The sequence below is a fragment of the Schistocerca serialis genome, chromosome 2 (genome assembly GCF_023864345.2).
Source record: "Schistocerca serialis cubense isolate TAMUIC-IGC-003099 chromosome 2, iqSchSeri2.2, whole genome shotgun sequence".
In the NCBI taxonomy this organism is placed as follows: Eukaryota; Metazoa; Arthropoda; class Insecta; order Orthoptera; family Acrididae; genus Schistocerca; species Schistocerca serialis.
Window position 1 is genome coordinate 716,722,311 of NC_064639.1, and position 243,793 is coordinate 716,966,103.

The window sequence follows — 243,793 nt, forward strand, 5'->3', positions numbered from 1 at the left end:
AATAAAGGTGTCCTGTGGTGCCTCTCCTGCTCCCAGTCGGCTGGTTTGGCATCCTGCCCCTTAAAGAAAACTCACAATTAACAGTGGATGGGATTATTTGTAACAGGGAGAGTAACAGCTCTAAGAAATTCTCTGCTCTTTATTGCCTATTAGCGAATAACTTTCTCTTTTGTGTGACAAACTTAAATATAGGAAAAATAAAACCTGTAAAGACAAGGAACAAACAAGACATTACACATTTTTTCAATCCTTAGGTCCCAGAATTTATTTGTCTCTAATCTTGCTACAGCTTTACACGGAGTGCTTTCCTTTATGGAAAGAACCTATTTTATCAAAGTTCGTGTAACGTTTTGCTACATGAAAAATCGAAATGTCCTTGTCATATACGGAAAAAGCTGTTAATAGGAATAGTACCCATGACTGGTGTGGTTTCTCGATTTGATTACGTCTATTTTGTCACTGTCTGCTAGATAAAACGAAATAATCCTTTCCAAAATGCAGCAGTTGTAACACACGCCAAATGTCACAAATGGTCATTTTTATCTACCTCATTCACATAAGTAACACAACAGAATATAATTCACAAAGTACCAGTATCAAATGCCTATTAGGCCTACTTCAAATAAATAAAAAGTTTTATGTTAGGAAATAGTTTCACATTCTTTCATATGTTGCAGTTTCTCAAATATGAGATCAAAAAGTAATACTATGAAATTTTTATATAAATTTGGAATCGGCATATTCTTCTACACAAATTGTGTGATGTACCCGTTTCTTCTCCTTCCTCGTTCTAACGAACAATCTTGTCATCACTAGTTATTTAGCTACTCTCGTCCCTGACGAAATTTATTCTCCAGTTAACTTCACTAATACTGCCAGAATCGGCAGTTTAGTTACCCCGCCTTTATTCTGCGGTTAGGCGTTTTTACGTCTTCGTACAACACGTTTTCCGCACTATTCCGAGAATAGAACTTCAGTGGCTGCTAACCAGGGACAGCTGTTTGCTCCTCGTGACGATAGTGTTAACAACAGTCACGAACGAAACTCTAAAACCGAGAAGATTTTCTTTCGTGAATGTCACCGTAATAGATTCTGACGGACACACTGTCGTGATGTAAAATTAATATTTATTTCATTCACATCTACGAACTGGTGTAGTTCAGCGGTTTTTTCAGATCTCTAAAAAGGGAAAAATGAATAGAAAAACGAATGTCCTACTATATGATTAGATGAATAAGTTTAGAAATCAATTTCAAAACTTTTAACAGTTTGGATTTCATGTTATTTTGAAACAATATGTTTAAAGTGGACATTGTAATTTTGGCATAGTAAAAGTTGTTTACGTTTACATTCATTTATAAGCACATGTGCGTATCCTGTCTTCTGCCCCTCCTGTGTATATAGGGAAGAGACTTGGAGACACCCGAAGGTTTCTGATAGACCGTAGTGTGTAATGGCAAAACAGACATTTAGATATCAGATTTTAATCTGAAAATCATTACCAACAGCAGATTTGTACTATGATCGTAATTTATCACTTATGAAGCGCAGATTGAAGCTGAAGCTATCGGAGAAAGATAGATGACATAAATCGTCGACAAATCCAGCAGGAAATGATACAAGAAAAAAGCTGTGTTTTATATTCTGGCAGGTGTCATTGCAATTAAAATTTTAAAAAAAAATGTTACTTCCTCTAAATTATATCTCGATTACCGATCACGAGGCCAGAATTAAGGAACATCGTGCACGTATAACAGGGTGTAACGTTCTTCGATTTAATATGCAGGTAGATACGATAATTTTACACCAATGATCATCGTTGCAGGAAAAATAGGAACCTTAACGTGAGGCTTGAAGATATGCCGCGATCTGGGTCATACAGTGTCACAGTGACTAACATGGAATTCTTAACGGACAACGCTTCACAGTTTTTTCAAATTATTTTCGATATGCTTCAAGAAATACTTAAAAGTATTGCATAAATTAAATTTTCCACGTACAAACTGTAATAAATGTTCTGCTTGTAGCTGTACTTTGGTAGTAACCATTTTAAAGTATAAAATATGGGCTATAAGGAAACCAACACGCTTGTTTCTGGTCTTAAAACATCATCGCGAATGCTCGTAAGTCAACTTTTGTCTTAGACAGACTTGATGGCGTCCGTCTGACGTAAACGTAAATGGTCTCGTCTCTTCAGTGTGCTAATACTTCCAGAATAATAATGATCACACTCTCGATCAGTTGCCCATAGTGCTAATAGGTGCTGCATCAGTAGTTTATTGTGACTGGTATAGTCTATATAAGTACTGAAATGCGTGGTTTCGTCACGGTACACGTTTCGTTTTATGCAGTTTAGAGATCGCCATTGATACGGTTTTCTCGCCCTTTTGTTGCTTAAAACACGGCTGCAATGGCTGTATGCACGTTTCTCTATCATTTTCCTCTCTGGCACTGGTGTTCACCATAAAAAAGTGTACGGGAATGGGAGTCCATAACGGCCAACAAAGAAACGCAACGAGGATGACAACGTCGTCTGGCCTGCAAGGCAATATTTTTTGGGCAGCTAGTAACACAGAGCGTGGTTAATTGAGGTGAGGGGGAGGGAACGTCTGTGCCCCAACTCCTACATCCCCTCACAACGTTGTTCTGACAAATGGGCTGCGAACTGTACTGTTTTCTCCCTGCACGAAGTTTTCAATGGAACAGAAAGACTAAACGGGTGAATGGCGATAATTCAGTGTACCCTCCATCACACGCTACACAGTAAAAGGGGCCTATCAGTACAAACCAGAGTACCAGAAAAGGCTAACCTTACCAGCACTTCAAGGACAGGGCAGCAGGGAACAACGTAAGCTCCACACCTGTACGAACAACACACGCAAGCGCCGTCGCTATCTTGAGACAATAGGCACAGCAGCGATATTGTCTTAAAGGAAAACCACGTTGCGCGTAGCTGACCCACTTGTAAACACTCATTAGCCACGTAACTGTCACGCAAACCTCAAATGAAATATAAGTTCTGCTGAGATGGGATCTTTAAACACCTTGCTACAGTAAGTTACAAATTGTATCTGTGGTATTAACGTACAGTGCGATCAAGAGTGCATGGACATAGTATACTGTTGTTCGTTCAATGGAAGCTTGCAATGTAACTGACCTCTTTCCTAAAATGTTCCAACGTTTAATCTCCTCGGTAAAATTTACAGTGAGTTCCGGTGAACTGAAGGTATATGTTTCTATTCTTGGTGAAGCGTGCTAAGTATTTATTACAGGTTGACTTACGTGGGAAGCCCACCTCGCTAGGTGTATATAAATGAGCAGGTGGATACCGTCTGTATCCCTGTGCGTCAGTCCTCAGGCGATGCAAATGCGTCCACGCAACTGGCATCGTTAGAAACTTGTTTCGAAATGAATAGAGACTTACCGATGAACAGTGCCTGGTGATAAGTTAGGTACCTTACTCTGAAAATAAAACGAAAAATTCAGCGTGATGTGTAAATAGACGAAATGATCCGACGTCATTTCATTACGCGAACGGCGAACAGTGACTGGACTCAGTCCAGATACCAGGGAGTGGTTTAAGGTGTAACGAATGCGCAAATGTAGCCCTGATAGAACACCCAGGAAGTGCTGTTCACCTACGAAACAGATCCCTTACGAAGCAGTTGTTCCACTTCATCTGGTTCCTGTACACTTACCAAGTTAGATTAACAGAAGAAAGAGAAGATATTGGAAGAAGTGATGTCGTGGGTCAGTTTAAAAGGCGTCAAAGTGTCGCAGAAAAACCCAAAGGACTGTGGTGGAAGACGTTACAAAGAAGACCTTGTGAATCGTGGAAAGCTTTACTCGCAGAAATAAAAAAGTTCCCACTCCAGCGCGAGACAGGAGTGATGACCATGTCGCAAAAGCAGAAAAACTTTTGCTGGTACATAAAGCACTCCGTCTTCAAGCCACAAGTGGTCCATCGGGACCATCCGACCACCGTGTCATCCTCAGTTGAGGATGCAGATAGGAGGGGTGTGTAGTCAGCAAACCGCTCTCCCGGTCGTTATGATGGTTTTCTTTGACCGGAGCAGTTACTAGTCGGTCGAGTAGCTCCTCAATTGGCATCACGAGGCTGAGTGCATCCCGAAATATGGCAACAGCGCATGGCGGCTGGATGGTCACCCATCCAAGTGCCGGCCACACCCGACAGCGCTTAACTTCGGTGATCTCACGGGAAGCGGTGTATCCACTGAGGCAAGGCCGTTGCCTTGCTGGTACATAGGAGTACAGAAATTCACGTACGATCCTCGAATGGAATAGGAAAGGAATGTTGTTTGTAGAAAGACATAAAATGTTAACATAGTGTTAATTAATTGCACGAGCATCCAAAGAAAGGTACCATATCCAGGCTCTGGTGGTGGTGGTAAATTCCTAAGAGACCAAACTGCTGAGGTCATCGGTCCCTAGGCTTACATACTACTTGATGTAACTTATACTAACTTACGGTAAGGACAAAACGCGGTTCGAATCTTCCCTCGGGCCCAGAGGGAGGACTCGAACCGCCGACAGCGGGAGCCGCGCGAACCGGAGCAGGGCGCCCAGACCGCGCGGCTATCCAGCGCGGCTATCTAGTCTCGCTTACAAATTATACTAACATTTAAATAGTACTACGAACAGAACGTAGGCTGAAACCATTACTGGTCGCAATGAGACCTGAAGTTCCAATTGGAAAGTATATTAAAAAAGGCTGGTACTAGAAGTGCATCTGAAGCTGTGAATAGTACGATAGTATCTAATGAGATTACCACATTTCACATATTTGAAATATTGTGGGAATGGTAAGTGTTGCACTGGGATCACCGAGCGAGGTGGTCCGATGGTTAGCACACAGGCCTCGCTTTCGGGGGGACGACGGTTCAAAACCCTCATCCGACCATCCTGATTTACGTTTTCCTTGATTTCTCTAGATCGCTTCAGGCAAAGGCCGGGATGGTTCCTTTGAAAGGGCAAGGCCGACTTCCTTCCCCATCCTCCCCTAATGCGATGGGACCGCTGATCTACTTATTTGGTCCTTTTCCCCAAATCAACCAACCAACCAACCAACGGTTGCCTTTTTATACAACCCTGCAGTTTTGTTTTTATATAATTTCTTTTCATTGTGTGGGAAAATTTTTTCAAGGTTTCAATCAGTATAAAATTAATACATAAAATGCTGCACTTACTCGCTTCCCGCGCCCGGGTTCCCGGGTTCGATTCCCGGCGGGGTCAGGGATTTTCTCTGCCTCGTGATGACTGGGTGTTGTGTGATGTCCTTAGGTTAGTTAGGTTTAAGTAGTTCTAAGTTCTAGGGGACTGATGACCATAGCTGTTAAGTCCCTTAGTGCTCAGAGCCATTTGAACCATTTTTTTGCTGCACTTAAATGGACTGGAAATGAGAAACCTTCTACTGGTGCACACTGGCACAGGAAGAACAAAGTAGAATTGAAAAACTGTTTTATTTTCGTGTGCCGATAGTCGGTTCTTTTTCCTCGAACAAAAAGTATGAGTTCTGCATAGAGCTATAGACGGATGTAATCATTACGTTTCCATTTTATGAATGTGTGGAGTTTGTTATTTCGTACATGTCCGAAATAACAGGCACCACGTGGAATCCGTAGCTGAGATCCATTTTATGTGAACTGTAGGTGGAGTGGGAAGAATCGAAGGGAACTATTGATGTCAACTGCTTCGGGACTAGGTGTGGATGTGGGTCTGGCGATAAGCGTGCGCAGTCGACACAATTCCACTAAATACTGCCTTCAGGTGGCGCAATGGTTAACGCAACTGCTTAATAAGCATGAGTTCCCAGGTTCGATCCTAGTCCCGCACACTTTTTCGCTCATCGCCGCTTATTCCGCGTAAAGTCCCGATGCAGCTGACATCAATAGTTCCTTACTTTTCCTTTTTGCTTTTTCTTTCTTTCCTCCCCATCCACAATCAGCTTACATAAAATAACGTTTTATTTTTATAACGTAATATGCTGAGAAACCTATCTGTGATCAAGAGTTTGTTGGTTTGTTGTACCAAAAAATAAATACAAGTGTACACTGAGTGGAACAATGCGGCTCTTAGTATCAGTTTTTGTTCCTGGAAACAAAGAAAAGTAATTAAAAGACACGTGAAGCAATTGCTTGTAAGGAAGCAACAACTCCATACTTTTAAGAAAGGGTACCTGAAAAGTACATAGTTTCTACTTCACACTTGGAACATCCCCCCATGAACCATGGACCTTGCCGTTGGAGGGGAGGCTTGCGTGCCTCAGCGATACAGATAGCCGTACCGTAGGTGCAACCACAACGGAGGGGTATCTGTTGAGAGGCCAGACAAACGTGTGGTTCCTGAAGAGGGGCAGCAGCCTTTTCAGTAGTTGCAACGGCAACAGTCTGGATGATTGACTGATCTGGCCTTGTAACAATAACCAAAACGGCCTTGCTGTGCTGGTACTGCGAACGGCTGAAAGCAAGGGGAAACTACAGCCGTAATTTTTCCCGAGGGCATGCAGCTTTACTGTATGATTACATGATGATGGCGTCCTCTTGGGTAAAATATTCCGGAGGTAAAATAGTCCCCCATTCGGATCTCCGGGCGGGGACTACTCAAGAGGATGTCGTTATCAGGAGAAAGAAAACTGGCGTTCTACGGATCGGAGCGTGGAATGTCAGATCCCTTAATCGGGCAGGTAGGTTAGAAAATTTAAAAAGGGAAATGGATAGGTTGAAGTTAGATATAGTGGGAATTAGTGAAGTTCGGTGGCAGGAGGAACAAGACTTCTGGTCAGGTGACTACAGGGTTATAAACACAAAATCAAATAGGGGTAATGCAGGAGTAGGTTTAATAATGAATAGGAAAATAGGAATGCGGGTAAGCTACTACAAACAGCATAGTGAACGCATTATTGTGGCCAAGATAGATACGAAGCCCACACCTACTACAGTAGTACAAGTTTATATGCCAACTAGCTCTGCAGATGACGAAGAAATTGAAGAAATGTATGATGAAATAAAAGAAATTATTCAGATTGTGAAGGGAGAAGAAAATTTAATAGTCATGGGTGACTGGAATTCGAGTGTAGGAAAAGGGAGAGAAGGAAACATAGTAGGTGAATATGGATTGGGGGACAGAAATGAAAGAGGAAGCCGCCTGGTCGAATTTTGCACAGAGCACAACATAATCATAGCTAACACTTGGTTTAAGAATCATGAAAGAAGGTTGTATACATGGAAGAACCCTGGAGATACTAAAAGGTATCAGATAGATTATATAATGGTAAGACAGAGATTTAGGAACCAGGTTTTAAATTGTAAGACATTTCCAGGGGCAGATGTGGACTCTGACCACAATCTATTGGTTATGACCTGTAGATTAAAACTGAAGAAACTGCAAAAAGGTGGGAATTTAAGGAGATGGGACCTGGATAAACTGAAAGAACCAGAGGTTGTACAGAGATTCAGGGAGAGCATAAGGGAGCAATTGACAGGAATGGGGGAAATAAATACAGTAGAAGAAGAATGGGTAGCTTTGAGGGATGAAGTAGTGAAGGCAGCAGAGGATCAAGTAGGTAAAAAGACGAGGGCTAGTAGAAATCCTTGGGTAACAGAAGAAATATTGAATTTAATTGATGAAAGGAGAAAATATAAAAATGCAGTAAGTGAAACAGGCAAAAAGGAATACAAACGTCTCAAAAATGAGATCGACAGGAAGTGCAAAATGGCTAAGCAGGGATGGCTAGAGGACAAATGTAAGGATGTAGAGGCCTATCTCACTGGGGGTAAGATAGATACCGCCTACAGGAAAATTAAAGAGACCTTTGGAGATAAGAGAACGACTTGTATGAATATCAAGAGCTCAGATGGAAACCCAGTTCTAAGCAAAGAAGGGAAAGCAGAAAGGTGGAAGGAGTATATAGAGGGTCTATACAAGGACGATGTACTTGAGGACAATATTATGGAAATGGAAGAGGATGTAGATGAAGATGAAATGGGAGATATGATACTGCGTGAAGAGTTTGACAGAGCACTGAAAGACCTGAGTCGAAACAAGGCCCCCGGAGTAGACAATATTCCATTGGAACTACTGATGGTCGTGGGAGAGCCAGTCCTGACAAAACTCTACCATCTGGTGAGCAAGATGTATGAAACAGGCGAAATACCCTCAGACTTCAAGAAGAATATAATAATTCCAATCCCAAAGAAAGCAGGTGTTGACAGATGTGAAAATTACCGAACTATCAGCTTAATAAGTCACAGCTGCAAAATACTAACACGAATTCTTTACAGACGAATGGAAAAACTAGTAGAAGCCAACCTCGGGGAAGATCAGTTTGGATTCCGTAGAAACACTGGAACACGTGAGGCAATACTGACCTTACGACTTATCTTAGAAGAAAGATTAAGGAAAGGCAAACCTACGTTTCTAGCATTTGTAGACTTAGAGAAAGCTTTTGACAATGTTGACTGGAATACTCTCTTTCAAATTCTAAAGGTGGCAGGGGTAAAATACAGGGAGCGAAAGGCTATTTACAATTTGTACAGAAACCAGATGGCAGTTATAAGAGTCGAGGGACATGAAAGGGAAGCAGTGGTTGGGAAGGGAGTAAGACAGGGTTGTAGCCTCTCCCCGATGTTGTTCAATCTGTATATTGAGCAAGCAGTAAAGGAAACAAAAGAAAAATTCGGAGTAGGTATTAAAATTCATGGAGAAGAAATAAAAACTTTGAGGTTCGCCGATGACATTGTAATTCTGTCAGAGACAGCAAAGGACTTGGAAGAGCAGTTGAATGGAATGGACAGTGTCTTGAAAGGAGGATATAAGATGAACATCAACAAAAGCAAAACAAGGATAATGGAATGTAGTCTAATTAAGTCGGGTGATACTGAGGGAATTAGATTAGGAAATGAGGCACTTAAAGTAGTAAAGGAGTTTTGCTATTTGGGGAGCAAAATAACTGATGATGGTCGAAGTAGAGAGGATATAAAATGTAGGCTGGCAATGGCAAGGAAAGCATTTCTGAAGAAGAGAAATTTGTTAACATCCAGTATTGATTTAAGTGTCAGGAAGTCATTTCTGAAAGTATTCGTATGGAGCGTAGCCATGTATGGAAGTGAAACATGGACGATAAATAGTTTGGACAAGAAGAGAATAGAAGCTTTCGAAATGTGGTACTACAGAAGAATGCTGAAGATTAGATGGGTAGATCACATAACTAATGAGGAAGTATTGAATAGGATTGGGGAGAAGAGAAGTTTGTGGCACAACTTGACCAGAAGAAGGGATCGGTTGGTAGGACATGTTCTGAGGCATCAAGGGATCACCAATTTAGTATTGGAGGGCAGCGTGGAGGGTAAAAATCGTAGAGGGAGACCAAGAGATGAATACACTAAGCAGATTCAGAAGGATGTAGGTTGCAGTAGGTACTGGGAGATGAAAAAGCTTGCACAGGATAGAGTAGCATGGAGAGCTGCATCAAACCAGTCTCAGGACTGAAGACCACAACAACAACAACAACTTGGAACATACAACTGTTTTTCTGCTGTGTTTGCCACATGTTTATCTCTTACAATTGTTGCAGATTATTACTGTTTTGTTCACTTTGTTGTACTTTTCTGCCTTTGAACTGCTTTCACTAACACACAAATGATATCTATCTTTACTTTCATGAGCTTCCCTTGCACCGAATGTCTGCTTGATTTTCTGTCCGAGAATACCCTCTGTACTTGAAATTACAGGCTTTCGCAGTCCTGTAATATTTGTAGCCCTTTCTTCAATGTATGGTTTCGCGAGCTGCAGTCCCAGTTCTTGAAGAAAAAGCCGTTGCTTATTAGGTTTTTTCTTATTCTAGTCCGAGAAGTTCAACAAAAATTGTGTATAACTGTTTATCGCTGCTATGTTGACAAGGGATAGAAAATAGCTTAATAAACATATTTGCTTTCCGTACTGCTTCACATTAATTCCATTGTGTTTAATCTTGAGTATGGCAATGTCGATGCAACATCGCTCCTCCCGATGCCGCGTAAATTCCTCTTGTCTGCACCGAACCTCTTCATGCAGGATCTCGGCGACGAGTGAAATGTTGAACAGAGAGGAGTGAATAAATATTGCTTCTCCAATAACTTTTCATAACACTTTTAATAAACGGTTGAAATACACATTTTTAACAATGATGGTACGACGGATTCAAGCATACGTCCATACGCTACCACTTCTCGAAACAAAAGGTTGAAGATATAGGAATTAATAAATTGAAGAGCTTTTCTCTTACTTTGTTTCATACAGATATTTAACGATGTATCAAAACGTTATCCTTGCCACAAAACAATTCGTTAATTTACCTTCGGCGTCGTCGATAACTCATTCAGTTTACATATAGCGTATATATAAGAAAAGAAAAGAAAAAAAAATATGATTCAGTACAGAATCCAAAATCTAGCGAAAATGTTGATAGACTCATCTACCTTGAATGTCAAAATCAATACAGCGTAGTCAATACCCATCACGTATATCATCTGATTCTTCATCCTACTTTCTCTAGCACTGTGTCAAGAGAGGAAAGCTGCCTTGCACAATATTGTGCACTTTCACCTAAATGATACACTTACAAACTCAGTAATAATATAAACCATGGATAACTGAGGAACATCTGCAGGTTTACAAGTTTTGGGCTTGCAGCCTAGCCGAGATCACTTCATGCATTATCGCTTTAGTTGCAGAGGTTACTATAGGACACTAAAGTTAGTAGTCCATGGCACGGATGAACTCATGCTCCGCTTATCAGTTGGCGCCAGCGCTGGTGATGCATTCTGCCATGGCAGAGCGCACACAAAACTACAAAATAGCTGAGTGTAGCACCACAATAGGGCGATCGCATAAGAGAATCCCTGACAGCTTGAAGCACTGTTGCTTGCTTTCAGGCGTGAAGCGCCAATGGCTACAGGTGAAAACGATAGCCGTCTACAGTGCTGCCATAAAGAAGTTTACAAAATCGCATTACGTTATTGATTGTGGTAGGTCCACAAACCTGCCGCGCCCAGTTGACTGCAGGTGTTAGGGATCAGTTTACGCCGACTTATCTATACGAGTGGCTGTGTGTGACAGCAGAGAGCAGTCCGGCGCTGCAGAAGGAAGCAACAATAACTTGGAGCCAGCACCAGGAGTCGTGGGTAAGAGCAGCAGGCCGATCGTTTGCTTGTTACATCAAGCCATGGACCGAGCGCCGGCTGGTCTTCTTCACATTCTGGAGTGGATGGATCAGGGAGTTGGTTCAAATGGCTCTGAGCACTATGGGACTTAACTACTGAGGTCATAAGTCCCCTAGAACTTAGAACTACTTAAACCTAACTAACCTAAGGACATCACACATATCCATGCCCGAGACAGGATTCGAACTTGCGACCGTAGCGGTCGCACGGTTCCAGATTGTAGCGCCTAGAACCGCTCGGCCACCTCGGCCGGCTCAGGGAGTTGGACAGTCAGTAGCAGCACCTGCGAAAGTTGGCTGCTGGCAGTCAATGGTGGTGGCCCGGTGTGAATCGAGGATGGGGCAGCTGCTGCTACCGTGGAAACTGGAAGCTGACAGAGCGTCAGTGTCAGACGAATCGTGCAAAAAGCCAGTGAGGAAGCACAAGAACAAGCGAGTAACTGAGACTGGAGTCAGCTGGACAGTAAGGAGCAGACAGCAATGGAGAGAGCCTGGAGGAATCTAGGTCTGAGCTAGAAGTGATTTGTTGTCAACGTGAGGCATCGGTTCATGTTCCCAGCGAGTAGTTGGTGCCTGGCGTCTTGGCTCGAGGGAAGGGCATGATGATTAGAGTCAAGGAGATATTAAAAAATTTTCTGTTCTCTTGGACGGTGGTGTACAGGAGGGGTATCATATCAGTTGCGCTCGGCAGAAAACTTTGGCTCTGCAGATGCCTGTGACCAGATGTGTTTTAGCTTAAGCTGTGGTAGTTATTATGTTGCCACAATGGTGGAGCCACTGCGTATCTAGTGTTGTTATCTGAAATAAGTTTTAGTAAGAAAAGATTCTGTATTAACTTCTTTACCTTCCTGACTTCGAGTTTTCTTGGCTTGTTTGAATTACTGGTGTCACTTATTTTGTCCTGTGGTCAGCATTGCGTAGTCTGGTACAGTGAGTCTTAATAATCTATTTCCTCTTTCTCTTGGTCATTAGCTGTATTTCTATTAGTTTTGGGACTTGGCGTGTTACCTCAAGTGGGTTTAATTTTGAATAATGTGTGCTGGGCGAGAACCTTGCTTTATTGTCGTCCCTTCAAGTTTGTGGAGTTTCTGGTGGTACGCTAATCTGTTTTTAGTGCCCTCCTCGTCACTGTAAAGCTAAATTTATTTTGAAGTACAGGATTTTTCCCACTGTTGAAACTTCTTCATTTAAATGTGTGAATCTGTACTTAAATTGCTGAATGACTGAGAAGATGAAACTTCAACATTATTTGATTCTGAAACAGCTGAGTAAAGCTGAACGTACTGAGCCTACTTTCTCTTTACTTTTTCTTATCATGCCAACACTGACCCACAATATTCTATCGGAACGCAATCTGACTGCTAAAAAAAAAAAAAAAAAAAAAAAAAAATTACAACCTGACTTCAAATAATTAATACAAAAGAATGGCCCTGAATAAGAAGCAATCCTGACAATAACCTATACATTTCATTAAGCACTTACCTCACAAAAATCTTCATTACGCGAACTACTGCAATACAGCGAGCATCAATACTGCCACCTAAATAAAAGATTCTAACTACTAGAGCCACTAACTACTAATAGGCATGTGGTTAGCAAAGGAAAGAGTTTGTTAAAAACCAAATAATGTATTTTTTACCTTAATAATGTGACATCCAGTCCAAATACGAATATAAATCGTTATTGATATCCAGTACAAAGATACATAATCATGAATAATTTCCAGTCTCCAAATCGGATACTTCCAGATCGTTAGCCTACGCTACCACTTCAGACCTCTACCCTCCATCAATGCTCACTTCTCACATGTAACATCCATCACTGCTGGCCGTTCACCTCCAACTGCCCAACAGTACTTCCATCACTGCTGGCGACTAACTTCCAACTGCCCAACAGTACTGGCGATTAACTTCCAAGGAGTCCGACCAGCCACAGAGTCCCTTACAAAAGTGCAGTCAGAGATCCAATGCAAAGTGCTACACAGCGCTGCCAACACAGGAGCAGCCCACTTACGCTGTGTACGTGTACTAGAAATTAAATTAATATGTATTTGTAGATTGAGTGATGATCAGTTTCCTTGTGCTTTACCTTTACTCATGCATTCTGATTTATTCAATTCTGTTTTGTTAGTAAATATGTTTAAAATTTGTTAAGTGTTACACACACACACACACACACACACACACACACACACACACACACACAAACTTTAGCCACTCTCTATTCTTACCGTTCTCTATGCCACAATCAGTTGTGACTGAAGTGATAAAAATAATAACAAAGCTTTTATAGTGTTGAAAAATAAATAACTAAGAACACTGTAAATTTAAGCGGGTGTGTAGTATGTGTGTACACTCTTGGTAACATTTTTTGTGAAACAAGAAAGATAATGCAGTTAGTTACTAAACAGCGAAGAAAGAAATAATTCTCAGACGGAAGTTTGTGTGTTTAACACGTGAAATAGTTGAACCCATTGTCAGAACTTAGTTACAATTATATAACTTTTGGTCGCAGAGTCAACCTACACATAGCCGCATCACTTACAGAAAGCACATTTTACAAGTTGCATGAAAACAACATATGTCACAGCCAATTTTGAGAATTCTCTATTTATTACTTTCTTTCATGCAAACGTTGGTTCATGGCTAGGACGTTAACAGCATGTCTCACTGTCTGTAACAAGTAATAACTACTATTGTTTCTCATTCACTAATATCACAGTTGCTTACAAGAACATTTACACTGAGAAATGCTTTTGCTTCAGCTCCCCCAGCAAGGCACTGTACTTACGATGAGGCACGCTGACGGAGCTTCAAAGTTTTGTAATCTGCTCATCCTTTGTTTCTTCTGTTGTAGCAGTTAACTCAGCATAGCTCTGGAAACATAGCAGAAGTTTGTGTCAAGCTACTTACATGTACTGACATAAATATCAATCTACAACAGAAAATGCTCACCTCCTTAGCAACATTTTTTAACTGTTCCGCCATTGCAGTTCCCGTCTCTTCTACAAGCTTTGACAGAAAACCACTTGGATTTTGCAACAAAATGTGTGGGTGATCGTATTCCTGAAGAAAGAAATTAGGGTTTTATAGTGACAGTAGTCATATTTGAAAAGCGTTATCCTAGAAACATGATTCAACATCAAGGATACCTAAGAAATTTCTCTGGTTGCAAATGATTCAAGAACCCACATTCAAACATCTAACGGAAATGCAGCCACGTAACGTCTTTGACAATCGCCCAAAATTAGACCAGTGTACAAAGCACAAACGCAACAACGAAACGTTGTGGTGCTGCAGAGGAGGTTAGCTCTTCGTTTGTTGACTGGGACATGTTAATCCAAGACTAATGCACTAAAGAGCCAAAGAAACTGGTACACCTACTTAATAACGTGCAGGGCCCAGCAAACACACAGCAGGGCCGCAGTACGGCGTAGCATGGACTCGACTAATGTCTGAAGTAGTGCTGGAGGGAAATGACACCATGGATCCTGCAGGGCTGTCCATAAATCAGGTAAGAGTACGAGGGGGTGGAGATCTCTTCTGAACAGCATGTTGCAAGGCATGCCAGATATGCTCAATAATGTTCATGTCTGGGGATTTTGGCGGCCAGCGGAAGTGTTTAAACTCAGAGGAGCGTTCCTGGAGCCAATCTGTAGCAATTCTGGATGTGTGGGGTGTCGCATTTTCCTGTTGGAATTGCCCAAGTCCGTCGGAATGCACAATGGACAAGAATCAATGCAGGTGATCAGACAGGCTGCTTACGTATGTGTCACCTGTCAGAGTCGTATGTAGACGTATCGGGGGTCCCATATCACTCCAACTGCACTCGCCCCACACCATCACACAGCCTCCACCAACTTGAAAACTCCCCTGCTGACATGCAGGGTCCATGGATTCATGAGGTTGTCTCCATACTCGTAAAGCTTTGTGTCATGAAGTCATCAAGGGTACACGAGTCGGCCTTCGGCTCCGAAAGCTCATATCGATGATTTTTCGATGAGTGGTTCGTACGCTGATACTTGTTGATCGCCCGGCATTGAAATCTGCAGCAATTAGAAGAAGGGTTGCACTTCTGTCACGCTGAACGATTCTCTTCAGTTGTCGTTTGTCCCGTTCTTGCAGGATCTTTTTTCGGCCTCAGCGATGTCGGAGGTTTGATACTTTACCGGATGCCCGATATTCATGGTACATTCGTGAAATGGTCTTACGGGAAAATCCCCACTTCATCGCTACCTAGGAGATGCGGTGTCCCATCTCACGTGCGCCGACAATAACTCCATGTTCAAACTCACTTCCATTTCATAACCTGCAATTGCAGCAGCGGTTATCGATCTAACAACTGCGCCAGACACTTGTCGTCTTATAGAGGCGTTGCCGACCGCAGCGTCGTATTCTGCCTGCTTACATATCCATATATTTGAATAAGCATGCCTATACCAGTTTCTATGGCGCTTCAATGTATCAATAGGCGAGAAGGCTGCATTATATTCACTTAGAGCGGATCGAGTTTATTTTACGTGCGGGCTAGGGCAACACTATAGTGGTGTTGGACAAGCAGGATTGCGTTCGAAGAATGGAGTATCTACTGTCTGGTTTAGCGTATCGCAGAATCGGCGCTAATCGTACAAAAAGTGTAGGAAGACCAACAGTCTCCTGAAGGAAAGTTCCTCGTCGCAGGAGACCATCACAAGTCTTTTATTGTAGTGGCCTCTGAAGATCCACGAGAAAGGTGCTCCTCTTAGGCCAACTGCAACATTGGTGCTTCGACATATCGTTTAGTAAAACACCTTACTACTCTGTTCAGCCAGCTAGTTTCGTCGCTGTAAGCATCACATAAAACACACTGTGGATTTCTTACGTCGATTAGAGGGATTGCAATTGAATGACTCCTGGCTCTCGTTCCACTGTCTGATTTGTTATTATTAATTGAGCTTAGGTTCGGCGTTGAATTGACGATATGTGTTGGCTTCCACTTAATTTCTATTCACTGACGAGTACTTTGAACAGACGGATGCAGTTGTGATGGGAAGCTCGTTGTCACTTATTATTGCGAATTTGTTTATGGAAGACATCGAGGAATGTCCCTTGGAGTCTGCAGCATTGATACCTGCATTTTTTTTCAGTTATCTAGAAGTATACTTTTCTTGTTTGGCTTCATGGTATCGAGAACTTAAACAGCTTTTTAGATCTTCTGAATTCAAATCACGCAAATATTTGTTTCACGAGATAGGTGGAAAAGAAAACCTTCCCCTCCTTGACGTGTCGATCAGGAGGAAGGTGTATGGTACGTTGGGATAAGCCGTTTATAGGAAGCCAAATTACAACAATTTGTGTCTATAGGCCGATATTTGTCATCATCATGCTCAACGTGAAGGGGTACCTCGTATCTTGGTTCATAGGTCCCTTGTCATCTCTGTCGCTGACAGTTTGTCAGGTGAGTATCTACTGTCTGGTTTAGCGTATCGCAGAATCGGCGCTAATCGTACAAAAAGTGTAGAAAGACCAACAGTCTCCTGAAGGAAAGTTCCTTGTCGCAGAAGATCATCACAAGTCTTTTATTGTGTCTTTGCTTCTGTGGTGGCACTAGTATTTACGGTGTGTGTGCGTGCGTGCGTGTGTGTGTTTTATCTTTCGCTATTTCCCTGTATTCTCTCGTCAGAATGGTTACAGTAAAAGATCAGATGTGAATTGCGCTATTGACCAACTGGGCCTTGGGTGAGTAATGGTAATACCAAGGCTGCACCAAAGTCTACGGACTTTGTGTCTCACGCAGGAAATATTTCCAACTCGATTGATCGTGCTTTGTGGAAATCGCTTGTAAAAGGCGTCTTTTAGCACCATCTAAGATTAGATCTCTTATAGGATCTGTAAAGGACGATATTGGTTTGCGTAAGGCGACTGTGCATCGTTTTCCTTGTAGTTGAGGTACATCGTACGAGGTGCATTCAAGTTCTAAGGCCTCCGATTTTTTTTCTAATTAACAACTCACCCGAAATCGATGAAACTGGCGTTACTTCTCGACGCAATCGCCCTGCAGACGTACACATTTTTCACAACGCTGACGCCATGATTCCATGGCAGCGGCGAAGGCTTCTTTATGAGTCTGTTTTGACCACTGGAAAATCGCTGAGGCAATAGCAGCACGGCTGGTGAATGTGCGGCCACGGAGAGTGTCTTTCATTGTTGGAAAAAGCCAAAAGTCCCTAGGAGACAGGTCAGGTGTGTAGGGAGCATGAGGAATCACTTCAAAGTTGTTATCACGAAGAAACTGTTGCGTAACGTTAGCTCGATGTGCGGGTGCGTTGTCTTGGTGAAACAGCACACGCGCAGCCCTTCCCGGACGTTTTTGTTGCAGTGCAGGAAGGAATTTGTGCTTCAAAACATTTTCGTTGGATGCACTTGTTACCGTAGTGTCCTTTGGAACGCAGTGGGTAAGGATTACGTCCTCGCTGTCCCAGAACATGGACACCATAATTTTTTCAGCACTGGCGGTTACCCGAAATTTTTTTGGTGGCGGTGAATCTGTGTGCTTCCATTGAGCTGACTGGCGCTTTGTTTCTGGATTGAAAAATGGCATCCACGTCTCATCCATTGTCACAACCGACGAAAAGAAAGTCCCATTCATGCTGTCGTTGCGCGTCAACATTGCTTGGCAACATGCCACACGGGCAGCCATGTGGTCGTCCGTCAGCATTCGTGGCACCCACCTGGATGACACTTCTCGCATTTTCAGGTCGTCATGCAGGATTGTGTGCACAGAACGCACAGAAATGCCAACTCTGGAGGCGATCTGTTCAACAGTCATTCGGCGATCCCCCGAAACAATTCTCTCCACTTTCTCGATCATGTCGTCAGACCGGCTTGTGCGAGCCCGAGGTTGTTTCGGTTTGTTGTCACACGATGTTCTGCCTTCATTAAACTGTCGCATCCACGAACGCACTTTCGACACATCGATAACCCCATCACCACATGTCTTCTTCAACTGTCGATGAATTTCAATTGGTTTCACACCACGCAAATTCAGAAAACGAATGATTGCACGCTGTTCAAGTAAGGAAAACGTCGCCATTTTAAGTATTTAAAACAGTTCTCATTCTCGCCGCTGGCGGTAAAATTGCATCTGCCGTACGGTGCTGCCATTTCTGGGACGTATTTGCAATGAACGCGGCCTCATTTTAAAACAATGCGCATGTTTCTATCTCTTTCCAGTCTGGAGAAAAAAAGTCGGAGGCCTTAGAACTTGAATACACCTCGTATATTGGTCAGACCATCAGGACCGTGGAAGACCGTTGTACAGAGCGCAAGCGTCACACATTTTTACAACAGCCGAACAAATCTTCCTACTGTAGAACATTGTCTTGGCACGGTAGTCCTACGGAGTAAAGTAATATAGAGATCCAGGCATGAACCTTCAACTTTTTGGGATAGCGTCGGTATGGAAGCAGTTGAAATTAAATTAACTAGTGACCTTGTAAATATAGATGGACGTTTTTGCTTAAATTCTGCGTGGAATCGTGCTCATTCCCTTTTCAAAAAACAGAGAGACGAAGTCAATGCTACCTCACCTGCTGGTTATTAATATTCAATATCGGTAACTTCTGACATCAGTCATCTTTGCTTCTGTGGTGGCACTAGTATTTACAGTGTGTGCGCGTGTGTGCGTGCATGCGTGTGTGTGTGTGTGTTTTATCTTTCGCTATTTCCCTGTATGCTCTACAAACCGAGCTTGTAAACACTTTTGCATCGCGCTTCCTTGCTGCATTTGTACCTTGAAAATGACAGGTTGTGCACCTGTCGAAATATCGGAGGTTGTTGAAGACGTCACCAGCTGCATTCCCTTAAGTTATCTGAATATTTCATACACCGGGGGAAACTCATGTTCCATGACGACTATATGTTTCACAATGGTCATACGATCGTCAAAAACACAACTGACTGAAAAATACACTAGTGTCCACAATAAAAGCAAGAAATGGGTATTACGCGAGGTTGGGTTTATTTTACCACGAAACAGTATAAACAGATGATAGTAAAGTAGAAGCAAGGTAAAGAATACAGAACATAAATAACTGCTATACACAAAACGTTAAACAAAAATGTTCTTCGTTTTCCAACTTACTGGATTTGCTCACACATTCCGACAACTGGTTAATGTACTTAGTACGGACTGTAAGCACGGCCCGCAACAATACAAGCCCGACGATGACAGGGCATGGTGTGAATGATGTCATCACTCGCATGTTGAGGCTATAACGCCCATTCTTCCTCAAGAGCTGCTCACAAGTCTTGAAGAGTGGTTGATGTATGCTGATGAGTTGCAACCTGTCTCCCTAGTGCATCCCAAATGTTCTATGGGATTCAAATCGGGAGAGCGAGCAGTCTACGCCATGAGTGCAACACTTTCCGTTTCCAAGAAAACATCAACCCCCTGTTCTGTATGAGGTCGAGCGTTATCGTCCATCAATACGAATTCTGCATCCGCCTCTCCTCGCAACAACTGCAGATGATAGTCCCAAGATTTCGTCACGATACTTGATAGTAGTTAAACCTTGCCGATTCATGCGCACAATTTCACGAAGAGGAGTTCGAGTGGTCCACATAATCCCTGCCCACACCATTAGGGATCCTCCTTGATATCTGTGTCTTTCCACAATGCTTGAGTCCCGAAATCCAGTTCCTCGTTCCTAACAGATGGGAATGCTTGGAGAATCACTACCAGACCAAATCGGGCCTTTCTGTGAAAAGAACACTGGTCCGCAGACCATCGTCCAGGTGGTGCGTCGGCGACTACACTCTAGACGCTCCCTTCTGTGAATGGTACACATACAGCAAGTCTCCGACAACAAAGGCCACCCTGCCGAAGCCTTCTGTATACCGTTTGCCTCGGTACAACACGTCCAGTGGATGCTGCGAGGTCAAATGCCAGTTGTCGTGCAGTACTAAGGCGGTACCGTCGTCCCCTTGAAGCCAAACAACACTCCTCTCTTTCTGATATCACACGTCGGTCGGCTCTGCCCTGGTCTTCGGGATACTGTTTCGGCCTCTATTAAATGTCGCCACATCCGTGAAACAATAGAACGATTCACATTAAAGCATCGGGCCTCATCAGTTTGCAACTGTCCTACTTTCATTCTCTCCACCGCAGAGAGTCTGATAGGCGTCTTCTTTGTGCCATATCGTTCTGTCTGTGGCTGTACACACAGCACGCACTACACCGTTTGATAGGTGCCCTGGCGTCATCGTTGCCGTGGTTATCCGTTGACCGGAATGCCACCTTCCATGCAGAACACGATTGTACGAACATCTGTCGAAAGTTTGTATGATTACACCACGAATTACACACAAGACGGGGAAATAGCGGTTTGTTGCTTTAATTTTGGACATCATTGTACATTCATCAGGTCATTATGCCGCAGTTGACAGTTTTCTTTGATTTTTTATTGTCATGACGTTGACAGTAACATGGCATCCAAGAAAAACGGCGAAGTCTGTAACACTTATTTATGCTGGTCTATGGTTCAAATTTGCTGGTTGCAAAACCCAAATAAAAATTCAAACTCACAACATTATCTTTTGCCCTATAATCTAAGCCACCTATAGTTGTTTTATGTAATGGCTAAAGGGTTGAGTGAGCCAGAACTTCAACCGATTCATTGAGGATGTAAGTGACATTTATTTCTCACTGACGAGAATCGCAGTAAATAGTTGGTTGTTTGCGTTTGGTCCATACTAGTCAGATTTTCAACGGGATTGCTGTGCCGATGGATTCCGAGATTTTTAAATTCAACACATACGAAATCAGCATAAGTCTTCTAGTTTAGATAACTGCTGGATTTTGGTCTACTGATGCACTTTCAAAGAAAGCGCGCAAAGCTAGTACCTAGTCTGTTGTCACAACTTTCAATTCTGAGCCGCCGTCTACCCGAGCATGAGTCCATTTATGAGTCCATTTCGTAATCAGTACTTAAAGCCGTACTGGGGAACTTGTCATTTAGATGAGTTAAAGTATCAACAACTCTCGTAACTTGGAAATGCTGTGCTGTTGACGCTGGCAATTTTTTACATTAAAAAATCACGCCGAAGTTTGCCTCCGTATGCAATTATCCAGAATTTCATATTGCAAATAGAAAGGGAAATTTAATACATATCTTGAGAGTGTGTGGTCTATCGTCTTTCAAAAAGAAAATGAACTATCTGCTGTATTTTCGTTAATGTTAGGTTTATGAATAATTCTTGTACTACAGAGTAAGTTTACCCTAAATGAAGTAAAGTAACAGGAACTTTCGGGAATTGTGTTACGTGGAACATATGTTAGTTAAAAAGCTACTTTTTCTAAAAAGTAGAGCTTACCACCATAGTCCCTGCGTCCATCACGAGGACTCTGTCAGAATCCATAATGGTGTTAAGTCTGTGGGCTATCGTCAGCACTGTACAGTGTTTGAACTTCCTGCGGATTGTAGCCTGAATGAGAGCATCAGTCCTGCAACATAAGTTAGCATAATTTATGTGTTACAGATGTATTGAGTCGTTGACGTTCTGCCTACTGAAAGCTGTAGATACGTCTTCATATAGAGTTAATAATGTGTATTAGTTTTGATGATAACAGTGTGTATTATTCGCTTTTTTATGTTTGTGAGATACACATTGTAGGTAATGCGAGGCGTTAACAGGTGGTGTTCAGTTGATATTGACGCATCTGCGCTTATAGTTTTAGTAATTTTGAGTGAGTTTTCTATCGTATAAGGCAGCTAGGAAGAGCTGGTACTGAAATACTAGATAAACGTTTGATTTCCGATCGTCCAATTCTACACTGCAAACTTCCTTCAGTTTCAGGAAGTCTACAGTGTAGAATATATTAAAGATAAGTAAGGCTACTAGTGATTTCCGCTACCTATTTCATAACGTTTTAAAACTGAAGAAGCAGCTTACAAAACTTCGCCAAATTTGGATAAATAAATTAAAGACATTGTCAACAAGGTATTCCAGTGCAGTTATTGTAGCATGACCTCTTTCAAAAGCCACATAAATAATATTACTCGGCAGATCAAGATGACTCACGAACTGCGTTATTCGCAACAAAAGTTGAAACTAACGCCACCTCTCTTCTTCTCTTTTCCTCGGATTTGTGTGTGATATTACTAGTGATAAGAGGACGGAAACATCTATCGCTGAATCAGTTTCAAACAAGCCAGCTTGCTCGTCCCTATACGGTATCCGCCACAACTCCGCTCTCAGTGAGCAAACTGCTGTCGCTAATTTCAATTTCCGCCGCTACCGTTATTACAACTATCGGTGCAAAGCTATGCGCTACGGGTTTCAGGTTCTTAGAAATTCATTCCGTGCCTTATCTCCAAGCTGTCTTCTGTCATTGTCCGTATCTACTTGTCCCTGTTTTAAATGGCGTACAGTTCCTGCGCAGTGTTAAGCCAGGGTTTGGACTGCGTAGCCAATGTAGTCGACATCGTGTTATCGTGGGATTTCCTGCGCTTCTACCTGCCATAGAACGAGGCTGTCTTTCACGTGATGATTTTTACACGTAGCACGTTTCTGACCTGTGAAATTTTCTCGCCCTTTACCTTGAAAGGTCTCTGTTGGATTCCTTTCATGTTAATTTCTTAAATCTGTTGTCATTTACGGTATAAATTCCTCTTCTAAATTTACTGTGGTGTTTCTGACTATCTGGGAGGAGACTGAGCAGTGAAACGTGTTGCTTTTACACATAAACAAGAACGATCTGTCACACTACTACACTTTAAAACACAGTTTATATGTAATTCATGTCACACAGTCTCATACGGAACCTACATCCTCTTTCTTTTATATACTGTATATGATAAGATACTGTCATCCCCCTTCCCTTCTGTGTGAGAGTATGAATGAGCAAATGTATTTGTAGTTGCATGCTTGAGGGTAGCAGACAAGCCTGTCTGCTAGAGAACAGTAGGAACAACGTCGGAACAGTTAGCTACGCTTTCTGGAAGCAGAGAGGTTTCTATTCTTAGTATGGTCCTATCCGTCCCTTGTCATGTTGGTATAGGGAGCTGCCTCTCTGGTCACTTCCGTTTGTATTTGTGAAGCACGCTCGGTAGGAGCCCAGCAGGTCAGTCTGTCCATGGCGAGCGTCTGAGGTGGTAAGATCTCCAGCTAAGCGCGTCTCTGCTAAGTACATAGTACAATGGATTTCTTAAGTTCAGCCTAACTGAAAATTTAATCACCTTTATTTCAGGTTTAGCTCTAAAATATCTAATGTTTTCTTAAATTGCAACGCAGTGTATTTCGAGTGTGAAGTTCAGAATATCTTCCAGTAGTTGCTTTGTCACTACTTTGTGTGTTGATCAGTAACTCTAACTAACATCATCAATCTTAAATGCGAATGTGCGTGAGATTATAACGTCTCGTCTTGACAATATTTTTCAATATAGCAACTTTTCTTTATGTTCAACCCACGTGGGGTGTACTTTGTGAGACCAGTACCACGTGCTTATACAATTGTTTGACCCATCAGGTTAATAATAAGACGATAGTAACCAGTTCGAGGTTCTTCTATAGTAAATTGCTTTTCGATGTAATTTATTTTAATTATCAAAATTATTGTGGAGTTATACTCTTTGTGTAAACCAAGTTGACCACGTGAAGCATGTGGTGTAAGCATCAAAGTAGCCCTCGGATATTCTTCTCGGGAAGATTTCACAGAGAGTTAGTATGAATTTAGTATACCAGTGTGTGGTAATTTCATGACGGACAGGATTGCGCTACGAACGTAACTTCTTTGGGTGAAAATTGAATCGGTTGGTAGTGGTTAATTTCCTCTTGCATATGTTTCAACGTTCTTTGTGTGTTATTTTATGAATGCAGTGTTGTATGCAGTCTCCCAATCTTGGCTCCATATTTGATGTGTTACGCAAGATTACAATCTCACATTTTCACAATGCTAAATAAAGCACCAGTTTAGTTATGAATCAAGTTTAATATGCTGAAATTTCAATGTTAAAATAAATTTCCAAATATAAACTGATTTATTTCTTTTTATTTAAATTCTCTTTTATATATATATATATATATATATCACCGGTTGTCGTATGTCTATTAAAAGATTATGGTGAATGTTAGTCTTGTTGGGAATTTGGTAAGCTAGACTGGATACCTGGTGAAACAGTTGCGCAGTAATGCAAGGTTAACTTCCCCAGACAGCTCACAGCATTTAAACCGCTTTTATTGTCTATCAGCACCGCTTTCATAACAAATTAATGCAACAACATTACAACCTATCTACGTTACGACACAGCATGATTTTTACATTTGTTGCCGCAGTTTCCGGCATATTTTCTGTGTTTTTGTTGCCGTTTCTTCGTCACACAGCAAGTCACCTGCAACTGTATGAGTGGCTGTTTGCAAACAAATAATGCGCAATACATAGGACAAACAAGCAGAAAGTTCCGAACAAGGTACACAGAGTATATGAGATCTCTGTCGAGTGAAAGCATATTTTCCGCTTTCGCAGAACACATAAAGAATGAAAACCACAACCCCACTAGTATCTAAACTGATCTACACATTCTGAAACACAACAACAGTCTATACCGAAAAGTGATAATACAATAAAATTACTACGTGCAAAAGGCTATAATGGAAGCGAAAAACTTTAATAAACGGAAATCAACACTTTGCAGCAACACATTGTTTAGCACTCTAAGAGAACTCACACACACACACACACACACACACACACACACACACACACACACACACACACACACAATACACACATGCACGTGCGCACACACACGCACATGCCACACACACCACAAACAAATCCACTACCCCATGACACAGAAACATAAATAAGGGACATAAGTCGTCTGAACTCCCGCTACAATTTTCAAAACCTTTTCGCAATATGCGTTACATTCTTGCCACACACGCGAACAGCAACATGGCGTAATGTTTTGGACTACGAACAAGGTGCAGAAGTTATGTTTTTCTACGTTTGAAAGCAGCTGAAAGTCGTCCAACAAATGTGAGTACATGACAAACTACGTAACAACCTAGTACACACCAAAAATATATCCACAACTTTACCGCAAATCCAATAATATAACGCTGACAGACGTAAGTTCTCTTTTTCACATTTGTTCAGTAACAGCCACTCATACACTTGCAGATAACGTGCTGTACACCGAAGAAACGGCAACAAAACCACGGAAAACACGCCTGAAACTGCGGCAACAAACGTAAAATCGATGCTGTGACAGAACTTAAATAAGGCGTTATGAAACGATTCACAGAACACAATATTTTGGAATCAAACAGTACACAGGTAATACTGTTTTAAATGTTTATAAGTATGCTATTTTTTGCATGTTTTAGGATTGAAAAAATCCTGATGATGGCAATACTGTCGCTGAAACTAGTTTGGGAATAAATAAATAAAAATCAAGTGTTTTGCATCAAGGTGGACCACAATTCCGTATTTCTGACGGAGCCGCAACCTCACCTCTACTATCACCGCTTTGCCATAATCAAAGTGAAGTCATCAAAGAGATTATTTCAGTTTTGGAAACAGTTGAAAATAGGATGGAGCGAAGTTGGGACTGTGTGCAGGATGATCGATGACAGTGAACCCAAGGCGTCGGATTGTTGCAAATATCGCAGAGCTCGTGTGTGATCTGGCATTGTCTTGCTGAAGAAGAGGGCGCTACATATGCAGAAAAACTTTCCGAATTCGAAACTCGATTACAGCACGCTGTTCCTCTTGCACCGGTATAGTTCCGTAACACAGCGCCATGTTACACGCTACAATTTGGAAACCACAAGTGACAGAACGTCAGTGAAGCGGGAAAGTCGACCTCGTAATATGTGTGACATGTCATCGATAATGAGCACAGAATAAAAAAATCGGAAAGGTTATTTTAGACTACGCTCTTATACATTACTTAGCCATCAAGATTTCATCCACGTTGGTAATGAATGAAAAGGTGTTCAGGAGTCTCACATTATGTTACCTTGTTAGACAATTTACGGACATACTCACTCTGGGTCGACATTGGCGGTTGCTTCATCGAGCACCAGGATCCTATTGTTCCTGAGTATGGCCCTCGCCAGACACAGCAGCTGCCTCTGGCCCACGCTGAAGTTACTGCCGCCCTCCGTGACCTGGAAGTCCAGCGTCTGTATACTGGATTTGAGCTCCACCTGTGAAATTACGGTGTAGGAGCAAATAAACGCGTCAGCTATAAGGTGTGAGTTAGTGTTGGACTTGTATCGAATCTCACTCATTTATTAAAACAAAAAAGGTGTAGACAATGTCTTTCAATTAAACAAATTTTAATAGAATTTCTTCTAAAAAGGATGAAAATGTGGGGGCTTTCTCTATGCAGTTTCGTCTACAGTTAGAGATGAATTTGGATCGAAACTAGCAGCTTCCAGGTATTTTTCAACCATTACATTAGGTCACATGCTAAATAATATCAAACCATTTCGATTTTCACACGAACTTCAAGAGCTCTGATAGAAGGAAAGTGTCAATCAAACAAGAAAAGGCTGAAAGGTGAAAGAAATATACGGAATGGTTTTATAGTGAAAAGGAGCTTGACGACAGTACTGCGGAAAGATAAAAGGAAATGGTTGAAAATGAGATAGGGGACTGATATCGTGAGGAGAATACCTGAATGATGTAAATCAGAAGAAGGCACTTGGGCTGGAAGACATTTCTTCAGAATTAATAAGATCCTTGGGAGAACCCACAATGGCAAAACTGTTCCATGTGGTATATAGTCTACATGGAACATGTGAAATACCCTCGTACTTACAGAAGAATACATCAATCTCAATACTGAACAAGGCAGGAGCCGACAGCTTTGAGTATTACCGAATCATCAGTTACAAAACACACAAAAAAATTATCTACAGAAGTTTTAAACATGGCTACATAAGGCTCAAACGAAGGGGAGGGGTCGTCGTGGGGCAAGATGAGTGTTTGTTCCGCAAAAATGACTGAATACGCCAAGCGACAGACACTACGACCTACCGTGGAGGACAGGATTAAGAAATGCCAATCAACTGTTATGTAGATTGAGAAACAGCTTTTGACTATGTTCACTGGAATACACTCTTTGAAACTATAATCTTGTCAGGGGTAAAATACAGGGAGCGAAAGCCAATCTACAACTTGAACAGAATGCAGTTATGAGTCCAAAGATATGAAAAGGAGGCAGTAACTCAGAATTGAGTGAGACAGGATTGCTGTCAATCCTTCTTGTCACTAGTTTTTTACATGAATGAATCATAGAAGAAACTGGTAGTCTTTTTTGAAAAGGACTGGATGTTCAGGGAGAAGGAATAAAACCTTTAAGATTTACCGATCACATTGCAGTGGTGTCACACGACAAAGGACCTCGCAGATCAGTTGAATGAAATACATGCTGCCTTAAAAATAGGTTGTAAAATTAACGTCAACAAAGCTAAAAAAGGGGGCTAATGGACTACAGTGGTGATGCTGAAGGGATTAAATTAAGAAATAAGACTCTAAAAGTACTGTTATTTTGTTATCATATTGATTGATGATTGCCGAAGTAGAGAGCATATGATAAGCACAGTGGTAATAACAAGAAAAGCGTTTCTGAAAAAAAAGTTAAAAGTTTTGACATAAATATAAAATTTTGTGGAATTATTTAGGGTGCAGCCTTAACCAAAGTGAAACGTGGACTATAAATAGTACCGACAAGAACGAATAGCTTTTGAACTGTAGTATTACAGAACAATGCTGAAGATTGTATGGGAATATCGAGTAAATCTGAAAAGGTAGTGCGTCGAAATCGGGTAAAAGAGTTGGATTAAAACAAAGGATAGACTGATAGAACCCACCAAGAATAAATGAATAATTAATGTGGTAATGAAGGGAATTTAGGGTAAGCAGGTTCAGATGAATGTAGTGCAAGGTTTATGCAGAGATGAAGAGGGACGCTGCTTCAGTTTATACTTCGGACTCAAGACCACAACCATAGAAGCACGAGATATAAATAACACGTGACCCAGGTTTGCGAGTCAAGTCATATGAATATCTTAAATTTCTCAAGTGAACTTACAAGAACGCAGTTTACAGGCTACAAACCTACGCATATTCTTTAATACAATGGTTCAAATGGCTCTGAGCACTATGGGACTCAACTGCTGTGTTCATAAGTCCCCTAGAACTTAGAACTACTTAAACCTAACTAACCTAAGGACATCACACACATCCATGCCCGAGGTAGGATTCGAACCTGCGACCGTAGCGTTCGTGCGGTTCCAGACTGTAGCGCCTTTAACCGCGCGGCCACTCCGGCCGGCTTATTCTTTAGTAAACGCGGAACAGAATTATGGAAATATCGCTTTGATAATCCATTAAGTCAGTAAACGATGAATCATTGACATCAGATCAGCCACTTGCGATCAGCTGTTATGTAAAGTTCCCCACCCATGATGATCTTCGGATGTATGCATATTCTTAGTTACTACGTTCATCAGCACCATCAGTGAGTTATTTAGAACACATTACATCTACACCTACATCATACTCCACAAGCCACCTAATCATGTGTGGCGGAGCGTACTTTCGGTATCACTATCTGATCCCTCCAACTCTGTTCTACTCATGAATAGTGCGTGGGAAGAATGATTGTCGGTAAGCCTCTGTATTGTCCCTAATTTATCGAATTTTCTCCTCATGGTCAATATGGGAGATGTACGTGGGGGGGGGGGGGGGGGGGGAAGTAATATGTTGTCCAACTTCTCCTGTAAAGAGCTGTGACGAAATTTCAATAGTAAATCTCTCCGTGATGCACAACGCCTCTCTTGTAACGTCTGCCAGTGGAGTGTAGCATCTCCGTAACGCCCTCTCGACAGTTAAGCGATCCCGTGACGAAACGCGCCGGTCTTCGTTGGATCTTCTCTACCTCCTCTATGTCCTACCTGATGTGGATCCCAGATAGATGAACAATACTGAAGAATCCGGCGAAAAAGCGCCTTATAACCCACTTCCTTCGTGGATGAGCTACATTTTCGTAAGATTCTTCCGATGAATCTGACTCTGGTGTCTGCTTTTCCCACTATCTATTTTATGTAGTCATCCAGTTAAGGGCGCTCTGGATAGTTACGCCTAGATGTTTTACGCAGACGCTGCCTGCAGGTGTTTGTCATCAATAGTGTAGGTGTAGCTGTACAGTAGTGGATTTCCTTTCCTATATATGCGCAATACGTTACATTTATTTACGTTCAGGGTCAACAACCAATCATCAATTCTCTGCAGGTTGTTCTGCAAATTCTTACTATCTTCTGGCGTTGCTACTTTGGTATAAACAACTGCATACTTCTTTTTCAGTACTTCTGGATGGTGTTCGTCTAATATTGTTGTCAAAAACATCATTCTGTTTCAGTTTTCATTCGTATCGAGTTCTCCTGTGATCTAAAACTTACGTTCCATGAATATCCGCGTGATGTTTCCTTCTAGTTTCTATGCCCACGAAACATCTGGTAGTTAGCTACGCAACACCTTGGAAGATAATTTTTTCCTGATTTTTCCTTTTTTGTAGTGTTAGTGCGTGTTAGTGCTTTTTACAATAGATTACCATCATGTGGAATAAATGTGGATGTTGTTGTAGGTCATTACATGAGAAACATGTCAGGAATGTGGGTAGGTGATTAATTGGGGTGAAGAGGCCATTAAGTATCTGATGAGTATCCACTGTGGACTTATGGATTATGAAACCGAGACAAGACAATCGTGGAACAGGGATTTTTATTCCCCAGACAGAATTAAAGACGGTGTCTTTTTCAGTTAGATAGGTTGGAGGGGGAAGGAGAAAATGGGAACTGGACTAGATAATAAGAAATAAACAAAGTAGAAAACCTGTGAAGTCATATTTGAAATTCTGGTTAGAAAACATGTTTGACTTGTTACCTGAAACAGGAAAGAGCCTCAGCCAGTTTTTGAGGAAAGTGAAGAGCAACAGACTCGTAGGAACAACTTTAAGGCTAGGACAGTAGGAAAGGCAAGTAGAAAGAAAAGGCTTCTGCTCTTCGATAGTTTCACTGAAGGGCTGCAGACTGAAGTCTACAAGAAAAGCTAAGTGTAGAAGCTTAGGCAGGTGACAAAGAAGGTCAGGTATAAATAGTAGGAGGAGCAGGATATAGTCTGGCTAGCAAGATGAGTATGCTATTCAATGTGGCATGGAGGGCATAGGAGCAGCAGAAGCAGCAGCAGCACACATCGTATGGGGTTTGACCAGCCCTGGGCTAACAGAGCTGTCACCCATGTAAACAAAAATCTAAGTGGGTTGCTTTTGAATGAAACAAAATCTCATACATCTGCTGTTCCTGTTGCTGCAATTGGGAGACAGGATTACGTAAAGCATGGCCTGTACCTGAATATCAGGAGAAGGACAGGTTAGTTGGGCACTTGCACACAGTGTAAGGGGGACTGGAAGCACGCAGGGCACAATTCCTGTGACTGCTAGCGTCAGAGGAGCACATTTTTTTTTTAGGTTAGAATCAGGTTACAGATAGACAGCCTTGAAAGAGTTAAGAATAGAACAAGACCATAATGTATGTAACAGTTAACAAAAATAAGTTCAGTATCTTTCATCAGAAGATTAGACAGCTGAGAAACAAGGCGGATGAGATTCTTAAGTGTCTAGAAAATGTGGGAAATCCTGAGGTGATCAATTTTCGGTGCCTCTGTAGAGTCGTTTTCATGTAGAGTGAGTAGCGAATAAGGAGCATCGTAAGATACGTAAATGTTGGACACAAAGTCAAAAATATTGATACAAGCAGTCGTTACCTAGCCAACGGTCTTGCCGCAGTGGTAACACCTGTTCCCGTCAAATCACTGGAATTAAGCACTGTTGGGCTTGGCTAGCATTAGGATGGGTGACTGCCCGGGTGTGCCGAGCGCCGTTGGCAAGTGGGCTGCACTCAGCCCTTGCGAGGCCAATTGAGGAACTACTTGTCGTCTCTCATAATCAGGCATACTGCCAATGGTCCGCTTCTTCCCAACAAGTTATTTCAACGACGCGACTAGGTATCTTCATCAGGTGTTTCCAGTCTCAGGAAAAACCTGATGAAGACGCTGAGTGATGGCGTCGAAATATCGTGTTGGGAATAATCGGACCATTGGCAGTACGCCTGATTCTATGAGATGACAACGAATCGCAGGGAAAGTCCAAGAAATTTTAGAGGAGCAATTTGACTGAGAAGTACCGGCTCTGATTACGAAAACTGACAACGACCGGGAGAGCGGTGTGCTGCTCACATCCCCTCCGTATCCGCATCCTGTGACGCCTATCGGCCTTGGCTAACAAGTCGGTCGATCGGTAGAGTTGGACCATCCAAGACCAATTCAGATGCAGTTTTTGTGTTTATCGGAAGCTAGAGCATGTGCTTGTGAGCTGTTACTGCAGAATACTTTTCCTGTAATTGTAACAGTCTACAGATCCCCTCTAAGAACTTCAAGCTACTTGTGTGAGCCCTAGATACGTCATTGAGCTACTTGTCAGGCAAGAAGAAATTTTTATTTCTGAAGACTTAAATGTAGTTTTCTTAAATGCGTTGCACAGCAAATTCAATTTCCGGGTACGCATATAAATGTTGAAAGTTATTACGTGCGGCAGGCGGTAGGGAATCGAAGCCTGCTCAACCGTCGTCTTACAACCCGTATCTGGCACACGCATAGAGTGCAGTGTTGCAGGAGGTAGGCCGCCGCTCGTATTACATTTCCACAGCGAGGCGAGCTGAAATCAAGAAGCGCAAACGGCACAGTATGACCGCACCTCACGCGTCATTCTGCGAGCCTTGCACTACGGAGCCATGACAAGTAACTGCCGAACTTAGCCGCTGCATGGCGTCCTAGCACTGACGGGAAGTGCGAAGGCAAAGGGAAGTGACAATAATTTAGGCGCCGCTGACACGTACAGATATGAGGACTAATGGCCGCATCACTGGCCGCAGGGACATTAAGTCCAACTTAAAAAAATGGTTCAAATGGCTCTGAGCACTATGCGACTTAACTTCTGAGGTCATCAGTCGCCTAGAACTTAGAACTAATTAAACCTAACTAACCTAAGGACAGCACACACATCCATGCTCGAGGCAGGATTCGAACCTGCGACCGGAGCGGTCGCTCGGCTCCAGACTGTAGCGCCTAGAACCGCACGGCCACTCCGGCCGGCTAAGTCCACCTTAAATACGACCGTTTGCGAGGCCCCAGATTCAATGTCTGGTCATCCCATCTGCATCTCTAGTTCTGACAGAATGACAGTCTCGCTAGTTGCAGAGTAACTTGACTGACAACTCATTAAGTGCTGCCAGCTGCCGAGAGAAGTTTTCACCTCCAAGACCACAGCCAGATGGCTGAAGTGAGACTTAATCACTGCAGGCTGCCACTGCTGTTTGGCCACTGCCGTGTTTGGAGAAGATATGGGCGAGTCGGAACCTCACTCTGGTGAAGGGCCTTAGCAAGCGACTGCAGACTACCGTTTACAGCCTGTGGGGTGAGACATCTGAGTACCGCCTCCCTGGCAGTATCTAGTACTGCCCCACTGGCTGTACATTGTGTTGCTGATTTGAGTCTTGGGTCTCCACCTTCACAACAGCTGCGGCCCGTTTGGTATCTGCGTACAGAACCATTTTGTAAGGCACCGGGCGGGCCGCATTAGCTGCGCTGAACTACGGTAGCCTTGCGCCTACAGACCCTTCTCGCAGCCACCTGCACGACACCGCCGCTGGGTCCTGAATTGCCCAATAGCCGTAGCCGACGAAGCACTGTGTCCGCATTCCTTGCCGCACTCTAGTGTGCGAATCACCACGCCTTCTTTCAAGCCGTACCGTAAATTAGAAGTAATGAATGTAATTCTAGAGAACGGTGTTTCATTGTCGCCTTAGGGCATATGTCATCCACACCATCTCCCAATTCTGTCTCACGCACTAGCAGCATCAGTCACCTCCTGACCCGCTCAGCTCCCACATCCACTACAAATCCTGACCTGAGGTGTGACCGCTACAAAAGATTCTGATAAGTAAATTGAACCGGAAGCGTTACTTGGCTGATTCAGTCGGGTTTCAGTGGTAAAATCCCAACTCGTGTGCAGCAAGACAACAGGATAGCATTTTTATGGCCAATGCTCCGGCTGAAACAATTTTTACCCATTGTTAATGGACTCTCTGATCATAATGCGCAATTAAAGGTAGTAAACAATGTAGCACCTTACAGCTCTGAGGCTTGTTCACACAAAACACTGAGGTTGTTGAATGAGACCAGAGTACAGTGTTATAAGAACAAAAGAAAAGATGTAGTACCAGTATGGGTTGAGATGTACATAGAACGAAATGATAAAGTGGAATTCAATGCATTTCACAACAAATTTGTGTCAATATTTCTAAGTAGATTTTCTAAAAATTTTCCTTTAATTCCATCAAGAAAACAATTACCCCATGGCTACATAAAGAGATTGACATTTTATGAAAGAGGCAAAGGGTAATTTATGTAGAGCTTAGAATAAGTCAAGATCCTACGTTACTTGCAATCTACAAAAAATACTGTAATATTTTATGGAAAGAGATTAAAACGTCCAAAACTTAGCATATTCTGGTCGAAATTAATAATTCAGATATTAAAACTGCCTGGGGTATTGTGTAATGGGAGGCAAGACAACCAGTCAGTGTACAAGATACCACAACAATTAAATTAATTTACAATTTTATAACTAACAATTCACAATTTCAAGTACTTTTTACAAACACTTTATAGATATAACGGCAAAAATGAGATTAAATGGTTCAGTTGAAAATACGAGCGATTTTTTAAAAATGTCAGTACACGCTTTAGGCAACTAAATGCTATGGTCGCAGGTTCGAATCCTGCCTCCGGCATGGATGTGTGTGATGTCCTTAGGTTAGCTGGGTTTAAGTAGTTCTAAGTTCTAGGGGACTGGTGAGCTCATATATTAAGTCCCGTAGTGCTTAGAGCGATTTTTAGGCAACTAAAAGTAGCACCAACATCATTCACTTAAATTAATAGAATTATAAAAATTCTACACAACAAATGCTCATACGGCATTTTATTCGCGAAAAAACTGCTCCAGTTGCTGTTAAGAACTGCTTTCAGTCCATTACTAGTTTCAGCAGTTGTTTTAGGCCATATTCACGTAGTTTTGAAATGTCATATGTAAAAACAGAGGACTGCTGCAGTTCCATGTGATTACACTTTTGTACATCAGAGGAGGTAATTGACTGGGATGGCCCATCCACAGCGACTATTTTACGCTTATGTTAAATCAGAAAGCTATTTTAGTCTTTTATTTGTAAAACTTGCACTTTGGAATTTCCTAAGATGTCAAGACATAAACGTCTTAAGCCAAAAGAATATTTATAATGTAGTAAATAATAAAGTCATTAGGGGCTTAATGATCACACACCCCCGTCTCTCGCGGTATCATTGGGTACATAACGCTTTAAATCCATCTGGCTTGTATTTTTATCATTTGGAAGTTGTTTGTCTACACCACAGTGTAAGTTTTATACTCTGTGTGTACTTGTATCATGCACAAATAAACCATGTTTTCTCATTTTCTGTTAAATACAATGTTTATACGTATATCATACTATGAAACTTTCCAGAACCACTTGGAAATGGCCTAGCGTAAAGGCCAAAAGTGGTAGTGGACTCAATAAAGTTCTCGACAGCAACTAGAGCGGTTTTTCTTTAAATCAACAAACATTTGAGGAATCAGCACACGGAGAAACCGATAACTCGTATCATGTTCACGGAATTTCAAACAATTCTTAATATGTTCTGATATGTGTAATGCATCACCGGCACAGGGAATTTTTCCAGGTAGATTAAAATATGCAATTGTCAAGCTTCTCTATAGGAAAGGTGACATGAGAGACTTTAATAATTACCCTCCATATCCTTCCTGTTGTATTTTTCCTCTATATTCAAAAAAGTAATGTACTCGATCGTAGTCTCACATATAAGTAGAAACAACATACTAAGCGCTTCACAGTTTGATCACCAGAAGTGTTGCTCGACAAAGAATGCTATTTACATATTTACTCATCAAATATTACACGACTTAAATAACAAAGTTTCGCCTGTTGTTTTTTTGTGATCTCGTACTATGTCTTTTATTGTGTAGACCACGTTACTTTCTTAGAAAAACTCCCGTTTTACAGAACTGATGGCTTTACACACAACTGATTTGAATCATATTTAACAAAGAAAATGCAATACGTTGTGCTGAATAACACAAAAAATGTAGAAAGGAGAGAACATTTCAGTGACTAGGGAGGAATCACGAAGGGACTCCCAGAACGTTCTACTTTGGGTCCACTCCTATTCCTTACGTATGTGAAAGACGTTCCACTTAATATTCTTCAAGCAGAATTGGTACTTTTTGCAGATGATAGTAGCGCTGTAATAATTCCTACCATGAGAGAGAAGGAAACAGAGGAGATACTTCATTGGGTTTCTCAAAGAACCATAGTGATTCTCTGAGAAAGAACTCTCTCTTAATTTTGAGAAAACGCACAACAAATAGATTCGTACCAATAAATAACGTGGAAATGAACAGGACGCAGCAAACAGGATAGAACGCTCCAAGTTTTTGGATGTACATACCTTGGAACGTTAAATGGAAGAAGCATTTTACTGAGCTGCTCAAACAATTAAGTTCAGCTACCTCTGCTCTTTTATTAACTGCTAGTCATGGAAACAAACGAATCAATCTCCTAACATTGTGTGCATGATTCCACTCGGTAATGTCTTACGGAATAATTCTGTGGATTAAATCATCATTTAGAAAGGCAGTATTGGCTGCAAATAAGCGAGCAATAAGAATAATACGTGGTGTTCACCCACGGCCAGAGGTTAGATACCTTAAGTGCACCGTCAGAGCACATACACTATATGATCAAAAGTAACCGGACACCTGGCTGAAAATGACTTACAAGTTAGTGGGCCCTCCATTGGTAGTGCCGGAATTCGATATGTTGTCGGCCCACCCTTAGACTTGATGTTAGCGTCCACTCTCGCAGGCATACAGTCAGGTACTGGAAGGTTTCTTGGGGAATGGCAACCCATTCTTCACGGAGTGCTGCGCTGAGGAGACGTATCGATGTCGGTCTGTGAGGCCTGGCGCGAAGTCGGCGTCCCGAAACAGCACAAAGGTGTTCTATAGGATTCAGGTCAGGACTCTGTGTAGGCCAGTCCATTACTGTCGTGCAACCACTCCACCACAGGCCGTACATTAGGAACAGGTGCTCGATCGGTTTGAAAGATGCAATCGCCAGCCCCGAATTGCTCTTCAACAGTGGGAAATAGAAGGTGCTTAAAACATTTATGTAGGGCTGTGTTTTGATAGAGCCACGCAAAACAACAAGGGGTGCAAGCTCCCTCCATGAAAAACACGACCATACCAGGGGCTCCGAATTTTACTGTTTGAACTACACACGCTGGTATATGACGTTCACCATGCATTCGCCATACCCACACCCTGACATCCAATGGACACACTGTGTACCGTGACTCGTCACTCCACACATCGTTTTCTAACTGTTCAATCGTCCAATGTTTACACCCCTTACACCAAGCGAGGCGGCGTCTGGCATTTACCGGCGTGATGTGTGACTTATGACCAGCCGCTTGATAATGAAATCGAAGTTTTCTCACCTCCCGCCTAACTGTCAGAGTACTTGTAGTGGATCCTGATGCAGTTTGGAATTCCTGTGTGATGGTTTGGAACGATGTCTGCCTATTACACATTACGACCCTCTGCAACTGTCGGCGTTCTCTGTCAGTCAACAGACGAGGTCGGCCTGTACGCTTTTGTGCTGTACGTCTCCCTTCAAGTTTCCACTTCACTATCACATCGGAAACAGTGGAACTGGGGATGTTTAGGAGTGTGGAAATCTTGCGTACAGACGTATGACACAAATGACACCGACTCACCTGACCAAGTTCGAAGTCCTTGAGTTCCACGGAGTGCCCATCCTGCTCTCTCTCGATGTCTAATGCCTACTGAGGTCGCTGATATGGAGTACCTGGCAGTAGGTGGCAGCACTGTGCACCTAATACAAAAAACGTTTGTTTTTGGCTGTGTTCGGATACTTTTGATCACCATCATAAATAATCCATCAAAACTTGAGAAGAATAGTGCTATCTATACCTACAACATATGATGTAACAATGACCTTTATTACACGTTATTACAGGTGGTAACTGTTCAAAAAAATGGCTCTAAGCACTAGGGGAGTTAACATCTGACGTTATCATTTCCCTAGACTTAGAACTACTTAAGCCTAACCTAACCTAAGGACGTCACACACATCCATGCCCGAGGTAGTATTCGAACCTGTGACCGTAACAGCATCGTGGTTCCGGACTGAAGCGCCTAGAACCGCTCGGCCACGTGTTAATTGCTCAGATGTTTTCATTGCTCAGAAGTTTTAAGTGTAACTTAAAATAAATTTTTCCTGGGCAACGCCTTCTGTTACATTGACGATAAATCGCGTATACATATCCGGTAAATTGACTCGTTTCGCATCATTTAGGTAAAAGAATTGTTCAGATGATCTATCGAACATGTAAATGATGTGAGGGTACGAGATTCTCCAGGATTTTATAACTAATAATTCTGATGGCTATTGTGCACTGGTGGGAAAATCACATACTGTAGCAGTATATAAATGAACAAGAGTGACAAATTTCTCATTAGTGGGAAAAGGGAAAATATTATTTTCTCAAGAATTAATGTTACCCCTAGTTGGGATCATAGTTCCTTTAGATTACGTTTTATTGTTGTGGTTTGTTTATCTGAGGTATTCCCTTGGGGGTCCATGCGGCCACGAACTGGGTTGAGCTGCGACATAACGTCACCCACAAGTGCGCCGAAGAGGTGTCTGCGCCGCACGGTGCTCCAAGGAATACCGACGACCCGGACGTGCGACGGACAAGAATGTCAACAGCATTAGGGCTTGTTTGTTTGTGCATGTTAAGAGCTTGTATTTGAAACGCTGAGAGTGAGTCGCATAAAGAGTGAAGATTGTGTAGTGTTTTGTCCACAAATTTTTGCATTGCTACTTCAGTAGAGTTACTAACAATTATTTAATATGTGTAACGTAGGTGAATCTGTATGGAGACCGTCAACTTTTATTGCATTAGAAAAGTTCGACAGAAGTGGATTCTAGCGCTGGCTAACTTTTCTAATGTTATCCGCCCATCTTCCAAAAGATAGTCACCACATACTTTTCTTATCTTTTAGAATCCTACAAAGTATTTCATCACTCCATTTTCCACTCATCCCGCCAATAACATCTCCCCCACTCCACCCCCACCATCGTTCCATTTGTATTACATCATGATTACGTATTCCATTCTATGATCCATCTGTTCTGAAATTGTTCTCTCTGTAATTTCATTACTACTTTCGAACTAAGCTCATTTTCAATCAGTACCTGTGCAAATTCAAGATGTCAAAAATGTAATTCCTGCCAAGATTATCTTGTTTCGCACAATATTTCAATAACAGACCTAGCTGTCTTTATTGATGGAAGTGGTTTGCTCATTGCTTGAATTCGAATTGGATCAACGTTTGTCTCTTGCTTGAAATAAGTTACTACACAGTGCGATTACCTTGTGACATGTCATCGGTTTGCAAATGGACTGCTCGGCGCTATGTAAGGTGTCACTCACCTATTGACACTACAATTCGTGCAAAGAGGCTTATAAGTAGTTTAAAGAAATAACGGAAGTTTGCACGTACCTTCTACTCTCAGCCACCGAGTACATGCAAGATTCCACCATTTCTCAAACAAAACTTCGTGTTTCTCACTCCGTAGCTTATAGTCTGTCTTCAACGTAATTTGCAGCCCCATTTTTGTACGACATATCCGCATGCATCTAGATTGGCACCTTGTAACTTCCCAATACCCAGAGTCGTTCTCAAGCTTCAAAATCGCATCTATTTACTATCTTTCAGATGAACAAAATTGTACTTGTGAGATGTTGTTGTAAGAAAGTTCGAAATCTTTTGATACAGACATATCAATTAACAAAGCTATGCGCTTTCATTAAATGCTACAGACTAGTAGTTTCTTCCGTGTGATATCGCCTCTGTTAAAGTTAAACACATTCAGTTATCTTTCATTTTCATCATAGAAACGATTTTCCCAAACCAAAAGTAAGAAATAAATTATTTTTGTCTTGATAAAACTTGCTCTATGTCGATTATGTGTGAAGAACAGGATTATCCAGGACGCCTGTCTTTTTCAGGCAGCGCTCTTCCGCTACCGAAGCGCCACAGGGCTCTGGGCGGATTAAAAGGTTCAGTTTCCCATGGATTGGTTCTATTTGGTCAAAATTACACAGAGAAAAGTGGGGGAATGGCAAAAGAAATCCACAAAGGTTCAGTTCTCCTTTGGCCCATTCTATTTATTCAAATCTACGAAAATATTCAAGAAACAGCAGCAGAAAATCAGCCGTACTTGTAAGTCTTAGATTTTAGCTAAATCAAACTTTGTCTACTATATCAGTGGTGATAATCCTTCATCATTGTAGGCTCCGTGCAGTTTCACGTGACTGAGGAGGGCCGGCCGGAGTGGCCGAGCGGTTCTAGGCGCTGCAGTCTGGAACCGCGCGACCGCTACGGTCGCAGATTCGAATCCTGCTTCGGGCATGGATGTGTGTGCTGCCCTTAGGTTGGTTAGGTTTATGTAGTTCTAAGTTCTAGGGGACTGATGACCTAAGATGTTAAGTCCCATAGTGCTCAGAGCCATTTGGACCATTTTTGACTGAGGAGGGGCAAAATACTGGAGCAGTCTGTTTGACGTCCTCAGATGTACGAATCGGTAGCACACTGTCCGCTAAAGACAGACGTACCATCTGGAGTCCCGCGCCTGTCACTTGAACAACTTTACCATACGTGAAACCCATCCGGACTAAAAAACAGTCAACACTATCCTATTTATCCATTCTAGCCTCACAATTTCCATGTAATTAGTCGTCCGCTACACTAACATGTGGAAATGGAAATGAAGTCCCATGCTTTGTGACAGAGCGTAGGGGAACGATGCGGGAGATCGCACCGCTGTACTAGGCAAGATCCTAATGGAGGTGGTTTGCCGTTGCCTTCCTCCGACCGTAATATGGATGAAGACGACACAACACCTAGTCATCTCCGGGAAGGTGAAAATCCATGACCCCTCCGAGAATCGTACCCGGAACCCCGTACTCAGGAAGCGAGAACGCTAGCGCGAGACCACGAGCTACAGACTTACTAATATGTAATACAGTGAAATATCTTGGGTCTTGGCGCAGGGCAAAGTTGTCCTCGGAATGACACTTGCCAAATATTCAATAGAAAGCTCATTGTGCTGAGCACAATGGCAGCATGCTACAGTGCTGTCAACGACAAAGACAAGAACCTGTTCGGCGTACCTTTGTGATTGTGTTATTTAAGATGAGTAAGGGAGAGAAAGAAGACTGAAGGATGCCAGCATACAGTCTACACCTATCGAATGACATCCAGCAGGATGACAAGGGCAAATCACGATCAACAATGTCATTGTCGTTCACTCCATTAAATACTTAGAAAAGGTCAACCATTTACCCCAGCACATAGCTGGCCAACCACTGGCAGTCTAACATAGCTGGCATCAGAGCTATTTACTTACAAATAAATCGCGGTCAAACACTACCACCTTCAGATATTGGAGCTGCAGCTATGGAGTTGGATGTAGAAACAGGCTAATACCAATATCCGGCCAAAGTTCCATCAAATTCAACAGCCTCAAAAGTACTGCGAGACTTTCCCACTCCTTCCGTGTTGTTACGATGCAATTCATGGATTCTATCCGCCCACCTCCTCTCTCCCTCCCCCCCCCCCCCCCCACTTTCGCCACTCCCCTCCCCTCCAATTTCCATTTCCGCAAGAGGTCCGCCAACGTAATGCATTCTGACTCGACTTTCGTATCTAATGCTTGAATAATAGACTTCTGAGACCACGGCTATGTACCAGTATTTTAGACAGTTCTTAGTAATACATGTGCTAGAAAGTAATAACGTTGTGCGGTTAACTAGCTTGGAAGTATGACGAAGTGAAACACACAGTAGGCTCAGTAATCTACGACAGTAATTGTGAAATCTCATAATTCTTATACTTGGCAAAAGATCAGGTGATATGTCTCCCACGTGTCTCTAGATTCGATGAGATGTACAATAATAGGAAAGATATTATACAAGGCCGTTCAAAGTAAACATGGTGGTGACAAACGGCTAAAACTATTCTGTGCGTAGCGATACATCAAGAAGAATTACAGGGAACATGAAAGAAAGTTAAAAATTTAGAACGTTGCGAAGACTCAGAGAATCAGAAGTTCGGACATTTTTAAATCGACTTCTTCCAAACTGTCCGATCGATCATACTGGATATGACGAAACTTAGATTAGATTAGATTCAGTTTTCGTTCCATAGACCCAAAAAATGAGATGATTCACTTGCGTGTGGAACATATCTGAAAGAAAGACATAAAAATATAAAACATTTGAATATAATACTTACTACCATGACAATTTGTCAGGAGATAGTCGAAAATAGTTAATACAATGCAGTAAACAGGGACAGCTAATATTTACAGAATTAACACATTCTTCAGAATGACACATTATTATGCACTATTAATAAATTTATCTTACGCAAAATACCTAATCTTGACTGTTGTGATCAAGTCTTGTCAAAACTGAAATCTAACAGATATTTTTACTTAAACTGAGTTAACAGTCTCTGTTAAGATATTCATCTATGGAGTAGAAGGGGTTGCCTATCAAAAAGTCTTGCAAACTGTTTAAACCGTGCTTTATCTGAAACCAAGTTTTTAATGGTTGCTGGCAATTTATTAAAAATCTGTGTTCCTGAATATTGGACCCCTTTTTGGACCAAGGTAAGTGATTTTACGCCTTTATGTAGATTGTTCTTATTCCTACTATTGATACTGCGTACTGAGCTATTGTTTGGGAATAAAGATGTATTAATTGAAATATATTTCATTAAGGAATAAATATACTCAGAAGCAGTGGCTAGAATACAAAGTTCCTTGAAGAGGTTTCTACAAGATGTTCTCGAATTTACACCACAAATGATTCTTATCACACGCTTTTGCACCCTAAAAACTTTTGCTCGGTTTGATGAGTTGCCCCAGAATATGATCCCATACGAGATAATAGAATGAAACTAAGCAAAGTATGCAAGATTTTTTATTTTTACATCTCCTACATCTGACATCTTACAGACTTGTTTAGCCGCTTTAGCAATTTTGTGGTATGCCCTTCCCAACTGAATTTATTATCAAGTTGTCTGTCTTTGACCATCTAGTTCTCCGACCCGACGCTCGTGGATTTCTTTTTATAGGGTTATGTGAAATACCTTGTGTATTTGTCTACTTTGCTGAACATAATTCTAGAACTCAAAATGCACACACCTAAGTGACTCCACATATGTTTCAGAATGTACAGTGCGAAACGGGTTATCGCTTAGACGTAGTCCTTCTGACAACGGGGAGTCATATGGAATATCTATAAAGTACATAAAAATGTTCTTTTATATTCTCTGTAATTCTTATCGATGTTGGCTACGTATTAAATAGTTATAGCTGTTTGTAATCGCTATATTAATTTTGAATTGTCCTGTATGAGACTAATAAACGTTGGATGATTCGCGAATATTAGTTCAGCTGCATGAAACGTAGACAGTCTATGTGTACGCACAGCTGGCCTATTCGACAGGGCAAAACTGCTGTCACGTTTTGCAAGTGCTGCTCTGGTAGGCATTACTACAAGTTACTTCAGATGGCTTGGACGGCCTGTGGTCCTTTATTCTTTCCATGATTTTTCCCTTTACAACTCCTTCTTCTAGCAAATTAACTATATCTTGGCGCCACAGCAGATGTCACATGACCCTTTCCTTCTTTCTGTAAGCAGCCTCTTCTTTCTAGTAAGTCCTGATTTCGTACCTCCTTTGTCCACTTAACTGTTAAAATTGACATCTCAAAAGCTTCCATTTCCTTCCTCTTGAGGTTTAGGATGGTAAATACACTACTGGCCATTAAAATTGCTACATCACGAAGATGACGTGCTACAGACGCGAAATTTAACCGACAGGAAGGAGATGCTGTGATATGCAAATGATTAGCTTTTCAGAGCATTCACAGAAGGTTGGTGCCGGTGGCGACACCTACAACAAGCTGATACAAGGAAAGTTTCCAACCGATTTCTCATACACAAACAGCAGTTGACTGGCGTTGCCTGGTGAAACGTTGTTGTGATGCCTCGTGTAAGGAGGAGAAATGCGTACCATCACGTTTCCGACTTTGATAACGGTCGGACTGTAGACTATCGCGATTGCGGTTTGTCGTATCGCGACATTGCTGCTCGCGTTGGTCGAGATCCAATGACTGTTAGCAGAATATGGAATCGGTGGGTTCATGAGGGTAATACAGAACGCCATGCTGGATCCCAACGACCTCGTATCACTAGCAGTCGAGGTGACAGGCATCTTATCCGCATGGCTGTAACGGATCGTGCAGCCACGTCCCGATCCCTGAGTCAACACATGGGGACGTTTGCAAGACAACAACCATCTGCACGAACAGTTCGACGACGTTTGCAGCAGCATGGACTATCAGCTCGGAGACCATGGCTGCGGTTACCCTTGACGCTGCATCACAGACAGGAGCGCCTGCGATGGTGTACTTAACGACGAACTTGGGTACACGAACGGCAAAACGTCATTTTTTCGGATGAATCCAGGTTCTGTTTACAGCATCATGATGGTCGCATCCGTGTTTGGGGACATAGCGGTGAACGCACATTGGAAGCGTGTATTCGTCATCGCCATACTGGCGTATCACCCTCCGTGATGGTATGGGGTGCCACTGGTTACACGTCTCAGTCGCCTCTTGTTCACATTGACGGCACTTTGAACAGTGGGCGTTACATTTCAGATGTGTTACGACCCGTGCCTCTACCGTTCATTTGATCCCTGCGAAACCCTACATTTCAGTAGGATATTGCACGACCGCATGTTGCAGGTCCTGTACGGGCCTTTCTGGATACATAAAATGTTCGACTCTGCCCTGGCCAGCAAATTCTCCAGATCTCTCACCAATTGAATACGTCTGGTCAATGGCGGCCGAGCAACTGGCTCGTCACAATACGCCAGTCACTAGTCTTGATGAACTGTGGTATCGTGTTGAAGCTGCATGGGCAGCTGTACCCGTACACGCCATCCAAGCTCTGTTTGACTCAATGCCCCGGCGTATTAAGGCCGTTATTACGGCCAGAAGTGGTTGTTCTGGGTACTGATTTCTCAGGATCTATGCACCCAAATTGCGTGAAAATGTAATCACATGTCAGTTCTAGTATAATATATTTGCGCAATGAATACCCATTTATCATCTGCATTTCTTCTTGGTGTAGCAATTTTAATGGGCAGTAGTGTACTTTCCTATACTCCAGATGTACACCTTCAGAAAGTTCTTCTTCGTTTCCATCTCATGGAAATAACTTTTTGATAGTTTTGTTTGTGAAACTTGCGTAGTTTGATAACTATAATAACAAATAGCGGCAGTGAGTACAAGACGATGTAAATACAATCATCTCGGTTTCCAGGCCTCGTCATTTCGAATAATATTCTCGAGCTTTCGATGGCTGTCCCCGCCATCTAGTGACTACCGACGCTGTTTTTCTTTTTTTTTTTTTTTCGCCTCCCTCTCTCTCTCTCTCTCTCTCTCTCTCTCTCTCTCTCTCTCTCTCTCTCTTGTGATAGGACGTGATACAGAGTCACCGGTGGAGAACGGCCTTACTGTCCTGGTGTATAGGTAATTTCTATCTTACAGTGACATCATTGGATTGCACGTTGAATGTGTGGCGGTGGGACTTGAGGTCCCGTACCACCCTCCGACGGTGGAAGTTAAAAGCCGGGTCTGGCACGATTTTCCACTCATGTAACCACGGATTCAGCCGCTGGCACCAATCAGAGAGGCACACTGGGCACAAGAAGAGCTGTGTCGCCTTTAACAGGGTGCAGTATACCTCGTATCTTAGGGGTGGGCGGGAACATTGGCGTCGGCCCATAACTCTGCAGCACACGTCCTAACTTGCTGCTCGCTGCACCACGCTGTGGCACGAAGGCAACCGGCTTCGTTTCTTCTGCCGATTCACAAGGCGTCCTTCTTCAGTTAAATCTGAAAGCGTTTGCAATGTCTCTCTTCCTATAATCATTCTCTTTGAACACCTGCGTCAAGTGCTGCAATTCAAACTGTAGGTGGTCGTCGTCAGAAACTACTTTTTCTCTGTGTATTAAAGAGTTCAGGACCGTTGTCTTGCGAAAACTATCGGCGTTCAAATATCGATCAATGTGCGTCGGCCTCCTGCCTTCCGCTCAGGTAAAACATCCAAGAATGGTAGTTTGGCACCCTTATTTCTGACGACGGCGATTCCGTTATAAAAGAGGCGGCTTAGATAAGAATGAACAGCAGCAATTTTAACAGAGACCGGGAGTACACCCTGAGTCGGGCGTGGGGCGGGCTTTGGATGTCGAAAGGACATGTTTGAAGGAACAGACATGTAACTGATATGCCTAGCTGAGCAGTGGATCCACCTTCTTCAGGACCGATGCACAAACACGCTCGACCTCTTGTAGGAATTTCAGAGTAGCGAACGGGAGCGCAATGGACAGGGACTGCGGATAGGTGGCGCTCGGTGGGAGTGTGGATCGGCCTTGAGGCGTGCCGAGATAGTCCGCGCAGTTGCGCTAACTCTGTGTCTCGGATAGCGAGTGGTTAACGTACCTGCCTGGTAAGCAGGAGATCCCGGTTTGGAATCCCGGTCCGGCACACGTTTTCGCTCTTCGCCGCTGATTCCGTATAATGTCCTTCTGCACCTGACACCAGTGATCCCCTTCAGTTTTAAACTGATATTTAATCACAACGTAATTTATTTCTTCGCAGGCGAGATAACGATACAAGAACTTGTATACAAAATAAGTGGTTTTGGTATTCCTAGGGATTAACTGCTTTAAATAACTTTCGGTAGCCACTCTTACTCCTGTGCTTGAAAAACATTTCATATACAAATACGAAACGCTACCTTCGGCAGGAAGACGTCTAACCTCACCTCCTCAAGTGCGTTCCACAACATCGCATCGTCAAACTCTGAGAAAGGGTCCAGGTTGAAGCGGAGAGTCTCTGAGAAGAGCACGGGCTCCTGCGGGATGATGGAGATGCGCTTCCGCAGGTCGTGAAGGCCCAGCGTGCTGGTGTCCACGCCGTCAACCAGGATCGCCCCCTCTAGTGGGGCCAGCCGGAACAGGGCGGAGATAAGCGACGACTTCCCTGCGCCCGTTCGGCCAACAATGCCAACCTACATACATAACGCTTATTTTAATGTTACGAAAGTGGTAACAACATAATTATGATGCTTCATAGACAGATATAAATCATTGTGCACAGTAGCACCTTATGTGTAGCTTCAATGGTGAAATTAAGGTTCTTGAGAACTGGAGGGTCCGTTTGGCTGTACTTGAGATAAATGTTTTGGAAGATGACATGCCCTCGCTGTGGCCATGTTGCAGGTGGTTTCTTGTCTGAAATAGAAATTGCAGAGGAGCTCTTCACGAAATGAATCGTTTATTCTATAGCTAAATGTGCGCTGCAGTGATACGGCCAAACAATACTGTTGTACCTCTGTGGAAAATCCTCTACTTCTGTTCTGGATACAACCGATAGACTACATAAAATAAACTGAGGGAATTTCATTCTTAGAATCATACTAGTTCAGCTAGTTGGGGAAACAGATCCGGCGTTTCGTTTGATTGACGCATAAAACGTCTTAATACGCCTAGTACACTAAAATTATTACAAGAAACTATATGCTGTCATATTTAGGCCTGATGATAGAATAGACAAAAGAAAAGAATCGGTTAAACTCATTGTATTACATTTCATAAAACTTCATTTCATAAAACTTCTTATATGATCATGCTTACCATACTGAAAGCTGTAAAAACCTCTAACACGTTAACATACAAAAGATGCCATGGTGGCGCACAAGTTAAAATGGCTCAAAAATCCAATGATAAATACATACGAAGATTTAGAAAATAAAAAACAACAGTGAAAGTACAATATAAGGTCCCTAAAATCAATAAAAAGGCTATACAAAGTAATACACATCAGTTCGTACATGAAATTTATTTTTTTTCGCCAAGGCTACGGATCACAAAATAAAATTTTTGACGAGTTTTGATTGACGGCTAAAGAAAGATATCATTTGTGGAGGACAGCGTTAGTGCAGTCCCTAGAGACTTTTCGTCTAGTTTTTAATAAACTTTCAATGTTTTCAAATACTTGTGTGGTAAGAATTCCATGAAATATAGTTAAATTCCGGAGCACGCAATGACAATGTAATCCATTAATTGAAGTTGTAAGAATGTATTGTAACGTGAAGTGCCGTGAGTTTATTGAAATATATATGTTACATTACATACAGAGAAACATCAAGATTCAAGTTTTGAATCCCTTTCGAAAAGTCAAATTGAAAGCAACAAAAATAAAAGTAATAGTTCACCTGGTGGAGACTCCAGAGCAGCTTCAGGCGGAATTCTGGTGTACTCTAGCACCCTCTCCACTGACGTGATCTGGCTGACAACCTCAGTCATCTGGAGTATGCCGTGCTGGAGCATGCTGGTCAGAACGAGAGACTGCGAAATAGCCAGCCCCACGCCGGAGCCGCCAAAGGACCCTGCAAGACATGCCGCAGCGCGACGTCAGCTCTCACCGCTCAAACTTGCTCTCCTGGCCGTTAAAATTACAACACCAGGGAAGATAGCAAATAGCAGAATTGTACTTTGTGTATACCGTATAGTGGGAAGGTCACATAATTAAATTTGTAGGTGATTTTGGAGTTATACAAAGTAGAAAATTTTGCAAAGAGGGCTGACACCTCTGGCAGCAGCAGTGGCTTCAACTGGAGTTCCATGCTGCTTCGGCTCTCTGCCGCAGTTCGTTACTCACGTTGTCTGGTGAATGGTGGAGGGTCAGTCTCTCAACAACCCATGACCAGACGTCTTCAGTGGGTCAGAGGTGGTACCCTCTATATAAGATAGGTCAGGACAGCACGGACAGTACGCGGCCTTCTGTTATCGTGTTGAAAGATAAGGTAGGGGAGCCTCAAGACAGGACAAATCCGCAGCCCTTAACACGTCAGAAATGTAATGGCTGCTGTTCAAATTACCGGATACGCGAACCAAAAGTTACTGTGTCGTTGAGCCAGTGGTGTCCCATTATATGAGTCACGTGCTGGGCCTGTACGACGAGTTCTCGTCCACGGACACTTCCATCGCGATGCTACACGCGAAGAAGTGTGACTTGTATGGAATGACGCCCTGGTGCCACTCCTGTGACCAGTGTTGCCACTGGTCACACAGCTGTCACTCCGTTACACTGTGTATACTTGTCTTGTTGCAGACAAGCCAGTTTCGTCAATCAAGGTACCTCACGTGGATGCACAGTCATGAGCGGCAAAACAATGTCTGCTGTCTGAGACACTAGTTCCTGGAGCCTTGGACTATAAAATTAACCCTTTCACTGCGCATTTGATCTGAGAGGCCGCCTGCCATGTGCGAATAATTTTCAAGTGGTGTGTCCACATACGACTGTAGCAGTCTACCGTTATTACTGAGAAACAATTAAGAAGAAAAATGCAGTATTATCATATTAAATTGTTCCTTCCTAATCTTTAAAGAGAAACACTTATTTTTTTCGCATAGGCAGTCTATTACGAAAAAAATGCGTAAGTTGTTACATTAGTAAAACAACAATGTGTTGTCTGTTTCGAACCAAAACTCAGCCATAAAGGTGCATTACATTTTACACAAGTGTATGTAGCGCCACATAGTTCGTCATGTTTTATGTGGTGTCACCGCAAGGCACCACACTGGCTAGGTTGTAGGCCTCAAATCGGCTGCGGTCCGTCAGTACACATCGGAACCGGGATTCGCCACTTCGACGCTAGCAGACTGAGCGCCGCCACTCGGCTGGTCTTACGAGACATGCTAGCGCACTGCCCAATTCTACAGCCGACTTGAATAGGAATGGTTCATTTGTTATAACTTCAGAGATCTCATCTGCAGAGACGCTAGTTAGCATAGCCTTCAGCTAAGTCAGCAGCTACGACCTAGCCAGGCGCCACATACAGTTTATGCATTGACAATTGATCTATATGTGTGAAGCAATCAGAATTGTAAAGACGTATTCGCAGTTCAGTCTATAACTGCACTTGTAAATATTATTCAAATGGTTCAAATGGCTCTGAGTACTATGGGACTTAACATCTGAGGTCATCAGTTCCCTAGAACTTAGAACTACTTAAACCTAACTAACCTAAGGACATCACACACATCCATGCCCGAGGCAGTATTCGAACCTGCGACCGTAGCGGTCGTGCGTGTCCAGACTGTAGCGCCTAGAACCGCTCGGCCACTCCGGCCGGCCTTAAATGTTATCGTACAAACTCAAGATCGACGTTCACCGCTGATGCTGAATTAAAGATAAGTATTTAATTTTATTCCTGTCTATTAACTTTCTAATCACCTAAGATGTTCCATATACATCCCGTCAAGTATAGTTCATTGATCCTCACGTCAGCCTAAGTGATCAACGCGTGGTAATAATAGCCACTCGTTGTTATCAGACTAAGAGTCAAATTGAGTGACTCAGCCGGCTCCCCATTTTTCCATGAGGCCCATAGTTCCGCCTCATATACAACATTTTGCACGTATAATACAACTTCTCTACACGCTATTCTTCTTTGATGTTTCTGGTATCAGTGAGATAAGGTGGCACTCGGTTAGGCGTAAGGGATTGTCACAATCAGCCGGTCTCCTTCCACGACGGCCCTCAGTTCGTGGTCAGTGGTGAATCTCAAGGATCTCCTTCATTAGTTTCTACTAAAACTCAAGATACTGAAATACTTCTATATAAACTACGCGCGTTCGGCAGAGACGGGTCCACCAAATGTAAAAACACTTTTTTAATATCACTTTACGGTTATTGGTACACATTTTACTGAAACTGCCATCGTGTCACTTTCGTCGACAGCGCCCATATTTTCAGTGTAGCTTGCCATGCAAGCTTGTTCTCTTCTTGCTTCATTTGTGCTTCTGTCAGTTCTGTCATTCGCTATAATTCCGTTTTTAAGAAGAGCTGAAAGCATCCTCGTTTCCCGCTTGTCCTACCACTTGAGAGCAAGAAGCTCATCTGTTGACTTGAAATCGATCTCACTTGTTTTAAGCTTGTTTGTTAAGTGAGCAGGCAGGCCTTTACGGTTTTTCGTTACAGTTCCACAAGCAGTAGTCACTACGTCGTGCAGATAAGAAAGTAACGCTTGGCTAGTGTACCAACCGTCAACACACACTGTATGGCCTTTACTAAGGTAGCGTTCTAGTAAAGTAAGGTCAATCCTTCCAGGTAAGCCATCATTTACACGAAAATTAGATTCTTATGTCCGTTGCTGCACCCACATAAATAATAAAGTCAAGATTATATCAAATTTCACGACCACACAAGACACAAATCTTTAAGCCAAATCTACTGCGTTTGGTTGGTATGTACTGTTTGACGAAGACACGACTTTTGTAGAGCAATACACTTCGTCAGTGCAAAAATTTTGAAATGGATGGATAACATCTCGAAACGATTTTCTGAGATGATCCGCAATCGCCCAATTTTCCAGATTTTGTCGTCCCATGGGCCCTCAGAGTCACCAACAAAGTTAGATAAAAAGGTACCTATCTCTTGGTGTGATTTGCTCAGACATTGGGGTATACAGTAAGAGGCAGTTGGTGCAGTAACTTTTTATTTCATTTCTTCTTACGTGCGCCAGCAGAAAATTTATGGCAAGGAAACAATAAATTTCATCACCATGTTTTTCAAAACTTGCCGTCTCGAGTTTTCACTGACGTCGTTGCAAAGGTGCTCGTAGTGTAAGTTACATTGCTCAGCTAAGTAGTTTACAATTTCTTCGCTGGAAAAAAAACTTGGAAAGAGTCGTATGCAGTAGATAATCATCTAAACTGATCATTTTTCAACCTGAATGACTGTTACCGAACTTACACTTCGAGGTCCAAATCAGAGTCTTTGTCCATTTAGAGTTATTTGTTTTTTGTTTTCGGCTTATTTGTCGGGCATATGCCCAGGCTCGTCTTCGGAGTCGGATAAAGAAACAGTGGGAACATCGAACTGTGGATTTGATATACTGGTTCTGCGTTTGCTGGTTCACTAATATTAAGAATATTTGTGGTGACGGATTTACCTTCAGGCTCATCAACGTCATTATCTGTTCAACCATAATCTTCTGGCTTGTCCATGATGAAGTGTCCATCATCACTTTGATTTAGAAGACTGAGCAGCTCATCTTCTGTAAACGGACATTAACGTCGTGTCATTTTATTCGATACCATGGAAGCCGCAGGGCACATACTATATCTACACCTACATCTACATGGATACTCTGCAAATCACATTTAAGTGCCTGGTAGAGGGTTCATCTGACCACCTTCACAATACTCTGTTATTCCAATCTCATATAGCGCGCGGAAAGAATGAACACCTATATCTTCCCGTACGAGCTCTAATATCCCTTATTTTATCTTGGTGATCGTTCCTCCCTATGTAGGTCGGTGTCAACAAAATATTTCCTCATTCGGAGGAGAAAGTTGGTGATAGGAATTTCGTGAGAAGATTCCATCGCAACGAAAAACGCCTTTCTTTTAATGATTTCCAGCCCAAATACTAAGTGATATTATAACGCCAGTGATCTATAAAGAGGATTTAGCATTCAGCAAGTCGTTTCGGTAATTCCCGGCATTCCAACAATTAGATAGCATACTTTTGCAACGATTTTCTCCGACTTACTGGCCGGGTAGTAGACGTTATACGTACCTATACGACTGTAGTAGAGAACAACTGTAAATGTTTCTCAAAGCAAGTCGTATATATACGTCTGGGGCCGTGAAAGAGTTAAAAAAAATTTAAAAATTAAAACCCTTATTATCAGGACGATACACCTGGCCAGAAAACTCACAACGGGAAATCTGGCAGAGTTGAAGTACAAATAATTGAACATGGATTCTGTTCATGAGATATGGCATGTTACAGTTGTTTTGTACGCAATGTGGCCAAGAAATGCAGACTACTTTTTATTCTTAAACTGTAATGCCACGACGTGAGCAACATCCTTGTAAAAGTGACTCGTGTATGAATAAAACTACCAATGCTACTCCATCTGCCTGTTGACAAGTAAGTGAAGTTATAAACAATCATTCTTTTTTACAATTTTTAAAAAGGGAAATTGCTTTCTACACATCGACAACTATGACAATAAAGCATTTTACGTTATTTGTACATATTTACACTACAGACCAGAGGACAAGAAAAAATGCGATAATTTTGAGATATGTTGGAGAAAAGAAATAAATAATACTTTAGATAAATTATGTCGAAAAAGATTTACAAAGAAATAATATTGTACAGACTGAAATAACGAAAAATAAACACTTTCAGGCCACAAAATGTTAATCTTACCTTCCTAGTCTCCCGAGCAAATAATATCATAATTAGGAAGATGTAGACTGAAGAAAGAGTTGCGAAGAGCGTAAGGAATACTGAAAGTATAGAAAGCTGTGAAATGAAAGAAAGAACAGAAAACATCACGAGGATATGAACTTAGTACTTAAAAGTTATTGGGTACGTGTGGGGAAAACGTTTGCCACAGCATCCAGTTTTATTTCGTATTTGATCAGTTTTTCGTTTGCTAGTGTGTATATAGCGAAAACAGATAAAACATAGAAAACTGAAAAAACGAACGATATTATAAAACTAGCACTTCCTGTTACAGTAGTCTTACCTTCTGACAAGAGGAAGAAGCTGAAGGTGACGATAGTAGCGAAAATGCTGCTAAGTAAGTCCAACCATATGCCGAGGGCAGAAGCGTTTGTTACGTACAGAAACCACGCTGACGTGTGGCGGTCCTGTAAGAGCTCATAGTTATAATGCGTAACGTATAGTAACTTAAAATACACATATTACAGGTGGCGACAGTAGTGTAACCAACACTGACAAAGTTCAGCCATACGCCATGAACAAACACATACAGCAACGCTTGCGGAAATCATGTTGTTATATAGCAGCAGTAGTGATCTTCATGCGCAATAAAATGGAACAAAGAAGCCGGACAACAGCCTATGTTTCCTCGATGTGCCGTAAACGCTTAGCTAATTGCCAGCTAATATATTAATTTGATACTTTTAAAGCGATCTATGCTCGTCAAGCATAACAATTTTTTTTTTTTTTATTAGCAGGAGTTACGCTGGCGCTAGGTTGCTGAAAAGATGTTTAGAGACATGATTTCCTTTTGCGACATATTTCCACGAAGACAGTTAATATTTCCCTTTATGAAAAAAGAGACGTCTGCATAGTGTGTAAGCCTCGAATGTTGATAACTCTGTAAATAACTTCTTCTTTTGTTCTGCAACACTCTCTTGTCACTTCCTTATCTGTTTTGCTCGTAGCCTCTATCTGTACAGATGTGTCTAATTATGTAAGCTGTCATTTCGGAGAATAATAAATACGATCAAATAGACACATTGCATTGTGTTTATTCACGTCCTCGACCCTAATGATAATTTTTATTTTAACAGCTCATTTTTTGGAAGCGTACGTGACTTTTTTTCATGATCAGAATTGGGCTGATTGGACGTTATCTCTTTAGCCGGCAATACGCCTGTCTATCTGAGACAACTATTAACTGTAGTAATTATATAGAACCTGCAGGTCCTATAAAAGAGTGTGAACAAGATTGGTGTACCTGAAATATTCGAAATTCAAGGTCGTAGAATAATTAACACAGCCAGCTACTTCTAAAACACAATATTCCGTGTCTTTCATTTAACATTTGATCTGGGCCGTCAGTGTAACAATTAAATTACAATGTCAGCTGTGACCAGGACTGTAATTGTAGAAGTATTATGCTATATGTAATGTTATTCAAAAATATGTATATACCAAGACTGTATACCTTCTTCACGTAACGATACGATATGTATGAGAATACTAAGTCGAGATAAGTGTGAACGAAAAAGGAAAATTTGTAACAATAATCAAGAAACAATTAAATAAAACCATTAAATGCAAGAAACTAGTAAAATAAAGAAAAAATAAAATTGTTAAAATTACGGTACTATGGACTACAACGAAACAAGGTAAAACATTGATTTATTCATAAGCAGTAGTCTCGCTTTCAGTACCTTAAGAATCCATTTATTCGGATCTTTTTTTAGTAGAGATTTTGTACCTTACGGAATTGGCAATCGCTATGTAATTATTTTACATTTCGTAAAACAGCCACAAGATGTCTGATGTTCATGGTTAGGCGCGCAGTTTTCACTAGCGATCTGCAGTTGTTTTCGAAGAAGTACTTCTTATCAGTAAAGGTGTGCTGTTCGCGGATATCAAGTGACTTGTTTACCAGTTCGTGACATCACAGTCACTAACAGCTTCGACTAATTGTAATTGTACACTAATACGATTAGAACGAGAAGTTAGCATACTATGGTGGATTCGTTAAATGTAGAATGGGTAAATTCCTCAGCGAAAATATGGGTGACTTTTTCGCTTCAGCAAATGAGGTAATGATACCTACTCCAAGGGGAAACTTAGTCAGCTACCGTCCTCTCGATCTAGGTCACTGCACTGAACATGACATTCGCAGTACATGACACATTACGCGTACTCGGACCACCAGAATAGGATGGAGACAGTTTAATACCAAATAGTACGAATTCCCCACTATGGGAATCTAGTAAGAAAATGAAGGGATTATATTCCTACAAGAACATAAAGAAATACTTTCACTAGTGCTTGCAAATAATTTATGGAAAAGAAGGTTCATCCAAGGTTCAGGAACCACAACTCTTTATGTAATCTCGTATTATTACATATACAATCAGGTACCTCTGAGGACCTTCAGACCACAATTGAACTACAACGAAATAAAAGCAAACAGCTATCAAGGCAAACAGCTATCAATTTGTCTTCGTGGAATAAGAAACATGCCGTTTCTATACTTAAACTGCTTCAGTTCCGTTATCCAAAGACATTATTATTATTATTTCTTTCTTTTCTCAGACGTTATGTCTGGTCAAAAATCGAAAGTGACGCGGACCTTGATCAAGCGTGACTTCCATTTAACTGTATGGTATACGTTAAATTGCATTTAGGAACTTTCGGGTAATTTAACATGATCAATAATTACGGATTTCTGTAGTTGTATATATAAGTTTGGATGTAGCTGTATTGCATTGATGTACTGGTGGATATTGTGTGGTATGACTCCTGTAGTTAATAGTATAATTGATATAATGTCAACTTTATCCTTATGCCACATGTCCTTCACTTCCTCAGCCAGTTGGATGTATTTTTAAATTTTTTCTCCTGTTTTCTTTTGTATATTTGTTGTATTGGGTATGGATATTTCGATTAGTTGTGTTAATTTCTTCTTTTTATTGGTGAGTATGATGTCAGGTTTGTTATGTGGTGTTGTTTTATCTGTTATAATGGTTCTGTTCCAGTATAATTTGTATTCAGCATTCGCCATTACATTTTGTGGTGCATACTTGTATGTGGGAATGTGTTGTTTTATAAGTTTATGTTGTAAGGCAAGCTGTTGATGTGTTATTTTTGCTACATTGTCATGTCTTCTGGGGTATTCTGTATTTGCTAGTATTGTTCATCCGCTTGTGATGTGATCTACTGTTTCTATTTGTCGTTTGCAAAGTCTGCATTTATCTGTTGTGATATTGGGATCTTTAATAATATGCTTGCTGTAGTACCTGGTGTTTATTGTTTGATCCTGTATTGCAATCATGAATCCTTCTGTCTCACTGTATATATTGCCTTTTCTTAGCCATGTGTTGGATGCATCTTGATCGATGTGTGGCTGTGTTAGATGATACGGGTGCTTGCCATGTTGTGTTTTCTTTTTCCAATTTACTTTCTTTGTATCTGTTGATGTTATGTGATCTAAAGGGTTGTAGAAGTGGTTATGAAATTGCAGTGGTGTAGCCGATGTATTTATATGAGTGATTACTTTGTGTATTTTGCTAGTTTCTGCTCGTTTTAGAAAGAATTTTCTTAAATTGTCTACATGTCCATAATGTAGGTTTTTTATATCGATAAATCCCCTTCCTCCTTCCTGTCTGCTTAATGTGAATCTTTCTGTTGCTGAATGTATGTGATGTATTCTATATTTGTGGCATTGTGATCGTGTAAGTGTATTGAGTGCTTCTAGGTCTGTGTTACTCCATTTCACTACTCCAAATGAGTAGGTCAATATTGGTATAGCATAAGTATTTATAGCTTTTGTCTTGTTTCTTGCTGTCAATTCTGTTTTCAGTATTTTTGTTAGTCTTTGTCTATATTTTTCTTTTAGTTCTTCTTTAATATTTGTATTATCTATTCCTATTTTTTGTCTGTATCCTAGATATTTATAGGTATCTATTTTTTCCATCGCTTCTATGCAGTCGCTGTGGTTATCCAATATGTAATCTTCTTGTTTAGTGTGTTTTCCCTTGACAATGCAATTTTTCTTACATTTGTCTGTTCCAAAAGCCATATTTATATCATTGCTGAATACTTCTGTTATCTTTAGTAATTGGTTGAGTTGTTGATTTGTTGCTGCCAGTAGTTTTAGATCACCCAAATGTGTGATTTTGGTGGGTATGTTCCAGTAATATTGTATCCATAATTTGTATTATTTAGCATGAGTCTCCTTGATATATTCCATGCTTAATCTATATTGGCTGTGATGTGATATTACTTGAATTTGTTTGGATATTAAGTGTGGTTTTCCAATTTTTCATTAGCATGTTTAGGAACTGTATCAATTTAGGATCTACTTTGTATATTTCCAATATTTGTAGTAACCATGAGTGGGGTACACTATCAAAAGCTTTTTGGTAATCAATGTATGCATAGTGTAGTGACCTTTGTTTAGTTTTAGCTTGATATGTCACCTCTGCATCTATTATCAGTTGCTCTTTACATCCTCATGCTCCTTTGCAACAGCCATTTTGTTCTTCATTTATAATTTTGTTCTGTGTTGTATGTGTCATTAATTTCTGTGTAATGACTGAAGTTAATATTTTGTATATTGTTGGTAGGCATGTTATGGGGCGATATTTAGCTGAGTTTGCTGTGTCTGCTTGATCTTTAGGTTTCAGATAAGTTATTCCACGTGTAAGTGTATCAGGGAATGTGTATGGGTCTGCAATTTAACTGTTAAATAATTTAGTTAGATGTGAATGTGTTGAGGTGAACTTCTTTGGCCAAAAATTTGCTATTTTATCTTTTACAGGGGCTTTCCCATTGTGAGTAGAATTAATTGCTTGGGTGACTTCATGTTGTAAAATTATCACATTTGTGGTATCATCTTGTATGTATCTGTTTCTGCTTGTATCCACCGTGCATGCCTGTTATGTTGTACCGGGTTTGACCATATGTTGCTCCAAAAGTGTTCCATGTCTGTTATGTTTAGTGGATTGTCTGTTTTAATGTGTGTGTTATCTATTGTCTGGTAAAATTTCTTTTGGTTTGTGTTGAATGTTTGGTTTTGTTTCCTTCTATTTTCACTTTTTTTGTATGTTCTAAGTCGTTTGGCCAATGCTTGTAATTTCTGCTTCTTTTCATCTAATTGCTCTATCGCTTCTTGTTGTGAGATTTTACCTAACCTTTTTGTTTTTTTCTGACATTTCATTTCTTATAAATTGTGTTAGCTGTCCAATGTCTTTTCTCAGTTTTTCTATTCTGATCTGTAGCCTATGTTGCCATGCTGGTTTTGTGGGTTTCTTCTGTGTGTTGGTTGGTTCTGATCTCTGCCTAGTGTGTATATTTAGTGTAGTGAGTGCTCCTATATAAACCAGTAGTTGTAACTATTCCGTAGTTGTGTTTTCATTTATTTTGTTGTGTATGATTATGCTGATAGTTTTTATTGTTGATGTGACTTGTGGGTTATTTGGCGATCTATGCAAGAATGGTCGAATGTCTGTATTTGTGTCTTTGTATTCTATATATGTCAGCTGAAATTTTTCTTCTATATCTAACATGTGTGTCACTTTGTGTTCTATTTGTGCTTGTTCTGGTGGCTGTCTTAAGATTTCGTTTTCCTCTGATTGTTTAATTGATGCGTGTTGTTCTTTGTTTGTTTGCTCTGGGATGTTTGATTCCATTACTGTATTTTCTTCTTCTTCTCATTGCACATTATTTTGTTCCAGTATTTGTTGTACTTGTTGTTTGATGTTTTCTAATTCTGACTGGGGTATCCTGTTATTTTTGATTATTACATGGATCTGATCAGCTAGTCGTTGTTCTGTTAAAAATTTTAATTCTGGGTATCTGGTAATAAATGTTGTGTATACTTGCGATCTGTATCCAGTTGTGTTGGTTCCTAGGTTTGTTACTTGGTGATAACAGAACATGAGGTGTCGATTAACTTCATGTGACCATCTCATCCTCTGTCTTTGTTTTCCCTCTAGGGTGGTTGCAGGAAGCATATCCTGCAAAACACCTCTATTTGGATTTAAATCATTTTCCAGTTGGCTAGTAGTGTCGTTACCATTGTGGGCGAGCATAGGGTTCAGGCGTCGTCCACGACCATGGCGGCGCTTGTCCGAGGCTTCATTAGTTCTGTCCTGAACCAACTAATCACACTAAAAGGGGGGTTAGCCCTATTAGTGGTTTGTTCTTTTCGTCGCCTTTTACGACTGGCAGAACATACCGGAGGCCTATTCTTTTCCCGGGCCTCCACGGGATTTATTATTATTATTATTATTATTTTATTATCATTATTATTACTATTATTATCATTATTAAGTAGCTTGGATGTATTAGTGACTTGTACTGCACCAGAAATGCACTTGTTACAGTGAGCGATGAAAAGTGTTATTACCATTGTAATATTAGGTTAGATTAATTAAAGAGGATCGGAGTTGATTTGTACAGCCTCAATTACTTAAATGCAGTTTAGTCGGGGAAATTAAATCTAGGAAGAGACAAATGAATCGATCTTCCATCAGATACGGAATTTAAATAATGGGTAAGTAACAGGTTTACAAGAAGTTTCATGAAATACATGAGTGATAAAACAAGTACTGTCTCTTGCAAAAGTAGGGAATTTGTTCTCATGAACTAAAGGCCTAATATTAGCATTCCCAGATAACTAAATAGATAAGTAATGTTACGACAAACACTCACGAAAGTGGAAGCTTAACTGCCCTGAATGCTAGGATAAATATGTGTTCCTTGGCCTGAAGTATTTTGTGTAGAACTTAATTTACTGTTCATTCTAAGCTGTAATGTGAAAGCATTCTTCTTAAAGGATACAAGAGAAAGTATTTTTTCTAGTCTTTAGTTGAAAAGTTAATAAACTGTCTAGTGGAAGTAATATAACTGATGAACTACGATCTGGTAAATCATATGGGGATTTCTTTTTTTTAGTTTAGAGGTGACTAACAAATGTAAGCTACAGAGACTTGTAATAAGCAATGATTAATGTTATATCTTATTATCTCCCTTGTGCTATCATAAATTAGATTTGTTGGCAGTATATATATGTTGCGCCGTTTCCGAGTTATTTAGCACTGCAGTCGGCCAATCGGGGAGTCGGGCACTCACATACAAGTGGCGTGCCAGGGGCGTTGTTGCCAAAAGAATGCTTTGTTTGATTAGCTGAAACTTGAATTTGTACGCACGATGACCTGATTGGCTAACTTCAGTGCTAAGTAACTCGAAAACGGTGCAACGTATCGAAATTTGCTTAACATTTATGTCTCAGTACAACCCTGCACTGCAACTTCCGTGCAAGCGTTTATCAAATTGTGAGTATCATATTAGTCACTATGATAACTGAAAGGCGGATAACTGTAAGGAGATAGTAGAAAATTGGAATGACAATACAGTAATGGAAAATTATAGCGGTGTAATGGTCTGAGGAGCAATAGTTTTCGCTGACTGATCTAGCATATAATCCTGTATATAATTGCTAATAAGAATTTGATTCATTACTATCAGTTAGCAAATGACAATATTATTCTTGATTCGCTGAAGATATTTCCATAGTTGAAATTTTGGAGCTTATGTGATGTACTAAATGCTAATAATACTGATCCATAAATTTAGAAAGAAGTGTAAAGTTAGAGGAGCGTGTGACACTTATCTGGAAATTTGTCAATATGTACATGGATATTTTTGTAGGTTAGAAATGAATAGTAACACATCTGAACAATAACGGATTAACCATCTGGTATTTTTTTGAGTGAAAGAAAAGAGTTGGGGCTTTAAAGCACTTGGTGGTAATTTTGGTGGTAATTGCCTATTACAGTAATTTTATTTAAAGTTTATACTTATTTTTATAAGTAGATATTCAAATAAGAGATGTACAGGTTTCAAGTCAATGGAATCTACTAGGTAATATTTCGAGATGAGCATTTATTTATTTTCTTTTTTGGTGTCGTTTCCACATTCTGGTGTTTGTGACATGCTGTTTCACATATTGAAAGTTGCTGAGTTACTCCTTAGTAAATGAATCAGTGACATTAGTTGATCATATGCTCTCAGAGGCCGAGAAAAGAAAATTATAAATGAATGAATAAATATAAATCAAAATTTCTAATTGATTGGCGGTTATATTACTCATGGGTGAGGCCTGACCATGTATAATTTACTATGAGTGAAGTGAGGAAGAGAAAAAATTTATTTGACCCAGTCTAAATAATGAACTGCGCTATGCGCACTCAGCCTGTTACTGAAAGCGAGCAAAAGGTGACACAGGGGTAGGTAATGATGCGAAATAGCTGCATCGCCTGCTGGAAAAGCTAGTTGGCAATGAAAGTGTGTTTCACTTACCACTGCTGGTATGTTGCGGGAGAGAGTCAGTGATTAAATTCGCAAAAAGTGACAGCGAACGATGCGAAGTCGGTGATGACACAAACAAGTTCGAAATACTTAGCAGATCAACACTGAATATATAGGGGCCGGTCGGTTTTATAGCGTGGCGCAGCCTGGACTCTGAGCCACCTTGTGAGGAGGTTTGAATTTAATTGTTGTCGGTGTCCTCGTGTAAACGTGTAGTTCCTTAACGTTCAACGAACAAATAAAAGAAATTTAAAAACTGGGACACTGTGTGCTGTGTTCGTGATAGACTGGTCAATAATAATAAAGACGTACTGAAACTGTCTACGGGTTTCCCAAAATAAGTATTGCTAAAGTTATAACTGTCAGGGTCGTAAAATGATACTTCAGCCACTTGTTAAATTCACGAGATTTACCAACAAATTTTGATATAAAATCATCATGCTTGGAAACAATTAGAGGAAACAGATTAACTGTAACCTGAAGTGAACTTTTCCTTCTGCATACTCCTGTATCTCTTGTGTACAACTATTCTAACTCCTGTCTGTCTATCCTTTCATTAATCCGCAAAATGCGGCCATCATCATGACGTCCTGGATCCCTATACTGAGTGACCTCGAGATACCCTGTCCCCTGGCTCCGAAAACCTTTCCTGGAAGGTACTGGATTCCGACAACGGATCCTGGACCGTTGTGCAACCGAGTCTGCAGTTCTCCGTGTCCTGTCCACCGTTGACAACGCAACGACCGCCAGTCCCTTTCAGCTGAAACTTCCATTAAAACTAACATAAATAGAAGAACGTTTTATCTAAAACGACTTTAAAGGGAGAATCTATAATGAACATCACATAATTTGTTCCCTAGTGTCATTTAGTTTTAGTTCGTAGAAACTAAATGGATAACAAAACTTTTTACCTACGACAGTTTTGTGGCTGTCATCGGTTTTGAAAATTTAAAAGCTTTTGCTGAAGTTGAAAAACTAAATGTGGCGAAACTTTAATTTTCATATTATGTATAATCGGGGGGTGTTCAGTAAGTAATGCAACACATTTGTTCCTGAAAGGAGGGTAGTTTCATTCACGATTACAATGCACCATATTATTCCCTACTGTTTTAGTTACTAAATCCTATTTTTCAGCATAATCTCCATTCAATACCACGACGTTACGCCACCTTACTACGAAGGCCTACAAGCCCGGATGTTATCACTCTACTGGTCGACGTCTGAACCAACGTCTGGCTGCAACAATAACCTCCCCATCATCCACGTACCGCTTCCTGCGGAGCATTCTTCATCGGACCAAACAGATGCTCCTCCGTTGCTCTTTATGATCTCCTGTTAGGCGACATAGAACCCAGCGGACACAATTCTATGAGTACCCAACTGGTGGACGAGTGTGTCAGCATTACCAAAGTAGATCTCTAGTTGCGCAGCGAGGTATTTGACACAACTAGGTCTTCGTAGACGTTCTGCAAGTGCCTATGAATATCTACGATGCTCTGATTTTCTGCCGAAAGAAACTCAATGACAGCTCTCTGCTTGGAACACACCTCCATTACATACCCTATTTTGAAGGCCACTTATAACGCAGACACCTTGATGAAACTATATTAGCTGAAGCGAGAATATTCATCGATCTTCCACAATAAATTCTGCATTTTTCAACCGAAATTAATCGAGATAAAAGTGTTGCATAACTTAGGAAACGCTTCTCGTATACATGTACAGTATGTGCGTTGACGAAGCACATTGTAAAAGACTTGGCTTTAGCCCACAATCACACATTTGCTTGAACTGATTTGGCCCACAGTTTAACATTTCCATGAACCGGTTTAGCCCACAGGTGAACATTTGTACGAGCTGCGTGAGGTCTGAAGGTCTCGCCACAGTTTTTATTCTCGTGGTTTTTCTGCTGGCCCCTTCCATGTTGGTGGGGCAGTAGTTAGTTAAGGATACAGGGTACTTATAAATGGTGCGAAATTCGAAATTTTTTATGATTTTATTAAATTCTGTAGTCTTTTCTGATTATATTGGTATATACATTATAGGGTTATTTCTGTTACACAAACCAGTATTATTTCAAAAAGATGTTTATGGTGACACCTTGGTAACAAAACTGGAGTGTTGTACGCATGTTCAGAAGAGGATTGGTGGTAGATTGAGGAAGCTACGAAGTGGAATGAAAGAAAAGTTGCTATCTGATGGAAAATCTCTGTCTGGCCGAGGCAGATTGACAGAAACTGAAATAGACCTTCTTCAGAGCTATTATGGACTGGAAATTAAAAGAACTGCACCTCTGAATGGTGTTACAGCAATGAGGAAAGCTGTATTGGCCATATACTTTCTGCTTTCATAAGTTTCCACAGATGACCACCCTGTTCACGGACTTTGCCCTAAAAGAGCAGATTCTTGGTGTGATTACCAAAAAGCAAAAGAAAGTGGTCAAATATACCATAATAAGCATTCGTTTCCTGAACCTGTTATGAATGAAATAAAACCACTTTTTAGAGACCTGAGTGACCCTTGCTAAGTAAATGTCTTCATGGGGGTACTCAGAATACGAACGTAAAGTTCAACCATTTCATATGGGAAAGATTACCCAAGAATATTTTTGTGGGTCTAAAGACATTAAAGTTGGTATACTAGATGCAGTGATATGTTTCAGTCAAGGAGTGATAGAAAGTTTGGAAGTCCTGAGAAATTTAGGCATAAAATGTGGCTCTAATATGGAAGATCAATTGCTTGCGTGTGACAGACAACAAGGTTTGCTCTTCAAGTTACCAAAGTAGCAATAAGTGCTAAAAGGAATGCGAAGAGGAAGCTTGAACATGAAGAAGTGCTGCAGGATGAAGACTATGCTTCAGGAATGTTCTGAGGCACAGTTTAATTGGACTCATATCTTCATTCGCAATTTCCTGCAAGTTTTATTTTTCAGATATCAGGTACAAATATTTCCTACAGTTCATAAAACATTGCCATAATTTTTTTTCTGTAACTTGCAATAATACATACTTACGTAGTAGAAGTAGACCAATGATGCAGAATCAACTAAATTATAGGAAAAATAACATTTTATTAGGAAAAAATTATAAAAATTAAAATGTGAGATGTGATATTTTTTAATTCTTGTAATGTACATAATAGGTGGAATTAAATAGGTCTAGTACCTCAGCATCAAGTCATGCATATCTGGCAAAAATTGGTCTCCTTCAAATGTATAACATTGGATTAAATTGTACTTCAATTTGAGGAAGCATTGTGGAAAAAAATTGCATCAGTTTCTTTGTATTTTTTTAATAACCCTAAGCAGGTTCAAAAATATTCAAAATACTTCTAATTTGTTTGGAAAGTGTGCTGCAGTACCTGATATCAACAAAAAATCTGTAAAACATATACATTATAAACAGTGCCTGAAAGAAATAGGTGTTGATTTTTACATAATACTGAGCCGGGAAAGTACCCTGTACCCTTAAGCTGCTGAGAGTAATAAATTGATACAGATTTGTAAGTACGTGAATGTGACATTTGCAATTAGCAAGTGTTTGTAAATCATCCCTCTTGCTAAATATTTGTGACCCATGACACTTTAATAGTGAAACCCGTCTAAAGTTGATTTCGGCACGAAAATGTGACCATTTTCATGCTTCGTTTGTGGGGACGGTGCAGAGACAAAATTCCCTTTTGTGACGTATATTTTCTTTTATGATAGAAAGGGATTTGCATAGTGTGTAAGCTTTGAATATTGATAACTTTAGAAATATCTCTTTTCCTGTTTTGGTAAATTCTCTTGTTCCTTCCTTCGTTACCCGTTCTCCTACAAGCCTCTGTATGTATTTGTGTAATTATGTTAGTTTTCATTTTGAGAAATAGTTACTACGATCAAAGACACATTGCATTGTGATTCTTCACCTCCCTGACACCTGTTCTATATCTGTGTTTAACAGCTCATACTTTGGAAGTGTCGGTGAGTTCCTTTTATGATCAGAATTAGCCGGCTTGGACGTGATCTGTATGTCATCGAGATAACTATAAATTGTAGTAATTATATAGTACCTGCTTTTATTCTTAATCACGATGTCCGATGCAACAGTGGGAACAAGATTGGGGCGCTTGAAATATTTGAAATTCACGGTCGCAGAATAATGAACGACGCCAACTACTCTCAAAACACAGTGCTTCGTATTTTTCATTTAGCACCTATAGACGGTACTGCTTGTTAGTAACATCGAAAGATTATCAATTTGCATATGAATGAGGGATAAGAGAGATATAAAATTAATCGAGAATATAAAATTAATCAAGGATTCTAGCATCCAGAGCGAAGCATACAAAATGCGGTTCTTCAGTCATTGTGAAAGTTACGTTCAATCAATTGGAGGTCATTATTGAGGATACTGTTGAAGTCGTTTACTGGAGTTGTCCTTGCCACAGCCAGAGAAGCGGAGGGGTTGGATAGGGGGTTTCATGCATTGCTGATTCCGTTACCTATGATAGAGCTTCACGACGATGTGTCTTAGATGGTAGCAGGTAAGTGCCCACAAAACAAAGTCACATAGGGTTGTATCAGGTCATAGCAGCCTGTAGCCCCGAGTATAATCAACTATGCATTTTTTTTTTTGAAAGAGCATTACTCATAGCTATGACGTTGTCAGAGTTGATGGTAATGTAGTGTCATTAGACAATTTTGATTGGTCATTCAATGTGCTGCTTCCGTTTAAACTTCGAATTGGTTCGTCGTACATACGTTGAAGATGATGAGAGCGTAAATAATGGTGTGAAAACATGGCCACGAGCACAGGGTAACAGCTTATCCAACAGATGCTCTCACATAACGATAGCGTAAGGCTGTAGAACGTGATGGAGGCTATGTAGAAAAATAGCACATGTAAAAGAAATGTTGATCGATATTTTCACCAAAATCTGTCTCTTAAGAGTAAATACGTACTGAAAAGAAATTGTGGGGTCTTATTTACTGAAAGACGCTATACCTAACACCAAATAAATAAACTGATAAGACTTCATCTACCACAACAGCTACCCACCTGGTGCCCATCGAATTCCTTCCTAACTACATCTTGGATACTTGATGCCCTTATTGTTGCCAATCCGTTGAGCGTGTCGGAAAGATGAGAAAATACGGGACTTCTACCTGAAACAACGCGAAAGAGAAAAAGGGCAGGGACAAAACATACCACACAGTCTTTAGCTTAGGTAATACATGTCGCAAATTTTATTTCCTGTAATTATCCTTCAGTCCTAATATAATTAACAAGACATGAATATAAATAAATAAACTCGTAAGACAATTTCTTGTGGTTGCTTCGAACAATATAAATTTCAAGATCGTTGATTGTGTATAAACACCCATGTATACTTACGGATGCCTTCAAGTCTCTTCACACTTCTCCCAGTAGACATGAAAAGTCTAGCCACAAAAATGAATACTCCACCGACTATGACCATCGGTATGATGAGAACGTAGTTCACCACTAGGACCATGGCCAAAATTCCGCAGAGCACAAGGTAGATCTGCAGTATTGAGAATAGTCATAATACTAAACTAGTTATAATGCTAATACCAGTTACAGTAAAGTCAGCCACAATAAAATATTAAACTATAAGTCTATAGCTAACAAAACGTGTATGTTAAGTAAAAAAATCATTGTACCACTGTAGTCATAACAGCGGAAGGCAATAGTTTAATTGATGGCAAAGTCAGCGAAAGATCAGATGTGAAAATAAAAGTCACCTTAAGACAAAATTAAGAATTAAGAATGCTGTGACGCTACAACGCAATCTTGCTATGAATTTTTTTCGCTTACTGAACACATGAATCTGTTTGTATACGATATATTGACCAGTGTAAATATGTATAGTAAATACTATGTTTAAATTATGTAATATTTAACACTGGCTAGTCAGGGCATATTTAGTTAACGTTGAAGTCAGAGAGACTGTTTCGTCGTGCCGCTGGGCGCGGGAGCGCGCCAGCGGGCAGTAGTAGCAGTGACGCAGTGCTCGGAGTAAGACGTACAGTCGAGTGCTGCTAGTCCTAGCTGTGTTACATCTAACGGCTAGTGTGTGGATCTAAGCACGACGGGAAAGTAATGGTCGGCATATCTGGAAGCATGGCCAGGCAAGTTATTATGGATTAATGGGCACGGTGCTAAAGAAACGAGAGCTTAAATGTGAAGCGCACTGTGGGCCCAAGTCGCAACAGTAAAAGCGCACCGCCACATTGTGTGGCTGCCGTGGACTTCCGTCGATCCACCGACAACGAGGGAAGTAAGATCTACGAAATTTTCGTAGGGTAAAATTGTAGAAGGCTTGCCAGTGACTGTGCTTTTCTCTGAAGTTGAACAATTAATAGCAAGCACTTTATAATCGAAGTGTTGCAATTACATTCCACCCGACAACAACACCAAGTAGGTTCTTTCCGATCCTTACCTTATTGAACCGAGTGTGTCACGCCATTATCAAGAGAAAATATGTTAATTATCAAATTATTTGCATAGACGGTGAAGAGTAAATTTCAGACTGGTTATCGTAGTTAATTGTTGCACTTAATAAGCTTACGCCAACCGTAGTAACTTAATAATAGACTGAAGTAATAAATTTGATTATTAAGATTTATTTCAATGCGTATTCAGCTGAAGTTAGTTCAAGGACATTTCATGAAACTATAAAGCTTATTCCACCTGACAATCCCCCAATTAATGAATTATTATCATTCAGAACATAGTTAATTATTGGCAATATAATTTATTATCAGTAGATTAAACTGTGCAAAGTACCTAATTTTAAAAACAGAATGTCAGTCCATTGTTCAAAATCTCGATAGGTAATTATCTGTGTTGTTAGCTGACAAATTATGAACAAAGTAACTATCAAAAGACTTATTGAAAGTTAACCATTAATGTTTAAGTGTAATTAGATTGTTATGACATTGTTTTATACGACTACTGAGCCTGACACAGCACTTACGTAAAAGTTCCCGTTCCACCTGCTGCGCTACAAACAGGTAAACTTTACTTTTGACACAATTATTCACGTACTTAACAGTACTGTCGCTCATCAGTTGAGCTGGCGACCGTTTTCTTGATTGCTTTTACAACTCAATCATTTCTTTCGGCAAAATTTCCACTGGCAAAATTTATTTCCAAATTATTTCCATTATTTCATTTACCGATCGTTATTGGATGAAATTACTCATTCAAGAACGATCAAGTTATAACGTCACCTGTTTCCCGCGGAATAATCATTATTTACTTCGGATTCGGATGCCTTATCCCGACACGGGTCAAAATTCATACTTCACGGTCATTGTCAACTAGTAATTTCACGAATCCCGGGAAGCAAGGGGGTGTTACAACGCCACCACATGATTATATAGAAGTTCAGGAAGAAATTCTGGGAAAATAGGGAACGATGATGAGAGGAGAAAAGATGTATTAATGCTCAGATATACGATATGAAACGTACCAGTTACGACAAATGTCTCTCTTACATCGATAAATCAAAATATTATGACCACTGCCCATTGCGACGTTGGATGACACCTGGTGGCGTTGCGGGCACGTGAAGGGATAACAAAAGTATGTAAACGAAACAGACACGGACGGAGGATCACCCTAGCTAAGACATGGGCGGAAAAAGGGGAAATCCACTGACACAAGTGACTTTTACAAAGACCAACTTACTATTACACAGAGACTGTGCACGAGTTTCTCTGAATCGGCGAAGCTTGTCGAATGTTGACGTGCTACTGTCATGAGCATCTACGGAAAGAGGTAGAATGACAGTGAAACTATCACTAGGCGCTTGATGGTAAGATGTCCACGGCTCTTCACAGAACGTGGGGTTCAGAGACTTGTATGCTCTATAAAGGAGGATAGATGGTAATCTGTGGCATCTCTGCCGAAAGAGCACAATGCTGGCGCCCGCACAAGTGTTTCAGCGCACACCGTACATTGTTGAACATGGAGCTCCGCAGCAGATCACCCCTACGTGTTCACAAGTTGACCCAACGACATCGTCAATTACGGTTGCAGTGGGCACGGGACCATCGACATTCGACCGTTGGTCAATGTGGACGTGTCGGCTCTTCGGGTGAATCACATTTTTGCTACACTAGGTCGACGGTCGTCTCCACAAACGCTGTCATCGAGGTGAACTGCGGCTCGAAACGTTCACCGCGACACGGACGCAGGCTGATGGGATCAGCATTATGCTATGGTAGACGTTCCCATGCCCTTGCATTGGACCTATGGTAGTAATCGAAGACATGCTGACAGCTGCGAACCACCTGCATCCCTTCATGCCTGACATTTTCCCCGACGGCATGTCATCTGTCAGCAGTGTAACTGTCCGTGTCTCGGAACCAGAACCGTGCTACAGTAATTTGAGTAGCATTGTAGTGAGCTCATGCTGATGTCTCGGGGACCAACTTCGCCTGGTGTAAATTCTACGGAACCCATCTAGGTCGGTATCGGGCGCCATCACAGATTTCGCAAATCAGCGGCCTGTTATTTACACGAGTTACTGTGCGTAGACATCTCATGCTGCATACCTCCACAAACCCGCCAACAAGTGTCGAATCCCTGATTCGCAAAATCAGTTATGTATTTCATTCCAAAGACGGACAAACAAACTGTTAAGCAGGTGCTCGTAATGTTTTGGCTCATCAGTGTAGATGAGATTCGCTTTTACGTGCTTCCTAGATTCCTGAGTAAATTGTTCCTTACATGGTGGGAAATGGACAGATTTGACAAAACTGTTATTGTTATACACGGAAAAGGTCTTAAATTACGTCTATTCAAGGGCGGTAAGTGCTTGACTATCTGTCTATCTATCGCTTGCGCCTTTGTCCCTCATTTTGCACGGGGTTGGCGTGGTTAAACCGGATGTGGCATGTTAATGTGAAGGGATGGCCGGATGCCCTTCCTGCCGCCACCCCGTACCCCCCGGGACGGAATCACAGTACTCCGTCTGTCTGCATCCAGTGTAAATCATGGAAAAGTGCGGATGTGTTTCAAATGTTTGTGAGTCGTGTAACTGAGGCGGGACGTGGGGACCATCCCGGTATTCATCTAGAGGGATGTGGAAAACCGCCTAAAAACCACATCCAGGCTGGTCGGCACACCGGCCTTCGTCGTTAATCCGGCGACCGGGTTCGATCCGGGGCCGGCGCGCCTACCCCAGTCCAGGAAGCAGCCCATTAGCGCTCTCGGCTAACCTGGCGGGTGACGGTAAGTGCTTCACTAGTGAGCAGATATTATGATTTCTAAATCAGCTACATAAATACAAAATTAGAATCTCATATCGCTTTTTTGACTGCATCAGTTGTACACGCAGAGCCATCAGTATGATGACAGAATTCAGTATTACAGGTGTATTACACATGAGTCTTTATAGATTCCTCTATCCGTTCGTACATTTAACTGTCAGTGTCAGGTTGAACAGCATCACAATGACGACGAGTCCATATGGAGTGGTGGTGAAATGTTTCCATGGTTCTTTTAGAAGCGGGTGTGTAAGATGCATATTTCTGATATACTCGTAATTTGCTATAAACATATTAGACATTCGTGAAGAATTCGTCAGCATCATCATCAATCAGTTAGCGTCCAGTGCTGGGTAAAGTTCGCTTCTTAGAATTTTTCTTGAGTTACGATATTCAGCTTGCACGTGGGTGTTATATGATGTTATCTATCCACCTTCGTTTCAGATGTCATTCCAATCTTTCCTTAGGTCTTGGAATGAGGCAAAGACCACGCTTCTCGTCTGGACACATGTTCCGCACGTTATACTTACATAACGATCATAATTAGTTTTTCCTCTCCAGTCTGTTCCATTATAATTTTATTTCTGTAGCAGTCCATCCTATTAATTCTCAAAATCCATTCCTTTAACTCTTGAAGGTTTTCTGAATCGATCTGCCGTTAAAAGGCCATATCTCATACAGTCAAAACACAGTGCTTCTAAACTTATCATTTCAGACACATTGAAATCTTTGTTTCGCTTCAGCGTAACTAAATAACTTCAGAAATTTTGCTTTTCTTTCATTTCTTTTGCTGTTCTTCGATTACTTTTTATTAACTGACGTAAACAGAAGAGAAATTATTAACTGGTTCTATGAGTTTAATGTTAATTTGTACAATTCTTTTTTATGTGTTAATTACACATTAATTTAATTTAATTTTAACTAATTATTAAGGCGTAGTTCCCACATTTCAGCAAGTTTCTACATTAATTATTGTAGTTAACATCTAGACTAGAGGCATACAGTACAATGTCATCAGCAAAACTAAGGTGGTCCAGTTCTGTGTCATTAGCACGTACTCCTTGTTCGTTTTCATAGGATAAGGATTGAGAACCTTGAATCTCTGGCGTATACCGTATTCTTCAGTATACCAACAAATATTGGATTAATTCCTTCTTTCTTAAGAATTGTTCATACAAATTTTGCTGAACAGGAGTCAATAGTTATCTCGAATTCTATGAATTCCATGTGCAGTGATAGTTCATTTTCATTATTCCGTCCCGTAATGTCATTCACGATCTGCCAATGGCCTATTGCGCTATGTTTACATTGAAAATCTGCTTGGTGTACCAAGGTAGCCATTAACATTGGAACTTTTTTGAGTCTAATAAACAAAATACAAAACATCTTATTGAAATGCGAGTCTGAACTGCTCAGTTCAGTCTGTTTGTTATTCATTGACACACTGGAATGTTCTAGCAGGTGATCAGTGACATCGCACATGGATAATCGTGTATGGACGAAGTCCAAGATGATAGTGTCCTGTGAGGCAATGAGCGCAGAGGCAAGTCGGAGACAAAGTCCTGTGAAGTGGTTTTTTTCAAATGCACGGACTACTAGGTGCGCCTGGCATACAGCCCAGATTACTTTTCGTTGCATTTGGTCGTTATCAAGTACATTTTTTATTAGTTTCCAGTTGGAACAATATGGAAGGATGTACATACTGTACCCTCAGCATATTCTATCTCTGTCATTTCTGTCATCGTGCACATAGTTTCCACTTGACACGCGCCATCGTACTGGACGCCTTCAATCGAAATCTGCCCCCCATCGAAACAGTTTGCCTCACGCATCCGGCTGAGAGGCCGGCACACTCAGTGTCATCTGTCCTTCCCTTGACGACTCTGCCGCCGCACCTGTCGTCACCCTTTGGCACCACTCTTTAAAGGTGCACATCGCTTGCGTCCCTGCTATTGGGAATCATTGATTTACTCATAGGAAATGCTGGTGGAGCAGATGAATAGTATCACCTCATCCTTGAAAAGAAACTGAAGAACCATTGTTTGGTTTTTGTTCTGCTTTAGTAAGAACTCCCCCAATATTTTGTAATGTTGTTTGCTATCATTTTCATTTTTTTAAGTTATTGTAAATATTTTCTTGATCATAAACCGAATGTGAACTCCGGAAACGTCATAATGCCAGAGCATCAGACATATTCCATAATCCTACAAGAAGTTGATGTCAGTGATACATGTCTGCAATTATGTGTATCTGTCCGACGGCGGTTCTTGAAAACAGTTGTTACATGCGCTTTTCTCCAGTCGATTGGTACTTTCCGACGGCCTGCTACTAGAAGAGTATCAGTTGATTACATATAATTCGGATAACATCTAACAGATACAGAACTGGACAATTGTAGTTTACTTCCAATTTCATCATGTCAGTATAAACTCTGATATACTACCAGTGGAACAGCCTAGTACGGTGTACCAGGTAATTAAAAGTCTACAATCATAATTTTCAGTTTTATTCACTGGTAAGCTGTTTTCGTTTTTAAACTTAAGAGTGCTGCTTGTATGGAATGAAGGTACCTAGGTAGTTATACGTCGCTTACCTTGTGGGACACCATACACTCATATCTAATTGGGAAAGCGCCTTCCACGAGGTGAAGCACAACGTTAAACCTTATGAGATAGCTCTTGGCAAGCGACATGTAACTACCTATGTATTAATTTACGTTCAGTCCATACTGGCAGCACACGTTGGTGCTTAAATAACCAAAATAGGTTGCCGGTGAATAAAATTGTATATTCTGATTCTAGACTTTTAATTACCTAGGAACTACATTAGTATCTGTCTTTTTGGCACTATGCGTTATTTGAAAGGTGGAGGCGTGTTACAGTCTTCCACGTTGAACCAATTTTGACAAACTGAATTCAATATTGCTGTATTTCCCTTATCATGTTCTGTTTTTTGCCAGTATGATGACTCAGTTACTGAATAGATAATTTCCATCGGATTATTCACTTCATGTACGACCAAAACTTCTTAAAGGTTTTTGTCAAATTGGACGATAAAATTTGCTTTTCTAAATTATCGAATACTTCTTCCATTACTCTCCTTATGCTCAATTTCATTTGATCTGCTTCCGTTTTTCAATTAGACTTTGACTTCGCTTAAATCTCTGATGAAGTTTTCTTTTCTTTTGTAGCAACTTTCTGACACAACTATTGAACCACAGTGGGTTTTTCCCACCCCTGACAACCATCCTCGGCACATACAGCCCGAAGGCGAGTTGTACAATGATTCTGACTTTCAACTATTTTGCTCCATATCTCCGTCCTCAGAACAAAGGTCTTGCCTGTTAATTTGCAATTTCATATTTGCTCACAATGTTTTTGCTTTTCTTCAACGACGAATTTATATTTGGATTCTTTGCTTGTTTACATTAAGATAAGTTTTGAGTAGTCCAAAAAAACAGTTTGAGGAATCTCTCTGTCTCCACTGTTGCATTTTGTATGTCTGGAAGCTAATTGAGATCATCAGCCAATAAAACGGGTTCATGATTTTGGTGTCATGAGGTGATATTGTTCGGACGAGATTTCTCCAATATGTTCCTGGTTTTCTGTTTGAGAAGCGATCTGGTTGGTTCTGATTTTTGTCTGATGTTGATGCAGCTGTATCTGAGGTTCTAAAATGAGGAAGAATATGGCTGACATCTTTTCAGTTATTTGTGGTGACTACTGGGCCAATGTATGGGTTACTCCTGAGTACATTCCAAATATTAGTACAGTTATCGTGAGGCTCGTGATGGTATCCTTCCGCGTTGTCAAACGTAAGTTCACATTCTGCTCACTTTTCATTAAATGGAACCTGATTATAGGACCGAATACTACTTTTTTCTATACTTTGTTTTATGGGTTCAGGTTTATCTTTCTCTCTTGCATTATAAACAACTTATTTTCTTGCTAGAAGTCGTTTATTGAGAGCACGTAATTGCGTTGCCCATTGCGAGAATTTACTTTGTATTTAGTGCTTTAAGAACCCATGTGGGCTCTTTGAGTCAGCAGGACTACCTGCATAACTACATATACACGTACATTCGTGGTCTTTTCTTTATATTATTTAGCTTTATTCAAATAATTTCATTTATTATCTTACATAACTTAGTTACAGTCTGCAGTGCCGCGAGTTTGTGCACTGTTGTTGACACTGACCTGGTACGTAAAACTACTGAATCAATAACATTCCATTACTACAAACCATTAGCAATAAATACTCCGTTTCTTGCACGGATGTAGGTTTCAGATGGATAAAGGTGAGTCGCGGTTACTGTCGTGAATGGCTGACGTTTACTGAATGCAGTGCACAGTGACCTGGTACCTTAGTGAGATATTATGTGGACTACATGATAGCGAGGAGAGCCCCGTTGGTAACAGCAGGCACAGATTTTGTTTTGACGTTGTATTCTGCTCTTAGTGGTTGAAGAAAGTATTTGTTTAATTATTACTTCAGGTATAAATTCAGTGGTTACAGATAAGAGGGAATATCCTCTTTTGCATTGCTTTGAGCTATAAATTGAAAGCAAACACACTACATTGTTTTTCGATCAGTCCTTGTGGATAATTAGTTTTCGTTTGAATAGTGGGCTTTCCGAAATTCATTCACGTTGCATTACGCGAGTGTGTGTCTATCGGTATTTCGTTAAAATTTGTGGTCAGTTTGCGTAATAATTTGTTTTTTGGGGAATAAATACTGATACATTACAGCACAGTTTAATAGTTCACAGCTTTACCTTCCTACTCATGTTAGTAGTTCATCTTTATTAGACAAGACAACATTTACAAGCTGAATAGTTGATGTTGACGACTCAGATGCGAAGAGAGTTCAGTAAGTAATGCAACACATTTTTTTCTCGGCCAGTTTCGGTTGAGAAACTGCGTAAATGGCTGTGAGACATAGTGTATTACTCCCGTTTCAACCCCTATACTTTCGTGACGTTCCACAGGTGGCAACGCTATACATAGCCTTCAAAATGGAATCTGTAACGGAGGTGCCTTTCAAGCAGAGGTCTGTCATTGAATTTCTTTTGTCGGACAACAAGTGAGTCAAAAATATTCATAGGCGATTGCAGAATGTCTACGGAGACCTGGTGGTAAACAAAACCACGGTGAGTTGTTGGGCAACGCGTCTATAATCATCGCAATAAGGTCGCGCAAACGTGTCTGATATTCCACGTGCCGGCAGGCCACGCACAGCTGTGACTCCTGCAATTTTGGACCGTGTGGACACTTACATTAGCGGTGATCGAAGGATCGCAGTCAAACACCTCGCTGCTTAACTGGATGTCTCTGTTGGTAGTGGTGACACACTCGTCCACCAATTTGGGTACTGAATTATGTGTACCCGCTTAGTTTGTCGCCACCTAACAGAAGATCATGAAGAGCAACTAAGGACCATCTGTGTTGAGTTGCTTACGCGTTACGAAGTTCAAAGCTATACCCTCAGCCGGTAAAGTTATGGCGATTTTAGGGGCTCTGAAGGGGTTATCCTGTTTGATGTCCCTCCCCATGGAGCAACGATAGATTCTGAAGTGTATTGCGCTACCCTTAGAAAGTTGAAGAAACGGTTTCAGTGTTCGTCGCCTCGAAAATGTAAACGAACTCCTCCTTCTCTCACACAAGTCTGAGCTCCTGACAACAGCTCCTACAGCCAATATATCGCTCCTTCTGACTTCCATCTGTTTGGCCCACTGATAGAGGCACTTCACGGGAAGCAATACATGAATGACGGGGAGGTTATTGCTACAGCGACACTTTGGCTCCGACGTCGACCAGTAGAGTAGTATTGTGCGACCATATAGGTTCTCCCAGTGAGGTGGCGTAAGGGCGTCGTATTGAATGGAGATTATGTTGAAAATAAGGTCTGTAGCCAAAAGAGTGGGGAGTAATATGTACAATAGAATCCTGAATAAAAACGACATTCTTTTGGAAAAAAAATGCGTTGCATTACTTATTTAATGCCATTCGTACTATGCATTTCATTCCTGTCATTCTTGCTAGGCAAAATTATTGGCCTTTCTTAATATAACTTATAACACCAATACCCATTGATGCTGTAACAGCCGGCCGGAGTGGCCGAGCGGTTCTAGGCGCTACAGCCTGGAACTGCGCGACCGCTACGGTCGCAGGTTCGAATCCTGCCTCGGGCATGGATGTGTGTGAAGTCCTTAGGTTAGTTAGGTTTAAGTAGTTCTAAGTTATAGAGGACTGGTGACCTCAGAAGTTAAGTCCCATAGTGCTCAGAGCCATTTGACCATGCTGTAACAGCTTTATGTCCTCTGAGGCCTACCTCTACGTTAACTGATTCGTAACGCTCATGTCTGTTACTTAGTAGGTGGTGTAAGGCGTTTCCTCCACGATGGCATCGTCTGACAATGTGCTCGAATTATTTTTAGACACGGCATTCAGAACAATCTTACACGAAGCCGGTTTTAACGTAAAAACGAAGATCAGTTAGAGTTAAAAGACGTTGTGGAAATAAACGGTTCTATGATAGTGGAATGGCAACGGTTTTGCCGCAGTGGATACACCGGTTCCCGTGAGATCACCGAAGTTAAGCGCTGTCGGGCGTGGTCAGCACTTGGATGGGTGACTATCCAGGCCGCCATGCGCTGTTGCCATTTTTCGGGGTGCACCCAGCCTCGTGATGCCAATTGAGGAGCTACTCGACCTAATAGTAGCGGCTTCGGTCAAGAATACCACCTTACGACCGGGAGAGCGGTGTGCTGACTCCACGCCCCTCCTATCCGCATCCTCCACCGAGGATGACACGGCGGTCGGTTGGTCCCGGTAGGCCACTCGCGGCCTGAAGACGGGGTGCTATGGTAATGAAAGCAGCTCCAAAATTGTAGATTGCTTCAGTTCGTAAAATTCTTTAATTTTTATCTATACAGTTGTAGACAGATTAAGAGCATCTATATAAATTTATTACTACAACAAAGCACAGAAACAGAACAGCTGAATGTTTACTCTTACCGACCTGAAAACAAGAAAAATGAGATTTCATCTCGCAAGGAAAGCACAGACGCAATGGCTCTGGGATTTTACTCATGTTTTGCATGATTGTAATACGTATTTCGATTGAGAGAACGCATTTCATTACGATGCTCTTAACAGGTGTTTTCGAGAAATCTTGGTTCAAAGTTTAACAAGACTGTTGACCATTAGCCTACGAACAGCGGCGAAGCGCTACAAGTCCGCCTGTCCTGCATTCGAACCTAGTAATGTTCTTTTCTCAATCTTTCAAAAAGTATTCACATTAGTACAATGAATTATTTTTATTCTAAAAGAAACAATAATAATGATGATGACGGCTGTTATAGTGGAACATTCTTGTAGCAAAGAACTGTGATGAAATGAACATTTTCATGTCGACACTTTCATATAGGTATTAAAAAGTTCTTGCAGAGAAATCTTCACACTTTTGATTGTTCACCATTATTGATAAACCGACAACGTTTGCAATGGGATCCATGGCCAAAACGTGAGAAACATAAAGACATGTGCCTAGCACATCTTATGAATACCACTTCGTGACAAGGAAAGTTAATCTTTTTAATACTGATAGGAGAAAATACGCCTCATTAACATTTAAAAAGAATGGCCGTTTAGACTCAATTTTTGACGCAGACGAAGCATATTGGCACATAGGTACCAGTACCGGTGTTGTCAAATTATGAGTACCAGTGAGGGAAGAGTAATGCAGTCTTCACGAGATGATTTTTCTCTCTTGCTCCACAATACCGCATTCCGCAATGCTTTTACAAAAGTTCTGAATTGGGTGCGAAAGTATAGATAGGAAGGCGAACAGTATAGCGGCACGAGTCCTTACTATACGTCGATTAAACCTCACCACGATTGTGCCACTCTGATTATTATTATTATTATTCATTTTCGAAAAAATATGTTTCTTTTGAGCGATACAAGCGTTTTGCGGAATATAACAAAAGAGTGACGAGACTCGCTATACGGGCATTGATCCAGACGTCTGCCGCTACTAAAAGGGTAACGCTGTCGTACGGTATTTAACAGGCTCGTTAAACTTTGAAACTTGATTTTTCGAAAACGTTTAGTGGTGCAGCGGACTAGAGCAGTATTGCTAGACCTGAGAACGTGCTACAACCGAGCGAAAGATAAGCAGAATCAGTGACCCGTTGGTACATGCTTCGCTTGTCATACCAGACCATTGATAGTGACCGTGCCAAATATCTCACAAAATAGGCGTCAAACGAAAAAACTACAAAGAACGAAACTCGTCTAGCTTGAAGGGGGAAACCAGATGGCGCTATGGTTGGCCCGGTAGATGGCGCTGCCATAGGTCAAACGGATATCAACTGTGTTTTTTTAGAATAGAAACCCCCATTTTTATTACGTATTCGTGTAGTACGTAAAGAAATATGGACCACTTCTTTCGCTTTGTGACAGATGGCGCTGTAATAGTCACAAATATATGGCTCACAATTTTATACCAACAGCTGGTAACAGGTAGGTTTTTTAAATCAAAATACAAAACGTAGGTACGTTTGAACATTTTATTTCGGTTGTTCCAATGTGATACACGTACCTTTGCGAACTTAACATTTCTGAGAATGCATGCTATTACAGCGTGATTATCTGGAAATACCACATTAATGCAATAAATGCTCAAAATGATGTCCGTCAACCGCAATGCATTTGGCAATACGTGTAACGACATTCCCTTCAACAGCGACTAGTTCGCCTTCCGTAATGTTCCCACATGCATTGACAATGCGCTGACGCATGTTGTCAGGCGTTGTCGGTGGATCACGATGGCAAATATCCTTCAACTCTCCTTACAGAAAGCAATCCAAGGGAACGTCAGATCCGGTGAACGTGCGGGCCATGGTATGTTGCTTCGATGATCAATCCACCTGTCATGAAATATGCTATTCAATACCGCTTCAACCGAACGCGAGCTATGTGCCGGACGCCGGCCGGTGTGGCCGTGCGGTTCTAGGCGCTTCAGTCTGGAACCGCGTGACCGCTACGGTCGCAGGTTCGAATCCTGCCTCTGGCATGGATGTGTGTGACGTCCTTAGGTTAGTTAGGTTTAAGTAGTTCTACGTTCTAGGGGGCTAATGACCACAGATGTTAAGTCCCATAGTGCTCAGAGCCATTTGAACCATATGTGCCGGACATCCATCATGTTGGAAGTACATCGCCATTCTGTCAAGCAGTGAAAAATCTTGTTGTAACACCGGTAGAACATTACGTAGGAAATCAGCATACACTGCACCATTTAGATTGCCATCGATAAAATGGGGACCAATTATCCTTCCTCCCATAATGCCGCACCATACATTAACCCGCCAAGGTCGCTGATGTTCCACTTGTCGCAGCCATCGTGGATTTTCCGTTGCGTTTACGTTACCGCTGTTGGTGAATGACGTTCCGTCGCTAAATAGAACGCGTGCAAAAAATCTGTCATCGTCCCGTAATTTCTCTTGTATCCAGTGGCAGAACTGTACGCAACGTTCAAAGTAGTCGCCATGCAATTCCTGGTGCATAGAAATATGGTATGGGTGCAATCGATGTTGATGTAGAATTCTCAACACCGACGTTTCTGAGATTCCCAGATGTTAAGTCCCATAGTGCTCAGAGCCATTTGAACCATATGTGCCGGACATCCATCATGTTGGAAGTACATCGCCATTCTGTCAAGCAGTGAAAAATCTTGTTGTAACAACGGTAGAACATTACGTAGGAAATCAGCATACACTGCACCATTTAGATTGCCATCGATAAAATGGGGACCAATTATCCTTCCTCCCATAATGCCGCACCATACATTAACCCGCCAAGGTCGCTGATGTTCCACTTGTCGCAGCCATCGTGGATTTTCCGTTGCGTTTACGTTACCGCTGTTGGTGAATGACGCTCCGTCGCTAAATAGAACGCTCAGTTTGTCCGTTACTGATGTACGGATTAGCCGCGACAGCAGCTAAAAGACCTACTTGGGCCTCATCATTTATTGCAGGTCGCGGTTGACGTTTCACATGTGGCTGAACGCTTCCTGTTCTCTTCAATAACGTAACTATCCGGCGAACGGTCCAGAGAGTTGGATGATGTCGTCCAGGATAACGAGCAACATACATAGCACACGCCCTTGGGCATTTTGATCACAATAGCCATACGTCAACACGATATCGACCTTTTCCGCAATTAGTAAACGGTATATTTTAACACGGGTAATGTAGCACGAAGCAAATACCGTCCCCACTGGTGGAATGTTACGTGATACCACGTACTTATACGTTTGTGACTATTACAGCGCCATCTACCACAAAGCGAAAAAAGTGGTCCAACTAAAACATTCATATTTCTTTACGTACTACACGAATATGTAATAAGAAATGGGGGTTCCTATTTAAAAAAAAAATGCAGCGCCATCTAGCGGGATAACCATAGCGCCATCTAGTTTCCCTCTTCAAGCTAGATGAGTTTCGTTCTTTGTAGTTTTTCCGTTTCATGCTTATTTCGTGAGATATTTGGCCCGGTCACTATCAATGGACCACCCTATATGACGTCTGTATTGGTGACACTATTTCATTAACAGTGGAAACTTATGTTGAGAGAGTTGAATACAAACCTGTATCATCACGATAACGAACTGTGGTAACAGTTCATCGATGGATCCGATGTCCTTAGAAAACCTATTGAGTATTCTGCCAGAGGGATTCGTGTCGAAGAAGCGCATAGCTGCTCTCAGTACGGAGTTGAACATGGTGTTGTGCAAGCTGCGAGATGCTCGCATGGACAGGATGAAAAACGCCACGGACCGGATCTGGTTGAGCAGGATGCAGCCCAGAACGAGGCCGCCATACAGCTCCAGGAAGAACTCGCTCGGCGGCAGCGACGCCAGTTCTTCAGACAGCGTCTGGTTGCGGCCGCCGCCGGCTTCCACCCGCTTCTCCAGGGACGTCCTCACTACCTCCGTACTAGACCTGCGAACATCAGTGTAGGTATGAGTCACCAGTACCTGATAAGAAATAGACATTCTTACAACTATTTGGAACATCAAATAGATAAACTAACAGACCTGACCTATTCTAAACTCACTGCATAAAATGCTAGTCTTTCCATTAAAAGAGAACACTGGTTCCTTTGGAGCAATGTAGATGGAGCAGAACTGGTGACAAGTGGCACTGTGACTCCCCACCGCTGACGCAGGTCATAGCGGTGCACCGATGTGTGTGTCCCAGACGGTTGTATGGAATCGCTGCAGAAATGTGGGACAGTGTAATAGATGGTGGGAAAGGGCTATTACGTTTGGACGCGTTCATGACCACGCTGTGAATGAAGTTGGCTGATTTGTTGGAGTATCACCGTGAACTTCGAAGTACCTACCCGAGGACTGCCGTATCACTGACAACATCGTAGCACGGAGAGGAGCAGCAGTTGCAAAATGGTCGGAAGTGACAGGTATATGCCCCGTCATGGTCAGTCGGTTTCAGACACGACAGGAACTGCTGCTGCTAGTAAATTCAGGTCAATATCAACCAGTTTAGGGCAAATGTTTCATTCTGTGGACATTTCGAGTCGAGTACCTCACAAACGGTCATTGCTCACAGCGGCACATGAAGCCTGTGACTGTGAGGTTAGCTACTCTTACGGTCAATGAAAAAATCAGAGCCCCCTTTAGTCATCCAACCAGTGGCTTTAATCAATGTGATGTCATGAATTTTAATGGGTTCAGTCAGTTCTACCTTTAAGGCCCCAGAGCTCACTTTTTCTATTAGATTTTTTGAACATATGCCATGTAATTACTGATAAGTCAAAACGTTTCGTACAGTGTTTATTTCGTAACCAATGTACAAAAGATAGCCACAGAAAAATTCACTTTAGACACGTGTATTAATTTTTGCCAACCAACATCTGGATGGCATTCACAAAAATTAAAAGTATTGCAGGTCTACACAACCCGCCACATTCAGTTCACTCTGAAGTGACACTTATCATCTCTCTAAAATCTACTTTTGGAAAATGTAAAATGTCACATAGCTCTCAGTGTGCGTACGTGGTTCGAAGAGCACTACGATGAGTTTACCGTACTTTCCCGCCCTCAAAACTCCCTCTCCGCAGATTTAAATCCAGTCGAGAATCTGCGGAGCCTCGTGATCGGGCTGTTCACGCCATCGATCCTCAGCTGTGAAACCTGGCGCAGCTGGCCAAAGCATTGGAGTCGGTGCGGCTCCACATCCCTGCCGGTACCTCCCAGACCATCACTCACTCTTTTCCTTCACGTCCGCGCTGCAAAAGGTGGGTTATTCACGCTTTTGACAGGTGATGAAGAAAATCACCAAAAGATGTCCTCTCGTCTGGAAACTAACGACAGTATCCTTTTCGGAAATGTTAGATGGATCGTATGCGGCTGATGAAATAGTTGCCTACGCAGGGGACTTCTTCATCGTGGCGTCTGGTGACTCCGGAGCTAAGCTAACGGAGAGAGCTAATAATGCACTATCATGAATAGAGCAGTGTATGGGGGCAACAAATTAAAAACTGCTACATAAAAAGTACCATCTTCTGTTTAAGGGTAGTCTCCCTGTAGAAGGTAATCTTATTCTTAGGTTGCACAGCATTTCAACTACAAGAAATACCGTATGCAGCCACGACAAAGAAAGTTTCGACGCATATAGCCACAGTTTCGCAGAAAGCAGTCAAAATTATGCACATGGTTTATCGTTAGCAAAATAATGCTCGACGTTGTTCTTGTGTATCATTACCCTATCTTCACTGCAGTAATCAGCGCTGGAGAGTCCGTATGGCCACATAAGCTACGACTGAAAGGCTGCATCGCCATACTTACTCGAGCGCAACGAAGTGTACTCTTTAGACTCTGAGATGATTCAGCATTACATCGGCTGGAATCGTTTTTGTGTTCTTGGTATTTGTTTGCCACAGCGAGAAGACATAAACAGGTTTTATAAAATTACACGTCCCAGAATAATGGGCAAAGAGGTTCTAAAACTCTGCAAGGCGAACGAGCAGCAGTTTGAGGGGACGACCATACAAAATGTAGAAGAGTGCATGGTATATTTGCTGATATCGGTGAAACATTAAAACTGAAACAAATTGAAGAGACAATAAACGCTTTCACAACCGGCCTGTTAAATGTGGGAAGATACACCAGCAACCAAGAAGGAACAAAATGTTTCGTAGGCCACCGCTATACACCCGGACGATTCACCAGGAACTGAAACATCTTAATCCAAGTCAGGGTATGATATATCTCATCAGTGACCCTCGTCGCTAGTCACAACACTTCTTTACAATAGGGAAACGAAACTCAGAAGTATGTGACAGTTGACAGTTTTGACCTTCCGAAGACGTAGGATTAGTTTGTTCTCTTACGGCAGATATTTGGGAGAAAGTTCCTTCCAAGATTTCTATAACATTATAACAAACCCCCTCCCCCCACGAACCATGGACCTTGCCGTTGGTGGGGAGGCTTGCGCGCCTCAGCGATACAGATAGCCGTACCGTAGGTTCAAATGGCTCTGAGCACTATGGGACTCAACTGCTGAGGTCATTAGTCCCCTAGAACTTAGAACTAGTTAAACCTAACTAACCTAAGGACATCACAAACATCCATGCGCGAGGCAGGATTCGAACCTGCGACCGTAGCGCTCTTGCGGTTCCAGACTGCAGCGCCTTTAACGGCACGGCCACTTCGGCCGTACCGTAGGTGCAACCACAACGGAGGGGTATCTGTTGAGAGGCCAGACAAACGTGTGGTTACTCAAGAGGGGCTGCAGCCTTTTCAGTAGTTGCAAGGGCAACAGTCTGCATGATTGACTGATCTGGCCTTGTAACAATAATCAAAACGGCCTTGCTGTGCTGGTACTGTGAACGGCTGAAAGCAAGGGGAAACTACGGCCGTAATTTTTTCCGAGGGCATGCAGCTTTACTGTATGGATAAATGATGATGGCGTCCTCTTGGATAAAATATTCCGGAGGTAAAATAGTCCCCCATTCCGATCTCCGGGAGGGGACTACTCAAGAGGATGTCGTTATCAGGAGAAAGAAAACTGACGTTCTACGGATCGGAGAGTGGAATGTCAGATCACTTAATCGGGCAGGTAGGTTAGAAAATTTAATAAGGGAAATGGATAGGTTAAAGTTCGATATAGTGGGAATTAGTGAAGATCGGTGGCAGGAGGAACAAGACTTCTGGTCAGGTGACTACAGGGTTATAAACACAAAATCAAATAGGGGTAATGCAGGAGTAGGTTTAATAATGAATAGGAAAATAGGAATACGGGTAAGCTACTACAAAAAGCATAGTCAACGCATTATTGTGGCCAAGATAGATACGAATCCCACACCTACTACAGCAGTACAAGTTTATATGCCAACTAGCTCTGCAGATGACGAAGAAATTGAAGAAATGTATGATGAAATAAAAGAAATTATTCAGATAGTGAAGGGTGACGAAAATTTAATAGTCATGGGTGACTGGAATTCGGTAGTAGGAAAAGGGAGAGAAGGAAACGTAGTAGGTGAATATGGATTGGGGCTAAGAAATGAAAGAAGAAGCCGCCTGGTAGAAATTTGCACAGAGCACGACTTAATCATAGCTAACACTTGGTTTAAGAATCATGAAAGAAGGTTGTATACGTGGAAGAACACTGGAGGTACTAAAAGGTATCAGATAGATTATATAATGGTAAGACAGAGATTTAGGAACCAGGTTTTAAATTGTAAGACATTTCCAGGGGCAGATGTGGACTCTGACCACAATCTATTGGTTATGGCCTGTAGATTAAAACTGAAGATAAGAAGATGGGACCTGGATAAACTGAAAGAACCAGAAGTTGTACAGAGTTTCAGGGAGAGCATAAGGGAACAATTGACAGGAATGGGGGAAAGAATTACAGTAGAAGAAGAATGGGTAGCTTTGAGGGATGAAGTAGTGAAGGCAGCAGAGGAACAAGTAGGTAAAAAGACGAGGGCTAGTAGAAATCCTTGGGTAACAGAAGAAATATTGAATTTAATTGATGAAAGGAGAAAATATAAAAATTCAGTAAATGAAGCAGGCAAAAAGGAATACAAACGTCTCAAAAATGAGATCGACAGGAAGTGCAAATGGCTAAGCAGGGATGGCTAGAGGACAAGTGTAAAGATGTAGAGGCTTATCTCACTAGGGGTAAGATAGATACTGCCTACAGGAAAATTAAAGAGACCTTTGGAAATAAGAGAACATCAAGAGCTCAGATGGAAACCCAATTCTAAGCAAAGAAGGAAAAGCAGAAAGATGGAAGGAGTATATAGAGGGTCTATACAACGGCGATGTACTTGAGGACAATATTATGGAAATGGAAGAGGATGTAGATGAAGATGAAATGGGAGATACGATGCTGCGTGAAGAGTTTGACAGAGCACTGAAAGACCTGAGTCGAAACAAGGGCCCCGGAGTAGACAACATTCCATTGGAACTACTGACGGCCTTGGGAGAGCCACTACTGACAAAAATCTACCATCTGGTGAGCAAGATGTATGAGATAGCCGAAATACCCTCAGACTTCAAGAAGAATATAATAATCCCAATCCCAAAGAAAGCAGGTGTTGACAGATGTGAAAATTACCGAACAATCAGTTTAATAAGCCACAGCTGCAAGATACTAACACGAATTCTTTGCAGAAGAATGGAAAAACTGGTAGAAGCTGACCTCGGGGAAGATCAGTTTGGATTCCGTAGAAATACTGGAACACGTGAGGCAATACTGACCTTACGACTTATCTTAGAACAAAGATTAAGGAAAGGCAAACCTACGTTTCCAGCATTTGTAGACTTAGAGAAAGCTTTTGACAATGTTGACTGGAATACTCTCTTTTAAATTCTAAAGGTGCAGGGGTAAAATACAGGGAGCGAAAGGCTATTTACAATTTGTACAGAAACCAGATGGCAGTTATAAGAGTCGAGGGACATGAAAGGGAAGCAGTTGTTGGGAAGGGAGTAAGACAGGGTTGCAGCCTCTCCCCGATGTTATTGAATCTGTATATTGAGCAAACAGTAAAGGAAAGAAAAGAAAAATTCGGAGTAGGTATTAAAATCCATGGAGAAGAAATAAAAAGTTTAAGGTTCGCCGATGACATTGTAATTCTGTCAGAGACAGCAAAGGAGTTGGAAGAGCAGTTGAACGGAATGGACAGTGTCTTGAAAGGAGGGTATAAGATGAACATCAACAAAAACAAAACGAGGATAATGGAATGTAGTCGAATTAAGTCGGGTGATGTTGAGGGAATTAGATTAGGAAATGAGACACTTAAAGTAGAAAAGGAGTTTTGATATTTGGGGAGCAAAATAACTGATGATGGTCGAAATAGAGAGGATATAAAATGTAGACTGGCAATGGCAAGGAAAGCATTTCTGAGGAAGAAAAATTTGTTGTCATCGAGTACAGATTTAAATGTCAGGAAGTCGTTTCTGAAAGTATTTGTATGGAGTGTAGCCATGTATGGAAGTGAAACATGGACGATAAATAGTTTGGACAAGAAGAGAATAGAAGCTTTCGAAATGTGGTGCTACAGAAGAATGCTGAAGATTAGATGGGTAGATCACATAACTAATGAGGAAGTATTGAATAGGATTGGTGAGAAGAGAACTTTGTGGCACAGCTTGACCAGAAGAAGGGATCGGTTGGTAGGACATGTTCTGAGGCATCAAGGGATCACCAATTTAGTATTGGAGGGCAGCGTGGAGGGTAAAAATCGCAGAGGGAGACCAAGAGATGAATCACTAAGCAGATTCAGAAGGATGTAGGTTGCAGTAGGTACTGGGAGATGAAGCAGCTTGCACAGGATAGAGTAGCATGGAGAGCTGCATCAAACCAGTCTCAGGACTGAAGACCACAACAACAACAACAACAACAACAACAACATAACAAACCCAGAATTATGTTCATCATTGAACACAGCTACACAGGGCTTCGAAAACAGAAATCCTTGCTCGACTCTTTCCAGCAATATATATTACTTTATATTAAATATTACCAGCACGTAATTTTATAGTGTTATATAAGTAGTGTGTAATATTTAGTAAGTGCGGTGTAAGGCGCTGCACTCATGGACTGTACGGCTCGTCCTGGCGGAGGTTCGAGTCCTCCCTCGGGCATGGGTGTGTGTGTTTGTCCTTAGTATACTTTAGGTTAAGTTGTGTGTAAGCTTAGGGACTGATGACCTTAGTAGTTAAGTCCCATAAGATTTCACACACATTTGAACATTTTCTACTATTTAGTATAAAAATAATAACTTACGGACTTGCGAAGACTCTAGCAGCGCTGAGACATTTTACAGGAGGAGGATAACGTATAGAACAGATATAGTGTAGTTTAGGATGCGCGACTGGGGATTGGCAAGCCTCCAAGTCTTTTCAAGATAACCATGGAATCCTGAAAGTCTGTACAAGGGAAGGAAACAGTGGTGTTATATCGCTTTATTGCCATCATATACTTCTGTGCTGTTTTGTCCATTGTGTGGATTCGTTAATATACAATAATAAATGAGCAAAGGGTAATAGACTACACGATAAGAGACTGTTTTGCTGCAGGTAATGATCATTTGTCACTGAAAAACATTGAAATTTACTACCATCCAAAATGAATACTAGGGACATGGCAATCTAATGGGTTAACTACAGTGTGATTTGCGGGAACAGCTGCATGCTTGAACACGTTTCTAGCCTGTGTGCTTCATGTCGGCAATGTATGACTGCCATACATGGCTAACAGAACGAGGGGCCTTCAGTAAGTAACGCAACAAACTTTTTCCTCGGACAGTTTAGGTTGTTGTGGGTTTTGGGAAACGTGAAATATTCCCTTTTCAGATCCTATGGTCTCATGAAGTTTTGAAAGGGTGACGTCGGTATACATAACCTTCAAAATTGCCTCTATAACGGAGGTGCGTCTGAAGTGGAGAGCTGTCACTGAGTTTCTCTTGGCGGGAGATCAGAGCATTGCAAATATTCATCGGCGCTTGCAGTATGTCTGCAGAGAGCTGATACTGAACAAAAGTACTGCAAATCCGGCCGGCCGGTGTGGCCGAGCGGTCCTAGGCGCTTCAGTCTGGAACCGCGCGACCGCTACGGTCGCAGATTCGAATCCTGCCTCCGGCATGGACGTGTGTGATGTCCTTAGGTTAGTTAGGTTTAAGTAGTTCTAAGTTCTAGGGGACTGATGACCTCAGATGTTAAGTCCCATAGTGCTCAGAGCCGTTTACTGCGAGTACTTGGGCGAGGGGTCAATCAACATCGAAACAAGATCACGCAAACCTGTTCGATCGCCCCAGGGCTGGCCGACCGCACACAGTTGTGACTCCTGCAGTTTTGAAACTTGCGGACACTCGCATTCGATGTGATCGACGGATCAGAATGAAATACCTCGCAGCACAACTGGATGTCTCTGTAGGTAGTGGTGACCACTCGTCCACTAGTTGGTGTACTCAAAAAGTGTGTGCCCAATGGGTCTGTCGCCGCTTTCTTGTCAAACATCGTCACACGCCATGAAACATTGCTTCATCGCTTCCAACCGGAAGCAAAACGACAATTCTTGGAGTGGCGCTATACCACCTCCCCCCCCCCCCCCCAAAGAAAAATTTCAAAGCAGCACCCTCGGCCAGTTATCTCAAAGCGGTGGCATTCTGGGACTCTGAAGGGGTTATTGTGTTTGATGTCATTTGTTACGGGCTACGATCAACTCTGAAGTGTATTCCACTACCCTCAGGAATGTGAAGAAACGACTTCAGCGTGTTCGTCTCCTCAAAAAAGCAAACAGCCTTCTCCCTCTCCATGACAACGCATGGCGTCTCACTAGTCTGCGCACCCGAGAGCAGCTCACAAAACTTCACTGGGCAGTTCTTCCTCGTCTACCCTACAGGCCGGATACCGCACCTTGTAGCTTCCATGTGTTTGGTCTAATGAAAGATGTACTCTGCGGGAAGCAGTACATGGATGATGGAGATGTTACTGATGCAGCAAGGCGCTGGGTCCAACGCCGACCAGTAGAGTGGTGCCATGAGGCATGCAGGCCCTCCCAGTAAGGCGGCGTAAGGCCGTCGCATTGAACGTAGATTATACTGAAAAATAGGATTTTGTAACCAAAAGAATGGGCAATGATATATGTACAAATTCGTACACAACAGAGAGGGAAGGTGAGCCACCGAGTGGTACAGCAACTTTTGTCGTAAGAAACCTGCAGAGGAGCAGAAATGATTAGTGAACAAGTAAACACAGTAAAGAGAAGATTTACTTAACTTGTATATATCCAAGTGTACGAAGACTTATTATAAATAATGCAACAAGAAGTCCATCTATCGATTTCAATGAGGATCTGTGTACTAAGCACGAACGATGGACTTGGAGCCGCAACTAGGTGGCGTCTGCGGCCCATAGCAAAGAGTGCAAGTGGGGGCATGTGGCACTTGCTGACCGTCCTGCCTCGTCATGGAGGAGGGCGCACATAGACCGGAGATGACGGAGATGTGGCTCGGAAGGCGTGCACCATCGTCTCCGCCAGATCCTGTGAGACCACTATGGGCGTCTACTGGAAACTGGCAATTCCGTTACCAAGTTAAAGACACCCCTGGGGTAAAAATACCGATTACGCTTTTTCGACTCCATAATGACGTAACCGAAAATGATGATGCAAGAAATTGTGCGTTAAAAACAAACATACAAAACAGCGTTTCAACCTTTTCACTCGTTCACATGAGTAGTATAGACATTCTGTTAACAGTCAGAGACTATTCTAGACATGTGCTCGAACGAACTTCGTTCCCAGTTGTGAGTGACTGACAAATGTACGAAAGCTGTTCCGTGGGAAAGTCATACGAATACTAAAAGACACCGTAGCTTTTACATGAAATTATCAAGACATATTAGTGGAAATGTTGTACTAGAACATTACCAGGTTGGTTTAAAATAGGTATGGATCAAACAGCGAGCGAGTGAAATGCGAGTGTATGGCGGGAATGGAATCTGTAATTTACAGACTCAGCTTTTGGAGCTATAGCGCACGGACTGACTTCCCATGTAATAGCTGTGAATAATGCCAATAACATTTTGTAATCTCAGTGTAATACACCAGCAACATTTATCAAATGTGAGAAAGAGCTATTTGCAGAATACCCATTTCAGGAGGCTCATATGTGCCATTAGAAATGTTGGTAAACATTTTTGGAAAAACAAAGAGACATACTGTGCAGTGATACTAGACTGAATCGCCAAAGAAATTGGTATAGGCATGCGTATTCAAATACAGACATATGTGCAGAGGCAGAATATGGCGCAGCGGGCGGCAATGCCTATATAAGACAATAAGTGTCTGCCTCAGTTGTTCGGTTGCTGTTGCTGCAATGGCAGATTATCAAGATTTAAGTGAGTGTGAATGTGGTGTTATAGTCGGCGCACGAGCGATGGCACACAGCATATCCGAGGTAGCGATGGAGGGGATTTTGCCGTACGACCATTTCACGAGTGTACCGTTAATATCAGGAATCCGGTAAAACATCAGACCTCCGACGTCACTGCGGCAGGAAAAAGATCCTGCAAGAACGGGAGCAACAAGGACTGAAGAGAATAGTTCAACGTGACAGAAGTGCAACCCTTCCGAAAACTGCTGAAGATTTCAATGCTGGGCCATCAATAAGTGTCAGCGTGCGACCCATTCAATGAAACGTAATCGATATGGGCTTTCGGAACCGAAGGCCCAATCGCTTACCTTTGATGACTGCGTAACATAGCTTTACGCCTCGCCCGGGGCCGTTAACACCTACATTGGACTGTTGATGACTGGAAACATGCTGCCGGTCGGGCTGGTCGGACGAGTCTCGTTTCAAATTGTATCGAGCGGATGGACGTGTATGGATACGGAGATAACCTCGTGAATCCATGGACCCTGTATGTAAGCAGGGGACTGTTCAAGCTAGGGGAGGCTCTGTGGTGGTGTGGGAGTGTGCAGTGGGAGTGATATGAGACACCTGATACGTCTAGATACGACCCTGACAGGTGACACGTACGTAAGCACCCTGTCTGATCACCTGCATCCATGCATGTACCTTGTGCTTTCCGACGAACTTGGGCAATTCCAGAATTGCTACAGAGTGGCTCCAGGAACATTTTTCCGAGTTTAAACACTTCCACTGGCCACCAAACTCTCCAGACATGAACACTGGTTCTTCAGTTAAGACAGATTCTGTAAGATAAAAATGATCTTCAGCTCACATTTGAGGTAGACCCACCAATTTAAGGAGGTTAACATACATTAAGGCTATATAGTATATGGCAAAGACTTTTTAATTGCTGACTTGTTCCACGAATCACGCTTTACCAGTTAAGTAACAATACCTATGTTCACTGATGAATTATTCATAGTGTAGAGCAGAGTATAGAAAATTTCATTTGCTGTTACAATATTTTGGTTGTCGCTTGTCGCCCCTAGTAGCTGAGTGGTCAGCGCGACAGACTGTCAATCCTAAGGGTCCGGGTTCGATTCCTGGCTGGGTCGGAGATTTCATCCGCTCAGAGACCGGGTGGTGTGTTATTCTGGTCACCATCATTTCATCCCCCTCGACGTGCAAGTCGCCAAAGTGGCGTCAAATCGAAAGACTTGCACCCGGCGAAAGGTCTACCCGACGGGAGGCCCCAGTCGAACGATATTTACATTTTATTACTTGATGCCTGAGTTGTAATATTCTGCTTAAAACTTCAGTCACAACTACTGCTTTGCTTGACGCCGCAGGTGCTCCCTTACCAGTAGGTTACGACGTAATCGGAGCCGCTGGTGATGACCTGCGCTATGAGCAGCAAGGCGACCACGGAGAGCAGCGGGCCCACGCCCCCGGCAGCCCCGTAGTACTGCCAGATGGTCGACCACCTGAACTCCGCGTCCAGCACCTTCTCGCTGTTGTCCTGCTCTGCCGGATCTCTGTGTAGCTTTCCTGTCTCTTCAGCAATCACATTCTGCACGAAAGAGGAAACAGTCATATTGTTCAGAAGCAGACATTCAACGTCTCACCTTACATGCGTGAAATTTTAAATGGTAAACATATTGACTACTAAGCCATAAAATGGGTGACGATTCTAAATTTTTTACAAAGAATACGCTGCGTTGAGTGTGAGAAGTGAAAATTTTTTGGCTGTTCAGAACTTCGATCCACTCCAATAAATTCACTGAATAGGATGTATAGCCAAAACTCTCTAAAGTATCGTTTCTTCTGTTAGTTATAGTCCTACAGTTCAGTACATCTACATCACACAACACAAATCACCTAACAGTGTGTCGCGGAGGGTACTTCTGGTACCACTAACAGTTCCCCCCTCCCTAACCCACTCGCGTAGAAAGAATGATTGCATATAAGCCACTCAATTAGCTCTTATTTCTCGAGATTTGTCTTCGCGGTAGTTTCGCGAGATATATGTGGGTGGAAGCAATATAGTATCTCTCTCTTCCCGGAAAGCGTTCTGTCGAAATTTCAACAGCATTCATATTGCTTGTAATTATGGTATAATCATGCTATCATTTCATGCCCACAAGACTCCTCGTCTGTAGGCACTATACAGAACTTTCTTTAAAACACTGAAAACGGGTAGGAAGAAGTGCCATCTTCATTTCCACATTCATATCCTGACAGTCTCATAAAACAAGGTAACATTGCAGAACTTCTGGGAAATGCATATCCTAGATCTGTTTGTATGGCCATAGACTAAACGGTTTTAAGGCAACAAGCTTGTAACCATACGACAGAAATGTCTTCAAAGTGAGGAGCTTGTAACTTCTACCATACATGCCGTTGATCAAACAGACCAAGAATTGTCTCGTGGAACTGAAGCAACAACGCGAAAAGCTGGACGTTTGCCTAACGTTGCAACACCACTCAACGATCAGTCTGGTCCTTCTGCAGTGTCTCAACAACGTGGACCAGAAAAACAACATTGCAACAGTTGACGAAATTAAAGGTCAACAGATTAAGTCTTACTTGGACACCTTATATCCTGTGTCGTGTACAACAAAAGCTATCAAAAAAATTACGAAACGACCTAAATCAACAATGGGGTCAACATCAAGTACTTACAGTAAGGAAATAGAAGCCAAAGAAAAGTCCAGTAAAACGACGAAATCTGTGCACAAACCCATAACAAGGAGACAGACGAATGAAAATTTTAACAAAAATAAAACATAGACGACTGTGTGAACTGGTTATGTCAACCTTGTGAGGGAGATCGAGAAGATATGTTTCACTGTATGAAATATAAAGTTTGGATACATAACCTATGCTCTGGCGTGGAAAGTAAAATTAAGAATTATATGTGAGATATCTCTGTTCAAACTAACTGATTTTTTATATACCAATTTAAGAAATTTGATTTGTTAAGAATTTATACTTTGTTTCCTACACATAATTTCGTTACGTGTAACTACGGAAGTAACGTTAATCTGCACTTTGCACTTGCCTGTTCTTACCTATGACGTAGGCTATAGCAGGTATGCGTTAGGAAACCAAGCGCCTTAATCGTAACGAAGCGTAAGATGGAAAGTTGGTAAAATTTATTTTGAGAAGATAATTTTGTATTTTTGTGGAAGTTGCCTGATAGATTAAAAAATAAAGATAAAGTGTACAGGAAACACATTTATTATTTAAATTACTCTCGCAAATACAGTAATTCTCCTTTAAGGGGTACAACTTGAGCAACCTTCCCCTACAACAGTTAGTAAATATTACAGCATGTGTTTACAAAGTATCAGCTGAGAAATATCGTATTTTGTAACATATTCAGCCTTAAGCGTTTGATACACACTACATTGCAGATGTGCAGTGCATAATGAATGTGCGTATATCCCAACCCCCCCCCCCCCCCCCCACCATGAGCCATGGACCTTACCGTTGGAGGGGAGGCTTCCGTGCCTCAACGATACAGATAGCCGTACCGTAGGTGCAACCACAACGGAGGGGTATCTGTTGAGAGGCGAGACAAACATGTGGTTCCTGAAGAGGGCCAGCAGTCTTTTCACTAGTTGCAGGGGCAGCACTCTAGATGACTGACTGATCTGGCCTTGTAACACTAACCAAAACGGCCTTGCTGTGCTGGTACTGCGAACGGCTGAAAACAATGAGAAACTAACTACAGCCCTACTTTTTCCCGAGGGCATGCAGCTTTACTGTATGGTTAACTGATGATGGCGTCCTTTTGGGTAAAATATTCCGGAGGTAAAATAGTCCCCCATTCCGATCTCCGGGCGGGGACTATTCAGGAGGAAGTCCTTATAAGGAGAAACAAAACTGGCGTTCTACGGATCGGAATATTTCTCAGCTGATACTTAATCGGGCAGGTAGGTTAGAAAATTTAAAAAGGGAAATGGACAGGTTAAAGTTAGATATAGTGGGAATTAGTGAAGTTCGGTGGCAGTAGGAACAAGACTTTTGGTCAGGTGAATACAGGGCTATAAATACAAAATCAACTAGGGGTAATGCAGGAGTAGGTTTAATAATGAATAAAAAAATATGAGTGCGGGTAAGCTACTACAAACAGCATTGTGAAAGCATTATTGTGGCCAAGATAGACACGAAGCCCACACCTACTACAGTATTACAAGTTTACATGCCAACTAGCTCTGCAGATGAAGAAGAAATTTGATGAAATGTATGATGAGATAAAAGAAATTATTCAGATAGTGAAGGGAGATGAAAATTTAATAGTCATGGGTGACTGATTGTAGGAGAAGGGAGAGAAGGAATACTAGGTGAATATGGATTGGGGCTAAGAATTTTGCACAGAGCATAACTTAATCATAGGTAACACTTGGTTCAAGAATCATGAAAGAAGGTTGTATACATGGAAGAACCCTGGAGATACTAGAAGGTTTCAGACAGATTATGTAATTGTAAGACAGAGATTTAGGAACCAGGTTTTAAATTGTAAGACGTTTCCAGGGGCAGATGTTGGCTATGACCACAATCTATTGGTTATGAACTGTAGAGTAAATCCGAAGAAACTACAAAAGGGTGGGAATTTAAGGAGATGGGACCTGGATAAACTGCAAGAAACAGAGGTTGTAGAAAGCTTCAGGGAGAGCATAAGGGAGCAATTGGCAGGAAGGGGGGGGGGAAGAAATACAATAGAAGAAGAATGGGTATCTTTGAGAGATGAAATAATGAAGGCAGCTGAGGTCAAGTAGGTAAAGAGACGAGGGCTAGTAGAAATCCTAAGGTAACAGAAGAGGTAATGAATTTAGTTGATGAAAAGATAAAATACAAGAATGCAGTAAATGAAGCAGGCAAAAAGGAATATAAATGTCTTAAAAATGAGATCGACAGGAAGTGCAAAATGGCTAAGCAGGAATGGCCAGAGGACAAATGTAAGGATGTAGAGGCTTATCTCGGTCGGGGTAAGACAGATACTGCCTACAGGAAAATTAAAGAGACCTTTGGAGAAAAGAGAACCACTTGTATGAATATCAAGAGCTCAGATGGAAACCCAGTTCTAAGCAAAGAAGGGAAAGCAGAAAGGTGGAAGGAATACATGGAGGGTCTGTACAAGGGCGATGTACTTGAGGGCAAAATTATGGGAATGGAAGAGGATGTAAATGAAGATGAAATGGGAGATAGGATACTGCGTGAAGATTTTGACACAGTACTGAAAGACCTGAGTCGAAACAAGGTCTCGGGAATAGACAACATTCAATTAGAACTACTGACAGCCTTGGGAGAGCCAGTCTTGACAAAACTCTACCATGTGGTGAGGAAGATGTATGAGACAGGCGAAATTCCCTGAGACTTCAAGAACAATATAATAATTCCAATCCCAAAGAAAGCAGGTGTCGACAGATGTGAAAATTACCGAACTATCAGTTTAATAAGTCACAGCTGCAAAATATTAACGCGAATTGTTTACAGAGGAATGGAAAAACTGGTAGAAGCCGACCTCGAGGAACATCAGTTTGGCCGGCCGGAGTGTCCGAGCGGTTTCTAGGCGCTACAGTCTGGAACCACGCGACCGCTATGGTCGCAAGTTCGAATCGTGCCTCGGGCGTGGATATGTATGATGTCCTTAGGTTAGTTAGGTTTAAGTAGTTCTAAGTTCTAGGGGACTGATTACCTCAGAAGTTAAGTCCCATAGTGCTCAGAGCCATTTGAACCATCTGAACATCAGTTTGGATTCTGTAGGAATGTTGGAACACGTGCGGCAATACTGACCCTACGACTTATCTTAGAAGAAAGATTAAGAAAGGCAAACTTATGTTTCTAGCATTTGTAGACTTAGAGATAGCTTTTGACAATGTTGATTGGAATACTCTTCCAAACTCTGAAGGTGGCAGGGGTAAAAAACAGGGGGCGAAAGGCTATTTACAATTTGTACAGAAACCAGATGGCAGTTATAAGAGTCGAGGGACATGAAAGGGAAGCAGTGGTTGGGAAGAGAGTGTGACAGGGTTGTAGCCTCTCCCCGATGCTATTCTATCTGTATATTGAGCAAGCAGTAAAGGAAACAAAATGAATGTTCGGAGTAGGTATTAAAATCCATGGAGAAGAAATAAAAACTTTGAGGTTCGCCGATGACATTGTAATTTTGTCAGAGACAGCAAAGGAGTTGGAAGAGCAGTTGAACGGAATGGACAGTGTCTTGAAAGGAGGGTATAAGATGAACATCAACAAAAACAAAACGAGGATAATGGAATGTAGTCGAATTAAGTCGGGTGATGTTGAGGGAATTAGATTAGGAAATGAGACACTTAAAGTAGAAAAGGAGTTTTGATATTTGGGGAGCAAAATAACTGATGATGGTCGAAATAGAGAGGATATAAAATGTAGACTGGCAATGGCAAGGAAAGCATTTCTGAGGAAGAAAAATTTGTTGTCATCGAGTACAGATTTAAATGTCAGGAAGTCGTTTCTGAAAGTATTTGTATGGAGTGTAGCCATGTATGGAAGTGAAACATGGACGATAAATAGTTTGGACAAGAAGAGAATAGAAGCTTTCGAAATGTGGTGCTATAGAAGAATGCTGAAGATTAGATGGGTAGATAACATAACTAATGAGGAAGTTTTGAATAGAAATGGGGGGTAGAGGAGTTTGTGGCACAACTTGACCAGAAGTAGGGATCGGTTGGTAGGACATGTTCTGAGGCATCAAGGGATCACCAATTTAGTATTGGAGGGCAGAGTGGATGGTAAAAATCGTAGAGGGAGACAAGGATGTAGGGAAGCAGCCTACTCACGCCTTATAAAATTCTCATCAGTCTTTGCATTGTGTGCCAGCCTAGTCCGCTGTAACTAGCTCTGATATCATAAATGTTGCGCAATACTTTAAAAATCAAGTAAATAACCTGAAACATTTCTAGCACATCAGGAGTAATACTAAATTAATATATGTGTTGAATGTCAGTGCAATAACTTTAACCATTTTTGAAATTTGGACGTTTTTCTGTAAAATCATTAGCGCAACAGAAAAGAGCTAGAGATTTAAAAATTTATATCTAGATTCCTTTTTCATAATAATTTAGTATAAACAGTATTCTGGATCACACAAATTAAGATTTTAGTTGAAATTCATGTTTTTCTGGTTTTTGTCTTAAAAATTAAGGAAGCAAGATAGATTAACTAGGCTAATAAATAAGGCTAGGATGTTTATATTTAAGTAGGATGGAGATCCGCTATAATCATAAAGATGTGAGAAGTTTCAATTGAATAACTATAAAACTATAGCGATAGCGTATCTCCAAAGGGCAAGTTCAGAGCTCGTCTACTGCGTGTAGTGTAATTAAATTAATTCTCTCGCCCAAAATATTTTACTTAGCCACGTCAGACTTTTATTATGATTACTTACCTGTGTGCTGATTGCACATTTAAATTGAGAGCTTCATCGGCCATCAGCAAAGGAAGCGATGGTTTATTCAATAACTTAAATTGGTGCATTACTAGCCCAGCGGCTAGTCGGGAGAGCCGATTTGATCAGGCGTTCCCTTAGCCGTCCGCACCGCGGCTTTATATATAAGAACGCTGCGCGAGGAAGCAAGGTCCCAGTTCTCTCCAGACGCTGAATAGCACACCATCTGAGTCGGGAGTTGCGTTGCGTTGGTATCATTGCTATAAACAGCCTCGGATGCCGTAATAAGTTACTCGGGATACGCGTAACCATGAAATCATTTTCGAGTGAAGTGTTAATTCTGGGATGACTTTAATGATCTATCTTCAGTTTTCGTATGTCGTATTTTCACGTGCTGTCACGGGACAGACATTCTACCATTATTTAGCGTGGCGTTTGATGAACATTATCATCAAATTATGACGAGCATTTACTTAAACATTTAATTTGGACAGTTATAGTTGCATCAGCGCATTAGACTCTGAACTGCTCTGTTAGTCAGATTGTGTGGATTCTTTTTTTTTTTTTTTCATCTGTGACGTTCAGAATATAGCGAACATTATTACAGGATCGTTTTTGATTATGAATCCTAGACAATCTCCTAATTCCTCAGAGCTATAAGCTGTAGCTATAAGTGTATTTCTCAGATGAAGTGGGCACCAGGAATTCTAATTACAGGCTTCACGTTTTGCTAATCACTTTCTGGTTGCCAATATCGTAGTTAGAGAGCCAGTGTTGAGAACGGCAAAAGACAGCATAAATAATAGGAACATTTATATAACAATTAATTCCACCCGCCGCCCCACATATGGTTAATCGGCCAGGAAATGCATCTACATTACATTACAAACCAAACATTATATAGCTACATTAATTCCACCCGCCGCCCCACAAATGGTGCATTGGCCTGGAAATGCATTCTTTACTACATTACATTCTACCCACATATATTAACAATTAAATTCCACCTGCTGCCCCACAAAGAGATGAATACACTAAGCAGATTCAGAAGGATGTAGGCTGCAGTAGGTACTGGGAGATGCACAGGATAGAGTAGTATGGAGAGCTGCATCAAATCAAGACCACAACAATAACAACAACATATCCCAACATGAATTTCAAAGATTTGTCCATTCTTGGGAGAACATGTTATGTCGCTTGTGTGAGTGCCACTGTGTGTTTCCTAATGAGGGCTACAGTGCCCAGGACAAGACCAAGCAGGTCATCTCCTGTATTCAGCTTTCAGTCGTACACCTCATACCTCATCCAACCCCATGAATATAAGTTGGCGTAAGTACAATGGAGAGATCCCAAGGGTTCAATTTTGCATCCACTCCTATTCCTTATAAAGGTTTTCTACCTTAGAAACTATTCGAATTAGGGCATTTGTTCATGTATAGTTTATTATTATTGTTATTATTATTATTATTATTTTTCAAACTAGAGTTCGTGTCATATATATGAATAATGACCATTCCTCATGGAACACCCTGTATACACGAGTGGAGGTCCATTTAATGTATTTTCCCCATCGCTGTGAAGTACGTCAGGTTTATCAAGGGCTTATAAGAACATGCTAACGGCCGTTCCTGGTCATTCTGCGTTGAGTGGTCATGCTGTGTGGTCATTGTATGCCAGAGTGGCACTCAGATATCTTGAGTGCTGGAGAGCAGTTGGCATGGCTTAGAACTTGTAGGGTAATAGGTTTTGGGTGGCAAATGACCACACGAATGGTTAAACTTTTATTTATATTTAGAATGAAACTTGGAATATGAGAAACAGTGGGAACTCCAACATTTTGCAAATGTTAGGCTATAAGCAGCGATAAACTCTGAATTATTTGGGTTACAGTTTTGGAATTGCTACTGGTTAGCCTTTTTATACTTATTGATAATTACGTACGTTTAGGGATGTTAACTGCTACATTGAACTTTATATATTTGTGAACCGGCGCTTATTTTGTGTACCATTTAGCGGGATGGGACTGAAGTTTAGTTAGTATTTGGTGAACTTGATGCCACTTAAATATGTAAATACACAATTTACTGAAACTGATTATTTTCGTTATTTTATTTCATGCTTAATATGCGTATTTGTAGCACCACCATTTTAAATACTTATGTGTTTTTTACTCACGAAATTAATCATCACTCTGTTCATTCTCAATCCTTTGGTGGCACCTACACTCAATTACTTGAAAAAAATTTCAGCCTTTATAAATAATAATATATTTATTTCAACTTGCCAAATCTTAGACTGCAGGATCACAAGTTAAAAAAAATACTCCAGCTAATTCCACTGTTGAACATAAAAGAAGATGGTATGTGTTTGGATCATAAGACAATATAGAGCTAATTTTTGAAATTGAGTGGTGCATTTGCCTATCTGAGTATGTGTAAAGTATATTATTAACATCACAAATGGTTGATCATTCGATATTTAACCCTAACACTACCAACGCATTTCCCATAATGCGTGTTACCAAACGGGGGGGGGGGGGGGGGGGGGTGGATACTTTATGCTGAACACAAAAGAAATTTGCTAGTAGTAGAAGAATGATGTAACTGTTGTTGACTTACATTGAAAACATAATTTTTAAATACATACAACATAAGCAGGATCCAGAAGCTGAAAATATCTTTTAGCACACTCTTAGCATATGAACAAACTTTCAGTAATGTGCGATACCAGTGGGGGAGCGGTGTTTCACGGGTAATTTAAAAAATCAAATGCAAAATTCGTTAACTGTTTTTGAGTTTACTCACAACATTTTGTTTAAGGAGATAGTGATGTGTAAGTGTAACCTGACATGTAAGTGTAATCTGAAAATATTGAACACAACCTTCATTGGGCAAAGTGACATATACCACTAAGACTTAAATTTTTGGATTAAGTTTAACTGAAAAATTTAAAACATACGCAATCTGGTAGAAGAATTCATTAAAAACAATAAATTTTTTTCAAAATATTAAATTGTAACATAACTATCTAGATTACAATATTTTCGAATTTTCGAATGGTGGGCACAAAGTACCCCACCCCATTGGTATTATGAGGGATAATCATCAGTAGTAAGCTAGTAAGTATAGTCGGAATTGCTTTTGCTTTTCTGCATATTCAGTGATAGAGAGGATCACAGGGCGTTCTGGCTCAGAAGTTCAGAATTCCATCCTGCCCCTTCCCCTGTGACCAATGACGTTATGTATGTTCACTGACGTCATCATTCTCTCAGCCAAATGTGTTGGGAGCAAGAGTGATGATATTTCAGCCAATGAATTGCAAATTCAGCCCCCCATCCTTTGCACAATTTTACTTTTTATAATTTGATTGCACGAGTGCTGTCATTTTAGGTCTACTGTGTTAAACCGACGAGATGGTTGCATAGAGCCAACAAGAATTTTAACGAGTCTATTTGTTGTGAACATCTATCAGAGAAATGTGCTCACCGCTTTCTGCATCAAGAGATGAAACGCATGATAATGGAGGCGTATATTATTGTAGACAAGAGGAAAACTGTTCAACAAATAATGGCAAAACAACAGAAGGGTTAGAATTATGCCGTATCTGATTGGGTCTGCCAACACGACGTATTACATTTTTCTGGAATTTTTTAAATGCCTTCTAGTCCCCTACCACATAAGAAGTCAGTATTTCCCTCTTCTCTAAATATCGTTTCTGTTATTATTATTATTATTATTATTATTACATCATTATTCTTAGGGGTCTGTTGTCATTACTACAGCGCTAGCAGAACTATCTTTGCCTGAACTGCAAATGCAGCCTTCTACAATCAAGTTTATTAAGACCATCATGCAATACATATTAGTACCCGACACCCAGGTCGATAGCAGACAGGAATCGATTGTCGAGTGCTGCACGTGGCACTGAGACTAGTGTCGACTGGAAGGGGTTCTGGGAAGACGGGCAAGAAGCGTGGTCGAGCTGAGTACGGTGTCAATGGCGGACGTGCCGAGTGAGGAATAAATTGTAAATTCGCTGGAGTGTGACAAATGAGCGCGTCCCCCTGATCGTCGTGGGGCTGACCCTCATCAATACGGATTCGCGAGTGATATAAAACCAAAAGTGACAAGTGTCGAATTACGTGTTTCGCGTCAACTGAGTCGGTGAGCAACAAGCGTGACGAAGTACTTAAAATCAGCAACCAATAACAGATATAACCGTAACTAAACGTGTAAGGCGAAGGTAGCAACTGCCTTAGAATTTGTGTGTCAATAGAAAATACATATCAGTTTGTAATCGCAACCTTTATCGTCTTTACTAATAGAGAAACTTTCAATCATTAACTATTCCGTCTCAAAACAACCGCACTCTGTTCAAATACCCCAGAAACCACAGCAGAAAAATCGATGGCCTTTCATCCATTAAGCACACGGTCATATATTCATTATAATTAACAGTTTGGAGGCTTCAGTAAATCGCACAAAACCCAATAAAGGCAATAACTGGGGTGTTTCAAAAGCCGTGGTTAAGTTATGCTCTGTGCAAAATTCTATCAGGCGGCTTCCTCTTTCATTCCTTACTCCCATTCCCAATTCACCTACTACGTTTCCTTCTCTTCCTTTTCCAACTCTCGAGTTCCAGTCACCCATGACTATTAAATTTTCGTCTCCCTTCACTATATGAATAATTTCTTTTATCTCATCATACATTTCATCAATCTCTTCGTCATCTGCGGAGCTAGTTGGCATATAAACTTGTAGTGCTGTGGTAGGCGTGGGCTTTGTATCTATCTTGGCCATAATAATTCGTTCACTATGCTGTTTGTAGTAGCTTACCCACACTCCTATTTTCGTATTCATTATTAAACCTACTCCTGCATTACCCCTATTCGATTTTGTATTTATAATCCTGTATTCACCTAACCAGAAGTCTTGTTCCGCCTGCCACCGAACTTCACTAATTCCCACTATATCTAACTTTAACCTATCCATTTCCTTTTTTAAATTTTCTAACCTACCTGCCCGATTAAGGGATCTGACATTCCACGCTCCGATCCGTAGAACGCCAGTTTTCTTTCTCCTGATAACAATGTCCTCCTGAGTAGTCCCCCCTCGGAAATCCGAATGGAGGACTATTTTGTCTCCGGAATATTTTACCCAAGAGGATGCCATCATCATTTAACCATACAGTAAAGCTGCATGCCCTGGGGAAAAATTAGGACTGTAGTTTCCCCTTGCTTTCAGCTGTTCGCAGTACTAGCACAGCAAGGCCGTTTTGGTTAGTGTTACAAGGCCATATCAGTCAATCATCCAGACTGTTGCCCCTGCAACTACTGAAAAGGCTGCTGCCCCTCTTCAGGAACATGTTTGTGCATGGTTCATGTTTGTGTGTGTGTGTGTGGGGGGGGGGGGGGGGTGATGTAATGTACTGAAATGAAATGTGAACCAAATAAAAAGTAAACATTACTGTACATGTGATAACAGAAGTAACATTATGTGTTTTAAATAATAATGCACCCAAACCACTAGTGCTGTGTCCCAAACCACAGGTGTGATAGAAGATTGAAAAAATTACGCGAATTGTCTAAAAGATCCAGAACAAATTTTTTACTCAAAATGATGATCATTGAATGTATATATAAATATTTTCCCAAATAAGTATATAACATAAAGTCTTATTATTGTGACTGAGCTACGAGTGTGAAAGCAGGGATAGAAAAGTACTGAGGGGAACAGGAAAAGTTGACTGTGTAGCGTGCACGCCGAGGCAGGACTGGCTCGCGTCCACAGCTATCACTACACTGGCGGGAAAGGGTTAACTGGCTTCTTCGACGATGATAAATGCGTCATTATGAACGCTAAACAGGAGCTGATTCTAGTTAGAAGTGGTACTCATACATTGAAGAAGTGTCAGACAAAGAGAATACATTAGTGTCGATCAATTGGTACGGAAAATACTGCATTTATCAGTATTAGCGGAACGCCCGAAGATTTTGTGTACTGCATGCAGGTGCCCAGCTACCTTCCTTCATGCTTGCAGAGCAGTTTTGGAATGGAAGTTCTCTAAATCATCAAAGACAAGCTGTAACCCACCATCACGTGTGAAACAGTTCTGTGCGGTCAGCTGACGCACCCTCCGGAAGAAGGCAGAAGTTCTGCAGAGAAAAAAAGCATTGTCGAAATTTTGGGGAAATATGGTGTGGTATCACAGGGTGTGGGGCGGCGGATGGATTTTAATTTTAAAAAAAATATACGAGTATATTGTATTTGTTCGCTCGTCGCCGTCTTTTACAAAAGCCTGAAAAATATTTTTGCGGTCACCCAGAAAGCGATGGAGAACATACTGACCATAGTTTCCAGTCTACAAGTCCACATTCTTCTTGTGCTCATTGAAAGAAATGCTTCTATACTCTATTTACTCAGCGGTATCAGGAACTATGATAACAAATAAGAGTTATAAGTGCTAACGGGTTCGTATATTTAATACAATTTCACACGCACAACGTACTAATATTCCTGATAATAATAATAATCCTGGGTCACAGTCGAAGGATATCGGCTACATTCAAACACGACAACAGAAAAATACTCCAACACTGAAACAGACTTCCGCTAACGACAACTGAAGTTCTATGGACACATCATGAGACGGGATGAAAACAAAGAAAATTCTAATGTACTCACAGAAACTAGAAACGACAACAGTCTGGATCAAACAAGTTCAAACTGATCTAAAAAATGCCAACATCACATCCGCAGTCATCACAGAAAAATTTTCAGACAGCAGATCCACTGCAGGGAGGTTGCACCAGAAGAAAAACCTAAAAGATCTACGGGAAAATGGACGGAAGAATGTCGAGCTAAACATAGCGAGAGGATGAAACACTTTTGAAAGGACGAGAAAATGGCAACCACAGATAGTAGTTTGCATTGTGTGATCCTCTATGGGTCTAACCAATTTAAATAAAATATTATAATAATAATAATGTCTCTATCTTAAACAGCACTATAAGCAGTTCAGAAGCGACCTCTACAGTAAGTCCCATCAAAGGATCTTTCGCCCGGGCTTCTAATAACCAAAATTAATTACTCGCCAGAAACGTGGAAAATAATCTCACCACTTAACACGCGGTTTGGATAGCACTACGGGCGGCGCACAAGCAGTTACTTCGGTGAAATCTAAGCGATCCCGGACAGTGTACAGTCCTCGAGAGTTCACTTCCTAATTGTACCGAAAACATGCGTTTAGCAGCAGCCTGGCTATGACGTCATCCGAGGCAGCGCATAAGCCAGCGTTTGACAGACACGGATCGATGGATAGGTGGGTTCGAAGTCGGTGTCATTACCTTTCAGGCCATATTTATACATGGGCGCAGCGGACGACTGACGAGAACATCTGCTATCATCTACTGTATGATCAGGTAGCGGCATCTAAATGGCCTCCTTCTCGGACACATATTATTTAATAAATCCGTTGTGTATCCGTTTACAATCTTCGTAGTTCTTATATGAATAGAGTTAAACTGAGTTCAATTACAGAAAAAGTTTTTTAGCTGGACTGTATTTAAACTGTGTCATCTATAATTTTTTGAGCAGAACGGACAATAGAACAACCTCTGAGCTACAACTTTAAGAGACCTCGTATTGATTGTTATTTACATTAACATCTTGAAACTTGTTGGAACTTTACCATTTAATGGATGTAATCAAGTGTTATAATTAGAACTTTCTATCATTAATATAACTCATAGTCAGTCTACTACAAACAAGAAAAGTTTTGTCCCAAATTTGGTTTTTAGTAAATCAGTTGAAAACTATTAGAGGTAGCTTAATGGGGTCACATTGTTAAGGTTTTTATATCAAACTGAAGTTTCATACCACTTTTCATATATCTAAGTCAAATATTTATCGCCTTCAATTTTTCGTAAAAACACAGATTTTGACCGAAGTATTGCTCCAATGAAGCTGAGACTCGTAAAAGTTAATTGTGACATACATTAGCACATCTTGAACAATTTTTGGCTCTCTAGCTTATTATTTAGTTCCCCTTGCTTCTTTTTTAAAACACTGTATTTTATGTAACATGTTCATCTGATCACTCTGAGATGTAACAATTTAAACATTAATATACTGAAGCATATGTTGACAAAGTTTGGAAAAGCTACTTTAATTTTTAATTTCATCCTTAGATTACGGCTCAATATTTTTTATGCTACCCACAGGCGCGGTACGATGGCGTGCTGCTAGTAGCAGTGAACTGGAGTAAGGCCCAGCACACACACTCGCCTCTGTATCTCTCAAATGATACAACATTTGTTTCACCACAAGCATGAATCAATTGCAGAGTGGTATGGAACTTTTGCTGAGAGCATCATACTTAGCCGCTTTTTAGGTATGCAGGCAAGAGAATCTGGAAGACATTCAGCCAGCAACCCACCTTCATATGTACTCACATGTTTTTGATCCCTTTAATGGGTAGTCCAGCTTCATCCCTCTTCCAGAAAATGCTAAAGAAGCACTCTGTCTTCAGGCCACAAGTGGCCCATCGGAACCATCCGACCGCCATGTCATCCTCAGGTGAGGATGTAGATAGGAGGGGCGTGTGGTCAGCACACTGCTCTCCCGGTCGTTTTAATAGTTTTCTGTGAGCGGAGCTGCTACTATTCGGTCGACTAGCTCCTCAGTTAGCATTACGAGGCTGAGTGCACCCCGAAAAATAGGAACAGCGCATGGCAGCCCGGATGGTCACCCATCCAAGAGCCGGCCTCTCCCAACAGCGCTTAACTTCAGTGATCTGACTGGAACCGGTGTATCTACTGCGGCAAAGCCGCTGCCCAATGCTAAAGAAAGCACGTATTAATTTCCAGTGTATCGAAAAAGGGCATAAATATTGATTCGCATTGTCGATTATGGCTTGAGATATAAATTATTCGAAAAATGCAGTGTGTACTAATACATACAAGACATCTAATGTCTGCATGCATTATAACATTGAAGGCATGTGATTTCCTGTAACAATCCCAGATCTACCAAAATTCGAGACGCAGAACTCTACTTATTCGGTTCATGTTTACAGGCTGAATGCAGATAAGAAAAAGCGCAAGACACAAGTTGTGAAGCATAAAGTAATAGGACCCCTCTGCTTTTCCAAAGTAGTCAGTCAGCATCCCAAACGCGTAGATTTACTGCTATTCTCCAATCATAAGGAAAGGCATTTCTGCCATGGAAGCCTAAACTATTTTACCATGCGAGTGTGTAGAAGGACATCCGATTGATGGCGTAAGTCAGGAACCAGTATGTGTGGAAATGTCCACTGAGAATAAAAAGTTTTTATAGTTTAAAAATTCTCACCACCAGGAAACCTGTCCCTTCACTGTGTATGCTGACTTTGAGTACTTACTAGTTCCTGTGGTGTATTGTGAAGGTGATCACAGTCTCTCACAACACTTTCACAGAAAGACATGCATCTTATGGGGGCAGTGTATCAAGTTGTATGCTCATATGACTCTAGTCTCAACAATTGCAGTCACGCATTAGGCATGAGCTAATCACTAGGGTGATTTTTGGTGAAAGAATGATAAAGTCAGTGTGATATTTGATGATGTAGAAAAGAGCATTTCATTCTACAAAAGAATTATAGTATGATTAGCGCTCCTTTTTCTAGATGCGTTACGATTCGTATATGGGCCTCTTCAGAAACTTGCTGAAACAATGCATTGGTAGGACGTGCATGTGACTAGAACCACATATCGTGATGATGGATACGTCGATGGTGAGTCACTGTGAAATCACATTGCCCAGAACGATCAAGTTACCACCAAACTAACAGGCACTGTCATAATGGATGTGGGGTACAGGCACATGGTGAATGTTCAGCAGGAGTTCAACATCTCTGATTGAGAGATATGTGATAAACTGTACACGGAGACACATGAGCGTTTGCTCATAGACGTTTATGAGAAATTTCCAACTTTGGAAAAAACGACATTTTTGTCAATGGAGTGAGTAATTGATTATTTTGAATTTTTTGTTTATTTATAGACGCAATCACATTCTTATGACACAGACATAAGAATGTGATTGCGTCTATAAATAAACAAAACAAATTAAAAATTTCCGACTGTTTGCCTGGTCACATACACTGTGGATCCTACCTTTTATTACACTACGCCAGGACTTCCGTGTCATCCAGTGTTGAATCAGACAGATAAATGTGAAACTGTTGACCAATGTTACTAGGTTGCTTTTTTTCGAACGCGGGATTCGCAAGGAACTTCCCAAGTGCATGCACAGGTATGCAAGGATGAACAACCCGTAAATGAGTGGGGAGGAGTACAAGCCATCTGACTATTTAAGTGACATCCTTTACTTGGATGTAAAAATTCTCTATGGGTAATCCATGCAACGATCTATGCTACTTGGAGAGTTCTGATGGTTGTCTGTAGATCAAATCGTTAAACTGAAAGAAGAGATCCAAGATGTGGCTGCGAATGCTGGAGGCAGATCTGGAATACCCCATCCGTGTGTGACATGCACAGTGACTTGCTGCTATGTCCGAACTACCTAGGCCCGTGCAGTGGTTCTGTCCATAAGCTGATAATCATGTTGGCGAACAAGCAGAGATACATTCTAGATTATATGAAACTCCAGCAAAGCTGTCAGGTTTGGGATGCGACTTATTAGATTCTCCAACAATACCTATTTCAAGCAGCATCCCTAGCTGAAGGAGTACTTTTATGTTAATGTTGAAAAGAGGGCTCTTTTGAAAAGGGTCTTTATTGATTAATGAATAATGCAGTTTTCGGTAAAACTATACAGAATCTTCGAAAACCTTGTGAAATTCATTTAGTTTACCTTTGGAATAGGCGTTATAGGACAATAGATTACATCGCCAGGCCAAATTTCAAATGGGCAACAATCTTCAATTAAGGGCTAGTCGCTGAGGTGATTGCTAAGGTTCTGTTGGAGTTCATGAAGCCTATCGATTTCAGTATGAGTATTCTGTATCTCTTCAAACTCCACACGTACCAATTCCACCACGAGTTTGCAAACCAAACTTCGCTGATTCCTAGTTATCTTATATGGAAACAGACAGTTTCATCCATTGTAATTAGGTACAATCTCGAGGAATTCGACACGCCCAGATTTATGGCCAGTAATCGTTTCAGCATAACACCACAGAACAAGAAGGTTACCGAGCCGATGAAAGACGAGATAAATGGTTCGCAGCTTGAAGAGTTTGTGTGGCTCAAATCGAAAATGTATGAGAGCTGTGCGCGGCTCGTGTCGTTTATTGCTTGACATCTTGTCTTTGCAGTACTGCAGTCCCATTTCGTATTCGATTTACTGGCGTCACTAAGTTACTGGCTTGGTTCAAATGGCTCTGAGCACTATGGGACTTAACTGCTGAGGTCATCAGTCCCCTAGAACTTAGAACTACTTAAACCTAACTAACCTAAGAACATCACACACAGCCATGCCAGAGGCAGGATTCGAACCTGCGACCGTAGCAGTCGCGCGGTTCCAGACTGAAGCGCCTAGAACAGCGTGGCCACTGCGGCTGGCGTTGCTGGCTTGCCTGCCCGTGAGTGGCAGCAGCAGCGCTTGTCGATAAGAGCATTGTCGTACTATCTTTGGAGTATTTCCGGGTCGTCGTGTGTCGGCATTTCAGTGGAGATGGAGCAGCAGTGAGGTCCAGACAGCCATGACTCACCCGACCGTTGCTGGCACACATGACTTCAGTAGGGATGACCCTGGTTGGTCGTTCGGTCGGTCGTCTCATCGGATGATGTGTATTTGGTCGCCGACCACTTCCGGGCTTTTGTGTGTGTCGACTTGTGATTCCTCCTAGTTGTTCCACAGTGACTGGTTTTAGTATTGTTCGAGTTGTTTGTGGAAGTGTTTCGCGGAACCGTGGTAGCTTGTGTGGTTTGACTGAGTAGTTATTTTAATACTGTGTGCATGCTGGATTGAGTCAGTCGGTTGGGATGGAGCAGCGAGGAAGTCTCCGTGGCGCAAGGCCAGGCCGGGACCACTGGCGGCGTGCACGCGCTATTGGATCGTGAGGCGTTAGCTACGAGAGCGACAAAGTTTGTTTCCCACCGAAACTGAACACTGAAGTTGAATGATCAGTTAACCTGTTATGAAACCTCAACTATTGTGACATCTCTTCATTCATTTGCAGGTTGTTGCTCCCTGGGTCGTTTGGGCTAGCAGCAACGTATGATGTGTTGGAGTCAGCTAAATCTTGCAGCCGTCTTCCTATGTTGTGATTAATTATTAAATTGACTGTTACTTGCCAGTGAAGTTCACCAGCAGTATTTTCTGCCCTGTGGCCGTTAACGCCCCAGTTACCTGCCCTGGTCGTTAATGTAGTTTTCCGGTAGTGTGCCTTTCCTCGTAGTCTTGATGCTGTCCGGCACGGCGTGTAGTTCGACAGCCTTTTAAGTTGTTTGGTTCATATTTTGCTTAGAGTGGTTATTGTTCCCTTGACTGTTTTAGACGCCAATTTCTGAAGAGGTAGTGCTGTTCGTATCCTCGTCCTCGGCCGATATTTTCCATCGTTGTGCCGTTGGTCGGACGGAAGAGAATTGGTGAAATTGTTGGTCGGTCTTTGGGCCGTCCCTAGTTTGAGCTGCCATCCGATTACTTCAACTCTTGGCTGCCTGTCTCACCTCACCTTACGTTTGAGCTACGTTCTCAGGGCGACACTTGAGCATCACTTGTTCTGTTTGTTTTAGATCGTGATTTTCATTTTTGTTTGAAGTATTGTGTGAGGCCTTTGGCTGTGTATTAATTCATTTCTTTTTAAATTTTACTTAAAGACCTTCAGTTGTGTTAAATTAAAATCTTGAAGATTGATTTTATTTAAATTTTTTTTCTTAAAATTTATTCTATCTGAAATTGTTGTAATCCAGGCCCTAAGCCGTTAGTGGTTCGCTGTGTTGTATGTGGCATTCAGCAGAGTATTTACGTGAACCCCTTTCGAGGCCATCAGTCGTGTCTATTCTTTAAAGGAAAATTTTTTATAAGAAGGAAGGGGTTTATTTAAATTGTTTGTCTGACTTGTTGTTCACGCCTTCAGTCATTGTTTCAAATTTGTTGTGGCCTTCAGCCATGTAATAAGTTAATATTTCTTTAATTAGATTTTCGACCGTTCTGTTGTAATTTTAAAAATAAATTTCTTGGTTGTAAAAATTGTTTATTAATATGTTTTGATTGTAGTTGTCCTTCAGACGTGTAGTGTAGGTCTTCAGCCGCTAATTGTTTTCAATTGCATGTTTTTTAAAAAGGAAAAACATTTTTATCTTCTATTTTTAATTGCTTTTGATTTCTAACCCAGACCTTCAGCCATTCTTGTTTTTAGTGTGGCTTTGGGCCTTCAGCCCAGAAAGCACCTCAAGTTTTCTTTAACTGGCCCTTCAACTGTATTGTTTAATTGAAATATTTTAAAGAAATGTGTAAATAAGTGGTTCTTAGAAAAGTAAAGTTCTGTGTTTGATTGTGCAACTTACAGTAACTGTTTATGGCCCCATCCACAATCATAACCTTATCCTGCGCGCTCTCTGAGTACCTACCAACCAGGTTTCAGTATGCATGCAGTATGAATGCAAGTGCCACCCAAAGACAGGATAAGGGAGTGCATCCTGTGGCTTTACACACTCTTACTTTCGAAGACTACAAGGAGTGCCTGCGTAGCGGTGATGGATACTGCTCTACATATGGTGTACAAAGTAGTCTTTTGATCATGAAGCCGTGTGGTACATACTACACTGCAACAGAAAGGCGGTTCGTCGCGCTATAACGACAAATGCTTCATCCGTGCAGATGCTCGAGTGACTGAGTTGTTTGTTTTTCCGGTTACATTTGTGTGTGTGTGTGTGTGTGTGTGTACATGGAATAAACAGTGAGTCAAAAATCGCAGTACACCCTGTTATGTCAAAAACCTTACAGGAATGGGGAAACCAGAATATTCTAGTATGGTACGGGCAAAGTGGTCTATCTTTAACATTAAGTACTGAACATGAGCGCCATCTTAAAATCGACCATCTTGAATCTAAGTAAATTTTTTAAGTGGGAAGGCGGCATTTTCTGACAGTTTCGTTCCTGTAAACATATTCGAAGTAGCAGTTATGAATCAACAGTTACTACGCTTTTTTTGCAGTTAATTGATGATTTCATTGACCACAGTGGAAAGAAATGAGGTCATTTTGATGCCTGGAGAACGGAGTTTCCTTGTCATTGCAGCTGATTTTAAAAATCGGCACCAAGAACAATCTCCAGTTTCACACAACGCTGCAGGTGCTTAATTTCGAAATTCCGAAAAACTGGGACCATAGTGGCTGACAAGGCCCGGAGTGGCCATCCAAACAGTGCTACTGATGAGACAACCTCAGCAATGGTTTTGGCGTCGCTTGTGAAGAGCCCACACTGCAGAACATGATATTTGTCAGCGGACTGTAGAATCAGCCAGTTACCGATCGTATGGATCCTTCATACTTGTCAATGGCACCCAATCAAGATTCAGCTGCTCCAGCATCAGGCATAGGATGGCCCAGACAGGCATATGCAGTTTTCCACTTGGGACCCAGAGCGAGTAACGAGACCTGCCTTTTGCACAAGGTATGTTGTTCAGTGATGAGACAAACTTTATTGTCAGTGGTGAAGTCTACCATCACAAGCACAGATTCTGGAGTGACCAAAATCCCCACTGGATAGAACCTTCGAAGGTAGTTGGTTATGTAAAGGTATTGGTATGGTGTGGAATATGGGATACCCATATTCATTGACCAGAACCTAAATGCTCAAGGCTACTTGTAAATGCTGTAAGAAGTGGTGTTTCCCTTAGTTGTGAAAGAAGATGGGAGTTTCCCCTCTTACTTGCAACAGGATGAGGCTCCACACAATATGGAGCAGTTGTTTTTCAGTGGCTAAGTGGCCAGTTTCCTGGTCATTGGATTGGCCAATGTGGTTCTGTGGAATTGTCACCCAGATCACTTGATCTCACACCACCTACTTTCATCTCTGGGGTCATTTAAAGGAACATATATGCAGAGGAAATAAGATCTAGACCGGTCTGGAGCAAAGCACTGGAGAAGCGTGTGCCAGCATTTCTGTGGATATACTTGTGCAAGAGCATGGCAATCGCATTCAGCACCTTCAAATGTGCGTTGACTGAGAGGGACATCTCGTACATATTAAGTGACTGCCTTCATGGAGAACAGTCAAATCTGTAATTCCAAGCAAAATGTGTTGCAACTTTTGAACCATAATCATAACTGCTGTTTGCAGCAATGAACTTGTCAGTATAGGCTGATGTAATCTGATACATCACACGAGCCAATTTCTATTTTAAAAATTACTTAGGTTCCAGATACTTTATTTTAAGATGGCGCCCATGTTAGGTATATACCATGTGCACTGCACATTTTACTATATGCATGGTTTATATCACACACTTTGTGTGCTTGCGTATATATATATATATATATATATATATATATATATGTATATGTGTGTGTGTGTGTGTGTGTGTGTGTGTGTGTGTGTGTGTGTGTGTGTACACGTGAATGCATTTGTGTGTGGTTCTTTTTCTTCACCTGCAGCTGCTAGTCTCCATACGGCGTAAAAAATGATTACAAAAATCCATAGCAATTATGGAAATAGTGTGATATATGTTAATAATCAGCTGCTTTCATTCATGTAACTATTGCATAAAAGAATGAATAGTGGTGGTGTGATGTATCTCTGCAGGCAAGGAATCAGATTCTGCTAGTCATGAATAAAACAATGAATTGTATGTTAAATCGCTCTCCTCATCTCTTAGTGTTAGTATGATGTACATCGGCCTGCCCAGTTAGCTGTGCAGTCTAATGCACTGGTTTCCGAGCAGGAAGGTGTGCCGGTCCCTGCCACGAATCTGCCTGCCGGATTAGTGTCTAGGTCCGGTGTGCCAGCCAGTCTGTGGATCGTTTTTAAGACGGTTCTTCATCTGCCTCGGCGAATGCGGGCTGGTTCTCCTTATTCCACCTCAATTACATTATGTCGGCGACTGCTGCACAAACACTTTCTCCACGTATGCGTACACCGTAATTACTCTACCACGTAAACATTGGGGTTACACTCGTTTGTTGTGAGACGTTCCCGGGGCCATCCACTGGGGACCGAACCACACAATAGCCCTGGGTTCGGTGTGGGGCGGCGGTGGGGTGAGTGGACTGCTGTAGCCTGTTGTGGGGTTGTGTACCACTGCAGGCTAAGATGGGGACGAAGCCTCTCCATCGTTTCTAGGTGCCCAGTTCCACAGTTCCATACAATACAATTCAATGATGTACATCTGCATGTAAGCATCAAATGCTGATAGTCACGTATAAAACAATGAATTTTGTTAGTGTAACGTAGCTCTACACGTAAACAATCTCTTTTTGAGAGAAAAAGAGTAATTATTAAAAAACTATTGCAAATAACTATGGAAATATTACTGTTAATGATAATAAATCGCAAGTTAATTTTTCATATCAGTGTTGTTCTTCATAAAAGACGCTAATCCTTTCGCCAAGAAAATTATTGTAGAGTGAAAACAAATGAGAACAATTTCTTCTGTACAACATTTATTTATTTACACATATACCTGATCGCCTTCATAAGAGTCGCCAGGCGCATTCGCTCTAATGTGTCGGCAGGTATTGGATGGAAACTGAGTTGATGCAGTGCATAGCTGGAAGTCAGCCCAAACAAATACTGCTCATAACTCTTCTGTGCGACGCCCTGTGTCGACAGAAAGGGTCGGTTTGTTTCCTGTTACGAAGTAAAAGATTTTGAAACCGAAATCTTATGAGCCCGTTTGGTGCAACGGTCCCACATTAGTCTACTTGTCTTAGCGCCACGTATTAAATGGCGCAGTAAGACGAAGAACAGCAAGTACTCCAGCAGCGACTGTGCAGCGCTCCTGTGTGGCGGTAGCAGTCAGCGCGGGCCAGGGCGGTGCTGTCACTGTGCGAGTACAGGTGTACTACTCCTGTTTTACTCTATCTGTTAATACATTTCGATAAAACGAATATCTCACTAATTTGGGAACGCTCTACCTAATAGGCAGGTAGAATTCCGCTTTAAAACTGAAAAAAAAACGCTTTCCATCGACAGTGGGTGTAGCATGAAGGACGTGATGAGTCATAATTGTCTTGGCTGACGGCAGCTACACATTGTAAAGAGGAAAGTGCTAATATCTGCCTAAACATAAGAGAAAATATTCCTAAGAACGACAAAATCACTAAGTTTTACAGCATTGACAAAATATTTATTTTCTATGTGCCCTGAATTCGGCCTGAATCATCTTCAGGCCAAAAGCTGCCCATAAGAGGGACGTTCCGTAGGTAATGGAATTTTTTTTCCTTTTAGCTACAAAACCATCTGTCCAGTGCGACAACCTTACGCCACCTTACTGTGAGGGCCTATATACTTGCAGGTACCATTCTATTGGTCGGCATCGAAGCCAAAATCTTGCTACATCAATGATCTCCCCGTCATCACGTGTAACGTCGCGAATCAATACGCAATAGCTTTTATTGCACTACTCTGCAGTACGGCTCGTAGCTTTGGAGCCGTTGGCAGTGATAAAAACAGCCGCTTGTATCTTAGCGTGACTCATTCGCACCTGTCACTAGCCTAGCCGTGGGAAGCGTACCTGTGTCAATTCGAGCGACAGAATATTCAAGCCCCTAAGAATCTAAGTAAACTATATTAAATATTATTCAATTTGGTTAAAAGTCAATATATTGTCCTTTGTGTGATAGTGTAAGAATCTCAGCTTTCTATCTGTCATAGTTTCAGAGTTAGAGGAAATCACCTAAAACACTCCAAACCGACAGTTGTAAGATTAAAGTCAGTTAGGACTCATAACAGTTTGTCTTTTAGTATCATTTGGAATCATTACTGAAGTTCACATAATGTCAGGTCAATTTATTTGAATAAACAAAAATGTTAACTATTTTTAATTTTCGTAATATAAAATTCAGAAAAGATCAGTATTTATTTAATGTGTTGTTGTGTGAGTAAATGAGAGCGAGTGAGGGTGTGTATGTGGGACATACGTAAAGATTCAACATTATATGATGTACAGCATTACGTAACTGTGTCATGGGAAAGCTGTGTTTTTTCCCCACCCCGCTGATGACGTTTGTCTAAGGGAACTTGCTTTTGTAAGAAGGCAGCCAGAATAGCCATTTGCAGAATAATAATTTTCTAAAGTTATTTCAAGATTAGTTTTCTTTTCGTTTGGTTTTGTTAAACGTTTTATTAATATTTGCATGATGGAGTGACGTAAATGCATCTGTGAATGCTGATTGGCGTAGGACAGTTTTAACGCGAAAAAGAACCCGAAGGATTGTTTTTACATCTACATCTACATCTACATTTATACTCCGCAAGCCACCCAACGGTGTGTAGCGGAGGGCACTTTACGTGCCACTGTCATTACCTCCCTTTCCTGTTCCAGTCGCGTATGGTTCGCGGGAAGAACGACTGTCTGAAAGCCTCCGTGCGCGCTCTAATCTCTCTAATTTTACATTCGTGATCTCCTCGGGAGGTATAAGTAGGGGGAAGCAATATATTCGATACCTCATCCAGAATCGCACCCTCTCGAAACCTGGCGAGCAATCTACACCGCGATGCAGAGCGCCTCTCTTGCAGAGTCTGCCACTTGAGTTTATTAAACATCTCCGTAACGCTATCACGGTTACCAAATAACCCTGTGACGAAACGCGCCGCTCTTCTTTGGATCTTCTCTATTTCCTCCGTCAAACCGATCTGGTACGGATCCCACACTGATGAGCAATACTCAAGTATAGGTCGAACGAGTGTTTTGTAAGCCACCTCCTTTGTTGATGGACTACATTTTCTAAGCACTCTCCCAATGAATCTCAACCTGGTACCCGCCTTACCAACAATTAATTTTATATGATCATTCCACTTCAAACATTCCACTCTTGCAGAGTCTGCCACTTGAGTTTATTAAACATCTCCGTAACGCTATCACGGTTACCAAATAACCCTGTGACGAAACGCGCCGCTCTTCTTTGGATCTTCTCTATTTCCTCCGTCAAACCGATCTGGTACGGATCCCACACTGATGAGCAATACTCAAGTATAGGTCGAACGAGTGTTTTGTAAGCCACCTCCTTTGTTGATGGACTACATTTTCTAAGCACTCTCCCAATGAATCTCAACCTGGTACCCGCCTTACCAACAATTAATTTTATATGATCATTCCACTTCAAATCGTTCCGCACGCATTCTCCCAGATATTTTACAGAAGTAACTGCTACCAGTGTTTGTTCCGCTATCATATAATCATACAATAAAGGATCCTTCTTTCTATGTATTCGCAATACATTACATTTGTCTATGTTAAGGGACAGTTGCCACTCCCTGCACCAAGTGCCTATCCGCTGCAGATCTTCCTGCATTTCGCTACAATTTTCTAATGCTGCAACTTCTCTGTATACTACAGCATCATCCGCGAAAAGCCGCATGGAACTTCCGACACTATCTACTAGGTCATATATATATATTGTGAAAAGCAATGGTCCCATAATACTCCCCTGTGGCACTCCAGAGGTTACTTTAACGTCTGTAGACGTCTCTCCATTGATAACAACATGCTGTGTTCTGTTTGCTAAAACATCTACCTCGGAGCCTGTATCTAATATTTTCTGGGTCTCATGAACAAATAAAGCGAGTTGGGTCTCACACGATCGCTGTTTCCGGAATCCATGTTGATTCCTACATAGTAGATTCTGGGTTTCCAAACACGACATGATACTCGAGCAAAAAACATGTTCTAAAATTCTACAACAGATCGACGTCAGAGATATAGGTCTATAGTTTTGCGCATCAGCTCGACGACCCTACTTGAAGACTGGGACTACCTGTGCTCTTTTCCAATCATTTGGAACCCTCCGTTCCTCTAGAGACTTGCGGTACATGGCTGTTAGAAGGGGGGCAAGTTCTTTCGCGTACTCTGTGTAGAATCGAATTGGTATCCCGTCAGGTCCAGTGGACTTTCCTCTATTGAGTGATTCCAGTTGCTTTTCTATTCCTTGGACACTTATTTCGATGTCAACCATTTTTTCGTTTGTGCGAGGATTTAGAGAAGGAACTGCAGTGCGGTCTTCCTCTGTGAAATAGCTTTGGAAAAAGGTGTTTAGTATTTCAGCTTTACGCGTGTCATCCTCTGTTTCAATGCCATCATCATCCCGGAGTGTCTGGATATGCTGTTTCGAGCCACTTACTGATTTAACGTAAGACCAGAACTTCCTAGGATTTTCTGTCAAGTCGGTACATAGAATTTTACTTTCGAATTCACCGAACGCTTCACGCATAGCCCTCCTTACGCTAACTTTGACATCGTTTAGCTTCTGTTTGTCTGAGAGGTTTTGGCTGCGATTAAACTTGGAGTGAAGCTCTCTTTGCTTTCGCAGTAGTTTCCTAACTTTGTTGTTGTACCACGGTGGGCTTTTCCCGTCCCTCACAGTTTTACTCGGCACGTACCTGTCTAAAACGCATTTTACGATTGCCTTGAACTTTTTCCATAAACACTCAACATTGCCAGTGTCGGAACAGAAATTTTCGTTTTGATCTGTTAGGTAGTCTGAAATCTGCCTTCTATTACTCTTGCTAAACAGATAAACCTTCCTCCCTTTTTTATATTCCTATTAACTTCCATATTCAGGGATGCTGCAACGGCCTTATGATCACTGATTCCCTGTTCTGCACTTAAAGAGTCGAAAAGTTCGGGTCTGTTTGTTATCAGTAGGTCCAAGATGTTATCTCCACGAGTCGGTTCTCTGTTTAATTGCTCGAGGTAATTTTCGGATAGTGCACTCAGTATAATGTCACTCGATGCTCTGTCCGTACCACCCGTCCTAAACATCTGAGTGTCCCAGTCTATATCTGGTAAATTGAAATCTCCACCTAAGACTATAACATGCTGAGAAAATTTTTGTGAAATGTATTCCAAATTTTCTCTCAGTTGTTCTGCCACTAATGCTGCTGAGTCGGGAGGTCGGTAAAAGGAGCCAATTATTAACCTAGCTCGGTTGTTGAGTGTAACCTCCACCCATAATAATTCACAGGAACTATCCACTTCTACTTCACTACAGGATAAACTACTACTAACAGCGACGAACACTCCACCACCGGTTGCATGCAATCTATCCTTTCTAAACACCGTCTGTACCTTTGTAAAAATTTCGGCAGAATTTATCTCTGGCTTAAGCCAGCTTTCTGTACCTATAACGATTTCAGCTTCGGTGCTTTCTATCAGCGCTTGAAGTTCTGGTACTTTACCAACGCAGCTTCGACAGTTGACAATTACAATACCGATATCTGCTTGGTCCCCGAATGTCCTGACTTTGCCCCGCAGCCGTTGAGGCTGTTGCCCTTTCTGTACTTGCCCAAGGCCATCTAACCTAAAAAACCGCCCAGCCCACGCCACACAACCCCTGCTACCCGTGTAGCCGCTTGTTGCGTGTAGTGGACTCCTGACCTATCCAGCGCAACCCGAAACCCCACCACCCTATGGCGCAAGTCGAGGAATCTGCAGCCCACACGGTCGCAGAACCGTCTCAGCCTCTGATTCAGACCCTCAACTCGGCTCTGTACCAAAGGTCCGCAGTCAGTCCTGTCGACGATGCTGCAGATGGTGAGCTCTGCTTTCATCCCACTAGCGAGACTGTCAGTCTTCACCAAATCAGATAGCTGCCGGAAGCCAGAGAGGATTTCCTCCAATCCATAGCGACACACATCATTGGTGCCGACATGAGCGACCACCTGCAGATGGGTGCACCCTGTACCCTTCATGGCATCCGGAAGGACCCTTTCCACATCTGGAATGACACATGCACACGCAGTGCACATTGGTTTTCTTCCCCTCTCTTGCTGCCATTTCCCGAAGGGGTCCCATTACGCGCCTGACGTTGGAGCTCCCAACTACCAGTAAGCCCACCCTCTGCGACCGCCCGGATCTTGCAGACTGAGGGGGCAACCTCTGGAACAGGACAAGCAGCCATGTCAGGCCGAAGATCAGTATCAGCCTGAGACAGAGCCTGAAACCGGTTCGTCAGACAAACTGGAGAGGCCTTCCGTTCAGCCCTCCGGAATGTCTTTCGCCCCCTGCCACACCTTGAGACGACCTCCCACTCTACCACAGGGGAGGGATCAGCCTCAATGCGGGCAGTATCCCGGGCAACCACAGTCGTAGTCCGATTGGGGGATACGTGGGACGAGCTGGCTGTCCCCGACAAACCCCCATCAGGACCCCCACAGTGATGCCCATTGGCAACAGCCTCAAGCTGTGTGACCGAAGCCAACACTGCCTGAAGCTGGGAGCGAAGGGATGCCAACTCAGCCTGCATCCGAACACAGCAGTTTCAGTCCCTATCCATGCTAAAAACTGTTTTGCAAAGAACGTCTGAACTAATCTCCAGAGAGCGCAAACAAATCGACAAAATTTAAACGGTTATTAAAATACAAGATTGCCTAGTAAATGCAGTAATGCTGCTACTTGCGCACTGCTGACACTGCTCGGCGGCGGAAGGAGACTACGCGAATTTACACTATTACTATAATACGCCCGAAATTTATGAATTAAACAATGCAAGTACCAAAAACACGCAAAGAAATTAAGAATTAATCCATGTAACAAATGAGTGAGCTAGGAGTATACGACTTGCTGCTGCAGCTGCTTATCCAACGGCGGTAGGGAGCACACTAACTGTGACCAACCGACATTGGCCGTTCAAAACAAAAACAGAAGACAAACGACTACGCGAATTTACACTATTCAGGTACTAAAACGCGATGCTACAACTCTCAAATACTACAATACGCCCGAAATTTATGAATTAAACAATGCAAGTACCAAAAACACGCAAAGAAATTAAGAATTAAACTATGTAACAAATGAGTGAGCTAGGAGTATACGACTTGCTGCTGCAGCTGCTTATCCAACGGCGGCAGGTCGTTTTCAACAACCAATCATAGTTAAGCATTTCCCATGCATTGCAAGTAGTTATATGCCCTGGAAGGAACGGCAGTCAGTCAGGCGCTGGCTAGCTATCGGACGTGCAGGTCATGTTGGACGTGTCCGTCTACATTAGGAGTAAAATGAAGAAGTTAGTGGTTTCTCGTGTCCAGATTATATTGCCATGAAAGAAGTTGCATTTACGGACAGATTATGAAAATTTGAGCTTGGTGAAGTGATTTGTTAGAGAGATAAACGCCTGTGAACTTTCGGCCTTTGTAAAATTCCGTGTGGCATGTTTCATACCCGTTTATGGAATAGTTGTCGAGCAATTTCTTTATTAGAAATCAGCTGAGAAGTAGCGCAACTGATATACTGCAGCAAACTATTGACTGTAGATCGCGTAACAATTCGGGTTGGACTTAAGTACATTTCTGGCTGCTTTGCATGTGAGCTGAGGACAGTGATGTTATCCATTAATTAAATTCTGGCTGATGACAAGTGTTTAATTTTGAACCTAAGGAAATAAAAGAACTCGTGGCAGAATATTGCCATTTTTCTAAAGAGATGAAGGAATTACTCTCCACCCGAAAATTGTGTTATATTACAGGATAACTTGCCGCCAGAGTTTACGCGGACTTTTCAAACGTAAGTTTTGACGGTGTTTTTCTTCAACGCTGCTTTTAACATTGTCTGAACAGTATCTACGTATGCAGAGAAACGGGCTGGTGATCTGACGCCGTACTGAGGTAGGTGGAACTTTTGTAGTGCACAGTACGCCGAAGATAAGTGAACAAAGAAACATATACGCTACAATTTTAACCCGCCCCGCCGCACACGTACTACTTCCCACAGAGAGCCTCACTCACTTGGCCAAACAGATTGAAGTCGGAAGATATAAGGTCCAGGCTGAAGGGTAGATGAGAAGGAACAACCCAATGAAATTTTGTAAACTCTTCTCGGGTGTATAGAGTTGCGTGAAGCTATATGATATCATGGAGAAGAACAAGTTCGTTTGCATTTTTTGGCAACGAACACACGAACCTGTTAAATGTCCTGAGGGAAGCATAACACACTTCAGAGGTAGTCGCTGCACCATGAGACAGAACACCAAACAGAATGTAAAGTGTAGGCTTTCATGGCCGGTATTGTCTTCACTTAAAACTTCCAAGCTGACAGGCCGGAAATTTTAAGTGAAGACCAAAGAGAATAATTCCTTCAGAGCCCCAGACGAACTCCGCCATGAGTTTACTTGCTGAGGGAGCAGCTTTGAATTTTTTCTTCAGAGGAGAGGTGATGTGGCATCACTCCATGTACTGCCGTTTTACTTCTGATTCAAAGTGACGAACCTGTGCTTCATCGCCTGTGACAATGTTCGACAAAAAGTTGTCACAATCAGCCTCACAATGCGCAAACAAGCAATTCTGCACAGGTGGTCCCCTGTTGGTCTTTGTGGTATTCTGTTACGTGGAGAGAAACCCAGAGGGCACATACTCAAACTGATGGACGAGTTTGTCAGCACTACCAACAGAGATATGAAGTTGTGCGGCGATCATCCCGAATGAGGGTATCCACACATTCCTGCTGTGTGTGACTGGCCTGCACATGGGAGATCGGACAGGTTTGTACAACCTGGTTGAAATAATGACAGGCGCCTTTCCCAATGACTCACCTTGCTTTTGTTCACTGTCAGGTCTCCGTAGAAAGCCTGCAAGTGCCAATGAATACGTGTGACGGTCAGGTTTACGCCAGAGGAAATTCAATGACAGTTTATAGCTTGGAATGCACCTCTGTTACGACGTCATTTTTAAGAATACTTGTAACACCACCGCTGAAAGTGTAGGGTCTGAAGTGGGACGTCCCACAATAAATTCCGCATTTTTTTCAATAGAAACTGCCTGAGACAAGAAAGATCTGTTGCATTACTTATTGAATACCCCTCATACATACACATGCATTATTTCAGTACATTTGGCCTCCATAAGATTTGTGCTTATAGGGTTTTCAGATACATGTTTAGGTGTTGGATGAACTCAGGCATTTATACACCATTTTAATTGATTTATATTCACCCTGTGCACACACAAATAGTCAATAAAGTCGTCGTATGCATCTCCAATAAAAGGACGCCAGTGGCTGAGCCTGCTGCAGTCAGTAAAATATTGTGCAAGTTATTAAAATGCACCACAATTGAATATTTAGTGTATATGAATGCAACTACAGATTTCAACTCAAACCACTGCCTCCCTACACATGTTGACAATCGAAACTTCACCCTTTAACATACTAATATTAATAAGGGTATACCATGGGTGGTAATCGGTCGTCACCTTCGTCTCTATGAACATTGCCATAGTACACAGATAGTCCCATTCACACCATGCGTACTGCACTCTGTTACTGAGACACTGAACGCTCTAATTGTACATATTGGTGAGTAGCAGTATTCTGATAGTAATTAGCAGAAGCTCAGGTTGGAGCTTAGGCTCTGCTATGTCATGGTCAAATGACACCACGTCTTTAAGATCATGAAGATATCCTATGGAGAACGACTGATGCTACTGCTTCAGTTGAGATGTGATCATTTGGGTGTCCTCATCTGTAACAACGCTAACAAAACGCTAAGTATAGAAAAACATAAATAGTAATAGTAATAATAATAATAATTTGAAATTGATGGACAAAATACTTACCGATAGTCTTCTTCTTCCCAACTGATCACTATTCGTAGCACTTTGTACTGGGGCAAAATACAGACAGCATCCAAACAATCAAATTATAAAAATAATAATTGCTCGAAGCGTGGGGGCGGGGGGACTGAACTCCATTGACTGAAATGTCAGCACTTTGAGGCCCCAAAACAAATGGCTGAGAGCCTGATGATGGTACCCCACATACGTAGCACCACCGGCCAGATGGGAAAGCATGGCGCTGGGAGCAACTCTGCTTATGGCCGGTACAAGCGTTGTTTATTAAAACACAACTGATTTCATGGCTTAACCCTACATCATTAGGTGCAACCTATGTGATAAAAAGCAAAGTACAGTGTCACAAAATTCTGTGGATATTAAAATTAAAAAAGAAGTGTCTAAAATATACTGACACCATTAAAAGATCATATGCACACCCATCGCTCCTAGTCAAATTTTACTATTCAGAGAATATCATGAGTACTACGTCGAGTGAAAGGTAAAGACGTGCTCCATTCCTTTATTAATTTTAATGTCCACTGCAGTTTGCTTTTTTTGTGTAGGTTGCACCTGACGATGTGGCTTTAATCCACGAAACCAATTGTGTTATAATAAACAAAAATGGTACCAGCAAAATTTTAAACATGGCTGAAGCAGGAACTGTTGAAAATCTTCACGGTAAATAATAACAGCCAAACAGTACAGGATAAAGATTTATTGAAATCCTTGACCACGGTTTCGGTATATCTAAATAGTAAAATCCATAGCTACTAACAATGGACACAACCCTATGTTAATTGACCAAATTGTTAGAAAACAAAACAGTAGTAAAATGTTCAACCTTAGGAGATAACAGGGCGATAAAGAGTGAGGACAATAACTTTATTTCTACTCCTTTTTTGGGGAACGTATCACGCAAGATAAAGAGACTCCTACAGAAGCAATACGGTTACAGAGTTGCCTTTTCCGTAAATAATAACTTAAAACAAAGAGTGATTCATATTATTGGGTCACGGGAAGAACTTGGCACTAAATCCGGAGTTTAAAAGTTTACTTGTAACGACTGCCCCAAATATTACGTTGGACAGACAGATAGACCCATTAAAGTAAGACATAAAGAACACATGCTAGGTAAAAACGGGGAAAACGTGTACAATTCAACGTTTGCTGAACATCTATTGCTCTTACAGCATATGCCACGTAAACTTGATGACGTAGAATTGCTACACGAATTGAGTAAGGTTTACAAACTGGACCTGTTCGAAGAATTAGAAATTTTCAAACATTTATCTCAGAAAGATGGATTTATTCTTAACGAGCAGGTTCAGGTTAGAAACAAAAAATTTTTCGATAGTTTCAAACCCCTTCTTGCTCTAACGTAATATAGTTTGGCTGACTAAAAGCAAGTTTTCGTATCTGTTGATGCTGGTGAGATGCTTCTTTCCTGTCTTGTTGGGATTTCACGTATTTTGATTATTGCTGTTCGCGGTTCTCGATGTGTATGTGTGGTTTAAATGATTCTGCTATGTTTTTTATTCATGATGACGGATGGTTTCAATTTACTATAACATTTTGTTCGTTTATCGCTAGTATGTATCATAGTCTTTAATTTGCGCGAGATTCTTCCCTGTCTTGTTAGATGTGTTCCTTAGCGCAAGCTTCACCTACTTGACACTAGGACACAAGCAAGTTGGTGTTCATACTTTCTATTGTGTGTAGGTGTTTTAAATGGTTCTAATGTGTTTTATTTATTAAGACACAGGGTTTGAATTAACACAACCTTTAAAACTTTGATGCGCATGGGTATGTATGCCTGAGTTTGAATGTGCGCGAGTGTCTCGCGCATACCACAAGTGCCCTCTGTCGGTGGAACTGTCTGCCCTAGTGCTTCCACACCCTCTTCAAGCTAGTTCACAGGCTAAGTACTGATAATACGGCCGGCCAGTGTGGCCGCGCGGTTCTAGGCGCTTCAGTCTGGAACCGCGTGACCGCTACAGTCGCAGGCTCGAGTCCCGCCTCGGGCATGGATGTGTGTGATGTCCTTAGGTTAGTTAGGTTTAAGTAGTTCTAAGTTCTAGGGGACTGATGACCACAGATGTTACGTCCCATAGTGGTCAGAGCCATTTTTTTGAACTGATAATATGCCGTGTTCGCATCGACCATATCTTCATAATTATGCTGTTCAGACGGAGGTGATATTTTAACTACTGACGAAACCTTTGGCTCGATTGTTTTATGCACCTCCACTGCAGGATGTGATTTTAGCGACTAATAGTTTTTGTGCTTGTAATACTTTGGTAATTTTCATGGATACTTAAAGCTATAAGTGGTTTTTTTTTCTCGTATTTCAGTTACGTTGCTAAATGTTTTGCTAATGAAGGTGTCTTCCTGTTCATGTGTATTTTTGCTTCTGATGGAGGTATATTTAGATACACCGAAACCGTCTGAAGGATTTTAATAAATCTTTATCCTGCAACTGTTTGGCTGTTATCATTTACCGTGAATTATACCAGGTGTAAGTGGAGCTCTTCCTAGTAGCATGCCTCTCAACAGCTGTACTTGCTCAGAATATTTAAAAAAATTGTTTGTTGCAGGGGAGGGGTGGAGGGGAAGGGGATTTCGTGTTTGCTGATGCTGATATCAGATAAATATAACAAGTACAGCTGTCTGAGCACCAAATGCTGGCGTCGATGATTCCAGAAATGCTGATAGTGATATCATGAATTCTACAAATGCTGATGTCAGCAACGTTTGGGCTTTAACTCCTAGTGATCCTCTACTTTCATTTCGTTACGTAAGGTTATATCACACATTAGTAGAGTTGTATGACCCAGGTTTTAATGCCGGCTTTTAATGCAGGTTTTATTGTATGCGACCAGTCACATACACTTGACACAACAATTTGGATTAGGCCTAAGGCTCCTTTAAAATATATTTTATTTCCTTACATAATGTTGCACTTCACACGTACTATGCATGTGTGTGTGTTGAAACATTTCAAACTGACGTTTCTGGATTTAGGTATCTTCGGGTGCTGATAGCTTTGTAGGCAATAAATTGCTACATAGCTGGTATAGAATCGAAGACAAAAAGTTCACCCTAGATAGATTTTTTTTTCTTTTAGTCTACTCCACCATCACAAAAACTGCTCTTAGATTATTGACTTCTCTCAGTGGTAACCATCCTCAAAACTGTCTATAACATATCCTAACATAATAAATACTTGACTACGAAAGATGGAAAACATTTTGCATAACCACGGAAGTGCTGATCTGTTATTACGAATATTAATCAATTTAAAACTTAGGAGTAGGAAATAGCCATTAATATATCAGCTGGGCTCACCACTTTAGACGAATTTGAAGTTTTTCTCTCGTAGGTGATCATGTTACTCTTCTCAGATCCAACAGTCATCGAACGATTAAAATTGTTTTCGCTTACCTGTAAACAAAATTAGTATGAGAGCAAGCAGACAAACTCAGCTTTATAAGATGAAAGTGCCCTTGATTACCAGCAATGATTTTCGAGTGCTCTGCGTGCGCCTCATACTCGCTGGATCCGTGTCTCCGTCCTCCTCCGAACTGCTCATCAGCTTTGAGAAGCTGACACCGCTCTGGAGGATCTCGTCGAAGCTGCCCTGCTGTTCTATCCTACCCTGCAGTAAATAATTCTTTTTTCCCCATACGTGTCACTCTAGGAAGATAATACAGCTCAGTTATGGAGTACTTTGGCCTACCTTGTTGAGCACCACGATGTTGTCAGCTCCCTGCACGTACTGAAGCTGGTGAGTTACCAGGATTCTGGTCTTGCCTCCCAGATAGGAGGTGATGCATTCATCAAAGAGGTGCTTCCCAACATGAGTATCGACCGCAGATAAAGGATCATCAAGCAAGTAAATATCCGCTTCACGGTAAACTGCTCTGTGAAAAGAAGAAAGGAAGTATTACAGCATTAAGTGACTCGACGTTAATAATATGCAATTTTGTTGTATATCATTTGATGTAACAGTCGTGAGGCACCTTCTCTCCGGTGTTGTTGCAGATATTTTCAGTCGAGTTTTCGTATTGTGTACGTAAAATGAGTCCAGCCATAGGATGCATATGCAGTATTCACGCCGACGGTAAGCATCTGTTTTTTCCCATTGGGAAGAAAATTATATGTAAAATGTAAGTTGTACGTTCAATACGCAATATGCTGCAGATTAATCTGATGTGACATCCACTCTGAAGATATTTGTTGATCTACATCTACATCTACATCTATACTCCGCGAGCCACCTTACGGTGTGTGGCGGAGGGTACTTATTGTACCACTATCTGATCCCCCCTTCCCTGTTCCATTCACGAATTGTGCGTGGAAAGAACGACTGCTTGTAAGTCTCCGTATTTGCTCTAATTTCTCGGATCTTTTCGTTGTGATCATTACGCGAGATATATGTGGGCGGTAGTAATATGTTGCCCATCTCTTCCCGGAATGTGCTCTCTCGTAATTTCGATAATAAACCTCTCCGTATTGCGTAACGCCTTTCTTGAAGTGTCTGCCACTGGAGCTTGTTCAGCATCTCCGTAACGCTCTCGCGCTGACTAAATGTCCCCATGACGAATCGCGCTGCTTTTCGCTGGATCATGTCTATCTCTTCTATTAATCCAACCTGGTAAGGGTCCCATACTGATGAGCAATACTCAAGAATCGGACGAACAAGCGTTTTGTAAGCTACTTCTTTCGTCGATGAGTCACATTTTCTTAGAATTCTTCCTATGAATCTCAACCTGGCGCCTGCTTTTCCCACTATTTGTTTTATGTGATCATTCCACTTCAGATCGCTCCGGATAGTAACTCCTAAGTATTTTACGGTCGTTACCGCTTCCAATGATTTACCACCTATGGCATAATCGTACTGGAATGGATTTCTGCCCCTATGTATGCGCATTATATTACATTTATCTACGTTTAGAGAAAGCTGCCAGCTGTCGCACCATGCATTAATCCTCTGCAGGTCCTCCTGGAGTACGTACGAGTCTTCTGATGTTGCTACTTTCTTGTAGACAACCGTGTCATCTGCAAATAGCCTCACGGAGCTACCGATGTTGTCAACTAAGTCATTTATGTATATTGTAAACAATAAAGGTCCTATCACGCTTCCCTGCGGTACTCCCGAAATTACCTCTACATCTGCAGATTTTGAACCGTTAAGAATGACATGTTGTGTTCTTTCTTCTAGGAAATCCTGAATCCAATCACAAACCTGGTCCGATATTCCGTAAGCTCGTATTTTTTTTCACTAAACGTAAGTGCGGAACCGTATCAAATGCCTTCCTGAAGTCCAGGAATACGGCATCAATCTGCTCGCCAGTGTCTACGGCACTGTGAATTTCTTGGGCAAATAGGGCGAGCTGAGTTTCACATGATCTCTGTTTGCGGAATCCATGTTGGTTATGATGAAGGAGATTTGTATTATCTAAGAACGTCATAATACGAGAACACAAAACATGTTCCATTATTCTACAACAGATTGACGTAAGCGAAATAGGCCTATAATTATTCGCATCTGATTTATGACCCTTCTTGAAAATGGGAACGACCTGCGCTTTCTTCCAGTCGCTAGGTACTTTACGTTCTTCCAGCGATCTACGATAAATTGCTGATAGAAAGGGGGCAAGTTCTTTAGCATAATCACTGTAGAATCTTAAGGGTATCTCGTCTGGTCCGGATGCTTTTCCGCTACTAAGTGATAGCAGTTGTTTTTCAATTCCGATATCGTTTATTTCAATATTTTCCATTTTGGCGTCCGTGCGACGGCTGAAGTCAGGGACCGTGTTACGATTTACCGCAGTGAAACAGTTTCGGAACACTGAATTCAGTATTTCTGCCTTTCTTCGGTCGTCCTCTGTTTCGGTTCCATCGTGGTCAACGAGTGACTGAATAGGGGATTTAGATCCGCTTACCGATTTTACATATGACCAAAACTTTTTAGGGTTCTTGTTTAGATTGTTTGCCAATGTTTTATGTTCGAATTCGTTGAATGCTTCTCTCATTGCTCTCTTTACGCTCTTTTTCGCTTCGTTCAGCTTTTCCTTATCAGCTATGATTCGACTACTCTTAAACCTATGATGAAGCTTTCTTTGTTTCCGTAGTACCTTTCGTACATGATTGTTATACCACGGTGGATCTTTCCCCTCGCTTTGGACCTTAGTCGGTACGAACTTATCTAAGGCGTACTGGACGATGTTTCTGAATTTTTTCCATTTTTGTTCCACATCCTCTTCCTCAGAAATGAACGTTTGATGGTGGTCACTCAGATATTCTGCGATTTGTGCCCTATCACTCTTGTTAAGCAAATATATTTTCCTTCCTTTCTTGGCATTTCTTATTACACTTGTAGTCATTGATGCAACCACTGACTTATGATCACTGATACCCTCTTCTACATTCACGGAGTCGAAAAGTTCCGGTCTATTTGTTGCTATGAGGTCTAAAACGTTAGCTTCACGAGTTGGTTCTCTAACTATCTGCTCGAAGTAATTCTCGGACAAGGCAGTCAGGATAATGTCACAAGAGTCTCTGTCCCTGGCTCCAGTTCTGATTGTGTGACTATCCCATTCTATACCTGGTAGATTGAAGTCTCCCCCTATTACAATAGTATGATCAGGAAACTTCTTCACGACGTTCTGCAGGTTCTCTCTGAGGCGCTCAACTACTACGGTTGCTGATGCAGGTGGTCTATAGAAGCATCCGACTATCATATCTGACCCACCTTTGATACTTAACTTAACCCAGATTATTTCACATTCGCATTCGCTAATAACTTCACTGGATATTATTGAATTCTTTACTGCTATAAATACTCCTCCACCATTGGCGTTTATCCTATCCTTGCGGTATATATTCCATTCTGTGTCTAGGATTTCGTTACTGTTCACTTCCAGTTTTAACCAACTTTCCGTTCCTAATACTATATGCGCACTATTTCCTTCAATAAGAGATACTAATTCAGGAACCTTGCCCTGGATACTCCTGTAGTTTACCAATATTACGTTAACTTTTCCTGTTTTTGGTCTCTGAGGACGGACATTCTTTATCAACGATGATAATGTCCTCTCTGGTAAGCCGTCAGGTATTTTATCGTTTCGGCCAAGGGGGGGTCCCTCTAACCTAAAAAACCCCCGTGTGCACGCCACACGTACTCTGCTACCCTAGTAGCTGCTTCCGGTGTGTAGTGCACGCCTGACCTGTCTAGGGGGGCCCTACAGTTCTCCACCCAATAACGGAGGTCGATGAATTTGCAACCATTATAGTCGCAGAGTCGTCTGAGCCTCTGGTTTAGACCCTCCACACGGCTCCAAACCAGAGGACCGCGATCGACTCTGGGCACTATGCTGCAGATATTAAGCTCAGCTTGCACTCCGCGTGCGATGCTGGTTGTCTTCACCAAATCAGCCAGCCGCCGGAAGGAACCAAGGATGGCCTCAGAACCCAAGCGGCAGGCGTCATTCGTTCCGACATGTGCTACTATCTGCAGCCGGTCACACCCAGTGCGTTCAATAGCTGCCGGAAGGGCCTCCTCCACATTACGGACGAGACCCCCCGGCAAGCACACCGAGTGCACACTGGCATTCTTCCCCGACCTACCCGCTATTTTCCTGAGGGGCTCCATAACCCGCCTAACGTTGGAGCCCCCTATAACTAATAGGCCCGCCCTCTGTGACTGTCGGGACCTTGCCGGAGAATCGGCCACTGGCCCAACAGGCGAGGCACCCTGTGGTGGCTCGGAAACGATGTCATCACCACTAGGAAGCACCCCGTACCTGTTGGAAAGGGGTATGGCAGCTGCCACGCGGCCAGATCCCACCTTCGCCTTTCGGCCAGGCACGCGCGAGCCCACCACTGTCCGCCATTCACCCTGGAGTGATGGCTGACCGGTAAGATGCTCACTGCCGGAAGACGCAGCGACATCAGGGGTTCCATGTGATTCCAAGGCCACCGAAGTAGGCATAGGTCTCACCACAGTTGCCCCAACGCCACTACGAGCCGACGCCTGCGCCTCAAGCTCGATGAGCCTAACAGACAAAGCCTCCACCTGCCCCCGAAGAGTGGCCAATTCTCCTTGCGTCCGCTCACAACAACCACAGCCCCTACACATGACTATGTTTACCCTACTATATACGGTGACAAATTCCCAAGATAATCTTCTGATGAGCTACTCTGATAATCAAGAAACACTCACTGAAATACGAGACGCGAAAACTACGCTAGGTTTTCCCAGAAAAACTATTTAAAAGCTAAGCGCAGCAAATAAGTACAAAAACGCTTTATACAAACAGTACTCGCTGCTGCTGGTGCTGTCGCTCTGGCTGTCACAAGACAACTGCTGATTCAAGTGACTAGTGGCTAACGGCCGCGAAACAAACAAAAGACGGTTTTAGGGCGCTTTCTGTTCTAAACGATCAAGAAAACACTAAGAAATCTAACACGAAAACTACGTAAAGTTTTATCAAGAACTGTTAGTTACTATGCAGAGCAGATAAACACAAATAGAACCCCTTCCTTAGTGGAAGGTCGTAAACAAAATGCAAAATAAACGCTTTATACAAACAGTACTCGCTGCTGCTGGTGCTGTCGCTCTGGCTGTCACAAGACAACTGCCGATTCAAGTGACTAGTGGCTAACGGCCGCGAAACAAACAAAATACGGTTTTAGGGCGCTTTCTGTTCTAAACGATCAAGAAAACACTAAGGAATCTAACACGAAAACTACGTAAAGTTTTATCAAGAACTGTTAGTTACTATGCAGAGCAGATAAACACAAATAGAACCCCTTCCTTAGTGGAAGGTCGTAAACAAAATGCAAAATAAACGCTTTATACAAACAGTACTCGCTGCTGCTGGTGCTGTCGCTCTAGCTGTCACAAGACAACTGCCGATTCAAGTGACTAGTGGCTAACGGCCGCGAAACAAACAAAAGACGGTTTTAGGGCGCTTTCTGTTCTAAACGATCAAGAAAACACTAAGGAATCTAACACGAAAACTACGTAAAGTTTTATCAAGAACTGTTAGTTACTATGCAGAGCAGATAAACACAAATAGAACCCCTTCCTTAGTGGAAGGTCGTAAACAAAATGCAAAATAAACGCTTTATACAAACAGTACTCGCTGCTGCTGGTGCTGTCGCTCTGGCTGTCACAAGACAACTGCCGATTCAAGTGACTAGTGGCTAACGGCCGCGAAACAAACAAAAGACGGTTTTAGGGCGCTTTCTGTTCTAAACGATCAAGAAAACACTAAGGAATCTAACACGAAAACTACGTAAAGTTTTATCAAGAACTGTTAGTTACTATGCAGAGCAGATAAACACAAATAGAACCCCTTCCTTAGTGGAAGGTCGTAAACAAAATGCAAAATAAACGCTTTATACAAACAGTACTCGCTGCTGCTGGTGCTGTCGCTCTGGCTGTCACAAGACAACACATGGCCAAAACGAAACACAAGAACTAAAAAAATTTCCATTGGTGATTAAGTACGGTAGCTGTGTTGTAGGTTCATGAAGATAGAGCATTATAGTACCAGAATTACAGCATCGATACACTTGAGCCGGCCGAAGTGGCCGTGCGGTTAAAGGCGCTGCAGTCTGGAACCGCAAGACCGCTACGGTCGCAGGTTCGAATCCTGCCTCGGGCATGGATGTATGTGATGTCCTTAGGTTAGTTAGGTTTAACTAGTTCTAAGTTCTAGGGGAGTAATGACCTCAGAAGTTGAGTCCCATAGTGCTCAGAGCCATTTGAACCATTTGATACACTTGAAGAGCCGAGCGGTCTAGGGAGCTGCAGTTATGGACTGTGCGGCTGGTCCCGACGGAGATTCGAGTCCTCCCTCGGACATGGGTGTGTGTGTGTTTGTCCTTAGGATAATTTAGGTTAAGTAGTGTGTAAGCTTAGCGACCGATGACCTTAGCAGTTAAGTCCCATAAGATTTCACACACATTTGAACATTTGAACACTTGAAGAAATAATAGTTAACAGATCCTATTAGGTGTTCTATGTGTAACATCTTAGTGCCGAGAAGATTTTATTCAGGTAAGCCTCCGCAAAATATTCCGAGGGCATGTTAATAACATTATTTTTATATGATACCTACTAAAGCTTAAGTATTAGGGATGAAATCATTTTGCAACATTATAAATTTCTTGGTCTCGTCATGGGTACCTGAATTCCACATACAATTTTGATTTAAACTGGAAGAGAATATTATGAGAAGTTACAATCATTCACTGACGCCAGTAATTACTGCCTAAAGTAACAGTGTGTGACGTAACGAGGTGAAATCCTATACACGAGCAGTATGACAGCGGTATAACAGCAGAATTACAGCTAGCGCCCACGTGGTGGTTTGTTCATTTACGAAAGGTGAGTCGCTGTACAAAACTGAAGAACTGGTAGCTTCAGATAGACTGTAAAAGTGACCCAGTGGCATTTTATATTGCTCTTATTAGTCCTTATATTTCACGCAAGAATAAATATATTCAATAGGCAAAAACGGCAGATAAAAAATAGAGTTGAGACGGAAATACTCGTTTCCACCAGCGCTTGCAGAGCTGCAGTTGATCAAAGCGCAGATTTCATTACTGCATTTTTGAAATTAATTCTTTCTTTTAATAAAACAAATACGACACTCAGCGAAGTGTCAACAGATGTGTCTTGGTGAGAGGTATCTACAAATATATTCAATAAAGAAATTCATTAGATTATTCACACTTTTCACTTAGCTGGTGGCAGCACGAAACTAATTACCATGTTTTATTGCTTTTCAGACGCTACATAAGTAACAGAATGTTACACGCAGCAGCATGCATTCGTATCAAGAGATAGCTATCGATATAAACGTAAATCTATGTGCTTTTATATAAATTAAGATGAAAATTAGATGAGCTAAATGCGTATTATTAATATCCTTAAGTACACGAGATCCAGAAGTGCTACGTCATTTCTTAGTCCAGAACTGGAAAGTCTCCCACAGATGAGACGCCCTGTAATGCGGAAAAATCGCGGTACAGTGTTTATGTTAGATGTCTAGTGACTCGTCCCAGTTTGATCAGAAATTAAGCGTGTACGTCATGGTGCAGTTAATTTGTAATTATCATGTATTGTTCAAAACATATGAACTTTACGAGTCTGGTTAATAAGGCTTGCGTCAATTAGAGACCTATAGTGGGAATAAAGAATACGAATCATGAGGTGCGAATATTGGGAGGATGATGTTCGAAACGCTTTTGTGCCAGTATCTTTGTCAGTTTGGCTGCAGTTTAGCCGCGTTAGTGAAGTACTTCTAATGAAAAGCAACAAATTCATTACATACTCCTTCAGAGGGACTCGATGTTTCGCACATGATAAACAATTTAGGATACTTTTGACTTTCGAAGGGACTCAGCACTGAGAGCAGTGCTGGGATCCATACCGTATGCTGAAAGTTATTGAAACTTGTTAGAACAGTTAGATAGTGCTTCAATATATACGATGGGGACCTGGTAGAATTTAACATTAGTATATCAGTTAAGCCCGACTGGTCTTCTGCGCACATTTATGAGGATTATAAACAATTTATTGAACTTTAACTGTCACGTGTGTTAGCCATCGCAAATTGAACTAAGCTCTACATCATAATTTTTAGGAACACCTACACTTGTTTTTTTTATAGCAGTAGTGTGAGGGATAGAATGCGACGCTGCTCCGAAATTCCTTTGACACTGTGAGACATGAAAATAAAATTGTTATCCCTGCATCACGTTCCTCTCCAGGGTAAGACGGTCTGCACTAATAAAGTAAATTTCATTTCATTTAAAACCGTAGATAGAAGCAGAAGGATCTCATGTTTTGCTTCATGTCACCGTTTTATGAACAGGAAACCAATACATGCTGCACTACAGGACAATCAATTGCTAACGCAACAGATGCGAGAGAGAAAGTTACGCTGCCGCTGATGAAGTCCGTAATATGTCACGAGGATATATAACTCCCAGGAAGCTATGTATTACCAAATCACATAAAAATTGTGATGTTGCCCAAACCTTTACGAAAAAGCTTTTTTCTTACTGGCTTACTGAACTCAAAAGGCTCACAATTGTTTACTACAACTGCCCATCAAGCAATAAGGTTGACAACTTAAAACATTTTAAAGCTACTTCCTTTTATGTTAATTTAACTTCCAATGTTTATTGTCAAATGAAAAAAAAACACTTCAGTTTTTCTAGAAGGGCTCAATACGATTAATACAAAGGCTGGCACACTCGAGCGAATTATTTGAGCATTTATAAACACATCGAACACTCTAAAGAAGTCTTGCAAGTTTTAGCAATTAATTTGTTGCCAGGAAGCTAAGTTACTATATTTTGCTGCTGGTTTTGATATTATTACGCTCAGCTGTAGTCATCCATTTAGTTGTTTTATCCTTAACGCATAAACTTCTCTGCTGTCGTTGAAAAGGAGGATGCTTAATTTTCTCTGTCACCGTCATCGCAATGACCCCTGTTCTGATTTTGACATGAAAAATTGAACTAGAAATAACAGGACAAGTAAAACGTTGAATGCCGTCTCTTCGTTCGTCAGTTACGAATGCATTTCCATACTTTACGTCTATGGTCACAAACTTTTTGTCAACAGATTACCGGTTTCGGTTTATAATGACCATCTTCAGATCTGTTTTATAAAAACGATGTCCTAATGCATTGCGTCGTTTTTTAAAACAGATCTGAAGATGGTCATTATAGAGCGAAACCGGTAATCTGTTGACAAAAAGTTTGTGACCGTAGATGTAAAGTAAAGGAAACTTATTCTATATTCGAGTCACTGTCTTATTCGCGACAATGTCGCAGCTTGTGGAGCTAGGAATGCCGCGCGCACTATGAGGCACACGTTGGTGTCCATTAACAGACCTCCGTTACTGCAGTGATATTATTTTATTTCAGTCTAGATGTATACGATTAGCCTATAACGAAATATTCATTAAAAAGATTGCTCAAGAATTCATAAATTATTTAGTCACGTTAGTAGCAGCCTTTATACCAGAGTACGAGTTGAGTAGTTCCAAAATCGACCGTGTTAGGATAGGGCGCTATATAGATAGAAAACAAGTTGGGCGGTAGGATGGAAGAAGACAGTCTGAACATGTAATACCTCAGAATGTCAGGTTATGTGTTGTTAGGGTTACCATTATTGGTAAAAAATTACACAACTAAAATGAGCGTCAAAAACATCCGTCTTAGGAGATTAGCAAGCATTAATTATAACTGATTTTTTATCGCTTTCAAACTCTCATTCAAATTCTAAAGGTGGCAGGGGTAAAATACAGAGAGCGAAAGGCTATTTACAATTCGTACAGAAACCAGATGGCAGTTATAAGAGTCAAGGGGCATGAAAGGGAAGCAGTGGCTGGGAAGGGAGTGAGACAGGGTTGTAGCCTCTCCCCGACGTTATTCAATCTGTATATTGAGCAAGCAGTAAAGGAAACAAAAGAAAAATTCGGAGTAGGTATTAAAATCCATGGAGAAGAAATAAAAACTTTCAGGTTCGCCGATGACATTGAAATTCTATCAGAGACAGCAAAGGACTTGGAAGAGCAGTTGAACGGAATGGACAGTGTCTTGAAAGGAGGATATAAGATGAACACCAACAAAAGCAAAACGAGAATAATGGAATGTAGTCGAATTACGTCAGATGATGCTGAGGGAATTAGATTAGGAAATGAGACACTTAAAGTAGTAAAGGAGTTTTCCTATTTGGGGAGCAAAATAACTGACGATGGTCAAAGTAGAGAGGGTATAGAATGTAGACTGGCAATGGCAAGGAAAGCGTTTCTGAAGAAGAGAAATTTTTTAACATCGAGTATAGATTTAAGTGTCAGGAAGTCCTTTCTGAAAGTATTTGTATGAAGTGTAGCCATGTATGGAAGTGAAACATGGACGGTAAAATGTTTGGACAAGAAGAGAATAGAAGCTTCCGAAATGTGGTGCTACAGAAGAATGCTGAAGATTAGATGGGTAGATCAAATAACTAATGAGGAGGTATTGAATAGAATTGGGGAGAAGAGGAGTTTGTGGCACAACTTAACAAGAAGAAGGGAACGGCTGGTAGGACATGTTCTGAGGCATCAAGGGATCACAAAATTAGCATTGGAGGGCAGCGAGAAGGGTAAAAATCGTAGAGGGAGACCAAGAGATGAATACAGTAAAAAGATTCAGAAGGATGTAGGTTGCAGTAAGTACTGGGAGATGAAGAAGCTTGCAGTGGATAGGATAGCATGGAGAGCTGCATCAAATCAGTCTCAGGACTGAAGACCACAACAATAACAACAACAACAACAGTTAAAAAAAGCTGTTGTTGTTGTTGTGGTCTTCAGTCCTGAGACTGGTTTGATGCAGCTCTCCATGCTACTCTATCCTGTGCAAGCTTCTTCATCTCCCAGTACCTACTGCAACCTACATCCTTCTGAATCTGCTTAGTGTATTGATCTCTTGGTCTCCCTCTACGATTTTTACCCTCCACGTTGCCCTCCAATGCTAAATTTGTGATCCCTTGATGCCTCAAAACATGTCCTACCAACCGATCCCTTCTTCTCGTCAAGTTGTGCCACAAACTTCTCTTCTCCCCAATCCTATTCAATACCTCCTCATTAGTTACGTGATCTACCCACCTTATCTTCAGCATTCTTCTGTAGCACCACATTTCGAAAGCTTCTATTCTCTTCTTGTCCAAACTGGTTATCGTCCATGTTTCACTTCCATACATGGCTACACCCCATACAAATACTTTCAGAAACGACTTCCTGACACTTAAATCTATACTCGATGTTAACAAATTTCTCTTCTTCAGAAACGATTTCCTTGCCATTGCCAGTCTACATTTTATATCCTCTCTACTTCGACCATCATCAGTTATTTTACTCCCTAAATAGCAAAACTCCTATACTACTTTAAGTGTCTCATTTCCTAATCTAATCCCCTCAGCATCACCCGATTTAATTTGACTACATTCGATTATCCTCGTTTTGCTTTTGTTGATGTTCATCTTATATCCTCCATTGAAGACACTGTCCATTCCGTTCAACTGCTCTTCCAAGTCCTTTGCTGTCTCTGACAGAATTACAATGTCATCGGCGAACCTCAAAGTTTTTACTTCTTCTCCATGAATTTTAATACCTACTCCGAATTTTTCTTTTGTTTCCTTTACTGCTTGCTCAATATACAGATTGAATAACCACTGCTTCCCTTTCATGCCCCTCGACTCTTATAACTGCCATCTGGTTTCTGTACAAATTGTAAATAGCCTTTCGCTCCCTGTATTTTACCCCTGCCACCTTCAGAATTTGAAAGAGAGTATTCCAGTTAACGTTGTCAAAAGCTTTCTCTAAGTCTACAAATGCTAGAAACGTAGGTTTGCCTTTCCTTAATCTTTGTTCTAAGATAAGTCGTAAGGTTAGTATTGCCTCACGTGTTCCAACATTTCTACGGAATCCAAACTGATCTTCCCCGGGGTCCGCTTCTACCAGTTTTTCCATTCGTCTGTAAAGAATTCGCGTTAGTACTTTGCAGCTGTGACTTATTAAACTGATAGTTCGGTAACTTTCGCATCTGTCAACAACTGCTTTCATTGGGATTGGAATTATTATATTCTTCTTGAAGTCTGTGGGTATTTCGCCTGTCTCATACATCTTGCTCACCAGATGGTAGAGTTTTGTCATGACTGGCTCTCCCAAGGCCATCAGTAGTTCTAATGGAATGTTGTCTACTCCCGGGGCCTTGTTTCGACTCAGGTCTTTCAGTGCTCTGTCAAACTCTTCACGCAGTATCTTATCTCCCATTTCGTCTTCATCTACATCCTCTTCCATTTCCATAATATTGTCCTCAAGTACATCGCCCTTGCATAAACCCTCTATATACTCCTTCCACCTTTCTGCCTTCCCTTCTTTGCTTAGAACTGGTTTGCCATCTGAGCTCTTGATATTCATACAAGTGGTTCTCTTCTCTCCAAAGGTCTCTTTAATTTTCCTGTAGGCAGTATCTATCTTATCCCTAGTGAGATAAGCCTCTACATCCTTACATTTGTCCTCTAGCCATCCCTGCTTAGCCATTTTGCACTTCCTGTCGATCTCATTTTTGAGACGTTTGTATTAATACGTCACTATCCCATATACTCTCTCTGGTTTACCGCTCAAATCGTTTCATCCTTACATATCTGTATCTATATGTACTCCCGTTCCAGTCGCATATTATTCGCGGGAAGAAGCCTCCTGGGGGCTCGACTCTCTAATATTATCTTCGTGGTCTTTCGCAAGTTATATGAGTTCGTAGAATGAAAGCAATGTATTGGTTGAGTCTCCTAGCAACGTGCGTTCGCGGAACTTCGACAATTTACGAGTAATATGAGTACCACACCGTGATGCAGAACGCCTCTCTTGCTACGTCTACAAACAGAGTCTCCGTGACACCTTCGCACTTACTTAATGAACCTATAACGAAACGTGTTGCTCTTATTCCGATTTTGCGTCTTCCTCTATCAGCCCTATCTGGTACGGATCCCTGTCTGACGAGCAGTATTCGAGTGTTAGTCAAACGAGTGTTTTATAAGTTACTTCTTTTGTTTGTGAACTACATTTATGAATATTCTTCCAATGAATCTCAATCTGTCATCTTTCTTACGCGTGATTGCTTAATGTGGTCGTTCGGCTTCAGGTCGTTGCCTACACATAGCCATAGATATTTTATAGTAGTAATAGCTTTCAGTGATTGTTCTGCAGTTGTGAAATTATTCTGTGTATACTACAGCGTCCTCCGCAAAACGTCACATGGAATTTCCCACGTTATCTACTAGGTGATTTATACGTATTTTGTAAATTAACGGTCCCACCCCACGCCCGGGTTCCCGGGTTCGATTCCCGGCGGGGTCAGGGATTTTCTCTGCCTCGTGATGACTGGGTGTTGTGTGATGTCCTTAGGTTAGTTAGGTTTAAGTAGTTCTAAGTTCTAGGGACTGATGACCATAGATGTTAAGTCCCATAGTGCTCAGAGCCATTTGAACCATTTGAACGGTCCCACTTCCGGAGCGACTTATACTTTTGAAGACTTTCCACTGTTCAGAATGATATTCTATTTTCTGTTTGCTAGAAGCTCTTCAGTCCAGTTACACAGATGGCCTGATTTTCCGTACGCTTGCATTTTGTTCATTAGATGGTAGTGCGGAATTGTATCGAACTCCTTCCGGAACACCGAGCTGCAGCTTACTGGGTGTCGTGGACGAATAGAGCGAATTTGGTTTCACACAAGCTATATTTTCGGGACACATGTTGATTCCTATGGAAGTTTCACAATAAACACCGTCCGAACAGGTCTGGAAGGCCCAACCGTACCGACCGGCCGCCACCTCGTCCTCAGCCCTTAAGTGTCACCCGATGCGGATATGGAGGGCCCTGTGGTAGGCACACCGCTCTCCCAGCCGTTGTTACTTACCGTGCCGCTACTTCTGAATCAAGTAGCGCCTCACTTGGCCTCTCAAGGGCTGAGTGCACCTCGCTTGCCAACAGTACTCATCAGACCCGGACGGTGACCCATCTAAGTGCTATCCAGGCTCGACAGCGCTTGAGTTCGGTGATATGACGGGAACCGGTTTCACCAATGCGGCGTAATACGCGACTATAAAACGTGTTCCAAAATTCTACAACAGACCGACATCAGGAATATAGGCATACAGTTCTGTATGTATGTTCCATGACCTTCTTGAAAACTGGAATGCCCTGTGCTTTTTTTCAGTCACTAGGTACGCTTCGCTAGAGGCGTGCGGTACACTACTGTTAGAAGAGGACCAAGTTCTTTCGCATTGTCTGTGTAGACTCTAATTGGTATCCTAAGGTCCAGTAGCCTTTATCTCTGTTCAGCGATCCCAGTTCCTTTTTTGTCCCTTTGTCACTCATTTAGATATGTGTCATTCTATCATTCATGCATCGATTTAAAGGAGGAACTGCACTGCTATCTTCCTGAGCGAAATAGTGTTGGAAAAAAAGGCTAGAGTTCTGGTCTGAAGCCAGCTGGCACGCGTCATCCGCGCGAACTTGAGCCACGATTTGCAACCGGACGCATCCACTGAGCTCAATCGCTGCCGGCAGAACCTGCTCCACATCTCGGACGACGCATCCCCCCCCCCCCCAAGAAAGCAAGCTAATTCGCTGATGGACTCCATTACCCACCTAACGTGAAGCTCCTAACAACAAGCAATCACACCCAGTGCGCTTGTCCGGACCTCTCAGGAAGGTCGGCCACGGTCCCAACAGGCGAGCCATCCAATGCTGATTTTAGATGTACTTTCAGCAGTGGGTAATACCTCAGACATTTGTTAGGCGTAAAAGGACAGCGGTGCGGCCGGTACCGACTTTCACATCCCGGCCTGAGCCTCGCGACACTGCCACTGTTCGGCAGTCACCGTCGAGCAAGTGTCTGCCACTAGGGATGTGCGAATCGGAAGGAGCAAGGATTCCAGAAAGCGCAATGACCTCTAGAGGTGCTCAAGCACTCGTCTTAGGTGTCCGAGCGCCATTGAAGTCCAGCCTGAAGCATGCTGACCGTGACCAACGCAGCTTTCAGCTGTTTACAGACAATAGCCAATTCCCCCTGGATCAGAACACAACAGGAGCAGTCCGTACCCATTTCAATCACTTTTCCTTTTTTATGTAGGAAGTCAAGTGGCAATAACCCGAGAAGTCGCTGAGTGCAATCCAGATTTGCTGCTACACTACTGCTTGTGTGCACTACCCTGAAAAGTCGCCTAACGCAAGGATAGCGCAATAAATTTACGGAAGCAACTAAGAGTAAGTTAGTGAATAGCAGTCCACGCTGTAAAATGGACAGGCACAATTCACTTCTTCGCAGAAAAACGTTTGAAACTCAGGAACAGAATTAAATTACTTGTTATTACTCAAACAGCTATAGCTATGGGCAAGTTTTGTCGCCTCTATGACAGCTGCTGCACAGGCATTTATAGATTATTTATCACCAAATTTACTATGCATTTTCAACATTTTCATAGTAAAATGGCTGCTGGAAGGATTAAATAACAAAATGAGTCGAGCATACAGAACGTCCATGTTGATACACGGTAACAGAAGCAACTGAATAATTCTGGGCTTACAAAGGACATCAACTGATTGTGAATACCACAAAATAATCACAATGAGCGAAAGGCAAGTTTTCGGGATTGTGTCTTGGTCCGGCAAACGATTGTAATCTGCTACGAGATTTCAAAAGAACTGAGGCAACTTAGCAGACTGGATGACTCATCCAGGAAATTTAATTCTATGTGCATAGTGAAGCGATTGTTCTAAAAACAGTTTAGTTTGACAATAACCTCAAAACGGCTACAATTGAAATTATACGACTCTCTATGTGTATATAACTGGTTGACAAAAACAATGTTTTTTTTGGTAACTGGCTGAAGTACCTGGCGAGGCTGACCCTGGCCCTCTGTCCGCCGCTGAGGGTGATGCCCTTCTCGCCCACCAGCGTCTGGTCGCCGTACGGCAGCAGCTCAAAGTCCTTGGACAGGGCGCACGCCTCCACCACGCGCTGGTACTTCTTCCGGTCGTACGGCTGTCCGAACAGGATGTTCTGCCGCACGCTGCCCACGAACACCCACGGCTCCTGGCTCGCGTACGACACTTTTCCACCAATCCTTAGGTTTCCAGACGACGGAGCGAGCTCATTTATCAGCAGGTACAACAGGGAACTCTACGACATAAAAGAACAAATAAATTAAAAAATTACTAGTTTCATTCGTGATAATTATACGTTGTTGAAAACTGGTTTCTTGGAGCTCTCACTGCTAGTCTATCTTACAAAAGAATCCTCATCTCTGAATAACTACCACACTTGCATCCATTTGAACTTGCTTTCTCTATTCATCACTTGGCGTCCCTCTACAGTTTTTACATCTCACACTTACTTCCGTTACCAAATTGTCAGTTTCGTGATGTCTCATGTTATGTCCTATCAACCGATCCCTTCTTCTAGTTAGGTTGTGCAACAATTTTTTTTTTCTCCCCAATTCGATTCAGTACCTCCTCATTAGTTACGTGATCTACCAATCTAATCTTCAGAATTCTTCTTAGAACCACATTTCAAAAGCATCAGTTCCCGTTTTGTTTGAAGTGCTTACTCTCCACGTTTCACATTCATAAAAGGGTATACTCCAGATAGACGCCTCTAGAAAACACTTCCTAACACTTAAATTGATATTAGATGTTAAAAAATCGGCTGTCATCACTTATTTTGCTGCCTAGAAATGCCTACTACTTCAAATGTCTCATTTCCTCATCTTCTTTCCTCAGTATCGCCCTAGCAGGCATACTTTATGTCAGGTGCTGCAAGGTTTCTTGGGGAACAGCAGCCCATTCTTCACGGAGTGCTGCTGAGGAGAGGTATCGATGTCGGTCGGTGAGGTCTGGCACGAAGTTGGCGTTCCGAAACATCCCAAACGTTTCTTACGATTCAGGTCAGGACTCTATGCAGGCCAGTCCATGGCAGGGGTGCTATGGTCGTGTAGCCACTCCGCCACAGGCCGTGCATTATGAACAGGTGCTCGATTGCGTTGAAAGATGCAATCGCCATCCCCGAAATGCTTTTCAACAGTGGGAAGCAAGAAGGTACTTAAAACATGGGTATAGGCCTGTGCTGTGATACTGCCACGCAAAACAACGAAAGGTGTAAGCCCCCTCCATGAGAAACACGACCACACCATAACACCACCACCTCCAAATTTTGCTGTTGGCACTACGTGCGGTGACAGATGATGTTCACTGGGCATTCGCCATAGCCAGACCCTGCCATCGGATCGACACATTGTGTACCGTGATTTGTCACTCCACACAACCTTTCTTTACTGTTCAATCGTCCAATGTTTACGCTCCTTACACCAAGCAAGTCGTCGTTTAGTACTCGTATTAACTGGCGTGAAATGTGGTTTATGAACAGGCCCTCGACCGTGAAATACAAGTTTTCCAGCTCGCGCCTAACTGTCACAGTACTAGCAGTGGATCCTGATGCAGTTTGGAATCCCTGTGTGATGGTCGGGATAGATGTCTGCCTATTACACATTATTACCCTCTTGAACTGTCGGCGGTCTCTGTCAGTCAACAGACGAGATCGGCCTGTACACGTACGCTTTTGTGCTGTACGTGTCCCTTCACGTTACCACTACACTATCACATCGGACACAGTGGACCTAGGGATGTTTAGGAGTGCGGAAATCTCGCGTACAGACGTATGACACAAGTGACACCCAATCACCTCTCTACGTTCGAAGTCCGTGAGTTCCACGGAGCGCCCCATTCTGCTCTCTCACGATGTGTTGTGACTACTGAGGTCGCTGATATGGGTTACCTGGCAGTGGGTAGCAGCTCAGTGCACCTAATATGAAGAACGTATCCTTTTGGTGGTGTCCGGATACTTTTGATCACATAGTGTATCATATCTCACACGTCACCTTTCAGCTTTCTCTTCTATGATTAGTGTTCCGTTTCATATCTGATCTTTCGATATTCATACAACTGCTTCGCTATTTTCCAAGTGTCTCTTTAATTTTTCCATAGATGTCATCCACTTTTCCCTAGTTATGAATGCTTCTACAGCCTTGCATTTGTGCCCTAACCATTTCGGTTTGACCACTCTGCAGTTTTTGTCAATCTCATTTTTTAGACGTCTATATTCTCATTTACGTGCTTCTTTTTCTGCCTTTTTATACTTTCTTCTTGCCTCAGTTAAATTCAATACCTCCTGTGTTAGCCAGGGATTTGTACTAGACCTTATCTTTTTACGTATGTTATCCTCTGCTGCCTTCGCTACTTCATCTCTCAAAGATACTCACTCGTCTTCTATTGTATTCCTTTCTCCTATTTCAGACAATCACGTTAATTTCCTACCTGTCTGCAATTCCTTCAGTTTGAATCAACAGTTCAAAACCAATAAATTACAGTCAGAGTACACATCTGCTCTTAGACTCCACGTCTGCCGCTGGAACTATCGTACAACTTACAATCTGGTTTTGAAATCCATCTTTCCATTATACAGTCAATCAGTTCCCAAGTTTGTTTTTTGCGTAAACCTTCTTTTATTATACTTAAACCAAGCGATTAAATCATGCTCTGTGCAAAATTCTACGAGATGGCTTCTTCTTTCATTCCTTTCCGCCACACCATGCTTTCTTACTACTTTTTCTTCTCTACTTTTTCATGCTGTCGAATTCCAGTCCCACGTCAGAATGGAGTTTTCACCTTGCTTATCTGAATAATTTCTCTTGTCTCATCATGTATTCTTTCAATCTCTTTATCATCTACAGAGCTATGTGCTATAAAATGATGGGTGTTGGCCTCGGGCCTGTCTTGGCCACGATAATGCGTTCACTGCACTGTTCATAGTAACTCACCCGCTTTCCTATTTTCTATTTCATTACTAGCTGGGGTAGCTGGCTTCACTCAGGGAGTTGATAGTGTGGTAGTTGAAATAGAAGGATAAACTTTAAAGTATAAGAGGTAAAAAAAAGTATTGAAAACATTTTCCAACTATGTGTAATACTTGTTTACAAACTACATTTTTCATTTTGTTATCCGAGGTACATATGTACAATTTTTTCCAATTTCCTACTAGAGAGAAAGCTATGTAGAGCTGACCGTGAGAGAAGCAGGAGCCGGCCGGTGTGGCCGAGCGGCTCTAGGCGCTTCAGTCTGGAACCGAGCGACCGCTACGGTCGCAGGTTCGAATCCTGCCTCGGGCATGGATGTGTGTGATGTCCTTAGGTTAGTTAGGTTTAAGCAGTTTTAAGTTCTAGGGGACCTCAGACCTCAGACGTTAAGTCCCATAGTGCTCAGAGCCATTTGAACCATTTTTAGAAGCAGGAGTCTTGATGCCGCAATATTTTAAAGTTTGTCCTTGCTCTTTGTTAATTGTGAAACTGTAGTCTAAATTGATTGTAAACTGCGGACATTGGAATGGCAGTTCAGTAGATATCAGTGGTAGTCTTGGGATAAATAGTGTGTGTTCTATGTACTTTCCACTCGTGAGGTCGGCTTCGACGATGGTATTCGACTGCTGTTGGACTGTCATTCTGGTTCCATTACATAGTTTAGGTGAGATAATATTTATGAGTAGTGTGATTGGAGATACCAATAACGGCATTCCTGGTATTGCGAAGAGTTTAGAACTTCTGTAGGGAAGTTCACACTTTCTTCAATGTTCAGTATCGTGTCGATTGATTTGTATATTCCCTCTTCACAGGGAATTTTCTTTTGAATATTAAAGTTGACGTCGTCAACAGTATTACTTTTAGTTGCCAAATTTCTCTTTCAAATAAACAGTTCGGATTGGTACAGTTGAGAACAATATTAGGATAAATTTGGTCTATGAGTTCGTTTTCAGCAGTGGCTATGCTGCAGAAATCACTGTCGAGGTTACTGAGGCTCGTCGTCTGGTCAGTAGTATATCTACATCTACATGGATACTCTGCAAATCACATACACCTATATCTTTCCGTACGAGCTCTTATTTCCCTTATTTTATCTTGCCTTCCCCTGTTTGTAAAAGCTGCTGAGCAAAATGTGCTGTTGTTTCGTCTTTCGATAGTTCACCTCTCACATTCTTTGTCAGTCGTAGTTTTTGTATGTATGGCCTGAGATCTGATTTGTTTTAAGTAGGAATTGATCTCGTCTGCTAGTGTTGACTTGGGGTAACTGGAAGTGTTTGTTGAAAATCTTCCGAGTGTGAGTAGAGTTCCACCCACCACTTCTAAGTTTTCTTGTAATATTCTATCCATGGCTTCGAGTGCTTTTTTATGTGCCATTGCGCATTCGTCCCAGAAGATAATTTTAGCTTGCTTTAGAAGTTCACACTGTCCAGATGCTACTGAGATTTTACATACCAGGAATTGTTTTTTTGGCTATATTCAACGGTAGCTGTAGGGCGCAATGGGCAGTTCGTCCTCCTACCATAAGTGTGGCTGCAATGCCGGATGATGCCAGTGCAAGTGCGATGTGTTGCTTAGCACGTATTTCCGCCATCGACGGATTTATTATAAACGTTTTCCCGGTACTGCCTGGTGGGTCCAAGTGAATGATTCCCCCAGTGTTGTTGCCGATACGGTTCATGATAACGTTGTAATTTCCTTTTGATTGTTATTGAGGAGCGGTTTGTTGTGATAAATCTATTCAAGTATTTCGTCGATGTTGTGCTTTTTTCGAAGTTTAGAACACTGATAGCATCTTTTCATGGTTCTTGCATCCCAAGTTGTACTGAAGTCTGGTTGTTTATTGCTAAATATTTATCTTCTAGGCGAATGAGTGTTCCGTTGAAGATGTCGTCATTGAATACGATGGTCAGTTCAGGATGAGCTCGTCGGATTTGGTACAGTATGTCATCACTCATACTTCGACACGCAAGTCGCCGAAGTGGCGTCAACTCGAAAGACTTGCACCAAGCGAACGGTCTATCCGACGGAAGGCCCTAGCCACACGGCATTTACATTTTACATCACCTATACTTTCTTTGAACCAAATCTGTTTTGGATTCGATGGGTTACATGTTGTCAGAATTATGGCGAATAAGTCTCTCATTTATTCAGCTGAGGCTTTAAGTAAGGCTCCTTGCAGTGTTAATTGCCAGTGGTTCTCGTTTTTCAGTAGTCCTAACAGTTAGCATGCTTCTCTGTACGCCTGGCATAGGTAACTGTCAACAGTCTTGAGATCTGTGAAACATGTTAGTCCGCGTATTTCGTTTACTAACATCCGGAGATACAAACATTCGGCGTCGGCGTTGTTCGGATATACAGTGTACACTCGGCCTAGTGCGCAAGTATTCATGATTCCTAGATGATCTTCTACTGGAATTCCTTCTTCTCGTCGTTGAAAGGTTTTCCTTGTTGTGTTCCATGTATAATAGGTACGGACGTCGAAATATAATAATGTTTACGCGAATGGATTCGTTTGGTACAGTGGGTAAAAGCTGTTAATGTTGCGTTCTGAGGTGGTTCGCTTGTAGTTTTGCTGGTAGTGTCTTTTGTGAAGTAAACTCTTGTCCATTCTCCAAATGTACTGCTAGATGTTGCACAGTTGGTTCGCGTTCGTGTATGGGAGAGTCAAAAATCCGCTGCGCTGGTTCGTTACTGGTGATGTTTCTTCCCCTTTGGTACATGTGGATCTCATCGTTTCTGCTTTGTTCTTCGCTGTCTTTGGCTGCCATGTCACTGCCTTTGTTCACATAGTTACAGACATATTCGATGGATTTCACTGAATTGCAGTATTCTACGTTTATGTGTGCTTGGAACATTTTGGAAAGTAGTGAATTATGTAGTACTACTCTTTGGTTATCAATTTCCAGTTCGTCGCTGCCTTGTATTCGTATTTTTGCTATGGGGCCATCGTTTTTTGGTGATCGTCTTCTGCGTTTGGGATCGCCACAACTCCGTATTCTGTGTCGTCCAAGTATGGTTTTGGGCATTTTCTTACTTTCTGTACGTTTTCCATCACTCATACATGACGAATTGTAGTTTAATTGCCCGCAAGGTTCGTGAATCATATTTTTCACTACTATGTCGTACAGCTCCGGATCTTCTTGTGTTTTGGGAAATTCAGCTTGTATTATTTTGTCAATATCCGTGGGATGAGTTCTCTCGTGTGACCATATGAGATTGCGTGAGTGAGGCAGTCCTCATTTTTGCCATTCGATTGTGTACATCAAACATCTAAAGGTTCCAAAGATGTGGTATTTTGTGATAACTTCAATAACTGTCATTTGTTTTTGTAGGAAAACGCAGGCTATTACGTCGTGTCTACGCATGGCGGCTTGTACGTATCTTAGTTGTTCTTTGAGTTATGGCCACGAAGAGTTACATGTGAATGTTATGAAGAAGATAGGTCGTCCATATTTCCTTATGTAGGTAATGGCATCTTGTGTGTATTCGTGCATGTGTCTCGGACTTACAATGTATGATGAGGATAAGATTACCATTGTTCCAATGTCCTCAATGTTTCCGTCATTTATGATTGCTCCTCAAACATGGATGTAGTCTTCTGTGTGCACTTTCTTCTGATTCAGTCTTATGTAAAGCATCCGTTCCGCTTCTATTTTTGCATACATACCTACCAGGAATTGTTGGAGTAAACGGTGAATGTTGAGACTGTGATTGTATGTTTCATTGTCTCAGATCATAAAGCGGCATGCAAAGAACTCCTTGAAATGAATTTTTTGTTTGTTTCAACGCCTGTTTCAAGTTGGATTTGTTCCACATTAAAATCATATTCATCCCACCCGTGCAGAAATATTAATGGAATATTGGAGGGCATCATATGAAAGGTGTGTCTCGGCAGTGCGGCTTGTGTTTTCACGGTCTAAAATTACTATGGCGACTTTGTCTATCTGAGGGGCATAAAATCTCGTTTGTGTTCTCCAGATGGTCTCCTTTCCGCTCGAAGTACAATTTATAGTCATCAGAAATTATTCGGTCTGTGTTGCTGTGTGCCGTTTTGAATATGTGAATTAGTTGATTCTACTTCTGTAAGATCCTCTGTAGATCTAGGACTACTTCTCGTCTCAATCCAGTGATATTTGTGCATCGTTGATTATTTTCTGTTTCTTCATTTCCGGTATAATATAATTCCACAAATATATGATCTTCCGCGGGTAGTGGTACTAATGATCTCATGTTTTGATAGATATGTCCTTCGATGGAAAAAACATCGATTTCATCTCTGTTAGTGTTGATCGAAGTTACATCGAAAAAAGTCATATGGAAGCAGGTGTTGTACGCTTTTATATTTTGAAGAAAATGTTTTGATTCTGGAGTTTCCCGGTCATAAAAGTAAAAATTCCCGCGAAGGTGCTTCCAGCGGGGGTAATCATTCTAGTGGTGGCAGTCACTCCAGTGGTGGTAATCACTTCATTCATACAACAGAATCCTGGGGTTTCTCCACTGAATTTTTTCCATTGCGAAATTGTTATCCACTTCTCCGATTACCGCTGTTTTGCTACATCCTGTCGTCGGGACGCAGTGAAAAGCTTCACTTGTTAGGTCGTACTGTCTACTTGTCCTCGTCCGCACTTCTCGTAGGGTGATATTTTCATGGCTGGCTTGAGTTTACAGTCTTTCATTACAAGACTGTGTAGCAAGTCTTGATTCTTCAGTCCGTTCATTTCGTTGTTCTTCGATTTCTATGCTTCTCTCAGTGCTCATTGTAGTTCGTTGAGAACTTAAACGAGTTCGCGCCTTTCCTCTGTTTCATTTTTTCGCTGTTCCTTTTGTTTTCGCCGTTTTCCTTCAGAACTGTCAAGATCTCCTACTCTTTTATGCTCGGGTATTATCCAAAACATAAATCAAATCAACGTTTTATTAGAAAATACACTAAGTGCGATTTACACACATTTCACACTCTATCCGATTTATATCCAGTGACGGTATCGCTTTAACTACTCACACTTCACTCATTGCACTACCTTTCGGTTCCTTCCCTCGTCATCCTATCAATAGGTAACCCCATCAATGGTGAATTCCAGAACGAACCCAAAAGCTTTGAATGGTCCCAATGTTCCAGAACATTCCACAACATTCGAGAGTGTTCTGGAACGTTCCACAATGATCTGTTATGTTCCGGGATGTTCCCGAACATTCTGTAATCTTCCCGAAGGTTGGAGACCATTCCCAAACATTCCAGAAAATCCAGGATCATTGTGGAACATTCTGGAATGTAATGGAATGCTCTCGAATAGTGCGGAATGTTCTCGAATACTCTCGAATGTTCTCGAACGTTCTAAAAATTTGTAGAAGACGAAACTTCCCAGCTTCAAAAACACGCCCTTCTGGTAAAAACAGGAACCTTCTTCACGGATGGGGAATAGTGGGCTACTACACCATATTACTCTCTTGATCGTACCGGGCTCGTTTCTGAGTTTTAGCGGCACGCACATTGCAGAGTTACTATTCCTGTGTTTCGCAATCTGATTTAGTATTAATAACATTTTTATTCTTGCCAACGCACTTCACTAATTCCCACAAACTTAACTACAATCTATCCATTTCCCTTTTTAAATTAGCCAACGTACCTAACCGATTAAGAGATCAAACACTGCATGCTCCGACCTGAAGTATACCAATCTTATTTCCAAGCCTCTCGGGTGTTCAGCCGGATGCGATCCTTGAAGTCCCACGACATTTCGGCGAATAACCTTTCCGACATCATCAGGTGGTTCTCATGGAATAGCCTGTCTGCTCTCTCTCTCTCTCTCACACACACCTTTTACTTTCACTCATTGGGGCAGTGTATGGAGGAGTTTATAGCCTTTGGATTTCACTTCACAATCTGTGTTGTGTGTGTGTGATTTTCTTTGACTGTTTTGACTGTCTGTGTATTGTGGTGGTGTTCTGGTGGTGTCTAGTACTTACCTGAGGTTGGTGGGATGTTGGATGTTTTAAGGATTGGTATTAGGACTTGGAGTTTTTGGAATTTCTCTCTTCGACTTAGTCGCCGAAGATCGTCATAGGGCGTTTGTGTTTATCACGGGACACGTCATACCGACCTAAGGAGTGGATAAGGTTATTTCAAGATCTGGGCGAGCTCGTTGAAAGCCCTTGCCAGATCTTGGAATCTTTCTTTGAGGAGGGGGATTTCGGCAGCGGCGTGCAGATCGTCGCTGGGGATTCCCATGCGTAGTTGCAGTGCCCTCCTGGGGGCGTGGTTCTGCAGCCTCTGGAGTTTGTCCAGATACTGCTTCGCTGCGTATCCCCAGACAGGGCATGCGTACTCCATTACTGAACATATAAGGAACAGAAGGAACAGATAGGCATTTACTCCAATAGACCATGGAAGGGAGCTGGTTGTGTTAAGGACTGGGTATAGGATGGATATTCTGGCACAGACCTTCCCGTGGACCTTGTCTATGTGGGGTTTCCACGTTAGTCTCGAGTCCAAGGTTACGCCGAGATACTTGGTGAATCTGCGACAAGGGGGTCGGGATCTATGTAGGTGGAGGTGTAGAGTGTGCGTGTGTGTGTGGGGGGGGGGGGGGGCTTGAGGCGGTCCACCTCTCCCAAGTCTCTGGGTGATCAGCATAGCCTGTGTCATTTCAGGATTGATGGTGGTGCGCCAGCGACAGGCCCAGATTTCTGTGTTATCTAAATCCCTTTGTAGCCTACGAATGACAAGTTCCTTATACACATTATGAGTGTAAAAGGCTGTGTCGTCAGTGTACTGTGCAGTGTGGGGCCGTGGGAGTGTCCGCAGTGTACAGACTGTACAAAACGGGCCTTAGGACCGCTCCCAGTGGCACCCCTGCACGAATAGGCCTTTTAGTGGAGGTGGTTGTTTTTGCCTTGACAGAGAACTATTAGCGAGATAGCTTTGGATTAACCTGACTATGCTCCTGTGTAACCGCTGTGTGTATAACTTGTATAACAGCCCTTTATGTCATACTGAGTCGAAGGCTTTGGGTACATCAAGTAGCACTATCCCACAGTAGCCTCTGTGGTTGATGCCCTATGTGACTGCCTCCACCAGTATCATGATCCGTCGTGGAGTGGAGTACTTCTGTCGGAATCCGAATTGGAAATCCGGCAGAAGTCTCTCGTTGGTGATGTGGTCTTGTATGGGAATAAGCAGGAGAAGTTCATAGATCTTGCTGAGAGTTGGCAAGCGGCTAATCGGCCTGTAGGGTTACGGGAATAAAGGGTCTTTCCCTGGTTTGTGTTTCGCGACCACGTCTGCGTGTTTCCAGTATGCTGGAAACTCGCGGGTATGAGTAATCTCGTTGAAGGCATTCGCGAGGTGTTCGATAGCCGAGGGCGGGAGGTTTTTAACTAGCTGGTAGCTGGTAGGGTCCTGGCGCCTTTTTCGTAGGGACCTAACTACTTTTGTCACATGTTCGGGGGCCATGTGACGCCATCCACCCATTCCCAGGAATGATCTTGAAGCGTAGAGTTAAATCCTACATCGGTCAAACGATCCGAACCGTTGAAAACAGCTGCAAAGATCACCATCGCCACATGCGCCTGGGCCAGCCCAACAAATCGGCACTGGCAGAACACTGCTTGGAAACTGGGCACAAGGCGAAATACGAAGAGACCAAGATTCTGGCCCCTACCAGCTTCTACTGCGACAACATCTTCAAAGAGGCCATTGAAATTCTCATAAACCGAGACACAGGTTTTCAAGTGAGCAAGGCATGGAAACCCTTACTTAGCTCCATCGTGGAGTCACGCCTCAAGTGAACACAAGATCTTTCCATGACGGCCGCCATGGGCACTCCACCTGCACCTACATCGATCCCGGCTCCCCTGGCGCAGATTCACCAAGTATCTCGGCGTAACCTTGGACTCGAAACTAACGTGGAAACCCCACATAGACAAAGTCCACAGGAAGGTCTGTGCCAGAATGTCCATCCTATACCCAGCTCCCTTCCCTGCTCTATTGGAGTAAATGCCTATCTGTTCCTTATATGTTCAGTGGAGTACGCATGCCCTGTCTGGGGATACGCAGCGAAGCAGTATCTGGACAAACTCCAGAGGCTGCAGAACCACGCCCCCAGGAGGGCACTGCACCTACGCATGGGATTCCCCAGCGACGATCTGCACGCCGCTGCCGAAATCCCCCTCCTCAAAGAAAGATTCCAAGATCTGGCAAGGGCTTTCAACGAGCTCGCCCAGATCTTGAAATAACCTTATCCACTCCTTAGGTCGGTATGACGTGTCCCGTGATAAACACAAACGCCCTATGACGATCTTCGGCGACTAAGTCGAAGAGAGAAATCCCACTTCCGCTAGACGCAGGGTGTGGTAGATGACCGTCCAAATGAGATTTCCCCGACGGCTGCAGCATTTGACCCCCCACCACTGACGAAGACGACGAGCGAGAGTGATACGCGCGGCCGCCGGGTGGACGTGGAAATTGCCTCGAATGTTCGGCGCTGCGCCCGCACATATGACGGAGACGACACACAGAGCCGCCAGTCCCCCTGACAAAAGAGGAAATTGCCGCCGCCATCGCCAGGCTGGCCCCTCAGTAGAGTTGCAGCTACATGCACCGTTGGGTGTGGGTACAGAAGAGGACAGGGAGGAGGTACTTCCTAGACTCCGGTCCTTGGTACTCGTGGGTGGCGACAGCCAAGCCATGTCGCAGCCGCTACGACAGCTGCCGGACCAGGAGTCGCACCCAAACCAACCACGTCTGCAACAGAAGCTGCCACGCCCTCGCCAGTGTCCGATCTGGCAACACCACACAAGCCTGCAGAGGCCGAGCAAACCTCGCGGAAGAGGCCAGCCGTGGCTATAGAGGACACTCCGTCCACCAGGCAAATTCCGGTGGTTCCAGACAGAGGAAGAGGACGGTGCATGGCAGGACGACCGCATCACCGAGGAAACCCGATGAAGAAGGCTTCATCGCGCCCTCCTGCCGCCACACACCGAGAGCCAGGGCGTTCGAACTGGTGACGCCATAACAGGTCGAGGCCGCAAACAGGTATGCAGATCTGCCGGAAGTAGCCGAGACTGACGGGGACGTGACCACTCCGACCACGGCGCCGAAACCACCCCGCCGCCCGCCGCGGATCACCATCCATTGGCGCGAGGGCTATGGTGAGCTGCGAGAGAAGCTCTACTCGGTCGTAAAACAGCGAAAGGTGATCGCGGAAACCGACACCTACACGGTTAGAGCAGAGTGCATCAAGGATCGCACGAAACTCATGCAGCACTGCGAAACCGAGAAGTGGCACTGCTTCACGCAATGTACTGAACAGCTGAAGCAGCTAATGGTCATCTTTCGCCACCTGCCGATGAAGATGAAACCGGCGTTTCTACAGCGGTATCTGGAGGAGATCCCGCCTCGTCAGCCTGATGTGGTCGCCCAGGACCCATAGGGACACGCTCTTGTTCCTAGTGGTATTGGTTGACAACGTTGACAACCGGAAAATTTTTCAGGTTGACAACATTGCCAACTTCGGCGTAAAAGTCGAATAACTCCGTGCGAAAGGCAGGGGAGCCCAGTGCTTCAACTGCCACTGCATGGATCACGTGACAAAATTTTGCAGGATGGCTGAGCGCTGCTACAAGTGCGCCGAGGAACACCAGTTGCGGGACTGCTCGAAGAAAGAGGAAGACCAGCCGAAGTGCTGCAACTGCAACGGGGACCACGTCGCCTGCTACCGAGGATGCGCTGCATTCAAGCGCGGGAAGCGCACCATCCGCGTAACCCCGAGTCACAGCTTCGCGGACGCCGCTAAGGGGAACCCGACAGCCCCCTCGGAGAGGCTAGCGCCGCCCGCAGGGGAGGCCGCACTGTCACCGCAGCCGTCGCAGCTGCCTTTGCCGGCGGCTTTGCCTGTAGTCGAGGGAGCCGACTTGCCGGCGCCCGCGGCTGCGAGGAGGTTTGCTGAACGCGCAGGGCGTTCCCAGCACGCCGCTCCGCTGCCGACTACGGGAAACGTCGCGATGGGGTCAAACCTTCACGAAATAGAAAAGGAAGACATCACCGAGCTGCCCGCGCTTCTGCGGTCGCTCAACCATCTGATGGCATAGCTACCTTTGCTCGTGGGAGCAATGACGGCGGCCCTCCAGGCCACCACCGGGAGAAGCCAGCCTTAAAATGGATAACGACCATATTTGTGGGTTAACCATTTGCCCTTTCAACGCTAGGGGTCTCCTCCCCCAGCAGGGCGAATTTCGCCATTTCCTACGGAACGAGGTGGTCGGCATCTGCCTTGCGCAGGAGACCTTCCTCAAACCCGGGGTCGACGTGCGAGCAGTAAATTTTTGTTGCTACCGAGATGACAGAGCCACCCACGGGGTGGCACTGCCATCTACGTGAAGGAGTCACTGTGCCATCACCGGGTCCAACTGCCGGCGCTTAATGCGTTGGAGGCCACAGGAGTGGCTGTCAACACCACCGACGGAAAGATTCTTTTCGTGTCGGTGTACTGGCAGCCCGGAAGACCCCCTGATGAAGCGGACTTCGACGCCCTGCTGTCGTTGGAGGGCGACCTTTCATTGCCGGGGATTTCAATGCAAAACACACCGAGTGGAACTCGCAAACTGTCAACCGCAGCGGTCGACGCCTCTCCCGCGCTGTTCGCCGTAAGGGCGAGATCATCGTGTGGTCGTTTGACCCCGCGAACTTCCCTGTACGGGGACAACCGGACGTGCTCAATATTGTTCTTCTAAAGGAAAAAGCGCAATTTGCGACCGCCGAGACGCAATAACGTTCCGGTTATTTTTGGCCTCGACGTGGTCGGAGCTTCTCTTCCAGAGAGCCGTCCGAGCTATAGCAGGCTGGACACTGAGCGCTTTCAGACGAAAGGCCTGGAACTCCTCGAGGACACGCCAAACCCCACAGAGGTGGGGGCCGCCCTAGCATTCTTCACCTGAAGAATACGAGCAGCAGATGAAGCCATGCCGAGACACCGCCAAGGGCCACGAGACTTCTCGCGTCAGCTACGGCGCCCTATTCTGGTCGCGATCACGGAAAAGAACCGACTGTTTCGTGAATGGAGGCTGACTCGCCAACCAGACACGAAGTGCTGCTTAAACCGCAGGAGACGCAGATTAAGGCAACAGTCGAGCAACACCGGAACCTGGAATGGGCATACCTTGTGTATACGCTCAACCCTGAGGATGGCAGTGCAGGGAGGGTGGTAAAGTACTTCCTACGCCGGCGACAGCGAATACCGCCCTTACAAGTTGGGAACGACTTAGCCAGGGACCGGACGCGAAAGTCAGGGCTCTGGCTGACGCGTTCACAGCGAACTTCACACCGGTGGCCGACGTCATAGACGTGGAGCACGTATGGTCCAAGAGCAACTACCAACCTTCCGCGCCGCAAGGGAGTACGGAGACGTTATCGACCCGATAACGGAGGAAGAAGTTGCTGCACTGCTTCACTCGCTAAGCCCCAGGACGGCTGGAGGCAGCGATGGCGTCACAAACCTCCTGCTGAAGAACCTTCTGCTGGGAATACACCGGCAACTTGCCGATGTTTTCAACAGGATCCTCCGATTAGGTGTCTACCCCTCTGCGCGGAAACATGCGGAGGTTGTGACCATCTTGAAATCCGCCAAGGACACACGCCAGGCATCCAGCTACCGACCCATCAGCCTGCTCCTGAGAAGACTGATGCAACACGTCACCCGGGGGGCACCATCCCGGACGAGCAGTTCGGGTTTCGGGAAGAACATGCCACTTCCCAACAGCTCCTACGGGTGGTAGAACCGGTGATGAGAGCCCTGGAAACAAGGGAATACCTTGGGGCAGTGTTCCTCGACGTCTGCCTAGCACTTGACTCGGTGCGGCACGATGGTTCCGAGTTCAAACTCTTTGAACAAGGGATACCGACGTCCCACATGACGCTACTGTGGTCGTACCTGTCTGAACGAACCTTCACGTGAGGACTGACGGCGGTGCGTCCACAGACCGGCAGATACGTGCAGGGGTGCCACAGAGGTCGGTACTCGGCCCCTTGCTGTACTCCCTGTACATTGCCGACGCCCCTAAAGTGGCAGGAGTTGAACTGGCCCCGTACGAGGATGATACAGCCCTGTCCACTCCTCTTAGCATGATCTCCCAAGTGCTGAGAAACCGCCTTCTACGTGGGTGCGACGCCTTGGGATCATGGGCAACAAAATGGCGGCTGAAATTCAATGCCACGAAGAGCCAGGCAGTTGTCTTCACCCGAAGACTCCTGGCGCCAGGGCTTACGGCAGTCGAAATCCTGGGAGAACGTATCCCATGGAGTGGGACGGCGAAATACCTAGGGGTCACCTGGGAGCATTACATCCATGATGTCAAACGGAGAGCAATAGGACGCCTTCGCGTCCTGTATATGCTGCAGTCGTCATTGCCACCGCAACACGGCATCACGCTATACCTAACATTGGTCCGCCCGCTGTTAGAGTATGCGGCCGTGGTCTGGAGGAAGCCGCAAATGTTCACATTGTGACTCTGCAGTGGATACAGAACGGCGCCCTGAAGACTGCCATGCATCTTCCGAGGCGCTACTCGACGCGCCAACTCCACGAGGACACCGGGATCCTGCCGCTCCGAGATAGGATCCGCGCCATCGCAAAGAAGTTTTACGGGACAGCGGGTCACTCCCGCAACCGGCTCATACGAGGACTGCGCCAACAACCGCACGTCAGGGCAACCACGCGTTGGCCTGAGCTGTTGAGGGATTAAGTTTTACTAATCCCACAGCGGAATAGGTTTACTTCTGTTTTTACAGGTACCCACCAGCAAGGACCAATCAAGAAGAAAGGTAATATCTATTCTCCTTAGGAACCGCAGGAATGACAATTTCTGTCTAAACAGCACCACCTTGAGCCAAGGACAGGCTCGCCTTTTTCAGCGTCAGCAGACAGACCATTCCATCAGAACCACCTGATGATGGCGGAAAGGTTATTCGCCGAAATATCGTGGGACTTCAACGATCGCATCCAACTGGACACCCGAGAGCCCTGGAAACAACACATACGCCGGGAAAGCCTCCGATCACATATACCGGTCTTGTTTTCCCTATTAACGACATCCTTCTGATTATTTACCGCTGTAAGGTCCAAATAGGAGGCTTATTTACTTCCAGAATATTCTACCCAAGACGATGCCATCATTATTAAGCAATTTCTCTGGCGAAAACATAACGGTTGTAACTTACTATTGCTTACAGCTGTTCGCAGTACCAGATGAGCAAGGCCACATACAAACGACATGCCTCTGTAACGACTGAAACAGCTGATGCCCCTCTTCAGGATCCACGAGCGAGTCTGGCCTCTCCAAAGATACGCTTCCGTTGTGGTTGTACCTCCGGTACGGCTAGCTGTATCGTTTAGAAAAGTGAACCAGCTCCGCTCGGCATGGCCCATCGTTCATTTTTTGGTTACACTCTCACTGGTGTTCTTCGATTTGAAACGATTTTCCTCGTCTGTCTCCTCGGAGCTTATGCAGAGTCTGGTGAAGTCGCCTTGCGCCCGCTGCCGTGCGGTGCGCGAGACCAATCACGCGGCGTTACTGTTCCGTAGACTTCCTCCCAGCCGTTTGCTGTCTCACCTAAGTAATTTCTGTGTCCTGATATACATGTGGTAACTAGCAAAATAAGTGTCGACAGCATCGTTTAGACAAGCGAGTGAGAGTTAAAACTGTTACCACATCGTCACCAACCGGTGTCTTCCATCTATTATGTAAACAAAACAAGAGCATAGTAAAAGTCCATGACGGTACGTACATACACGAGAACTCGACACTTTAAATTTCTGTTGGAGTACAACTGAATTTATTCTTCTTCTAAAAACCGTCGGGAGGTCCATTCGTCCGCTACACACCGCATCCAGCTAGTTACTGTAGTTGTTCCACACTCTGCTAGGCAACCTCTTACTTAACAGCCCGTGTATGTTTGCTAACATCAAGACCCACCTCGATAAGCTATGCGCACGAAGGCGAACGCACTTCCGAGCACTTCTGAAGTTTCCATAGCTAGAAAAAAACCTTACGGTTCTCAAACTACTAAACTTCCGAAATGCACTTCTACATAACTTCTGCCCTATAGGCTTCAATTCGCCTCCTGCACCCTCCCACTGCCACTGACCGATTCCTCGATTTCGCGAGCTGTCCACAGGTCCACGACATTAGTTTCACCTGCCGACACTTTGGATAATCAGCCTCCACAGAAGAAAATAGTCACTGCGGTTGGCTATTCCTTCCTAACACTCAGAGTTCTTCTGTAAAGTGCTGCTGCCTACCGCCACTTTCAGAAGTTTGTTCCACAAAGACTACCACGAAACGCTAGCCATTCTGTCGGAAAACACTCGCCTTTGAGGACCAGCCAGTCGGGTCAGGACAGCGCCCTACAGTCGGATTAGTGGAACACAACCCATTACGTTCAGGCTGGAGAAACGGATACTGGAAAACCGGCGTTGTCACTCACAGTAACGGTCAGCACTCTGCGACTGTCGCGGCAGGTAAATGATTCCTTACACAATCGATACCACAGAATCGCATGCCACGATGCCGTGACGGCACGGAAGTTAGAGGACGCTACTTTCTGCAACTGTTGTGTATGTACCATCTTGAATAACATAGATTAAACCGTAAACCGTTATTAGAAATGCCTACTAGTATGGATGCCACTGGTAGCACTGAAATACCCTGTTGTGCCTTTCGTTTTAGTTGTTTCTAGACCACGCTTTTTTTTAAATTGTAGAAGGTACTTAAATAAATTTGCATTGTAGACTGAAGATTGGAATAAGTGCTAACGGAACTACTGTCATTCAACTCGAAATTATATTAGATGAAGAAGTGAGGGAGGACTGGTCCTAAATCATCATCTGCGTTTCGCCATGACCCACCTTCCATCTTATTGGCCTCAAACCGACTTCCAATAATACACACAAACCCGAATGGGTAAAGAGTGGCGCTCTAAAAACCTACCGTTTCTTCAAAAATTTGTGCCTACACCAGGCACGCAGGCTGGCAGGAACAGATAATTCCTGCATCTGATCTCTCTGATTTAGAAGGCAGTTCTCCGAATTCGATACGCTAATGCTCAGATAGGTTTAAATTCATTTAATTCATGATTTTCCTCTTCATCGTTACCAGACTGTTCTATACCTCGCCTTAAGCATAAGGTCACTGATTCAGAATTCTTCAGTATCTTTCAAATACTGCAAATGTTTTGCATGAGAGCTAAAATAGTTTCTACTACCTTTCCGCAACCAACGGGGCCCACAATCGCACACAGCTTGCCTGCGGAGACGTTGAGGTTTATGGCGGCCAGAGCAGGACTCGCGGCATCCCACGTGGCGGTCACGTGCTGCAAGGAGACGTCCCCACGTGCTGCTCCTACGCTGCTGGCCTCCGTTGTGGACTCGGGCTTCAACAGGAACTCCTGGGACACACGATGGTGATTACCACAAAGCTTGGCTGCCAGAATATCGGCATTGTTCGGTGAAGTAGGATTATAAAATATTACACTAATTCTTTCTCATTTCTTTTTTTGTTGTTGTTTAATGAAGGAAGTGCCACGCTAATACCTCCCAAATAGGACTCCAGGCTCTCAGATCTCTAAGAACATTAAAGGAAACAATCAAACCATAAACATCATTACGCCTGGTTGCATCTTAAAAAGTTATCATTACACAGAGCTGACTAATGTTGTCGATAACGTTGCATTTATCCCCAAGTTACAAGTTTGTAAGTGTACACAGATATAACGAATTACACACAATTATAGAGAAGCTATGGATACGATAGAATAACAGAGTTATAAGACAATTAGAATCTACTGAAGATAAAAACGAAATAAAATAAAACAGAAAATAAATACAAATTCAAATCGATGATTCACATGCGGCCCGCAATGTGAGAAGACTAGAGAAATCAAAATAATATGTAAAGTACCAGTGATGGGAACTGCTGAGCGAAATTTAATCGTATAAAAGTAAGTGTGACCAGTGTGCCAACTGATTGTTTATCTCATAAGTTTACAACAGCGTTAGTTTTCGTCCTTAGTTTGCCAGGTGGAGAACATGGAATTGTGTTGGGCAACTGTCGCACACATCCGCTGCATGATCGGCAAACGTAGAGTCAGAGTAGAGCAACTTACTTCAACTTTCAGCGAATCTAGTTACTATTTATAACACCGGAATAGCTGATGGAAAATTAATTTCACTCAAGAAAAGTTATTGGACTGCGGTACTTGTAATGTAATATCATGGTGCGAAGCTACAAGATTGTAATGTTTTTGGCACCTCCTTGAAACTACAATATGGGATGGCGTACCAGTTACTGAAAGGAACTGCAGATGGGGAAAAACATAGAGCAGGAAAATATTTTTTTTTTTTTAGTTCATGTTTCTTATGGAAGATGTAAATGCACATACATATACTCGTATATTTACTAATCTGTAACCTCGTCTACACACATGCTTTGCATGTCACTGCACGAAGCCTAGGGGAGGGTACTTTGCTAGATATTCCATTTCCTGTTCCACTCGCAAAAGGAGCGAGATGAAAAAAGATTCCCTTTATGTTGCTATACGAGCCCCACTCTCCCTGTTTTATTCTTAGGATCCTTACAGGAGACGTGCGTAAGAAGTAGGAGAATCGATCTGCAGTCCGTCGGAAATATTGATCCTCTAAATTTCCTCCATAGCTTTTCGTGAAAATATCGTCTTCTTTCCTTCAATATTCCTATCTAAGCACATGGATCATTTTTGCAAAACTGTCATACTGAACGAAAAACCGGTAACAAATTTAGCAGCACGCCTCCGAGATGCTAAGATGTCTTTGTTTAGTCTGACTGGTGGAGATCTCAAACATTCCAGTAGTGCTCAAGAATGGGTCGGACAATGCTGCTGCATGCATTCTCCTTTACAGGTCCATCATACTTTCCCAGTGCTCCCCATAAGCTGCAGTTGGCCATTCAGCATTCCTATACCTGACGTAACATACTCATTCCGAGTTCATCTCTTCTAGCAGTGTTATGTCTAGATACGAAATCGACCATTACAAGATCTCCCATACACAGGAGCAAGATGCTTTCGCAACATTCCTCCCCCCCCCCCCCCCCCCTTTCGAAGCCCACCCTCTAGCTCTCAGGCCTGCTGTAACTGATAAGAATATTGGTGATGAAATTGTTATTTTCTAGTGTCATGATTTTCGTAAATTCTATGGCACGACAAAAGGAAATAGTACTTTCAACTACAAGCCCCAGGTTAAATCAGCCTAATTTTTGGCTTAAATAACAGATGGAGGGACACCTTCTCGTCAAATGCTTCTACAGTATTTACTTCACACTAATGAACAGAAATGCATAAGTGTTCCATATTTGATGAATATTATTAAGCTTTCTTCAACAGTTTTTTTTCTTTGTTTGCCTTGTTTGTATTTCCTGCACAAGGTATGAAAGGGTTTAGCTCATTTTATATAACTAGCAAGTTGTTCACGTTTTTGTAAAAGGGAACTTAGGGACTTGATTGAAATTTTTTTCCTTTAATGTAGTCGTGTATATCAAAATTCGCATTACATATGTGAAGATGCACAGTCTATGTCTTAAAGTGTGTCTATTTAAAGTTTCGCGACTCATTGAGTTTGACTCTGGTAGCACTTTGTAAGGTTAACTTTGCTGATTCTCTATCGATACGTGAACTGCGGTATTGATGGTATCTATGTCGACCCACACAGCGCCCCAACAACATCTCTGCAAGAGACGAATCATTGAAATGGGCATTCAGCAGAGCCACCACGAACCACGCTTTTGATAATGCTCGCCGTATTCCGATGGGAAGCGCTATGGATGCCACAAGAGGATGCCGTCTCCGCACTTACATGCCGAATGCAAATGTATCCTTCCGTGCGACTTTTCAAGACACCGCACACGGAGTTCCGCCTCGAGATCAAGGAAGACTCGCAGTGAGATTGCTACGAACAGTGCACGACATTACTTACATTTCCAGCTCTATACACCGACGAATATTACAGCTACATTGGTGGAAAAGAGTATCAGAGTGGTTCAAAATTTACGTTAAATACATCATTTTGCACATACTGTAAATAAATATGGTGATGTTATATTGATACGCAGCCGAAAAAAATAGTACACCTGGAAATATGACGTCGATTTTGATCCGATGGCTGGCCAGGGTGGCCGAGCGGTTCTAGGCGCTACAGTCTGGAACCACGTGACCGTTACAGTCGCAGGTTCGAATTCTGCCTCGGGCATGGATGTGTGTGATGTGCTTGGGTTAGTTAGGTTTAAGTAGTTCTAAGTTCTAGGGAACTGATGCCCTCAGAAGTTAAGTCCCATAGTGCTCAGAGCCATTTGAACCATTTTTTTGATCCGATGACAGCACATGCGAAATGGTTAATAAATGTTTTGATAGGTATCATCGTCGTCCGCCAACAGATAGCGTAGTGGCATAGCTACTAGAGCGCCATCTGTGTCTACCATTTAATATGGAATGCTCACAGCCAGATGGCTTTGTGTAAACGTCTGAAGCAAGCAAGCAGCTATTCCACCTAGACGCACTTGCTTCCTACAGCCAACTTAGAGAGTCTGGAAGAGGTCATACTGTGGCTTCCGAATGGCAGGATGTACTTTCGGAGAAATGCCACACAAGTTGACGTGCTACATCACTTGTGAAACGATGTTTCTGTCTGTGGTCACGTGAACGTTCTCACAGATAGTGACGTGGTTCTGGACGCCCACGCAGCACAGACGCCCGTCAGGGCACCAGCAGCAAATAGTACAGGTACCACAGCATAGATAAAACCGCTTGTGAGCTCAGCCATATCAAAAAATGGTTCAAGTGGCTCTGAGCACTATGGGACTTAACTGCTGAGGTCATCAGTCCCCTATAACTTAGAATTAATTAAACCTACCTAACCTAAGTACATCACACACATCCATGCCAGAGGAAGGATTCGAACCGGCGGCCGCGCGGTTCCAGACTGTAGCGCATATAGGAAAAAAATTTTAATTCATTCTCACAAACAATAATTCATATTAAAAATTTACTGGCTCTCCAGTTCAGTGTATTTTATTATAGAAGGTGAATGTAAGTAAATAAATAAACACTGTTCAATTTTTATCCTTAATTTTTCTAACTATATCTTCTTGAGCACCCATAAGATTTTAATGAACTGCCAACTGTAAACAGTTTTGGAGAGGAGGCTGATTTACAGTTTTACCACATTCACAAATAACTTTTGTTTTCATGTATTTAGTTTTACACTCTGTACAAGTCCAGCAATATCCATATTTTCAATATTTAGCTGTATAAAGTTCATTAATAATCTTTTTTTCTAGGCAGTCACCACACTGCTTTTGCTGTTTGGTATTGTAAATTTAAAGATTATAAAATTTAATAGCAAAAAATAAAATTTTTAGAAAGTTTCTGAGAGTGCATTCCAGATCAAGAAATTCATTATTTCTATTTTTGAGTTTCGTCATTCCTTTGTATTTCAGTTTCAGCTGCTCTTTTTCAACTAACTGAAAATGCCAATCAGTAACTAATTTAAAATATCTATCTACTAAAAAAATCTTAAACTCATTACGAAGCACTATACAAATTTCTTCTCCATATCTACTATTTAAATATTCACATATAGTAATATGGAATAAAACATTTACATCCCATTTACTTAACATTTTAATCTCTTTTGAGACACTTGCATTGTTGAGTTTCTTGATTAAACTCTCCTTTTCTATAGAAAAATTTTTATTAGATTTTTTAATAATTTGTGATGCCTATATGGTAATATATCTGTTTTATTTTCCAAAACATCTTTTGTCATCATGAAGACTCAACATTTTTTTGTTTATTTCAGCTGTATAAACATCATGTTTTTCTTTTCAAATCATATAAAATTTTCTGAATTGGTTCCTATTGTTAAACAAACAACTTTTATGATATCCTACTGTTATTCAATTTTTAATAATACTTTCTTAATTCATTTAGACTTTTCCTCTACTTTATCATCCAATTTATAAGTATACATTTCTGCTCTTAAGCCCACTAAATTCTTCCATTATTTTTCCATTGCACTCACTTTTAATTTTTCCTAAAAGTCCTGTTTACTTCTGGAATTCCATAAATATTATTTTCAGGATAATCATATGTATCAAAGTAGCCTATGTCTGACCTCATATCTTTATAAAAATGGTCAGCTTTAATAATGTAATGTAATGTCCATATCTTGACAACACAATTTAATATTTTTTCCATATTTCGGTTTCATTGTTACTAGTGACAATTAAATATCAGTTTTTAGATAAATTAGGTGTACTCCTAACAACATAGATGAATTTATTAAATGGAATTTTTGTTTGATTCATATGAGTAGCTACAAGATTTTCATTAAATATATTTCTTCCCTTAAAGTTGGGTTTACCTATACATTTATCACATTTATAACACTCTCACATATATTTTATACCCACTCTGTTTCTTATGTCTTCTATCGTTTTTCCAAACACTGAATTATTCATCACTTTATAAAATCTTTTTCAAAATAATTTTTGGCTTTAGTTCTCATTGATATAATTAAATGTATATGCTTCTTCTAGCAATGCATTTGTTTGAATTTTAAAATTCTGTGTGTTTTTGTTATTTGCATTCCAAGAGACAGATTTCTATAATGAACTATATGAATATGTTTCTCAATTGGAGTTGTTAACAACTTCCTTACTTTAGTTCCTTGTACAGTTTCACATTGAGGAGCTAATGGTAAATCTCTACATAAACAATGCAATTCTTTTGGATATTCTAAATCTACTTTGAAGATGTATCCAATTTTAGCAGTATCTGAAATTTCTCTTATTTTTCCACAGTCAAAGTTATTTGGCTCATCCAATGCAAATGCACCATATAGTAACTATTGACTAATAATATAAACATATAAACTGTTCTTATGCAAATATGCTAAATAATTTGATATAGTTTAATCATCAGAACCGTTCATATATTTATTATTTGCCTTGGCATATCTTTTACAGCAGTGTTGTATTCCTCCTCTTATTCCCTTTGCAACAACTAAAATTATTTCATAATTACGTAACAAATCAAGAAGCTGTTTAGTCATATTCAACATTGAATCCCAAGATAATCCTGGGGCTGTAAAACATCAAGATGGATCAAGATCATAATTTTTATACTGGTTTTTCTAAAATTTTCAAACATATAAGCCAATAAAAATAGATAAGTTGTTAGATACAGATCATGATATTTACCAAGCTTTTTCATATCAAATTTTTCCCCAACTACTTTTGCATATTTATATTTTTCATCACTTATTTCCGCAAAATTCTTCTACTGCTGTAAGTCAGAATTTTTCCACATCTTTTCTTTTAAGTCTTCTCTAACATTTTCAACAGGTTCTTTCAATTCTGTAAAAGCTGAATAATGATAAATAATATATTTTTCATCAATTATTGAAAATCTTTATTATAAAATTCTTCACCATTTCTGTGCCTAACTATTTTTTCAAAGACATTAACTAAATTCTTACTTGATTTAGATTTAACAGGAATAGCCCACTCAAATTTTGAAAAACTATTTGTAACAGTTAATATATATTTATACATATTTAATCTTGAAATTCCTTTCAAATTACATAAATCCATTTGTACTATATCTGCTTGCCATAAATCATCAATACCAAGAGAAATTACATTCCTTCTGTTAAAATTTTTTATCATTGCAATCTTGTAATTGATAAATTATTTCTTCGTGGGTGAGCAATTTGTTCACCTTAGCAGCTGCTACAGTGTTTTTTTAAGGGCTCTTGGGGATCCTATTTAGAGTTTCATCATGTACATTTACAAAAATATTTCAACAAATTTACACAACTCACTTTTACATGCTGTATAAAGCCCTTCAATTCTTGTCTTCCATTTTTAGTTGTTACTCTGAGAGGTGTTTCAGTAAGTTACTTGACTTTAAACAGTAAATGTGATTCTGTATTTCTATAGATGAAAAATTTAATAAGATTTAAATTATTGTTCCAGTTAATATCAACATTTGATGCAGAGTTATAAATATCTTATCTTTCATTCTCATCGCAAGTAATGGATTTTTGAACTGAGTAGGATATAAAATTTCTAATTCACTGATATTACGTACTTTACCTCTATTTTAAAATTAGGTATTTGACAAATCACCATCTGCATTGGCCCCAAATAAAGTAATTCTGTTGATTTTTACATTGTATTGATATGTATATGCAATATTTCATCACCTCTAACAAATTCATTTTCAGTTTTTTGCTTGTCACACATCCTTTTTTGAAGATTACTTAACTGATTTGGGTATGGCGTCATATAATAGTTTGAGAATTACATATATAATATTTGATAAATAATCTGTGAAAACTTTTTCGATTTCCTTTTTGTAAAGGAATTAGATAGATCGTTTTATTAAATTGTAGTAGTTTTAAAGAAAATGCCTTTTTTGCATGCTGCATATCAAAATTTTTATTTTTATTTGTGCACCCAGATGCATTTAGCCTTTTTTACAAGGCATCTTCAGTGGTTGTCATGAAATATTACATGATTTGTCCGTTTTTAAACATAGGTTACAGTTTCAAATATAGGTTATAGATTTAAAACTGTTCCTTAACTTTTTTGATGAAATGGAAAGGTACTTACAGGTAACTTCTAATTCATTAAATCTAAGCAAACTGATTTTTCTCATCTGGCAACCAGGTATAGATCTTACAGTTCGCTCTCAGTTCACTATTTACATTAGACATCACTGTAACGGCCATCTTTTTAATACAGAGTTTCATTTGTTTTTCTAAGCATTACCAACATTCTCAGTTTTCTGCATTCAACTGTTTTGTGACTGTGCGTGTGTGTGTGTGTGTGTGTGTGTGTGTGTGTGTGTGTGTGTGTGTGTGTGTGTGTGTATGTATTAGAGAGGGAGACAAATTTCTCTTTATTAATGAAACAAAAATTATATATTTTATTTTTATTACTATTTTTTATTCATTTATTTATTCTTAACAATAATAATAATTGCTATTACATTTTCCTGTATATACTTATGAGAGGAAACAGAGGTGTAATCATTTGTTGGGATTTCTGTATATTATACGATCAGTCAGTGTAAACAGTGAGTTGTTGGTCATATTTACTTGGTCATTTTGTAGTTGTTTCTTTTCAGCCCTTGTTTTGTATATGTGATAATTTTCTTGTAGTGTTAGGAGATATCTTTCATTATTTCTTCTAATTATTTTGGTATCATTTTCTCTTGTGGTAGGTTTGCGGTTACTTTCTCTCAAATGTTCTGTGAAAGTTGAGTGGCTCGTCCCATATTTCCATGCTCTGATATGTTCTTTGTACCGGGTGTCAAATGTTCTGCTGGTTTTTCCTGTTTCCTTCTATCACCTGTGTTGCACTGTAGTTGGTATATTCCTGCTTTTTGCTAGTTATCTGTGTTTTTTGTAATTTTTTGAATGTTCCTCTGGATTGAATTTCCTTGTCTTTTGAAAATCTTTGTTATTTTATGTATGAGTTTGTGCTTGTATGTCAGTGTGTACTATCTTGAATCTTCTTTCTTGTTTTTCTGTATTCTTTGTGTCGTTATTGCTCTGTCACTGTTTGTGCCTGTTTGTGCAGTGTTTTGTTGTACTGTTTATATACTTTGTTCACTGACTGCTGTAGGTGACTAGATCTCTATTGTACCCATTGTTTGTTGCAATTTGTCTTACTGGGATATTTGCTTAATGTTTTTTTGTTGGCATTGGAGGGTGGCTGCTGTAGGATTGTTCTGTATTAATTTGCCTTTTTCTCTGTCATCTGGAGTGTAGTCTATATTTTTTAACATATTCTTTACCTTGGACTGAAATCTGTTTGTTCAGTTTGATTTCAGTTTTTTAATTTTTTTGTATAATTTGGTGACTAGATCTCTATTGCACCCATTGTTTGTTGCTATTTGTCTTACTGGGATATTTGCTTAATGTTTTTTTGTTGGCATTGGAGGGTGGCTGCTGTAGGATTGTTCTGTATTAATTTGCCTTTTTCTCTGTCATCTGGTGTGTAGTCTATATTTTTTAACATATTCTTTACCTTGGACTGAAATCTGTTTGTTCAGTTTGATTTCAGTTTTTTAATATCATTTTGTAAAATAAACTCTTGTGTTCTGTTGATGTATTGTTGTATGGGCATAAGAACAACTGTATTTCCTTTGTCTGCTTTAGTAATAATTATGTTTTAATTTGGAGTTTCTTTCTGAGTTTTCTGAGTGTTTCGGATTCTGTGTTTTTACTGTTTCTGATAAAAAAAGATATAGATAAAATTATTACTGATACAAAAAAAGCATACTGACAAAAACAGTAAAATCACAGAATCTGAAACACTCAGAAAACTCAGAAAGAAACTCCAAAATGAAAACATCATTCTTACTGAAGCAGACAAAAGAAGTACAGTAGTTCTTACGCTGAAACAACAACACCTTGACGTAACACTAGTGTTAATTTTACAAAATAGTATTAAAAATTGAAATCAGACCCAACAAACAGATTTCAGGTTAAGGTAAGGAATACATTAAAAAATATAGACTATACACTGGATGACATAGAAAAAGGTAAATTAATACAGAACAATCCTACAACAACCACCCTCTGATGCCAACAAAAAATCAATAAAAAAATCCCAGTAAACCCATTGTAAACTTCAAAAATGCTCCAGCTTACAAACTTGCAGGAAACATGTTGAAATTACTAACAGAAACTTATAAAATAGAAGATTACAGAACTGTAAGGAACACCTCACAGTTAATACAACTTGTAAAAGATACAAAAATCCCAGACACAGCTACTCTACTAACTTTTGACATAGAAAACATCTACTCTAACATTACAATAGCAAAAACAATAAATATCATAGTACAAAACCTGAAGGACAACAGCCAGCTACCAGATGAACACAACAAAGAAATACACAAGTTGCTAGAAGTGATAACTGAACAGAACTACTTTTATTTCAATGATGAATGCTATTTACTGGAAGATAGGTTACCAATGGGATCCCCAGTATCAGGTTGCCTAACAAACATTTTCGTAAACCATGTAGAAAACTTAATTTTCAAAAATGTTCAAATGGTTCAAATGGCTCTGAGCACTACAGGACTTAACATCTATGGTCATCAGGCCCCTTTCAAAAATGTTATCAAACAGAATACTTTATTAGGTCAGATAAATGGATGACATCCTTTGTTTAATAGATGAAACTCAGGCAAAAATTGACCAGTTGTATACAGATATAAACACAATACACAGAAAGATAAGATTCAGAATGGAAAAAAAAAACAGAACAACCAAATAATTTTTTAGATATGACCACTGAAAAAGAAAATAATCAGCATAGCTTTGAAATCTACCGTAAACCTACAACAACTGACACAATCCTACATCAGACTTCTAATCACCCACACTTACAAAAACAATCAGCACTCAGATACATGCTTCATAGACTCAACACAGTACCACTCAGCACAGAAAATTACCAGAAAGAACTGGACATCAACTCACAAATAGCAACAAACAATGGGTACAATAGGGATCTAGTCACCAAATTAAACAAAAAAACTAAAAAACAAATCCACCCATAAACAACAGTAACATGACACAAAGCATACAGAAAAACAAGAATGAGGATTGAAGATGGTACACAAAGACACACAAGCACAAACTCATACATAAAATAACAAACATTTTCAAAAGACAAGGGATAAATATAGAATTCAAAACAGACAATTCAATCCAAAGAGGCACTCCAAAAATAAAAAAAACACAGGTATCTACCAAAAAGCAGGAGTATTCCAGCTACAGTGCAACACATGTGATGGAAGGTATATCGGACAAACCCGCTGAACATTTGACACCCAGTACAAAGAACATATCAGAGAATGGAAATATGGATCGAGCCACTCAACTTTTGCAGAACATTTGAGAGGAAATAATCACAAACCTACAAGAGAAAGTGATATGAAAATAATTAGAATAAATATTGAAAGACATCTCTTAACATTACAGGAAAATTATCATATATACAAAACAAAGGTGGAAAAGAGACAGCTACTAAATGACCAAGTAAATATGACTAACATTTCAATGTTTACACTGGCTGATCATATAATTATACAGAAATCACAACAAATGTTTACACATCTGATTCCTCTCATAAGTATATACAGGAAAATATAATAATAATAATAATTATTATTATTTTTAAGAATAAATAAATGAATAAAAATAGTAATAAAATAAGATAAAAAAAATTATTTAAGAATCTACGAAATATCTGTCAGTTACAGTGACGTGTAATGTAAACAGTGAACTGTAAGATGTCCACCTTGTTGCTAGATGAGAAATAGTAGTTTGCTTGGATGCAATTAATTAGAAGGTACCTATAAGTACCTTTCTATTTCATAAAGACAACGTTAAGCATCTGTTTTTAAATCTACAACCTACAAACCATAACCTATGTTTAAAAATAGACAAATCATGTAATATTTCAGGACATCCACTGAAGATGCCTTGTAAAAAAAGTTAAAACACATCTGGGAACGTAAACAAAAATAAAAATTTTGATCTGCAGCATGCAAAAAAGAAATTTTCTTTGAAACAACCACAATTTATATACAGTTACTGCGAAAATGGCCACTACAAGAAATATGTCATTTTTATTAAGTTGATTAATTTTGTCAATATGTTGTTTAGTACTGACATAAATACAGAGTTGTGTTAGAATACTTGTGTATTCAGGTTTTGTAACAAGAATGTTTAATTCTTTTTCTAGACACTGTTTTGTAACAGAATCATAACGATCTACTGGATCTATTACATCTATTTTTTTCTACCTTTAAAATCAATATATCGTTTAGTTACTTTCAAAATGTTGCATAATTACTTATGAAGCTGTTTAATTAAACTTTCTATTTTTGGATCAATTTTTCCTTCTAATATCCAAGGAAATGAATCTGGGCTATATTAATACTATATTTAACAAAGTGGATCACAAAAGCTTCTCAAACTGCTGGGGAATTACTGTTATAAATACATTAATCAGAACATTTGGGAAAATAATTAAAATTAAGGTCGAAATAAATTTTAAAAACTAGGACAAACCATGTGTCTTCACAGCTGGTAGATCATTCATAGACCATATTTTCACATTACAATAGATCTTAGAGAAACATAGGGAAAAATAAAAAAATATAGGATGAATTTTCATAGATTTAGAAAAAGCATATGATACTGTCCCAAGAAAATTAGTTTGGAGAGCATTACATCTGGCAAATGTAAATAGTCCTTTGGTTAAAATAATGCATGGAATCTATTAAAATAAATCAAGTGGAAATTGATAGTACAGGCAAGGGACTGTTACATGGCTCTCCCATGTCACCAACGTTATTTAAAATCTATATGGATATCAGTCATCAATAATGGTCTCATAATTGCAGTGGGATTGGGTTAGAAATTGAAGATGGAGTTTATTTACATCAACTACACTTCCTGATGAGCAAGAAGTTGTAGCACAAGACAGTGAGGTTGCAAATACTCAAAATGAGTTATACATAGATGGAAAGAAAATTATGAAGGTCAAACTTTCTATTATTTGTAATTTATTTTAGAGTTGGAAGGAAAATCAGAGGTAGAAATCAATAAAGGAATAAGCTGTGGGGAGGTCACTGGGATGCTTAACTCAATCTGATACAGCAGAAATGTAATAATCCAAACCAAAAAAAATCATTTATACATTGATACTAGAGAGCATAGTTATGTATGGAGTGGAGACTTGGACTACAAATCTGAAACACATTAAAAATCTGCAAGCAGTAGAAAAGGCCTTCTGGAGATGATCAGCAAGAACTTCTAGAAAAGAGAAAGTAAGAAATCCGAAATAATAAAGAGAAAGGAAGTAAGAAGAAGAGTGCATGACGTTATGGATAAGAAGGATGTTACAATGGTTTGGGCATGTAAGAAGAATGGAGGAAGCCATAACTTCGAAAATGATCCTGGAATTGGAACCAGATGGGAAGAAGAGAAGAGAATGTCCTATGACCACATAACTCCAAAATATACAATTAACAATGACAAGACTTCGTGCAGAGGAACAAGATCTACAAGACCAGAACACCTGGTGGAATGTTGTGAGGAGATAAATTAAGATCTTGTGTAAAAGATGCAATAATACCTGGGTATTAATATCCAAGGAAATGAATCTGGGCTATATTAATACTATATTTAACAAAGTGGATCACAAAAGCTTCTCAAACTGCTGGGGAATTACTGTTATAAATACATTAATCAGAACATTTGGGAAAATAATTAAAATTAAGGTCGAAATAAATTTTAAAAACTAGGACAAACCATGTGTCTTCACAGCTGGTAGATCATTCATAGACCATATTTTCACATTACAATAGATCTTAGAGAAACACAGGGAAAAATAAAAAAATATAGGATGAATTTTCATAGATTTAGAAAAAGCATATGATACTGTCCCAAGAAAATTAGTTTGGAGAGCATTACATCTGGCAAATGTAAATAGTCCTTTGGTTAAAATAATGCATGGAATCTATTAAAATAAATCAAGTGGAAATTGATAGTACAGGCAAGGGACTGTTACATGGCTCTCCCATGTCACCAACGTTATTTAAAATCTATATGGATATCAGTCATCAATAATGGTCTCATAATTGCAGTGGGATTGGGTTAGAAATTGAAGATGGAGTTTCCTGAATTTATTTGATCATAAATTGTGTGACTTTTAGGCTGAAACCTATTTCGAAAAATTCCCAATTATCTCAAAACAGTTTTAAAACAGACACAAATGATCACAAATTGCTTCATCAAAGTTCTGTCCATACTGCAGTATAGATCATTTTCTCCAAAGTAGTTGATTAGTGGTTTTGGTATATTACCACCAAATGAATCAAAAACAACTTTTATATCTTTATTCTTATAATAAAAATCTAATGAGCTTCAGGAGGATCAGATGTATCTAAATTTAGTAGTCAAGATTAAGTTCTTTGGTTCATTAGGTAATTAATCAAACATGTATCCTCCATGAAAGGATTTAATTATTAATTGCTTAGCAAGTTTTTCTAGATCAAAATTACTTTATGGACCAGGATATATATGGATTATTTTTCTCAATTTTTTTTACTGCACTTCCCTTATTCTCCAGTGCTACTTTATATCTTTTTTTTCTAATACTTTATCAGCTTTTCTCTTGTTTATTACTGTTTTTGTGATTGCTGCAGAACAACCAGCGTGTGAACCAATACTCACTAGATATGGTGATAATGCTATTAGTAATGGTAAAAATCTACCTTCATGTTCTGTTAATCCATAACCTCTCTCTTCTCTGTTAGATATTCAATGATTTTTACACAACTGGAATAAATAATGTAATAAGCAAATTTCCACTAGTTTTTTATCTTTCTTTCTTTTTGTGCATCAGTTAATAACTGATCAATAGTACATAACTATTCATTATTTAATTTAATTTTTATAGCTTTTGGTTTAGTTTTGCCACTTGGTAGCAAAGTAAAATCGAACTAAAGTTTTTTATCAATAAAGATAAAAAATTTATAAGGATTAATAACTTAATAATTCCCAAACATTTTCATCAACATTCAAACCAATTCCTAACTTTCGTTTTCCATAGATTATTCCGCATTCTGCAGTTGCAGCTATTTTTTCTCTTAAGGAAACATCACTTGAATGCATTCCTTCCTTTGCAGCTGACTGAAATTCTTTGTCAGCTTGATGTCTAGATTCTCGATAACACCATTTGAATCTGGCCACATGGCAGTGACACGCTGCAACAGTTCGTCGAACATTTGAATGGTGTACATCCAAACATAAAATTTACAATGGAGGTAGAGAAGGAAGGGAAGTTACCTTTTTTAGATGTGTTGGTGGAGCGAAAACAGGATGGATGACTGGGCCATTCTGTGTACAGGAAGCCAACGCATACAGACTTATATCTGCATAGCCACAGCTTCCCTCATCCGTCTCAGAAGAGAGCTATACTGAATACTTTAGTACACAGAGCCAGGACTATTTCCGACAAGGACCACCTCAGTCCCAAGATTAACCATTTGACGACTGTTTTCAAGAGGAATGGTTATTCTGCCAGTGAAATTAAATCAATATTGTCCAAGAAAGTAAGACACGATTCCATCCGTAAACAAGAAGAGGACCAACACATAGCATGGCTTCCATTTTGCGGTGCTACAACAAGCAGGATAGACAGAGTCCTAAAGAGGCAAGAAATAAAACCAGTTTTCTGGCCACCTAGGAAAATTAAGGAAATGTTGAGACCAGTCAAAGTTAGTCTCGGCTTAAGGGTGCAGGGAATTTATAGTATTCCTTGCGAATGCGGCAAGAATTACATGGGCCAGTCGGTAAGAACGGTTGCCAAACGTTACATCGAGCACCAGCGCCACCTGAAATATAGGTATTTGGAGAAATCTGCGGTAGCTGAGCATAGCCTGCTTAGCAAGCATAAGATTCTATTTGAAGAAATGAGTTACAGGGACTCTGTGATCCGGGAAGCAATCGAAATTAGACTTAACGATAATAACTTCAACAGAGACAACGGTTATGCACTTAGCAACACCTGGAAGGGTGCACTTGATAAAGAAAAATCGCAGAGGATAGCTTCCCGCACTTTACCTTCTGATTCGAGGGATGGCGCTGCAAGCAACGCGGGATAGAAACTGCATCTATGGAAGTAGAGGGTACCACTCCACTAGCGCCATATCACTGTTGCTACGACGTATTCCAGCCAATCAGAAGCCGTCCTTTGCATATAAAAGTGGGAGCCTCGCCAGTTCACGACAGTCAGTTTTAGCCTTGACGACGACCATGGAGGTAGTGGTTGAAAGCTTGGAGTTTTATCGTAAATTGACACGGCATGTACACCGAGATACTTTTATTCAAGAAATACGTCACGAAAGACTTTGTAGCATACATTCTCAATGCTTATGATCACAATAGGCGGTTTTATGTTGTTTGCAGGCTCCATCTAATTTATATGTTGTTGGATCATCTCTAGCTAATCTTCCATTTAATTATAATAAGGAAGACGTATTTCAAATGGAAATTTGTTAATTAATTTATTTACTATAAACTTTACATGAATTTTTCACTTTTTCAAAATGAGTGAGGAAGATTATTCAAAAATCTAATTAAATATGGAATTCCTGTAGGATTATTGATAATAAAGTCATCGAATTTATTAATAAAATTCCATTTTATTCCAACTTTTTCACAGTGATAATTTTTATTTCCAGCTAATTTTTCTCCATGAATTACTGTTAATCTGTCGGTTATATCTTTAACGTCATTCATCCAACCATATTCGATGGGTTTTTCTGAATATTTCTTTCTTAAAACTTCACGTTTTATCTCAGGTGAACTTACTTTTGAATAATCAGAAAAATTTGTGTTTGATCTTCTTAAGTTTGGGAAATAATCAACAGTCTTTTTGTCAAGTATTTATACTTCTTACATCTATCCAATTTAATTTTATTTGGGTTACTCTCAGAATATAATGCTCGTGAATTATGGATAACATCTCTGCATAATAAGGTAAATCAGCACTGTTAAATTTTTCACTTATATCATCTATAGTAATCTTGTCTTTTCAACAATAATTAATCTCCATTGAATTCAACTGGTAATTTACCAGTTTAAATTTATTTAAATATTTCAACAGGTCTCAATCCAAAAACGTCATCTTTACTATGATTAATATACTATAACATTATTTCCCTCCCCCCATGGACCTTGCCATTGGTGGGGAGGCTTGCATGCCTCAGAGATACAGATAGCCGTACTGTAGGTGCAACCACAACGGAGGGGTATCCATTGAGAGGCCAGACAAACGTGTGGTTCCTGAAGAGGGGCAGCAGCCTTTTCAGTAGTTTCAGGGGCAACAGTCTGGATGATTGACTGATCTGGCCTTGTAACACTAACCAAAACGGCCTTGCTGTGCCGGTATTGTGAACGGCTGAAAGCAAGGGGAAACTATGGCCGTAATTTTTCCTGAGGGCATGCAGCTTTAATGTATGGTTAAATGAGGATGGCGTCCTCTTGGGTAAAATATTCCGGTAAAATAGTCCCCATTCAGATCTCTGGGCGGGGACTACTCAAGAGGACATCGTTATCTGGAGAAATAAAACTGACGTTCTATGGATCGGAGCATGGAATGTCAGATCCTTTAATCGGGCAGGTAGGTTAGAAAACATAAAAAGGGAAATGGATAGGTTAAAGTTAGATATAGTGAGAATTAGTGAAGTTCGGCGGCAGGAAGAACAAGACTTTTGGTCAGGCGAAAACAGGGTTATAAATACAAAATCAAATATGGGTAATGCAGGAGTAGGTTTAATAATGAATAAAAAAATAGGAGTGCCAGTAAGCTACTACAAACAGCATAGTGAACGTATTATTGTGACCAAGATAGACATGAAGCCCATGCCTACTACAGTAGTACAAGTTTATATGCCAACTAGCTCTGCAGATGACGAAGAAATCGAAGAAATGTATGATGGGATAAAAGAAATTATTCAGGTAGTGAAGGGAGACGAAAATTTAATAGTCGTAGGTGACTGGAAATCAAGAGTAGGAAAAGGGAGAGAAGGAAACATAGTAGGTGAAAATGGATTGGGGCTAAGAAATGAAAGAGGAAGCCGCCTGGTAGAATTTTGCGCAGAGCATAACTTAATCATAGCGAACACTTGGTTTAAGAATCATGAAAGAAGGTTGTATAAATGGAAGAAGCCTGGAGATACTGACAGGTTTCACATAGATTATATAATGGTAAGACAGAGATTTTGGAACCAGGTTTTAAATTGTGGGGCATTTCCAGGGGCAGATGTGGACTTTGACCACAATCTACTGCTTATGAACTATAGATTAAAACTGAAAAAACTGCAAAAAGGTGGGAATTTAAGGAGATGGGACCTGGATAAACTGACTAAACCAGAGGTTGTACAGAGTTTCAGGGAGAGCATAAGGGAACAATTGACAAGAATGGGGGAAAGAAATACAGTAGAAGAAGAATGGGTAGCTTTGAGCGATGAAGTAGTGAAGGCAGCAGAGGCTCAAGTAGGTAAAAAGACGAGGGCTAGTAGAAAACCTTGGGTGACAGAAGAAATATTGAATTTAATTGATGAAAGGAGAAAATATAAAAATGCAGTAAATGAAGCAGGCAAAAAGGAATACAAACGTCTCAAAAATGAGATCGACAGGAAGTGCAAAGTTGTTAAGCAGGGATGGCTAGAGGACAAATGTAAGGATGTAGAGGCTTATCTCACCAGGGGTAAAATAGATACTGCCTATAGGAAAATTAAAGAGACCTTTGGAGAAATGAGAACCACTTGTATGAATATCAAAAGCTCAGGTGGAAACCCAGTTCTAAGCAAAGAAGGGAAAGCAGAAAGGTGGAAGGAGTATATAGAGGGTCTATACAAGAGCAATGTACCTGAGGATAATATTATGGAAATGGAAGAGGATGTAGATGAAGACGAAATGGGAGATACGATACTGCGTAAAGAGTTTGACAGAGCACTGAAAGACCTGAGTCGAAACAAGGCCCTGGGAGTAGACAACATTCCATTAGAACTACTGATGGCCTTGGTAGAGCCAGTCCTGACAAAACTCTACCATCTGGTGAGCAAGATATATGAGATAGGTGAAATACCCTCACACTTCAAGAAGAATATAATAATTCCAATCCCAAAAAAAAGAAGGTGTTGACAGATGTGAAAATTACGGAACTATCAGTTTAATAAGTCACAGCTGCAAAATACTGACGCGAATTCTTTACAGACGAATGGAAAAACTAGTAGAAGCCAACCTCGGGAAAGATCAGTTTGGACTCCATAGAAATGTTGGAACACGTGAGGCCATACTGACCCTATGACTTATCTTAGAAGCTAGATTAAGGAAAGGCAAACCTACGTTTCTAGCATTTGTAGACTTAGAGAAACCTTATGACAATGTTGACTGGAATATCCTCTTTCAAATTCTGAAGGTGGCAGGGGTAAAACACAGGGAGCGAAAGGCTATTTACAATTTGCATAGGAAGCAGTTGGCAGTTATAAGAGTCGAGGGACACGAAAGGGAAGCAGTGGTTGGGAACGGAGTGAGACAGGGTTGTAACCTCTCCCCAATGTTATTCAATCTGTATATTGAGCAAGCAGTGAAGGAAACAAAAGAAAAATTCGGAGTAGGTATTAAAATGCATGGAGAAGAAATAAAAACTTTGAGTTTTCCCAATGACAATGTAATTCTGTCAGAGACAGCAAAGGACTTGGAAAGTAGTTGAACGGAATGGATAGTGTCTTGAAAGGAGGATATAAGATGAACGTCAACAAAAGCAAAACGAGAATAATGGAATGTAGTCGAATTAAGTAGGGTGATTCTGAGGGGATTAGATTAGGAAATGAGACACTTAAAGTAGTAATGGAGTTTGGCTATTTGGGGAGCAAAATAACTGATGATGGTCGAAGTAGAGAGGATATCAAATGTAGACTGGCAATGGCAAGGAAAGCGTTTCTGAAGAAGAGAAATTTGTTAACATCGAGTATAGATTTAAATGTCAGGAAGTCGTTTCTGAAAGAATTTGTATGTAGTGTAGCCATGTATGGAAGTGAAATATGGACTTTAAATAGTTTGGACAAGAAGAGAATAGAAGCTTTCGAAATGTGGTGCTACAGAAGAATGCTGAAGATTAGATGGGTAGATGACATAACTAATGAGGAGGTATTGAATAGGATTGGGGAGAAGAGAAATTTGTGGCACAGCTTGACTAGAAGAAGGGATCGGTTGGTAGGACATGTTCTGAGGCATCAAGGGATCACAAATTTAGTATTGGAGGGCAGCTTGGAGGGTAAAAATGGTAGATGGAGGCCCAGAGATGAATACACAAAGCAGATTCAGAAGGATGTAGGTTGCTGTAGTTACTGGGAGATGAAGAAGCTTGCACAGGATAGAGTAGCATGGAGAGCTGCATCAAACCAGTCTCAGGACTGAAGACCACAACAGCAACAAAATTATTTCACTAACATTTATTTTTTTAGCATTACTATCCATTATTTTTTTGTTGTGCCTGTTCTGTTTTTACTTTTAGTCCGTTCTTCATACTTCTCCAATACACCCTGTGTTTCTGACTCGCTGAATGTCTAATCACGTTGTGGACTTCAATCAGATTTAATTTCTGGTATTTCTCCAAAATCTTCTGTGATGATAGGGAATCATTTGTTTTTCATCCTCTGTGTTTTCTTCAATAGCTTTTAGAATATTATCATCTAAACCTTTGATTCCTTAATTTGGTGCTTCAGTACTATCGATTAGTGGTTGATCTTCTTTTTTATATTTCTCATATTCTGTTCTTGGTTATATTTTCAGAGCTTTAACTGTTATTTCTGTTCTTCTGCTTTCTTGCTGTTTTGTTTAGTTTTTTAGCAACTTCTGAGTCATATGTTGCAAACATTTATTCGAAATGAAAAAACATTGATCTGTTTAATGTTTGTTATGTTTAAAGCTTACATTTGGTGTTTATGTTGTCCTGAAAATCTGAATTTTATTTCCGAACTTACCTTGCGCAAATACTGCTATTGAATTATCTAGACATTGATATAATGGGAAAATTTCATCACTATTTCCAATAAAAGTAGGAGTTTTGTTCATTATGATTGTCCTCAAATTCTTAAAGCTTTTTGTAAATTCTGCGTGTTTTGGTTGATCTAAACTTTTGGAGTAAATGTACAATAATTTTATTCCAATTTAACCTTCCAGAAGCTAGAAAATAATTATCAATCATTAATGTAATATTTCCACAACCATTTGGTCCTATTATTGCACATCAAATAGAATAAGTTAAAGGTTTAGTTTTTTTATTTCTTTTCTGGAATCCTTATTTTTGGTTCCCAATTTTTCATCTATTTAAATAAATTTTTACTAATATACTTCGTTTATCTATTTGAGTTGAGGGATAAATCATCTGTTCTTAATAAAATTATTAACTGTTCCAATACGAGAAACTTAAAACCCAAACACTCACATTAAAACTGATTAAATTTTAAACAGGATTACTCTTGAGAGTGATGTTAAGTTGTATATGGATATCATAGAAGATAATATTGCAAGTGTGCTAGATTTTAATAATCAAATTATTGAAGCTAGTAAAAAGACTGTTGGAAACGATTTTCCCATAATTATTCCAGTTGGATGAATAAACATAAATTTTAATCAAGCTGATTAAATTTTTGTTAAACTGATCATTTTCATAGAGAAACTGGTATTATTTCTTCATGTAAACCAAATGCTGGATTCGGAAGACCAATAATTTATGAACCATGTTATCCTGTTGACATTCCTATTGTTGAACCTATTTCAAAATTGGTACAGCTGATGAAAATGAGAACGTGATTGACTTCAATGGTGCTTGTGTAGAATTGTTTTAAAAATGTCATAATAAGTTTTATCCTTAATAGATCATGAGCAAAATCGAGAGTTATCAGTTTTACTCATTTCCTGTGAAATAAAGAACAAAAAATACTTTAAATACACCCAAAAAGGATACAGAGATTGAAATAAATATTGATGATAGATGCATGCACAATTGTACATGAACTTTAGAATTGGTACAGCTAATTGTGAGGGATCAGAATCAGTTATTAAACATGTGACAGAAAATCCAATTAAAAATTAATAGGCAATTATGTGGAAAAACTTCGCTTTTGTGACCATAAAAACGGAAATAATATTTTATCCAAAACTGAACAGCCTCTTATTTCCATCAACAACTATGTTATATTTGAATTCATCTGTTACTGATAAAATAAGCTTCAACATATTCTTAATAATGGTAAAATATGGAGTAATAAAAACGAGGTACTTTATCCACTTGGACTACTTGGCAGATTTCTTAAAGATTGTAAAGAAATTATGTGGGAAGATCATCTGAATCCGATTTGGTCTAGGTCTTCTAGTGCTGGATATGCAATTCTTAGGTGGCCTGATTATAATGGTGCTGGTGTTGAAATTAAAGGTACACTTCCTCAAGAAGGAGGAATTCTAATGAAATCGATGGATATTCGTGTACCAATAGTTAAATATGAACCAAATTACCGGTTAGAACAATGAGAAATTATTCTGAAAAATCCAAAAATTTCGATACCTTTTTATGAACTACAAACTGTAGAAGTTGCAGGATTGAGTGGTAAGAGAAATTTTGAACTTGATATCACAAATTACTATAACTCTACAGAATTTGATATGGTGGTATGCCATATTTTTTATTTGTTATATTTCAGACTAAATGTAAGAATAATCAGTTATTGGACTGATCATTATTCGACCATGTTAAGTACAGAATATGTACTTGAAAAATGGAGGAATCAGAGTTCTCTCCCAGGACATGTGGAATATTAAATCACCAATAATTTTCTCAGTGCGTATGATGCATTTCTCGATTTTAAACGATTGACACTACTGAAATCTGACACTGAGATAACTCGATATGATTTGATTTCAAATTCTTCGATCTATGTGTTTAACATGACTTGCAGAAAGAATGTTGTAACTACACAGAAAGCGACTACGAAACTTTGCACAACTTTTAATAAAACAATTTCTTCAGACACTTTAGCATATGTAACAATGTACGGTAAGAAAAATTAACTTACAATGCACAGCACAGAATACTTACTAACAATTCTCAACTACACAAATGAATAAAAAATTTGAAACAATTACAGAAATGTTAACTTCATGTTTACATTTCCTTTGGAAGTATTTCCAGAAAGACAGAGGAAATAAAAACTGAAAAATTACCATATCAGTCTTAATATGATATTTCAGATGGCTTTGTTATTAAGATTACAATAGTATTTTGCTGACCGGTGTGGCTGTGCGGTTCTAGGCGCTACAGTCTGGAACCACGCGACCGCTACGGTCGCAGGTTCGAATCCTGCGTTGGGCATGGACGTGTGTGTTGTCCTTAGGTTAGTTAGGTCTAAGTAGTTCTAAATTCTAGGGGACTGATGACCTCAGAAGTTAAGTCCCATAGTCCTCAGAGCCATTTGAACCATTTCCTTTTCTTTTTTTTTTTTTTTTTTCTAGAATAGCATTTCGAATTTCAAAGTAGGTTAATATTTGCATGAGATCGATGTTTGTTCCCTACATATCCATAAGACAACATAGGTCTTGCCAATGAAACTCTTCTCAGACCACTGACAGCTCTGGGCATTTACAGCTTGTGTTTATCTGGCAATGTGTGGCCTCTAGATAAGATAATACTGACCTAGTGCAACAGTGTTGACAGGGCTGACGTCAGAGAAAATGACATGATACAATGTGCACTGGCTCTGTCTCCCTTACATGTTCTGTCTTCGACATTTGCTAAGCGGTTCATTCAGAGATGGTGCTGGAGCAATTATCATTTGCAAAAGTACAGTAATATACTTCGTTTTTAAAATGTAATATTCTTTTTAAATCTGATTTTGAGTGTTGTAAGAGAATGTTACACATTATGTATATTTCATCACTTCAAATTAAATACAAAAATGTGAAGAAAATAAATTACTTACACTCAAAATAAACTGATGAAAATAACATTTTTAGAATATACTCTGTGATTCAGGTTCCAACAATACATACAAACTGCGATCAAATACATTTTCTCCAGGAGTGTCCCAGGTCAAGAGTGGGCTGTCCACCCAGGGAGTCAGGATCATGCATCATCAAGTCACTGCTGTTCGAGCTCTGTCCCCTCAATTGAAGACGACGGGACCAGATGCAAAGAAGGACAGCTACCTAGACTTCGAGGATGGAAATGAAATAAAGACAGTAAACACAAGAAAAAGCAGTCCAGCTTTTCTTCAGATAGTGCCGAAGGTTTTTGGATTTTCTAAGAACGAATATTTTATTTAAATTAATGTAAATGTCGTGTTACTATGGCCTCCCATTGGGTAGGCCATTCGCCGGGTGCAAGTTTTTCTATTTGACGCCACTTCGGCGACTTGCTCGTCGATGGGGATGAAATGATGATGATTGAGCGTAGAAAATCCCCGACCCAATCGGGAATCGAACCCGGGCCCTTAGGATTGACTTTCTGTCGTGCAGACCACTCAGCTACAGGGGGCAGACATTTAAATTAATGCTAACTGCCTGGTTAAATAATAAAATATGCTGAACTAGAAAGCCAGTAAATTTTTAATATGAATCATTCTTTGTGAGAATGAATTAAATTTTTTTCTTACATGCATTTTTTATAAAAAAATATTAAATTCATTTTCTTACTTTCAACCTTCGATAAAAAATAATTGTTTTATAATAAGTGAATGAGATAAGTAAAAATATTCACTGTAATTAATTTTTTTAAGTAATTGATAGTAAAATAAACGTTTTTAAATGAAAATAAGTGAATTTTGAAATAAAATGGGAGTATAGTATGTAAAAAGTACCGGTCCTGGGTAACTTGAATCAGTCCTGACACTAGCCAGGAATTAGCCATGTGGGCTAGGACCAGTACTTTGTACCTAATCATCTGTCTGTATGCTAGATGCACTGCACCTGTACCTGGAGCTTTGGCTTGCGATGGGATTTCATGTGACAGCAGAAGCACTTGTCGTGATTATCCCAGACACACTGAATATAGATTTGTTCGTCAGTCTGGTGATTCGACCTGTTGTGCTGCCACTCATGATCAGCAATCCACGAGTGTTTTCCAACAGGATAACGCCCGCCCACATACCGCTGTTGTTGATGTGTTGCCTTGGCCTGCTAGATCGCCACGTCCCCAATGGTACACATATGGGACATCATCAGACGACTACTACAGCGTCATCGACAAACAGCATTAACTGTCCCTGTATTGACCGGCCAAGTGCAACAGGCATGGAACTCCATCCCACAAACTGAGGTCCGGCATCTGTACAACACAGTGGATACACGTTTGCATGCTTACATTCAACATTATGGCGGCTACAACAGTTATTAATGTACCAGCCTTTCACATTTTCAATAGTTTATCTCCCGCTTACATTAATCTGTGATCTTGCGATGTTAATCACTTAAACATACTATCTAGGCAAATTTATTCCTGAAATATCTGTATTCTTCATTAATTATGTTTTGGTGTTGCGATTTTTGTGATATTTTATCTAGAATTGTCAGCCTATGCAAAGAATAATGTGCTGATAGTCCTGCTATTATCTGGCAGACTAAGAGCCCAAGTCTCTAAAAACGACAGCCTTTTGGCAATTTCCGAATACGCTTCTTCCTATTCGGCGATAAATTGTCCAGGACGCATTCCTAGTACTATTAACTGACATGGCACCTACAGTCAGCACATGACCTTAACCCATTAACACCAACAGTGGGAAAGTGGATTGTATCTGGAAAGTGGGTACTTACCTCGATACGGCGGACAGAAATTCGAGCCTCTTGTACTGTTGCAATGCCCATGGGAAACATAATGGCTAAGGAAGCGTTGAGGACGTTGTAGAAACGAGCCATTGCGAATATCTGGAATACAAAAGAAACAAAGCAGCTGTGTTATTGGTGCGCTACTTGTAGAATAAATCTGTAACAAAGACACATGCGTATGTACCTGATCAGGGCCTGCAATTTTGCCTCCCAAGAAGTATGCCAGTAATGTGACGAGGAGAGAGGACCTCTCTATGAAGACGGCCGATGCCAAAAGAAAGCTTCTGAGGTAGGCTGCGTGTAACAGCTTGTGCACTTCAGACCTAAAAGCAGTCAACAGGCAAGTCCAATTTTCAAGTTGCTGTTTAGTAGTTTGGGTGCATGTCAGGCCAAGTTAATTGTCCATTCATGTGCTAATTCGTTCCTTCCCTCATTCACTCATTTATAATATTCTATGGATACCTTTATGGAGGATGTTCTTCTGGGAACTGAAATGAACCAAGATGTACATTAGTAATGGGAAACACCATGTATTTCTTTCTTTCTTTCTCGAGGCCTTTGTCCCGCTCCAATGCGGGGTCGGCTTTGTTATGATGGATATGGCAGTGTTAACTGCAGAGGGTGGCCGGATGCCCTTCCTGACGCCTGGGATGGGAGTAGTGTACCCCAGCTGTCCATGTCCAGTGTAAGTCATGAAATAGTGCGAACGTTTGCAAATGTCTGTAAGTCGTGTAACTGAGGCGGAACTTGGGGACCAGCCCCATATTCACCTAGCGGGATGTGGAAAACCGCCTAAAAACCACATCCAGGCTGGCTGGCATACCGGCTCTCGCGTTAATCCGCTGGGCGGATTCGATTCAGGGCCGGCGCATCTACCCGAGTCCACGAAGCAGCGCTTTAGCGCTCTCGGCTACCCTTGTGTGTTGAGAAACACCATGTATGAATTGTGTTAATGATTAGGTATATTTGAACAGCTAGCTGTTTGTGGCTACCCGAGACACAGTTAACGTACGAGGGCATGCTGGAAAGTAACGTCTCCCAATTTTTATGAAAACATTTTAAGAGTTTTAAAATACAACTGGCGATGAAAAAGTTTCCGCTTCCTGCTGCGGATATGCAACGTAGCGCGATTCTGATGCTGGCATATAAGCAGCGACATGTAAGCTAGGTATTAGTGTGGCATTCGTGTCTTCACGACGTGCGTGCGGTGAATGCGGTTATGTGAACTATGGCAACGTTATTACCAAAGGCTTTCAAATAAGACCAATTGGCTGCTGACCCCAACATTGGTAGACATCGGAGAGTATGGTGCAGCATATCTGTCGAAAATCACCGTTGGGGAATAGTGTGCGACGAGGAGTGCTGTTGTTTCATGAGAAGGCACGTCCCAGTATAGTAAATGTCGTAACGCAGAAGTTACCCCAGCTCAAGTGGGTGATATTCGAGCACTCGCCCTGTAGTCCTAATCTTTCCCCGTGTTATTATCATAGTGTCGGTTACTGAAAGGGAGTCTTGAATGATCAGCGATTCATGTCGGACGAGGATGTGTAGCAAGCAGTTTTACGGACTTCTTCACGCATCAGGCCACGCTGTTTTACAAAAAGAGTATCTTCAACCTGATGCGTCTGTGGGGTGATTGCCTTTACGCTTACGGCAATTTTGCCTGACTGGCATACTGTTTCTGATCTGTACGGCCTTCGAAGAGAAACTTTTTGATCGCTCCTTATAAAACGAACGTTATTAACATTCTACATCCTTATTCGTGATGTCTACAGATAGCCGCGTGGGATTAGGCGAGCGGTGTAAGGCGCTGCAGTCATGAACCGTGCGGCTGGTCCCGGCGGAGGTTCGAGTCCTCCTTCGGGCGTGGGTTGTGTGTTTGTCCTTAGGACAATTTAGGTTAAGTAGTGTGTAAGCTTAGGGACTGATGATCTTAGCAGTTAAGTCCCATAAGATTTCACACACATTTGAACATTTTATTAACTTTTTTTTTGTCTACAGATAAACAACTCCCTGCCGCTAGAGGGCTACAACGCTAGAGGGCGTGTAACATGGCGCTGCTAACATAACTATGTCATTGTGTGAGAAACAGCGTGCTGTAATCGAGGAAAGTTCGTTCATGCACGAAGCCCTCTTCTTTAGTATGAGAATGCCTGACCACACACGAACGCTGCGAATCTGCAACAATCCGACATTGGCACCGACCATCCTCCATACAGTCCCAACGTGGCCCCCTCCGATTTTCATTTGTTTCAACATCTTCGAAGACCGCGTTGTCAATAGATAAAATTGTCCGATGTTTTAGCTATTATTGCAAGTGGCCTTCCTCAGGGCTTCATACTGAGCTGACTCCTGAATGAGAGAGAGACTTAAGACGCATCAGGTCAGCAGTATCGGAACACCAGGATGAATGCGATAAAGAGATAATATTCTGTAAAGTCCATTGAGAAGGAAGATCAGAGAGGCCATAGAAATAGCCAAGCGACCCGCCAACATGAACAGAGAGGACGAGTATAGGCTTCTGGCACCAAGGCTGCCAACACTGACAACGCAATGGGAAGACGGCGCAGGAAGCATCTCACAAAGAGGCCGGGAGACCACGGTGGTCGCACCTACACAGATCACACCTGGCAACAAGTAAACAGTGCTACGTCACAGCCACTGCCCGTTTCTTACTCGCCTGTTTCCACCAATGGAAAGAAATAACGTAAACACAAATCAAGTACGTCTCTATCCATCATTGACAAGGATTAATACAAAGATCAATAAGGAAGGCCTAACATCTCTCCTCCTATCCTCAAGTACCCTATCAAATTACGTAAACAGCTTCCTTCGTTACTATACAAATCTAAAGACTCTTCATTCAGCAATCAGCTCAGCACAAAGCCCTGAGGAAGGTCACTTACAATAGTGGCCGAAATGTCGGACAATTTTGTAGATTGACAACGCGGTCAACAGCCCATAAGAATTTCATTGACAGTGACAACGACCGCGGAAGCCTACGCTTACATCTTCCTACACTTCACTTTGATAGTGATGAAGCGGAGGAAGCAGAACTGAGGTTGTGGCTTTGTCAGCAATGTCAAACATTTTACAGTCACCGAGTCAACAAACTCGTTTCTTGTTCGGAGAAACGTGTTCGTCTCCAGACTAACTATGTTGAGAAATAAATCTGTAGACTAGAAGAAAGATTGTTCACACAAAAACTACGAGGCGTTTCCTTTCAGAACAGCCTCGTAGTAACACCAACAAGAAAGCTGACACTTTGGAAAAATCTGCTGACTCTTCATTTTTGATATTCAGGTGTCTACCATCTCCTGTTGTTACATGTTTTTATCGATATAATTAAGAGGAAACGTCAGTCCTTGATTCTAAGTAATCAGATAATTTACAGAAGCAGTCACTAGAGAAACATGATTTCAGTTTTCGTCTGAAATAATAGATTCGCTCTATTTCTTGCTCTGTAGCAGAATCCACAGCTCTGTTTTGAAGGCCTTTTTCCACAAGGGAAACCTGCATTGGCATTATCTTCTATTCTAGAAGTTTTACACCACAAAACAACTGAAAGTAATTTTAGTTAATAGCAAAGAATGCATATAGTAGATGATAACTAAACAAGACTAAAGAGCGAGAAAGAGCGTGAAATTAGCCAGCACGTTAGCAACTGACAAATATGTCGAATTGAACTTCCTGATTACGTCTACTTACGCATACGTGCTCTCTCTGCCACCATACGGTCCGTGACATAGGGCATCTTATTCCACTGCTAGTCATTTCCTTTCCTGTTCCATCGCAAATGAAGGGAGGGAAGCACATCTGTATATATATGCCACCGTGAGTACCCTAATTTTTCATATCTCGCCTTTGCTGCCCGTACGGTAAATGTACATTGGTGAGACGGTACAATTTCTTCCGTCTGTTGCATATGCCTGTCCTCTAAACTTTCTCAATAGCGTGTCAAGAAAAGGAAGTCGTCTTCCCTCCGGAGATTCCTTCTTGAGTTTCTGTCTTACTTGGATTGATGCTAATGAATCTAGTACCAAACCAGTGAATTCCTCCAATTACTCAAGAATGGGTCACACAATTGTTCTATACGTGATCTTTGTAGACATGCTGTACTTTCCTAGAATTCTCCGAATAGTCGAAGTTGACGGTTCGCCTTACCTACAACCGACCTTATTTGCTCGTTCCAATAAATATCTGTTTGCTACGTTACACCCAGATTTTTAATCGACGTGTCTCTGTCACTGTATTTAGACATTACAGGATTGTTTCTCCTGCTCATCTGTGTTAGCTTGCATTTCTCTACATTTAGAGCAAGCCGCCGTTCATCATGTCAAATGGGAATTCCAAGTCATCCTGTATCCTCCTGCAGTCACACAACCACGACACTTTCCCGTATACTACAGCGTCATCAAAAAACAGTCACAGATTACTGCTCATCCTGTCCTTTAGATCGATTACGTATATAAAGAACAAGAGTGGTCCTGTTACACTGCCCTGGGCCATTCCTGGCGATGCCCTTCTTCTGCTGTACGGTCGCCATCCAGGAGACTGTACTGACTTCTATATCTTCAGAAGTCTTCGAGCCACTTAAGTATTTGAGAATTAGTTCTGTTTTCTGGGACTTCCTTAATACGTTGCAGTGAAGCAACACGTCAGATGCTTTAAGCAAATTTAGGAACTTGTGGCCTGTCTGATCTCCTCCATCCACCCATGGTCCTCAGGATATCATGAGAGAAAACAGCAAGCTGTTTCGCACGACCTTTCTACATCCGCGTTTTTTGTGGCCAAAAGTTTTTCTGTTTCAAGGAAAATTATTACATTCGAACTAAGAATATGCTCAAGAATTCTGCAGCAGAGGGATGTTAAAGATATTGGTCTGTAAAAGTAATGTATTAAGTTATTTAAGGAATAATGCACTAAAGTAGCAATGAACTACATGCTTTTTCTACTGACAAATTTACAAGCATAAGTGTATTTCTGATGTAAAGCTAAAATTCATGTATTCCATGTATCAAATGCTCAGTCAGTATTTTATTTGTATAATACCAGGTGTGTGTATCCAAGGTATCACATAGAATATACCGCAACCACCAACAATAGAACAAACAAACAGCTACTGAATATCATGTACTGTTCTGATTTGCAACACCCCCAGTAATATACCAATACACACAAACACACTAAACATACTTGAACACAAACCATTTCAGATGAGAATAGCTCGAGGTTCTACCTTCTCACCTGAAATAGGTAGAAATAGGCCATTACTAACCAACATGCTACATAGGCTCTATTACACATCCAGATACAGTATATCATTTCCCTCTACATATTGCAAATTATTTCCACCACGCTCATTGTATTACATTTTTCTTTTATTTTTCTTCGACATTTGCATGTATAAATTATATTCTCATCAGCTAGGCAGAAACAAATTATATAGAACCACTTTAACAGATGTTAAGCATTCAGTTCGCTGTAACCTTAGAGAAATTTTTATATTATGTTCTTTATATTATTTATAAAACATTAACAACTGTGTACCAATAACACTGTAATAATGAGAAGTGTTTGCTGTTGGATTCAGAAGCATCCGATCCACCTCACATTTCAAGGCGGTGGGTTACTCTGTACTGTTAATGAAATAAATAAATAAACATTGGTCTGCAATTCTGCGGTCCCATTCTTTTGCCCCTTCATGTACAGGAATCACTTTCTCTTCTGTCCAATCGCTTGCGCCTTTGATATGGGCGAGAGATTTGCGATAAATGCAAGCAGTTAGGGACCATAATCGAATTGGAATTGCTTATTTGTTTTCACCTTATTGACTTATTTGTGACATGTTTCCAAATTTTTCATTTGCTCCTCATCGCAGGGTGTATGTATTTCTATGGCCTACATACGGGATTTTGTGCGGTGGTTAAACGATGGTATGTTTGTAGGATCGTTCTAAGTGAATGATTTTTAAACGCGGAATTGAAGACTCCGGGTTCTCTTTTGCTATCTTCTGTTGCCACACCAGAATGTTCGACGAGATACTGAACAGAATCGTTTGACCCGCTTAACAATTTTACCTAGGACCAGAAATTCTCGGCAAGATTTTTCGCTAATACGTGTTGGTGAAGTAACTGTGCTCTTCACGTATTGGTCTTTTTATATGTGCAGCAATTTCTAGTGACTTTCGCCTGTCGACATTTATCTGGGTTCCTTTACGAACCGAGAGTAAACCTGTCTCTATACCTCACCGTTTGCTGGATTTTGTTATTAAAACGTCGACATTTCTGATTTCTTTTTTGAACTAAGAGTACAACAGTCTCTGCTTTCTCGATATTCTCAGAATTTTGTTATTGCTACATGGTTGGTCTTTTTCGTCCTTAATTAACTACTCGCTACATACTACTCCACAGATCGATACACAATTTAAACTTTGCCCATGATTCCCCTATATCAATCATATTGAAAATAAATGACACCCATTCACTGTTTAAGTACGATGCTGACAACTGCTTAGATGTTCTTTCCAGGACAAAAGCTCCCGTAGCCTTCTTGGTGGATTTATTAAGTTTAGCAAGCATCGCAGCTATGATGACATCATGACCAGTGACCACTAATTCCTGTCTCCATACTGGGTCGGTCCTTAACGTCAAGACTTTTTGTAGCTTCAAGGACTAAAATATTTCCATTGTGGATTGTCGAACTAGCTACTCAAATCAGCTACAGCGGTATAGCTGAGGTGGCAGAAGTCAAGAGACAGCGATATGCGCACATACAGTTAGCAGTAGTGCCACGTACACAATGCATAAAAGGACACTGCGTTGGCGGAGCTGTCATTTGTACACAGGTGATTCACGCGCAAAGCTTTCCGCCTGCATTATGGCTGCACGACGGGCAGTAACAGACTTTTATCGCGGAATGGCAGGTGGAGGTGGGATCATGAGACATTTCATTTCGGAAACAGTAAAAGAATTCCATATTCCGCGATCCAACGCCAACAGTGTGTCGAGAATACCAAATTTCAGGCATTATTTCTCACCAAGAACAAAGCAGTGGCCGACTGCCATTGCACAACGACCCATAGCAGCTGCGTTCACGTAGAGTTTTCAGTGCTGATAGATAAGCAACACTGCGTTAAATAACAGCAGAAATCAACGTGAGACGTACGACCAACGTATCGTTAGGACAGTGCAGCGAAATTTGTCCTTAAAGGGCTATGGCAGTAGACGACTGACATGAGTGCCTTTCTTAATGGCACGATGTCCTCTGCAGTGCCTTTCCTGGGCTCGGTTGGGCCTAGACGACTGAAAAACCATGCCTTTGTCAAATGAGTCCTTATCTTAGTTGGTAAGAGCTCATGGTACGGTCAGAGTGTGGCGCAGACCAGACGAAGACGTGGCCGTAAGGCACTGTGCAAGCTGGTGTCTGCTACATAATGGTGAGAGCTGTGTTTACATGGAATGGACTGGGTACTCTGGTCCAACTGAACGAATCATTGACAGGAAATAGCTACCTTCGGTTACGTGGAAACCACATGCAGTCAATCATGGACTTGGTGTTCCCAAACAACGTTGAAATTTTTATGGATGACAATGCGCCATGTCACCGAGTCACAATTGTTCGTGATTGGTTTGAAGAACATTCTGGGCAGTTAGAACGAATGATTTGGCACGCAGATCGGCCGACATGAGTCCCACCGAACATTTTTGAGACATAATCGAGAGGTCAGTTCATGCACAAAGTCCTGCACCGGCAACAGTTCCGCAGTTATGGAGGGCTATAGAGGGACCATGGCTCAATATTTCTGCAGGGACCTCTCAATGACTTGTTGAGTCAATGCCACGTCGAGGTGCTGCACTATGCCGAGAAAAGGGAGTCCCACACGATATTAGGAGGTCTCCCATGACTTTTGTCACCTCAGTGCATAAATACAGGTGAGGAGTATATTCTTGTCAGTAGAGAAGTAGAAGTAGTAACAGTAGAATGGCTCAGTCAGGAGAGCTCTGTGACTTCCAACTAGACTGGTTATTGGATGTCACTTGAGTAACCTTCTAAAATAGCCCAAGTCCACTGCTGACGACGCGATTGTGAAGTAGAAACGTTAAGGCACACACAGCTAAACAAGACTAGACAGACCTCCTGTACTGAGGGTGGCTGTAAAAACTCACATGAAATCAGCGGAAGGAATCACTTGTCAATTGAAAAATGCTACCAGCAGTCGGGTTCGTACAATACTTTCATGGAGTTAAAACGGAATGGTGTCGATGGTCGAGCAGCTCCCCATAAACCATGTATCTCTGTGTTAATGCCAAACGACACTTGAGGTGGAGTAAAGAGCGACGACACTGAACAGTGGATAAAGAGAAACGAGTGATTTGGACCGATCGGTTTTGCTATATCCAGCAGCAATCCGAAGAAAGGGTTTGAGTTTGGCAAATTTCTAGAGAACATTACCTACCATCATGTGTAGTACCAACAGAGAAGTATGGAGGAGGCTGATTGTCGTAAGGTGGTGTTTTTTGTGATTATCAGTCTTCATCATTTCCAGTAGCCACCTTTGTGAACTGAGGATGGCTTCAGAACCCAACTGAAAGGAGTCTTTGGTGTTGAGATGAGCGCCAACATGCTTACGACAGCACCATGAAACCTCAATAGCTGCACGCAGTGACTCTTCCACACCTGGGATGAGGCCCCCTGCAAACATATCGAGCTCACTTTGCGTTTCTTTCCAACCCTCAAGTTCCTGGTAACTATCAAACCCGTTCTCCTGTGTGTGTGTTCTGGAGCTACTGAAATAGCTACCACTTGTCGGCTTGTAGAAAGAATGGGACAATCCTCCACATTTATTGTATGCCCCAGGGATGCAAACAGCTTGAAAAATGCCACTCGCCCTGCTGTGAGTGTAGTTCCCCAACATCGTCTGTGGTGGAAGGTGCCTCGGCAGCAGAGCCCATGAGCGAAATAAGCGACACTTGAGGTGCGCCACGCAACGCACCAGCTTCGCCACCAAAATTATATCCCAAGGCAGCAGCCTGAACACGGCTGACTGTGGACAACAGCGCCTCAGCTGTTAGCTAACTGTGGCTGTAGTCGAGTCAGTATAAAAAGATCCTTGATAGTTTCATTAGGCTGGGTCTGGCAGTTTCTCATGCCCACTTCTGCCATCACGTAACACGATTTTGTAAGTATTAACGGATCTCTGTAGATGGCTATTGCTTTCGCCTGTAGCCATTTGCTGTTCACAGATGAAATCTGGCAACAGTGTTGCCAGCTCTCAGGTATCTTCTTACGCTGGCTCGATTACAGCATCTCGTGCTTCTGTACCAATACCCAGATGCCCTCTTCATAATACTTAACTAGAATAACTATAATAGGTAGCAAAAAGCGAACCCTGTGGTCCTTCAGACAAGAATTTGTAGTATGCACGTTATTAAAAACACCAACGCAAGCTAGTACAGTGAGACTGTCATTGAAACCAGTTCTTTGAACGCTGACAGACAAGTAATTTTTCTATGTGGTGACTTCAGTTCGTCGCGTTAAGAGAATTAACTCTCACTGAAGTTTACATAATTTTTCATGTAATATATCATTATTAATGTTTATTTCTGCTCCCAATGCTTTCGACTGTCAGCTGGAATGTGGGTGTATTTATAATGTTGATTAGTAAACTTCATCTGCAGCAAAAACTGTAGTTCAGTTGAAACTACACGTTCACTGTTAAAGTTCATAATTAATTTTGTTTCAACTACGCGTTTCAGAAGCCTAAACCTTGAGTAGGAGGTGGATTTATGTCTATTAATAAGACATGTATGGATTATGTGTACGACTTTTAGGTTACAGCTGGGACTTTCTCCAGTGGTCACAGGTTCCTCTTCCTCTCGTGTGGCCACTGGTGGCACAGGTTACTCTGAAGTCGCACACGCAGAACACACATGTCTTATTAATCGGCATAACTCTGTCTAATAATGAAGGTTTTGAATGGTTTTTTAAAGAAACAGTGTTGATCATTGTGATTATAAGCGAAAGTGAACTCAAAAGAGAAGTTTGTGGGGTTTAATATTTCACGTTACCACATCGTGAGATAATTTTTATTCCTCTGGTGTAGTTGGCTGATGTGACATTCTGGTCCCAGTTTTGATGATAAGACTCCATCCGTCCATGGGGGGAAACGTGAACGCCGCAACATTTTAATTTACAATTAGAATGTTATAGTCTCATTAAGAGCTTGACAAGCTTGTAGAATACCCAGCAGGATAGTTCTTTTTGACACGCAGAGACAGTTAAAATAATTCAGGTGTAATAGTCGTGGAAATAACTCCCCCTTGCCACTATTCAGAAAGGAGTATTTAGTATTTTTGTGCAGCACCGTGTCATCAACCGGGTGCAGAATAAGCTATAACTAGGAAGTAATTTGAATCGTATACTTAAAAACAGACGCCATCAGATGAGCTCAGTCTGGTACTGGTTATGTATAAATGAAATTTAACGAATCACTTGGTAACATCGAGTGTTACATACTGACGTCCATGGGCTCAGAATGTCTATGTGCATCGTAATTTCATAAATACTGTGGTTTGTTACTATACAGACACTTACTTCCTGGCCATTGCCACGAGCTTGGCGAAGGGCTTCTCCCAGGCGTACATCTTGACCACCTGTATGCCCTGCACCAGCTCGTTCATCATCCTCATCCTCTCGTCAGTGCGGACGGCCACTCGCTTACGGAATCGCGCAGACAGTCTCCCCATATAAGCTGCCAACATAAACCACGGAATGTGCTGCAGGTATTACCTGAAACATTACTTACAACAACAAAATCGTCAAGTGAAAGAGCTACGGATCACGCTAGTTAATGGGTGTCAAACATGGCATGTTAGTTACATAAGGCTTTGAGGCGAGTTACACAGTTACAAATCTTACTATAAATAACGAATGAAAATATTTGTGGTATTAGATACGAATCTGAAAAAAAACGTTAGAAATTATAGTAGTACAGTGTAACTGGAAACTGACTTCTAATCAATGGAACTTTCATTGACAAAAGCAGATTCTTTTGCTTAATAAAGCGAGAAATTGCTTGTAAGGAAATCATAGTGCATATGGCTGTAGGGGACACAACATTTTCAAAGCAATTAAAGATTTTGTGGAGGTATCAACCGTGCAACAAGAGAAAGTTTTGAATGAAATATGTAAAAGGATGCAAATGGGGACGCAAATCAGGTTTTCTTTAAGTACACGCTGTAACGATCGTGATCATCAGTTACTTTTGAGGCAGGACGTGCTGACTCGGTGCTAGTCAGGAAAGCCTTTAAAGTGACAAAGACGCTATTATCAACAACTTACTGAACTGGAACGAAGTTGTGTAACAGGACTGCGATAAGTTAGATGTTCCTTCTGCGATGCTGCAAACAGACTTGGCAAGAATATAGCCACTGTGCATGATTGCTGGCAGCGGTGGTCACGAGAATGTATGGTCACAAGAAGACCGGGTTCTGGACGGCCACGTAGCACTACCGAGAGGGATGAATATCACGTTCTGTTTATTACTCTGGCGCATCGTACTGCGTCTATAGCAGCAATTTGAGCAGCAGCTGACCCACAGTGACACAACGAACTGTTACGAATCAGTTACTTCAAGCACAGCTCCAAACCAGATGCGCTGAAGCGATGCCCTGTAGCGTGCATTCCACTAACTGCAAACAAGCGCCATTTGTGACCAGCGGCGTCAAACGAGAGCTCATTGGAGGGCATGGTGAAGATCTGTTGTGTTCTCTGATGAAAGCTGGTTCTACCTCGGGTCCACTGATGGTCATGTGTTGGTTAGAAGGAGGTCAGTTGAGGGCCTGCAACCAACCTATCTGGTTGCTAGACACACTGGACCTACACCTGGTGCAATGATTTGAAATGTGATTTCCTATGACAGCAGAAGCGCTCTCGTGGTTATCCCACTTACCCCGACTACAAATCTGTACGTCAATCTCGTGATTCGGCCTGTTGAGTAGGTATTCATGAATATCCACGGGGTGTTTTCCAACAGGATAATGCTCACTCACATATCGCTATTGTAACTCAACGGTCTCTACAGGGTTTCGACATGTTGCCTTGTCCTGTTCGATCAACAGATCAGTCTCCAGTCGAGCAGATATGGGATATACTTGGACGACAATACCAGTGTCATCGACAAACAGCATTAATCGCCCTCGTGTTGACCGACAAAGTGCAACGGGAACGGATCTTCATCCCACAAAGGGATATCTGGCTCCTGTACGACACAAGCAATGAACATTTGCATGCTTGCATTCAACATTGTGGTGGATACACTCCTTTTTAAGTACCAGTATTTCACATTTTCAATGAGTTATGTTGCACTCACATTAACCCGTGAAACCCATGATCTTGCGAAGTTAATCGCTTAAATGTGTTACCTAGACAAACGTATCCCCAAAATTACATTACTCTTCATTAATTATTTTTTGGAGGTGCAATTTTTTTCCATCAGTGTATATACTAAGAATCTCAACTGTAAAGTTGTTCAGTTGTTTTCTGAGTTTTTGTAAGTAATACAATTGTGACAAAATACGCTAAAGCTTCTCGATGTATACAACAAAGAGACACAGAGAGAAACAACGATGGGACAAGTAAATCTGCAGTAGGAAGCAAGCAAGTGGATCACAAGTGTAGCTCAGGAGTAGTGGGTACCCAGATAGTCTTGACTTAAGCATAAGTTATATGTCCAAGAAACAGCTGGAGAAGAATCTCTTTTACGATATTATGTCCATAATTAGTCTTTCTTGCTGATATTACATATTGCAAGTAAGACACAAGTAACCAGAAAGCAGTACTCCCACTTTCTAGAGTACATGAGTTTGAAGTTTTCGCTGTCACAGCAAGTGAATATTAGTCCATTGCATGACATCGTCTAAGTAGAATAATACACGTAACGTGATGTATACATAATTTATTCTACTCTTGAATTAACTGATCCTGCTATAAACATCATACTATAAACTTCAATGTTTTCATATCTTAATTCCAACGTAGGGCCCAAGTTATTTTTCTGTCCGAGTTATAGTTTAATCCTGTGCATCATATCAACTTAAGTGGCATTTAATACTGATTCGTTTACTAGTATTATGACAGGAAATAAAAAAAATTCCATTGTAAATGGCCCATTGCAAAATATTTATTGACAATTTGAGACATAGCACAGATACGTCTGTCAACTGCACGTGAGCATTGCTCTCCTTGTCAATAAATTAATAAATTAAAATAACGAAGGAGAAAAATATTCTGATGTAATCATATCTAGATGTATGGAAAATTTTATTAGAATAACTTTGGCGAAAATAGTATCCTGGTCCATTAGGAGAATCACGAGGTATTCGAATTTTAGTTGAGCTATTGAAATGAATTCATGCGAGGCAGAGGCGAGTGTTGTGTAGCAGGGCGGCGTTGGTCACAATAGCTTAAGTCACCAGTGATGGGGACTCAGACCACGCCGTTGGGAGTGCTGAACGTTGGGAGAGCAACACTGACGGTCCCCTAAGCAGAAATATTGCGTAATGTGCAGAAGCAGACACCTCCTCACTAAGAACTGGAGGAAGAGTCCAATGTAACTTAGAATGGCGGAGGAAAATTAGGCCATCATAAAATTACGCATTGTCATAAGTAGGAGAATAAATTGTGTCAAATATCATTTAGAATTTGTCTCCCATGGAACGAGCGATGTAAGTTTTTGCAATATAAAAACGATTAACAAATCTTCAAGTGTACTATGTGACGTCATAGACAGCTGAGACAGACAGCAGTTGGGAGTGACATGCCATTATTAGGAGCAAACGGCTGGCAGTTGCTGTGGTTGGATATGCGCATATTGAGCCAATAACGTCTGACCAAGTAGAGACACGTAGGAAGTAAATTAATTTGATGTTGCCACAGTATATTTTGATCTTGATAACTTACGTAGACAATGCACAAAAATTTGTTCCACACGCTGTTGTAAGCTGGATGATTTGACTCTTCCAGTGTTTACTGCCTCAGTAATGAGATTTAATCGTCACTTGGTTTCGACAGTGACGTTATTTTATACCTTTGTGTCTAGAGAATATCAGTAATTCCTGAACCATCCTGGCGTTGCATGGGGAGACACGCGTAGAAGGCAGCAACAGTCCTATCCTGCATAACACAGCAGAGTTGTGTCAGCTTAGCAGTGTAAATTCGTGCACGAGAAACCTCTTCTCGATTATATTTATAGAATGTAGCTGTTAAAGTGATACATATTGTTTCGTAGGCGTCTGAGGGAAAAGAGAAACGCCGGATGATAATAGAATATCTGAACTGAAACTTTCGAAATGTGTGCGCATCACCACTCGCATTTACGTTAAATATTTTGCTACGACTAAGTTCTCTAGAATTGTAGGCTTTAAACATAATATTTAACAATCGGTGCTGCAACAAGATATATTTTACTTCTGTGTATTCTTTGTTTTGTGCGTATTTATACATGAATGAATCTGAATTGCTATCGTGGAATTAACAACGTTGAGTGTTAATGTTTATTACATGCAGCAATGATAAAATTTCTTAGTTGTATTTTGTGTTTTTCTATACAATTAATGGTATCACGAAACTAATGGTTCCTATGTATTCTGTAATTCTGCCTGCTATTTGAAGTACTTCAGAGGTCATTACAGACTTGAGTTCACGTGTAGTTTCAAGACTGTATATAATTCAACAAAGTTACAGGCAAATTTGCCGTATAGAGGATTTAATTTTGAGCTATTTTTATTTCCATTTATCAACGCCTACTTTCCACTGCCGGCCCATTGGCTAATTGGCTAACAAGAACCACATGTTCCAAAGAACCCGATCTACTCCTTGGAACGATAAATGAAAAGAGAGAGAAAATAGCACATACTTGTTATTATGTACACTGAAATTGTTGGGAAAGTCATCCCTTTAACGCCCTTAGACAGATAAACAGTTACGCAAACAAACACTTGAACTAGGCCTTTACATTCCCTTGCCTGGGTTGTATTGTCCTACAAGTAAATGAAAAATAGCTCAAATCTCTTTACCCCTCCTCACTACAACTCAGTACAACGTTTTGGGAGATACCCTTCGGATGAAAAGAAAATGCACTAACTGGAAACCTCCCCCCACACTGGACTTCCTGCGCCCCACTCTCAACTCGAATCTTATGTGGCTGACAAGGTCCGTGTATACTGTGGGTCACATCTTCAGCAGTCTGTTCCACCTCTCAGGTTTCTTCGCGTTTCAGTCGGAAGTTTCTCATCGATGTGTCAGAAAGCATATCCTCTCCTTTACGTCTTCCAGCGTAGGTAGACTAAAGCGGTCGGATATCTGAGGAGATTTGATTGCAGGTCATCTACAATGTAACTTTCTTACACACACACACACACACACACACACACACACACACACACACACACACAAACAGCCACGAGGTTTTCACATTTCTGTGTAGGATTTATTGTCTCAGAAATAAATTACGAATACCTCCAAACCCTTAACTGTGCCGAAATTTTAGATAGATTTCCTTGGCTGTTATGAAAATGCGAGAAATGACAATCCCCTCCAAAGTATTATGAAATGGGATCACCTGTGCTCCGTTCCCAGTGCTTTCGGATTGGGCTGAAGAGCTGTAATGGGGGCAGATCCCAAATATCGTGCCATCATTAAGCTAAGTAACTAAAAGTGAAACAATGATACACATTATTAAAAGTATATTGTGATTCTGGTCAATGCAAATCATTAACGTTATTCTCTCATATACACATTCCATGCATTTATTTTTTCTGGACTATATGTTCAAAACCAAATTCAAGAAAGCTCCAATGCCCCACTAGCGAGCAAGATTTTGAGATGGTTTTTCTTTGTTACAAGAACTTGATTGCGGAACTGAAAATCCCTTCTCAAATATTCATTTTTGGCAAATCTCCCATCCTAGTTTCAGAACTGACTGTGCAAGAACCGACCGATGCAATGAGCTGAATCTCAAACATCATGTTCTAGATTATTACTTGTACCATAGATCATGAATACGACACTTCGTAATGATGTGGAACGTGTCAGGTTAATAAAAGGTGTCTATACAAGATATTACATTACAAAAAATATTACATGACACTTAATATTTTTTAATTTTTTTGGGACGGGGGTGTGGAAACTACCCACTTACTATATCCAAAAATTCATCTAATGAGTAGAAGGAGTTGCCATTCAGAAATTCTTTTAATTTCCTTTTAAATGCTATATGGCTATCTGTCAGACTTTTGATGCTATTAGGTAAGTGACCAAAGACTTTTGTGGCAGCATAATTTACCCCCTTCTGAGCCAAAGCTAGATTTAACCTTGAGTAATGAAATCATCCTTTCTCCTAGTGTTGTAGCCATGTACACTGCTATTACATTTGAATTCGTTGTTAATAACAAATTTCATAAGTGAATATATATATATATATATATTGTGAGGTTACAGTAAAGATCCCTAGCTCTTTAAATAAGTGTCTGTAGGATGATCTTGGATGAGCTCCAGCAATTATTCTGATTACACGCTTTTGTGCAATGAACACTCTTTTACTCAGTGATGAGTTATCCCAGAATATGATGTCATACAAAAGCAGAGGTTGAAAATAGGCGGGGTAAGCTAATTTACTGAGATGTATATCGCCAAAATTTGCAATGACTCTAATAGCATAAGTAGCTGAACTCAAACGCTTGAGCAGATATTCAGTGTGTTTTTTGCAGTTCAACCCCTCATCAATGTATACACCTAGAAATTTTGAATATTCTACCTTAGCTACCGATTTCTGACCGAAGTCTATATTTATTAATAGTGTCATTCCATTTACTGTGTGGAACTGTATATACTGACCATTTGGTCATGGACTGAAAGATAAAGTAAATAGCATTTGTTGACTTAATATAATTAGGCGTTCATTAACAGAAGTGTCATTCTGTTGCACCATTGTAGGCAGCAAATAAGCAGCCTGGAACAACCATCCCGACAGCGATCAGGACGCGATACTAGGTCAGCAGAATGTTTTATTCCCTTGGTTGGGCATTTTAAAAAGCACTACATTCTAGACTGAGTCAATGCGTCTTTTTCGAAGCATTACAAACATCCTTTTAAGGTCTGAAATTAAAATTACTCATTAGTGAGTGAATCAGACTTCACCCATGAGAAATGCTGTAAAACTTCCACTCTTAAACTGAGCTGTTTGAGCTTTACACACTCGTGTATGACGTTTACTGTTCCACTTTCTAACCTACATATTCATACAGGACTGATCCATATGTTTATTTCGTTTCTTTTCTTTTACTTTGTCTAAAAAAATGAGAGAAACGCATTAAAAAACGAAAGAAATCAGCTTTTGTACTGGTATGATGCCATTCTCAATTTCTTTCTGTTTTACGCTTATCTTTTCATTTATAGGTATCTGCTACTCTCAACATCCTCCATAATTCACTCTATATTTCCCAGTCTGTATCTGTGCTACATGTTCCACCTCTAGCACTTGGTCCAGGCCCAAGTAAACGAATATATTAAGATGTTAGCGACTAGCTACTGAAACGTTTACGAAATCGCGCTAGACACAGTTTTGTAGTGACATACTCTGTGGCGGCACTGTCATCAGAACGACGTAGACGACACCGGCGAAGGCAGCCCAGGACACGTAGCGGTACAAGCAGTAAGTGACGAGCGCCAGCTGCAGGAAGCTCAGCCAAAGGAAGTTGCCGTATACCGACGCCACGTCGAAGCGGGCCACGTCGTTAGACATCAGGTTGATCACCTGGCCGGTGGCAGTGGCGTCCATCGACTGCTTGTTGATGCGCAGCACCTGGAAAAAAATTTGGAAACGTCAGTACTTCTTCGCAATGGGCCTATTAGTCAGATTAACCACTTCATTTGCACTACTAGTTGTTTGAACCAAACTCACACCGTTACTCAATAAACACAGGGGACAATATATGGTTCAAATGGCTCTAAGCACTATGGGACTTAACTTCTGAGGTCATCAGTCCCCTAGAACTTAGAACTACTTAAACCTAACTAACCTAAGGACATCACACACATCCATTCCCGAGGCAGGATTCGAACTTGCGACCGTAGCGGTCGCCCGGTTCCAGACTGTAGCGCCTAGAGCCGCTCGGCCATCCCGGCCGGCGATAATATGTGGTTTCCTAGTTGAACTCTATGGCAAGATTGTAGTGCAAGTGGTTTTTCTTTAAGTTTCTCCAGATTATCACTGTCAAAACGTACAGACGGATATTGAATGAAAGGAAAGAAGATAAAGAAAATCGATGTAAGCACTGAATTATGTGGTACGGAAGTTTAGTCAGTCGACTCGTGTTTTAGTGGAATTAGATTCAACCCCCACCAGCAATCGATATTTGCAATTAGACTGAATCATATTGTGCAGCAAGAGTGAAGTGACAGCCTTTGTGATCGTCGATAGCTATGTAGAGTCCGTGCAGGATGCACAGTGACCAATTTCAGTCCAAAGTGCTGAGGGAGTACATTCGTTTGTCCGAAAGGGGAGGCAGTCAGTTTTGCAGCTTTCGGCTGGTCGGCGATGACACAATCGAGACGCACGCCCTGTAATCTTTCTCAAAGGATTTTGGTAGAGACTATTCCGTAAAAAAATTCACTTTTGTCTTACTTATACCCATATATGTCAGGTTCATGATGATGTGCCCATCATTTCGTTCCCGGTCGCTGTGGCCGAGCGGTTCTAGGCGCTTCAGTCTGCAACCGCGCGACCGCTACGTCGCAGGTTCGAATCCTGCCTTGGGCATGGATGTGTGTGATGTCCTTAGGTTAGTTAAGTTTAAGTAGTTCTAAGTTCTAGGGGACTGATGACCTCAGATGTTAAGTCCCATAGTGCTCAGAGCCATCTGAACCATCATTTCGTTAATGATCATGTTGTTGTTGTTGTTGCGGTCTTCAGTCCTGGTTTGATGCAGCTCTCCATGCTACTCTATCCTGTGCAAGCTTCTTCATCTCCTAGTACCTAGTGCAACCTACATCCTTCTGAATCTGCTTAGTGTATTCATCTCTTGGTCTCCCTCTACGATTTTTACCCTCCACGCCGCCCTCCAACGCTAAATTTGTGATCCCTTGATGCCTCAGAACATGTCCTACCAACCGATCCCTACCTCTAGTCAAGTTGTGCCACAAACTCCTCTTCTCCCCAACCCTATTCAGTACCTCCTCATTAGCCTCCCAGCTAATCTTCAGCATTCTTCTGTAGCACCACATTTCGAAAGCTTCTATTCTCTTCTTGTCCAAACTGTTTATCGTCCATGTTTCACTTCCATACAAGGCCACACTCCATACAAAAACTTTCAGAAACGACTTCCTGACACTTAAATCTATGCTCGATGTTAACAAATTTCTCTTCTTCAGAAACGCTTTCCTTGCCATTGCCAGTCTACATTTTATATCCTCTCTACTTCGACCATCATCAGTTATTTTGCTCCCCAAATAGGAAAACTCCTTTACTACTTTAAGTGTCTCATTTCCTAATCTAATTCCCTCAGCATCACCTGATTTAATTTGACTACATTCCATTGTCCTCTTTTTGCTTTTGTTGATGTTCATCTTATATCCTCCTTTCAAGACACTGTCCATTCCGTTCAACTGCTCTTCCAAGTCCTTTGCTGTCTCCTTCAGAATTATAATGTCGTCGGCGAACCTTAAAGTTTTCACTTTTTACTCCATGGATTTTGATACCTACTTCGAATTTTTCTTTTGTTTCCTTTACTGCTTGCTCAATGTACAGATTGAACTACATCGGGGATAGGCTACAACCCTGTCTCACGCCCTTCCCAACCACTGCTTCCTTTCATGCCCCTCGACTCTTATAACTGCCATCTGCTTTTTGTACAAATTGTAAATAGCCTTTCGCTCTCTGTATTTTATCCCTGCCACCTTCAGAATTTGAATGAGAGTATTCCAGTCAACAATGTCAAAAGCTTTCTCTAAGTCTACAAATGCTAGAAACGTGGGTTTACCTGAACTTAATCTAGCTTCTAAAATAAGTCGTAGAGACAGTTTTGCCTCACGTCTTCCCATATTTCCCATATTTCCCCGAGGTCAGCTTCTACCAGTTTTTCCATTCGTCTGTAAAGAATTCGCGTTAGTATTTTGCGTCTGTGACTTATTAAACTCATAGTTCGATAATTTTCACATCTGTCAACACCTGCTTTCTTTGGGATTGGAATTATTATATTCTTCTTGAAGTCTGAGGGTATTTCGCCTGTTTCATACATCTTGCTCACCAGATGGTAGAGTTTTGTCAGAACTGGCTCTCCCAATGCTGTCAGTAGTTCTAATGGAATGTTGTCTACTCCCGGGGACTTGTTTCGACTTAGGTCTTTCAGTGCTCTATCAAACTCTTCACGCAATATCATATCTCCCATTTCATCTTCATCATCTTCCATTTCTATAACATTGCCCTCAAGTAAATCGCCCTTGAATGGACTCTCTATACACTCCTTCCACCTTTCTGCTTTCCCTTCTTTGCTTAGAACTGGGTTTCCATCTGAGCTCTTGATATTCATACAAGTGGTTCTCTTTTCTCCAAAGGTCTCTTTAATTTTCCTATAGGCAGTATCTATTTTACCCCTGGTGAGATAAGCCTCTACACCCTTACATTTGTCCTCTAGCCATCCCTGCTTAGCCACTTTGCACTTCCTGTCGATCTCATTTTTGAGACGTTTGTATTCCTTTTTGCCTGCTTCATTTACTGCATTTTTATATTTTCTCCTTTCATCAATTAAATTCAATATTTCTTCTGTCACCCAAAGATTTCTACTAGCCCTCGTCTTTTTACCTACATGATCCTCTGCTGCCTTCACTAATTCATCCCTCAAAGCTACCCGTTCTTCTTCTACTGTATTTCTTTCCCCCATTCTTGTCAATTGTTCCCTTATGCTCTCCCTGAAACTCTGTACAACCTCTGGTTCTTTCAGTTTATCCAGGTCCAATCTCCTTAAATTCCCACCTTTTTGCAGTTTCTTCAGTTTTAATCTATAGTTCATAAGCAGTAGATTGTGGTCAGAGTCCACATCTGCCCCTGGAAATGTCTTACAATTTAAAACCTGGCTCCTAAATCTCTGTTTTACCATTATGTAATCTATGTGAAACCTGTCAGTATCTCCAGGCTTCTTCCATGTATACAACCTTCTTTCATGATTCTTAAACCAAGTGTTAGCTATGATTAAATTATGCTCTGCGCAAAATTCTACCAGGCGGCTTCCTCTTTCATTTCTTAGCCCCAATCCATTTTCACCTACTATGTTTCCTTCTCTCCCTTCTCCTACTCTTGATTTCCAGTCACCCATGACTATTAAATTTTCGTCTCCCTTCACTACCTGAATAATTTCTTTTATCTCATCATACATTTCATCAATTTCTTCGTCATCTGCAGAGCTAGTTGGCATATAAACTTGTACTATTGTAGTAGGCGTGGGCTTCGTGTCTATCTTGGCCACAATAATGCGTTCACTATGCTGTTTGTAGTAGCTTACCCATATTCCTATTTTTTTAGTCATTATTAAACCTACTCCTGCATTACTCCTATTTGATTTTGTATTTATAACCCTGTATTCACCTGAACAAAAGTCTTGTTCCTCCTGCCACCGAACTTCACTAATTCCCACTATATCTAACTTTAACCTATCCATTTCCCTTTTTAAATTTTCTAACCTATCTGCCCGATTAAGGGATCTGACATTCCACGCCCCGATCCGTAGAACGCCAGTTTTCTTTCTCCTGATACCGACGTCCTCCTGAGTAGTCCCCGCCCGGAGATCCGAATGGAGGACTATTTTACCTCCGGAGTATTTTACCCAAGAGGACGCCATCATCATTTAACCATACAGTAAAGCTGCATGCCCTCGGGAAAAATTACAGCCGTAGTTTCCCCTTGCTTTCAGCCGTTCGCAGCAAGGCCGTTTTGGTTAGTGTTACAAGGCCAGATCAGTCAATCATCCAGACTGTTGCCCCTGCAACTACTGAAAAGGCTGCTGCCCCTCTTGAGGAGCCACATGTTTGTCTGGCCTCTCAACAGATACCCCTCCGTTGTGGTTTCACCTACGATACGGATATCTGTATCGCTGAGGCACGCAAGCCTCCCCACCAACGGCAAGGTCTATGGTTCATGGGGGGAGGTTAATGATCATAGTTATTGCGTTATTAAAATGGAAGTAGGAGACAATGCGCGAAATTAGAAAATGTTTGCAATTAAAGATAGGGGTCGCTATGATATTGCGTTTGGTGCATGTTTCATAACGCATTGCTGTGTATTAAACGTAGCGAGCATATTGAATTTTTCTTTAGACCTGGATGGAGGTCTCTATCTGTCACCAATATCGAGAAAATTAATCTGTTGTAGCATACTCATTTGCCATGGCGCCGCGATAACGATGTAGCCAGAGGGTATACAGCTGTATGGTTATTATGGAAAAGTTAATTATCCGCCCTGTTACTCCACAGTGCAGTTGCGTCTGCACAGCTTGTTGGTGAGGTGACACTGTGTAAACTCCGCTGTGTTACGGCAACAGAAACAAATTTTGACACGGAAACGAGAGAAGTGTGTAGGTTTTACTCAAAATTCGCCAATCATGTCGCTTCTCTGAAAGTTATAAATGTTTAACAAGGCAGGTGAAAACAGATCGCTGCATTTGCAGCGGAATTCTTTTTAGATACTAACCAAAGCAAAAGTGACAGAACTTTTTGAATGGTCATCATGCAAGGGTGGCCGTCGAGGGACTGCACTTAATATCTGGAAAAAATGTGAGCATTTCAGTTTAAAATGTCGCTTCCCCTCCAGCGGTCGGCATTTCCCATATAGCGCCTGCCGGTAACCCTCACCACTACTGCCCTGCAGACGTCCATTCCTCTTTTCCTTTTTACTGGTTGTTTTTGTCCCTGTACTTAGTTGTCTGGCTGTGATACTGTAACAAACAAATCAGTTACAACTGCTTACCACCTCAGTCATTCTGTATGTGTCGATTCAGACTGTGGAGGTATCAAATCAAGATCAGTGATTCTGTGGAGTGAGAACACTCAAAGAGCGGAATAGAGCCCTATTATTCCCCCTGAGGAAGAACAGATCTGGTTCTTCCAGCGGTGTTATCGAAAGTCACGTGCCACGAGCGCTAAATGGCATCTTTAACGTAGCATTGCATTTCAAAAAAATATTCAGTAGGCTGTTCCAGCAACCTGCAGATACTGAATCACTCGAACACAAACAGGGAAACAGGGCTTATACGCCAGGTATGGAGGAGCGAGAGTTAAGACGTCTAGAAGATGATGCTGAAAGAAATGTGCAGGGACGTGGAGCAGCTGTCTAATATCGATAGCGCTTCATAGGCGTTGCAACTTGTGAGTACACAGCACTACCAGAGGCTCGTTAGTCGGTGGCTGTGACTATACCCCCATTGGCTTTCATTGCTTTGAATAAGTCTTCGGACAGCTGGGAAGGCTCCCTGCGCCGTTTTGTACGGTACTTTTTGCTTATGACATTTCTGGGCAGCAAAGTACATTGCTCCTGTCCTCTGCTAGTAGTTTATATGAAGCAGTGCAGAATTTGCACTCACTCTGGGCCATAGTGATTTGTGTTTCAGTGATATCTGTGCTCTCATAAATAAACACTACGGTTAACAAACGCACCTCGTTACTGCTACGCTACAGTTTAATTAGTGTCATAAATAATATGGACAGTCAGACGCCACATCAGTGGCTGACTCGCAGTGTCTCATATGCAGGTAAAATACCACGTGCCTGAGCTGTAAAGCGTCTTATAACAGTCGTCGATTCGGGATATGGTGATGTGCCTTGCCCTTAACAGACAGGTCACTGCAAAAGCTTTTGGGTATGTCTGATCCTAGTCTAGGTGAAGTGCTTACAACTGCTAAATCTTTTAAGGTTGCTTCGCCAGCTAAGCCTGCTTTTAAAAATGAATTCAAGTTTTTCAAATTATCAGTCACCATCGCAAACAGCGGTTAACTAATGATTGCTACACATCATTCTCTAATTCTGCCTCTAAAACCACCTATTCACAGCCTGACTTGTCAGTCGACCCCCCAGCCCCTACTAAGTAGGTCGCCAACCCACCTGACTGCGTTTTGGTACGCTGTGCCTACGTGACAGGCGCTACCTGCTTTGAGTGACGACGGGTTAGATGGTAGGCAGCCGTAAGGGCAAGCAGGTAGATGTCTGCCAGTGAGCCGAACATGGACCTAAATGCTGTAAAGCTGCCCACAGGTGCACTCAGCTGAGGGTGTCTGTTATTTGGGCAGCCTGTGTATGTTAATCAGGTGGGTCAGAAACACTCTCCCTCCTTAGCGTTGCATCATTCATCATGCACGCTGAAGAAACTCTAGTCCACTCTGGCCCTAACCGTGGCCCACGGGCACAACAGAAGGTGTTACCCATATAATGAGGGACAATGTTAGGCCTGCAGCAAGTGTGGTCGCCCAGAAACTGCGTACAGCAAGCAGAAGGAAGGAAGAAACATTTGGGTTTAACGTCTCGTCAACACTGAGATCATTACAGTCAGAGCATAAGCTCGGATTATTTCAAGGATGGGGAAGGAAATGCCCTTTCAAAGGACCTGTCCTGTAATTTTCCTGTAGTGATTCAGGGAAATCACAGAAAATCTAAATTTGGATGGCCAGACAGAGATTTGAAGCGCCATCCTCCTGAATGCGATTAACAATCAGCCCACCAGCAGCATGGTCAGCCGCAGTTAGAGTACACTGCTGTGATCTATCATCACCATGGCTGTAAGGCAGGAGGGCACCACGAAAGTTCACTTTGGACTTCACACTGTGGCTTGACAAACAATGGCTTGGTTTGTCTCCACAACGAAAAGCCCAGCGCCTGTCCTGCCCTACTGCTGTAGGCCATTCCTCTCCTCAGATAAATGTCGCTGGCAGCTAAGTACAAAAACACTGAACACATACTAACCAACTACTAACATTCACGGCTTACACACATTTACCTGCATGGGTTCACAGTAGAGGAGCAAGTTAATTTAATGTGCAGTACCTTTTGCTGATCTTCATGCCCTGACCGCTTCTTGTAGGAAGATTTTTGAACTAACACTTGGGTTTGCACGCAGCTTTTACCTCTCACATTTCTCTAAAGCCTTCCGAAGTGGCAAAATTTTGCTGAGCTCGCCTGCTTTTTTTTGCAGTTACTGAGGCTCTTCAGTCTAAACACGCAGGTCTTCTCGAGCAATGTGTTATTTCCCAGGTTTCCATCAGTCAAGGGCAACGCCTACGGTGGTCATTAAGAAACTGAACAGTTCATCACGTATTTGTAGTGATCTGAAGCCCACCATTAATTCGCCTAATGCTGATCTCTACGAATTGTCTTGCGTGGAGGAGTTGTTGGCTAAACTGGCCACGGGCCGTTATAATTCCAAGACAGATTGAAAGAATGCGTTTCTCCAGCTGCTGCTTGATGATGCTTCAAACAGTTTACTAGTTTTAAGTATGCCACGCAGGTTATTCAGGTAAGGTCGCTTACCGCTTGGGGCTGAGGATGCATCCGCCATTTCTCAAAAGTACTTGTAACAACTGAGTCAATGTATTCCGCACTGTGTTAATTATTTGGACGAGATTATCACTAAGGGGTCGCCCCACATGGAAAATCACAAGAAACTAGAATCCTTTTTTAAGCGGCTCCAGGAAAATGATTTACGCTGTCAATTGGAAAAGTGTAGTTTCCTTGCCGCCATCATCAAACACTTGCGTCACATTCTTAGTCATAACGATATCACACCTACGCACAACAGACGTATCCCACTTTGGCACTGCGGAAGTTTTGTCCCACAAGTTGTCAGATCGCTCTGAGAGCATAATCGACTGTCCCACCGAAACATTAAACACTACGCAGCTTATTTATTGCCAAATAGAGATGGAGGCTTTAGCAATTACTATTTGTGGGTTCAAGACATTTTATATATATTTGTGTGGCAGAAAATTCTACCAATTGACTGACAACAAACCTTTGATTCCCTTGTTCAGGCATCGCTCTAAGCTCCCAGGCAAGACGACAAAGCGCTTGCACCGTTGGGTGTTGTTCTTAAGCGAATAGCACTACGAATCTTCTGCACCTGTGGTCTATGGCTAGCTAGCTTCTTTGATTAGTAATCAAACCGTCATGTGTTCCGTATTCAACCCGCCACAGCTTAAATTTTGATTAATAGTCAGCTATTGGCGGTCGAAAAACTTCCGGCATAAGAAGTCACCCTCAATGTGCCAACGGCCTTGTCAAAGAAGACTGAGGAGCAGACAGCGGTTCAGGGCACTCTTTTATCCTTGGGGTGGGAAACTGTCCATAAAGGCAGAAGAATCAGCAATGATTAAGGATATGATGATGCAAAAGGCAATAGAAACCACCGCATTAAAGACACATAACGTGTATCCACAGCACGCATGGTCTGTAATTGAAAAAGTGTATTGATGATCTGTCCACTGACAAAGGATTCTGGAATAGTGCCCCATTCCGATCTCCGGAAGAGGATTGCCAGGGGGGTGGTGACCATGAGTGAAAGAGTGAATAATAAACGAAAGGATAGTGTTCGATGCGTGGAATGTCAGAAGCTTGAATGTGGTAGGGAAGCTAGACAATCTAAAAAGGGAAATGCAAAGGCTCAATCTAGATATAGTAGGTGTCATTGAAGTAATATGGAAAGGAAAGGATTTCTGGGCAGATGATTATAGGGTAATATCAACAGCAGCAGAAAATGATATAACTGGAGTAAGATCCGTTATGAATAAAAGGTAGGGCAAAGAACGTGTTACAATGAACAGTTCGTGATAGTGTTGTTCTTGTCAGAATCGACAGCAAACCCACACCTGCAAAGATAGATCAGGTATACATGCCGATGTCGCAAGCTGAAGATGAAGAGATAGATAAAGTATATGCGGATATTGAAAGGATAGTACAGTACATAAAGGGAAATGAAAATCTAATATTCATGGGGTGCTGGAATGCAGTTGTATGAGAAACAGTAGAAGAAAAGGTTACAGGAGAATTTGGGCTTGGAACAAGGAATGAGAGAGGAGAAAGACCAATTGAGTTCTGTCATAAATTTCAGCTAGTAATAGCAAATACTCTGTACAAAAATCACAAGAGGAGGAGGTATACTTGGAGAAGACCGGGTGACACGGGAGGATTTCATTTAGATTACATCATGGCCAAACAGAGATTCCGAAATCAGATACTGGATTGCAAGGCGTACCCACGAGCAGATATAGATTCAGATCACAATATAGTAGCGATGAAGAGTAGGCTGAAGCTTAAGACATTAGTCAGGGAGAATCAATACTCAAAGAAGTGAGATGCAGAAGTATCAAGGGATGATGAGACACGCTTGAAATCTCTAAGGCTTTAGACACAGCAATAAGGAATAGCTCAGTAGGCAGCACAGTTGAAGAGGAATGGACATCTCTGAAAAGGGCAGTCACAGAAGTTGGAAAGAAAAACATAAATACGTGTGAAGAAACCATGCGTAACATAAGAAGTATTACAGTTGATCGATGAAAGAAGAAAATATAAAAATGTTCTGGGAACTTCAGGAATACAGAACTACGATATCTACAATATGTACAAGGGCCAAGAGAGAATAATAAGAGTGGACGACTACGAACGAAACGCTCAGATTAAAGAGGGTGTGAGACAAGGATGTTTTCTTTCCCCCCTACTGTTCGATCTGAACATCGAAGAAGCAATGATGAAATAAAAGATAGGTTCATGAGAGGAATTAAAATTCTAGGTGAAGGAATACCAATTATACGATTTGCTGATGGCTTTGCTATCCTGAGTGAAAGTGAAGAAGAATTACATTATTTGCTGAATGGAATGAACAATCTAATAAGTACACAATATGGACTGAGAGAAATCGAAGAAAGAGGAATCTAATGAGAAGTAACAAAAATGAGATCAGTGAGAAACTTAACATCGGTACTGATGGTCAAGAAGTAGATGAAGTTAAGGAATTCTGATGCCTTGGCTACAAAATAACCAATGAAGGACGAAGCAAGGAGGACATCAAAAGCAGACTAGCACTGGCAAAGAGGTCATTCCTAGCCAAGAAAAGTCTACTAGTATCAAACATAGGCCTTAATTCGAGGAGGAAATATCTGAGAATGTACGTCTGAAACACAGCATTGTATGGTAGTGAAATGTGGACTGTGGGAAATCCGAAATAGAAGAGAATCGAAGCATTTCACATGAGGTGCAACAGCAGAATGTTATAAATTAGGTGGACTGGTAAGGTAGGGAATGAGGAGGTTGTGCGCAGAATCAGAGAGGAACGGGATATTTAGGGAACACTGACAAGGAGAAGGGATAAGATGACAGGACTGCTGTTAATACTTCAGGGAATGACTTACTTGGTACTAGAGGGACCTGTAGATGGCAAAACCCGTAGAGGAAGACAGATTAGAATACATCCAGCAAATAATTGAGGATGTAGGTTGCAAGTGCTAATCTGAGACGAAGAAGTTGGCACAGGAGAGGAATTCGTGGCGGCCTCATAAACTAGTCAGAAAACTGATGACCCTCCAAAAAAAAACCTTACGAAATCCATTTCTTCTCACGGCCCAACGCACAAGTGCGCATGCTCTGTCCCGCCTCCATGACAGGGAATTTGATTGCCAGGAAAGTGTTTGCTTCACAATCCTTAACGAATTCCAACTGATGGCACGCTAGGTAGACTTGGCGCAATTGCATGACCAGTCCTGCAAAATGTTTTGTCAGCAGCCCAGAGAGGCTGGCTGGAGTATAATTCCTGCCAGGTCGTCCCAAGTTCTTGTAATTGTTTCGCACTGCTCTACTGCCTGAACACCGCAATTGATTTCTTAATGCTGGGCACAGAGAGTCTGATTCCCTGGTGATCACCCAGACCCTGCTCTGGTCCTGCAGCCTCCAGTTACCAGTCTCACATTGATATTGACATTGAAAGTGTGTGCTACTTTTTTCGCGCCTGCTCCCTGAACCAGGCATCCCCATTACCAAATTTCTCGCCATGGCCCTGCCCTGGTCATCAGTGGGAAAGGGACGATGTCGATTCGCTGGGGCTTTTCAGGGAGCTATGTGGCTGCTGGTAATGTACGACCTCGGGGATACCCTCTGGAACTTCCCATTCTAGCACATGTTCTGTGCACTACCGCTTCTGGTACTATCCGTCCCTTGAAAGGATCTGCACCATTGAAGACACATTCGAATATGACTATGTGCTAGCGAAATATATATCCACCTCTGTCAACAGGATAATACCAGCTGAAATCCTTAAGGGGGATCGACAACGGACCCTGTTAGACTTCCTGTGTCCTATGCACTGCGCTTATCCTGTCCACAGGCGTGCCTGATCACAGGTGACCTGTGTCTGGACATGTACATTCAGCCAAGGTGGACCAAAGGGGTCAACATAGGATGTAGGAGGCGATAGCTGTTTGATGTCATGACAGGAGATATCCTCTTGAACAATCACCACAACCAGCCCAGACTGGACACCAGGGTTGCCACCAGCTAGGATTCTCACCATCTCCACATGCCTCCTGGACCTTGGTATGAGCACTGTCCCTGTCCCCCTCACTCGCTAGCAGGTGGATAAGGAGATCATGGTTTGTGGAGTCTATGGAGACCGTCCCTCTCCCCTTACTTTCCTTCACTCCAGTGGCACCACACCAGTTTATTGCAGAGGGGATGCCACCACTTCCACCACAACTGCAGCATTTGACGTGGCTCCCTGAGTGAGTCGACCCTGAGCTGATGGTATTTGGTCTGCTCTCCCTCCCACACCACTGACACTTGCATGGGCCAAGACATTCTCGTCCGTGTGTGCCAATTTCAGGGAGGAGGCTCTTAATAAACCCACCAATAGAAATATATAGTGGGTGGGAGGTGCTACAACTCAAGGGTGCAGAGCACCACCAGAGATGCAGAACGTGAGTCACATAGACTGAGCTACTGACAGCAACAGGCAAGCAAGCAACTGTGGCTCAGTGTTGTATACAGCATGTGCTGTTCCCAATCACACCTAGCTTCTATGTGGATACTGACCCGATTGTGGACTTTGACTTGGTGGTGTTTGTTCAGTGCTTCATTCACTACTTGGATTTGTTCATGACATACACGTTATCATCAAGTGCTGAATACGTTACAGTCAGAGTATTAGGTACAAGCACAGCCATTTAGTTATGAGCAATGTACATCAACAGAAAGACAGCCTACAAGACAGAGTATTAACCTTTGTCGACGAACCTATGCTTACTTTCAGAAATACTGGACGTGTACAGTGCCTTTTTTTTACCATCACTACTTCCTGTACGATTATGGGACACTGTTGTTTTAATAACACTCTGATGCACGGTCTGATGGCCTGTTTAACATTTTATTATTACTGTTAAACACTGCATTTAGTCGGGAGAATCAATCGTGTGGACAATTTGTTCCTTTTACGAAAGATTGCGAATTCCAGATGTGTACGAAGCCTTTTTGGACGATTTAACATGGACTCAGTGATTGCAGGATCTCTTCGACACAGCTGAAACTTCCCCACTAATTACAGGGCCAACGTGATCATCAAATGATTCAGAAAAAACTCATTCGTTCATTCACTCCAGAACAAAAAAGTCACAAACCTTATTCACGAAGGAAATTGTGTATTCAATCCATCTCCATTACATGTCCAGATCTCCGGTGATTCCACGTCTTAATTATTTTCCGTTTACACTTTCTCTTCAAACAAACCGCTAGTGGCACAAATGTTAATTGGCTCGCTTTAGCGAGAAGAAAAGCAAAATATGTATCTCTCAGAAACACGTCAATCCCTCAACAGATACTCCAGAAGCTGTCCTAGTTATGGAGAATGCATATATGCATCTCTGCTATTTCAAAGAATAAACTCAGTAGAAAATACTTTGGCGTCGTCGAGCTGTCGCCTCATATGTTACGAGAAAATCAGATCAGATACTTTTCCAAAGTGAATGAATGTGGATGGTTTGATTGACAATGATTAATTGGTGCGTGGTAGAGGGTATTTTCTGTGGGGACATTACAATGCCCCTCGCAGCGAGCGAAGTTTGTGAGCCTAATTTTGATTTACCGAACACACTTCGCGAGCTATCTATTAGTGTGGGTAACCCGGAAGTGATGAGTGTCAGTCCTCTGGCTGAAAAAAAAATTATGTTTAAGACAGACGAAGAAAAGAAACTTTGAAAACAGAAGAAATGAAGATACAGGTACCGCGGCTGTATTGCTTTTACGTGCATCAAGGTGTTGTCTGCTGTGCGCAATCAAGGAAGATGATCTTTCATGAAACTGTTATCAGGGTCTACCTATTCGGGAACTTTCTTAAGCAGGGAAACCTTGGAAAACCTCTTAGGCCTAGACCCCCAGCCTACGGTACATAGAAGATAGGATAACCTACACAAGAGAAAAAATAATTTTGAAATTGATCTCTAAATGAAAGATAGGTATCAATTTATATAACGATGTGGAGAAGAGTGAGTTGTGCCTCTAGCTAAAAAAAAATTACAATAAATAACTCGAGGTTTTTTTATATTTTTTTTTATTTATTTTTTTTTTTTTTTTTACAATCTTGTTCCCAGGACAATATCTTGCGGTGCTGAAACTCCGACGGATCTTGCATGTCCCCGACGTCCACATTTGTAGTCGGTCTTCTACGCGGCCCACAATGGGAAGAGTAGAAGGGACAGGGATACCAGATTTCACATGCAACATTCATTCCAAAAGAATTAGCAATGACCGAAAGGGAAACTCTTCCTGTAAAAGAACTGGTTAGGTTGCACCGTCCAAGATTCTCCTTTTTGAAAACAAAATCCCTATGGCTTCATGCATCCTTTTTCTTTTCTGCAAGGAATTTAGCCATTGACTTAAAGTTTCCATTTATCCATTGACTAATGCTGTTGCCGAAAACATCATAATATTTACTCTAGTTTGAATTTTCTTTTGGACTTCGCATCACCACTTGTGCTTGTAAGTCCAAAAATTCTGACACATTTTCTGTCAATGATTTATTCTTCGTAATTTAAAGGATTCATGCAACTTGCAGTAGATTTTGGATTCAAATCATCGAATAATGGAAAGTGTGGTTCATTTTATACAAAGACATAATCCATCATTTCCTTGAAAAGTCATATCATTTATCTATACTCATAAAATTTTTATCCTAAATACATATATTTCTCCGCTTGATTGCTGTAATGTAAAAGTTATTAGTAGTGAGTAATGTGGATTCACTTCTTTCATCCGGCATTCATACATGCACATATATGGAAATGGATTTTCGAACAAAATTCCAAAGTGAACAAGACCCATTAAATAACTACTAATTCTATGAATCTTAGTTTCTTTTGACATTCAACAATAAATCAAGAACTCTTAACGTCTAATTATGACACTTTTTTGAAGTTCAACATCAATCAGCTTCCCCTCGCGTTTGATGCGAGTCTCTTACAAAGTATATCTGTGTCGTCTATATCGATTCTAGCTCTCGCGCCGACGTCAATTGTTTTGCGCGGGAAATTATCTTTGCGGCGTTAACCGTCACTCATGATTCACTGCCTAAACGCATCACTTCACACGTTTACACATCTAAGCGCGCACTTGAAATTATATATGAACATTCACTGGGAACCTCTTTTGATTATGCAGCGTCATTTTCGGGAAACATTTCTTTCTTCTTGAAGGTCATTCAGATCCTTTATAAATCTTGATGACATTAGCAATGCTAAAGTTCCATGTTTACCCAAACACAGGGGAAGCCTATCTCCACTATCTTCTTTGCAGCACTCGATAGTAATAGTTAGTCACTATTTCTACAATCTGTGTCACAGATTAATTATTTCAGTTTAAAGTTTTCAAACACTAATCACACACAATTTATTGTTATGTTGTTACGAGCGTTCATCTCTGTCACTCGCAACACCATTCCTCCCTATCTTCTAATCTTCATTAAATTTTTTCAAGTCGTTATGGGAAAATAACCCTTTAATTTTGTTAGATCCCAGGTATGCTAACAGATAAGCCATCTGATCCGAAGGTTGCTGTTGTAACCTTTGAATGACACTTCCCCATTGAGCATCTCTTTCCTGTAACTGTGCCACATGCGCACACAAATTGACGTAGTACGTCTTATATGGATTTTCCTGCAGCAGCAATACAGGGAATTCTGAGTTATTATTTACTTCAATCTCTTTGGCCAAACCCTGTGGTGACCTTGATAGAGCGTCAGCAATAATGTTTTGCTGTCCTGAGACATGCACGATCTTAAATTGGTATTGTTGCAGAGCGAGAGTCCATCTAGCCAGTCTGGGGTGTAACAGTTTACACGTTTGTAAAAACGTTAATGATTGATGATGGCAATATACGATAGTCTTTGACCCATACAGATAATAATGAAATTTTTTAAATCCCCAGATGACCGCAAGAGCCTCTAATTCTGTCGTCGTGTAAGTTCGTTCACAGTTGGACAAAACACGACTAGCAAACGCAATAGGACAGAAGGTGAGTTGTCCATTTATCTTGCGTACTTGGAAAAGGCACGCTCCAATACCCACATTCGACGAATATGTTGACAAGTAAAATTCTTCTTGCATGTCCGGATGGTACAAAAGCGGTGCATTTACTAATTGCTTCTTTACGTCTTCGAATGCTTCTTGACACTCTAATGTCCAGAGCCAGGGCACATCCTTCTTCAGCAGACTATTTAGAGCTGCTGCGTTCATCTCCTGATTTGTTATGAATCTTCTAAAAAATGAGGCCAGGCCCATAAACCCTTTTAATTGCCTCCTATTCCTGGGTGTTGGAAACTTACTAATCGCAATAAGCTTGTCCTTGGTTGGTAAAATTCCCTTTGCGTCAATTATATGCCCCAGGAACTTGATTCTGTTTACTGCAAAATGGGATTTCTGTAGGTTAGCAGTTATTCCCATGGTTTTGAACACATCCAACACTCAGTTCAGTAAGGTAATATGCTCCTCCCAAGTTTTCGATGCAATAAGCAAATCATCAACAAACACTGTTATCCTGCTTCTGAGTTCTGGGCCTAGTGCATAATCTAGAGCTGCTATAAGGATTCCGGCACTAATGTTGAGTCCGAAAGGAACTACAGTAAATTGGTAACTTCTTCCGGAATAAATGAAAGCCGTATACTTCTTTGTTGACTCATCCAGCTTGACTTGCCAATAAGAGCTCCGCAAATCAATGCTCGTCAAATATTGGACATCCTGGAACCGTTGTATAAGTTCGTCTATGTTTTCCGGATGTGTTCTCACTGGAATTATGATTTTATTTATTTCTCTGGCGTCGAGTACCAGTCTAACAGTCCCATTTGCTTTTGGCGCGACTAACAATGGGGAGCAGTATGGGCTTGTAGAGGGTTCGATCAAACCCCATTTCAACATGCGATCTATTTCCTTTTGAACTTGAGCCTTTAACCTCCAGGGAACAGGATAGAAAGTTCTACAATACGTTTCGTGCGGCTTAACGTAAAGATGGCATATGTGTCCCTTAATAACTCCTGGCCTTTCATCAAAAACATTTTCATACGTTAATAATAATTCATTGAGCGGCTTCTTCTGATCTTCGATAATGCAGTCGGATTCATTTAACTTTTCAAACACTAATTGACCGAAATCTTCTTTGACTTGGAACTCATTAATTATGTGCTCTTTAGAATTTTGGGCCGTCCTGATTACTTGCACACTGATTCCACAATTATATTTTCTCGTAAGGCTTTTTTTTTTTCTCAACAACTCCAACTCAATTTCTTGTTTATTAACATTCAACCAAATTTTTCCTGTTTTCAAATCTATTCTGCATCCGTATTGACGTAGGCTGTCGACTCCGATAATGCAATCTACCACTAAATTTTTCACAACAAGGAATGTGCTTAATATTGCTACATTTTCGAATTCCACACCAAGTAGTGACTGCACCTTTACATTAGCCGATCGAGCCCCGACGGCGCCTAATATTCTGCAATCTTGAACTGGAAATACTGGTACTCGTCTTATATTTCTGATCCTGTTGAATAGTGCCTCCGAAATAACATTTGTGGTTGCAGCTGTGTCTATAAACGCCACTGTAGGTACGGTCTCCATAATGACTTGCACTTCGGCTACTGCCACCTGTTCCTTATCCTCATCTTGTGGTTCTAAGTCCTCGGTCAGTTCATCTGCCAGTAATCGTCCATCATTATACGTTAGCATGGGTACACATATCCTGTTGCCCCTCAACCAATTGTTGACCGCTCCTCCGGGGCACGAGTGGGTCCTTACAAGTTTGTTGGATTTTGATTTGTCTGCTGGTTGACATCATCCGTCACTTCGGTAATTACCGGTTGATTCGTAGATGTCCGTCCCCACTGATGTTAGCTATTTGAATTCATTCCTCCCGGTTGATTCCACTTTCTATTATTGTTATTATTCCAGGCTTGGGGTGTGAAATTTCTTTCGTTCCCCCACACGGGATTGTATCTTTTCCCGTTCCTGTTGTTCCTTGAATAGCCCCTCGCAAGATCATTGCCGGGATTACTATTGAGATTTTGAGGGGTTTCTCCATTATTTAACGATCTCTGTTCATTCCTTCTAAGTGTCGACTGATCGCCATTGGTATAACACATACTTACACCTTGCCTACCGTTTGGCGGAGGTTCTATTTCCCTATATTTGAATGTGTTATTACGGGCTTTCTGGTTGTTCTCTTCGATAATATCTATATGGTCTAACGTCGTGAGGAACGACTCCAAGTCTTTGTCGTTGCCGTAAATCAATTGATTCCGAATGCTAGTTGATAGTCTTGCCTTAAGTATGTTTATTATGTCTGGCAAGGGCATAGGTCTGTCCCAGTATGTCGTTTTATTTATATATTTTTCGGAATACCTTCTAAGGCTTCCTTTCGAAAAGGAGAAAGGCTCTGGGTAGAGCACCTCCTGCCTTAGGCGTTCCTGTACCCCTTCTGGCCAGAACTTTGCTAAAAACGACTTCTCAAAATCGTCATATGTCGGGCAAACAGATGTCCGAGGCCCAGATCGCCCCCGAACCTTGTATATATCCTATAACAAAACTGATCTTCTGCCACTCCGACCAATTTCTGGGTAGCACTCCTCTGAAACTTCGAATAAAAACAATTGGACGGACCCCCCTTTTGTCAGGGTTAAAAATCTGGAATTGCCGATGCTTTATCATTGTTTCTTCGGCATGGCAAAGGCTTTTGTAATCTACATTAGATAAGAATTCATGCGAACAACCAGCTTGTGGCAATTTAATGTTTGAATTACTTATACAAGTCGGTATTGTGTGCGAATAGGCAGTAACTGGCTCCATAGTCGCTGGCAACTTCTGCTGCTGCCCTGTATTCATTTGTTCTGAGCTTTGTTGTGAAGCGCGCATCGACTCTTCTATCGTTTGTTTCCAATGCTCCAAATCAGCACCTAACTGCTGTCGCACCTCCTCAAGTCCTTTCGCAAACAAATTCTCTTCCTGTTTGCCAGATAAATTCTGGAATGCTGCCTTAACATTTTGCTCAACGTTTTCACACATTAGCCTGTTGTTTTCTAATGTTATTTCGGATAATTTACCCGTTAGTACGTTAATTTGGTGGTCCATAACGTCTTGACGCTCTGTCAGATGTTCAACGCTTTCCTTTAGGTTAGCCTGTGTACGTGCCAATTCAGGAAGTTGCGCAATTGCACATGACATGCCGTCTTGCTTTTGTACTAATTGCGGAACCATTTCCACTTGTTCCCGTACAGTATCTATCTTAATAGCCACATACTCCTTCATTTCGACACGTGCGCGGTGAGTAGATTCCTCACATTGTGCTTTCACCAATTCTATTTGTGCAGTTAATTTTCGTTCCGTCTCTTCGGCCTGATCTTTGAGTTCTTTGGTCTTCGCCTCTATCCGCTGCTCTAATTCGGAAAAACTGTCTTGTAACTGCTGCTTAATCTCAGTCTGGACTAATTTAATTTCTTCTTGAGTTTGAGTGACTGTCACTAATTGTGCTTTAATATCGGTTTTCAGATTTTCCTGCCCTTCAGTAACTGAGGCTAATTTCGCGTTCAAATCATTTTGCTCTTCAGTAACTGAGGCTAATTTCGCGTTAATGTCGGTTTTCAGATTTTCCTGTCCTTCAGTAACTGAGGCTAATTTCGTATTCAAATCATTTTGCCCTTCAGTAACTGAGGCTAATTTCGCGTTAATGTCGGTTTTCAAAGTATTCATGCTCTCGGTTATCATCTGCATCTGTCTCATGATAATTACCAATGGAAATAATCCATGCTGCGTACTTGCTGTTACACCTCCAGCCGTGTCTACAGGGCGTTCTATTGCGCTATCTGTAGCCATCGGTCCTACAACACTTCTTACTGCATCATTATTATCAGTGCTAACAGCTGAAGGCTGTTGCGTGCTGCTATGCTCTGCTTGACTCATCCTAAACATTGCCCTAGTTAAAACCATATAAATGTTCTACTGTCACTATATATAACTCCCTTCTACTGTCACTATATGATATGTAACTCCGATCACACAAGAGTACTTCTGTGTCTACTTTCTTAATGTACATATACAGATAAATGCAACTGGGACAGGTCAATCAAAACGCGTCTAACATGAATACAATTAATCAATGTTCAAATATCAAATAACACTAAACAGAAAAGCGTATACTTCAACTATACTAGCAAGCTTTAATGTATCAAATAACACTAAACAAAAATGCGTATACCTCAACTATACTAGCAAGCTTTAATAATAAAATATTGATCTCGCCTTCTGTCTTTCGGCTTCATTTGTAGATCCAATTATATCACCTGCGAGTCTTTCCTCTCTTTTCCAATCGTCAGTTAGGTTAGCTCGTCGTAGTTGACATGAAACAGAGAACAAAATTATTTTAAAAACGTCCAAAAACGTGTCCTGTCACGGATTGGCCACTTTAACATTTATTATTACTTTTAAACACTGCATTCAGTCAGGAGAATCAATCTTGTGGACAATTTGTTCCTTTTACGAAAGACTGCGAATTCCAGATGTGTAAGAAGCCTTTTTGGACGATTTAACATGGACTCAGTGATTGCAGGCTCTCTTCGACACAGCTGAAACTTCCCCACTAATTACAGGGCCAACGTGATCATCAAATGATTCAGAAAAAACTCATTCGTTCACTCACTCCAGAACAAAAAAGTCACAAACCTTATTTACGAAGGAAATTGTGTATTCAATCCATCTCCATTACATGTCCAGATCTCCGGTGATTCCACGTCTTAATTATTTTCCGTTTACAGTCTCTTTCTCTTCAAACAAACCGCTAGTGGCACAAATGTTAATTGGCTCGCTTTAGCGAGAAGAAAAGCAAAATATGTATCTCTCAGAAACACGTCAATCCCTCAACGGATACTCCAGAAGCTGTCCTAGTTATGGAGAATGCATATATGCATCTCTGCTATTTCAAAGAATAAACTCAGTAGAAAATACTTTGGCGTCGTCGAGCTGTCGCCTCATATATTACGAGAAAATCAGATCAGATACTTTTCCAAAGTGAATGAATGTGGATGGTTTGATTGACAATGATTAATTGGTGCGTGGTAAAGGGTATTTTCTGTGGGGACATTACACCTGTTACCCGTCTTGTCCACGAGTGACTGCCCAAGACATTTAACACACAAAGTGACATTATAACGCAAACAGTAATATCCACGGTAATTCCTGGACAATATCACGCAAAAACGAACATTATCTAAGGCTGATGGCAATAGCTACTGTACTTTATCTGCAGAGGTTTACTTGCATCTGTTGATGATGAGTCAGATGCGCTGCTTCACTCTGTTGACGTAAATGAATGTCTAAAACCATACTCCACCGTGAAAATTATTTTAATGTAGAGAGAGTATTTTGTGCAGGCAACTACGGTGTGTGCTGTAAAGGGAATGTAATGTATACTGACAGAATGTACTTCAGTGTTACTAAAAATTATTTCATTTTTACTGTCGAAAACAATATGTCGTATATTAGTGATAAAAGGAAAGATAAACTAAATAATCTGCTCAACTTTAGAAATGTGAGAGTAGAGAAGAAATCGACAGGCGAAAAATTGTCCCAATCTGTCTCAGAAATTGGAAATTTGAGGTAAGTTCCTGTGGGACCAAATTGGTTAGATCATCGGTCCCTAGGCTTACACACTACTTAATCTCGCTAAGGACAACACAGATGCCCATGCCCGAAGGAGGATTCGAACCTCCGACGGAGGGAGCAGCGCTAACCGTGGCAAGGCGCCATAGATGGCGCGATTATCCCAAGCGGGCCTTTCTCAGACTTACCTTCCTATAAATTAGAGAGCAGCAGGCAACCCTGACTCTCATGCCGACGTAGGTAGTCAGCATGTTGTAGTGGTGCTGGCAGAACATCATCACGAAGTTGATGACCACCATCAGGCTGGCGTATAGGTAGGCTTCCTGCTGCGAAATGTCGCTGGCTGGGCTAAAGTATTGAATAACCATCCCCAGGAGCAACGGCTGCGCGACTCTGTATTAAATAAAGGTAAAAGTAAAGAGCGGAAAGAAGCTTCGGCATCTTACCTATATCTAGCCACTGATGATAATTACAAGAGGAAAAAATATTCAGCACACTTTTTAATTGATGGTGACTCAATATATCACGCTATCACAATATTAAGTGTTACTACTGGAACGCCATTAGAGGCTACAGATGACATTATAAAGCACGATCTAAATAAAAACGTCCAAAGTAAAATAAGAGAAGTCGAGGAAGAGACACATTGGTTTAATAGTATCATTCGGATAGTGTGAAAACAGAGACTACTACTCTGTCGTTACAAACGATAGTGCAGAGAACTGGTAGCGGAAGTTCAATGGCAAACTGCGCATCGGTTTGAACAGGTATGTGTAAAGTGTATTACAATCCACGTTCGACCCCCAGTGAAAAATCTATCAAAATACTAGAAAATTCTGGCAATACCTGGAGTCAATAAACTGAATCCAACATTCAGTTCAATCTCTCGTGGATCTGGCTGACTTTAAGAATGAACAAAACAGACATTCCACATTTAAAAATGTATTTGCGTAATGAAAGGGTACAAGCGGCGCACACTCTCACGAATGAAAGATGCTGAAACAAACACCTTTGTTACTGAACAGCAGTTGAGAGAACAAGGTATCACACCCTGAAATAGCTATTAGAATTTACATAGAATACTCTGTGGGATTAGCACCCTCTTCTAGGTCATAACCATTAAAATGAGAACGTTAACAGGGATACCAGATACTGACATTTCACTTACTGTGCACATACAGTATAATAGTAAGTTTACATAACCAAATTTCTGGATGATTTGATAGTAGACAGACGGTGATATTTAGTAGACAAAGATGACACCTCTGGCAGAAACAGTCCCTCAACTCGGCTGGGCATAGAGCCGAACGGAGTGTACATGACAGATGTGGATCTGTCATTCCACAGTGCTTCATTTCTTTATCAGGGTTCATCAGTCGTAACAGCTGGCGAGAGGTGGAGAGCCAGTGCCCCGGCAGCCCTTGGTCAGATGTACTGAATGGGTCGGAGATCAGTTCTGCTCAGGGGAACAGTTGAACATCAACTATATAGGTGAATGTCAGGACACAATGGGTGACAAGCGGCCTTGGATTATCTTCTTGCAAGATAAGATGGAGTTGTTGATGATAGGACACGAACACTCAGCTCGACAAGTCAGAAATGCAAAAGCCGGAGTGGTCGTGCTGTGTACCCAATGGCACCCCGTACTATCGCGTCGGGCGTTGGGCCTGCCTGACGATGACGAACCTAACGTGGCAACGCTCGCTCTCCTAGGAGCCTTCACACATTCAGACGTCCATCGTGACGTTGTACGCAGAGCCGGGACTCGTCTGAAAAGATGTGACGCCACTGCAGTGTTGTTGGTCGCCTCTCTCTCTGCTACCGTACCAAGGAAGTTGCAACAATGGTCGCTGTGCTGACATGACAGTCCGTCGTGCTCAAAAATCAGTCGCGCTGTCGGTGTGCATACTTGCCTCGATGCAAATAATGTCTTTTCACAACTCAAGGTACGTTAAGTGGTTGGATGATGCCGCATGGTGGAACGAACAATATATCTGTCCTCTCGGGTGCTAGTTCCGTGGGGCCGTCGATATCCTGCAATGCGTATAGCATAATCCTCCCCAACAAAATGATATCATACTCGTATGCTAGTCGTAGGATCCAACCGAACAACATGAGCAGCAGTATTACGGAGTAAGTTCCAAATTACCATGATCTTATCACAGTTCAGTTCAAAATGGTTCAAATGGCTCGGAGCATTATGTGACTTAATATCTATGGTCATCGGTCCCCTAGAACTTAGAACTACTTAAACCTAACTAACCTAAGGATATTGCACAACACCCAGTCATCACGAGGTAGAGAAAATCCCTGATTCCGACGGGAATCGAACCCGGGAACCCGACAGTGGGAAGCGAGAACGCTACCGCACGACCACGAGCTACGGACAACACAGTTCAGTTCCTACACGTGCTGGTAGACTGTTTCGTGAGTCATTAAACGTTTTTCTCGCAAACAAATAACATTAATATGAGAGTCTGAGAAACACATAGCGTCATTTTTCCTTATAGATAGAAAGTAGATGGTGTTGCTCCTATCTGTTTTGTGCGGTTTTGCGGAACTCCTTATCGTTTGAATATGCAAACGAATAGTACACTTTACGCCAAACTGACGTTTGTTGCAAGCTGTGTCCATGGCGTTTCAATTTTAGTGGTCAGTAGTGAAAGTATAGACGCTCTCTTTCATCAAATAGCCCGTGTGTCTGGAGAAGAGCCCAAAAGCACTGATAACAGCAGTGGCAAATATCGCAACAGAGAAAGAGGTTAATATACATTAAGCCCTTTCTTCACTCCTCTTCCGAGGAGACATATTGCATCAGGTCTTCGATTGGAACTTTTGGAAGACTTCATAAAAATGCAAATTTCCCCACCAACAAAAGCAAGAACCGCAATGAGTGAGAACAGTCTGGAAATTAACGTTGTATCAGCACGTTACCTGGAAGAAACGGACATAAACCTCTGATGTATTAAACTCTGATGTCTGTAATTTGTATATAATTTTGAAAATAACTGTACACTTAGCAATAAACTGTCTTAACAAACTTAAAGAAATCTCTTAAAGTAATAAAGACAAAAAATGCAGTTCAAAAACTCCTCTCAATATCCATCTGTTGGAGGGGACTAGGGCATATTTGAAGATCGACAATCGTGATGTTCCAGGATGAAAAGATTTCTCTCAAAGACGGAGAACGAGTTAAAAAAAAAAAAAAAAAAAAAGAAATCCCACGCTTGCAAGACATCTCGGTTTATTCACATACTATACCCATCAAATAGTAGATAGAGGCGAGTAAGTAGTTTCTGTCTTTCTAGACTCCTGAAAGCCGTTCTACACAGTTCCATATAGTGGACTCATAACCACGATAAAAACCATCAGATAGCTTACAACTCAGAGTGTAACATGATGAATACTTGTCTAATAGAATCCAGTATGTTATACTGGGCGGTGAAAGGTCAGCCGAAACGAAGTTAACAGGACGCGTGCCCAAACGTAGTGTCGTAAGTCCACCAATGTTCAAAATATGTATATATAAACTGCGTATCAGACTGGGTCGTCATCGTTTTCAGATTGCTTACTGATGAGGTTGTTATCTACGGGAAAATTCGTCGTTTGACATTAATGAGAAGACGCTGAAAAACTGGGATACAATTTCTATTTAAAGTAATGAATTAAAATTCTCTTGCAATGTAAGTTAAAAACAATACATTGTTCGTAACAAAAAGAAATAACCCTGCAGCACCCCACTACGTAAACATCTCAAATGTTCAGCGGTAGTAGTAAAAATTGATAGGAAATGGACCAAATAAGTAAAATATACAGTAGGGCAGGCAAATGGAAGTCTTAGGTTTAGTTGAAAAGGCTTTAGTGAAGAAAATACCTCCAAGACTGCAGTAGGACGTGATCTAGAGTACTCCTGCAGCATTCTGAATTCTTATCATCTACACATGACAGCAGCCATCGATAAAATCAGAGGGGCGCTGGATAGCAGCTGTTTGATGTAATCTGTACTAAAGGATAACAGAGATGCAGTGGAAACTAACAGAGGAACTTTACAGCAAAGACGACCTTCTCGTGAAATCTTCTTGGCTAAGTTTAGAGAACAATTACCAAGGGAAGACCGTGCCACAGTTATAATGCCATCATCATATGCCTCATTTAGTGATCGTAAGAGTAATAGATATAAGGATTGTTGGCTTTTAAATAATCACTTTTCCCTTCCTCATCAAACAGGAAAAGACACAACTACCACCAAGCACTGCACAGCATGTTGGCCACGTAACTCTAGATACAGTAGTGACTGCATCCCTCATGAGGTACTTTCTTTTTCTTCTTGAAATTCTGTCTAGTATATACAGTCATCAGGAAAACCAAAATTGTCATTTCTACAAAAAGAAGTGTGGAACGTAGACTCAACGTTTCGATGATTTTCGTACCCATCATCTTCTGGCGAAGTGTCGGGATGCTGCTCAGTCACTCTCATCTAATACTTTCCCCTCTTTGGGGACGTGTGTGGGGCTTTTACTCCAATGTGTACTTGTGTGTGTGGTTATTTTTTGTAATTTTTGGGTGTCTTCGAAATGTGATGATTGTTCTGTGTGTGTCTGGTACTTACCTGAGGTTGGCGAGATGATTGATAATATGGAGGAGGGAGGAGGATTAGGAATTGGATACAGGAATTTTCTCTTCGACTTAGTCGTCGTAGATCGTCATTGGGCATTTGCGCTTGTCGCCGGACATGTCATACAGACCTAGGGAGTGGATGAGGACGTTTCCTGATCTGGAAGAGCTTTCATAGAAGGCCCTTGCCAGATCTTGGAAACGCTCTTTCAGGAGTGGGATTTCAGCTGCGGTATGCAGATCATCGATAGGGAATCCCAAGGGTAGATGAAGTGCCCTCCTGAGGGCACAGTTCTGCAACCTCTGGAGTTTGTCCAGGTGCTGCTTCGCTGCGTATCCGCAGACAGGGTATGCATATTCCATTACTGACTGTATCTGGGCCTGATAGAAATTCACTCATGCAGAGCAAGGAAGGGAGCCAGTTGAGTTGAGGACTGGGTTTAGGATGGGCATTCTGGTGCAGACCTTCCTGAGGACCTCGTCTATTGGGGTTTCCACTAAAGACAAGAGTCCAAGGTTATACCAAGGTACTTGGTGGTTCTGCGCCAGGGGAGTTGGGTTCCGTTTAGGTGAGGGTGAATGTGGGTGGTGGTGGGGCGGGGGGGCGTTGAGGAGGTCCGCGTCTTCCGAGCCTACAGCTGTCAGCATAGCCTGCGTCTTTTCAGAGTTGATGGTGATGTGCCAGCGATGGGCCCAAGTTTCTGTGTCATCTAAAACCCTTTGTAGCTTACGGATGACCAGGTCCTTGTTCGCATTTCGAGTGTAGAAGGCTGTGTCATCTTCGTACTGCGCTGTGTGCACCAGGGGGGCTGTTTTGGAGTGTCTACAGTGTACAGACTGTACAAAACGGTCTCCAGAACCGATCCCTGTGGCACCCCAGCATGAATACGCCTTTTGGTAGAGATGGCAGTTTCTACTTTGACAGAGAAAGTTCTATCCGTGGGGTAGCTTTTGATCTGTTTAACTATGCTCCCGGAGAACCCTTGTGTGTATAACTTGTAGAGTAGCACTCTATGCCATACTAAGTCGAAGGCTTTGGCTACGTCTAGCAACACTATCCCCCAGTAGTCTCTGTGGTTGAAGCCCTCTGTGGCTGCTTCATCCACTCTCATGATCTGTTGTGGGGCAGAGTGGTTCTGCTGGAATCCAAATTGGAAATCCGGCAAAAGTTGCTGTATGGTAATATGTTCCTGTATGGGCGCTCGTTGAGAGTTGGCAAGAGACTAATCGGCCTGTAGAGCTATGGGACTAGAGGGCCTTTCCCTGGTTTGTGTATCGCGACCACTTCCACGTGTTTCCAACAAGTTGGGAATTCGCGGTAACGAGTAATCTCGTTGAAGACGTTCGCGAGGTGTGTGATCGCCGAGGGTGGGAGGTTTTTAAGTAACTGATTGGAGGCACCTTTTTTGTGCAGAGGGACCTATTTACTTTTGCCACGTCTTCAAGGGCGAAAAGCGTGGGATAGTTCTCTGGGTCCTCCTCAGCATTGAGGAAGACAGCCAGTTGACGATGGACTACCTCTTCATGTTCTTCATCCTGAGGTTCTGCCGCTTGAAACTGCTTCTCGAAGGAGTCGGCGAGGGCGCTGGCCTTTTCAGCGTGGTTGTAGGCCAGACCCCGCTCGCCATGCAGTAGTGGCATCCTAGCGCTTTTATTTATTTATTTTTTTTTTTGTGAATTACTTGGTTGCTTGCCATAGTGTGTGATGGTCTACTTTGAGAGCTGTGAGGCTGTTTTGCCATTGCTGGTTTTTGTGCTCATTGAGCGCTGCCTTCAGCTCTCTCTGTAGACGATTGAGCAGCCTCCTGGTGGCCTGATCTCTGATGATCTTCCACTCTTTTGCCACCCTGATCTTATGTCGAATTTGAGCTAGCAAATGTTCTGGGAGCTGTATTTGCGAGGGTGGCACGTCCCTTTTCGGGGGTTGGCCTCTTCCACTGCCTGCAAGATGGAATCTGATAGGTCTTGTAGCGCTTATTCTATTGTTTCGGCAGTAGATGGCGGAGCGCGAACGATATCAGAGGCGACAGTTTCTCGGTATCGCCCCCAATCTGTGCGTTTGTAGGACGTCTGGTACCGTGGGAGTGCTAACTATTCTCATACACCGAGCTCTAGAATCACTGGGTTGTGGTCGGAGGACATTATGTTGATTGTCCTTGTGACTAAATACCCCACGATCCTCCTAGTGAGGGTTATGTCTAACACGTCGGGCCTACCTCCAATTTTTGAAAAATGTGTTGGCTCAACTGGACCCCATGTTTCGAAGTGATGGTCGCGTGCTAGTCGTTGCAGTTTGGCCCCTGCTCTGGAAGTTACTCTAGAGTTCAAATATGGGTGTTTGGCATTGAAGTCGCCTGCTATTACGAGTTTGCCTTCAATTTGCCCTAGAGCAGCTACGTTTCCGTCGTCTATTTCGACTCGTGGGTGTCAGTAGAATGTAACTATTGTTAAGGGTTTAGTGGCAGTAGTCACTTCCACCGCCACTGCTTCGATTTTATTGGTAGCTAGTAAGAATACCTGGTGGTGGGGGATCCTTCTCTTTACGTATACGGCCACTCCTCCACCTTGGATTGGCCTGTCTTTATGGTAGCTAACGTAGTTGGGAACTGTCGCTTTTATTCCCGATTTTAGATGGGTTTCCCTCATCATCCATATTTCGATGGAGAACTCCTTCATAAGTTCTCTGAACTCGACCTCTTGAATAACAATGCTGTCTGCGTTAAAGATGCACATTGTGATGCCTTGGATATTTGGTCGTCTATCAATGATGGGGTTTTGAAACAACTGAGGAAATCGCGGAGGATAGCGCCTGTTGGACTGCTGCCTGAAGGGCAACGAAGATCTGAGTGTTCTGCTTCTGGCCCTTCCTGAATTCCATCATTTCCATGCGTAATAATTGATTCTAGGGGTGGACTGAGTGTGGGGTTCCCTAGAGGTTCCTCCATCTTCATGAACCTGGTTGTGTCTTTCCCGGTGTTGTTCTTGTGAATGCGTTTGATGTGGTGGTGATAGGGCTACGTTTCCACGGCTTCTCAGTGGGGAAACCACTTCCGCGTATGTTGCCCTTGGTGTGTCTGGTCTTTGTTTTACCCAAGCCTTGTCCATGTGGGTTGTGTTTTGTTTCTCTGTGTGACTGGATGGAGTGGTGGTGTCTTTGCGCCTTTTGCCTGCTGTGGGTGTCTTTTGTGGTCCTCACAGCCTTGGTAACCTGCTGTGTGGTTTTTGCCACACAGCGCGCACCTTATTTGCGGGTCCATGGGTTTTAGTGTACAGGAGCTCATGTCATGGGCCTCGGCGCTCTTTCTGCATTTTATTGCCATGGTGCAGTGGGTGGCGATGTGATTTAGGCCCTGACACTTGAAGCACTGCACAGTCTTGTTTTTGCGATGCATTGGCTATGTGGTGACAGCCACAGCCAGGATCATTTTTATCTCCCTTTTGTTCTGGAGGATATCTGGCAGTGTGACCTGGAATAGGGGCTACTTGCTTTCCACTTTGCCCATCTGCTGGACGGCCTTGACGACGAACCCCTGGGAATTCAAATCTGTTTGGATTCCCAGGGGGGAAAGTCGTTTTGGGAGGTCTCTGATAACAATATTCTTGTTTCGTGTTTTTGTTGTGGGGAAAGTGTTGTGGTGAAAAGTGTTTTGACTGTATATTAGTCTTCTAGTGTGTGTAGTGTTATTTTTATATTGTCATCACCGGCAGGTTTTGTCTTGAAACTGCCTCCCATGATTTTACCATCTCGAAGAGTTCCTCGTAATTCTGACGAAACTCTGCGACAATCGGAGGGAAGATGATGGGTGACGTATTTCTGTGTTTGTGTTTCTGTTGTGTTGTTCTGTGTTGTCTCTAGCTCATCAGCCACCGCCTAAAACCTGTTCGGAATTGGTTCTACTCCCTGGGCCACCGGAAGCCTCGGCTGCCAAGAGGTTTTCTTCAGAAATAGTTCAAATGGCTCTGAGCACTATGGGACTTAACATCTGAGGTCATCAGTCCCCTAGAACTTAGAACTACTTAAACCTAAGTAACCTAAGGACATCACACACATCCATGCCCGAGGCAGGATTCGAACCTGCGACCATAGCAGTTGCGCTGTTCCGTTCCCGTTCAGGGCGATGTTTTCCTGGTTCCCTCCCAGGGCGACAACAGGTGCTGTCGGGGGAGCGGGCTCCTCAGAGGGTGAGGGAGTTGTCTTACTCTTGGAGTGGCTATCCTTGCGGTCCTTCCTTGCACAGCGCTGTTTGGATGAACTGGACTTGTGTGGGGGGGGGGGAGGGGGATTTTAGTTATTTGGATCGGGTGGAGGGCTGGATCGATGCAGTAGGTTTGGGGAGGATTTCGATCGACTGACAGATCATCTGCTTGCCTTTGTTCAGGGATGCTATGTAGTTTGGCAGGTTGTTGGTGGCATTGGCAATCAGGAGCGGACTTAGGACAAGGGGAGGAGAGACGGATCGGAAGTACTGACCATGTATGTCGATGTCGGCGATTTGTGTGTTACAGCGTTAGGTGTTTTTCTCGCAATGTCCGAAGTGGAAAAAGGGGCTGCTGCCAGGGAGGTGCCAGTTACAGCCATCACTGTCACCGTTAGGCTTCTGGCTGCATTGCTGGTCCTATTGCGCTGATGGAGGTGGAGGTCTGGAAGGCGGCGGCGGAAACCTTCTCTTTGTTTCTGCAGCCGGCTTCCTGGTCCTGGCCCACAATTTCCCTAACCTTGTGGGGAGCAGAGCCTGGATCTGCGGCAACTGAGAAGCTCCAAACGGCCGGCGACGCGGCCTGCGGCAACAACAAGACGCGCCTTCTGTCAACAGCGGTAGACCGCTTCGACCCCAAGGCACCAATGGAGCTCGACATACCGACAAAACAACAGGGAACACGACAATCCTGCTGTCAAGTGGCACCAAATAAAGTATCCTGCCCGTCGTAATTGCTTAGCTAACGTTGTTGGGAACTGTCGCTTTTCGGCATGCATTGTACTACATCTCGTATAGCTGCTTAGCTAACGAACTTGGGAACTGTCGCTTTTCGCGGTGCTGCTCACTCACTCACTCACTCTCATCTGATATTTTCCCCTCTTTGGGGAAGTGTTTTGACGAGTTTGTAGCCTTGCGGCTTTTAATCCACTTCCTACTTCTGTGTGTGTTTATTTCTGTGATTTTGGTTGTCTGTGTGATGTGATGATTGTTCTGTATGTGTCTGGTACTTGCCTGGGGTTGGTGAGATGATTGGTATTATCAGGGAGGGAAGAGAATCATGAATTGGTTCAAAAAATGGCTCTGAGTACTATGGGACTTAACATCTATGGTCATCAGTCCCCTAGAACTTAGAACTACTTAAACGTAACTAACCTAAGGACAGCACACAACACCCAGTCATCACGAGGCAGAGAAAATCCCTGACCCCGCCGGGAATCGAACCCGGGAACCCAGGCGTGGGAAGCGAGTACGCTACCGCACGACCACGAGCTGCAGACGATAAGGAATTGGATGTAGGGATTTTCTCTTCTACTTAGTCATCGAAATTCGTTATTGGGAGTTTGTGCCTATCACAGGACATGTCATACCGACCTAAGGAGCGGTTGAGGACATTTCCTGACCTGGAAGACCTTTCATAAAAGGCCCTTGCCAGATCTTGGAAGGGCTCTTTTAGGAGTGGGATTTCACCAGCGGCGTGCAGATCGTCGATAGTGAATCTGAGGGGTAGGAGCAATGCCCTCCTGATGGCGCGGTTCTGCAGCCTCTGGAGTTTGTCCAGGTGCTGCTTTGCTGCGTATCCGCAGACAGGGCATGCATATTCCATTACTGGCCGTATCAAGGCCTGATATACGCTCACACTCACAGAGCAGGGAAGGGAAGTAGTTGAGTTGAGGAAATGGTATAGGATGGACATTCTGGCACAGACCTTCCTGACGACCTTGTCTATGTGGGGTTTCCACGTAAGACGAGAGTCCCAGGTAACGCCAAGGTACTTGGCGGCTCTGCGCCAGAGGATTTGGGTTCCGTTTAGGTGAAAGTGGTGGTGGTGGGGGGGGGGGGGGCGTTGAGGAGTCCGCGCCTTCCGAGCCTACAGGTGATCAGCATTGCCTGCATCTTTTCAGAGTTGATGGTGATGCGCCAGCGATGGGACCAAGTTTCTGTGCCATCTAAAACCCTTTGTAGCCTATGGATGACCAGGTCCTTTGTCGCATTTCTTGTGTAGAAGGCTGTGTCGTCTGCGTACTGTGCTATGTGCACCAGGGGGGCTGTTGGTGTGTCCACAGTGTACAGACTGTACAAAACGGGCCCCTGGACCGACCCCTGTGGCACCCCAGCGCGAATACGCCTTTTGGTGGAGGTGGCTTTTTCTACTTTGACAGAGAAAGTCCTATTCGTGAGATAGCTTTTGATCTGCTTAACTATGCTCCTGGGGAACCCTTCTGTGTATAACTTTTAGAGTAGCCCTCTATGCCATATGGAGTCGAAGGGTTTGGCTATGACTAATAGCACTATCCCACAGTAGCCTCTGTGGCTGAAGCTCTCTGTGGCTGCTTCAAAAACCCTCATGATCTGTTGTGGGGCAGAGTGGTTCTGTCGGAATCCGAATTGAAATTCCTGCAGAAATTGCTCTCTGGTAATATGTTCCTGTGTGGGTTTTAGCAAGAGGTGCTCATATATCATGCTCAGAGTTGCCGAGAGACTAATCGCCCTGTAGTGCTGCGGTAATAGAGGGTCTTTTCCTGGTTTGTGAATCGCGACCACTTCCGCGTGTTTCGAGCAAGCTGGGAACTCGCAGTAACGAGTAATCTCGTTGAAGACGATCGCGAGGTGTGTGATAGCCGAGGGTGGGAGGTTTTTAACTAACTGACTGGAGACACTATCGCATCGTGGCGCCTTTTTTGTGGTGAGAGACCTAATTACTTTTGCCACGTCCTGGGGGGCGAAAAGCGTGGGTTCGTCCTCTGGGTCCTCCTCAGCATTGAGGAAGACAGCCAGTTGACGACGGTCTACCTCTTTGTGCGCTTCATCCTGGGGTTCTGTTGCTTTAAACTGCTTCTCGAAGGAGTCGGCGAGGGCGCTGGCCTTTTCAGCGTGGCTGTGGGCCAGACCCCGCTCGCCATGCAGTGGTGGCATCCTACCGCTTTTTTTGTGAATTACTTGGTTGTTTGCCATAGTGTGTGATGGTCTACTTTGAGAGCTGTGAGGCTGTTTTGTCATTGCTGGTTTCTGTGCTCATAAGCTCTCTCTGTAGATGATTGAGCAGCTACCTGGTGGCCTGATCTCTGATGATCTTCCACTCTTTTGCCACTTTGTTCTTATGTCGAATTTGAGCTAGTAAATGTTCCGGTAGCTGTATTTGCGGGGGCGGCCCGACCCTTTGAGGGGACGTGGCCTCTTCCGCTTCTTGCAAGTTGGAGCTTGTTAGCTTGTTCTACTGTTTCCACTGGCCGGAATGGCCGAGCGGTTCTATGCGCTACAGTCTGGAACCGCGCGACCGCTACGGTTGCCGGTTCGAATCCTGCCTCGGGTATGGATGTGTGTGATGTCCTAAGGTTAGTTAGGTTTAAGTAGTTCTAAGTTCTAGGCGACTGATGACCACGGCAGTTGTGGAGATCGTTTATGTGCGTTCTCCAAGTCAGTCGTTTGTCTAAAGTGACCCCCAGGTATTTCGTGTTTTTTTCCCATGGATTTTCGCGCCTATGGAGCCTGAGTGTTATGTTCTCTCGGCGACGGTGTGCAATGGATCGTTTGCCTTTTCTCTGAGTGATCATGATTGCTTGTATCTTATCACTGTTAACTATTATCCTCCACTTCTTGGCCCATGTCTCTGTGTTGTTGAGAAGGTTTTGTAGTCTGCATGTTGCTAGTGATCTGTTAGTGCTGGTGGCAAAAAAGGCCGTGTCATCAGCATACTGGGCGGTATGGATCTGTGGGACGGTCACTGTGTCAGCTGTGTACAGTTTGTACAACACAGGGCCTAACACCGAGCCCTGTGGGACACCAGCCCGTATGCCGCGTGTGATCGACTTGGCAGTGCCTACTTTGACACGGAAGGTGCGATTAGTTAGGTAGCTGTGCAGTAGCTTAACGACTTGGCTGGGGAACCATAATGTGTAAAGTTTGTAGAGTAGTCCAGTATGCCACACACTGTCGATGGCCTTGGCAACATTGAGTAGCACTGTTGTTGTTGTTGTTGTCTTCAGTCCTGGGACTGGTTTGATGCAGCTCTCCATGCTACGCTATCCTGTGCAAGCTTCTTCATCTACCAGTACTTAGTGCAACCTACATCCTTCTCAATCTGCTTAGTGTATTCATCTCTTGGTCTCCCTCTACGGTTTTTACCCTCCACGCTGCCCTCCAATGCTAAATTTGTGATCCCTTGATGCCTCAGAACATGTCCTACCAACCGGTCCCTTCTTCTTGTCAAGTTGTGCCACAAACTCTTCTTCTCCCCAGTTCTATTCAATATGTCCTCATTAGATGTGTGATCTAACCATCTAATCTTCAGCATTCTTCTGTAGCACCACATTTCGAAAGCTTCTATTCTCTTCTTGTTCAAACTATTTATCGTCCATGTTTCACTACCATACATGGCTACACTCCATACAAATACTTTCAGAAACGACTTCCTAACTCTTAAATCTATACGCGATGTTAACAAATTTCTCTTCTTCAGAAACGCTTTCCTTGCCATTGCCAGTCTACATTTTATATCCTCTCTACTTCGACCATCATCTGTTACTTTGCTCCCCAAATAGGAAAACTCCTTTATTACTTTAAGTGTCTCATTTCCTAATCTAACTCCCTCAGCATCACCCGACTTAATTCGACTACATTCCATTATCCTCGTTTTGCTTTTGTTGATGTTCATCTTATATCCTCCTTTCAAGGCACTGTCCATTCCGTTCAACTGCTCTTCCAAGTTTTTTGCTGTCTCTGACAGAATTACAATGTCATCGGCGAACCTCAAAGTTTTTATTTCTTCTCCCTGGATTTTAATACCTACTCCGATTTTTTCTTTTGCTTCCTATACTGCTTGCTCAATATACAGATTGAATAACATTTGGGAGAGGCTACAACCCTGTCTCACTCCCTTCCCAACCACTGCTTCCCTTTCATGCCCGTCGACTCTTATAACTGCCATCTGGTTTCTGTACAAATTGTAAATAGCCTTTCGCTCTCTGTATTTTACACCTGCCACCTTTAGAATTTGAAAGAGAGTATTCCAGTCAACGTTGTCAAAAGCTTTCTCTAATTCTACAAATGCTACAGACGTAGGTTTGCCTTTCCTTAATCTTTGTTCTAAGATAAGTCGTAAGTTCAGTATTGCCTCACGTGTTCCAACATTTCTACGGAATCCAAACTGATCATCCCCGAGGTCGGCTTCTACCAGTTTTTCCATTCGTCTGTAAATAATTCGCGTTAGTATTTTGCAGCTGTGACTTATTAAACTGATAGTTCGGTAATTTTCACATCTGTCAACACCTGCTCTCTTTGGGATTGGAATTATTATATTCTTCTTGAAGTCTGAGGGTATTTCGCCTGTCTCATACATCTTGCTCACCAGATGGTAGAGTTTTGTCAGGACTGGCTCTCCCAAGTCCGTCAGTAGTTCTAATGGAATGTTGTCTACTCCCGGGGCCTTGTTACGACTCAGATCTTTCAGTGCTCTGTCAAACTCTTCACGCAGTATCGTATCTCCCATTTCATCTTCATCTACATCCTCTTCCATTTCCATAATATTGTCCTCAGGTACGTCGCCCTTGTATAGACGCTCTATATACTCCTTCCACCTTTCTGCTTTCCCTTCTTTGCTTAGAACTGGGTTTCCATCTGAGCTCTTGATATTCATACAAGTGGTTCTCTTTTCCCCAAAGGTCTCTTTAATTTTTCTGTAGGCTGTATCTATCTTACCCCTAGTGATACTCGCTTCTAAATCCTTACATTTGTCCTCTAGCCATCCCTGCTCAGCCATTTTGCACCCCCTGTCGATCTCATTTTTGAGACGTTTGTATTCCTTTTTGCCTGCTTCATTTAATGCATTTTTATATTTTCTCCTTTCATCAATTAAATTCAATATTTCTTCTGTTACCCAAGGAGTTCTATTAGCCCTCGTCTTTTTACCCACTTGATCCTCTGTTGCCCTCACTACTTCATCCCTCAAAGCTACCCATTCTTCTTCTACTGTATTTCTTTCCACCATTCTTGTCAATTGTCCCTGAAACTCTGTACAACCTCTGGTTTAGTCAGTTTATCCAGGTCCCATCTCCTTAAATATCCACCTTCTTGCAGTTTCTTCAGTTTTAATCTACAGGTCATAACAAATAGATTGTGGTCAGAGTCCACATCTGCCCCTGGAAATGTCTTACAATTTAAAACCTGGTTCCTAAATCTCTGTCTTACCATTATGTAATCTATCTGATACCTTCTAGTATCTCCAGGATTCTTCCATGTATACAACTGAGTAACACTTGGCCTCAGTAACCTTTGCGGTTGAAGGCTTCTATGGCGTCTTCGACTACTCTCATAAGTTGTGGTGTTGCTGAGTGTTTGTTGCGAAATCCGAACTGGGGGTGCATTTCTTCTCTACGTATGTATCGTTCGATGTGAACAATAGGAACCGCTCCTAAAGTTTACTGAGAGTGGGGAGTAAACTCATGGGGCGGTGCTGCTGGGGAAAGAGGGGGCCTTTTCCAGGCTTAGCGATCGCGATCACTTCCACATATTTCCACTGCTTCGGGAATTTTTGTGTTCGCGTGATCTCATTAAATATTTCCGTCAGTTTTTCTATCCCTGGCTGGGGCAGGTGTTTTAGCAGGTCGTTGGTCGGGAGGTAATGACCTGGGGCTTTCCATCGAGGTGCTGTGTTCTGCATATCTATATAGCTCCTTGGCCGTCGACCGCTTCTGTAGGCCAGCCAATCACGCTCCTCCGGAAAGGGGTACCGCGTCGGTGGTGGAGGTGGGGGGGGGGGGGGGCGGAGTGGATCGGCGTCGAGACCCAGTGGCTATCCAATCTGCCTGCGGAGGCCGCTGCCTTCAGATCGGAGCGCTCCTGACGTATTTTGTCAACTGCGGGATTCCACGCTACATTGAGCTGAAAACCGCTATCCCTGTTTACTAAATTGTTATGCAGACATATCTCCACTGCCTACTACTGCCTCTGCCTCTTTGAAGATAGAGTCCCCCCAACACCACTGATGCGGTACCCTTTTTCACAGGAACGTAATTGGCCGGCCTACAGAAGCGGACGACGGCCATGCACCTACAAAGATATGCAGAACATAGAATCCCGACGCGATGATGCTGTCGCCAACGCAGTTGCCGCTCTCAAATCTGCCACTACAGAGGAGAGGGCTGCACTTCGGGCTGGGGTGGACGAGGTGCGCCTTCAGCTCGCGCAGCTCCGCGAGTTGCTGGCGTACGAGTCTCGCAAGGGGCGAGACGTTACGACTGCCACCAACGCCACGCAGATGGACGTTCTCCCGGCTCCTGCGGTAAAGCAGGGCGCTGTGGGGGTGCCCACGGAGGTGGCGATAGAGACGTCTTCCCCCTCCTCGGAAGGGGAGGGACTGCGGAAACAAGATTCTGAGCCAGCTCCACCAGCAACACGGGATGACGTGGCCAAAGACATCGAACCGCCCGCCCGCACTCCCGAGGACGAGGCGGAACAGCCTCTCCTGGGAGATGAAGTCACAACTGCTGCATCCAACCAAGAACAGGATACAGAAGAGGTAGTCAATATGCCGCCAGCAGAGAGAGAGATGACTGCGCCAGGACTACTGAAGATGGTCGCAAAATCATTGCGTGACAAGGCGTACGCGCATGACAATACCCCCCACCCTTTTACCGATTACAATGCTCCTTAACCTCCTCTACACCACAAGCCTTATGATTCGATTGGGCAATTGCAAATCTGGCCGTCGTTGTTCCTAAGAGGGACTTGGGCCTTATAAACCGCTTACCTATCTTTACCGAGTATGACTGGCAACGCATAATCGCTGCTATTCCAAGAGTTAAGCAGAAGAAGGAGAACAAACATCCCTCTTGCTCGCACCGCTAGTTTCCTAGCACCCACAGTATTTTATCCTGTCGAGTTCAGACAAGTTTTAGCTAATCCTTTTAATCCGAGTCAATTAAATTATCTTATATTTGTGGAGTAAATGTCAACAGACAAAGACTCCGACATTGTAGACCATCTCAGGACAGGTTGTCCATACCAGAGAGCAGAGAGAGAGAGAGAGAGAGAGAGAGAGAGAGAGAGAGAGAGAGAGAGAATCTCAACCGGCAGTCCCGCTCAGGCAGCTGAGGTGAGCGATCACTGTACGCTAAGCGCTCGTTCCCCAACATGCCTCGACGACGTGAAAAGGGAGGCAAAGCCGCCGCCTACTGCAGTTGCTGTGCCTCGTGCTCGGCGCATCAGAAGATGAGGGACGCAATAAGAAGAAGACGACGGAACAGAAGGAGCAGTGCTTCCGCTGCTAAAAACGTGGCTACGTTGCCAAGAACTGCCGGAACCGAGTCGCGTCTCTTCGGTGTGCGCAAGCACACGATTCGCGCCACTGTACGAAGAAGGACGCCACTCGCTGTTGCACCAACTGTGGCGGCGCTTAAGCAGCGAATTTCCGAGGCTGCAGTTACACCAAGAAATGGAGTCGCGGTGAGAAGACAAGACGGAGACGCAAGACCACCAAGAAGGCGGACACAACGGCGGCCGTTGCATCCTTGCCATCCCCTCCCGGTCCCGGCGTATCCGGGGTGGTCGGTGACTCGGCTGTTCCACCAGACGCAGTCAGCGAGGCGTGCACCAGGGTCCGCACCGCCACTGACGACGATATTGCTGCCCTCAGAGACGCAATGGCGG

The 243,793-nt window shown here is 41.9% G+C and overlaps 3 pseudogenes; 2 read left to right on the forward strand and 1 right to left on the reverse strand.

Moving 5' to 3' along the window:
* Nucleotides 1-13,995: 13,995 nt before the first annotated feature.
* Nucleotides 13,996-226,901, reverse strand: LOC126456356 (ATP-binding cassette sub-family C member 4-like; annotated as a pseudogene).
* LOC126459710 (5S ribosomal RNA) lies at nt 31,040-31,158 on the forward strand (annotated as a pseudogene).
* LOC126459720 (5S ribosomal RNA) lies at nt 77,093-77,210 on the forward strand (annotated as a pseudogene).
* Nucleotides 226,902-243,793: the final 16,892 nt, after the last annotated feature.